Below are 255000 nucleotides of genomic sequence, written 5' to 3'. Positions count from 1 at the left end.
TGTCGGACACACACACACACGCGCACACACACACACACACTCCTCCACGGAGAGACTCTTTTACAACTCCGCGACAGTCTATAAAGAGAGGATGAGCGGCTTTAGTAGAACCGATGCGACTCCGCGTGTCCGCTTTGCGCGTGTCCCTTGTTTGCGCGTGTCCGCTTTGCGCGTGTCCGCTTCAGCCTGACGGACAGGACAGACTCTGAATGAGTGAGTGAAGTAAATGAGTGAGTGAAGTGACGGAGAAGTGAATTTATAGTCAAGTTTCCCCTCCTCCTCTCCTCCTCCCCTCTATCCTTCTCCATTCTGTCGGTCTGTCTGTCTCTCTCTCTCTCTCTCTCTCTCTCTCCTCCACCGTGTCTGTTATCAGAGTCTGATTGAGCGCGGCCACGAGGCTCCAAACCGCAAAGCGCCCAGGGGGATTATTATCAGACATTTAATAGCTGCACACTACACTACACTTCATCTCGTCATACATGCCACTATTAATAAAATAGCAAATTATGAGAAACTGGACTGGAAATAGATCTGCTTGTAGTGTTGCACACACACACACACACACATATATATATATATATATATATATATATATATATATATATATGTGTGTGTGTGTGTGTGTGTGTGTGTGTGAGTGCGTGTGTGTCTTAAAGAGTCATATAGGTAAACTCGACTCTTTCGGCTCCTTATAAATGACACTTTAGATTCTTTTTTGATGTATCATACTTCTGGTATTACCTGTCTAGTTCTATTCCTTCACCACACCTTTACCTGTCAGTCAGACGGACAGACAGACAGACACACACACACGCACATATACACTTATGGATTGTGTGGTTTTGATGTGGCTTTCCTTGGAAAGATATTTTCAGTAGGCCCATGGTGTATCACGTGACTGAATATAATTGATAGGATATAACACTGTCATTGTGATTTCCTTTGCGACATCTTTTCAAAACTTTGTCGCCCTCTGGTGGCTTTGAGTGTTCGCACTGAAGAAGTGCCTCTGACTCAAAGTACAGTACAACCCAGGGATCCCAGTCACGTATCATGGTACTGTACTGAATATTCATTCACTTGCCACTTTATTAAGATTTTTTTTTTTTTTACCTGTACACCCGCTTGCTCAACTTCAGTTCAACTTAACACGAATAGCCACACTTTACAGCCGTGGTGAGCAGAAAAGCATCTCAGTCAAACCGTCGAGTTCCACTTCTGTCAGCTGAGAACAGGAACTGGGATTACACTGGGCACAGGCTCACTGAAACTTGACAGGTGAAGATTGGGAGAAAAACGTGTCATCTGGTCTTTTTTCCAAACTTCATTGGTCCAGATCACACTTTTGTCCCATTCTGAAATTGAACATTGACTGAAGCTCTTGACCTGTGTCTGCATCATTTTATTTATTGATATATAGTGTTTATTTACATGTATTTATCAAAATATTCTTCAGGAATCAATGGTGCAATTATATTAGACTTAAAAAAAAAATCTTATGTGACTCCACATTGGACATGTAGTGCACCATGTAGGTGTAGAGACCATTATTTTAAAGTTCAAGCTCAAGTTCAAGTTCAAGTAGGCGTTATCAACATTCCTCTCCTTATAGAAGATATAACGTTAAGACTTAAACAGACTTCCCCTAGAATCACAGTGCTACACAATGTCAGACAAAAGAATAAGTAACATGGTGACAGACAAGGCAAAGCCAAAAATACAATAAATAAAGGCAATAGAATATATACTATAAAATGTACAATAAAGAATAGAGGAAAACAAACTACATGAGACACATGAAACACTCTGAAGCCTAACTTTATTACAGTAGCATTATTTATATATTTATTTATTATAATTCATCAATTGTACATTAATAACAAAGAAGAACATAACACAAACAAGACTACACCAAGAATATGTGTGTGTGTGTGTGTGTGTGTATGTGTGTGTGTGTGTGTGTGTGTGTGTGTGTGCGTGCGTGTGTGTGTGTGTGCGTGTGTATACAGCTGCAATCAAAATGATTCAACCCCCAGTGCAAATCAGGTTTATTGTCAAAATGTACAGACTTTTAGCTGTTTGCAATGAACAAATGAAACAAAAACAATTGAAATAGTTCAACACAACGAATGCTTCAAGTGGTTTCCCCAAATTCAACTGAAAATGCAACTTATAATGTTTTCTCCAGTCTCACAGTTATTCAACCTCCTAGATAGAATCCCTCACAACAGCACAAATATGCAGAACAGGTGTTGTCTCAAGCACACCTGATGAACTAATCAAGGGCTTCATTAGTTGCACCAGGTGTGGTTGAGCTGGAACACATGAAACACCTGAACTAGCTAGGGGCAGAAAATGCATGAAATAGCTGAACTGGCTAGGGGTAGAAAGTTTATGAAATAGCTGAACTGTCTAGGGGCAGAAAATTTATGAAAGACCTGAACTAGCTAGGGGCAGAAAATACATAAAATACCTGAACGTGGCAGAAAAAGGAAGCTATCAACGGCTGCAAGCAGATTTCTAAGAAGGCAGGTTGTGAAAAACCCTCGAATGATTGCAAAAGGCCTGCAGCAAGACTTGGTGGCAACAGGCACTGAGGTTTCAGTGAGCACAGTAAGGCACGTACTAAACACAGAAGGTTTCCATGCCAGGACTCCAAGACGTACACCACTACTGACCCAAAAGCACACGAACATTCGGCTCAAAATCATATAAATAATCCACAGAAGTTTGGGGATTCTGTTCTGTGGAGCGACGAAACAAAACTTTTCAGCACGATGGATCAGCGGTATGTCTGGAGAAAGAAGAATGAAGAAAGAACACTCTGTCCACAGTCAAGCATGGTGGTGGATCTGTGATGCTCTGGGGCTGCTTTGCATCCTCTGGAACTGGAAACCTGCAGCATGTGGAAGGCAAGGTGGATTCATTGAATTATCAGGAAATCCTAGGAGAAAACCTCATGCCAACTGTGAGGAAGCTGAAGCTTGGGCATCATTGGACATCCAACAGGACAATGACCCCCAGCATACCTCCCCAGCATTCCACCAAGGCATGGTTGCAAAAGAAGTCCTGGAAGATTCTACAGGGCCATCACAGTCACCTGACTTGAACCCCATAGAAAATCTCTAGTGGGATTTGAAGAAGGAGTTTGCAGCACGCAAACCTGAGAATATTACTGAACTGGAGGCCATTGCTCATGAGGAATGGGCTAAGATTCCTGAGGAACGCTGCCAGAAACTATGCATCTACTAAGTACAAAAGATGCATACATGAAGGGGTTGAATAATTTTGAGAGTGGAGAAATCATTATAAGTTGCATTTTCAGTTGAATTTGGGGAAACCATTGAAGTATTTGTTGTGTTGAACTATTTCAATTGCTTTTGTTTGATTTGTTCATTGGAAACAGCTGAAAGTCTGTACATTCTGACAATAAACCTGATTTGCAATGGGGGTTGAATAATTTTAATTGCAAATACACAAAGATAAGCCATAACATTAAAACCACTGACAGGTGACATGAATAACATTGATTATCTCGTTACAATGGCACCTGTTAAGGGGTGAGATATACAGAAAGGCAGCAAGTCAACAGTCAGACAGTGTTGGAAGCATGAAAAATGGGCAAGCAATAAACAATTTAAATAAAGACAAATTCCTCACAGTTGACAAGTTTTTACATTTTAAAATAGTTTGCAGATACACCAAATGGCCAAAAGTATATGGACACGTGACCATCGCATCCATATATGGTCATTCCAAAACCATGCACATTAACATGGAATTGGTCCCGCCTTGCCTGTTATAATAAGCGCCACTCTTCTGGGAAGGCTTGCCACTACATTTTGGAGTGTGACTGTGGGGATTTGTGATCATTCAACCACAAAAGCATCAGTGAGATAGAGGCACTGATATTAGGTGAGGAGGCCTGGGGTGCAGTCGGTGTTCCCATTCATCCCAAAGGTGTTCAGTAGGGTTGAGGTCAGGACTCTGTCCAGAACACTCAAGTTCTTCCACTCCACCTTTGGCAAGCCATGTCTTCATGGAGCTCGCTTTGTGCACAGGAGCAATGTCATGCTTGAACAGATTTGGGCCTCTTAGTTCCAGTGAAGGGAAACTGTAATGCTACAACATACAAAGACATCCTATACAATTGTATACTTATATATAACCACACATGGGTGTGATGCTCAGGGGTACACAAACTTTTGGCCATATAGTGTTGCTTACATAAGTCTTTTTTTTTTTTTTAAACATATGATTCTTTCTGTCTATTTTAAAATATGTTTATCTTAACTAAATGATTTACAATTGATATATTTGTGACATTGTCAACAGGGCTATTAATTCCTTCTTTTTTAAAAAAGTAACTTTAAAAATCAATTTACAAACACAAGGCAATTTCCAATTCTCTTTTGTAAAATAAATGTTATACGTTTTAAAGCTTTTCCTAATATTAAAGTGCTTATTCGTGAGGCAAAGTCTCCTTCTTCTTTTTTGTTTTAATGGCGGTTGGCAAACCAACTTAAGGTGCATTACCGCCACCTACTGGACTGGAGTGTGGGCAGTAGATTGGCAGAAAAAATAAAATAAAATGGAAAAAAGTAATAATAATAATAATAACACATAAATAAAAGAAATTAAAGAGATAAATAACTATATACTAGATATTCCTACTAGATTACTAAAGTCTCTCACTTATCCCAGTATTTTTTAGATAGTTTATTAGGGGGCGGTGCATTTCCCCAGATGTTTTCCCCAGCAAGTTCTCTAGTGTCATGTTTTGCTTTCCAATCTGCATCTCTAGCTCAGTTCTTTCCTCCTCATACCTTTTGCAGTCTAACAGAATGTGTTTCACTGTCTCTTGTGTACTGCAGTGTGTGCAGAGTCCAGTGGGGTGTTTTCCTATTCTGTCTAATGCTAGAATTAATCCAGCATGACGTATTCTAATTATCATCTCTTCCTTTGGGTTTCTGCCCTGCCTCACACTCATGCCCACTTGGTTTTTTTTTTTTTTTTGTACAGTATATAGGTATGATCCGGTGTCAGCTGTGTATGTGAGTCAAAGTCTATCAAAAAAATTTAATATTTATACCCTCTATGTAGCGCGTACGCTAGAAGCGCATGACGTCATACAACCGGAAATAACGCGATCTTTTTCCGGGTCATTGTTTGCTGTTCCCGGACGTTTCACGCGGGAAAAGGGGGAGCAGAGCAGAGGTATGGTAATAGTTTCGCCCCTTTTTTCCCTGTTTTAGTGATGTTAAACTGAGAAATAAACATATAGAAGGATGTTATTAGGGTGATTAATTGATAGTTGGGATCTCTTGGTTATGGAATAATGTAATATTTATGCGGTGTGTTTATGAAAAACAGGCCAGCAACGTTATACAGCTAGCTAAGTTGATTAGCGTCCATCTCTCTCGCGCTCTCTCTCTCTCTCTCTCTCTCTCTCTCTCTCTCTCTCTCTCTCTCTCTGTGTGTGTGTGTGTGTGTGTGTGTGTGTGTGTGTGTGTGTGTGTGTGTGTGTGTTAGGCAGCAGAGATGGGAGACACACTGGAGTTCAATGATATTTATCAGGAGGTGAAAGGATTCTGGGTAAGACACACACACACACACACACACTTCTGAATATCTGACATAAACACAGTGTTCAGTTTTAATCCCTAAAACATACAGAAGTTCTCTGTGCGTTAGATATTTTTTTAACATTATGTACAATGACGTGTGTAAACTCTGGCCTTTACAGAATGACGGCCGGTTGCGGTTCAGTAAACAGTCTGTAGTCTACAAAAGCAGTAAGACGGGAAAAGTGGACAGCATCCCTGCCCCCGATCTGTGTCTCGCACAGTGGCGGCGTGTCTGTCTCGGACACGGGATCAAACTGGCAACGAGCAACGGCCACATCTACAAATACGACGGCTTCAAAGACACGGTAACGAACTGAGGATGTGTGTGGTGTTGTGTTGTATTTCTCTGTGAACGAAAACATGTTCGGAAACACGTGAGTAATGTGCCGAAGTGAAAGCTACCTGAGACGTGCACCCGATGTGAAAAGTCAAACAGGAACTCATTTGCATTTTAGTCAACTGTTTCTTTGTTACAGTTACATTTGTATAGTGCTTTACATCGTATTGGGGGGTGGTGATGTCTCCTCAACAACCATTAGTAGTGTGTAGCGTCCACCTGGATGATGCGATGGCAGCCATAGCGCGCCAGAACGACCGCCACACACCAGCTATTAGTGGAGAGGAGAGAGTGATGTAGCCAAACCAGGGATGGAGAATATTAGAGGGTCATGATAGAGAAGGGTCAATGGGGGAATTTCACCAGGACTCTGGGGTTATACCCCTACTCTTTTACCATAAGTATTCCGGAATTTTTAATGACCACAGAGAGTCAGGACCTTGGTTTAACATCTCATCTGAAAGACGGTGCTGTTTTTACAGTCTAATGTCCCTGTCATTATACTGGGGCATTAGACCACATGGTGAGCGCCCCCTGCTGGCCTCAATAATAGCACTTCCAGCCTGTTTACACTAGTGCGTTTTGGTTTTAAAATGAAAACGGTCCTCGTCCACACTGGCATTTCCGCCATGTTTCAGAAACGATCTTCATCCACACTACCCAACTGAATGTCACATGACCGTTCATGCACACTGGGCATTGTGCATACAAGTGTCAACGGGAAGTTGGTTGCTAGTCCAAACTGGCGTTCCACGTAGGGCTTACGCCGCTCGAAGTGAGATTTGTTGCCGATTTCTCTAATCGCAGCTCGCCTCTTGCGCTTGTCGGCAGCTGCAGTATTATAATGTACAGAATTTAACTGCGCAATGGCTGCTAAGAATGATGACAAATCCAGCAAAGCTTGCGGTTCAGTCTCCGTGTTGTTGTGTATACAAACAAGGTAGCGTAATGGTCATATGGGAGGGGCTTGACGAATCAGGGAAGGATACGCAATGATCCAGAAGACCCAATCAGGGGGAGGATGTGGGTGAAGCCTCGCTTTCGTTTTTCAAAAGTCTTCGTGGTCCGTTTACACTCAAACGCAAGCCCGGAGTTTTCAAAGTAAAACGGGGTCTTAGGCGTTTCCAAAAGTGTCCGTTTTCGAGGGTCGAAATTTCAGAATGGATGTCTTTTCTTTACTTATTAATGGCGTTAAAAGGTAATATAATAAAAGGTCATATTTATAATGAGCGAAATATATTTGAAGTATATTCCCATTGCTATTTAACAAAGATATGTGTTTGGATAAACCTGTTTTGTGTTTGCAATTGTTTGATGTCAATGAGAGCAGAGTATTTTTGTGATTTTTTTAAATTTATTTATTTATTTTTTTAATCAAAAGGTTACAAAATAAAGACAAAATTTCACAGCCTCCTTCGCTCATGTTTACCAAGCATGCCGATATTAATGGAGGGCTCTGTATTTGTGCCAGCTCACCAGCTTAGCCTGGGCTGTGAGATAAGCTAAACACCATTGGCTGTTTAAAAAGGGGGAGGAGCCACTCGATATGTGATGCCCTTACGTCAACACATCCAATAATGCTGTGTGTTTCAAGGCACTTCACGGGGACTGTAACAAAGTCATTATACTGTATAAATATCACAAAAAGACCAAACAGTACCGGTTTTGGGGATCGATCCGATACCTTACTCATACTCGTATAAGAAATGACGGATCTGATACTAACATCCAATACCGTACGATACTCTGACGTTGCATTTAGGAACACACAACACAAAGCGACCTTGATTTATTTGGACGTATTTCATGATTAATGATGATACACCGATGATGTACTACAGTAGCAGTAACCTGATTAAAAAACCTCTTTATGGCGTTTAAACAGCATGCAACCGTGTTCACGTGCACTTCAGTTCAGCGAGCACTGAGTAACCTCCAGTCACAGCACCGTCAAATCATTTTTAATGACGACGCTCCGACAGTGACCGAAGCCCTAAGAGGCCACGCGTTATTATTGTTCTTTCTTCCCTGATTTTGATCGGTCTTTAGTCTGTCTATTACTTAATATACATGTTTTATTGAAGTCCCTGGGGTTCGCTTATTGTTCTAGAAGAAATGGTTGACGTGTGTGTGTGTGTGTGTGCGTGCGCGCGCTCCAAGAATGGTGATGAACTTGATGAGTTGAATCAGAGACTGGCGATTTCCACACACGCCTCATCGTGTTTAAGTTGGACTCGAGAAGAGCTGATGTAATGTTCAATGCAATGCTAAATAGACATGCTCGAAACAAAAATGTTCAGTAGATCGTGTGTGTGTGTGGGTGTAACACATTGAGTGTTTATGTCTGTGTAATTCAAGATGCTACAGGAAAAGGACGCTTCGAGTCGCTCCGGGATTAATCAGTGGCTTCAGCTAATGTGTATGTGTGTGTGTGTCCGTCCTAGCAGGAGTGTGTTTTATTAGCTTCCTCATGCACCATCATTCCGGGAAAACGCGCAACATTTCGTGACAAACTAAGACGATGTGATACTGACCTCCCTTACTGTTACGTGTGTGTGTGTGTTGCATTTAAATATATGGCCCGGTTACTCACTTTGAATCCTGATGTTTATGGGGGAGGCTAATTTAAGAACGGAAAACGAGAGCGTTGTAATGATTGTGATGAAAGTTCAGGTTTGTGTATAAAACTGCGAGATGTGGTGGATTAGGTGTGTGATGGTCGTTGTTATTAGCAACGTTTTTGTTTTTTTGTTGGTTTTTTTAGCACCAGCACCGCTGAGTGTGCAGATGTGTCTCTCGGTCTTTCTCTCTCTCTCTCTCTTGTTCTCTCTCTCTTCTTGTCTTGCTCAGACACACATGCACAACGCTAGTGTGACATGTGGAAGCGATTGTGCGGTGCTGGATAAATAAACAGTCTGATTGGGCGCGCTCAGTATGAGCCTGTGGCCGGATTACGCACACCTCCACCATCCCAGAGGGCCGCGGGGCACAGTGCCGACAGCCGACCTCTTATTAATGAAGCCGGCGGGAGGGTGGATAGGATATGGTTGATGAACTGGGTTTTTTTTTTTATTGGGGGGTGACGAATTAACTCTGTTTACTAATTCTCTCTGCACTCTGCTTTGCTCCACAGGACTTTGAGAAAATCTCCACATTTTTTAAGGCCAACTACAAAGTTGAGCTGACAGAAAAGGACATGTGTGTGAAAGGCTGGAACTGGGGCACTGCTAAATTCTCAGGTAAGTACGCTCCTAATAGATATAGTATTTATTTATAAATAAAATGCTCAATACTCAGTCAAATGATGCCTTGAGCAGAATGAGTGCAAAACCTCTAAAGTGCAAACAGACACGATAAATATTAAAGGGCATTTAATATATCCGGTATACCATGTTACCGTACTCATTTAGTCGCATTTTATATATATATATGCGCATGATCTAGTTCCAACACAAAATGACCGTGATCTGGACAAAGCAAACACTAAGTGAGTGAAAATAACAGTTCTTGATTCCGGTTTATTCTTGACCCGTGCAGAAGCAGCAGCAACGTGAGCCGCGTAGTTCACGTACTCGATCCCTGCGTACTTTATATACATCTAGGGGATTTAAGGCGACGTCCACCAGGTGGCGTTCGGAGCCGAAACGTTCCTGTCGAGCTTGTAAAACGTTTTGCGAATCCCCTCACAGAGACGTTAAACACGCCGATAAGCTCCGTTTCTCACGAACCCGTTCTGCCGTCGTCGTGATCGCTGTCACGATCTGCGCCACAAATTTCCAACTTGCTTCACTCATTTAGAAAAATCCAGAAGATTGGCACACGAAGCAGAAGGTTTGGCTGCGGGAGAGGTTTTTAAAAGTCAAACGTGAAAGTAATAGAGAAGCTAGTACGCAAAAAAAGCTAACTTTATAAAGAACAAGCTTGGACGTCTAAGTGCATGAACACACGTGAGCGCTTTTTTTCGTGGCCTCTGTATAATGTAGTAATCTAGGGATACGAACGGCGCTAAATAAGATGTTCGGTGAAATCCCTGATTGATTAATACTCAGAGACTAGTACCAAATAATGGGAAAAATGATATCTGTAATAAACACGAATACAATGTTTAAAATGAGAGAAATCTGTCAGCCTATTGAAACAAGCTTTACCCATTGTTCCTGGAAGAATGAAATTCATCGGAGACGTCGAGAGTACACGGGACCAACCTAAAAGTCTTTGAAGCACATCAGTAACCTCTCGCGAGGCCTGTAGAGAGTTGCAGTCGCTTTGTAAGGACGTTGAACCTCGGCACAGCTGAAAAACCATCGCGCTCGGGTGGTTACACGTCAGTTATACTAATATCTCTTGGTCTGAATCCGACGGGGCAGATGCATCTCTAAATACAGACGTCGTATGAAACATCTTGTCGATCGGTCTTTCTTTTGATTTTTACGAGTTGTTGTTTACGCGTTCAGGGCCGTTGCTGTCATTCGACATTAACGACAGTCCGGCATTCGAGATCCCCCTGGCCAACGTATCCCAGTGCACCACGGGAAAGAACGAGGTCACTGTGGAATTCCATCAGAACGACGACGCCGAAGTGTCGCTCATGGAGGTCCGCTTTTACGTCCCGCCCTCCACCGGAGACGAGGGCACGGACCCTGTAGAGGTACGCAAGCATTGTCATTATGTCAGGTACATTGAGAGAGAGAGAGATTGTGAGAGAGACAGAGAGATTGTGAGAGAGACAGAGACAGAGAGATTGTGAGAGAGACAGACAGAGAGATTGTGAGAGAGACAGAGAGAGAGAGATTGTGAGAGAGAGAGAGAGAGATTGTGAGTGAGAGAGAGAGAGAGATTGTGAGAGAGACAGATTGTGTGAGAGAGACAGATTGTGTGAGAGAGAGAGATTGTGAGAGAGAGATTTGTTTGTCAGGTACGCAAGCGTTATGTAAAGCAAAACGAGCGACCGTTTCGACGAGTTCCTGTAGCTTTTCCACACGCCTATACAGTCCACTCCGAAACTATTGGAACGGCAAGGCCCGTTCATTTGTTTTTGCTATAGACTGAAGACGTTTGGGTTTGAGATCAAAAGATGAATTTGGCTAGAGAGTTTAGAACCTTCTGTTTCACCTGTAAAGACAGTATTTGTTGTTAAAAAGGTTAAACCAACATGAAGATCGGAGAGCTGTCTATGGGAGAAAAGCAAGCCATTTTGAAGCTGAGGAAAGTGGGAAAATCTATCAGAGGCGGCACACAAACATTAGACATAGCTAATACAACAATTTGGACCGTCCTGAAAAAGAAGGAAACCACTGGTGTACTGGGAAACCTTTTAATACACAAGGATCTGTGTTTTATGTTTAACACATCTAGATGGAAATACCAGGAAATCCTAAACCCTTGTCTCATATCCAGCTTTTGATCCGAACTCCAAATGTCTTTGGTGTACAGCACGAACAAGTGAATTGGCCTTGCGATAGTTTCGGAGGGGGTTGTATGTGTATATAATCACTAATGATGTTTTGGTGATTTAAACGTAAAGTAGGAAGTCCTCGAAGAATGGTATTGTTCTAATTCAGGACATTTGGTAATGTTTAAAGTGGGACGAGGACCCCTGCTGTATTTCCCTCGCAAATACCGTGACCATTTGTCTTTAGATGAACTTCTGAGAAGAGGCCATGGACATACAGCACAAATAAATAAATAATAATCTGGAGTGAAGTTATAGGATCTCTCTCTCTCTCTCTCTCTCACTCAATCTCACTCTCTCTCTCTCACTCTCTCTCAATCTATCTCATCTCTCTCTCATGCTCTCTCAATCTATCACTCTCTCAATCTCTCTTCCTCGCTCTCTCAATCTATCTCCCTCAATCTATCTCTATCTTTCTCGCTCTCAATCTCTCGCTCTCAATCTCACTCTCTCTCGCTTTCTCAATCTCAATCTCACTCTCTCTCTCTCTCTCTCCCTCTCTGTCTCTCTCTTATGCAGATCTTTTCTCAGAATATTCTCTCTCAGGCAGATGTTATTCAGGCTACCGGAGATGCTGTGTGTATCTTCAAAGAACTGCAGTGCCTTACGCCCAGAGGAAGGTAAAAAAAAAAAAAAAACCCCACACACACACACCTGGCCCTTTCATATTGGTTTCACTTTCACAATTGCTTTCGCTCAAAGCTTAGAAGGATGTACTAGACTTTGAATAAAATCATGTTTAGCTTTTTGTTTAGGTTTTTCTTTTTGGGTTTTGTTTTGTAACCACATCATGACCTCTGCTTTTATGGAAATGTAGTCTAAAGCTCTTATTTGACTTTTTTCCCTGCAGTTCATAAAACACTCATAATATCCACCATTTAAAAAGCTCAAGAAAATGTGACTTTTTTTTTTTTTTTTTTTACCACTGTAGAAATCGTATTTAAACATATCTCCCAGCATTTCACACACTAACCCATGTGCGTTTGTCTCTCACTTTCCATCCAGGTACGATATTCGTATCTATCCCTCTTTCCTACACCTGCACGGTAAGACGTTTGACTACAAGATCCCCTACACCACCGTCCTGCGCCTCTTCCTGCTGCCTCACAAGGACCAGAGGCAGATGTTCTTTGTGGTGAGTGTGGATTTTGACTGATTTTAAAAACATACCAGAGTGCTGATGAATATTTTTTTTCGTAGACAGCAAAATGGCAAGTTTCTAGTTTATTTAAGAAGATCCAGTATAGATATCCAGCGAGCGCGTATTTGTGGTGTCACTGCCACCTGCTGGCACTGAGTAGAACCAGTCAGTGGGCGCAGGTGTCCGTGTACACGACTCGTCTCTCACCTTTTATTCTGTCTGCTCTTGAAGTTTCTTCTGAACTCATTGTAGTAATTACACTTCCTCTGGGTTGACTTGACGTTCTGCTGGACGTATTTCATTCACTTTCGTTTAACACCGAGAACTCTAATCTTTTTGTCAACGGTTTATTTTTTTGTTGTCTTGTGAAAATTAAGTACGGCGGTGAATCGGTTCACTAAAAAGCGTGACCGCTTCGTTAATCCGAGCTGAAACGGGTTGAGGTTGATTATATGACGGATATTATGTAATGTGTCGTGTGTAAATTGAAGGTGAAGGTAAGCACTGAGGTGTAGAAAGTTATGCTTTTCTTTGTGACACCATCACACACACACGTTTTCTTACTGTGTTGTATCCTTTGATTCTCTGTAAATTCAGATCAGCTTGGATCCACCCATTAAGCAGGGCCAGACACGCTATCATTTCCTCATCCTCCTCTTCTCCAAAGACGAAGACGTTAACCTCACTCTCAGCATGAGCGAGTGAGTAGCTTGGCCCTTTTTTTTTCTTTGTTTCTTTTTTCTTTTTTAAACCCAGCTTTTATGTGTGTCTGTCTCTCTGTGGGTGGGGGAAGGCCCCCTGGCCCCTCGTTCCACTTAAAATGATTTTGTCAGCTATACTGAAAACCTTAGCTCTGTCAGACTCTTTAACATACAACATTTGTTTCTTTTTAACCTCTCTATCGCTCTCGCTCTCTCGGCAGGGAGGAGGTAGAGAGGCGCTTCGAGGGAAAGCTGAACAAGAACATGTCCGGCTCTCTGTACGAGATGGTCAGCAGGGTCATGAAGGCTCTGGTCAACAGAAAGATCACGGTGCCGGGAAACTTCCAGGGGTGAGACCTCGCACGCCCCCACACTCGCACACGCACTCGCACACGTCAAAAAGTGGTCAGAAGTGTGTTAGCTGTGGTTTTGGGGGTCTTGAAGCGAGCAGATGTTTTCTTTAATGGTTGTGATCTTTAGGAAGTGGGCAAATAAGTGATGTCGGGTTTGCGCAGTCAGCTGTGTGTGTGCTGGTTTTTCTGTTTTTAGGAAGCTCCGTAAAAACATTAAAGCTGCTTTGAATCCAACACCCAAAGTCTAAAGTCTAGTAAAATTGTGGGAATGAGAATTTGGTTCATTATTCAGCAGATGGGTTAGTTGACCGAGAAGTCCTGGGGACAGAGGGGGAGAGGTTCAACCTTGTGGAAGGGCTAGGGTCTTTAGTGCACACATTTTTTATACATACATATCTATCTATCTATCTATCTATATATATATATATATATATATATATAAACACACACACACACAAATAAATTAGCAGCGACTTGGAGCACACGTGATCCACCATGCTGCCTGCGAGTTTTGTCGACGCAGACGGCCCGGTGCTTGTGCTTTCGCCGCAGATAGATGGCCGCAACGTCAAGCGCACACGCTGCTTCTCCTTCATCTCGTAGGATCTGATACATATACTCCGGTGCATTTTATACCTACAAAAACACTCTCCCATCCACAAAGTTTCATTTTAGAGACAAGAAAACCGGTTTGCTGCGAAGAGTGGGATGCTAGATGCGCCACCCGCCAATAACTGTTACTATGGCAACCAGTAGTAGGAGCGCCACGCCAGTTGGAGATTTGTGAACGTAGCTTTGCTCTGAGTTTTTACAGGAAAAAAATAAAGCTCCGGAAAGATTTAATTACGTTGCTTAGTACTGGACAGATCAATAATGAAACATGGCAATTTTTCTAATAAGGCACGTCCTGAAGTGTTTTATTCTTCTAATACCACAGCAGTTCCAATTCTTATTTATTATGTATACATTTATAGTTAAATGTGAAATCTGGGGATCGTTTTCGGTACGGAATAAAGCCGTGAAATGAAAACAACTCGACGTCGATGTCTGAATACTTTTTCCTCTATGCAGTCATTCAGGTGCTCAGTGCATCACGTGCTCATACAAGGCTACCTCGGGGCTGCTGTATCCTCTGGAGCGGGGCTTCATTTACGTGCACAAACCCCCGGTGCACCTGCGCTTCGAGGAGATCTCCTGCGTGAACTTCGCCCGAGGCACCACCACCACGCGCTCCTTCGACTTCGAGATCGAGACCAAGCAGGGCAGCCAGTACACCTTCAGCAGCATCGAGAGGTACATTACATTACCCAGAATTCCCTTGTACAGTACCGCATGTCGAGGGCACAACTACGTTGTGTTTTTAAACTCCTGCAAGCATCAACAATCATGTTTCCATTTTCCAATGTGTGGGGGGAGGTTTAAAAAAAATTAAAATAAAAAAAAAACCCCGCCCGTCGTGTTTCTCTGTTTTTGTAGAGAGGAATACGGCAAACTGTTCGACTTTGTTAATGCCAAGAAGCTGAGCATCAAGAACAGAGGCATAAAGGAGGTAATGTAATCACATAGTATATAAACAGATGTAGCCTGGGTATATAGCGTGCGTGACCTGGCCTCATTAGAGACAATAAAAGCTGAACCTAACCATCTAACCACCCCAGGGGTTGGAATTTTGGTGGGGGGGGGGGTTTTTGGGCTTGATGTACTTAATGACTTGTAAATGTAAATCGATGTAGTTCTTTATCGCCATCTTATGGACGGGGCCGTGTACTGCAGTCTTTGAGGCTGTGCGTGTGTGTTTACGTGTAGGACATAAAGGCAACCGGTGGCTACAGCGACTCCGACGAGGATGAGCACGATGCTTATTTGGAGAGGATGAAGGAGGAGGGTAAAATCCGAGAGGAGGGAGATGAGTCCGATGGCGACAGTGGTGAGTCACGCAGTTGATCTAATCATTCCTGAATATTTCGCTCGTTTCATTGCTTTGCTGTGTAACAAAAATCTGTATTTTTTTTTTCTCCAGATGTGTCCTTCAATCCTGGCGAGGAAGATGATGACATTGCTGAAGAGTGAGTTTTCTTCTTTTTTTTTCTCTCTTTTTGATAGGGTTTGCTTAAAAATCTTTAAAAATAAAATCCTTCCTTGTCTGTACACAGATATGACAGTAATGCCTCGGTGAGCGACAGCGAGGGAGAGGAGGATGATGATAGCGGGGATGAAGGGAGGAAGAAAAAAGTCGAGAAGAAGCCCAAGAAACCGGTGAAAGAGAAGAAGGAGAGAAAACCACGCAAAGAGGTGAATTCTACAAACGAAACGGTGGATTTGATTTGATTTGATTTATTTAATAACAAGTTGTAGTCGGTCATTTTTTGGTTGATCCTAATTAGCTTCCTTAGCCCAAACTCCATATATGGTCGTCGTGATGATGGTGGTTTAAACGTAACAGTCATTTGGCTGTGATCAGACATGGTGGCCTCACCACTGAACGCTCAATGAAAGAAAAGGGTCAGAATCTGTTCGCGTTTAACCTACAGTGTTTGTCCCAAGATGTTCGTAGTCTTGCGTTGATGATGCACAGACACCAGATTCCCACAGAGCTGGGGGAGAAGAAGAAGAAGAAGAAGGGGGGGAAGAACATTCCCATTTATTTATTTATTTATTTATTTAGCTGGGCACCGCGTGTGTCCGAGGGAATAAATAAAAATGTAATTAATACGATCCATGTGTGCAGCATAATTACTTCCTGATGCGTTGTGAAATGTGCAGTTCTGGTGATGCACAGCGCATGTTCCTGGGCTCAGAAACGGACCGCGATGCTGTTTGTATTAGGACGGTCAAATAGTGACCACACGCACGTAGTATCTAATACGCGTGTAAATATTAATGAGAAGATATTTTACAGCACTGCAGACGCTACATACAGCTGTCATGCGTCTATCGGGCTCGGGGTTCATTTCGTATAAACCAAGAAAGAGCTGAAAATCATCTGCTTACAAAGACAAAAAAAAAAAACCGTCCGGAATGTTTTATTTATTTATTTGCTCTCGGCTTTGCGGTCGCTGATATTTAGCTCGATTTTTACATTTCCCGTAAAAATCCATAGTTTTTTGAACACCTTTCATGCAGGAACCTTTTTTCTTTTTTTTTTTTACGCCTCCAAAACACAGGCCAAATTTGAAATATTTCCAGTTCTCTATAAATGTTCCTCTCAGAGCGTAGCCATGATGGGGGATGGGCGATATGGCAACAAATATCGTATCGCGATTATCATCTATAGTCATTTCTATGATGCGCGATATGAATCACAATACATACAGATTTGCTTGTAAACGCCCAGCATTACGCTTTAATAACTAATAATAGTACATTTGTTTGTTATTCATAGACGAGTTTAGAATATGTTTGTAAATTTACAACTGTAAAAAATGTATTAGTTTTTTAAGATTAAATACAAAGCTTCAGCACGGAAGCTGTTTGTAATTATCTTAAAAATAATAATAATAATAAAGTCGCAACAATATCTCAGAAAAGTGCATTACGACGTCGTTTATCGTGATATCGATGAATTAACTACTCGGTCAGTCGATCCAGGATTTTGCGATCGCCGAAATTAACGCAAAATCAAAGAAACTATTCAGAGGAGCTTACGATTTTTTTAAAAATTATTTTTAAATTATTTTTTTTTTTTCCCCCAAAATTACTGCAGATCCCTCTTCTATTCATGTGCTTCATACACGAGAACAGCTAAAAGGTCTCGTTTACCGGCAGACAGCACTACGAAAGACCGTGCAAAACAATCACATATTCACAAATTCAAGTAGTTTTCTTAAAAAATAAATAAATAAATAAATAAATAAATAAAAGCACAAAAAACTCAGCAAATTTAGACAAAAATCTGCTGCGATATCAAGCATTTTGGCCCCAGAAATCGGACGGACTGTACAGACTGCTTCGACATCATATTGCGTGTAGGACATTAACTGTTTTTTAAATTTAATTCGAAATCTGATATGATTAAGGGGTATGTACAGCGGGAGAAATAAGTATTGAACACGTCAACATTTTTCTTCAGTAAATATATTTCCGATGAGGTTATTCACATGAAATTTTCACCAGATATCAGTATTAACTCAAGAAATCCGCACATATAAAGAATTCACAACATTAAAGTCCATAAAGTTAAGTGTAATAAAGCAGAATGACATTCTTTACATTCTTTATATGTGTGGATTTCTTGAGTTAATACTGATGTCTGGTGAAAATTTCATGTGAATAACCTCATTGGAAATATATTTACTGAAGAAAAATGTTGACGTGTTCAACACTTATTTCCCCCGCTGTATTCATGCGAAGATAAAATGTGCCTGTCGTACATCGTAGTTCAGTCCTTTTCCTACATCAGTGTTAATTTAGCCGAAAGGTTTCTAGCATGTTCAAACAGACCTACACTAGATGACTAAAAGAAGAGCATTTTGATCTTAACTTTTATGTACATACTGTATTTGGTTTGTTTGATTTTTATTTATTTATAATAACACGACTTGTCCAGCAGAGGGCGTCATCAGTAACAATGAGTAAAACTTAAATATATAGTGACTAGCTGAGATAGTATTTACAAAAGCACAGTATATAACACAAATACATGCCCTCTCTTTCCATAACAGAAGAAGGTAAAGGACGCAGGAGCCCCTAAGAGGCCCATGAGCGCCTACATGCTGTGGTTGAACGCCAACAGAGAGCGGATCAAGTCCGAGAATCCCGGAATCTCGGTCACGGAGATCTCCAAGAAAGCCGGAGAGATGTGGAAACAGATTGACAAAAGCCGCAAGGAGGTCGGTACTACATGATGCTGCGTAGTCGTTTACAATCAGTAAGAAGTTATCCTTTATGACCCGAAGGAATAAATATTTCATAATACAGCTATAATGCGCCTCCTCCTACTGAATCCCACAAATACTCCTGTCTCTGCCCTGTCTGTTATCACTTCCTGTAAGAAACCAGCTTCACTTGGATAGAAGACACGTTTACAAACTGTTCCCCCGAGTGTCTTTTGTTTAACACGCTTCTCTCCCTGTCTGTGTAGGAGTGGGATAAGAAGGCAGAAGAAGCTAAAAAACAGTACGAGAGAGCAATGAAAGAATATAAAGAAAGCGGCGGAGGAGCTTCATCATCTGCGGTCAAGTGAGCTAACTGCATATACAGTTCACTCACACATGTATACATATATATATATTTAAACATAAACTCATTCTTTACTGCTGTATCTTCTGCACTACAAGCCCCATCTCCATAAAATCTGCCTGCTTAGATTTAAAAAAGGGTTGCACAGTGCCGCAAAAGTATTTGCCCCCTTTCTTGCTTTCCTGTAGTATTGCATATTTGTGACATGGAATCATTTTTAGGGCTTTAGATAATGTAAACCTAAACAAAGGGCCCACTGGTCACTGGATTAGCTGCACTTGGTGGACATGGTGGTGTAACCCCTTCAAGATATTGAAACAAATCTTAAAGCATTCAGTGGAACAAATATGCAGAAGTCGAGCAAATCAGGAAGAGGCAATACACTGTAACAGGCCATAATAATGAATTATTGAAATCATTGTAGGGGAAATGGGTCTGTTTATGCAGAAAGCACTAGAAATGCAAGGTACATAGCAATGATAATAGGTGCTTCCCTGTAAATTTCATTAAAATCTCATTAAATCAGTCTCATTAGTTAATCAGCCTTGAATGTCATAGTCAGTGATGACACATTTGATCAAAAGTAAGGTTTATCTCCCCCCCCCTCTCTCTCTCTTTCTCTCTGTGCTGTTCGACAGGGAAAAGAAGAAGAAAGGCGGGAAAGCGGATGAGAAGAAAAGGAAGAGCGGAGGAGAGAAGGAGCGAGACAAATTAGTAAACGAAAGCTTTAAGAGCAAAGAGTTCATTTCTAGCGAGGAGAGCTCGTCGGATTCTGATCGCGGCAAAGGCAAAAAGCGCAAGGTAACGCACACCGCCGTAGTCCTGGCTTCTCTCAGTAATAATACTGGAGCTTTTTTTTGGTTGAAACAGGAAGTTATGTTTTACCGTTCTTCTTCACAGGCTGATGAGGATGAGGAAGAAATTGCCTCTACGCCACCGAGCTCGGAGGCAGAGTCCGACTCCGAATGAAGTCGCACACGTGTGCTGGGGTTCTGAGAACGTGAGCTGCTGCTCAGGATAAACGACCAAACTACACACCATGTTTTCACGAAACGTCATTTACAGATCTGAAGCAAACATTGCAGAGAAACGAAATTATAATTGGCTAAAAAAAAAATCATCTATCATTATTTATATATATATATACATAATGATAGATGATTTGTTTTATATATATATATATATATATATATATATATATATATATATATATATATATATATATATATATATATATATAAATAATATATACACACACACACACACACACACACACACACACACACACACACATACATATAAAAGATTTGGACCAGGTATTTAAAGCTAACGTAATTTTAAAAAATCTACACGTTAGTTAGTATAATTGCTCTTGCAAAGATATAAATGATATTTTTTGCTTTTTATCATTTGTCATCACACGTTTTTTCACGTTAAGGGAAAGCAGTGCGTTTTGATGGCTGCATGTCAGCAATGTTTGTTTATCAGAACACCACTGTTACTTTTACATTATTATCATATTTTATTTAAATTTTTTTTTTTTACCACGTATCCTCTCTGGCATTGCAGTCACAGATAAAAACAAACACACACTGACTAATCTTTGGACCAATTTTTTCTGCCTCCTCAGGCACCGGTGTACATTCGCTCTATGGGAAATGGAAACCATGGAGAGGCGGGTACCTTTTTTTTTTTTTTTTTTTTTTGTGAATTCTGAGAGCAACAACCAACTAGAGCCCTTTACTATCTTTATTTCTTACTTGTAGGTAAATTTGATTTAAAAATTAAATCAGGGATCACTAGCGTTATCTTGTGGTTTTGTTTCCCCGCTTTTAAATGAAGATCCTGTACTGCATCTTGATTTGAATATATGGGTGTTATGTGTTTGTCCTGTTACAATCTCAATAAATGTTTTGTAATAAAATTTGAACTGTGTGTGATGAAGCGATTTGTGAGGCTTTTACACAAACAACAAATCCCAATAAGAAGCAGCCTAGGTTAAAGATATTCTCACATTCCATGTTACTAAGCATTTGTTTTGGCCAGAGATCATCTTAAAACGATCAGCTAGAGATTTATAGCAGCATTCATTCACTCACTATATCTAATTCCAGTGGGTCAAAAATTTATGCCAAGTTGACTTTCTCTTTAAGCAGTCTGGAAGATTCTAAACATTTCTTTAATGCCTTTTTGCTGGCCAATTGTCATAGACAATAATTGGGAGCTCACTTATGGCTGATTAAAGGGCCTATGTTTAGAGACTGGTTTTCCCCTTAGGAGCAGTTTCCAAGCAACTGAAAGTGACCCGAGCATCTGTGCAAACTACTGTATGCAAATATAAGAAAATCCTAGAACTGCACTGAGAAATTAAGTTTGAAATTTGGTCTGAAAGGTTCAACTAGATCGCGATACAACAAGAAGAGAACCGGTGAACGGATTGGAGGCATTAGGTACCAAATATTCTGTATACAACTACCATTCAGAGAGTCCTACAGTACATCGCCATTGATGCGCAAGGAAGAAGTCCCAATGTAAAAAACAAACAAAACAAAACCCAGCCTGAAGTTTGCAGCCTTTTGGTGGAGTGTTCTTTGATCAGATAAAGCAAAAATTGAGCTGTTTAGTCATAATTATCAGTGCTACATATGGTGGAAAAAGGGTGAGGCTTTTAATCAGAAGAACACCGTCCTGACTGTGAAGCACGGGGGTGGCAGTATCGTGTTGTGAGGGACAGGGACTGGTGTACTTCAGAAAATAGATGACGTTGTGCGGGAGGAGGATTATCAAAATACTGAAGCAACACCTCAAGACATCAGCCAGAATGTTACAACTGGGTCTTAGAGCAGGACAATGATCCTAAGTTTACCGTCAAAGCTGTAACAAAATGACAAAAGACAACAAAGTGAGTGGCGTGATTGGAGTAGCCATCAGAGTGCCCTAACGTGAATCCCATTGAAAACTTGTGCAATATACACAGATCAGCCATAACATTGTGTAGGTCCAATTTCTGTCACCGAAACAGCTCTGACCCGTCGAGGCATGGACTCCACAAGACCTCTGAAGGTGTGTTGTGGTATCTGGCACCAAGACGTTAGCAGCAGATCCTTTAAATCCTGTAAATTGAGAGGTGGGGCCTCCATGGATCTGACTTGTTTGTTCAGTACATCCCACAGATGTTCAATCGGATTGAGATCTGGGGAATTTCGAGGCCGAGTCAGCACCTGGAACTCTTTGTCATGTTCCTCAAACCGTTCCTGAACCATTTTTGCGGTGTGGCAGGTAGCATTGAGCACCCATGACCCTGTTTGTCCTTCCCTGTACCGCTTTTGGTAGGTACTAACCACTGCATACCGGGGGAAACCCCACAAGACCTGCTCTGACTCGTTCGTCTAGACCAGGGGTGTCCGATCTTATCCGGAAAGGGCCGGTGTGGGTGCAGGTTTTCATTCCAACCAAGCAGAAGCCACACCTGATTCCACCTGTTTAATCAGTTGATCATGGCATTCAATAGACTCAGGTGTGGCTTCTGCTTGGTTGGAATGAAAACCTGCACCCACACCGGCCCTTTCCGGATAAGATCGGATACCCCTGGTCTAGACATCACAATCTAGCCCTTTGTCAAAGTCGCTCAGATCCCTACGTTTGCCCATTTTCCCTGCTTCCAACACAACAACTTCGAGAGCTGACTGTTCACTTGCTGCCTAATGAATCCCACCCCTTTATATGTGCCAATGTAACGAAATAATCAATGTTCTTCACTTCACCTGTCAGTGGTTTTAATGTTATGGCTAATCGGTGTAGGTTGACTAATAAATAATGCAAATAAATAATTCACTAATAAATACTTTTTACTTTAAAAAAAAAAAAAAAAATTTCATGGAGCAAGTGTCAGCAGAACCAAACAAAGGACCACTACACAGACGGGAAAAAGAAACTCTAACAAGTGGAATAACGAGGGTGAAAGTGTTGAGAGATCAGGAAAGTCTTTCAGCTCAGATTAAAGAGGAAGAGGGGGAGAAAAATCCAAAAGTTTGGGTGGTAAGACACAAAAAGTCCTTCCTCCCACTGACCATTTATTGGACAATCTAATCTTGGGGACGTAAGTGTATACACTGGGATGTGAGAGTGCTTAAAGTTAAGCGATAAACAAGATAAGATAAAAATGTCAGAACAGGCTGAAACTGTCACAGAGTATTTCTGCTTGGTTATTGAATACTTAGAGCTTAATAGCCAGTTTAATTGGTCTCTTGAATTTCTCTTGGGTTAATTCCAAATTTCAATAACTCAGAAACAGTTCGGAGTAGTAAATAATGTATAAATAAATGATAAATAAATTGGACCTAATGTGTTCTGCTGAAGGAAAGATCAAGAATTAAAAGCTCTCTGGCTCTAATAAATAGCCAGAATTTTATTGTACATATTAAAATCATTTTCCTGGAATAAATCTATTGTGGGAGTTCGTGGAATCTGTTTTGTAATTAAAGTGCTTCCTGGTAACAAATAGATTGAGAAAGATTGCTGTAAGAGTGTGAATATTTGACTATGTGTGAGAAAGAGAGAGAGAGAGAGAGAGAGAGTCAATAAAACTCGATGAAAGATAAAAGCTTGTCCAGTTTACCAAAATAAAAATCTTGCCTCACAGACAGATAGCTCATAGTTCATAGGAGTGAGTGTGTGGTTTTTAATCTATCTGCTTGCCGAATTAGCCGGTGTGGTCTTTAATATGTCATGGGGAAATGGGATGGTAAAAGCGAGTGTGGTTTTTTTTTTCATAAACGGATGTAAAAAGACAAATGGAGCCATTTCCTTTTGCTTTCCACAGAGCTGATCTAATTGGACGATGCCGAGGGAGTGTTCCACCTCTTTCCCTGTTTTCAGCTCTCGTGGTGTGGGATTTCAAAAATAATGCCATTAACGGAACGAGTGCATGTTAATGTTTCTCCTTCTGTCTATACATCCATTTGTGGACGTTGTTAAATGTCACTGATTTGGCCAGCAGTACTACAGCGTTGCTGTCACTAATGTGCATATGGCACTAGCGGTGCTCTATAATTTACAGGAAGCTAGTTTCTTTCAGAAACACCCTCCCTTTCCCCAATAACTTCAAAGCATTTTTGATATGTAAGTGGCTCAATAAAGAACCACAAACATAATGGGCCCACTTCTGTATAAGTGGAAGCCTATTCCCTCTCCTCAATAAGTACACAATTTGCACATTACAGTAGTCCCAGTTGGGTTGGACGTATTCACCAGGGAAAGTATTAATGCAGGGTAAAGTACACTTTCTAACTGACAATACAATCCTAACCCAAAATATGCCTGTAGGCCGACTGGCTACTGTGTGTGTGTGTGTGTGTGTTTATGGTGCTGACAATGAGATGGAACTGACATCTCATACTGAGTGTATGTTCCAGATCCACTGCAAGCCTGACCAGGATAAAGCACTTGACCCTAACCATCTAGAGTTTGTTTGTTTGTTTGTTTGTTGTTTTTTAAAAAAAAAAAAATATATATATATATACAGGTGCATCTCAAAAAATTTGAATATCGTGGAAAAGTTAGTTTTTTTCTGTAATTTAATTCAAAAAGTAGAACGTTCATATATTCTAGATTCATTACACACAAAGTGAAATAAATTAAATTACGGGAAGAAAATGAACTTTTCCACGATATTCAAATTTTTAAAATGGTATATATTGTACTCGAATCTTCTTTTCCCACCATGTAAAAGATGTATTTCTCAAAAGATTTATTTTGCTGAAATAAAGCAAATATAATAAATACAACAGTACAATACCATATAACAGTGTAATACTATACAGTACAATGCAATAATTAAAACGCGATAAACACAATCCAACAACAATAAAACAATAACGTGCAAACATGTGTCACATAGTATGGGGTCCACAAGTCTGAGAGCACTCGTGAAAATGCTTCTATGTTGCACTATTTTTTTTTTTTAATTTCACACAACTATTTTAATTACAAATTATAAAATCGATATAGGAAGTAGAGTCTTTCTTAGTGTTTGGTTTGTCCCCTTTTTAGCTTTAATGACAGCGTGCACTCGAGCTGCATGGACTCCACAAAGTTTGTCCAAAACCTTATTATCCATTTTAGAACAAATCCGTCAGTGTCGTCTGAACACACGCTTTAATGGAAGAGATTAAGCATGAGCAAAACAAGGCAGTTAACACGGTCAATATCACATATTTGCTTACATTTAAATAGGGACCTAGAAATAGTGCAGAATCTTAAATATCAAAAAAATAATTTAATATAAGATATTGAACATTTACAAAAAATAGGTTTATTCAATGTGGTCTCAGATTTTTGGACCCCACTGTATATGTCCAGTGATTAAAGTGTTACTCACAGGTGACATGAATAACATTGATTATCCCTGTCAAGGGGTGGGATTTATTAGGCAGCAAGTGAACAGTCAGTTCTCGAGGTTGATGTGTTGGAAGCAGGAAAAATGGGCAAGCGTAAGGATCTGAGCGACTTTCACAAGGGCCAAATTGTGATGCATAGACGACTGGGACAGAGCATGTCCAAAACGTCAGGTCTTGTGGGGTGTTCCCAGTATGCAGTGGTTAGTACCTACCAAAAATTGGTCCAAGGAAGGACAATCGGTGAACCAGCGACAGGGTCATGGACGCCCAAGGCTCATTGATGCGAGTGAAAGCAAACCTATCTGGCAACCCTTCATGGCAATGGTATTCCCTAATAGCAGTGGCTTCTTTCAGCAGAAATTATTCAGGAATATTTTGAGGAACATGACAAAGAGTTCAAGGTGTTGACTTGGTCTCTAAACTCCCCAGAGTCTCAATCCGATCCAGTGTCTGTAAGATGTGCTGGACCAACAAGTCTGATCCATGGAAGCCCCACCTCTCAACACCTGACACCAATTAACTCCTAATCCTAGAGGTTCACATACTTCTGCCACTCACATATATATATATATATATATATATATATATATATATATATATATATATATATATATATATATATATATATATATATAATATTGGATCATTTTCCTCAATAAATATATGATATAATATTTTTGTCTCATTTGTTTAATTGGGTTCTCTTTGTCTACTTTTAGGGAATTTTTTTTTTATATTTATGCAGAAATATAGAAAATTCTATGGTTTTCACAAACTTTCAAGCACCACTGTACATGAAGTACATACTCTATTCAAGCTCCTGTGGATTAGCCGTATAGAAATTATGACATACAAGCACATTAATATAAACCATCTATCCATCTTCTATACCGCTTATCCTTTTCAGGGCACAAGGCGGGGTACACCCTGGACAGGGTGCCAATCCATCGCAGGGCACAATCACATACATACTCACACTCACACACCCATTCATACACTACAGACACTTTAGACACGCCAATCAGACTATCATGCATGTCTGGGGGAGGAAACCAGAGTACCCGGAGGAAACCCCTGCAGCACGCGAGAACATGCAAACTCCGTACACACAGGGCCACAGTGGGAATTGAACCCCCGACCCTAGAGGTGTGAGGTGTGAGGCGAACGTGCTAACCACTAAGCCACCGTGCGCCCATTAATATAAACCTTTTCATGTAAATCATTCATGTAATAGCCCGAACTACTGTCAGAGCTGCTGTTATCCAACACGAATACACACCTTCTGATTAGAGAATTCAACTGCACTGTGATATAACATTTATTAAAGCAATGCCCATGTCTTATAAAGCAGGAAATGAGCTAATCTAGCTAATCTAGCTAATATATTCACAATAAACAAATAAAACTCGAATTTAATTGATCTCCACAAATCTCTTTAACTTGATGCTGGTGTTAGTAACCTATCGTTTGGGAACCAGTCGGTTCTTTCGGCACACTTTTAGGTGAAATTGAAATATGAAAGATGACTCGCATACATAAACTGTGGGATTTTTTTATTCCTTAGCCATAATCCGGAAGGTGTAGGGATAATATTTCATCCCTCTATATGCATGTGATCTGCATCTGCCCATGATGACAATAAAAAAAAATCGAATACATTTTAATTTCACTTGATTTAAAGATTTTTCTAAGCCAATGAACCCATTTATTAGCTGTGCTAAGTGATAGTATGCTTTTGGATGGAGCAGCGAGATTAATGTCTGATGTGCTCGCTGTGGTGATGCTCTCACTCACACTTTGTTTAGAAGAGCCTGAGAGGTTAGCACTTGAACGGATCATTAAGGAAACGTAGCTGACCCCAGAGACACATGAGAGGAAGAGTTGAAAGAGGGAGGAGAGAGAAGAGTCTTAATGGTCATTTAGCTGTCTTTCTCTTTTTTCATCCCTGTATTTAGTGCTGGAAGCAGAAGGCACTACATTTCACTCAGCAGAGGCTGTGGGATCGAGATAAGCTTTCTGGAGCTCACGTGTTGCGGCCTTCTCCTCTAGCCGGAGCTTATCGTACACTTGTTAACACACAGATCTACCGGCTGACGTCATCATGTTCGGCTGGATCGGCGGTTTCTTCACCTATGAGACGACCAAGTCTGTGGTGGTCAAGAGCTGGTCGGTGGGAATTATCAATCGTGTGGCTCAACTCCTCATCATCATTTACTTTGTTGGGTAAGAGCTGAGGAATATTTACATGGTTGAAATAATAGAGTGTGTATGCGTGTGTGTTTCTATCTATCTATCTATCTATCTATCTATCTATATAGATAGATAGATAGATAGATAGATATGTGTGTGTGTATATATATATATATATATATATATATATATATATATATATATATATATATATATATATATATATATATATATATATATAGATTGATAGATAGATAGATAGATATGTGTGTGTGTGTGTGTGTGTGTGTGTGTGTGTAAGTGAATGCATTGCAAATGCAAATATTACTGTCAGTTGTGTAATGTCTTGGATAGTTCATGCTAACAGATCTACTAAGTGAAATAAATACTATTTGTTTTTTTAAAAAAAAGTGTTTGTAAAATGACAAATCTCTGTTGAATGTGTTGGACAACTGCACCTGAGAATAGATTTATTTATTACAGAATACTGATTCTATAAAAGAGCATCTATGTAGGACGTACTTGGGATGTAGATTTAGATCCTTTACGAGCAAGCGTGAGGTGACAGTGGCGAGGAAAATCTCCCTGAGAAGACATGACGAAGAAACTGGGCTCAAAAGAGAACTCGTCCTCTTCTTGGTGACACCGGATTGTGCGATTATAAATCTTAAATTTAAATGATACATTCTAAAACAGTATACAGATTTTGAAAGTGTGTTTAAGGGGTGTTCTGTATGTGTAACTTGTTGTAGTGTGCGCTGTGTGTTTTATTTTATCCAAAAAAAAAAAAAAAAAAATAGTCGACGGCAACTGGGTCGACTCTTCATTTATTCTCTGATAACACAAATAAGCAGCCTCTTTGAGTGAATCGCCCTTACACTGTGCTCTCTCCCATTCAATTACAATGCGAAAGGGCAAGAATTCCCCCAAGTAACAAATTAAAATAATATAAAACACAAACCATACCTGATAACACAAATAAGCAGCCTCTTTGAGTGAATCGCCCTTACACTGTGCTCTATAAAATAAACATGATGTGCGATGGTCACCATGTGCTCTCATTTCCACGTTTTAAAACAAAATACCAAAAAATGACTCAAAAAGGAGGGTAAAACAACAAAAATAATCACACAGGTAAGTAAAATAACATTATACACACAAATTAAAATGAGTATATATGTATATAAATGATGATTTCAATAAAGATGAAACAAAATTATCGAGAACTTAAAATTAAACCTACCTCTCCCGTTCGATTACAATGCGAAAGGGAAGAGGAGGAGCCCAAACAGGAAATTACACAGACCAATGACATCATGACAATTAACAGGGAACGTACTCGTAGAAGTAGACAGCTACTTCAGGTATACATTTCCTTTTGTGTAATTCTACACATTAAACGTATGGAATAATTTCCATACCCGTTATATATGCACAGATTATGAATAAGAGTGCAAGGATGAGCACAAGGCAGTCTTTATGGTTACAGCAACAGTTCATAGGTACACATTTACAGCATCCAGTTGAGATTATTCACTGAAGCATGAATGAGATTTGGGCATAAACCTACAAATCTTTAGGGGATCGATGTGGGACCATCCAAAACAGCAGAAAGTGAGCCGCGAGTGCAGAAACTGCAAGCAGGAGTAGAACATCAGGGTGATTTACACAGCAGGTGTGAACATGGAAGGAGAGAGAGAGAGAGAGAGAGAGAGAGAGAGAGGAATTATTAGGTATGCTCTATTTATGATTTAGTTGTGCACTGGTTCTCTAAGTGGTCCATGAAGTTAAGTGTTAAAAGTTAAAAGCTATTATACATATTATTCATTTTTTATGGTTATTAGACAGAATTGATTCAAACCTCAATAACTCATAAATAACTCAGAATAGGTCTGTCAATAATTATTAAATAATAAATAGCTCGGCCCTAACGTGGAAATTTACATTAAAAAGCTAAATAAATAAATAAATAAATAAATAAAAAGCCAATATAAATTGTATTGTACACATTTAAATAATGTTATGAAATATTTCTGTGCTCAGCAGGTCATTCGTTCCTAATAGTTCATTTATTCTTTATTTATAGAGGAATTTATTCTCCATTTAAAGGCGTCCCCGGGGACGAGATGTCTGAGAAGCCCTGCTTTAATCAGTGCAAAAATACCACAAATAATAATTCATGGCATGATTTTATTTTCATGAACGGTGCAATGTAAGATTATTCAAGATTTAAGCGGGGAAAAAAAGCAGATAAGAAAAAGATGGAGAATCCATCTTCTATCCTTCTTCTGAAGCTGTAATTTAGGGATTCATGTGTCGCAGATGCGCTGTATTATGGAAAATATTGTAGAAGAAAAAAAAAAGAACATCCTTTAGCTACACGTGTCTAGTTAACGATTGCGGAAAAATTCAATCACAAACGATGCAATTTTGCTTAGTGCGAGATAAATGCTTTCTGTCTGCGAAGGACATAATGACTTCTATTCTCTAATTCAGTTAGACGGCTGGCTTTCTCTTCAATTTGAGGGACTAAAAACAAGAGACACATAATCAGAAATCAAATAACCAGAGCAATAAATGCTTTTGCTTTCTGGTGTGTGTGTGGGTGTGTGTGTGTGTGTGTGTGTGTTTACAGCTGGGTGTTTCTCCATGAGAAGGCCTATCAGGTCCGTGACACAGGGATCGAGTCGTCAGTCATGACTAAAGTGAAGGGCTTCGGCTTCTTAAACAGTCATCTAATGGACGTAGCCGACTATGTGATGCCCACGCAGGTTAGCAACGCATGTTCACAACAAAATGTGCTCCATTAAAAAAGTAAGAAGTGTTTCGGAGTAAGAAACCAAACTGTGTGATGTTTCCCAGGGTTCCTCCATGTTCTGCGTCATCACCGCAATGTTCATTACAGCCAATCAGACGCAGAGGAAATGTCCCGAGGTCGGTCTTTCATAAACCTGTTGAACTGTAATAACGAGTGCCGTAAAACTGTACATACACATACAGTGCACAACCATATCCACGTCTTCATACCTTCTTGTGTCTTTCTTTTTCTCTCTTTCTTAGACTGACAAGAATTATAACTGCACCACTGATAAACACTGTGAGAAACACCACTCCACAAACTTGGCAAGTGGTGTGTGTCTCCTTCCTTCCTTCTTTCCTTCCATCCTTTCTGCTTGTTTTACTTCTCTCTCTCTCTCTCTCTCTCTCTCTCTCTCTCTCTCTCCCCTTCTCATCATATTTTTCTCTTTATCTTCTGTTTTAATACCTTGGACTTTTTTTCTACCTCTCTTCACTTTATAGGGAAGATAACGGGCAAATGTATCACTGAGGTGGAACGGTGTGAGATTTTAGGCTGGTGTCCAGCAGAGGATGACCACCAGGATATGTAGGAAACACACACACACACACACATACACACACACATGTTTGTCTTACTATACTTCCATTGACATCATTTTGCCTATGGTGCCTATTTTTACTATGCTACCCCTAAACCTAACCTCGGTAACTGAAAGGAAACCTTTTGACTCTTATTTATTTATTTTTTTATCTTAATAAAAGTCATTCTTAAATAAAAGACAAGCAGTTTTCCTTGTGGTGGCTAAAACAATAATATTCTTAAGTTGAAGCATGCCGCATGTTGTGATATTTTCCTTTTCATCTGCATGCCAAAAGTAAATCTTTTAAGCGGTTTTTAATTTCTCACATTGCTTGCTTGTTGAAATTTTGGTGTTCAATTTAGGGGTTTTGTGTGTTGTTGGATATTGGGGGGGGGGGAACATTTCAAATGACAGCTCGTACATGAAACTATAGAAGCCTGTTTCTGCAACGGAGGGGGAAAAAAATAAAAAGGTCATTGCAACATTATTTCTCGTAATTCTGACCTTTATCTCTCACAATTTTAAGTTAACATCTCAGAATTCTCACTTTTTTTCTGCCCACGCGTTTACAAGTTCATATCACACAATTTACACTTTTTTTCCCCCCTCATAATTCTGATATTTTTTTTTATAAAGTGTCTGGTTTTCCCATTTTTACCTATTTATAGAGAATGACTGATGCTTTGTCTGTGCGTTCTTTGTAACTCACTAAATGTCAAGTGGACGTCAAAATTGCAAGAAAAAAACGTCAGAATTGTGAGATGGTATCGCAAAATTGTGAGAAAAAAAGTCAGAATTGTGAGAGGTTAACTCAAAGCTGCGAGAATGTCAGAACTGCAAGATATAAAGTCGCAATTACATTTGTTATTTTTTCTCCGTGGCAGAAACGGTCTTTCATATGAAACCAATTCTTTATAGTTCTACGAGCGACATTATATGTAGCTTTACTTGATGAGGACAGGAAGTGTGCTAGCATACCGAGTGTTCATTTAATCCTGAAGCTAATGCAAGCTAAAAGCTGTCCGTAAATGATTCAGTGCAGGTTTGATTTGTATCTACATGGATTGTTTCAGTAACTAAATAGCATCAGGCTCACGGTTAGAGGGCATGAACCTGAATGCTATGTGAGTGGGTTTTTTTTATTTAAGAAAACTGCTATAAACCTAGCATACAAACTCTATAAACTTCCTATAAACTCTATTTCCCTGCTGTTGACCTTTCTCAGAACCCCAATGAGCGAGGCTGAGAACTTCACCATCTTTATCAAGAACAGCATTCGCTTTCCTCTCTTTAACGTCACGAGGTGAGACACGAATACACTTTCACTAAAGCGAGGCTGTGATTTGCTTCCAAATCCATCATTCTCTCTCTGTCTGTCTCTTTCTCTCTTTCAGGGGGAATATGGGTGAAAACACCAATTTGAGTTGTTTCTTTGATCCCATTAATAACACAGATTGCCCGATCTTCCGCCTGGCAGACGTGCTAAAGTACGCTGGCGAGAATTTCACAAACATCTCACGAAAAGTGAGTCCTGCACCTCCCTGTAGCTCTTCGTCTGCTGTTTGAGGAACATTTTACTTTTGTTTTATATATAGGGTTGACCGTCATATTTCAATATTCATCGCCATTCCCTAAGGATTGATTACGCGGGTGTTTCTGTATGCCACTACTTCAACGATTTGTGTACAGTTTTAACGAACGAGATTTCCAGACGCCATGGAACCCTATCCACAACTCAATAATAGCAATGATCAAACACAGGAAAGGCAAATCTAAAGAGTAGACAACATCAAGACAAAGGAGAAAACACAGGAATAGTGATCACAGTAGATAAGGCTCAGAACTCAAAGGTTGGCATGCAAGTAGAAGTAACCTGGAAGTACTCAATCAGAATTCAGGTGAGGGAGACCTCTGCTGACGAGGAGGTGTAGTGTCCTGGTCGGAAATAAACAGATGACTATGCTTCTGAATTGATTACACACGGTGTCCCGTGTAATGTTTACGTCAAAAGTAATGGTTCACACAAGGTGTGTTTTTGTTTGTGTGGAGCCTGCATGTTCTCCGCGTGCCTTGGGGGTTTCCTCCGGGTACTCTGGTTTCCTCCACCAGTTCAAAGACATGCGCCGTAGGCTGATTTGCATTTCCAAATGGTCCGTAGTGTGTGAATGGGTGTGTGAATGGGTGTGTGAATAGGTGTGCGAGTGTGCGGTTGGCACCCCATACAGGGTGTCCCCCACCTTGTGCCCCAAGTCCCCTGGGATAGGCTCCAGGCTCCCTGTGAGAAAATGGATGGGTTGGAGATGAGAGAATGGATGAATGAGGTATCTGAGCTGTGTCCATTATTTTTGGCTTTTGACACAGACTTTCTTTTCTTGCCATTGTAATCAACAACCAATGAAAACTTCCAAATGTCAAATTTACCCATTGTTTACTGTTGTATAACAGCTAGCAGTATACAGTATTGTAGTATTTTCTAGCATGCTTGATATTATCATCACTGCGTCATTAGAAAATGACTGACTGTTACACTGCTTCATATCTGCTTCCACCATCATGGCAGTAAAACTGAAACTTTTTGTTTGGTCCTGCATGTATTGCCGTATCCCAGTCTCCATGCACACACCTCAGTGATGGAACAGATTTGCTGATGTGGTTTAGGACACAGTAGGACTTACTTTTATCTATAAACATGAACAAAGCTTCATGTAGCTGAACTCTTTATCTCTCTATGGGCAGCCATCTTGGACAGCTAGAAATCCATTTTCCCCCTTAGATCGGATTGATATTATTTAATTCCCTGGGCCACTTAAACAATCTCATTCGGCATGTATTTATGAAAAAGATTTTTTATGTGAGATAGACTGCCACAGACATCCATAGACTTCCATAGACTTCCACAGACTTTCACAGACTTCTATAGACTTCTACAGACTTCCACAGACTTCTATAGACTTCCACAGACTTCCACAGACATCTATAGACTTCCACAGACTTCCACAGGTTTCCACAGACTTCCATAGACTTCCATAGACTTCTACAGACTTCCATAGACTTCCACAGACTTCCATAGACTTCCATAGACTTCCACAGACTTTCACAGACTTCTATAGACTTCTACAGACTTCCACAGACTTCTATAGACTTCCACAGACATCTATAGACTTCCACAGACTTCCACAGGCTTCCACAGACTTCCATAGACTTCCATAGACTTCTACAGACTTCCATAGACTTCCACAGATATCCACAGACTTCCATAGACTTCACAAGACTTCCATAGACTTCTATAGACTTCCAGAGACTTCCATAGAATTCCACAGACTTCCATAGACTTCCACAGACTTCCACAGACTTCCATAAACTTCTACAGACTTCCCTAGACTTCCATAGACTTCTTTGTAGCTCTAAAGCAAAACTAAAGAAGTGAATGCCAAAACCCAAATGTCTTCGCAAGTGCATTTGGTAAGAGGGAAAAATTGTGTACATTTGTTTTGTTTGTCTGCTAGTGGTCAACAATCAGTGTGTGTGTGTGTGTGTGTGTGTGTGTGTGTGTGTGTGTGTGTGTGTGTGAATTAGGGAGGAGAGATTGGAATTAATATAGCCTGGATGTGCAATCTGGACCAGCATGTAGACAACTGTAAACCCAAATACACATTCACACGTCTGGACTCTGCATTTAAAAACAGCAACACCACAAAGGGATACAATTTCAGGTACTACACTCAACTACACACAACTACAGCTGCTCTACAATATACAAAACACTCTCACATACACAATAATGTCCATCCTTGCCTCTTTATTTCAGGTTTGCAAAATACTTTAAGGCAGAAGATGGCAGTGAATATCGCACACTTCATAAAGCTTTTGCTATTCGCTTTGACATACTTGTGTCCGGCAATGTGAGTATAATATGTGTGTGTGTGTGTGTGTGTGTGTGTGTGTGTGTGTGCGTATAGATATAGTAATAATGTGTGTGTATGTAGTAAAAAGTGCAGATGTCATTTTCTTATGTGTGAAAATATATTGTTATTTTTTCCAGGCTGGAAAATTTCACTTAATCCCAACAGTAATTAACGTTGTTGCAGCTTGTACCTCAGTCGGCCTGGTAAGATCAGTGGCATAAACACACACACACACACACACACACACACACACGTACACACACACTATACACCACTAATCATAATTCTCACTGGCTGCAGGCGACGGTCCTCTGTGACATCATCCTGTTAAACTTCCTGAAAGGAGCTAAACAATACAAGGCGAAGAAATTTGAAGAGGTGACGTCTCTTTATTCCTAAATGCACACACCTTTTCCATTATCCCAGTCAGGGTATGTTAGGTGTGTATGTAAGTTTGCTTATTTAATTTTGTGCTGGAGCTACAAGGCTAAATTATTACACAACTTAGACTGACAGTATTCTAGACAGAGCTAAAAATAAATAAATAAATTTTAAGCAGCCATTTTGAAGCAAAATCACTTTTTCCTTTCTCCGCATGTGCTTGGTTTCGATCTTCGCTAATATCAGAATAAGGCAGGAGGTGTGGTCTAAATTTACAAGGTGGAAGTGTAGGTTAGAATTAATTCAGGTGCTAAACTTTATTTGTATATATATATATATTTTAAATACACTTTATTTTAAAATATAGTCCTATGGTGCGGCAATTTTAGCCAGAACTCTCTCGCAAAAAGTGATATTGCTAATCTTCCTGCTAGGCTTACTTGTTAGCAACAATACCCTCACAGTTCCAGTACAAATCCAAAGCAAACTCCAGAAGCTGGATACAGCCTTCCTTGGCTAATTGACTACATTCGGGAAAAACAAAAAGTTTCATTTTAAATTAAAATTTTAGGCCAAAGTCTTGCTTTAAAACTGTATTTTTTTGCGAGTTTGTACATATGTGTTTCTATTCCTGTACTTTGCGAGTAAGTACATTATATTTATACATTAAATTACTCGGTAAACGCAGTCAAACTAATAAGAAAGGTATGTAGTGACACACTGGCATGCAGTCTGGAGCCACTGGTTAAAATCTGACATGCAAACAATGCATCAGAAATTACTCATAATTACAGCATACCTGCCTATTAAATACTAGGTACTTACAGTACTAAAAAAACAACAACGGTACAACCCACATTTCTGGAGAAAATATCAACAAACTGACTACTTTATTTGGAGCACCTGCTCATTCAGTTCAAGCAGTTATCCAATCAGCATATCGTATGGCAAGAGCGCAATGCATTAAATCATGCAGAAACAGATGAAGATCTTCAGTTCAGATCAAACATCAGAATCAGATCTCAATGTACCTACAGTATGCTCAGATTCCTGTTCTTGGCTGGGAGTGGGACAATGCTGTTGGAACACATCCTGAGATGCTTTTCAGCTCACCATGGTTGTATAGAGTAGTTATTCGAGTTACCCTGTCAGCTCAAATCAGTCTGGCCGTCCTCCTCTGACCTCTCGTCACACTATTGGCTGATTGGATAATGAATCGTACGAAATGGATGGTGAGTGTATATTTCATGGCAATACCTGAGACTGATATTGCTCTCGCTCATTCAGGTTTCAGATTCTGTCAGTAGGTCTCCAAGTTTTGACCACCATCAGGGCAGCCAGATGACAATCAAACGGGAAGAGAAGAGCTCAGATGACTCAGGGGCTTATTCCATCAGACATCAGATGTGATCAACCGGACGCCTCGGCCGGCATGAGGTTTAAAAGCCTCTGAGCCTCATCGTACTACTCAGATTCGCTATTCTGAACCTCGACACATTTACACCAGAGGACTTCATCATGTTTACTGCTATGGCCAATTTCCTTTCCAGAATCTCAACATAAATTAGGTTATTACACGATAACTAAACTCGCTGAAAATGATTGGGACCTTATTTTATATAAAAAAAAAAAATGATCATGCATATACAAGCTGAATTTCGGTGCGAGTAGGAATTATTGGCACCTGTGGTTAAGGAAGCTTTTAACAAGTCAGGAAAGCAAGCCATATTTTCAGCGTTCTAAAACGTTTTGCATCCAGGGAGCGCTTTAGCTGTAGAATAAACTCCATAGACCATATCAGTACTCATTTATTTTATGCTCAAACTATTCAAATGATGATCTGATATTATTACTTACATAACAAGCTTTTAATAAAAGAGAGAAGTCATACTAAAGGACTTCGGGAAGTACGGAGAATCAGGGAGGAAGTTTTAGACCCTATGCGCTCAGTGCTCATGTACTTTTACCTTCTGAGTGTTTTTGAATACTGGAAAATCTTCCAGTGGTATAGTAAAAAGAACATAATCTTTCCAGTTCTGCTTTCATAAGATCACAATAAAACTGTCCGGTGTGACTCGACCGTATCACACTCACTTCCTCTTTGACTATGCACCTGAGCCTTATGCTACTATTATATGTAGTAGGTCTCTCATCTCAATATATTATAATACTGTAAGAAGATGATTTCTTTACACTATTCTTGCTAACATATTACAAATCACAATAACCGCATGTTCACTGTGGTATATGTGCCCACATCCAGTCATGTTACTTGATGTTATGTATATGTTATATGTTTAGCTTTTATTGAAGAACATAGACTAAATAATACTATATATATATATATATATATATATATATATATATATATATATATATATATATATATATATATATATATATATAACCAACCACATTTACCAAATACTTATAGAACACATGGTAAACACAATATCTGTGTAAACACTGAACAATACATTTAAAAGTAACATAAACTTCACGTGCATCGTTCCCACATGGAAGGTCATGTCGGTTATAAACATGCATTTTTCATTATAATCAGTAGATAAGTTGTTTTCTTCAGCATTACAAAGTGTTTTAGTCATTCATGTTGCCTACACAAGTTATATACACAAAATATACACAAGTTAATAAACTGTTTTATCTCTCATGCTCTCTTGTTAAGTTATTCCACATTTCATTCTTGCAAAGATGTATTTAAAATCAGTTATTTCAAAAATGGCGGACACTTTGCGTTGCCAAATCATTGTGCTGTTACGTTTCTGAAAGACAAAATGGCTATGGCAACTGGTAGGGTTTTTTTTGGCAGCTGGCCAAAATTAGGTTGAGTGCAGGTACAAAACATTAAAATCTGTGACTCCTGTAGGCATGGACAAGAGTAGGAACGCCTGTACGCCTGCACATTCTTGTAATTATCCATGCAATTATGCAGCCAATCATGTGTCAGCAGCACAATGCACAAAATCAGATCAGATACAGATCTTCAGTTAATGTTCACATCAAACATCAGAATGGAGAAAAATGTCATCTCATTGACTTGGACCCTTGCATGGTTGTTAATGAGACCAGGTGACATTTTTGACTGTCCAGTTTTCCACTGTAGCTTCAGATTCCTGTTCTCAGCTGACAGGAGTGGAACCTGATGTTGTCTTCTGCTGATGTAGCCTCAAGGTTTGATGTATTGTGCGTTCTGAGATGCTTTTCTGCTCACCACGGTTGTAAAACAGTGCTTCTTTGAGTTACCGTAGCCTTCCTGTCGGCTCAGACCAGTCTAACCATTCTCCTGTGACCTCTCTCATCAACGCGGTGTTTCCACCTGCAGAACTGCCACACATTGGATGGTTGTTGTTTTTCTCGCACCATTCTGTATAAACTCTAGAGACTGATGGGTGTGAAAATCCCAGGAGATCAGCGGTTTCTGGAATACTCAAACCAGCCGATCTGGCACCAACAACCACGTCAAAGTGACTGAGATCACATATTTCCCCCATCCTGATGTTTGATGTGAAGATCAACTGAAGCGCTTGACCTGCTTTATTTTGATTATGCATTGCGCTGCTGATACCTGATTGGCTGACTGGATAATTGCTTGAATTTGCAGTTGAACTGGTGTTCCTAATGAACTGCATGTATATTCACACAAATGTTTGATTTTAAAACTATAAGCATTAATCTAGTTAGATAAATTTATATCTAACTAGATTATATCTAACTTTACTCTCACACACACATATATATACATATGCTTCTCACTTTGGAGGTCATGATCACTTTAGAATGGATCGCAAAGTTTTCTTTACATAACTTATTACAGAAGTATGTTGGAATTACAGTGTTATTCAGGAGAAGGTAGCGTTTGTAGTTTTTGCTTTGTCACACAAAACGATATTTTTTAGTCCTCATGCGTGGAAGTTTAAGTTTGGGCTTCGTCTTCGTCTTACTCCTGAGTGCCTCAATCCATCTGGGAGCAGACGGGCGAGACGGCAACTCTTCTCCACCGTCATCGTTGTCGTCAGTGACGTTCTGACCGTAATCCTCATCATCAGCATCGCCATCATCGTCGGACAGAACAAGGGGTGGTACAAAGGTCACCTCTTCTGCAAATCGCACACGACGTATGTTCTCCACCCTCCTCTGATAATTAAGAACAATTCAGATCACGGTAGAAAGTCATAATTTGGCACAAAATACAGTTCATGCATATGAGTGATAAAAGCAGTAGTGTACATCGACTGCTCAGAGCATCAAACTGGAGATTGATTCATTTTCTAAAATAGCAGCTCTGACAGTAGTGCTGGCTGCAAATCACAGGTTTATATTCATGTGTTTCTTCTACTATATTATCGTGTCTGTAGTAACAGATCATTCACATGGACATATGGAGCATGCACCACATGATCTACACCCAAAACCTAAAAGAAATTGTGTTGTTATGTAATAAAGACAAGCATATAATCACTGACATGGTGAAGCTTTCTATAATGAGATGTTTATTTAACATTTATGGAAGGAGTCTACAGTATCAGCACTTTGTAACAGTCAGCAAGTCTTCAGGAAAGAGCTTTGTTTGAGCTTTCTGGTGTCCTGGTAACATGAAAAGCTTTGTTTATACTGTTTACAGTTGCAAAATTGTAATCAGTAACATTAAGTGCTGTGGTTCAAGAGGAAAAATACACTTCTGGGCATGAAGTTATTGGCAAAGACTTGACTTTGGGGTGGTTACAGTAACTCTGCTTCATGTTAGGGTAAATCCCAATGCCGTATCATTGATTATTTTCCTATAACAGCATGCTCTCATTGTATTTCCTTATTCCCTGGTCCTTCCACAAGTTCCAATGTAATCCAAAGAGAATTGTGTACAAGCGAGGGAGATGTGTTTGGATTTTGTTCAATTTGATAATAAATAAGTAATCCTAAACTCCACGCCTTACACTAACCTAACCTAAATTTTCATATGAACATTTTCACATGATCGCTTCATACAGTACATGAGAGTATAAACACCTGTTGTGATGATCAAGGTTTTGATGAACAATTTCTCACCTTTTTGATCACAGTTTCTGTAGACACCGACGACTCCAAATCCTGGGAAAAAGAGTGCTGGAGAGAGGAGGTGGAGGAGGCAGGGGAAAGACTTATCGCTGGATCTGAAGGGGAGGAATTATGTCCCCACTCGTGCATTTCTCCAGTTTCGGATCTCCATCGTTCGTTTGAGTCTCTTCTCTCTGTCGAGTGGCTTCGTTTACGGCTCAGATTTACTTGCTTCCTCGGAGAGGGACTGTCTTTGGACTGAAAAGAGAAGAGATGAGATTTTAAAAAAAAATACTTAGAGAACAGAAATGGTAAGAACTCAAGCACACATTAAATTATACAAAAAATGTGTATCGACTAGGCTGACAGATACAGGTTTGAGAATGTTGTTATACTTCATGCTAGAGGTTTTATTTGTTTAGTCAAACTTGTAACTCTGTCTTGTGATGCACGTCTGTGAGATTCTTCTGACCGACCAAACATGTTAATACGAAAGGGACTTTTATTATTGTTTCATTTGATAGTCTTGTGGTTGTTATATTATTATTATATAGTCATTTTAGTTTACAGCTAATAAACAGTTTCAGAGAATTTCATCTCAAGGCTCAGTAAATTAAAACAAATGTAATTAGATCTATATACATACTGTACATGTCATCTTAAATCTGTCTGCACTTTTAATAAAACTAATTAATGTCCTAATCTACTCTATAACCATAACTGGTTTGGGTGGAAACTTCAAGGAATGGCTCTAAGCCATTAATTATGATGATCCATGTTTGCTTAATGTGCTTACAATTTGAATAATTGGATTATGTTCATAAAATAAACCTGTACTGCAATCACCAGGGTGTTTTTTAAGGGGAGGAGAGACTGATTGCTGAATCTGTCTGATATATGGAACTGCACATACATACATACTGTACATACAAACATACAGTATACAGACAGGTGACAAATTAAAGGAAACATGTTGACTTTTTATGTTATTTATTTTCATGGCATGGTTTGGGTCCAATTGTCCCCTTTGATGGAAGCATCGCTGCAAATCAAGACCAAATTCTTCTGACTATGATATGAGCTTTGATATGAAATATTTTTATCCTGATGGAAGTGGTCTCCTCTCTCAGGATGACTCCGCCCCCACCTACAGAGCACACGGGCTCACGGAATGGTTTTATGAGGACGGAAATGACATAATCATCAATACGATGGTCTTCACAGAAAACAGATCTGAACCTAATTGAACACCTACGACATGTTAGAAAGCACTCTTTCACTACCGTCATCAAAACACCAACCGAGGGAATATCTTTTGGAATAATGGTGTTCATTGTTCCAGTACATTTCCAGAGACCTGTAGAATTTACAGGAAGGACCACTGAAGCTGTTCTGGCAGCTCTTGCCCAACACCTTACTAAGACACTTTATGTTTGCTTTTCCTTTAACCTGTCACTCAACTAACAATTACCAAGACACCCCTCTCTCATTAAATAAAAATATTATTTCCAGTTACAGTTCTTACCTGAAGACATGATAAATCCAATACGGGGAGATACTCATGCACACTTCCTGGTTGGTTGTGGTTTATTTCAGTTGCTTGCGACTGATTCACACTTTGCTCACTGGATAACAACGGATTTACATTTAGTTCTATAGTGTTTGATTGATTACATGGATAAATGTGTGCTTGTTGTTTGATTGGATGATCGTTCCCCAATGGGCCGGCACTCAGATCCATGCTCTCCAGATGGTTTGGTCCTGAATCAAACAGTCCATTCTGACCGTTGTGTAACTCAGACATAGGAGTCTTTCTTTGGTTAAACATGTACTCAGTAGTGTTCATGTTGTGAAAACTTCCAGAGTTCATTTGTGATTGTATCATTCCCAAATTAGGGCCTGTGGCCCCTCTGTAAAACCACTGGTTGAGCGTGTGTTGCTCATTTTGACGTGACTGGCTAATACTGTTTGTTAATCCCATTTCTTGTTCTTGTGTGATGGAACCGGACGTTGATTGGCTGCTGGTGGTGGATGGGAGGAACTTGGCCCACTCCTCACCAGTGAAAATCTCTTCCATCAGGTTAAAAGAGCCCGGTGAAAATAAGGTCTCACTGTGGAAAAACAAATAAAAACAGTATAAATTCGGTATCGGTTATAATTTGGTTTACAAAAAAATGGTGTGGAAATGGAGCTAACAATGTAAATATACGTTGTTAATGTTCTTTGTTTAGTACTTTAGTCGAAATCAGTTCAAACTTTATTTAAGCTTTCAATATTTGACCAAATTCTTAAGAAAAGGGTTTTGCAGTTAAAACATTTCAACTGGCTTTCCAGTTGCACCCAGGTTGAAATTACAGATCTTGAAGAGTGTAGTAAAACTGTCTTGGCATTTGTGCAATACAACTATGAATCGTGACTTGGCACATTATAAACACAATCATATTTCCTCTCTCTCTCAGTGTAATTCCTTAACACCAGTCACATTTTCATTTTCTCCTACTCTGAGGGTGTGTTAGTTCGACAGATGGGCAACATTCTCAAAGATGACAGATGGGCTATGATAACTACATAGCTCATGTTTCATGTACCTCATGTGATCAGGTGGACTGGGAATGCCTTTGACTGGACCACTGTTGATTGGCTGGTGCTGGACTCTAACTTCCTCATTGAATGCTGTAGTTGTGTTGTTTTCATTGGGCACAGTTTGGACGGGAATTGGAGACCTGATGCTCTACATAGAAAATAGTATGAAAGTGAATTCTTCAACAGAGTGAGATGAAATACAACAAGTTTGAGACTGAAAGAAAACAAAAAAACAACTGAAACTTACATTTGACACTTTGCTGTGGTCTTGTCTCTCTCTGACATCTTGTTCTCTTCTGGGTACGCTTTTGTGTCTCTCCTTCCATTTTTCCTTCACCTTCTGGGTCCATCTCTTCTGTCCAACCCCCTGACCTTGGACGTTTGATTCCGTAAAGCCTGATGAGTGTGTTGAGGGCAACAAGCTTTCAATGCTTTGTAGAGATGAGACACTGCCATCATTCATTTTTGTCAGAGAGAATTTTTGCTTCCTGGCCTGCTTGGTCATCACACCATCATCTGAGCGTGTACTGACATTGCTGTTCCCTCCTGATACAGTGTGGTTGCTCATAAACCCCCAGTTTAGCGTTCTCTGTTTTGGTGGAGATGACATTCCTGAATTGTGAACATCAATTCCTTTGGCAAATTCTTGCGAAGGAGACGTTGCTACACCAGTCAATCCTGGACTCAATGGTCCGACCACAATAGATTTGCTGTCCATAGAAAAATTGAAATTGTACATTGGCGGGGTTTGAGGTGGGCTCTCAGCAGCACTGCCATTTTGCTCTATTAATGTTGTACTATACTGTAATTCATCGTGTGTGTGTGTGCTATTGCTGTCAGGTTTTGGTTGAAGCTTCAGCCTTTGAAGCATGGACTGCAATAAGACCTGAGTGTCCGATACAGAGTTAGCCTCCGCCATTTACACACATTGAAAGTGAAAGATTAGATTATATCAGACATGCCATCCAAACTAATTAAGACAATACTACACACATACTCACAAACACACAACATTCAATTTTTGTCCAATGCCATAGGTAAAATTCCATCAAATCGTGAAGTATGGTAGATCCACATTTTTCAATTCTTCATGCCTTCAGTTAATTCCCAAACACCTCACTGTCGTTGATATTCCTCGCAGACTTCGAAATGATGATACTTTCATATCATCTAAATCCAGCTATTTTTGTTTAACTTCCAGGTAAGTGGTGGTTTTATTTCTGTTTGAAAGATATGCACACGTCCGATGGAGGCCAGGAAATACACAGAGGTGTGTTCAGCTATGACACAGACCCAGACGGACAAGAAAGACAGGTGTGTCAAGTTGACATCTTCCCTAAGCAGTACAGTCTTCTCTTCGTACTCTCTATCCGCACTCACAACATCATAGTAACACATTATTGTAAATAGGAGTGGCTTTACCATCTTTTTTCTTAGATTTTCTTAGAGGCAGGTGAAATGCACACAGGAGTGTACACAGGAGATTTTTTTTGCTGCAGTGCCTCAGTTTATGCAGGCTGTATGACAAGGTGTGTTTCATTTTGCTGTTATATTGCTAAATCTGATCAAATGATACTAAACAAATTTACAAATAAATACCTACATATACAAACAAATGAATAAATACATTTGACACCATGATTTACAAAGTGACAAGGGGTCCCTGATAACATCATTAGACCTTTTGACTGTGGAGATCACTATCAACTACTTTTTATTTAATTATTATTTATGGTTTATTAGAGTATATATAGGGTGGCATGACGCCTCTATGATGGCTCATAGAACGCTCCCCTAATGTTCTGGTAACCATGACATTGTTTAGCCTCTTTGGAGTCACCCGCAATATTTTGCAACAGGACAGGTGCATTTGTTTTCTAATATAACAAGCTACTTTAATAAATATTCCATAATACTTACCCAGAATGATAGCATGTATACAAAAAAATAAATCCTAAAAGCTATCTTTGGGGCGGCTGTGGCTCAAGTAGTAGAGCAGGTTGTCCACTAATCGTAGGGTTGGCAGTTCAATTCCCGGCCCACATGACTCCACATGCCGAAATGTCCTTGGGCAGGACACAGAACCCCAAGTTGCTCCTGATGGCAAGTTAGTGCCTTGCATGGCAGCTCTACCATTGGTGTGTGAGTGTGTGTGTGAATGGGTGAATGAGACACAGTGTAAAGTGCTTTGGATAAAAGTGCTATATAAGTGCACCATTTATCTTTGGTGAACCTTGTGATGCTGAACACTTATGATGTGTGTGTGTGTGTGTGTGTGTGCACATGGTGTGTCATCAATGATGATAGAACAGTGTGTGTCATCCAGGGTGTATTCCTGCCTCACCCCCAGTGTTCCAGGGATAGGTTCCAGGTGCAACCCTGCCTAGGACAAAGAGGTTACTGAAGTTGAATGAATGAAAGCATACAGTATATAGTTTAGAATTATGTCAGTCACATAGGCTAAATGTGTTTCTTCATTTTCTTGTTCATATTCCAATCTAAAGCTCAGTAACTAACACACATGAAAATGTCAGCTTTTTTTTTTTTTTTTTTTTTTTTTTTTTTTTAAACTAGCAACAATTTTAATAAAACTAGGATTAGTGCTGTTAACATGACACGAACTCAGCTTTTGGGAACTGTTGGTTCCCAGAGCATTCTGGAGCCATTTGTTTTTTCATGGTTCAAACATTCACATAACTTTTTAAATATCATTTGCAGTAACCCCTAATAGTTCCTAGAATGTTCTGGTAACTTTTATAGTATTATTCGAGGTGCCATTGGGACTTGCAGTGCCAACAAATTGAACAAGCTGGTGAGGAAGGCCAGCTCTGTGGTGGGATAGAACTGGACAGTGTGAAGGCAGTGACTGAGAAGAGGATGAGAGGGAAGCTGAAAGCTATCATGGACAATCCTTCTCATCCTGTCTACGCTGAGCTGAGGAGATTCAGGAGCACATTCAGCCACAGATTCATCCAGCCACATGCCTCAAAACGTCTTGGGGGGGTGGGGGGGCTCTTTCGTACCATCAGCCATCAGACACCACAATGCAACAATAGCCAGTACCTCCTACTCCACTGATTGAATCTCACAGAAACACACACTTAACACTTAATTGCCATTTCACAGATCTTGCATATGCATATAAATACTGAGTATACTGCACATGTACATATACAAATAAAACTCTAGCATATGTACATACACACAGATCTGTTTTATTGTTTCTATTATTTCTACTGTATAGGTATTTATGGAAATTATTTTCTTTTTTTCTTTCTTTGATATTACTCATCCTACTTGTCCTGCTGTGTCAATTTGAATTTCCCCTATTTGGGATCAATAAAGGTACAGCTTATCTTATCTCTCAGTAACCCACAATGGCTCAGAGAATGTTCCCCTAATGTTCTGGTAACCTTGACATTTTTTAAACCTCTTTGGAGCCTTGCCGTAACCCATATTTTTTTTAAAAAACATTCCCCTAACATTAAGAGAATATTTTTTAAACCATACCTACACAAACCTACTGTCCTGACATAAATCTGGTTGGTTGTCATAAGTTTCACGTATGTTTTGTTTTGTTGTTGTTGTTTTAATCTAATAAAACAGGACAGGTGCCCTCGTTTTCTAATATAACAAGCTACATTAATAAATATTGCATAATAATGAACCAGAATGTTAGTTGTACACAAAAAAAACTAAGCTTAAAAGGTATCTTTGGTGAAACTTGAAAACTTCCTGTAAGAGAATGTTACAGGAATGTTCCCAGATTATTAGTTTGTGGTTATAAAATACCACCTAAAAGCAACCTTTGATGAAAATTGCTTGCCAGTTGTCATATAATACGAGAACACTGGTGTTTAAAATTCCCAGGATGTTTTTAAGAAAGTCAGTGCTGGATTTCTTAACCATAATAGAATGTTCCCAGAACGTTATGACATGGTTCCCCAAAAAATTACCCAAAACAAAACCAAATGCTAACATTAGGGAAAGTTTCTGTGTTCACTGGGAAACTATATTTAACACAAAACCTATTTGTGGCGTGATCATAACATGGTTCCTTAATACTTTTTAGACTAAAGGGCCTGGCTGCAAACGGTTTGGGAACAGTTTATCCAACGTTTTCCATAATGTTATGTTTTGAACGTGAAACGTTTATAATGAATGACTTTCTAAAGTCAGTTAGTACACATACATAGTATTAGATTAATGATGAGTTCCTATATAAGTGCACTACATAGGGAATGAAGCAACAGCGTGTGCATGTAGTGCACTATTCTGTGTGGCAGATATTTGAGATTCCTCCGTTGTCAGTAAGCTACAAAAAAATAAAAAAAACTTCCGGGCGCGTTTATATGACGTGGCGCGATTCGATTGGTTGCTTTCAGCGCGCGACATGGCGAAGTGATGAGAAGTAAACAGTTTAGGCGTGTTTTCATATTTTTATTTGACTAATTAGTTGACTGTTATTGAGTATGTTTTGCACCAGCATCTGCGTTTAACCGTAAACGAAAACGTTTATTTTTAAATAATGTCTACGCATCTGTTTAGTTAATTTTTTTTTACAGAATTCATTCTGTGCAAAGTGCACGAGGATGGACTGCGTTGCAACCGGAGGAAACGTCAAAGGTGACTTAGCTATGTGAAGAAATATAAGCATACTAACATTAAAATACGTAATATTTTTTTTGTATACCTCTTTATTATATCGCCTTTTATCCCAAACTAACAATGACTGGTTTTCTGAAGGTTCTGAGAACAGTTTTTAGCACTGGTTTTGTTTTCCAGGAAAGTTTTCTTTATGGAAATATAAGTTTCACTGCGCGTTGTAGTTCAGAGAAAGTTCCCCCTAATGTTCCTACAACTTTTAAATCATTTAAACCTCTCAGGAACCTTGAACTAACTCTGAATGGTTAGGGGAGCGTTAGGAGAACATTCTCTAAACCATCCCTAGACAAACCTGTGATTATGCTGTTACAGACCTGGCTGGTTGAAATTGAACCAGTATGTAATAAATCAGGACGGACACAGTGATTTTCTAATGTAGCAGGATACATTAATATACAATAATAATCCATCCATCCATACATCCATTTTCAGTACCGCTTATCCTATATAGGGACATGGGGAGTCTGGAGACTAATCCCTGGGGGCTCTAGGCAAAAAGCAGGGGATACCCTGGATGGAGTGCCAACCCATCGCAGGGAACAAACACGCAAACATCCGTTCACACATGTCGGATAGTTTGGAAATGCCAGTCAACCTACAAATGCATGACTTAGGACTAAACAAGAATACCCGGAGGAAACCGCTGAAGCACTTTCAAATCCCACAGGGTGGAGGTGGGATTTGAACCCCAACCCCAGAGGTGCAAGGCAAACATGCTGAGGTCTCTTTGGTGAACCTCGTAAATTTCCTGTAAGAGAATGTTACTGGAATCTTCCCAGACTGTTAGTTTGTGCTTATAAAATAGCACCGAAAAGCAACCTGTGATGAATATTCCTTGTCATTTGTCATTTAATATGAGAACGATGTGTTTTAAAATTCCTGGAACATACCTGGAAGAGTCTTCTGACCGAAATGGAACGCTCCCAGAACGTTATGACATGGTTCCCAAAAAATACCCAACTGCTAAATTTAGGGAAACTTGCTCCCCATAATAATAATAATAATAATAATAATAATAATAATAATAATAATATTACATCACTATACATAGAAGCTCATACATGAAGAGCTCCGGCTGAATCACAAGAGACACCAAAATATGCATGAATATTATCTGTAGCCCAATGTATTTATTGTTCACAAATGTATGTAATACAGAATATTTTTTTGGTCTGCATTCCTTTTTGATTGCCAAAATATTTTAAAGTGTCCTGCCTATTGTCATTTCAGTGCAAACGGTCCTGAATGGAATGGATCCAGAACATTAGTTTGTATGCAATAATAATAAAAGCAATTGTGAACTTCCTGCAAGAGAAAGTTGGTTTGTAGTTTAAAAAATAAATAAATAAATAAAAATTGGCAAACCTTGTGGTCTGAGACCATGGAAGAATATTACAGGAATCTTCCAGAGCATTCCTTTGTGGCTACAAAAATAATACCTGCAAACAATATTCATTGGCAAATGTTTCTTTTCTAAAATTAAGAGAAGTTCGCAGAATATTTCAGGAGCAATACTGAGTTGGTTCCTGGTTAGGGAAATGTTCTGTGTTTGCTGGGATATTATTAGTATTTTTTTTTCATGGTATCATTAGTTTGTTATTGCATGTACCTTCTATCTTACAGTGCTGGCCAAAGCAATACACTCCCTTTCTAGGATTGGAGAAGAGCTTTACTTGGAGCCCACTGAAGATGGGGTTAGTGTCTATGACTGTGTGGTCATGGGGTGTTAAGTATCCCCATTAATATTGCTGGATTATTGGGCGTAATGCATTATGCATTAAGTCTGATTAATATTTATTTATCCAGTGTGATGTATTGGTTCTCCTGTTGATTATTTATATTTATTTACCCTTATCTTTTGCTTGTATTTTCTCATTTGTGAGTCGCTTTGGATAAAAGCGTCTGCTAAATGAATAAATGTAAATGTGTCTGGGTTTATGTATATCACGTGCTCATGTTTTTCAGCTAACGCTGCGTGCAGTGAACTCATCCCGATCAGCGTTTGCCTGCTTCCTGATGTCTCCGCTTTTCTTCCAGAGGTACCAGGCTCCTCCAGACCAAGCCTTCCGCTGCAAAATGCCCATCAAGGTAACAGCGTCTCATGTTCCCAATCTCTTCTCAAATCTGTGATTATTAATTCCCTGTGTGCCAGTTATATATTATGTCATATTTAGCATATTCTCCAGTTTCCTTCTGGTCCAAAATCATGCCAGTAGGTGGATTGGAAACTCTACATTTTCCCTAGGTGTGAATGTGTGTATGAGCATTGATTCAAATCAATGGATATTGACACCTCTAGTTATAGTATGAGTGTTTCAATGTGTTTCTCTCTCTCTCTCTCTCAGAGTGTACAGACAGTGTTCAGGTCTCTCTCGTCTCTCGAGCGCTCTGTGGAGAAGTGCCGAATTGAGATGAACAATCAGAAGAGTCGTCTGAGAATCACGCTGCATTGCAAACATGGTATAAACAAGATTTATGATAGATATAGAAGAGCTTTCACTAAGGAAACATTTATTTAACATTCATAGCAGGAGTCTCCAGTGTTGGCTTTATAGCTTCCGCCATAGGAAAGTCTTCAGGATTGCAAACTTAGAGAGAATTATGGTATAAGGGGAATAAATCACTTTGGGACATGCTGTATTTGTAAAATAATGAACTACGGGTGGTGAGAGTAACTCTGCATTACGCCACCAAGTCATCGATTATTTCCCTATGACAGCATGCCCCCAAGTGCGTCGTTCCCTACTTCTCTAACATGTTTGCCACACGTGATGTTTTACTTAGTAAGTGTGCGTTAAAATTTTCAAGAGAGAAAAAGTAGAGAGAATAGAAAGGGGAGAAAAGGAGGGAAAGTTAATGGGGTAAAAGAGGGGGATGGAAGAGAACGAAAAAGTGAGAGGTGTGAGATGGCGAGCAAGTGAGCAGACAGGAAACTGAGATGTGGAAGAAAAGGAACAAAGAAAAGCCGAGAGTAATGAGAGAGAATAAGTGAGAGAGGAGTATATAAGGAAAATACAAGAGAGAGAGAGAAAGGGAGAATGTATGTTAAAAAAAAAGTAAAGGAAGAAAGCAGTTTGTGAAGGAAATAAGGTGACCAGGAGGGGAAAGTGAGGAGACAGTGAGACAATTGGGAAAGAAAACAGAAGGAGAGATGGAGAGGAGAGAGAAACTGTGATGTGGGGAAAAAATGGACAGGAGGAAAGATTCATTACCCTTCTTATGGGATTGTGTGTGTATGTGTGTGTGTGTGTGTGTGTGTGTGTGTGTGTGTGTGTGTGTTTGGTTGTTTCAGGGCTTTTAAAGACACACAACTTGTCCTTTCAGGACTGTGAGTGCTTGCAAGCAGTGTTTGACAAGGACAACTGCACCAACATGCTCCGAGCCCAACCCAGGTCTTCCTTCCTCCCTACCTCCATTTCTCTTTTCCTTTGTCTCTCTTTCAGTCTGCACCTCTCAGTTTCTTCTATAATGTCTCCCTTGTCATCTGTGCGCAGGTTGTGGGTGGATACAGTTCTGCATTTCCCACCCTCTCTGGAGGAAGTGTGTGTATCAGTGAGCAGCGATCGAGTTTGGCTCAGGAACCACGTGGAAGATGATGCAGGTGATGTGTAACAGGCTTTCCATGTTATTTTCTGTTCTGTAAAATGCCTTCACAAGAATGGTAAACGGTTCCTTCTTTACCTGACCTGATGTTGGTACAGTGGTAATCGTGGTCAGTGTGGTTTTCCAACTGGCAACACGTTTCAGGTGCATCTGTTTGCTTAAACTGCACCTCTCCCAACTCAGTACAAGAACAAACCCAGGTCTGCAATCCTCCAGTTGTTCACGAGTCCCTTGTTTGTCCTGAGCAGTTAAACTGCCCACTGTTCTTCAGAAAAATCCTCCAGGTCCTGCACATTCGTTACTTTTCCAGCATCTTCTACATATTTGACTCCTTTCCTTTTAACAGCGACGATATGATGTTGAGATCCATCTTTTCACGCTGAGGATAACTGAGGGACTCGTACATGACTATTACAAAAGGTGCAAACGTTCACTGATGCTCAAGAAGGCAACACGATACATTAAGAGCCATGGGGGTGTAAACTTTTGAACGGATGATCGGTGTAAATTCTTATTATTTTGTCTTCTGGGAAGCATGTAAATATCTTCTGTAGCTTCTGAAGGACAGTACTATATGGCGGGGAAACAAGATCTTTGAACAAAATAATAACAATTTACAATTACGATCATCCTGCTCAAAAGTTTACACCCCCCAGGGTTCTTAATGTATTGTGTTGCCTTCTTGAGCATCAGAGAATGTTTGCAGCTTTTGTAATAGTTGTGTACGAGTCCCTCAGTTGTCCTCAACTGTATGAAGTTAGCGACGCTAACGTCCAAACTGAATAGTGGCTGTAACTTTTTAGGGAACTTTTAACTGTAATCACGTTTACGCCCCCAAATAACTGACTTCTTTTACAGTTTCTGACATTTATTCATATTCTGTTTAAAACCTCCTTGCAATGCAAGTTGTGAAAAAAAATTTAAATAAATAAAATGGTATATTTGTATTTTTTGATTTGAATTTTAGATGAAATGTTTCTCTTTCTCACTCCAGACTCATCAAAAGCCATGATGACAGAGTTGTGTTTGAGCTCAGAAGAGTTTGATCACTTCATTATTGGATCTCAGACCAGCATCACCTTCTGCCTCAAAGAGCTCAGGGTAAACACACACACACACACACACACACACACACACACACACACACACACACACACACACACACACACCCCCACCCCTACCTACAGTGTCTAATGTATTTAGATCGGTATATTGATCTACCGAACAACAAATGCGCCTTAGCAACGATTCTACAAGTTTATGGCACTGTTCTTCCTTCGAGATATTCCCTCTACTGGGGTTTTGTGGAAGCCATAGCAAATGATTTTACATCATTTTCATCCGCATCAAACCATTCAGTGAGTCCTCATGGCTGGTAGATGGGGGCGGAGTCATCCTGAAAGAGACCACGCCTGTCAAGATAGGAATGTTTTTCATTATAGAATAAAAAAAAAAATGTGGATCAGTCAGAAGACCTTTGTGTCGATTTGCAGTGACCCTTCACTCTAAGGGACATGTAGACACAATACATTCCATGCTAACAAAAATAAATGCCCCCTCAAGCTTCAACACAAAAAGTTTTTCCTTTCATTTGTCACCCTTCTATACACAACAGTTATATAGTACGTGTTCAAGATTCATACAGATACTTAAATGCATTTTTGAATAAACATAGTGAGAATATATGATGTATTAATTATTCACAGCCATTTAGGTTTATTTGGTGTTCACGAGGCTTTGAAGTGCAGCGTACCGTTGTTATTTATCTCCTTCCTGTTTTACTGCGTTGTCTTTTCATTTTAAATGTTCATCTGAGTGCTTAAATGTTGATCGTGGAAAATTACTTGCTAATGCAAATTACTTTAGAATGATGTTAGAATGCTGTGGGTTCATTTAAACCTTTTCTCTCTGGCTCACAGGGTTTGTTGGTTTTTGCTGAGACAGCAGGTCTTCCTATCTCCATGTACTTTGATGAGCCTGGCAGGTAAACTGCTTAAAACATTCATCTGTTTTATCCTAAAATTACTTTACAGTTAATTTGTGTGTGTGTGTGTGTGTGTTAGCCCCGTTGTCCTGAGTGTGTCTGACAGCGTCTTAGACGCGAACTTCGTCCTCGCTACTCTCTCGGAAGACGCACACCAACGCAACAACAACAAAGCCAACAGGTAAAGAGATGTTTGCGAACAGACAATATGGGTAATATTTATCGATTAAATCCATTTGAATTAAGTAATTAATTAATGACCTTTGTTCATGCTCTGTTCGTCATCGTCTCCCCCAGACCCCGAGCCGAACTCCCACCCGATGACTTTATGTGCGATGACATTGACTCGTACCTCATCGCCATGGAGACCAGTGACCTCGCTGGGCCGTCCTACGAACCTCAGCCTCAAACTTCCTCCTCCAATCACAAAAGCCGACTGCTGAGCGACGAGGAAGACGACGAGGAGAAGGAGAAGGAGGAGGAGGAGTCAGGGGAGGGACCGCCCAATAAAAAGGTTTTTAAATGTTTAGTATAATTTAAAAAGCCATGCGTATCCGATGTGCTGTTATTCATCTCGCGTGTCATTCTATCATTCTCAGTTCTGCTCGCTTTTCTTTGGCTCTGTGCTGCCGGCTTCCTCTCGACCGACCAACCAGACAATGCAGAGCCAGGAAGTGCTGGCCAGCGACAGCGAGGACGAGAGACAGTCGGAATGAACGCTGCAGCAGTGATGCAACAGGAAACCGTGAGCGAAAGGAGAAAAGACGGAAGGACGAGTTACACCAAGAAAGCTCATCCCGCACGGAACGTCCTTTTATTTTATTGTTGTTTCAGTTCCTTTAAGTTCAGTGTTCTTTTTTTTAAAAAGTCGAATCAGTGATGAAGCGGTCAAAACAAGACTAAAACTTAAGGTGTGTCAAGAATAGACAATGTCATCTCTGCTAATCGAAGTCTTCTGAAATTTCATGCCTGACCTTGCAACAGTCATTAATGGCCAATTGAAACAAATGAGAGACCTGTAATTGTCTTTACATGGCTGATTTTATTTCGTAAACCATCCAGTCATTACCACTAAGGCATGGGGCTACATTCTGATATAGGAAATCACAACATTTACAAAATAGCAAGGAAATTTCATTAAAGGAAACTTTCTATGTTGCTGGATTCTTAATGATTGGTCAGATAGGGTGTTGATTCATTTTCTATAACAGCAGCCCAGACAGTAGTTCTGACTCTTAACTCAAATCACAGGTTTGTATGAATTCGTTCCTCCTAATAGGTTTTAACAGTAATACGTACTCGTTCACACGGATATGTACGGCGGACGCTTCACACAGTCTAAGACTGATGATAAATGGATTCAAATTGTGTTAACGAAGAAGAACATTGTTTATGTTGTGAAGCTTTCTGTAAGGAGATGTTTATTTTACATTTATGGAAGGAGTCTCCAGTGTCGGCGCTTAATGTTTTTCCTCTGGTGAAAGTGTTCAAGACGGAGGACTTTAAGGTATTTGGTTTCTCAGTAACGTTTTTTTTTTGTCATATTAATTTAGAGAGAGGAATATGAGCATAGATATGAAACAACTGTACATTAATTATAAACATAAAAAGCACAATGTTTTATTCATTACATATTGACACGAGTTTGCTGTGGTGTAAGTGGAATAAAAACATTTGGGAATTTGGTGTTGAAGACGAATAATCCACACCACCCCAGTGTTTTCCTGTAACCGCATGCAAGGCCTGTGAGGATTTATTTATTTATTTATTTATTACACATGGTTGGCCAAACTTCCCTGTTTCTCAGCTTTGGTGTTTATTTATGATGAAAGAAGACGCTAGAGTAAAGCATTACAATAGCAAAAACCAGCACATTTTGCTTTAATGATCAAATGTATATACACAGATGTTAACAGTTGCTCTGAAAAGAGGAATGAGTTTTACGAGCACTTCTCTATAAAGAGTGAACCATTACATCTTTATTATTATTACTACTACTATAACATGATATGATTTTTACATTTCCGTCAAGAAGCTTGGCTCCACTTGCTGTTCACGTAAACCAAGGTTGGGGTTTAGGGTGAATGTCTTTTGAAGCTTTATTTCTTTCCCCTTGGCACCCTGTCCAGGGTGTACCCCGCCTTGTGCCCGATGCTCCCTGGGATAGGCTCCAGGTTTCCCCGTGACCCTGAAAAGGAGTAAGTGGTATAGAAGATGGATGGATGGATGGATTTCTTTCCACGTTTTGGGTAACACTGATGGTCAGTGTTCTTTACAGCCTTCTTGCTCGGTAATGTTTAGCACATAGCATTTTTCAACTGCGATCATACTATAATCCATTTAGCTAAAAATGCTGAGAAGTGTCAGTGTGTCCTTCAGTCAGAAGTAACTCTCCGAATAAGAGTTCCTTTTCCGTCCTACCGTCTGAGAGCCGCTCTTCCCAGAGAAAACATCGTCATCATCATCCTGCTTTCTACTGAGCACCTGAAAACTCTTCCCTCTCGTCTGAGGCTTTTTCCTCTCCCGCCCTTTTTCCTTCTCCAGCTCTTTCTCTAGCTTCTTCCTCTCCTTCTCCTCCTCCTTTTCTTTCCTCTCCTGCATCCTCCTCCGCCGCCTCCTCTCTTTAGAGCTCAGCTTCTCCTCTCCTTCACTGAAGTCCTGGATGACAATTTTGGGGATGGTGGATTTGGAAGGCGTGTCGGCCCTGAGCCGGTGAAACAGACCCCTGCGTTTGGGTTTCTCTGACTTTGGGAGAGCTTGTGTTTGTGGTTTCTGTAGACCCTCCTCCTGTTTGGAGAGCTGTGTTTGTGTCGGCTGTGCGATATCTTTCTCTTCTGCCTTTGTGGTTTGGGGGTATGACTCTTGTTTGACACATTGTTGTGGGTCCCTGAAAGTGTCCTCAGAGAGGATTGTGGGATAGTGGGTGTGGGAGCTGGAGGACCTGCGAAGGCGGAGCTGAGGCTGTGGGTTTGAGCCAGAGGGAGCAGGTTTGACCAGGTTTGACTCGGTTGCAATATTTATCTCTATTTTGGATTCCTCTTCCTCGTTGTCTGGTTGTGGAGGCTCTGGATTGCTAGATCCACTGGTTCCATCAGGTTCTCCATGCTCAGATGTGGAGATTTTGTTAACATCTATGTTTTCACCCTGTGTCTGGTTGGAGTCCTGTGGAGTCTCTGATTCTCCAGAATGTTCCATCACTATTTCTGGTTGAACACAAGGTGAAGCTGCTGCTGTTTCTGATTCCTCTTGATCTGCTGTGAGATTATTGCTACTTCTCTTTTCTTCATCCATGACGGTTCCCTCTGTGTCCTCCCCTGGTGCTGCATCACTAATCCGTGCCTCTTTCTCCATCTCTTCTGAATGCTCTGTCTCACCTTCCTGCTCTTGCTGTGTCCTTTCCACATCTGTACTGCTTACACTTTCACAGAGTTCACCTTTCACATGATCTTCCTCTTGAACATAGGGCGCTTGTTCCTCTGCATCCTTCTGATCTTCCGGAGTTTGTATATTTGAATGCATTTCCTCTCCCGTTTCCAAACTTTGTTCGACTTCGTTTGTTTGTTCGCTGTCTTCCTGTTGCTTCTGCCCATCTCTGGGCACGTCTTCATGTACGAGACATTTTTTAAGCTTCTCTTCTTCATCATCACTATTTAATAGTTTGTCTTCATTCTGTATTTCCACTTCCTGTTCGCTGCTGTTTGCTTTTATTTCATTTTCTTCCTGTATTTCCACTTCCTGTTCACTGCTGTTTGCCTTTATTTCATTTTCTTCCTGTATTTCCACTTCCTGTTCGCTGCTGTTTGCCTTTATTTCATTTTCTTCCTGTATTTCCACTTCCTGTTCACTGCTGTTTGCCTTTATTTCCCTTTCTTCCTGTATTTCCACTTCCTGTTCACTGCTGTTTGCCTTTATTTCCCTTTCTTCCTGTATTTCCACTTCCTGTTCGCTACTCTTTGCCTTTATTTCCCTTTCTTCCTGTATTTCCACTTCCTGTTCTCTTCTATTCGTCTTTATTTCCTTTTCCTGTTTATTTCCGATAGCAATATTTATCTCTTCAATGTCACCCAGATGTATTTCTTCTTGTTCTTGGCTATTTGTCACTATTTCCTCTTCCTGTTTACTGCTATTTATCTGCATTTCTTCTTCATGTTTACTGTTCATTCCATTTTCCTGCTCTTGCTCACAAGTACAGATATGTATTTCCTGTTCCTGTGTGTCAGTATTTACCTCAAGTTCCACCTCCTGTAGAGTGATATTCACGTCGTCTTTTTGTGTGCTGATATTAAGTTGTACCTCTTCTTCAGGTTTACAGGATTTATTTTCAATTTCCTCTTCCTGCTTACTTCTATTTTCATGTGTTTCCTCTTCAAGTATGTTTCTTGCAGCTTCCTCTTCCTCTAGTTGGGAAGGTTGTGATTGCTCTTGTTGTGTTTCTTGACGCTCTTGACGTGTTGGTATTTCTTCATCCTGGTCCTCTCCGGGAGTCTGTACTTTATTTTCTTCATCTTGCCGTGTCTCAGTGCCATGCTGTTTTTCTATTTCCTGTTGACAGTTACCTGTTTGTAAATCGTCGTCTTTCGAGCCGGAAGGCGGCCTCGTTTCTTCTTCATATTCGCCGCTGTCTGTTTGTGATGGGACGGTGATGACCGCTGCATCGTTCTCATCCTCCTCAAACACAGTGTCGCTGTGATCTGTCGATTCTGAACGATTCTGTGTTTCCGCACCTGATATACGCGCCGTGTTTGGGGTTGTGTTCCGGTCTTTCTGTAAGTGTGTACTGAACTCCTGTGGTGTCTTGTGTGTCTTCGCCCGTAGCTCTCCGGCTACACCGCACACGCTCGCCCTCCTTTTCTCCTCATCGTCACTGTCCTGTTTTGACGACCCTCGTCCCTCCCACTCCTCAGTCTCTGTTTTACTCCCTCTCTTCCTCCATTTTTTACGAAGGATCGCCGGAGAGAGAGACGAATGCGAACGCATCACAGAAACACTCAGGTTCCCGCTCTGTCTCTCCTTCTTTACGTTCTCCTTCTCCCTTTCTTTCCCTTTCTCCCATATCATATAGTATCCGTGGCAACGATCTCGAGGGTCGAAGGTCGAGCCTGGGCGCTCTTTCCTCCATTTCTCTAACTCCTTTTCAGTCAGTCGCTGAAGCTCTGCCAAGGACAGGGGTACCGAACACACCTAAGATAAAGGAGGGAATGAGAATGAGTCTCGTGTCTGTTTTTATATACTAATTACTATTGCTTTATAGAGCGTTCCTGTGGGTTAAGTGCAAAAACATGCAGATAGGAGTGTCATTCATTTCTGATTTAGGGTTACATCAGTATATATTATTATATATATATATATATATAAAATATATATCAGTATTTAGTTATATGCTCCACTTCACTCATCATGTTAAATGGTGACTATGTTTACATCCTCATTAATATTCTGATATTAATCAGAATTTGCCAATATTCTAATTAGTATTGAGTCATTAAGACAATATTCTGATTCACACCCCTGGATTATGCCTGTTTTAATCTGAAATTTGCTGCATGTAAACACCTTATTCAGAATTTCTACTGAATGGAGGTATATACGAATGGTCGGCCTGCGAGAAATTGTGGGTGCTAACAGATGCTTAGCTGTAGGCTAGGTATTTAGGAATGGCAGCTCAGGCATGCTCACAACAACCATGTATACAGGAATATTCCCATGCCTGTACACATATAAACATCGTATTCGGAATATGGCTGCAACTCGAATATAGACCTTAAACAGAATTTGATGTGCGTGTAAACGTAGTCTGATGCCGAAGGTGAACTGAATGAAAATAGATCAAGATATTTGTAGAGTCGCTTGCATCTTGTGCAAACATAAAAAATAAAACAAATTCAAAATATGTGACTCAAAGTGCCAAGAAATAGCTTTAATGTGGTTTTAAATGTTTAAAACTAAACATGGTTGGTTGTTGTGAAACTCAAAATACACAAATACAACCCCTCCCTTCAGCGTTCCATCTACAAACACGTACTTGCACCATGTCAAGTCAAGTCAAGTGGGTTTTTATTCTCATTCCTCTGTATAGATTGTGTACATTGGAACGAAATGCCGTTTCTCCAGGGCCATGGTGCGGCACCACATAACAGTGTGAACAACAACTGGAAGCAATCTAGGATGCTAGTGGAAGAGGCGTTGCTTTCTGAATTGATTTGTGTGACTAACACATTATTGCTCTTTACCCTGATTGGCTATACAATATGTTGTTGGTTCACAAGGTTGCCAGGGTTGTGGATTTCATGCCAGATTGGACTAATTTTGGAATAAGGTTGTGGGTTTAAAAATAGTGTGCGGCCACCGAGATCATGTTTTAAAGCAAATAATTGGAATTCAGTCTTAATCGATTTACACAAATGTAGGTTACAATTTCTGCTTTATGATATATTTCAAAGACTGAAATAGGGAAAGAGAAGTATGGAGTAGATAATGGCCATACCATAAGATGAAAAAATTATAATTACTGCAAATCAGAAATGCGTGTGCACCACGTTGACCTTATTTCCACGGTGATGTTGTATTTCCTGAGATCTGGCAACTCATGGTGGTCATCAGTATTTGGTTTTTTTTCCCTCATGTTTAGAGAACCTGGGGTTCCACAGAGGCTGGAGTTTCTCCTCTAAGCTGTTATTCTATTGACAGCTGCTAGAGTGTGAGGAGAACTTCACCAAATATGACAATAAAATGTTCTGATTAAAAAGTTTCCCCTAAGGGGGACAATAAAAAGTGAACAAACAAACCTTTACTTATGCAACTGTAAATGTGGTAAGTATGGGGAATTTCCCCCATGTGGGATGAATATAGTTTATCTTATCTTAGTTTGAGTACTGGTCCCACCCAAATTACTCACCTCTTGAATAAAAGCGTCAGCTTGTTCATGTTGGACACGCCCCCTAACTGACCGCAGTCTCTCCAGAGTCTCCATCTGGCCGTCACACTCTTTCCGATGTCGAGCCTCCCCTAAGCACCTGCGCACTAAGACCACGGCCACCTGAAACAGCACACGTACACCTGCAACACACACACGTATCAGTCACACACCTATCAGTCTCGCTATGTGAAGGCATATAGTCCAACCTGCACAAATAATCCCTCACCATTGCAGAAGAAGAGGTCCCAGACCCGGAGTAAAGTGTTAAAGGGCAGGTGCCGGCTATACAGGCACATCAGCCAATCAGTGGCAAACATGAGAGGCTCCACCCCTTGTCTCTTCATGTGTTTGTATGCAGCCGGACATGTCCTTTTTAGCACGCTAAAAAGAATTGCAGCATCAAACAAAACTCCCTCCTGTGGAGACAGAAAGCACAAACTATAAAAACAATGACATTTTCTCCTCAGGTGTGCTCTGACTTGTTGTAATTCTGCCCTACCAGCAGGGGGCTGTAGTAGCCAGGGAGGTAGAGTTCGCTGATCTGTACCAAACACCAGAACGCTTCCTGAAATAGTCATGGAATTTAAGTTAAGCAGTTGTATTGCCAGTATTAGCATTTTTTTTTAAATGACTAGCAAGGCTTCTCAACAAAATCCTTGGCATACAACCAGATGACAAATTAAAGGAAGTGTAAGTTTTTTTTGGGCCACCATGAGCAACCAAAATAGCTTCAGTACACCTTAGTATAGATTCTACATGTCTCTGGAGTCTCTGGAGTGTAACTGGTGGGATGAACACTGTTCGTCCACAACATACTTCCTTCAGTTACTGTTTTTATGCTAAACGCTATCTAAAACATTACTCCAAAATTTTCCATAGGTGTTCAATTGGGCTGAGATCTAATCAATGTGAAAGCCATAGCATATGCTTTACATCATTTGCATCCTCAACAAACCATTCAGTGAGCCCTCGTAACCCTGTGGAAGGGGAAGCAGAGTCATCCTGGAAGGTAGCATTCCCATCAGGATCGTGACCAAACCGAATATGTATGCACTGATTTGCAGTGATGCTTCCATCTAACGGGGCAATTGGAGCCAAATCATATCAGCAAAAACGAATGACCAGCCTCCCGGCCCCACCCTTACAGTATAACAGAGCCATCATTTCCATTCATTTGTCACCCACCTGTATGTGCACATTAGTTTTAAATGAGGTTATATGTCCATGTTTCTGACTGCAGATATGTACCTCCATGGGCATGTTCATTAGTAGCACTGCTGCCACGGGACCCTGTGCCTGGCAGTACCCCTCGTCAGGCCGAAACTGAGTGTACGCCTTCAGAACCTGCAACAAGCCCTGCTGCCTTCTCACATGAAGGCAGGAAGAAATATAAAAACAGAAATTTGTATTAGCTTCATTGGAGCCCCTGCTGAACCAATCCAAGTGGTCAAAACACAGGCTGGGCTGGTAAGTGCTCCTAGACCAGCGTGTGTTAGATTAAGTGTGAATCCCTTTAAGTGAAATATATGATATCAATTTCAGACACTAGGGCTACGAATCCTGAACTGTCCATCTAACTTCCTTACTAAGGTGTAACTTCTTGAAATCTTGAACCTTGAGACAATTTGGTAGTGGTAAATAAGTATCATCATCTACCACTCTACCAGTTTCACCAGCACGGCCTGTGTGTAGCTTGTCAGAACAAGCTGGATTGAATGATTGTTGGGACATGAATGATTGTTAAGGAGAGGGACAGAGAATAAGAGTGCTTTTACCCATGGCTGTCTTTGGATTGAAACATCTCGTGGAAGGGAAACTGCCTGTCTGTGTCTCTCTTGATGACATCAATCCAGCTTTGCTGACCAGGGGACGACTCCAGAGTCTTACAGAGAGAAATTAACAGAGGAATGAAACACAAACTAGAACTGACAGGTCAGAACAGGTCATGGGAAAGATGGTCTACTCTCAAACCCTGTCATTCAATAGCTGCTTTTCACTGACCAGTTGCTGGAACCATTTCACTGGATTCCATGCTAGAAGAAACAGTTCTTGACTGGCAAAAGTGGGTTTGGTTCTAGCACCAACAATTAGCAACATCAGGGATTTGGGGGCTGTGCCATTTTGTTTACAAAACATATGCAACTCAAATTAGGTTTATTTATTGGACAAAGGAAGAAACATGTTTTGCTAGCAACTGCAACAAGTTGAACAGCCCCAAGGGTTATTTGGATGGTTATGCTAATAGGGTTCTATGTAGAACCGTAGTCACCAACCCTCTTCCTTGAGATCTACCTTTCTGCAGGTTTCATCTCCAACCAAAATCTAACACACCTGTTTTAGTTGATCAAGATCTTCTTAAGGCAATGATTAGATGGTCAGGTTGGCACAATTGTGGTTGGAGCTAAAGTTTTCAGGAAGGTAGATCTCCAGGAACAGGGTTGGTAACCAGTGATGTAGAACATTTAAAGGTTCACCAAAGAGATACATTGACCAGTGAGGCTCAGTAACAAATCCAAACTCAGGACTATCAGTACCCTGACCAAGTGAGCATGTCATTTTGCCATCACATACGTTTCCTCACACCTACCACAAACATGCTGGTAGGTGGACTGGAGAATTGAAATTTCCCATAGGTTTAAATGATTGTGTGTGCATGGCACCCTGAGATGGACTGGCATGCCATCCAGGGTATATTCTTGCCTCCTGTTCATTGGTCCCGGAATAAACTCTGTATCCACCACAACCCTGACCTGGATGAAGCAGTTACTCAAATGAATGAATGAATGAATGAATGAATGAATGTTGCTCCATAGACACCTGGAATTTTGTAATAAAATGCAGGTGTAGGTCCTTTTCCTCTTTTCTTTCCTCTCCTGCTCACTAACATATTCACTCACTTTGTAGAGATCTTGGTTATTCTCTTTCCTCTGTTTCGCTCCACAAAGCAGGGGCCAGCACCTGGCCCTGACAGATGCTGGGATGCCCTTCTGACACTGAGCTTTTATCTGTAGGCAAGAGAGGATGATGGTGATGATGATGATAATGATGATGATGAAGGAGATTTTGGGTTTCTGACAGTGTGATGATTGATAAATAGTGAATGTTTCTTTCTTTTTTCCACAAACATACCTTACTGTGCTTCTTCTCAAGTACCTGATCCCACTGGTTCATAAGGGTGATCCATTTCATTTCACGGTGTCTCACCAACTCAGGACAGGGGTCATCACTGCTGGTGACACAAATACAGCATGTAAACTATATGCTTTTTATTGTATTACTGAAAAGAAATTAATTTTGCCTATATAATGTCTGACAAAGATATCACATGCATTGCATTAAACTAGGTGACATATGCCGTATATATTGTGCAATTTATTACTGGACAGGTTGATTCTTACTAATAAAAGAATACACATGCATGTAACTGCATGCCTTTCTTACACAATCCAACTACATAAGTAGTCTCCTTTACCCAAAACAAATCTAAACAACACTGACATTATGACAAAACTATACCAATACTGACATTGTGACAAATCTATGATATTAATACTACTGATATTATGACACATCTTTGGCAATACTGAAATTACTGACAAATCTATGACAATAATCACATTACTGACAAATATATGACAATACTTACATTATGACAAGATATTACAGGTATTACAGTTCTATATTAAATTAGGTGACATATGCCATATAAAAAAAATTATGACCACTTTATTACTAGGGAGTAATAATTCTATGACAATCCTGACATTATGACAAATATATGACAATAGACCTTATATAAATCTATGACAATAATGGCACAGACAAATCTACTACAATCCTGACATTATGACAAACCTATTACAATCTTGACATTGTGACAAATCTATGACAATCCTGACATTATGGCAAACCTATTACAATCCTGACATTATGACAAATCTATTACAATCCGGACATTATGCCAAATCTATGACAATCCTGACATTATGACAAATCTATGACAATCCTGACATTATGGCAAATCTATTACAATCCTGACATTATGACAAATCTATTACAATACTGACATTATGACAGATCTACAATCCTGACATTATGACAAATCTATGACAATCCTGACATTATGGCAAATCTATGACAATCCTGAAATTATGACAAATCTATTACAATACTGACATTATGACAAATCTATGACAATCCTGACATTATGACAAATCTACGACAATCCTGACATTATGACAAATCTGACAGTAACGATATTACTGACAAATCTATGAAAATAATGACATTACTGACAATTTCATGACAATATTTCGGTCAACTCTGTAAATTAAAAAAGAAGCATACACCAATAACATTTTAGATAGCAAAATATAAAATGAAAAACTTGTATAAACAAAATGTTTTTAATGTATTTATCTTTAATGTATTTATGGTAATATCAATTAGATAATACAGCAATATGTTCTGTTGTACACAACTACAGTATATATATTTATACACACACAGTGCAAAGGTTTGCATTCCCGTATCACAAAATTAGGAAACGTTTAATGTGACCTTTTCAGGTCCCCTGCCGTTTGTTTCCGCAATTTTTGCAACTCTGTAGCATTTTTACAGCAGGTAGCATTGCTGCTCCACCGCTCCAGGGTCCTTGGTTTGAACCTGATCTCAGGTTATTGTCAAAAACTTTTTGAGAGAAAAGTTTGATCTACATTTGACCTAACTGAAATCCTGTTTCTTGTCTACAACATTGCAACAGGCAGCTTTTAAATGTACATCTCTGAGACTATCAGAGCACAAAGCACAACTGTCACAATAAACACCCGAACATACATATACACACACACAACAGGAAACCACATTCTGACATGGCCAATATCACCATGGTAATGTGGCAGGATGTTGAGAGCAACAGAGAAAGTAATTGTAGGTGACGGTTGAGAATAAGTTAACAAAAATACCTTATTCCACACACCCACACACACACAAAGTTGAACACACAGCTCTTCCACAGTGTGTGTGTATGTGTTTGTGTGTGTTTGTTAACACTGACCTGTCGTTATTCGTATCTCCATTAACAAGCAGGAATCCATAACGGTCTGTTTTAGCTTCTGAGGAGCCGGAGGTGCTCTCTCCGTCTTCTCTCTGGTCCGAATGGAGAGACATCACCTGAAAGAAAGAAAAAGAGAGATTTAAACTCAGGAGCAAGAAAATCAACACTATCCCGGATATGAACTATTTTCTCATAGCCATGACTGAGCTGTTTCGACACACCTAAACCTCACATCCTCTGCATCATTTCTCTTGATCGAGCGTGTGCGTTGTGTGTGTGAGTTGTACAGCTTGGTTTTGGGAAATGGAAGATGAAAAATGAGAAGTGTGAGAAGAAAAGCATAAAAGTACTTACCTTCGGATGTACTGTCTAACTATAAGGTGCTGCTATGGGAGGGAAGATAGATCTGAAAAAATGACTTCCGCTGTAGTGTGTGTGTGGGTGTGTGTGTGTGTGTGTGTGTGTATGTGTGTGTGAGAAAGAGAGAGAGAGCGGCTGTGCACATGCTTGAGGAAAGTTCACAAACAAGCCTTGACTGAAAGGATTATAGAAAGTGACTAGACTAAAGCTAGTACATTTAATCTAGGGTGGGATTGGTAATCCTAATAGTGGAGAATTAAACCTGTAGCAAGAGTTTGAGATTATGTGTAGGTGTGTAAAATGTGTGTTTGGGTTCAAGAGTAAACAAGTGTGAATCTTTTACACTTCCTCTCCAAGATTACGTCAAATATCATTGAATGTGGTATAATATGAGATAAAGTTTCACTTTCCTTATTATTTGTCTACAGTGAGGGAAAAAAGTATTTGATCCCCTGCTGATTTTGTACGTTTGCCCACTGACAAAGAAATGATCATTCTATAACTTTAATGGTAGATTTATTTGAACAGTGAGAGACAGAATAACAACAGAAAAATCCAGAAAAACGCATGTCAAAAATGTTATAAATTGATTTGCATTTTAATGAGGGAAATAAGTATTTGACCCCCTCTCAATCAGAAAGATTTCTGGCTCCCAGGTGTCTTTTATACAGGTAACGAGCTGAGATTAGGAGCACACTCTTAAAGGGAGTGCTCCTAATCTCAGCTTGTTACCTGTATAAAAGACACCTGTCCACAGAAGCAATCAATCAATCAGATTCCAAACTCTCCACCATGGCCAAGACCAAAGAGCTCTCCAAGGATGTCAGGGACAAGATTGTAGACCTACACAAGTCTGGAATGGGCTACAAGACCATTGCCAAGCAGCTTGGTGAGAAGGTGACAACAGTTGGTGCGATTATTCGCAAATGGAAGAAACACAAAAGAACTGTCAATCTCCCTCGGCCTGGGGCTCCATGCAAGATCTCACCTCGTGGAGTTGCAATGATCATGAGAACAGTGAGGAATCAGCCCAGAACTACACGGGAGGATCTTGTCAATGATCTCAAGGCAGCTGGGACCATAGTTACCAAGAAAACAATTGGTAACATACTACGCCGTGAAGGACTGAAATCCTGCAGCACCAGCAGGTCCCCCTGCTCAACAAAGCACACATACATGCCCGTCTGAAGTTTGCCAATGAACATCTGAATGATTCAGAGGACAACTGGGTGAAAGTGTTGTGGTCAGATGAGACCAAAATGGAGCTCTTTGCCATCAACTCAACTCGCCGTGTTTGGAGGAGGAGGAATGCTGCCTATGACCCCAAGAACACCATCCCCACCGTCAAACATGGAGGTGGAAACATTATGCTTTGGGGGTGTTTTTCTGCTAAGGGACAGGACAAGTTCATCGCATCAAAGGGACGATGGACGGGGCCATGTGCCGTCAAATCTTGGGTGAGAACCTCCTTCCCTCAGCCAGGGCATTGAAAATGGGTCGTGGATGGGTATTCCACCATGACAATGACCCAAAACACATGGCCAAGGCAACAAAGGAGTGGCTCAGGAAGAAGCACATTAAGGTCCTGGAGTGGCCTAGCCAGTCTCCAGACCTTAATCCCATAGAAAATCTGTGGAGGGAGCTGAAGGTTCGAGTTGCCAAACGTCAGCCTCGAAACCTTAATGACTTGGAGAAGATCTGCAAAGAGGAGTGGGACAAAATCCCTCCTGAGATGTGTGCAAACCTGGTGGCCAACTACAAGAAACGTCTGACCTCTGTGATTGCCAACAAGGGTTTTGCCACCAAGTACTAAGTCATGTTTTGCAGAGGGGTCAAATACATATTTCCCTCATTAAAATGCAAACAATTTATAACATTTTTGACATGCGTTTTTCACTGTTCAAATAAATCTACCATTAAAATTATAGAATGATCATTTCTTTGTCAGTGGGCAAACGTACAAAATCAGCAGGGGATCAAATACTTTTTTCCCTCACTGTATTTCTGTGTGTTTTATTGTGATGTCTGCTGTGTGATGTCTTGTGTCTGCGCTACTCTTGCTGAAAATGAACCAGGAAAGTCATAAACATCTGGGTCCCACATCTGTTGTTTTGCCTCCTCATTGGCCACAATATCTCTGAGAGGTCTGTTACTCTTGTGCAAACTTTATGCAGGCTTAATACATTGGTTGAAAGCATCATTGTAGTGTTCTATGTATTTTCACCACATTTCTGGATCATTTATAAAGCCTGGGTGGCACGGTCGCACATCAGGTAGCGCTGCCAGGATTCTCGGTTCGATCTTGAGTTCGGGTTACAGTCTGTGTGGAATTTCACATGTTCTCCACATAATCCATGTGGGTTTCTGGTTTCCTTCCACCTACCAAAAAACATGCCAGTAGATACATTGGTTATACTAAATTGCCCCTAGATGAGAATGAGTGGGTGTATGGTGCGCTTTGAGGAACTGGTGTCCCATTCCGGGTGTGTTTCCACATTACAGCCAGTTTTCCCAGGATAGACTCCAGATCCAGTGCAACCCTGATCATCAGTTATTGTAGATGAATGAAAGATTTCATTATTAGGCCTCTAAAGTCTATACATTAATGCCATTATGCGACTAACAAATCAGAATCTGCCAATGCAACTTTGTCCTATAAAATCCTGTTTAAAACCTGGACTTACCACTGAAAACAAGGTGAAACAGAAAAAAGACCTTTCTTACTCTGTGACTGCCATGAATATGCCCAGCCTGTTGAATAGCAGGGAACTCTGTTATCCCTTTGCTTTGTGGAATTGTATTCTCTCTTTCCTTTTCAATAGTTCATCGTGGTGTGCACGGTGGCTTAGTGGTTAGCACGCTTGCCTCACACCTCCAGGTTTGGGAGTTCAAATCCTGCCTCCGTCCTGTGTTGAGTTTGCATGTTCTCCCATGCTTTTTGGGTTTCCTCCAGGTACACCGGTTTCCTTCCAAAGATGTATTGTAGGCTGATTGGCATATCCAAATTGTCCATAGTCTGTGAATGGGTGTGTGATTATGCCCTGCGATGTGTTGGCACCCCATCCAAGGTGTCCCCCACTTTGTGCCCCGAGTTCCCCAGGATAGGTTCCAGGCTCCCCCACGACCTTGTGTAGGATAAGCGGTATGGAAAATGAATGGATAGAATATTTCATTATTCCTTTCACTCTATTCATAGCCAGCTCTGTCCTGGTTTAATCACTCTTTATCCAAAGAGGATTCTAATGATGAGAACTCATCTGTCTGCCTGTCTGTCTGTCTGTCTAATATGAGGGCACTGATTTTTCTACACTGAAAAATATACCCTCTGGACAGCCTGGTTCTTTTGTCTCCCCTGACACCAGTTTGGACATGCTAATCCACTGGGGATTATATACAATGATCATCTGTAATGCACATGAGGCTGTAGTGCAGATAAATAACCTCTTCAAGATGTTCAGCTTCAGGAATCAGAGTACAAGTACAAAAATTTTCTTTGAATTTCAGTGAACGGCAACATTTTCTGTACTATTGCTGCGTACAAACATGAAATCAATACCACAAGTGGGAGGAGAAGTTATTTATAGTATTGCTTAAACTTCTGTCAGAAGTGTGTGTGTGTGTGTGTGTGTGTGTGTGTGTGTGTGTGTAGGGATAAAATACACAGTGCATTGTAGTAAAAAAGTCAATGATGAAGTGGCACAACCCAAATCTTTTCCAATAAAAGAACATCCCAAAGTGTTTTATTCCTCTTATACAACAGCATTTTAGTCAGTTACATTTTATTATAGAACATGTCGATTTTTATTCTTTTATAGTTACATTTAATGTTCTGGAGCAATCACGAAACAAGTGAGTTCCTGTTGTCAGGTGCGATTCAACTGCTATAAACCTTATAAATAAGTCCTTCCTTCAGCCCTCCAGTCTTTCTCGTGATGGTTTGGAGCATATTCGTCTTCAGAAAATCTACTTTGTCTCTAGTTTGTCTCTTGTGGTGGTAGAGCGAGCTCTACTATTGTCGCAATCCGTCCAGCTCCAATGAGAAGAGTCATGGACAGTGAATTGTAATATTTTAATAAAGTGAAAAAAAAGTGTGAAATATCGGTTGCTTGATTTACATGTCATGTTCCAACTCTATTCATATTAGCTATTAGCTATTATACTACAGCGCTGTTGAATTCTCGATTCTGATGATCTGACAGACGTTCTGAGGTGTGCAATTATTTTTCAGTAAATGCACAGCTAAATTAATTCCGGTCAGGTCTGGACCGCATTACAGTTCCATATCACGTCGCCAAGTGAACTGAGGTAACGGAAAAGTTAGCCTACTGTCCACCACAGCACACAGATCTATCAACAAAGAACATGACAGAAAACTAAGACTTTCCTAAGGAAGAGAAGAAACTAAGAAGGCGAGAGCATGGGAGAGCACATGCGATTGCAAGAATAAGACAGAAAAGCCGGTGAACAAGTATCAATACACTCTGACAAACACAAATCGGGTTATTTTTAGCCCAATGACTGGGTAAATATAGGACAGAACACATACTGGGCTAAACTAACCCATTAAGTTGGGTTGTTTATTTTAACCCAGAAAATTGATTGTTCTACAACCCAAAGGTTGGTTTCATTTTTACAAAAACGCTGTTTTTTATTTCATAAATGGGTTAATATTTTCAGGGTTATTTTTACCCTTTGAAAATGTCAAATATACCACATTATAAACAAATATGTCGGCATGGTATTTCCTTTATTTATACAGAAGAAGGTGTTCAGAAATGTATTGCTAGAGCTGCTAAAGTGGTGTTTATTTATAGACTTTGAAGTAATATTGTATATTTAAGACGAAAACGTCAGATTCTGATCAAAGGAGACGTTTAAAACATCGAAAAAGCTGAGTAACCAACTTACGATCCAGTGGGCATTACAAACAAGTGAGCCAATGCTAACGAAGATAGCGGTGCATTTAATGTCATGTAAACTGGACTGGATAAATATATTGATATGAACCTCATTTCTCTGAATAAATCTAACAGTCTGTCCGTGTGAAAACCGCTACCTCCATCTGAGGCGAATTCAAACTGAGTTGATTTGACCCAAGGAGCTGGGCTGAGGCGTCGGGGTGGGGGAGGGGTGCATTGATTCAACTGTCAGTGAAAATGATCCAGAAAATAACCCAGCAGTTGGGTTAGACAAAATTACCCCCAAACTACCCAAGACTGAGAAAATAACCCAATTAAATGACAAAAAAGGCTCAACTCAGCGTTTGGGTAGAAAAAAATATCACAGGATATAACCCTGACCCTAACCCTGTGAACAAGTAGGCTTATGGATGTTTATTTATTCATTTGTTCTATTTTTATATTATCAGCATGAAATGGAAAAAAAAACTGTGAACTCTCTCTCTCTCTGCTCTCTCTCTCTCTGCTCTCTCTCTCTCTTTGCTCTCTCTCTTTGCTCTCTCTCGCTCCAATAACTGCATATCAATGGCTCAGGGCTCTGTTACTAGCTCTATATCGATGTTTTGGAATTATCAATGGAGGCTTGAGATGGGATGAGTAATAAATTAGTTCCACACACAAGAGCGTTTTTAAGGACAAAAACCTGACAAATGTCTTGAAATAAAACATCTGAACAATGTCTTCAGGTGTGGTAACTGTGGTATAAGCGGAATAATTATTCCTTGGTAATTTATTCCTTAAATAAAAGCACTCTCCAGAGATACCAATGATCTTTGTTATTTTCTTCTGAACTTCATTTTTCTTCATAAATACACCTTTAATGAGGTTGTGTATATGACAGGACGAGATGAAAACACAGTTTTACTCTTTTATTCTTTTTTCTTCGAGTCAGGCAGTACATGGGAAATAAAAGCATGTAAGAACTAAAGTTGGTGAGAGGCGAAAGAGACAATGTTGTACCACATACACCATACGATTGGTCTGAGAAATCATTCAAGCCAGTTGTTTGGATTTGTCGCTTTACCGCATCATACCCAATGGGCTACAGGGACATACATTTCCGCGTATAACCAAAATGGCACCTCTGCTCATCCGCTATAAAGGCAATGATGCTATTTTGCACCCGGTGTCTGCAGGAGCTCCCGAAAATGAACATCTACGACATTCCTCATATATGCAAGAACACTTGTAAAGTTCCTTTTAGTAAGCTGGAGAAAGGCGTCAGGCTGTGTGGTTTCATCGTAGTGTTGGGCTAACGTTAGATAGGGTGTTTGTTTCTATTATCTATTATTGTTTCTATTATCTAATATGTACTTTCTTACCTTCATAGTAGTTTATGTATGATGAAACCACACAGTCTGACACCTTTCTCACTGTACTGCTGAATGTAAACAGTGCTATCGAAGACTCAAGATTTGCGTTATTTCAAAACGGAAATAGGTCATACCCCGAGTAGTTCATTTGCATAAATTTGAGAAAATCTCTGCTCGCTTGCTGCACTGTTGGTTTGTCGCTTGTCGTTGTCGCTGAAATGTCCCTATCGTACGCATACATCGTACGAAAACAAACGGCCACCTGTCACTTTGTTGCTCACTAGTGTGAATAACATACCTTATACCATGGTCTGTCTGAATACTATATTCTGATTGGCTACAAGGTGTGTGTTCAATACCACGGCGCAGTTTAATACTTGATTCTGATTGACTGACAGACGTTCTGAGGTGTGCAATTATTTTTCAGTAAATGCACAGCTAAAGTAGTTCTAGGCAGGTCTTGACCGCATTACAGTTCCATATCACTTCGCCGAACTTACGGAACTGAACTAGCAGGAAAGTTAGCCTATCGTCCACCAATAGGAACAGCACACAGTACGTGTGACGCAAACTTCGTCATCAGCAAAGTACGCGTGTACTGTACTGATTTTCCTAACCGTGTGTACTTTGTATGCGCAGGTGACAAAAATAGCGATGTGTAAACAACAAGACTTAGAATCTGAATCACAGTACCTGTCCAGGCTCACTGAGATCCATGATGCAAACTCAGGCTCGGAGAAACCAGACGCTCTGGCAGATGGGCAGGCGGCCGTCACAGCATGGGAGGCACATCTCAGAAACAGCTTTATGAACGGCATGAAACCAGAAATTGCCGCTATAGTCAAACAATGCATCACCTGGGACACCGGAAACCTCACACAAGTGGAGAGGTATGCAATCCATGCAGAGAAGCTCCTACGAGACGCAAAGGACAGAAAGACAGAGAAGAGGGGAAAAGACCTACACACAGCCATGCTAACAGCTTGTAACATGGTCTCCTTCTCCGGCCGCTTCTAACATTGGGGCATTTACCACGGCGTGCACTGTCCCTTCTCTGTCCGATTTTGTTGGTCTGAAGCCCTCAGGCAGCAATGTTGTTGGTCCCCTCACCTGGGATCTTGTGTGTAACGCCACCGGTGAAGTTAGGACGGCTGGAGCATAGTTCGGTGGGGGTTGGTGGCTCGGTTCTGACAGGTTCGGATAGAGTGGTGTAGGCTGGGCCGCTTCATCGTGAGGAGGTGCCTCTGAAACTGCAGGTTCCTCCCTCCTTACTGGCTGTGGGCGTCGCAGTGGGGCGGAGTCCAGGTCGGGATTGGCTTTCTGCAATTTAACACACTGAGAAACAGACGAGGGCTCTGCCTGACATTTTTTCTCTCTTTAATGTGCCTCGCTCTGCCATTCAGCAAATGCCTTCCAGTCTGCTAAAAACTGCACTTCGCTCTTTGTTTTAATTTTAGGAATATCTCTCTCTCCTTTGTCTCCAAATGAAATTTCTGTTGTTCTAACTGTCTGAGACTAAAACTACCTTTTTCTAGGAAAGCACATTCTTTAACCCATACATCATATTGGTTCAAACATCCTTCCCCATAATTCACATGCATAAATGTGATATTAGGATCAACAGATGAACACCCTGTACATATCATAGCATGTGTCACAGGATGTGTTTTACTACATGTTTTCCCCATATTTTTTCTTCTTTTTTTTCTTTTTACACCTTCTATACCTTTCAAAGTTTTAATCAATTTAACATGCCACGAAAATCAAATGAATATGCATTCTCGTGCACAGACAGAAAAGGTTCAAAATGTGTGCTAAATCTCTAGACATTCAATTAATCATATAACCTATAGGATCAATAGAGCAAACCTTAAGAATGTAAAAGAGTTTACCTGTGAGGGCGAGTCCACATACAGAAATTTGGTAGGACTTACAGTTTTCTCTTCCCTTCTTTTTTTAAAAAAATAATTATGATTATTTTATATATTTTTTTTATCTCAGTAAAATTTACTTGTGCGTTAAATTTGCCAAATATATCATGTCCCGCTGACATGATGGAATGAGTCAATGGGACATGCCACTTGATAATAATCTGCCGTAAAAATATTGTGCCTCTTGCGCTTCTTAATAAGTACTCTCTTTACTTATTTATTGCTCGAAAACGGACTCTTTCCGTTTATTTTTACCGTTATTATCTCTCTCTATATATATACCCATCTGTATATATCTTAGTTTTTAAGCTGTGATCTAAGAAACACCGATCTCTCTGCTGTCGCAGAGGCGAAGTTCCTGGAACTTCTTATAAGAAATCGCCTCCATGTAATACTTCTCTCAATGTAATACGTGCATTTCTTATATCATTGACTCCCTTCCACACAGACAGCAATACACAATGACTTCATAAAATTCTAATTCTAAATCATTGACTCCCTTCCATAGAGATAGCAATACACAATGACTTCATAAAATTCTAATTCTAAATCATTGACTCCCTTTCATAGAGACAGCAATACACAATGACTTCATAAAATTCTAATTCTAATTCTAAATTCTTGATGATTCCGACCAGTCAGCGGTAATGCTGCACCGGTCTTTCGCTCTGCACAATAAAGACCAAACCGCCTTCGCATCAACACAGACTTCAGGGTGAAACTTTTCCACGGGCGTCCTCCGGTTTGCTTGTTGTCCAGAAAAGCTGAAAAGACTCGCACAGCCCACCCAGGAGATGCCAAATTGTCGTGGAAATTAGACAACACTCGCAGACTCATCCTCTGAAGGTAAAAAGGTTTATTACAGAAAGATGGTTAATACAGGATAGAATAAAGCAGGATAGAGAATGAGAGCGCTCTGAAGCCCTTGTGAGAGCGCTCTGAAGCCCCTACTATATATATGAAAAGCAGAGCATGACACACTTCTGTGTACCGATAAGAAGCAGTTTGAGGCAGTTCAAACAGGCTTTGTTTTAGGATCTTGGAAGATGTGCAGACGAACCTTGAACAGAAGAACATGTTTGTGTCTCTGTAAGCAGATAAACATTCTGTACTGATCTCAGTGACATGACATGGCCTTCTTAGGCGTTATCCTCAGATGAACATGAACAAGAACAAACTTATTACAAAGTGAAAATGAGTCATTTCCCTCACACATGTGTGCATAATTCTTTTGCACTATTTAGTTGTTCCAAAAGGTGGCAGCAGTATCCCAGTACCATTGATTCTCAAGGTAGTTGAAGAAAAAACAGAATACACAGAGGAGACGGAAACGAGTGCAGGTTAGAAAGTACCCGCATTTGTATAATTCTAGTCTTAAAGAGTATAAGGATTTGCATACGGGTGCTAATCGTGGCGAAAGTTTGCCTGAGCATTGTTCTTCGTGTTGTTGTGATTCTTCTTCGTTGTCGTCCTTCACACCAAAAGACCTGCTTTACTGCTCTGTACTGACTCTTGTAAGCCAGGAGGGGTATTGCAAGTGGTCGTAATGCGCATGCGTCGACCGCCTGTGTACGTGTATGCGTGTATGTCAGGAGGGGTAGTGCAACTTGTCATAATGTGCATGTGTCGACCGCCCTTGTATGTGTACATGTCAAACGGAGTATACTTTGAAAGGCTATATGACTATACGCTAGCGTACGCGTAAAAACACGATGTACACCAGAGGCTTTACTTAATGCATTTGGATATGCAAATGATCAGGACGATTTGATGAATATGCAAATGCATTGATGTATGACATCATCTGGTGTCTTGTAGCACACGTTAGCGACTTTCCCCTGAAACTCGCTCTGGTGGCACTGAGTTACAATAATTTAATTGAGAATTAACATTTGAAGAAGCGTCAGAAGAAGTGATATATTCGCAGGAAGAAGATCAAAAAATTATTCGTCGCAGTAAAAACACATTTTATTTATTACATTTTATTTATTACAGTATTACATTTTATTACAGTATTACATTTTATTTATATATATATATATATATATATATATATATATATATATATAAATATACATATACATACATACACATACACACAGTGTATAAGAGCGCGCGCGGGTTTCCCCCCCCTTCCCATTTCTTCAGTGTCACGTGACGCGGGCGGAAGCGTTTATGTGACCGGCGCACGCGGACTCCCGCGCGGGCGCTGCCATTTGGTCTTTTCTTCCTATCGCGTCGCGCGGAACACAAAGTGCTAAAGATGTAAGAGCGATCTGTTTTTACATTTATTTATTTCCTTTTCTACAAAACTCGAGCTTTGACGCAGCCGATATTTACCTTAACAGAAACGTTAGATAACTCTAATGGCAGTTTAATATTTTACTTACTTGCTTGCTTGTATTTATAAAACGCTAGGCGTTGTATGCACTACAGCTTTAGCATGGTGTTAGCATAGCTGTAGCTTAGCACGTCTTAGAAAATACGGCTTTTTTTTTTTTTTACTTCAGTTCGTGTTGTATTTTCTCATGATTATTTTAGATATATATTAACTCTTAGGTGCTGTACGTTTTTCTCAGGGCGAACAGAAGCGTTTGAGGCCTAGCGTGTGTGTTTTTTTAGGGCAGAGCCTGTTAGCGTTAGCATGATTAGCGAGTTAGCATTGGAAAAGCGGGTTTTGTTCCAGTTGAAACCAGTAAAGTGCGGCAACGCGTTGAAGCCTCAGTCTTTACACGGAATAAACTCTTGTACGGCACTGAGTCGGGTTAGAGGAGTTGGTGTGATGTTTCAGAGCTGAAGGCCTGTGAGAATTTTAATCCAGCGTGTTTTCTTACTTTAACACGCATTTTTTTAACTGCAGTGCGTGTGCACACGCTGTTGGCCGCCTGTGCGCCATTTAGAGTGCGTGTGTTTTGGGGGCCATCAGGAGTTTTAGAAAGATGTTGAGTGTGGATTTTGTGTTCCGGCCCTTTTGTCTGCTCTTCATAACCATCCCGCCATCTCTCTCTCTCTCTCACACACAGAGTCCCGCTGCTGAGTCACAATTTAACACACTCCCAGCCATGGCAGAGAACGACCCACAAGTTCAGTTTAAGGTAAACTTCATTTTTATCTTCCTGTCTCTTTATATGTAAGGAATTTATGTAATGATGACATTAATGATGTAATGTCTAGCTTGGGGGGGGGCAAAAGATTCACGTGAATGACATCACAGGTAGCTGAATAGTTTCATATCTGAGTTGTGGTTTTGTTTTTCTGGTGCAGATCTAGAAAAATAAATCTACATTTTGAAAGACATTTGTTTCTGTACCTGGTTAAAGTATGGCTGTTCAGTTACACTGCAGGTCTCAATGCCCAATTCAGAGATATTGACTATATAATCGGATTTATTTCATTTTTTGGGTATGACCTGCTTACTACTACTTATTGTAAGTGACCTGTATCCAATATCTGCATTTACACTACACTTTGTGAAACAATCCAAGGTAGACCCTTGGGCCAAAAAGGAAGTGTGAGCGGCGCGATTTGCAATGGACTCGGATGAAAATAAAGGTTTTACTTTCCGGACCATGTTTAAAGCTAAGCAGAACACTGGCCTCCTAATGCGGAGAAGGAATGGAAAGAAAAAGAGGAGAGCCCTTGAGTTGCATTTTTGGCGTTGGTGTCAACAACCATGGATTGTTGACGTTTGCTGTCATAGCGTGCCCCCACCACCCCCCACCCATCCCCAGGGCTCTTGTTGTCTGGGAAGTGTCCAAACTGCTTACACGTCAGATGTGAATGCACGTATCCGATTCATATCAGATTTATTTCTGCATATGAACGAGGCCTGGATCGGATCTGAGTATCAGAATCTCCAAGTGCTTTTCCTGCTTACACAGTCATGGGTCGTATCCGATCTGTGTCATGTGGGAGAGAAAAAAAATCAGAATTTGGTCACTTGAAGCATGCTGTGTGAACGCGGCCTTATTGATGACTCGATGTGGCCTCTGAAGTCGGGGCGTTCTGCACCGACATGGTGTCAAACATGATTGATTTATTTCTTCTGCATTTCTATGATGTGCTTAGTTGAGATCTAGAGGCTCGAGGAACCTTATCGACATGCGAAGTGTGCTTTCTGGTTTGTGTAACGGTTTCTCCCGTCCACAGCTGGTCCTCGTAGGAGACGGAGGCACGGGGAAGACTACTTTCGTGAAGAGGCACTTGACAGGAGAGTTTGAAAAGAAATATGTTGGTACGTGTAAAAATATTGTGAGAATATGTTGTGTAATAATTGGTCATTGAGGACAGTTTTTGTTAAAGATTTTATTCAACAATGTTGCATGTATGTGTTAAATATGTGATGTTTGAGTCATGGAGTAAAATGCAGTATGTTTATTGTGTGTGTGTGTGTGTGTGACATTTTTGTCCTCATTGTGGTGTTTGAGAACAAGTCATTCTAACTTGACTAAACCCCTGTGTTTTCCCTCAGCGACTCTGGGTGTCGAAGTTCATCCCTTGGTCTTTCACACTAACAGAGGCGCTATCAAATACAACGTGTGGGACACAGCCGGACAGGAGAAGTTCGGAGGCTTGCGAGACGGATACTACATCCAAGGTACGGTTCTGCCCCTACGTCATGCACTTCTGTAAAAGCTTTGGGGGTTGGCCGTAATGTTCCCTTCCTTTCTTTCCTCATCTCCAGCTCAGTGCGCAATCATCATGTTCGACGTGACCTCTCGAGTGACTTATAAGAATGTTCCCAACTGGCATCGTGACCTGGTGCGTGTGTGCGAGAACATTCCCATAGTGCTGTGCGGCAACAAAGTGGACATCAAGGACAGGAAGGTGAAAGCGAAGAGCATCGTGTTCCACCGCAAGAAGAACCTACAGGTATAGGGCATGCTGTGCAGCTCCCCCCCCCCCCCCCTTTTTTTTTTTTTTTAAATTATTAACCTACGTATTAAATATAGATCCAGCTTTTATCTTTGGTGCTGTAGAATAAATCTTCCGTTCGTTACTGCGTAGTGAGTTGCATCATCCGTTCCATTTCAGTACTATGACATCTCCGCCAAGAGTAATTATAACTTCGAGAAGCCGTTCTTGTGGCTTGCGCGAAAGCTGATCGGAGATCCCAACTTGGAGTTTGTGGAGATGCCTGCCCTCGCCCCACCCGAAATCGCCATGGACCCATCACTTGCTGCACAGTACGAGCATGACCTAAAAGTAAGTACACCTTTCTGAAGTAGTACAGGACTACACGGTGTGGTGTTGAAACATTTTGAGTATTATCATCACTAACACTTGTGCATTTGTCTCATCTTAGGTGGCATCAGAAACAGCTCTGCCAGATGAGGACGACGACCTCTAACATGTTACCCTTTGACCTTTTTTTTCCTTGTGGCATTGCTGGGGTTTCCTCAGCAATCGGCGTTTGCCCCCTCCCCTCTCTTCTCCTCTGTTCCCCTTTTACTGTAAAACACCCTGCGCAGATATTTTTATTTTTCAAATTGTTCATTTTGTGTTTCAGACTGAATAAACTGAAGTTGTTGTCGAATTGTAGACATGCTTGTATTGATGCCACCATTCACTCACTCTAGGACACATTTGTGTTAACTTACAGTAATGTGCTTATACACGCTCACCAGAGTGAGATTGGGTGTCCCAGTGCTTATTCTCCCTCTCTGTGTGGCTTTAAGCACTTAGAGAACAACTTTGAATAAAAACATTCTGAGTATACTTTGTTGGCTGGACCTTTTCATTTTCATCCGAGCAAATATTTAGTTGTATGACATTATGTGGCTTAATATCTGTTCATTAAAACTAAGGTTTTACTGGATTACTGTTGAAGATTGATTGATTTATTTTACTTTTTTTTTTTTTTTTTTTTTTTTTTTTTTTTTTCCCCTGATTTCATGGGAGTCTATGGGAAAAGGTGTAGCTCATATGCAAAACTGCCTTTTCATGGTTCACTATTTTTTCATTGGAAGTCATAATCATGGAGGGCTTTGTAACATGCCTGCTACAGATAATGCCCCAAGAGCAATACATGACTTATGTAAATCAGAATTGCACACCTATAAATGTGGCATGCATTCTCTGTAGCATTAGGAGCACCACCCAAAGTACTAGTGTTGGTATTTTTGCACATTTTATTGAGGTAAATGCACATGGTGTCTGTCGTGTACACTATGGGTCAAAAGTGTGTGGACACTTGACTGAAATGTTTCTCGTGATCTTAAAAACCTTTTGATCTGAAAGTGTATGATTAAATGTTTGAAATCAGTGTTGTAGACAAAAATATAATATAATGAACATATTCCGTTCTTTCATTAGATAAATAACATTTTATTTACAAAACAAAAACATTTTTTAAATGGATGACTGAGTGAAATATTCCAAAAAGCAGACAATAAGTGTCCAGCGTCGGTGTGAACTCCTTTAATACTGTTTAAAAAGCATCTCAGGGAAATTCCTCGTCGTCTACTTTGAAGATGCTAGAATACTAAATTATTTAGATTTATTTTGGATTTTTTTATCACAACAAAATTACCATAGTTCCATTTGTGTTACTCCAGAGTTTTGATGATTTTAGTATTATTATCAAATGGAGGGGGGGCAAATAAAGAATGACTGTCTAAGCTTTTGATTGGTAGTGTATATGTATGTCAGCTTGGATTGTGGTAGCTCATTGGTTTACGGTTCTGTGCTATTGCTAGTAAAGGTGAGTTTAAGTCTCAGAACTACCATGGACTCATTCTTGGTTGGGAGGAAACCCTCAAACTGCTTGGAGGATTTATCATTGGAACATACTCTACCTGCCTGTAAATCCTTTGGATTAAAGTCTCTGAATGCTTTTAATGAAAAAGGAAGTATGTGATCCAGACAGTACCACAATGATACCTGAATTTGATCCCAAATAATTAGATGGTTTATGATCCATTCATGCAAGAATATAGTATATTCTAAGGGTAATGCTCTGTCAGCGTGTTTAAGCCATAACTATACTGTTAAAGGATGTTTATCCTTTTTTTTTTCTTTTTTTTTTTTTTTTACAGACCTATTATTGTAATGTGTTGAAAAGTGCCATGAAGGTCCTTATGCGCCAGTAGGATCATGTCTTACCTGATTGGCAACTTAATGTGACCGTTTTTCTGATGAGTCAGATGATCTAGTTCATAATTTGAACCACATTAGAAATGTCCTGTCTTCATTAGGTATGGAAGTGCATTTCTGACATGTAGGGAAAGAAATTGCATAAGTATTTGTTTATATTTTTGCAGCAGCAGTACGTCAAAATTGTGACCTCAACATTCGGACATTTCTCAGAACCTTGTCTTATGATAGGCCTATGCAAGTAGTCAAAATAATGTGTGCTTTTGATTCGTGTCTAGTGCATAACTCAAAGCTGTTTAACATGATAACCCAGTTGACCAGCTTTGTTAATAGATAACTAACGTGATAGTTTGATAGCTAACATAGATACCTATTCAAATTGTGAATGCAGAATTATACTGCACCTTCTGTTCCAGTAAAACAGATCTGTTTTCTATATACCGTCCAACAAAGAAATCCAGTTAGTTAGCTACATCACTTTGATTCTTTATGTGAAAGGAAGACCCAAGTGATTAGTGTCTGAAGAGTCAGAGGCCATGTTTTATATATATATATATATATATATATATATATATATATATATATATATATATATATAAATTCAACATAAGTCAATATCTTGGTATATCACATCAAAAAATGTTGAGATACAGTTACATTTTTAACATAAGTCAAAATATTGAGTTAGAATTATGACAATACTGAAAAAAGCCATCTTAGCAAGTGGAAATAAATTGAATATAGTCAAACTTACAAAGCCCTCCACTAATATTGGCACCCTTGGTAAATATGAGCAAAGAAGGCTGTGAGAAATTATCTTTGTTGTTTGATCTTTTGTTAAAAAAAAATCACAAAAATACTCTGCTCTCATGGATATCAAACAACTGCAAACACAACACAGGTTTATCAAAAAATATTTATCTCACTTATTGGCACCCTTTTAGTCAATGCTTTGTGCTACCTCCTTTTGCCAAGATTACCGCTCTGAGTCTTCTCCTATAATGCCTGATGAGGTTGGAGAATACATGGCAAGGAATCTGAAACCGTTCCTCCATACAGAATCTCCCAGATCCTTCACATTTCGAGGTCAATGCTGGTGGACTCTCCTCTTCAGTTCACCCCACAGGTTTTCTATGGGGTTCAAGTCAGGGGACTGGTATGGCCATGACAGGACCTTGATTTTGTGGTCATTAAACCGTTTTTGTGTCGATTTTGATGTATGTTTTGGATAATTGTCCTGCTGGAAGATCCAACCACAGCCCATTTTGTGGTCAGTAAACTGTTTTTGTGTCGACTTTGATGTATGTTTTGGATCATTGTCCTGCTGGAAGATCCAACCACAGCCCATTTGAAGCTTTCTGGCAGAGGCAGTCAGGTTTTCATTTAATATCTGTTGATATTTGATAGAGTCCATGATGCCGTGTATCCTAACAAAATGTCCAGGTCCTCTAACAGAAATACAGTCACAAAACATTAAAGATCCACCACCATATTTAACCGTGGCCATGAGGTACTTTTCCATACGGCTACCTCTCTGTGTGCACCAAAACCACCTCTGGTGTTTATTGCCAAAAAGCTCTATTTTGGTTTCATCTGACCATAGAACCCGATCCCATTTGAAGATCCAGTAGTGTCTGGCAAACTGAAGACGCTCGAGTTTGTTTTTGGATGAGAGTAGAGGCTTTTTTCTTGAAACCCTTCCAAACAACTTGTGGTGATGTAGGTGACTTCAGATTGTAGTTTTGGAGACTTTCTGACCCCAAGACACAACTAACTTCTGCAGTTCTCCAGCTGTGATCCTTGGAGATTTTCTGGCCACGCAAACCATCCTCTTCACAGTGTGTTGAGACGATATAGACACACGTCCTCTTCCAGATTGATTCATAACATTTCCAGTTGACTGGAACTTCTTAATTATTGCCCTGATGGTGGAAACGGGCATTTTCAATGCTTTTGCTTTTCTTATAGTCACTTCCCATTTTGTGAAGCTCAACAACCTTTTGCCGCACATCACAGCTAAATTCTTTGGTCTTACACATTGTTATGAATGACTAAGGGAATTTGGCCTGTGTGTTACCTCATATTTATACCCCTGTGAAACAGGAAGTCATGGTTGAACAATTTCCTGTTCCTAGTCACCCAGGTGTGCTAAAAAAAATGTAAAATATCACTAGTACACAATATGTGTACAAATTTTTTTTTAATATCAATGGAAATATACTTCAAATATATTTTTCTCATATAAATTCATAGGGGTGCAAATAACTGTTGCACACATATATTTAACTAATATTCTAATGGCAGAACATTTGACTCATTTTAAGCATTTATTTCTAAAAAGAAGCAAAATGATCTGCCAATAGAATAAGAAAACGACAAGCTTGAAATGAGTAATAATGCCTGTAAGTTTAATAATCTTATATTTGGTTTATTGCAATCTTATAATAAGAAATATTCGATAATTTAACTATATTCAAGATAATGTCCCTTGCTAAGATGACTGTTTTTTGCAGTGCCATTATTTTCAGATAAAAAGCCAAGTATTTCAAACAATTTAAACTTTTGACATGTTAGACTTTTAAGATAATAAGTCAAAACATTTTTTGATATATTGCTGCTGCCAAAAAATAAAAATAATGCAAAAAGAAAAGAAAATGCACTGTTTTCTACCTGCCGGAAATGATGCACTTCAATAGCTAAATCGGCCAGATTATCACCCCTGATCCTTCTTGATAAATTTTTGAACATACTTTTTATTTATTGAACAATCTTCTTGAACAATCTTTTTATTTATTGGACCAGAAATTAGAGGTTTAAGTCATACCCAAAGTGATGGTCATATCAGGTAATATCTGCTCCATGCACACTCTCAACTAGACCCCCACAAGACCTCAATACTTGGTCCTCTTTTCTTTTTTTTCTTTTATACCCGCTCTGTATGGCTTTCCATACCACTGTTATGCTGATGACATCCAAACTCATTCTGTCCTCCCGCTCTCTCCTTTACAACATCAGGAAGACCCGGCCTCTTTTCTCCATGGACACCAGTCAGATGCTGGTGCAGTCCCTTGTCTCATTTTGAGATTGAACCACTACAACTCTCAGTAGTTTGCTGTAACTGATCCAGAATCCTGCTGCATGAACAGGTTCTCCCACATTCCTGCGTTCCCTCCACTGGCTCCCTGTAGTTGATCAGATTTAAAACGTTAATTCTCCCCTACTAATCCAAAAATTCTATATCGTGCTTCCTTCAAAGCATGGCCCAACTTGACCCACAACAAAGGCCGGTTTCACAAAGCGAGTTGGACAAACTCAGAGATGAAGAGTAAGTTTTGAGTTGACAAAACCAAACAAATCCAACCCGGGTTAAGTAAGGTTAACAGGATTCATGACGCTGGTTATCTATGTTCTCAGTCAACCCAAGGACCTGTACCATGAAGCCAGTTTAGATGGCTAGCCAGGTAAATTTCAATTCAGTTTGTGCCTACCCATGGTGGTATGAGTTTCAGGTGCCGTGAAAGTGGTTCGGCTTTTACCGGTGTTCATCACCATGGTAACTTACGCTTCACGGCTATCCTGTTCCGGAGTAGGTTATGTTCTGGGTAAGAGAACTCAAACCCAAAATTCAAACCCAGCTTGGACCAATCAGCTGTGAGCAAAGTGACATATAAGTGATGCAACTAATTTTCAACTTAGCGCAAATTATAAGAAGAGCACTTCGCAGAGAAAGAGTTTTTAGGAATAGACAAAATCCCCTGGCTTTCCCTGATACTTACTTGCATTAAAGATATCGATTTTCTTTGGATGGAATCTCATATCTTTGTCAACTTCTTGAGCCGCACATTAAAAATCTGACACACCCTTACTGTACCGCAATCTATATATATTTCTTTGCGAGTGGTACATATTTGCTCGCGGCGTCATTATTCCTGTCCTAATATATTTTCATGAATTGATATTTATTTTTTAAATATTTAATTAAAACAATTTTCATTTATATTAAATGAAATGACATGAAATGAAATATGCTGGGGTTATAGGTTTTCGATTCGTTTATTCTCATTGTGAGCCGATAAAATAAACATAGGCATTTACCCAATCAGCAAATGATCCATCAGCAATGTTCCTGAGCTTTGACAGCTGCAACGGTGTTCCTTTTTGCAGTTAGTGTGGGTTTAAACTTCTCATATTTCTGCAAAATATTTTCTTGCTTTTCAACTGGAAGTATGCTGCTTTTTCCATGTTGAATGCTATTGGTTGTTCGGTGCCGACATTACACTTTTATGTGCACACACTCGTGGACTAATCGCAGCTTAAGCCAGTGGTTCTCAAACTGGGGGCCATGGCCCCCCTGGTGAACCACCAGATGGAGCCTGATCTGACAGAGAAAGTTGATAACTAGTGTCATGGTACCAATTAAGCCTGATTGGATTGGTTTGGGTTTGTCAACTCGAAACTAATCCCATAACCCTGAGTTTGTTCAACCACCTTCATGCTCCGGAGCAGGTTGGCCGTGTAGTGTAAGTTACCATGGCGATGAAACCCGCTAAAAACCAATCCATCTTATTGAGACCCAAAAAACAGAGAAAACTCAAACTTACATGGGCAGCCACTGAAACCCAGGTGGTAGACTGAACTGCCCCTGGCCACCAGAACAGCTGAGTAACATAAACAAACCAACAACAGCTACATAAAAATATAGCTGCAAACAGCAACTGGCGGGTCCAAGCACCAGAGTGCAGCAGTAGATGTTTTAGCCAGAATTGGCATGTGCATGTTAAAATGTCACATCACTAAACATACATGTGTACTTAGAGCTACATTGCACATGTGCAGTGGAATTATGCCACACTTTCTGTTTGTGTGGTGTCACATGTCATTCGGTTGCCTTGTCATGGCATCACTGTTAAAGATATCAGACATTTCTTGGTAATTTAGCACTGTGGTCATCTTGACATCATGCTGACCAAGTTTTGTTTGAATCTGATGAATCCCCTAGGAAGAGTGTTAAAAAGTTCTGTCAGAATGCACAAAATCCAAAATGGCTGACTTCCAGTTGTTGAAGTATCAAGGAGATCCATATACCCAGTAAATTTGGTGCATGTAGGTAAAACTGGGTGCCCATAACTAAGAAAAAATATCAGACTGAGCCCCCAGGGTTTTGCTAGAACAAGATGATCAACATTTCTGAGGTTTCTGCCAGGTTTTGGTAGTTTTCGAGGATGCCAAGCACCTCAGAAATTTCTAAAGTATTAAATAATAATAAACAAAACAAGAGGGACCTGTGTATCCTTGATGCTTGGATCCTTAAAATCCATAATTGCTCTACTAACTCTCGTACATACTCATCTGTAACAGGATTTAGCATTAAATTATCCCTAGATCATGATCATGATCATCCCTAGATCAAGGTTTATTTAAGGCGCTTGCTAATGAATGCTAATAATATAAATGTAAATGTAACTGTTAGCCACAAGGGGGCGACAAACCCCTCAAAACGATCTCAAGTCTAACAGTCAGCACGCATCTCAGGAATGCCATTGTTCAACCAACTATTACTGTAAATATCAATTGAATGAATCCATTTACACTGATCATGTGTTTGTGTTATTGTTAATCTTTATGGTTTCTGTTTGGAAAATCATATGCATATCATATGATGTAGAGCATGATGTAGGCATACTGTATATGTTGTTTTTTTGTTCCTTCATGTGTTCCTTCACCTCAGACACCAATCATACTTTTTACGAGTTATTTGTTGCTAGCAATGGCTGCATTTTGCTCTTAAATAACAGATAACAGGTTGGGGGGGGGGGTTGCATAAAATTAGCAAATACATAAAGTGTGGTTAACCAGTATCCACGCTAACAGCATAAAGACATTAAAGGCGTTCTAATGATTTTTTTTAAACGCATTTGTTAAGTAATAATTAACCTTTTAAAAAGGAAGGAAAACTCGAGTTTCTTCTTCCCACGACTTGTGGAACATTACAAATATTTAATAGGAGTGATTTTTACCTGTCGGTGGCTTTTAGTGGTTAGCACGTTCGCCTCGCACCTCCAGGGTTGAGGGTTCGAATCCCGCCTCCCCCTGTGTGCACGGAGTGTGCGTGTTCTCCCCGTGCCTCGGGGTTTCCTCCGGGTACTCCGGTTTCCTCCTCCAGTCCAAAGACGTGCATTGTAGGATGATTGGCATTTCTGAATTGTGTGAATGGGTGTGCGAGTGTGCCCTGCGATGGGTTGGCGACCCGTCCAGGGTGTCCTCCACTTTGTGCCTTCAGTTCCCTGGGATGGGTTCCAGGCTCCCCACGACCCTGTGTCCGTAGGATAAGAGGTATGGAAAATGGATGGATGGATTTTGACCTGTGTTGAGAATGTAGTTGAGTTGGACACAAATGGTAACCCAATCATAGAAATACCCATTCCTCTTTTCTGTTTTATATATATATATATATATATATATATATATATATATATATATATATATATAGATAGATATAGATATATAGATATATAGATATATATATATACTCATTTACAGGTGACAGAACTCAAATTCTGCCTTAATCTCAGGACAGTAAACTGAAGCCAACTGTTAATAATGATTAATTATTAACTTGTTTGTCCAGTCCACAATTCCGATATATCTAAATGATTTTTTTTTCCCATTTACTAAAATGACGTATTTATTTATTTGTGTTGAACAGTGTTTTTGCTTACAGTGTGATTTGGCACTTAAACTGAGTTCTGGATTCAACTTTGGTCTTCCTTTTGTGATCATTATGAGGTGTGAACAGGTTTTCTCCATATCAGTTACATCACACTTACACCACACACACACACACACACACACACACCTTAATAAAGGACTCATAGGTGATGAGTTATACAATGGCTTACTCACTGTGATCTAATATGGAGACCAAACTGAACAAACCTCTCTGTTCACTGTTTCAGAAAAAAAAGAGAGAGAGAGGAAGAGGAATTATTTAGTTCAGTAGTTACAACACACACACACACACACACACACAGAGTGAGAGAGAGAGGTCAGCAACATTTTCATACGTGTGTCACCTATTAGAACGAATGACGACACACACATACACACACACACAGGTAGGCTAACACAAACAAGGCGTGTCCACTTTACCAAGCGGTTTGCATAGGTGTGCTAGTGCGCATGCGCGGAAGGACAGGGCTTAGAGTTTTGTGATTACATACAGAGAGAGAAAGAGAGAGAGAGAGAGAGAGATTAAGCGTACACAACTGGTGTCTTAATCCTCTGAGCGGATAGATTTAGACGGAAAAACACCACAGGTTTAGGGCACAGCAGCCATTTTTATGGGCCGTTTGTGGATAAAGTGCACTTGGAGGAGGAAGACGGCAGCCTGAGGGAGAAAAGAGGAAAACTTTTTATCTATTTATTTTTTTTTTTTTGGTCCTCGGCTTTTCACTTCCCAGCTGCTGCAACCGCCCGCTTCACTTTTTCACCTTGTGTCTTCATTTCCCGAGTTACTTCATTTGATATCGGTGACCTCCACAACGCGAAGGCAGCGATGAAGGACCGCCTGGAGCAGCTGAAGGCGGTGAGTGCGGCGGTCAGATTCAATCTCAGGAGATATTTCTTGATTAAAAAGCGGGTTTTCGAGTGAAACTCTCGCGTCCAGCTGCTCTTTCAACACCCGAAGGTCTTAATGAAACACTACAGGGATGTCCTATCACACTAAAGGAGGAAAAAACCATTTAAATAAGACCTTCTACTCAACTTAGTCAGTTGCTGCATCCACAATAGGTCTTCTAGTGCACTATAAAAGCCAGTCTTTTAGATCTGAACGAGCCCTTATCTGTCATTTCTATCAAAAGTAGGCCTTTTGTGACTTAATAATTGATAATGGAATTAATAAATGAAGTAATAATAATAGAAATAATGATAATGGAAAAAAGGAAATGTTCATCATGGAAAAGGTATGATGAATAGAATAATAATAGATTTGTTATTGGCCTTCATGAGTAAGGGAGGAGAGGATGTGGTCAGCTGACTCGGCGTGTTGAGGTCATGTGAGAACGTGTGACAGATTGTCTTTCTGATTTATAATGTAAGTACAGTATAGATATTTGTGGAACACCCCGATAGATTAGTATAGTGGACAGAGCGTGCAGTGCATGTAGAGAGATATTCATGGACCTTAAAAGAAAAACACACACAGAATGAGTGAGTTAGAGATGGACAACTAGAAAAGAAATAGAAATCCCCCGATGTAATCATGTAAGAAGACAAATACGGGGACATAGAGTGAGAAAGACCCAGTTAGAAAGAGAGAGAGAGAAAGAGTGATGAACTGACGGACAGAGAGACAGGACAATGTCAGAAAAAGAGATAGAAATCAGCCAGACTGATAGAACGACTGACCAACTGATGGACCGACAGACCAACAAAGAGAGAGAGAGAGAGAGAGAGAGACAGACCGACTGTCAGACAGACTGGAGTACAGACAGACAGTCCAAAAGAAATACTGATCAACAGACAGAAAGAGAGGCAGTTTGATGTCAGTCAGACCGACCTATAGATAGAACAACAGATTAGCAGAAAGACTTGACCGTCAGACCGAATGACAGACCGACCAACAGACAAACCGATGCACAGATTAGATGAGATACGGTAATACTTTATTAATCCCCAGATGGAGAAATTAAGGAAGATACAGACCGATAGACCAACTGATAGAACAACAGACAGACAAACACAGAGACAGGCTGACTGGAGGACAGACAAACAGAACAAAAGACAGACAGGACGACCGACAGATAGACAGAGAGATGAACAAACCAAGAGATCGATGGACAGACAGAAAAACAGAGAAGGAAAGACTGACAAACAGAAATAACGAATGACAGACAGAACAACAGACAGATGGATAAATTGATGGACCGTGAGAAGGAAAGACAGACCAACAGAAATACCAAATGACAGACAGACAAACCAAGATACAGATAGCCAGCCCGAGAGATCAACGGACAGACAAAGACAGAGAGTGAGAAGGAAAGACAGACCAACATAAAGACAGATAGACAGAGATTGACGGTCAGTGAGAAGGAAAGACAGATAAACAGAAGTACCGTATGACAGACAGACCAACAGAAAGACAGACAGACAGCGAGAAGGAAAGAAAGACCCAGTAACACACAAAGTGAAAGAAACAGTCAGTAACTGAATGAAAGCTCGAGAGCCTGAAGCAGGATTTGTTGCTGTGCTGCTGTTTCTCTGTCAGTTAAATATTTTCCTCAGCGCCCGTGTTACCTGCAGTCTCCTGGCAGAAATCCATGACTACACGCAGAAATCCATGACTACAGACAGAAATCCACGACTACAGACAGAGATCCACGACTACAGACAGAAATCCATGACTACACGCAGAAATCCATGACTACAGACAGAAATCCACGACTACACGCAGAAATCCACGACTACAGACAGAAATCCACGACTACAGACAGAAATCCACGACTACACGCAGAAATCCACGCCTACACGCAGAAATCCATGACTACAGACAGAAATCCATGACTACACGCAGAAATCCATGACTACACGCAGAAATCCACGACTACAGACAGAAATCCACGACTACACGCAGAAATCCACGACTACAGACAGAAATCCACGACTACACGCAGAAATCCACGACTACACGCAGAAATCCACGACTACACGCAGAAATCCATGACTACACGCAGAAATCCACGACTACACGCAGAAATCCATGACTACAGAAGCGTATAGAGGAGGTTCTCTATATCTGTGTGCGAGTGTTTGCTTGTGCACATTAATGATTATGATGTACTCTAATTTACATACGTCTGAGGAAGGAGATTCGAATTCAGAGCAGGTTTTCACACACTTCTCTCTGAAGTGAAGGAGAGATTATACACTAGATTATACGACGTGTGTGTTGTCATGTCATATTAGAATCCTGGGTGTTTTACTTTGTCCTCTGTTTTCAGAGATCCGTCTCTGTAATGTTTAACTTGCTGGTGGGGCTGCTTTATTGTTCTGCTGTGTGCATACAAGCTTTATTTTAAATGAACACACACGCGCACACACACACACACGACATAAGACAAATCCTCTGGCAGGCTCTGTGAGTCAACTGTGGGACTCTCAACAGCTGAATATTGTGTGTGTGTGTGTGTGTGTGTGTGTGTGTGTTTATCTGCTTCTTCTGTGGATTTCCAGGAAGCCTAAATGATGACCTCTTCATTTAAACACTCCGCTTTCCTCCATTCACACTCAGGCCACATTTTTATTTTTATTCTCAGTCAGCACACACACACCTTTTGTTCTGGGTCTTGTTACCCGGGTAGGAGAGATTTGTGCTGAGCTAGTGTTAAACAGACACATCTCTCGCTTGCTCACACACACACACACACACACACACACACACACACACACACATACGCAAACACACAGTCTCTCTTCAGGAAGTCTCACGTAGCCTTATCTCCCTGTCTCAGCTTTTCCAGTGCATGCTGTGTGTGTGTGTGTGTGTGTGTGTGTGTGTGTGTGTTTCTCGGTCTTTTTGACCTTCACACAAGCACATTGTGTTCTCAGTTTTATAATTCTTCCCATGTTCATGTGTTGCTTCCCTCTGTTGTCATTATTAAAGGAAATCTCCACCCTGAAGCACAGTCAGTGTGTTTCTCTCGAAATCTTTGTGTTGTGTTTAGTGATTCTGCATTTTCATTATTCCTGTGAGAAGGTGTGGGTGTGGGTGTGGGGCATGCTGATGTCACAGGAGCACATTTGTAGCAGTTATTATGCCAAAACAGCCAGATTTTGTTGTTACCACCTAAAAAAACAAGACAGCAGGAACCTCTTTTGTCACTCAAGATAATCCATTGGACCGAGTGTCCCAGAATGCAATGCAGGTATAATGACACATTTATGCTGAGTTATGGCAGAAATTCAGCTCGGTTTATTAATGATGAGTACTGATGAGGAGGTGAGTGATGGCACCAGGATGCACTATGGGAAGACGGTAAGCCGGTGGAGGAAGTGTGATGCTCTGGACAATGTCCTGTTGGGAAACCTTGGGTCCTGGCATTCATGTGGATGTTACTTTGACACGTACCACCTACATAAACACTGTTGCAGACCATGTACACCCCTTCATGGCAACGGTATTCCCTAATAGCAGAAGCCTCTTTCAGCAGGATAATGCATCCAGTGACACTGCAAAAATGGTTCAAGAACGGTTTGAGGAACGTGACAAAGAGTTCAAGGTGTTGCCTCGGCCTCCAAATTCCCCAGATCTCAATCAGATCCAGCGTCTGTCGGTTGTACAGGACAAACAAGTCTGATCCATGGAGGCCCGACCTCGCAACTTACAGGACTTACAGTAAAGCATCTGCTGTTAACATCTTGGTGCCAGATACCACAGCACACCTTCAGAGGTCTTGTGGAGTCTTGTGGTGGCACTAGGGGACCTACACAATATTTGGCAGGTGGTGTTATGGCTGATCGGTGTATATTTCAACAGCTATAAACAGTATTTCCTTCACAAGCCTCTCTGCATCATGTTGACTATTATTAGACTTTGCTACGTAATCTTTTTTTAAAAATATGTTTATTCTTAGCCTTTGATAATGTGAAGCGTTCACCGTTCATACAAGTCCCTGTAAGTCGTTACTATAGAAACGATAAACCTGTTATTTACCTTACAGCCGACACTACCCACAGAGCTGCTGTTATAGAAAACTAACCCAGGGCTATAAATAGGAGGTAACACACAGGCCAAATTCCCTTAGTCATTCATAACAATGGGTTAGACCAAGGAATATAGCCGTGACGTGCGGCAAAAGGTTGTTGAGCTTCACAAAATGGGAAGTGACTATAAGAAAAGCAAAAGCATTGAAAATGCCCGTTTCCACCATCAGGGCAATAATTAAGAAGTTCCAGTCAACTGGAAAAGTTATGAATCAACCTGGAATTGGACGTGTGTCTATATCGTCTCAACGCACTGTGAAGAGGACGGTTCGAGTGGCCAGAAAATCTCCAAGGATCACAGCTGGAGAACTGCAGAAGTTAGGTGTGTCTTGGGGTCAGAACGTCTCCAAAACTACAATCTGAAGTCACCTACATCACCACAAGTTGTTTGGAAGGGTTTCAAGAAAAAAGCCTCTACTCTCATCCAAAAACAAACTCGAGCGTCTTCAGTCTGCCAGACACTACTGGAACTTCAAATGGGATCGGGTTCTATGGTCAGATGAAACCAAAATAGAGCTTTTTGGCAGTAAACATCAGAGGTGGTTTTGGTGCACACAGAGAGGTAGCCGTATGGAAAAGTACCTCATGGCCACGGTTAAATATGGTGGTGGATCTTTAATGTTTTGCGGCTGTTTTTCTGTTAGAGGACCTGGACATTTTGTTAGGATACACGGCATCGTGAACTCTATCAAATATCAACAGATATTAAATGAAAACCTGACTGCCTCTGCCAGAAAGCTTCAAATGGGCCGTGGTTGGATCTTCCAGCAGGACAATGATCCAAATCAACACAAAAATGCTTTACTGACCACAAAATCAAGGTCTTGCCATGGCCATCCCAGTCCCCTGCCCTGAACCCCATAGAAATCCTGTGGGGTGAACTGAAGAGGAGAGTCCACCAGTGTGGACCTCGAAATGTGAAGGATCTGGAGAGATTCTGTATGGAGGAACGATCTCAGATCCCTCGCCATGTATTCTCCAACCTCATCAGGCATTATAGGAGAAGACTCAGAGCGGTTATCTTGGTAAGGGGAGGTAGCACAAAGTATTGACTAAAAGGGTGCCAATAATTGTTGCACACCTATATTTAACAGTTGTTTTTTTTTTTGATAAACCTGTGTTGTGTTTGTACTTGTTTGATATCCATGAGAGCAGAGTATTTTTGTGAATTTTTGGAACAAAAGATCAAAAAGTTAAACAATAAAGACAATTTCTCACAGCCTTCTTTGCGCCTATTTACCAAGGGTGCCAATATTAGTGGAGGTCTCTGTAGTGTTAAGAATTTAAAAACTAAAATGGTTCTAATTTGTTTAGCACTTTTCATGGTCTCTGGTTATGTATAGTGGTAATGTCTTTGTTATTCTTTTAAAACGGTACAAAGTAGCAAAAAAAAAACAACCTCTTCAATGGGTAAGTGTTTAAAATCTTTTGACTTTGTGTGTGTTGATGAGTGTCTGTTAGTGTGTAGTTGTGTGTCGGTTAGTGTGTAGTTGTGTGAGTAGTCTGCAGTAGCCAGCATAACCACCAACATGATGACGCCGAGAAAAACGCTTATTTTGCTTTAAGTGCCGTTTTACTCGGACTTTGAGCTCGACAACTTGTGACTCGTGGCGTGCGTCATAAAAACGACATTCACCACCGGGTTTCTTCGGTGTTCCTGAAACTTCCTTCCAGTTTGTTGCTCAGTCATAAACGATATTTTTAAACAAACTTTCCAAGATATTTATGAAAGTCCCTGCCACTCATCTTATCTTATACTCGGACTGCTACCCCAACCTCAGCATGTATGGCGGACAACAGATAGAAGCTAATCAACTAAAGCTGAATCCCCGTGAGACCGAGTGACAAAAGATGTGCGAGTATTTTCAAAAGGAAGGCGCATGTACAGAGGACAGGAGCAGGAAAAAGGACGCTGACTGTTTATACCGGAAAAGTTTTAGACCCTATCATCAAGAACGAAGAGCATGGGTCTGGGGACAGGAACGACGAGGCGAAAAAACCTCGCGTGTTCAATGAGATGTACGCTTCAGTAGTCCGTATCATGTGCGTCCCAAGGATAAACACCAGTCACGGAATGATGGACGCTTTGGCACAATGTGGCTTTTTTCCTGATTTGAGATTTTGTAAAATGTAAAATATCAGAACTGTTAAAGAGCCTAAAAAAAAATACAGGAAAATAATGAGCATTTTCCAGTTTATGGAGAGTAGGCGAGGTGTAATGTTATCAGCTGGATGGTGGATTTTTAAGAGATTCTGCAGTAGCGTGTGGTAAAGAGTAAAAAAAAAAAACAATAACACTTCAATAATATTGGTTAAAAAGTAAAAAAACAAAAACAAAAAACACTTCCAATGACTAAAGCTCTGTTTAATCTTTTGAGACAAAATCTTCATCCGTTTTATACATTTGGCTGAAAACCGTTCATGAGTCGTCATACGCTCTTTGGCGTACCTCAACCTCAAACTGTAATACCCATAATGCAGTGGACCTAAACACTAACCCTTGACTTTCTAACACTAGTGTACGCAATGTTTTCGTTACGCTCCAATGCAAAATGCGTAATAGTTGGCAGGTCTGGTAATAAAATAATAATAACATAATAATAATCGGCGATCGACATCACTGGATATAATGGCAGTGCAATATAGTGAACGGATGATAATGTCGGTATATGGCGCAAATCTACCTTTTTTTTTTTTTTTTTTCCCATTTTCTCCCCAATTTGGTCAGTTCCCACCCACCAGCCAGATCTCCTCTATCATGCATCATACCACAGCTACCACCCAGTGAGGCTGAGGGCTAATGCTTGCTTTGTCTGAGACACGTGACACCAGTCGACCACATCATCTCGTATTGCTGTCATCATGCTTTGTAACACGCATGCTAGAGTCATATCACCCTGCAGTTCACGCCTGGTATCCCACTGAAGCTAAGCAGGGTTGAGCCTGGCCAGGATGGGAGACCTCCTGGGGAAAACTATGGTTGTTGCTGGAAGTGGTCTAAGTGAGGCCAGCAAGTGGTATAACCCCGGTGTCCTGGTGAAATTCCCCCAATTGGCCCTTCTCTATCATGGCCCCATAATAATCCCCATTGTTGAATCGGCTACATCACTCTCTCCTCTCCACTAATGGATGGTGTTGTGGGCATCCTGGCACACTATGGCTGCCGTCGCATCATCCAGGTGCATGCTACACACGAGTGGTATGTACATAAAGTGCTTTAAGTGTCAGGAAAAGCGCCATATAAATCTAACTGTAAGTAACGCGCTGAAGAAAGTGCTATCCGCCCTCTTCCACATACATGTTCTCACAGACCCTCACGATTGGTTAGTGCCACTGTGATTGACAGGTTAAGAGTACTCGCAATCTCCCGACCATAATGCAGGAGCCCTGCAGGATGCGCATATGCATCCGTACAGGATTTCGCAGAGTTCTTTTGTGATTGTTGCGGCCAAAATGCTTGATTTTTGCAGATGTGTTTTGTGTTTCTTTTTTTCTTTTCCTTTTTTTTTTTTTTTTTTACAGAAAACTACTTGAATTGGCGGAATTGGTTTTCAGTAAACGAGACCTTTTTAGCTGTACTCATGTTCGACGCACGTGAATCGAAGAGGGCTTTGGCTGGATGCGTGTCGTGACGACGTCACATGCCCAAATCTTGAATTTTTGAAAAATCGCACGCTCCTGCGAGTATCGCAAAGCTTGCTTTATTTTGCGTTCATTTCTGCAAACTTGCAAATGCTTGGAGGGACTGAAAACGGATCGTTACAGCTGATCTAAACCCTCGCTTCATTTTATATTTGCATATACCACAACGTGATGATTCTGCAAATAACTTTGTGAAACGGCGACGTGATCATATCCCCGTACGTCACACAGACATCCGGGTTTGCAGGGAAGGGAACCACTCTATAAACTCGCTCAGACGTGGGGATTTCTAGACATACAAACGATCAAAGTGGAGATAGTGTCTTACATTTTCGCATTGAGAATATGGATTAAGGGATATTTTTAGAAAGAGTCTGGATTCGTTTCCGCCTACAGCTATAATATAACAACTCGAACGCTACATCAGCCAGTCTTTCTTGCGTATCCTCCTTTTTGACGGTCTCTGTTGCCGTGTCTTATCGTCTGCCGTCGATACATTAGAACATAAGCTAATCTCAGAGGAAGAACTTGTACTGTTCTACGAATCCGATAGGTCTGTTAACCTGGATTTACGTCACGGGTCTGACGCATCTTGAGAGAGATGGATTCAAATCGCTCTAAATTCATGAAGCATGTAGTGTTGTAATCGGGTGCAAACAAATTTCCCCGAGCCTTCAGTTTGCACAGGGAGAGATATGAGCTAGCATATGGAAATGTTTAGTAAGTCAGTCTGTCCTTTTAAAATCCTATTAAATAGAAGTTTGTGCCTTTTAATGAGTCACATTCAATAAGGCTAATTCTTTTTTAATTCACTGGACACGATTAAATGTGTGTTTGTACAGCGAGACGTCTTTAACCCATAACTACTGATGTGTGTTGTATGAATGAAAGCGTGTATACTGCGGGGTAATGAAGTCATGCTGGGATGTACCGACTTGATTCGATTCAAATCGTACAGTAAGCACCTCAGGTCAAAGTGTATTCGTTCAGCTGAAAGGTGAGGACAGGTGTATTACTCACACTATAATCAATCTCTAAGTTAATGTAAACTTTAAGTAAAAGCTCCAGTGTTTGGATGGTTTTCCGGAAGATGCCCTGAACACGCTCGATTCTTAATCCCGTGTGTCGTTACCTGGATGTGTTTATGTTTTGAGAGAGTTGTTCACGAGTCCCGTGTTCGTCCTGAGCGGTTAAACTGCCCACTGATCTTCAGAAAAATCCTCCAGGTCCTGCACATTCTTCACTTTTCCAGCATCTTCTACATATTTGACTCCCTTCCTTTTAACGGCGGCTATATGATGTCGAGATCCATCTCTTCACACCGAGGACGACTGAGGGACTCGTACACGACTATTACAAAAGGTGCAAACGTTCACTGATGCTCAAGAAGGCAAGACGATACATTAAGAGCCATTTGAACATCCAGGATGATCGGTGTAAATCGTTATTATTTTGTCTTCTGGGAAACATGTAAATATCTTCTGTAGCTTCTAAAAGGCAGTACTAAATGGGCGGAGGAAATAATATGTGTAAACAAAATAGCCATCACAAAAAATAAAAACATCATGTCGTCGATCAGCCAGGTAACGACACACAGGATTAATAATCGAGCGTGTGTAAACTTTTACACTGGTTCGTTTGTGTAAATTCGGTTGTTATTGTGTCTTGTGGACTTTATGTAAATATCTGTTATGTGAAATAGCTTATTCAGGCAGCACTAAATAAACAACTAAATGCAATATTTATGGTCCCTCTTTAAAAAAAAAAAAAGCAAAACTTCCCGTATATAAACTTATGATCTGTAGTTACTGGAAGTTCAAACAAGCAAGCACTTATGTAACATGACATGTCATCACACACCCGTCTCCGTCCTTTCTCATACAGGACCACACATCTAACACTAATCTAACACGCCTAATCCAGCTAATCAAGGTCTTCAGGATCCTCTGAAAGTTTGAGTCAGGTGTGTTACGGTTAAGAAAAGACAATACAGGGATTAGACAGCTAGTTCCCGACGTCCTTTTGTATTGACGTGAGGTTGCAACTTGTCATAGAGACACGTGCATGTCAAGCTAAGACCGCATATATAACCATCTGTCATATGCCAAGACCTTCTGTATTTACTTTTCACAGACGTGTGACCATGACGACGAGGACGTGTCGATCGCTGTGGTTAACGAAGGGTTCATGGATGATTTTTTTACACAGGTAAGGTCATGACCATATTAAACAAGCCTTGGGTCCGAGACTGTGTTGTTTATTATTATTATTATTATTATTATTATTATTATTATTTGTTCGGAATGTTTATCTTTGTTTCAGATTGAAGAAATCAGAAAAGGCATCGACAAGATTGACGAAAATGTAGCTGAAGTGAAGAAACTTTACTCTGTTATTCTGTCTGCGCCGACATCTGATCAGAGTAAGACACACACACACACACACACACACACACACACATACAGTGGGAACTGTGAACCAGAACGCAGTTTCAGACGCATTATTCAATGGTATGTTCATTACAAATATTCAAATTGCTTTTCTCGATTATTTAGTTCCCTTTTAAAAAAAAAAAAAAACAAACCGTCTTGTTCCTGATTTAGTTCTTTTGTCCATCACTGTAAATACATTTAAAAGTGCACAAATTCAGTCCACTTTCACAGTTTTGTAGGGAACGGTGGCTTAGTGGCTAGCAGGTTTGCCTCGCACCTCTGGGGTTTGGCGGCTCGATTCCCGCCTCCGCCCTGTACGCGCGTGTTCTCGCCGTGCTTCGGGGGTTTCCTCCGGGTACTCCGGTTTCATCCCCTAGTCCAAAGACATTAGTTGGAGGCTGATCGGCATTTCCACATTGTCCTTAGTGTGTGAATGCGTGTGTGATCGTGCCCTGCGAGGTTTGGCACCTCGTCCAGGGTGTCATGCACCGAGTTCCTTGGGATAGGCTCCAGGCTCCCCGCGACCCTGTGTAGAGGATAAACGGTACGGAAAATAGATTTCATGGATGGATTTCATCCCGACCGTGGCGCAGGAGCATTACAGGCATTTTGAGCACCGATATGTGATTACAAACTGAATTAATTAGACTTCTGTCCATTTTAAACATGCCCTGTGCCTTTCCAACAACTTGATGAAAGCTTGACGTTCCCCGTGTGAGGAAATCACACTTAACACTAACAGGGTATTAGTTAACCTTTACCGGCGTATTAGTTAACCTGGCTCCTCACACAGTGTGACGTTTGCAGGAATATACCCTCGGCAAGTCTCAAATAAATAAGATGCGTTAATTAATTAAATAAATAAAGAAGGTCCTGTATACTTTTGAGGAAATGTACGTATGGCGTCTTAAAATAGAGGTGTTAAAGTATGTCGTAGGCAGAAAACCCTCATTTTTGTCATGATTTTTCCATCATTGTGGCTCTTTGCTAGAATTCAAGCTACTGAAACATGTCATGGATTTTCCCAGACCCATAGTCAAACACACAAAAAAAAATTACTTGGCCAACAAAATAGTTCAAATCCGCACTTAATTTAGTTGAACTACTGCCACTGGGAAATGTAAATAAACTGGTCGCTTTGCTAGAACAAGAAATGGGATGATTGATTGATTCAGATGAGTTTCCCGCAAAATACGTATTGTTATTCAAAAATACCATGTCAATCTCGATTCGTTTTGTAATATTATAACTGTAAATATGGGTTTATGCAAGGACACGTGACCTTTTTAATATCCCGTGTACTTTAGCTAACCTAACCTCTGTTAGCTGCTGAAGGAGCCCGTAAGGCCGCGGCCGATTCGTCCGACGGTTAACGCTGGATTTGTGCAGCCGTGCTGGTATTTACAGTCAACACACCCTCCAGCCGTCTAAAGAACACACCGCAGCTCTTCCGTAGAACATTATAGAGAAATGTCATCAGGTTTAAACGGTATTGACGGTAGCTTAGAAACTAATGCTAGTTCAAAGCAGTCAGTTAAACTGTGCTTAATGCAACACTAGAAGTAGAAAAAGTTTAACTTGCAATAATAATAATAGTAAAACGGGATGATAATACAGGGTGTCCCAAAGGTCTCCATACAGTAGACCTTGAAGATGTTTTCCAGCACCATCCGTCGTCAGAGGATGTTCGTGGACGTCCACTTCTTCTTGGTCGGGTTGCGACACTTCTAGTCTTTTTGAATTGGTTAATAAGTTTGGCAGCAGTGCCGTGTGTGGTTAGCTTATACCAAATATGGACATAACAGTTATTGCAGTAGCAGCCAGGTAAAGTGTGTAATAGTGACACGAAATTAAATACGATAGTACAGTAGCAGCAAAAATGCAATAGGCAATGCAGGAATGTGCAAATATTGCAATGGGAGAGGGATGGTGTTCAGTTCAGTATGAATGTGTGTGTGTGTGTGTGTGTGTGTGTGTGTGTGTGTGTGTGAGAGAGAGAGAGAGAGAGAGAGAGTCCAGTCTCTGAGTGTTGAGGAGTCTGATGGCTGAGGGGAGGAAGCTGTTACACAGTCTGGCCGTGAGGGCCTGAATGCTTCGGTATCTTTGTCCAGAAGGCAGGAGGGTGAAGAGTGTGTTTGAGGGGTGTGTGGGGTCATGTACAATGCTGGTGGCTTTGCGAATGCAGCATGTGGTGTAAATGTCTGCGATGGAGGGAAGAGAGGCCGCAATGATCTCAGCTGTCCTCACTATCCGCTGCAGGGTCTTTGCAAGTTGCAATATCCGAACCAGAGTGTGATGCAGCTGCTCAGGATGCTGTCAATAGTTCCTCTGTAGAACGTGATGAGGATGAGGGGTGGGAGATGGGCTTTCTTCAGCCTTCGCAGAAAGTTGAGACGCTGCTTGGCTTTCTTGGCTATGGAGCCGGTGTTGAGGGACCAGGTGAGGTTCTCCATCCATGGAGGAGCCGTCGATGTTCAGTGGAGAGAGTGGTTGCTTTCAGAGACAGGTTGTTGGCTCTGCACCAGCGTGTTAGCCGCTGCACCTCTTCTCTGTATGCCGACTCGCCGTTCTTACTGATGAGACCCACCACAGTCGGGTCGTCGGCGAACTTGATGTGATTGGAGCTGTGCGTTGCTGCACAGTCGTGAGTTAGCAGAGTGAACAGCAGTGGACTGAGCACACAGTCCTGAGGGGCCCCTATGCTCAGTGTGGTGGTGCTGGAGAGGTTGTTCCCGATCCGGACTGACTGAGGTCTCCCAGTCAGGAAGTCCAGGATCCAGTTGCAGATGGAGGTGTTCAGGCCTAGTAGGTTCAGCTTTCCAATCAGGTGCTGAGGAATGATTGTGTTGAATGCTGAACTGAAGTCTATAAACAGCATTCGAACGTAGGTGTCCTTCCGGTCCAGGTTGGTGAGGGCCAGATGTCGGGTGGTGGCGATGGCATCATCCGTTGAGCAGCTGGGGCAATACGTGAACTGCAGCAGGTCCAGTGAGGTGGGCAGCAGGGTCTTGATGAGCCTCTCGAAGCACTTCATGATGATGGATGTGAGTGCAGCGGGACCCGGTAGTCGTTGAGGCAGGACATTGAAGACTTCTTCGGCACGAGGACAATGATGGAGGCCTTGAAGCACGTTGGAACAACGGTGCTGCTCGGGGAGATGTTGAAGATGTCAGTGAGAACACCTGCCAGCTGGTCTTGCACATCCTCTGAGCACTCTGCCAGGAACATTTTTTTTTGTCTGATCCAGCAGCTTTCCATGAGAGACTCTGCGTAGAATTTTCCTCACATCAGCTGTGGTTAGACACAGCACCACGCACCTCCGCAATCATCCACAGCTTCTGGTTGGAGCGTGTTGTGATCGTCTTGGAGACACTGATGTCATCCATGCACTTACTGATGTAGCTGGTCACTGATACCGCGTATTCCTACAAGTTGGTGGAGTCGCTGTCGGATGCAGCCTCCCTGAACATGTCCCAGTCAGTGTGCTCAAAACAGTCCTGAAGAGCACACATGGCTCCCGCTGGCCAGGTTTTCACCTGCTTCGGAACCGGTTTGGAGCGCCTGACGAGCGGTCTGTATGCTGGGATTAACATAACAGAGATGTGTTCTGAGTAGCCGAGGTGGGGGTGGGGCTAATGTCTAAACAAGATCCAGCGTGTTCACCCCTCTCGTTGCGAAGTCCACATTTTGATGGACTTTAGGGAGCACTGATTTGAGATTAGCACCTCCTTAACATTAGCGCTGGGGGGAATGTATACTCCAAGTACCCTCCACTAGTATTGGCACCCTTGGTAAATATGAGCAAAGAAGGCTGTGAAAAATTGTCTTTATTGTTTAACCTTCAAAAAACTTTTTATGTACATCATAAAAAATGGAGCTTTAAAAAAATAAAAGCTAAACTTTCCCTTAAATATGGAGACTTTTGAGACAGACTGTAGAATAATTCAAATACATGTGAAAACTGCAGATCATCAGTTACAATCGGTTTGGTATCCAGTGTTCAGTTTTTTTTTTTTCAGAAGAGCAGCTTCTTCTCACATATCAGTTCAGTTTTTCGGTTTCTCACAATCAGTATCGTCAGTTTCTGAAAAGTCCTGTTTGCTGCTCTCTCCGAGTGGCCTGCATTCCTCATTTCCCTTCACTGCTTCTCAGTTTATTGTGCGAAACCTTAGAGTGCACACTGTGTGTTTGTGGGGTTTTGCGAGTGCGATATTATTGGTTTTTATACGACATTTCCATAAACAAATGTCGAGTAAGTGACATTTCACACACAATATGGCCAGATGCTTTGTTTATTTTTGCTCTGCTTCCTGAAACAGATCCCGAAGAAGCTACACTCACTTTATAGCCCTTCGTCCAGCTAGCTAGCTAGCTCACGTTGATTTGTACGTTCCTGTTAAAAGTGCGTCCGGTGAAATCTGCGTCCCTTCTTCCTTTTTCCTTCTCATCTTCATCTGACGAGCTTTCGTATTTTAAGTCAAAAGGTAGATTCCTGAAAATAGCGTATGCCATGTCCACTGATGATGTCGCAACTCTACTGTAGTAACCCTTTCAAACTAGGAAGTGGATGTTTATGTGGTTGGAACACTGACGAGTGTTTGCATTGTTACTTAAAAAAACAAAACAAGTATAATCATTAATATGGTGAAGTTTTGGACATTTATGGAAGGAGTCTCCAGTGTCGGTGCTTTGTAACAGTATGTTTTCCACCACAGGCAACTTTATAGCAGCCAGAACTTAAGTGGTAACAGGAACTAACTCCTATCTTGGACATTCTACAGCATGTAACTAGACAGTGGTTAAAAGAATGACGTGTCATTGGTGAGAATAAAAGAGGAAGAGGAAGAAGAAAATGCACCTGGATGTGTGAATAATGGCACTTGGCACCACCCTGTTGTTGATTGTTTTCCTATAAGAGCACACCTTGTTATGTTACTTAATAACTTAATAACTTTTCCCGTATACTACAGCGTTTGGTAGATTTTTGTCTAGCAAGTACCCAGCAGGTTTTTTTTGGGAGGGGGTGTGGGGGGGAGGATATATCTGGGATTTTAACTCAAACTTCATGGTTCACAGTGAAGGCTTTACCTTGTAAACACACACAGAATAATAATAATAATAATAATAATAATAATAATAATAATAATATGGCAAATTGCTATCAAAGGTGGATAAACAATGCTCACAAAAGCACAGTTTAACTTTGTTTTTATTTAAACACAATTTGTCAGAATAATAATAAAGAAAGAAATAAAATAATTCCCTTTTTACTTTTATTTAAATGTACTGGACCATCAGGGAAAGTGTCGACCTGCTGAGCAAAGGGAAAGAAAGTGTGCGTGGCTCAGTGCTCGCAGAAATGAGCGCACTTGTAATGTTCATGTTCGCTCAAAGATGTGCATTTTTTAAAAAAAAACAACAACAAAAACAATTATTATATTTAAAAATGTCAGATTACTGATGACTATTGGATGCTTTTTCCATCAGCTAGTCATGATGTCTGTCTACTGCAGTGCCACACGATGCCCCGCCCCCTCAAGCTACTACTATCTATCTACCACAATACGTGTGGTATTAATACAGGATATCACATCACCCCAACATGTTCGCATATGAGAATATTAGTGGTATGATTTGCATGAAATAAATCAGTTGTGGGGTTTTTTTGTTTTTTTTTTTTTAAATGGTTTTCTTCCTCACAGCGGGCTGTTACCTTGGTAACTCGAGCCTAATCTGAAAGAATCTTTAGCAAGAACGTAATCGTCTACATCTTGGCTGAGGGTTAGGTGTATTTCACTCCTTCTGACCTGCACAGACTTCTATGCTGTGCTTCTTTCTTCTAAATGTTACCTAATTTTATTTCAGAAACACAAGATGAGCTGGAGGCCCTTACCAATGACATTAAGAAAATGGCCAACAACGCACGCAACAAGCTGAAGAGTAAGTCTGGGCTCTGTGAGCATGCTGGGTAGCGTGGTGATGTAATGTTGGATGAAGCGATCTTTTATCAGTATGAATGTCAGAAATGGAAAAAATATATATATATATATATATATATATATATATATATATATATATATATATATATATATATATATATATATATATATATATGTATATATCACTTGGTCTTTGAATCTTGACTCAGAAAAACACAGCTCAAGTGCTTCGTATCCCTGTGGCAGCTGTACCCGAACTGCTGCTTTAGCTTGGAGAAAATGTGTGTAAATATTGTTTCTGTGTGTGTGTGTGTGTGTGTGTGTGTTTGTATTCAGCTATTGAGAGGGAACTTGAGACGGGCGAAGAGGAGAGAGTGTCCGCTGACATGAGAATACGCAAATCACAGGTTAGTGAATGTCCTCCCGTCATGCAGCATACACTCGTGTGTATACACACACATACATATACACACAAAGAGCTGGATACCATTTCATGTCGTTTTCTCCCAGCATGCAGTTCTCTCCAGGAAGTTTGTGGACGTGATGACAAAATACAACGAAGCTCAGGTGGACTTCAGAGACAAGAGCAAAGGACGCATCCAGAGACAGTTAGAGATCAGTAAGACTTACACACACACACACACACACACACACACACACAAAGCTAGAGTTGTCAGCTTTCTTTCCCTATCCAAATACTACTAGTATAATTTTTATGAATGTTTTATCTATTCATTATGGGGAAAAATCACATGTATGTGTAAGATGCCTTGTTCTAATTTGTATAATAAATCTCCCACTAAATATCACTTGTAGGAAAAAAGGTTTGGAATAAATTAATTTTTTTTTTTTCTGGTTTTGTTCCCCTGAACATATTTCCAAGTCAGTCATTGCGTTTGAAATAGCTTTTTATTTTTATCGAGCACGTCGTGTCTGTCATATATAAGGTTTACAACGACATTATATTCTATCCTATGACAGACATGGTTAACATTTTTACCACGAAGCCCACTGCTTAGTTTTCAGCGATCCCTTTTACCGTGAGCAAAACATTACTAGTGTAAAGCTACGTTCACACAAACAGAGGCTCGCAGCGACGGAGCGACCGGAGACCATTCATTTTCAGAGAGAGCCGGCGACATGAGCAACAGCGAAGAAGTGTGGGCGTGTCCAGCAACGTGAAAAGGTTGAGGAAACTTTATTCAAGCATGGAGCGATTTGGTGCAGCGACTACCGATGGGAGTGAAGACAGCAGAGCACACGTGATCCGTGACCCGCCATGCTTCCTGCGAGTTTTGTACGCTTTCGGCGCAGATAAATGGCCGCAGTGTCCAAGCGCACACGCTGCTTCTCCTTCATCTCGTAGGATATGATGCATATATACACTTGTGCGTTTTATACCTATACAAACCCTCTCCGTCCAGAGTTTTTCATTTTACAGACCAGAAAACCGGTTTGTTGTCAAGAGTGGAATGCTATTTGCGCCACCCACTGGTACATGTTACTATGGCAACCAGTAGTAGGCCCGCCTACGGCGACTTCATAGTACAGCGACTTGCAGCGATAAAACCGCTGTGTGTGTGTGTGTGAACGTACCTTAAGATGGAAGAAGGAGGCGGGGACGTCCATAGAGCATCAGTTAATACGAAAGAGTTCAAAACACCTTTTATCTCATCTACCCTTTTGTAATTATGTAAAAAAAAAAAAAAATTGTTTTTCGGTTTACTTTGGAGTACGTTCCAGCGGCGCTCCCACACAAAAAGGATGGCAGCACATCTGATGACGTAAATATACCTCGCGCTCCTCTGAAATGTCTTGCGTCCAGCAGCTCGAATACCTCTGTCCTATGTAGTGAGCATAAATAGCGAACTATTAGCTTCGTTCCGGCTTAATTCAATGGTTCACACTAAACATCAGCGCTCTCCGAACGAATAAGACAAACCGATGTAAAATGTACATAACTATATGCGTCGAATTATAAACTGTATGTAACCCCGTAATTAGAATTCTGTCCTTATACTTGTGTAAATATACGACTGTGTAAAATGATAGGCTCTTGATTATAATTTATTAGAATACTAAACCGTTTATAATAAGTAATATAATTGAGATAACTCGGCCATTTTGGCTTTCTGTTTCAGCACTGTAACTCGAGCATAACTCCTTTTTACAAAACCTCAAACTGCTTCCTCTCTCAAGCGTTGTGGTTTCAGAGTGTCAAACTGACGGCATGTCTTTTCTTTTCCTCTTCATTTTCTAACCTCTACAGTTTTAAGTAACCACTGTAGTATTATTCAGTGCAGTTCATGTTTGTTTATAGGTTGTAAATTTACTAAAAACCTGATTAAATCACTAAGTACAGTGCAAAGCATGAGTTATCAGTTGAAACGTAACACTGTCTTTCCCTCTTTAGCTGGTAGAGTCACTACTGATGAAGAGCTGGAGGAAATGTTGGAGGGGGGCAACGCATCGGTCTTCACCGCCGGGGTAAACTGTGTGATTTTTCTCTGCGCTTGTGCGTATACAGTCTGACGTCTAGTCTAGTTAGGTCTCACAGCTATTAATCAGGAGTCCGAATCAGAACGGGTGGAAAAAATACTTTTTGTTCGTTTTTCTATTTGGTTTGGTTTCTTTTTCTCTGTACATACAGTCCCTTCCAAAACTATTGGAACAGCAAGGCCAATTCAGTGGTTTCGGGTTTGAGATCGAAAGATAAATATGAGAAGAGAGTTTCGGATTTCAGCTTTTATTTCCTGGTATTTATATTTATGTTAAACAACGTAGCACAGGGCACATTTTTTTATCAGTCCACCCAATTACCCAGGTGTGTCTGTTAGATTGATTGCTTAAAAATACAATAAATATCTTGTCTGAGCATCTACTCTTGGTTTTAGACTTCAGTTTCGCCCGTAAAGACCGTATTTGTTGTTGAAAAAAAGATAAACCAACATGAAGATCGGAGAGCTGTGTATACGAGAAAAGCAAGGGAAATTTGATACCTTCTGTTCGGTTGCTATTCGGTCTGGTTTCTTTTCTCTCTACGTATAATTAAGTGAGCCAGAATGAAAGAGAAAAAAAAAGCACTGGCTGAAGAGCGTATAGGACTGAAAACTTCCTTGGTTAAACTCTTTCAATCATTGATTAGAAATATGGCGACGGAAAATGGTAAACAATGTTTTACCATGCGTGCGGAGAAATCGTAAAAATCACTCGAGCGTGAAGAACACTGAGGCGGTGCTCAGTACATGAACCCGAACATTAAAGCAAAACCTTTTATACTCGCTATTTTTAAAGTGCACCTGTTATGGTTTTTCAGATATTCCCTTTGATGTAGTGTGTGAACATTCCCTTTGTGAATGTTAAAAAGTCTGTAAAGTTTAAAAAAATCAAAGTGCACGACAAACTGAGTTATTGATTCCCAAAAGAAGGAACCGATTCTGAACAGCTGAATCGAGTCGTTAGTGATTCCAGACTTACCTCCTGTACTAACCTACGTAGGTTTGTAACAAAAAGCCCTGCCTCTGGTCTTCATCGGCTGCTCGCTGACAGACGGAGCTGAAACTCGTTACGGTAGTGGGCGTTTCCTTTTCGACACACGCTAACAGCGGTAGACCAATCAGAGCAGAGTATGCTCTCTGAAAGGAGGAGTTTCGAATGAATCATTTAGAACGGATCATTTAATGAGTCGTTTGTGACACTGGGGGGGAAAGACATTGCTGCAGTTTAAATTATGAGCACGTTAAAGTGTTTTTTGACCTCAGATGCATGTAAATCTATTGTATGAGACCTTTAAAACTAAATTAGGCACGTTTCAAAACCATTAGAGGTGTGCTTTAAGTCTTCGTGCAATGTTTTGTTGACTGAGTAATTCCCATAATGCACTGCAGGTCTATGAGACTTTTTCGACGCTGTTTACGGAAGTAACATGATCTAGTGTTGATACAAAGTGTTAATATTAGCTATGTTATCTCGGCCGTGGGAATAATAATCTTAGCAAAAAAATATATTGAGATCAATCCCAGTATGTAACCTCTGACTGTTTGCTAATTAACACCTGTAAATAACACCTTCAGTGTTCATTATTAGACTTAAATTGTGTGCTGCATCCGCCGTGAAAGAGCTGTTACTATAGAAACGATAACGTATTAGAGCGAGCTCGTTAATATAATCCTGTGATTTAAATTAGAACCAGAACCAGTGTTCGAGCTACCATTGGAGTAAACGAAACGCCTTTCATTTGACCAATCAGATTTGAGAATTGAACAGCGCTGTGGTATAAGAAGGTGGAACATATGTATTAGCCTCTAGGCAAGTGAAAACAGTCGAACGTATTTAATAGTTCCGATTATGAAATTGCGGTGGTTTTGTTCTGTTGAGGAATAATAGATATTTAAGATATTTCCACCATATTTCCACAGCTTTCATACAGAACTGGGTTGAAAATGAGCCTGACGTGAAAATCTTTGCACGTTTTAGATCGTAGATTCGGGAATCTCCAAGCAGGCGTTGAGCGAGATCGAGTCTCGTCACAAAGACATCGTACGGCTGGAGAGCAGCATAAAGGAACTGCACGACATGTTCGTGGACATCGCCATGCTCGTCGAGAGTCAGGTACATGCCTCCGTTCATCCCTCCGTCAACTCCCTCTGCGTCTTCATACATTTCCTTTTCGTCAGCCGCCTTCAGAAAGACTTCACATCTATTCTTCATTTTTCTACCTCCTCTTCTTTCCCCCTCTTTCCTCATCGCAGGCATTTTATCTACTTCCTGTCTGTTTGTCCGAGTTTTCCTTTTCTCTCCGGCTCCTCGCTGTGATTGGTCGCTCGCTCTCTCGCTCTTTAACCCTGATCCACTGTCATCTGCTTTCCAAATGTGAGTTTCCCACACCGGATCCCTTTCCCTGACTTTCTTTTTCATTTGCTTCATGTATTAACACATTCACTAAAACTCCGAGGTAGTACATATTGATTAAGTGTTAGCATTCATTCGATTTGTTTATAATCTAGTACACAATAAAATAGTGTTGATCAAGTTGATTTTTATTTTGCTTGTTAAATGCTGGCTGAGGGGAGGAAAAAAAAACAAAAAACCTGAGAGGTAAGTGGTTGCATTTTTGACACGTGTTATATCCTGTTCGGTTTGCGAATGTCAAATGTTTCAGAGCGTCTGAAAGTGTTTTTCCATTGCACATTCAAAAACCAGACCTATGCTCAAATGAGAACTAGTGGAATTTTGGGAACGTTGTTTATTTGTGTATTATAACGATGACAATAAAGCAGCTGCGTCATCATTACGGCAGATGACAACGCCTATGCAAGTTTGTAAACTCGATGTGATCTTTTAAGTGCAATGCAGGGATCATAAGCAGAGAACTCTACAGAGGTCACGACACAGATAGACAGAGTTATGGAAGGCATATGGATAGTCGCAGAACTCAAGAACAGGTTCAAAGTTACAAGAAACGTGAACTAAGAAGCTAGGAAAATAAGGCTTCGCTACGAGACATTGACGCAACAGGGTATAAATAGACAAACTAATTTAGAAGAATTAAACACAAAACAGGTGATCACACTCGGGTAGCAAGTCAACAACTGTGGAAACCAAGCGAACGTCAGCAGATACAGAGTGAAGCAGATAAAGAGTTGTTCCTCTTATACAACAGCGATTTTTCGACACTTATGATTTCAAGATGTTATTTGTTGATGAATTAAAATAGGAGAACTTTGATTTTAATGACAAAAAACCAGCACCAACAAACCAGACTTCCTTGCTTTAGCTTCTTTGTTTTTATTCAGTATTTTTCATTATGTTTGCTTTCTTATTCTGTGAAGTGGTTTGTGTAGCCAGTTAGCAGCAAGGAGTGCCTTATAGAGGTGGACCGATAGTGGATTTTACCGATACCGATACCTTGTCGGGCGGTATCTACCTGCCGATGACCGATTAATCAACCGATGAAAACATAACGCTCAAAGTAAAATATTGCTGAGCTGTAGTAAAAAAAAATAAACAGTACGGACTGTAGCATGAAAATGTACTGTACTTTTCTTATTAAATGAATATTAATATATATATACTAAGAACTATTAATACATTTTAAAGTAAATAAAAGATATACATCCAAACTGAACCAAAAAGTAACACTCCAAATAAATAGAAATAGGGACAGCCAAAATGATTTAAAATAAAAAAAAAATTTTAAAAAACAACACAACAAAATGTTGTCAGTGATTGTCAACCAATCAATCGACCTCTGGTGCTGTAGTTCCTGCTGGTAGCTTGAGCAGCAACCAAAAAACATACAACTGAAACTTTTGGTACTGAACCAGTGCTTTGTGGTGGCAAATGTTTTGCTAGTTTGTGCAGTGGAAAAAGCCTGAAAGTGAGTGAGAGAGTTAGCTACAGTTTTTAGTTAAGTTACATTTATATAGCGCTTTTCTAGACACTCAAAGAGTTTTACATAGCATTGGGTGGGGGGTGGGGGTCCTCTTCAACCACCACTAGTGTGTAGCATGCACTAGGATGATGCGACGCAGCCATAGTGCGCCTGAACTCCCACCACACACCAGCTATTAATGGAGAGGAGAGAGTGATGTAGCTTATTCAGACATGGGGATTATTAGGGGGCCGTGATAGAGAAGGGCCAATGGGGGAATTTTGCCAGGACACCGGGGTTATAGCCCCACTCTTTTCCGATAAGTGTCGTGGGATTTTTAATGACCACAGAGAGTCAGGACCTCAGTTTAACGTCTCATCTGAAAGCATAGATAGTGTCCCTGTCATTATACTGGGGCATTAGGCCCCACACAGACCACAGGGTGAGCGCCCCCTGCTGGCCTCACTAATACCACTTCCAGCAACAACCTTAGTTTTTCCCAGGAGGTCTCCCATCCAGATACTGGCCACGCTCAACGCTACTTAGCTTCAGTGGGAAACCAGGCGAGAGCTGCAGGGTGATATGACATAATATCATAATACACAATATATTGTTGCATGTTTGCTTGTGAGTGTGTGTGTGCACGTGCTTCTCTCTGATCATGTGCGTGTTTGTGTTTCAGGGTGACATCATCGATAACATAGAGGCGAATGTGTCAAAATCAGTGGATCATATTGCAGCAGCAAAGATTGAAACAAAGAAAGCAGTCAGGTATCAGACCAAAGCCCGGAAGGTATGGAACAAACACACACCCTCACACACCTTAATCACATAATAACATCACTGCTCCTGCTGTCTCTTCCCTTTTTCTTCTCTTTCTCTCTCTCTCTTTCTTTCTGTCCTCCTCCATTTCTGGCTCATCACCTGTCAGGGTGGAATTATTGACAGGATTGAGAGCAACATGGACCAATCGGTGGGCTTTGTCGAGCGGGCGGTAGCCGACACTAAAAAAGCCGCCAAATATCAGCAGGAGGCGCAGCGCGTGAGTGGCTGAGACATATCTGACCCCGCCCCCTCTGCCCCGGCCATTCCTCAAACTTCTCACCCTTCCGCCACACGTCTATATTGTGAACAAACGTTGTGATCTTGCGTTCGAACCGAGCCTCGCATTGTAACATCTCTTTAAAATGCGCGTTTCTCCACCCACCTCTTCTATCGAAACCGGTTACCACACTTCGAGTACCGTCGCTATAGAAAAATGTTATACACACGACAAGTGGGACACGCCTTCCTGTAGTGCAAACAACACAAAGGAATCAGCATGAAGGTTGTCTGTAAATACCCAACATCTTCTCAGACATCTTGTAGCCATGGATGTGTTCACGGACCCCCCCTTCGGTACAGGTCTGTTTTCTGAACGTAACCCAACCGTTCCGTTTCGTGTGCAGGATGTGGTTTGGAATGCAGCTGTAAGTTCCTTCTGTATGCTTATGGACTTGGCATGAGATTAATCGACAAGGTGGAGAATGACGCAGCACAATCCACGTTATGAACTCTCCTACCAGAGAGGGCGCAATTTCAAACTCGTCCATCCAGCGGACTGTTTTAGTCGTTGGTTAATAAACCTTATGCCATGTAGGTGTTCGTTATTTAACAAACAAATGCATACAGGTGTTAATATTATTGTTAAATTTACTTACACGGAGTAATGTAAATTATGAAACGAATTAAATAGAAGCCTGTACACACTTATTTTCTAGACTGTATACTCTCTCTTTCCATGTTTCTCTCTTTTTAACTACAGATTTCAGTGTCTATATGTTTTGTGTGCGTATTTGTGTCGAGCTTTTCGTTATTCTGACTCGGTGTCGCTTGTGTGCGTGCTCTGTACACAGTCTGTATACGCTGTTTTTGTTCAAATGTCGGTAAAGTATATTTCTGTGGTCAGCTCGAGACTAGTTAATCTAGTTAATAGTAATCAGAGGATCTGAAACTGATGCCAACTGTGTGTGTGTGTGTGTGTGTGTGTGTGTGTGTGTGTGTGTGTGTGTGTGTGTGTTTTCACAGAAAGTGGTGATTATAGTGTGCGTTGTATTGGTGATTCTTGCCATTATCGCTTTGATAATAGGACTGTCTGTAGGACTTAAACGGGCGTAAGCCACTATAGCTGGTGAGTAAGTATAGGAAAGATGTGTGTGTGTGATAAAAATGGGGTACGGTGGGGGTGTGGTGCAGAGTGTGTGTGTGTGAGAGAGATAAAAATGGGGTGTGGTGGGGGTGTGGTGCAGATTGTGTGTGTGTGTGTGTGTGTGTGTGTGTGTGTGTAGGGTTTAAGGGTGTTAATGCATTAGGTGAGGGTAAGGTTTTAGGTGATGGTGTTAGTTTTCAAGGTTTCTTCCTGCCTCCTGAAAGTAGGTTGATTTTAGGCTTGGGTAACTGTTCATTAATTAACATGCGCACACACACAAACACATCAGTTAAGCCATTAAGTCTGTTAAGTAAGAGAGTACATACAAAGGGTTAATTACCAAGAAAATGTTTTGTTTTGTGTTTTTTTTTCTCCAAAATTATGGCTTTACTGTACTTTACTGCTCCACCTTTTGTACTGTTAAATCCTAGAAGTGAAATCGACTTGGAATTGGCGTTATATTTGACATGGGCTTATTTGGGAAACGGCTTTAATTTGGATTATATATCAAATCTTTAGCTTCTCAAACTTTTCAAATTTCGTATCATTGGCAAATTTTGTGACTAGCTGAGGTCATGGGCCTTATAATTAGTTGCTCTATTTTGCCCCCTAGTGGAATAACTAGAGACTACAGGTGCGTCTCAAAAAATTAGAATTTCGGGGAAAAGTAAAAATTTTCCAGTAATTTAATTAAAAACGCTGAACTTTCATATATTCTAGATTCATTACACATAAAGTGAAATATTTCAAGCCTTTTTTGTTTTAATCTTCATGATTACTTCTTGCAGCTCACGGGAATCAATAATCCAGTATCTCAAAATATTAGAATAAAGAATTTATAATACAGAAATGTCGACCTGATGAAAAGTATGTTCATTTATGCACTTAATACTCAGTCAAGGCTTTAATCCTTTTGTATGAATTACTGCATCAGTGCGGCGTGGCATGGAGGCGATCAGCCTGTGGCACTCCGGAGGTGTTCTGGAAGCCCAGGTTGCTTTGATAGCGTCCTTCAGCTCGTCTGTATTGTTGGGTCTGGTGTCTCTCATAGATTCTCTATGGGGTTCAGGTCCGGCGAGTCGGCTGGCCAATCAAGCACGGTAATACCATGGTCAGTAAACCGGTTACTAGTAGTTTTGGCACTGTGAGCAGGTGTCCAAGTCCTGCTGGAAAAGGAAATCAGCGTCTCCATAAAGCTCGTCAGCAGATGGAAGCATGAAGTGCTCTAAAATCTCCTGGTAGACGCGGCATCGACTCTCGACTTGAGAAAACACAGTGGACCAACACCAGCAGATGACATGGCACCTCAAATCATCACTGACTGTGGAAACTTCACACTGGACTTCAAGCAACTTGGATTCTGTTCCTCTCCACTCTTCCTCCAGACTCTGCGACCTTGATTTCCAAATGAAATGCAGCATTTACTTCCATCTTCCCCGTGATTGTGGTCGTGTGTACTGAACCGGACTGAGAGATTAAAGCCTCAGGAAACCTTCGCAGGTGTTTTGAGTTAATTCGCTGATTAGAGTCTTCTCAGGTCGACATTTCTGTATTATAAATTCTTTATTCTAATATTTTGAGATACTGGAGTTTTGATTTCCATGAGCTGTAAGCCGTAATCATCAAGATTAAAAAAAGAAATGCTTGAAATATTTCACTTCATGTGTAATGAAGCTAGAATATATGAAAGTTTCACTTTTTGAATTAAATTACGGGGAAGAATGTAACTTTACCACAATATTAAATTTTTTTAGATGCACCTGTGGCTCCTTTTTTTTAATTTAATCTTTCATTATTAAAGTCCACAAGGGGTTTTAATTGAGAACATGGATTCTACATTTGAACCAGCTATATGTTTGAAACTCCTGCCTTATATCATTACACTAATGATAGAAACTATTTCTATGCTAGATGTATGACATTACCCAAGCCTAGTTCACACCTTGTCTGCTGCATTAGCGTCTTGCTTTTCCTTTGCCATGGCTTCGATGGGGTTACCTGCTCTAATCTTAATTTGCTGTTTAGTCATTTATTATCACTGTTGAAACTGACTGTACTTTTCTTCTTCTCTCTCTGGTAGAAAATTATCATCTTGGGTGTGATTGGTGCTGTGGTTTTGGTCATCATCATTATCATCATACTCACACAGACACTCTGAGACCACACCCATTTCTGTGACTCCTCCCACTCGAGTCATTTATCCACCTGTGGCAATCCCGGTCCCTCTCTTTCTCTCTCTCATCCCTGCTCGAGAGGTGAGACAGAAGTTAAACACCCTTCTCATCCGTCACTGTGTTCTCCTCTCCTGCCCTACACGGACGGACGGACGACTCCTCACCCCGACTGTTTGAAAGCGTGCTTTCGTTTAAAGCACGCTGACTGCTGGGGCAAATCGCAAAGCAAATCTGTTTTGCGTAAAGGGACTGTTTTGTTGAAGTATGGATTATACGGAGAAATAGACCTCCACGTTCCAGCCTTGACATTTTTAATAGCGTGTTCTACACCAACGACTTGACTAATCACCCATGGAACCTAAAGTGGTGTAACTGTATTTGTAATTTATTATTATTATTATTGTTTGTTTTCTTCCTTTAACATCTTTATCCATTCAGTCAACCTGTCATTTCACATGTGACATTTCATATACCTCTGTGGAAAATGACCTTTTTTGAGCTTTACATTTGTTTTCAAGAAACACTCGGTGATCGTTTATAGAGCTTTGGGAACACTTTTATCACCTGACATTTCTGTCGTAAGGTTCCCTTGTTTGGATCAAGGTCCACATATAATGATATGTAATAATTTGCGTCTTGAATGTCTTATTTCAGTGGAATTTGGTTAATAATAATAATGGAACTTATAAGCTTTAATGAGATTGACCCACAAATAGGAAGGATAAAGTGCAATTAAGTTGTGTTTTTAAATTGTTACGCTTTCCTGTAACAAACAACAACAAAAACTAATGTCACGTGAGCAATAAATGATTTTATATTTGTAACTGTTGGAGGCGTGAGTGAGTGAATGAGTGGAATTGCCCTGATTACTGTATGAACAGCCGTCTTTGTGACGAAGGCTTTCATTTTTGACGCTTTTATCCAATGGCCCCGAAAGAGCGAAGTCTGGGCTTGTCGTTTTTGACCTCAGGCTACAAAGTGGGGGAAAACAAAACCAAACAAAATAAAGGAGCACGTGGACTCCTCCATGTTCGTCCTGTTTTAACAATAAGCTAGTTAGTTAACTGTAATGAGTGATGTACACTTCTGGGCAAAACAAATCGTTGGTCAGAAAATATGCAATAATTGAACAAATGTACTCCTGAGACTTCCTGTACCACCATTTGCTCTTTTACATGTGCTGCAGTGAACTGTTTTGGGGGAAAGCTAGAAACAGGGAAATTCACTTATATAGTCTTGTACACTAAGGTAAAATCATGATAATGAGTAAAATGTTTGATGTAAAATTCAAACGAACACGTCTGGGAATACAAAATAAAAAGAAATACATCCATCCATCCATCTCCTATACTGCTCGTCCCTCATCCATCTCCTATACTGCTCGTCCCTCATCCATCTCCTATACTGCTCATCCCTCATCCATCTCCTATACTGCTCATCCCTCATCCATCTCCTAACTGCTCATCCCTCATCCATCTCCTATACTGCTCATCCCTCATCCATCTCCTATACTGCTCATCCCTCATCCATCTCCTATACTGCTCATCCCTCATCCATCTCCTATACTGCTCATCCCTCATCCATCTCCTATACTGCTCGTCCCTCATCCATCTCCTATACTGCTCATCCCTCATCCATCTCCTATACTGCTCATCCCTCATCCATCTTCTATACTGCTTATCCCTCATCCATCTTCTATACTGCTTATCCCTCATCCATCTTCTATACTGCTTATCCCTCATCCATCTTCTATACTGCTTATCCCTCAGGGTCGCGGGGAACCTGGAGCCTATCCCAGGGAGCATGGGGCACAAGGGATGCCCTGGACGGGGTGCCAGTCCATCGCAGGGCACAGTCACATACACATTCACACACCCATTCATACACTACGGACACTTTGGACACACCAATCAGACTACCATGCATGTCTTTGGACTGGTGGAGGAAACCGGAGTACCCGGAGGAAACCCCCGTAGCACGGAGAGAACGTGCAAACTCCACACACTCAGGGCTCCGGCAGGAATCGAACCCCAGACCCAGAGGCAAACATGCTAACCATTAAGCCGCTGTGCGCTCTAAAAATAAATACAAAATATTAATAATAAGAAGAAGCTGTCTGCAAGTTTACCCACAAGGCTTAAACATTGAAAGAAATCAAAGGGAAAAGCTATCCCATACTAAGTTACTTTATCTATTTGTTTCATTCTTGTTAATTTTCTGACCAATCGATTGTTGTTAAAACCATTGAAGACTTAATATAATAGTAGTAGACTAATACAGTCAAACCGTATGTAAGTGTTTGTATTTACTGTTGTCTGCCTCTGCCTTTCTTTCTTTTTTACACACACGTACACACCCCTCCTGTTGGTGCTCCTGTTTTATTCCTTTCCTTTACTTAACCCCAACCCCTCCCCCCCCCCCTTAGAGCCTGACTTTATGAAAATTATAAATTACAAATGAATCCAAAAAAAAAAAAGTAACAGATCATATCAGATTGCATGTGCATGTAATTATTTATTCTTATTTTTGACATGCTTTTTCTGCTCACTGTCTCTGTGGGTGTTCTTTTGGCCCTTTCAATCATCTGCTTTCCTTTTGTAGAAGAAAATGATGATCATGTTGTGTTGTGTCATCCTGGGGATAGTTGCCTTTTCCTGTCTCTACAGCTTCTTCTCGTAAAGTTGTGATCAGGTAAAAGGCTGTGTATGTTTGCAGCCCATATGTTTTCAGTTAGTACCCGTGAAGATACATGCATAATAATCTGTCATGAGGATCCTAAAAGAAATGACTCGTTTAAAACTGGATTATCTTACCATATGTCTGGCAAATTTATATTCGCCTTCACAGAATTCGCTTTCGTTTCATAATATTTTTGCAAAATACATTTTTAAAAAGTATTAGTTAATACAGGTATTGGCACCATAGCGTTTACTAGTAATTGTTCACGCTCTATAATGAATTTTTTTCTTTTCTTTTTTTTTCAGGATCACAGGATTGACACCGGAAGGCTGTCAAACGTGTTGTTTTCCTTGTTTTCTCCTCTCTTACTCACTTCCTTTGGGTTTTGTTTCTAAAATGTCCTTATCATCATCAAACCTAGTACCAATTAACTGTCTAAGTCAGTTACAATAATCAAAATGAAAATCGGGATAGTCGTTTGCTAAAAAAAAAAAAAAAAAAAAAAGCTTTCTCTTAAAGTATATTTGTGTTAGTGTGTATGTTTATTTTTAGAATGTGTATTTATGTTATATGTTGGTATATGTATATGTAGTACTATTCTGATATAGAAGTTCTTTCACAAAAGGTGGTTGGCGTGTTGTTGGTGTATGTGCTATCCATTTGTGTGCATTAAGTATTAAATCTATTAATGAATATAAACTCAATAATGATCTGTCTTCCTACTCAGTAAGAAGGGGAGAGTGGGGTAAGTTGTAACACTTTCGATCACTCCAATTAGCAACAAGCTCATGGTGACATTCATATTGTGTTTGACCCTAACCTTTAGACGTAGGAACTCTGAATTACGTCATTTTCAACCACAGTGCATTCACGCTACAAAGTGGACCCAAAAAAAAACCTGGATGCTTCCATGTTAGCAACACTTTACTTAGCTAACGATGAGGATTGATGTATATTAACCTCCTCGGAACAGCTAACTGTATAGTCGATGTTTTAGATTTAACAAGCGAATATATCTGTATGTTGACTGATATAAAGCAAATACTAGTATATATACAGGGTAATAAATGTGTACTGTTACTGTTGATGCTGTGAGCAGCCATGTTGATTTGATGTCATGTGCTGAACTCTGGGTCGAGACTACAAACGCTCTGTAGAATCTGAAGTGTCCCACCCCCAACATTCTAAAAATCACCTTGCCGAATTGCCGTTGTTGAGCGAGAGAAATCATATCAGTAAGCACGGGTTATAAACGTGTGTTTGGCTGTTCGAACGTGCGCGTTTTATTCAGTTGTCCTGACTCTAAAGACAGTCACTGGTTCATTTTCTTCATCGGTAGAAGATTCTGCAAGGTCCGCTGGAACAGGCGAAGGAGGTGGAGAAAAATCCTCTACGAGTCAATCCAACGCATCATTTTTGTTCAGGCTCGCATCCATGGTACTAACTGTCATGTATGGCTTAAGCAGAAGGCATGCTTCACTTTTTACGCGTACGCTAGGAACAGCGTACAGTACGCGGGATGCTAATTTCGTCATCAGCAGAGTATGCGCATACTGTATGTGTACATGTCAAATAGAATATACTCTGAAAGGCTATGCGTATGACTGCTTATACGCTAGCATACACGTAACAAAACAAAAATACTATACCAGAGGTTTTCGCTTGGGCTGTGAGGTAAGTTAACTTTATTGCCTATTTAAAAAAGGTGAGGGGCCACTCAATATGTCCCACCCTGACTTCCTGTTTCAGTGGAAATTATGTCAACACATTGAATAATTCTGCGCGTTTCAAGGCACTTCACAGGGACTTTAATCAATATAGATGTTACAACTGACCCCACCCATGGTCCTTTGAATTAATCTTGTATCTGCTTTGATATTAGCATGAAATTTTGATTTGTTTATTAGCAATTGTTAACAGACCTATCATATGTCAAACATTGGAGATTTGAAAGCTTTTAGCTGCTTTTGTTTGACTCATGAATAGTGATGTGTCGTTCATGAACGATTCGTTCATTTTGAACGAATCTTTAATATGACTCGGGAACAACGAGTTGTCTCAGAGAGCGATTTGTTCATTTTGTGTTGACCGTGCATGGGCTGCAACATCCCCATAGGTTCTGTACAGGAAACAGAAATGATTAGTTGACCTCTCGAGTCTTCGGATTCGAGTCGTTCGTTCATCTCGTCACAGCCCCACTGCATTCAGCCTATGGGTCGGTCATGGGATGAACGAATGACTCGAACCCAAAGACTCGAGACGTGAATTAATCATTTCGGTTTCTGTGGAAACGTGACAAATGTGATGTGACAAAAGAACGAACGACTCAGATCAAGAGGTGAGGTGAACTAACAGACTGTGTAGCCTGAAGATCCAGCTAAGCTATTAATGGATCATTTCTGTTTCTCATAACTCGTCCTTGGCTGCATCAGCCTGTGGTTTATTTTTTATTCCAAATGTGATCAACTTTTGCGTAAGTACTAGATGTGTTTGGGAATTGAACATAACATTTTAATTATTTTCTGCTGGAATGAACGAATTGACTCGGGAAAAAAAGATTTGTTCATTTTAATGAACGAGATTCAAAGATCAGAGTCAGTAAAATGATCCGAACTTCCCATCACTACTCAAGTGACCAATGTGACAACTGAACCCACTCTTCCCAAATAGATTTATCATTGTTTGTTAATTACAGTGACTCTAATTGCATATACATACATACATATATATATATATATATATATATATATATATATATATATATATATTCTAACCTAAATGTCTTCATATCTGCTGTATTTAATCCAACCAAAATTTCGTTACATTGATTACTTTTGTATAAAATTTTGCCCTTCAGACTTTTCACTGTTCAACTTCACACATTAAACCTGCCCTCTCTGGTAAAAATACACGAGGCGTGGTCAATCCGAGAACTATACACGTCAGTGGCATGGGTGTTGACCAATCAGCACCCTATAATCTACATACCCGCTTTTTGATTGGACTATATTTGATATGGGGCGGGGCGTAGATAGATGCTCACGCTGTGTGTGTGTGTAATGACAATCTGAAAATGGCGGATGGAAGCGGACTCCTTTAACTTTATCGTATACAATAATAAGCATATTAAGTGGGCGAGAATACGACAGGATGAATTTCAGCTGCAGTTAGAGAAACACCCAATGTTTCTTCGCATTAAACTGAAAAGACATCATTATTACTACTAAGAAAGAAAAAAAAATATAATTCTGAACGCTAGGTATGGTTAAAGGTCTAAAGATTTGGGGTTTGCTAGCTTGTTTTGTTCCTAGGCAGCTAACATTGTGTGTTTTGCTAACGCTAGCAGGGTGTCAATGAAAATGCTAACTGGCTAGTTTTAGATTAGCCGCTAGCAGTGTGTTTCGTATTTCTGGCTCGCGTTTTATTACACTTCTCTTAATATAACAAGGAGTCGGAATTAGTTAAAATATTATTTTTTAAAATGCTGTGTGAGAAACTCGGGCGGTGTTAAAGCGGTAGGTGGAGAGTTCGGCTAACACAGTTAGCTCCGGATGCTAGCGAACTGCCTTTAACGGAGCTATCAACGGGGCTGTCTTTTATCAGCTTAAAAACTTTAACGTTCAATGAGAAGTGAAGAAATACAAACAGGTTAATATAGTTATACGAGTTAAATAGCTGTCTGATTTGTCGTTGTGTAAAGTGCTCATTGAGTCAAATCAGAGCCACCCAGCTGATGTTGTTCCTCTACTAGACTCTTTGTTTCTACTTTTCAGAAGTAACTTTAGTGCCTTTTTAATGTCTGACCAGTTCAGTTTCACTCCCAAATGATGAATTAGCGAGTTTATATTTTTATATTCTTTATATGATGTGAGTGAGAGTCGTTTTTGAAATGTCAAATGAAGCTGAAATGTCTGTTTTTCAATAATACAGATGAAACGCCAGTGATTGCCCTGCTGGGGGGAAAAATAATAACAATAGATACTCTCATTAGAATTAGTAATGGTTATAATGGGAATTGTATTGGTTTTAATGGAAATTGTAATAGTCCCTGTGAGTCTTTGTCTAGTGGATATTGTGAAGGACTGGTAATGGTTAGCTGTTGATTTATAATGGTATTTATAGTGAAAACCATTAAAATTTCTGTGATGGATTTTATATATTATATATATATATATATATATATATATATATATATATATATATAATGTATGTGTGTGTATTTGTATATGTATTCTTTTCAGCAGAGAGGTTTGTGGTTGATTTGTCTCTAGTTCATTTAAATGAACGTTTCCTCGTATCTCATCTGCTTTGACCACAGCGTGTCGTGCCTCTGGTCTCGGGACCACCGCAAACTCAACCCTGTGTGTTGCTCTTTTCAGGCAATGGAGGAAACCCGCTACAGCAAGCGCCTGGTGAGTTCAATTTCTACTCTACAAACAAAGATTCTCAATACAGTAACGACATACACTGTATGGCCGAGAGTTTGTGGACACCTCATGACATCATCGCACACGTATGCCCTTGTTGAACGTCCCATTCCAGATTTAGTCTCGCTTTATAATGTTGGAATCAGCTCCATTCTTCTGGGAAGGTTTTCCACTAGATTTTGGAGCATGTGGTGGGGATTCAGCCACATGAGCATTAGTGAGGAGGTCTGGGGTGCAGTTGGGTGTTCCAGTTCGTCCCAAAGGTGTTCAGTGGGGTTGAGGTCAGGACACTTGAGTTCTTCTACTCTAAACTTTGCAAGCCATGTCTTCACGGAGCTCGCTTTGTGCACAGCGGCATCGTCATGCCGGAGCAGGTTTGGGCCTCTTAGTTCCAGTGAAGGGAAATTGTAATTTTACAGCATACAAAGACACCCTATACGATTGTGTGCTACAGTCTTTGTGACAACAGTTTGGGGATGTGATGGTCAGGTGTCCACAAACTTTTGGGCATGTAGTGTCCTTATGTTTCTCAGATCAAAACGGATCTTTTTTTTAATCTAAATTGAATGTTTTTTTTTTTTCTCTCTTAACATTCCAGCGTACTAAGTGCTTAGTAGGGTTGTTTCTAAACAAAACATATGTAAATAAAGATCGTGAAGCTTGAGGGACACAGCGAAAGACAAAATTCGTTAACATTTAATGATATATTTACAGCATTCGTTCATTCATTCATTCATCCTTAGTAACAACAACTTCAGGGTTATTAAATTAAGCTGCTAGTTTATACTTTGGGAAATAAAAACAATTAAATATTTTTGATGATGTTGCCAGGTACAAACAGTAACTCTGCGAGCAAGAAATGTCTCTCTTTCAAAAGGGGGAAAGAAAAACACTTTTGGTTTTAGGCCACACCCAGTTCAGGTTTAAGTGTAAATATGAATTGTTTTAGCCGTAAACAGGTACGCGTATGCTTCCTTCACTTAAACAGATTTAGAACGGATAGTAGGTGGAACACAAACCCTGTACCTGGACACAGGACACAAGCTCGCTGCAGTCGGGCCCCTTATGTGTCGCATAAGATTATAAAATTGAAAGCATTGGCTTGAGTCAGTTAGTGAGCTATTCAACCCCCAGTGCAAATCAGGTTTATTTTCAAAATGTACAGACTTTCAGCTGTTTGCAACAAACAAATCAAACAAAAGCAACTGACATAGTTCAATACGACGAATGCCGTTGATGGCTTTATTTTTCTGCCCTGTTCAGGTATTTCGTGTGTTCCAGCTCAAACACACCTGCTGCAACTAATGAAGCCCTTGATTAGTTCATCAGGTGTGCTTGAGACAACACCTGTTCTGCATATTTGTGCTGTTGTAAGGGTTTCTTTTCAGGGGGTTGAATAATCTTAAGAGTGGAGAAATCATTATAAGTTGCATTTTCAGTTGAATTTGGGAAAACCACTTGAAGCATTTATGTTGAACTATTTCAATTGCTTTTGTTTGATTTGTTCATTGCAAACAGCTAAAAGTCTGTAAATTTCGACAATAAAGCTGATTTGCACTGGGGGTTGAATCATTTTGTTTGTAACTGTATATTTAGTTCATAGTTACTCTCCCTTCTGTCTGTCTGTCTGTCTTTCATGTGCGTGTTGAAGCTAAGGTGGAAGTGTGGCTGCAGTTATGGCAGTTCTGTTTAGCTCAGATTGGCATGTTAGTTCGAGCTTTACTGTTCACCCAGCCTCTCCACTGTGTGTTTAGCGAACAGGAACACGCCGGCGCTACCAGGACGATGGCATCTCGGACGATGAGATTGAGGGGAAGACAACCTTTGACCTGGAGGAAAAGCTTGAAAGCAGCTACTTCAATTCAGACTTGGTCAAAATCATGGATGGGAAAGGTCAGTGGGGTAAACATATTGATATTACACTGAACATCACAGACTCTGATCTAGTCAGTGCATATTTAACTGTGTGTGTGTGTTGGGGGGCGGGGCCTCTTTTCTGCAGACTTCACTTTTGAGTACATCCAGCGGGAGGGGCTTCGGGACCCCATCATCTTTACTACAGCAGATGGTCTTGGCATTCAGTATGTTTTTTTTTTTTTTTATATCTATCTATCCATCCATCCATCCATCCATTCATTCATCCCGTCTCTATCTCTCTCTCTATTTATGACTCTCTGTCTCTTTTTCCATCTGTCTGTCTGTCTCTCTGTTATACTTTCTGCATACTGTTTTGCTGTCGCTTTTACACAAACGTATAGTTTTGTCGAAACCGAGTCTCCTTGTGTTCACAGGATGCCCGATCCAGACTTCAGCGTGAGTGACGTGAAACTGTTTGTAGGTAAGCGTTTTCCCCTCTGTTTTTGATTTCTTTACTTTATAACGTATACACGTTATTCAAAATCCACTCGTTCTGTCTCGTCTCGGCTCTTTTGCTTTGAACTCGCTTCCTCTACACCCTGCTCTCCGCGTCCCTCTGATAGGCAGTCGCAGGATGATCGACGTGATGGACGTGAGCACTCAAAAGGGCATGGAGATGTCAATGAGTCAATGGAGGCGGTACTACGAAACTCCAGCCTCGGAAAGGGAAAAGCTGTACAACGTCATCAGTCTGGAGTTCAGTCATACGAAACTGGAGCATCTCGTCAAGAGACCTGCCTCAGTAGGACATTTCTTTCACGCATGCACGCACGCACACACACAAGCACGAAAGAGACTGTGATAAATCCCTGACGGTTTGCTTTGTGGGTTTAAGGTTGATATGATCGACTGGGTGGATATCATGTGGCCGCGGCACCTGAAGGAGAGACAGAGAGATTCCACCAACGCCATCACTGACATGCAGTACCCCAAAGTACAGAAGTGAGTTACAGATACGTAGTGTTTGCATGTGATATACATTTATTAGCCAGCGCACCAGGCAGGTTAAAGCTCCAGGGTGTTTCCGAGTCCCATTACCAGAAATCAGACTAGGCTCAAACGTGGTAGCTTAACCACTTAATGTAATAATGTAAAAATGGCGAGCTAGTTAAGCGCATTAATAGCACGCAGGGACCCCCAACAAGTATACGATTATGTATGATGTAGCACGTGGTGTTTGTGTCCTTGACAAAAAAATCCAGCAATTCATTGACCAAAGTTCATTGGTCAGCTATGAACATGTGGTGTTCCCTCCACACAAAAGTTGATTGTTTTACTCCGGTTAGTGTCTTTATTTTAACACGATACGTCCGAATGCGAGGTGGCAGAGTGTGGTAAGCAGATGAGCTATATGGTAGCTTTATATTGCTCGGTTTTATTAGCGTTTCCACATGCCTGCGTGCTCCTGTTTCTGAAAAGTGTCCAAAAAAACTCTTCGCGTCAGCCAGATTGCGCCTAGATTCATGCAGGAGAAGTAGCCTGTGCTGTAGTCAAAGCATCGGGGTGCATCACACCACCATGAGGCATTGAATTAAATAAAATAAAAACTACAGATTTGTCCCCCTTATTATTTGCTCTTTCTGCTTGTTACTTGGCTGTGAAGGTAAACCATTTTAATCTGCCTAGGTACTGTCTGATGAGTGTGAAGGGCTGCTTTACAGACTTCCATATCGACTTTGGTGGCACATCAGTCTGGTATCACATCCTGAGGGGACGCAAAGTGAGAACCACACACACATACACAGGCATTCTATTCTGCTTCTGAGAAAGCATTGATGCAGTAATGCATTGCACTGTGTGCTTATGATGATGTGCTTGGAACTGTTTTCCCGGCTCTCTCTGGATTCTTAATGTCTGAAGTTGCGTTTTACAGTAGAATGTTCATATACATGTACACTACCGGTCAGAAGTTTGTAGACACTCGACTGAAATGTTTCTCATGATCTTAAAGACCCTTTGATCCGAAGGTTTGAAATCTGTGTTGTGGAGAGAAATGTAATTGTGCCGACATATATCCATTTCTTTCATTAAAAAAATAACATTTTATTTACAAAAAATATTGTTTTAAATGGACAACTCGGAGGGAAATATTCCAAAAAGCAGCCGATAAGAGTCCAGCGTCGGTGTGAACTCCTTTAATACTGTTAAAGGAGCATCTCGGGGAAATTCCTCAAGAAATCGGGTGAGAAAACGCCAAGATTACATTTCTGGAAATTCTAGGCAAAAAGGGCGTCTACTTTGAAGATGCTAAAAATATTAAATTATTTAGATTTATTTTGGATTTTTTTTTTATCACAACATAATTCCCATAGTTCCATTTGTGTTACTCCAGAGTCTTGATGACTTTAGTATTATTCTAAAATGTAGGGTGAGGGAGGGAAATAAAATAAGGAATGAGTGTGTTTCACCGATTTCAAACATTTAATCGTACACCTTTTTAAGATCATGAGAAACATTTCATTCAGTTGTCTCCAAACGTTTGACTGGTAGTGTGCTTCTTATGTTTTATGATGTTGTTATATTGTTTATAATGGACTTTTTCGAATGAGGTTTTTAGATCTTGTGCCCCTGGGTTAATCCCTAGGTGTTCTGGCTGATCCCGCCCACGCCACACAACCTGGAGCTCTATGAGAACTGGGTATTGTCAGGAAAACAGGGTGACATCTTCCTCGGGGACAAAGCCACCGCCTGCCAGCGCGTTGAGCTAAATCAGGGTTACACCTTCATGATCCCCTCAGGTGTGTGTACGCATAGTTTTAAACTGGAGTGACAGAATACAAAGTTTGTGTACGAGTTATACTACAGTTGATTGTGTGTGTGTAGGTTGGATCCATGCAGTCTACACACCTGAGGATACTCTGGTGTTCGGAGGGAATTTCCTGCACAGTTTTAACATTCCTATGCAGCTGAACATCTACAACATCGAGGACCGCACACGGGTTGGTTCAGACATACAGATCCAGTTTTGCGATATTGGGGGCGATATTGCAAATTGAGTCATTAGATCGTATAGAACGTTTTTACGTCAGATGCACTCGAGACATGCATAAATCTTGCACAGAGTGTATTTTCCTGACCTTAACAAGACACAGTCACGGACAGGAAGGGAAAAGAGTGTGACACACGCCACGTCTGAGACACTATTAATACGGGGAAGGTTTAACCTCAGCCAAAAGGGGGCGGGGCTGTTAAAGTTTTCCTATCTCATTAAATCACAACAAAACAATGTTCTTTGGGTACATATTTATCAGTTTATCAGATCTCTCTTAATTTTTTGACACGCCTCATTCATTATTCTGATGAGCAGCGATAGAAATAAACATTAATTAAGGCCCAACATCATAACTATGGTTATATTATGGCTTCCATTCACAAAAAACTAAGAGTTCAGTAGCATGAAGGAGGCAGTATTTTGGCTGTGCAACAAAAACGGTGGTGCTAATACCACGAACATAAACCTACTAGCATAAAATAATAAACAAATCATTACTGTATACAAATCAGGTAAAATTGCTGTGACGGGCAGAGACAATTAATAGATTAACATTTTTCATATATCTATGTGTATATATGTATTAGTATATTGTATATTTAAATATTTATGTAGATTGTATGATGTATGTTGTTTTTTTTTTTTTCCCTCTCCTCCTCTCTCCAGGTCCCAGCTAAGTTCCGTTACCCGTTCTATTACGAGATGTGTTGGTACGTGTTGGAGCGTTACCTCTACTGTCTGACCAACACCTCTCATCTAACCCCGGAGTTCCAGAGACACTCGCTGGGCATCGGTTAGTACAGACACACACACACACCTACGCTAACATTTTTGTGTTAACGAGGACAACGCGTATTATTTATAAGTTTATTCTTATACACACAGGGCTGACAAAAGATGACTTTGCTAAACCAAACAACGAAGATACCGAGGAAAAAGAGGAGGTGAAAGAAGAAGGTGACGACGAGGAGGAGGAGGAGGAAGAAGAAGCTCCCTCTCCTCCGGCCCGTCCTGGAGTGAAGGTCCACCTGACGCCACTGGAGCTGGAAGGACTCTGGCAGCTGCTGCACAAACTGGAGGAGCTGCCCGCCCACAAGAAGTGTGTACCTGCAGGGATCAGAAACGCTCCAGCACTTCTCAGTGACATCCGTGTGCGTAAACTTCATCATCGCTACTCAATAACCAACCACTTGAGATTATCATCTACAGAATAGAATTTTTTTGTACGCTGGTTATATATTCCTTTGAATAACATCTGCAGGAGACAGAGGCAGAATATTGATCTAAACAGATCAGATTGTCATGAAGTGCTGAATGTAGTGTTAAATTTAACCGTGATTCATTTCGGTATCCACAGGCCCTGCTAGAAGAGCATGCCAACGATGATCCAAAATTGTCTTACACTGGAAAACCCATTGTCACATGGCCCAAAAGGGTAAGAGCAACCTTTGCTCCTCACTACATCATACTCGGAATTGAAATGGTCACATGACTACAATAAAAAAAGGGATTGTATCGTCGTCACGCCACACAACGGCATTATTGTTAAAGCCCAACATGTTAAAGCTTGTACTAGCAGTGTTTCTGTGAGAGCTCTAGCACTTGGTTATTTATTTTATATAAAATCCAGATTTAAAGACATCACTGATGATGATGATGATAATGAGTAAAGGTTCAAACTGTGATTTAAAAAAAAAAAAAAAGTATTATAAATATAATTAAATTCTCCGCGAGGTTTCATCCCATTTGGTGATTTTTGCCATTTGATGATAAATTTTTTATATACTTGTATTTGTTTATTTAGAATTGATCAGCTCTGTATTATTAAGACCCTGTCCTCGTACCCAGTGTGCTGACACACACTTTTTCTCTTTCCCGTGTTTGTAGCCCTCGTGGTACAGGCCGCTCCCCCCACACCCGTCCGTAATGTATCGGCCGCGCGCTTCAGGTCCGAGCCCCTCGATGCCCCCGGTGCCACGGCCAACCAAGCCCACATCTTCAATCTCGGCTCTGAGGCGGCGGCGTGTGCGCTGTAAACGCTGCGAGGGCTGCAGGCGCTCCCACTGCGGAGATTGCACCTACTGCAGGGACATGAAGAAGTTCGGCGGCCCGGGTCGACTCAAGAAGTCCTGCATTCTCAGACAGTGCCTGTCTGTGAGTACTTTATTCTAACGTCTAGGGGTTACGTTCTCCTCCACGAATTACTTCACGGCTCTAACCGAGACCTTTCCTCTAGCCGGCACTGCCTCTGACTGCAATCTGCACCATATGTAAAGAGGGGAGCCAGGAAGACGCCGAAGGCACCCAGACCACCCAAACACTCATGGAGTGCTCCGAATGTGGTCAGATCACACACCCGGAATGTATAACGGTAAACACCAAGCATGCAGATTGTATACACTTTTTTCTTTCTTCTTTTTTCAGCTGATTCACTGTGATAAATATGGTGCTGATGTTGTTGGGTGTTTTTTTTGTGTGTGTGTGTCCTCAAGGTCCCAGGGGAGGGTGTGATCAATAAGGACCTTCCCAGTTGCTGGGAATGTCCCAAATGTGTCCAGGATAAGAACACTGAGGTAGGATGTGGTGTCATCGTACACTACAACATTGCTAATCAAGAACAGTGAACAAGTTTCCTTTTCGCTATATACTGAACGACACACCTCGTGATAATGACAGTGAGTTCAGTGGAAACAGTCTGTGTGTGTATATATGTGTGTTATGTTCAGTGTTGGTGTGAATGATGCAACTAGGACTAAATGAAGATAAAAACATTTCTACATCTGTTCTGTACAGGATCAAAAAAGGAAAAGAAATGTTCCTTTTGATTAAAAACAAATATAAAAAAAAACCCATATAGGGTTCCTGACTTTTTTTTATATGTTGTGTGTTAGTCTTCCAGCAGTAATTCAGAGGAGGAGGGTAAAAGCACTGTTACAACTAGCTCTCCAACCTCCGCTCCTCCTGCTAAGCGGGCGTACAGGGAGGGCATCGGGGTGGAGGGGCTGCGTTTGGGGCGCAGGGTTCAACCTCCCCCGTCACCCTCGTCCCTGCCTCTGAATCGCTCCCGACGCCAACCTCCACCCTCACAGAGAATCCTACTGCAGCACCAACAGAGCCGCAAGAGAGCCGGGGCACTGGAGCGACAACACAGGAAGAGGGTAGGGGCACAGACGTGTGTGTGTGTGTGTGTGTGTGTGTGTGTGTGTGTGTGTACACATTATTCTTTACTCTTGAAAACTGACTTTGTTTTTGTCGTCCTTTTCTGCTGCAGATCAAATTAGAGAGGAGCAAACTCTTCCAGTCGGTAAGTCTTCATCGCTGTGATGCTTTTACAAAGTGTGTACATGGCTTCCGCCTCCTGAATCTTGGTTTGTTTGGGTTTTTTTTTCCCCCTCTGATCAGACTGGTTCTAGAGGGATAAGGACGTTTTGGTATCTGTAGAAGCAGATAGATTGCCATAGATTTCAGCAAGAACAATGTGTCAATAGACCCGCACGGGCTCGTAGGGTTGTCACGGTATAAAATTTGAGTAGTCTGTACCAATACTAGTAAAATTCCATGGTACCCAAAAACATGCTAATTGAACAACACACTCTTTTATTAATAAAAGTTAAATATCAATATAAATGTTGTTTTTTAAATGCAATAACCACACACAAATTACAGATATATAGGTCATCAAAAAGCCTCCGGTGTGTAAAATTAATAAACCACAGATTTGTCTTACCCCAATAAAAATTAAAGCATTAAATGGTTAATAAGGACTCCTGATCGTATTAGCGCTAAACGCATGTATGTTAAACATTAAGTAAGCAAAAACGAGGATTGTGGGGTTTTTTTTTTTTTTGCAATAATACACTCGACTTAAACTATGCTACAACATTAATAATGCAACTGCTACCATAATTTGAAACTCACCTGCTTGAACTGCTCGAATAAATACTGCGGTTAAGTCGAAATCTGGTACTGTCAACCTTTTTTCTTTTTGGCACCGAGGTACCGGTACTTTTGTAACCCTACCCGCTTGTGCTCATGGTGATGCGTGAAAATTACGCCCGTTTTAAACGTTTGAAGGAATTTTCTCTGACTTATTCGTTAGATTCGGGTCGAACATAATGGAGGAGGTTTTCACCCAGAGCTGTACATATAACTCTCATAACGTATAAGGAATTCTTCCTCACGTGTTAGGCTGAGGCTTGCTCTAAGCTTAAGTTAGCTTTAAGGAAATAATAACGATGGGTGATATTTATCGATCTTTTATTTTTGCTACCCTTTTGGTGTCCGAAGCACGTGGTTTTGTGACACACATAGCAAACATGTCCTTGTGGAAAAGCATCCTCTTTGTGCTCACCTTCTCTGTCACTTTCGCTTTCTGCTCCTTTGCTTTCCTCGTATGTGTCTCGTTCTCTTTCCCGCCGTTCTGTCTCTCAGACACGGCCGCCTGTCTCTGTTTCTCCAAAGCTCTTGCGTCGGCGGAGTTTGGAGAGAGGAAGCGCGATCAGGGCAGGGCTCGGCAGGGGCGTGACGCGCAGGAGGGGCATGCCGTCCTATCAGGGAAGAGAAGTGAGGCTTAGAAGCGAAGCGAGAGGCGGAGCTCTGCGGGGAAGGACGGCGAGAGAAGAGGATGGAGACAGCAATAACAAAGAGGAAGAGGGTGAGAAGACTGAAAGGATCGAGAACGGTATGGGAGGTAAAGAAAACCGGCCGCGGAGATACGGAGGAAGGCCGACTGAAGACGAGAACGGAAACTCTCGACAGAACGGGGATCGGGAAACTGAGGGGGAGGAGTCCGTAGAGCAGACTCGCTCGGACTCTTCCGCAGCACTCAGTGACGAGACCAGAGATCAGAGGTCATGCGTGACCGTGACTTTGCAGCCGTCACGAGGCAGACGGGACCCCGGCACTATCGTCCCCAAGCTAGAAGCGAACGTATCCTCTGTAAGCCACACCCAAAGCGACAGCGACTTCCAGGGCAAGTCCCTGCTCCGCCCGCCACTCCGGCGCGATTCGCGGCGTGCAGACAAAGCTCGCTCTCGCTCACACTTGCACGCAGCCGGGCCGCAACTTCGATCCCCCATCTTTACCAGGAGCACTTCCAAACACGGTCACGTGAGTCCGAGCTTACGGTATAGCTCTGGAGAGTCGCATCACAACACGGCGCGAGAGAGGAACGGGAAAAACGTGCGACCGGAGAGAGGGAAGCCTCCTGCCTCCTCTCACAGCTCGGTGTCCTGCACATCACCCGAGCAGAACGGAGCGAGTGAACCAGGTTGGGGCAGGCTGGTGTGGGTGTCCGTCTTCCGCTACCTGTCTCGATCCGAGCTGTGCGTCTGCATGGCTGTGTGCAAGAGCTGGTACAAATGGTGAGTGTGTGTGTGTGCACGTAATATATATAAGTGTATAAATATGGTTTGAATTTAAAGAAATACTCTTTAAATTTATATTTTGATATTTTGATTTTATTTTTGACTGTTCTGTGTGTGTGTTTGTCTTACAACCACACTTTTTGTTGTAATAGGGGGTGCGATAAGCGCTTGTGGACACACATCAGTTTGAGCCGCTGCCAGTCCATCAGCCCGCAGGCCCTCTCCGGCATCATCAAGCGCCAGCCGGTTACACTGGACCTGTCCTGGGCGACAATATCCAAGAAACAGCTCACATGGCTCGTCAACCGATTACCAGGTACACACATTGCACTCAAAGCTGCCTCTGACACATTTGGTTTCATAGGTCGGGATATATCCCCCTCCCCTTCACTTACCCTTGTCTCCTTGTCTTCAGGGTTGAAAGATCTGGTGCTTTCAGGGTGTAACTGGGCATCCGTGTCCGCTCTGAGTTCTCCCAGTTGTCCTTTACTGCGGTCCTTAGACCTACGCTGGGCAGATGGCGTCAAAGATGCACAGATCAGAGAGCTGCTCAGCCCACCAGGTAACCCACACACACAGTCCTTTCTGAAAGAAAAAAAAAAAAAACATACTACTTTTCAGGATAAACCTTAAAATGGTGCATAATCGCAGTGAAGTTTTAGACACAAGTCGTCCAGACGTTAGTTGTGTGTGTGTGTGTGTGTGTGTGTGTGTGTGTGTGTGCGCGCGTGCGCGCGTGTGCAGGAAGTAATAACCGTTCCCAGCTGAGAAACGTGCAGTGCTTGAGGCTGTGTGGTCTGGAGGTGACGGAGGCCACTCTGAGGCTGATCATCAGGCACATGCCCCAGCTGACGAGGCTCGAGCTCTCACACTGCCCTCTGACTGACAACGCTCTCAACCTCCTCACCGCCGTGGGCTCATCCACACGCAACACACTCGCACACCTCAACCTAGCAGGTACCTGAACACGTGCTCAAGACCTTACACTTTTGAAAAGCATAGGAAGTATGGAACAAAATAAACGTACTCCGAGGATGATTTCATGCACATCTCGAAAGGTAGTCGATCACTGTTTGCTTATTTAGTTTTAAACTAAGACTAAGGGAGTTCAGCATGGTGCAAACTGTTTAAGATTATGTAGCAAATCGATGCAGCTTAGCTCAAAGTTCTGCGTTGCCGACGTTAGCTCGTACTTCTAGTAAACAACTAAAGATTAACCCTGTACCTCTCTTGACCAATTGGTTGTGACTACAGTTTAAGAGGCATCTAACGCCGAGTTTCACAGTACTCAGCTGGATATTTTGAAGGTGACATTCCTATTTATCTACTCAGGAAAACATGACTGCTATACAGGTGCATCTCAGAAAATTAGAATATCGTGCAAAAGTTTGTTTTTAAGTGAAATATTTCAAGCTTGGTGTTTTTTTTTTTTTTTGTTTTGTTTTTTTTTTTTTTTTAAATCTTGATGATTACGGCTTACAGCTCATGGAAATAAAAAATCCAGTATCTTAAAATATTAGAATAAATAATTTATAATAAAGAAATGTGGACCTGATGAAAAGTATGTTAATTTATGCACTCGATACTCGGGCGAGGCTTTAATCCTTTTGCATGAATTACTGCATCAATGTGGCGTGGCATGGAGGCGATCAGCCTGTGGCACTGCTGAGGTGTTTGTTATGGAAGTCCAGGTTGCTTTGATAGCGGCCTTCAGCTCGTCTGTATTGTTGGGTCTGGTGTCTCTCATAGATTCTCTATGGGGTTCAGGTCCGGCGAGTCGGCTGGCCAATCAAGCACGGTAATACCATGGTCAGTAAACCGGTTACTAGTAGTTTTGGCACTGTGAGCAGGTGTCCAAGTCCTGCTGGAAAAGGAAATCAGCGTCTCCATAAAGCTCGTCAGCAGATGGAAGCATGAAGTGCTCCAAAATCTCCTGGTAGACGCGGCATCGACTCTCGACTTGAGAAAACACACTGGACCAACACCAGCAGATGACATGGCAACCCAAATCATCACTGACTGCAGAAACTTCACACTGGACTTCAAGCAACTTAGATTCTGTTCCTCTCCACTCTTCCTCCAGACTCTGCGACCTTGATTTCCAAATGAAATGCAACATTTACTTCCATCTTCCCCGTGATTGTGGTCGTGCATACTGAACCGGACTGAGAGATTAAAGCCTCAGGAAACCTTCGCAGGTGTTTTGAGTTAATTCGCTGATTAGAGTCTTCTCAGGTCGACATTTCTGTATTATAAATTCTTTATTCTAATATTTTGAGATACTGGAGTTTTGATTTCCATGAGCTGTAAGCCGTAATCATCAAGATTAAAAAAAGAAAGGCTTGAAATATTTCACTTCATGTGTAATGAAGCTAGAATATATGAAAGTTCCACTTTTGAATTAAATTATGGGGGGGGGGAAAACAAAAAAAACTTTTCCTTGATATTAAGATTTTTTGAGATGCACTTGTACGTTTATGGCAAATTGTGAAATCTGACCAGCATCGTAATAGGGCATGTATTAATTACTGTCATCTCGCGAGAAATATTTAGCAGCATTTTCATCTATTGGCAGCAGTAGGTAGCGTCCACGGGTTAATCCTGAGCGTGGAGTTTCTGTACCCGTTCTGTCTGTGTTTCCGGCCGAGACGCGTTATGTGACGTCACGACACGCATTCAACCAGAGCCCTCTTCGATTCACGTGCGTCGAACATGAGTACCGCTAAAAGGTCTTGTTAACCAACAAACATCACCGCGAAAGACGATTTCATGCCAATTCAAGTAGTTTCCCGCAAAAAAACAGCAAATTTACCTTGGCTGCTGTCAGTAGTGTCTATAGATATACGTCATATGGGAATGCCTAATTCACTGACCACACCATTGCACATTCCCTATCTATAGGTTTTGATTACAGTCTCTCTCTGTCTCTCTCTGTCTCAGGTTGCAGTCGTCTGACGGACCACTGTCTGGTGTACCTGCAGCGTTTGTCCTGTCTTTCTGTGCTGGACCTGCGCAGCTGTAAAGGAATCTCCCGGGAGGCCTGTGAGAAATTCATCTTCGAACTGTCCGTCAATGCCCTCTACTGCCTATCAGACGATAAACTTATCCAGAGAATATCCTAGAGCCCATCCTTCTTTGAGAGACAGACTGTTTGGGTTGGTCGGGTGGTGGCAGAGTTGTTGTAAGTGTGTGTGTGTGTGTGAGAGAGAGAGAGAGAATATTGTGGCGTGTGTATGTGTAGGAAGGTCAGCATGATTGCTCTGTTTGACTGCGATTCATGTACAGAACACCATGATGGAGGAGCTCAAAGCATCTAGAAGGAGCTTTATGTAAACAGGACTCAGCGATGGCTACCCCTAATTTGTACTTCCTCATATTTCCCTTTGGTCTGAGTACAAACAAGTGAAGCAGTTGGCAATCACAGTTGGCATTACAGGCTTGAGAATCCTCACAGGCTCTTCCAATAAGAGTTTGAAACAGGTGCTATTCCTCAACAGCCTTTTTTTTTTTTCCGTTTTTTTTTTTCTATTCCAGGGCAGGTCTGTAACTTGCATGCCTCTCCTGATCTCAATCCATCCCCTCCTTTTCCACTCTTTCTAACTTCTCTGTCTTCTTTACTCCAACGCTTCTGTTGTTTGTAGCAGCGTAAGGGTGTCGCATTTGGTTTCACTCCTGTGCTTAACCTCTGAATTTATTTTTCAAGAGGAATACTTTTCAGTTCTTAATTCCATTCTCTCTAGTTACAGAGTACAGATATATATAAATATCAAAATATATACACACCCTCGTGTAAATGTATTCCTCTCCTATAGTATGCCAGAAGAAGAGTCTGTAGCGTTGTAATTATTTTTGGATTTTTTTTTTTCCACTTTTTTTTTGTTTGTTTTGCAAAAAAATAAAGAAATAACCAGATATGTTGTAAATTTTATTGTCTGATTGCACTCGCATGAACAGTCATTTAAGTACATTTTTCCAAAGCTGTTTAAATTTTTTTTTTTTTGTTATTTCCATTGATTGAAATCCTATGCAGGGGATTTTGAAGAGGGAACACAGCAGCCATGCGGGGACTCGTTACGAACTAAAGTGCTGAAAAGAGTTTGCTTTAAAGGACAGATTGAAACTGTCAGCGGAGTTGTCTAGTTCAAAAGTGTGTGTGCGCGAGAGAGAGACCTTATAACAAAAAAGAAAAAATAAATTATCTGTGCAGCAGAAAAATATAAAAACACGCATGAAACGACGTAACTAGCTAGATTTAACTGCATGCCATAATTTAAATGTTATGATTTAACAGTTTATGCTGCAGTGCTGTTAAATTCCCAAATCTGATTTGTGTATATCTATATATCTGACACATACATAGAGATATATGATCAATCTCTCTATAATAATAATAATATATATATATTATCATAATCTAAACAGCAGCTCTGACTGTAGTGTCAGCTGTAATTCAAATCACAGGTTAATATTAATATGCTCGTTCTAATACAGTGTTGTTTCTGTAGTAACAGCTCATTCATAGGGACTTGTATGGCAGATGCTCCACGATAATTTAAGAAGAGGAGCCTATTATTTGAACACTTGGAATCATTGACGTGATGTTTTAGGAAGTTTTATGTAAGAGGGTGGTGTGAATATTACACATTTATAGAAGGAGTCTCCAGTGTCAGTGCTTTGGGACAGTAATTTTTCCTCCATGGGAAAGTACTCATAAGAGTTTATTCTTTGTGGTTTTGGATAACTTGACAAGCATTTTTTTTTGGGGAGAAAAAAAGAGACTGTTGAGAGGGAATGACTGTTTATAGCTGCTCCATTATCTGGCCAAAAGTTTGCGGACACAAATGACACACCTTCCCAGAAGAGTAGAGGTTATTATAACAGACTAAATCTGGAATGAAGATGTCTGCCTCGCACCTTCTGGGTTGGGGGTTCGAATCCTGCCTCTGCCCCGTGTGTGTGTGTGTGTGTAGCGTTTGCATGTTCTCCACGGGTTTTGCAGGTTTCCTCCCCAGTCCAAAGACACACGTCGTAGGGTGGTTGGCGTTTCCAAATTCTCCAGGAGGGCATTCCAACCCATGGGATAGGCTCCAGGTTCCCCCATGACCCTGTGTATTATAAGCTATGGAAAATGGATGAATGTTCAAAAAGTACACATGGGTGTGATAACAAGGTGCCAGGTGGATAACTATAAGTGGATAAAAAGTACAATGTGTTCATCCAGTTAGTGCTGGGTAGGCTATAAGAGGAGTAAACTACATGTTTTAAATAATTTTAAAATATTATAAAGTATTATAATTAATGTGTGTGTGAGTGTAAATATAGGATAAACATTTATCCTGCTATTTTACACTGCAGTATGAATGAATAGTGAGAACACTGCTGCCTTGATGCTCATGAACACACACACACACACACACACACACACACACAATTTTCCTCACACTGAAGTGAAAGCGACGTGTGATAAATAATTAACTAAGTAGTTTATTTTCGGAGTGGATGAGTGCGACTACAGCTCTGTGTTCTCCCTGCTCAGCGCGTCTTGACTCGGGGATGAAGTTCGGAGGCTGCGCCCGGCGCTGCGGCTCTACTGGACGGCAGGATGCTCCTCTGAGCTCCGCGAGAAAAACACACATCCGTGCTTCTTCCTTCAGCTCTCTTCACCTGGATGCGGAAGGAAACTAGGCCGCTGTTTACTTGTTTTTAATGATTGGGGTTGTTGTTGTTTGTTTTTTTTTGCCACAAATTTACACCAAAGCGACTCGAATCAATATGCTGAGTCGTTCATTCTAGTTTTGTTGTCTAAACGCGAGTGTATTTTGAACTCCATTAGCCGAGCTAGCTGTGGCTCTCCGTGCTAGTTCCAACTAGCATGCAAAGCCAAACAGTAAATATTTACATTAAATAGTTTTCCTTACACGCAATTTGACCAGTAACATGGAGGGAAATTTAACACGTTAATAAGTTTACAAGATAATTAGCCAAGCTAGCTAGCTAGCTAGCTACCGTTAACGCTGACTGTCAAATTGACTGATTTTCCTATGAGCAGCTAGCTAGCTTAAAAACCAAGCTTGTTGTTAGGATTAATATTCATTTATATTTCAAATTTGACCTAACTAGATATCTATCTAAATTGTAGGTGCTGTCCATCCCTGATAAACGTGAATATAAAGCTGAATATATGTATTACTTAGGATTAATGGATGGCAGTAAGCAGTATTGACTGGATTTCCAGTAGAATGAATGGTACTGATGGAGTTTGGAGAGCCTGAGGAGGGAAGAAGGATTTGTTTGTAAGGCTGTCAACAGCATTTAATGCAGCAAACCGTTTTTCAGACACTCGTTCTGCTGCACAATCGACTAGGAGGGAAAGATTGGACACAATTTGGTTGCATTGGGTTGAACAACAACAACAACCCCCCCCCAAAAAATGGCCCAGGAGGCATTTCCTTTGCATTATCTGGTCTGGAACAATCAGTACTTGGAGCTCGACAGGGAGCTGAAGAAAAAACAGGTAAATCTGTGAAAAGTAAGAGGTGCCCAGTCTTATCCGCTGGTGTGGGTGCAGGTTTTCATTCCACCCAAGCAGAAGCCACACCTTAAGATCAATGGATTAAACAGCTGGAATCAGATCAGCTGTGGCTCCTGCTTGGTTGGAAGGAAAACCTTCACCCACACCGGCGGACAAGATTGGACACCTGCTTAACTGTAACCTTTTGTCTACGTTTTCCGGATACATTTAGATTTTATCCAAAGTGTCTGACCGGATGCAAATTGAGCACGTTCAGGTGTAAGAGCCTCGTTCAGGAACTCAACCCTGGCACCTTGGCTCACTCACAAATCTCTCTACTCCAAACTCTTCTGCTCCAGATTTGGTAAACCGTGTCTTCACGGAGCTCGCTTTGTGCACAGTGGCATTGTCATGCTGGAACTGGTTTGTGCCTCTCGGGTCCAGTGAAGGGAAATTGTAATGCTACAGCAAGCGAAGACTTTCTATACGATGGTGAACATCCAAATTTGTGGCAACGGTTTGGGAACAAACTTTTTTTGGTTGATAAATTGGTGCAAGGGTGCCATTAATGGGAAAGTGGACCCTTGGATTAAAACCTGCAGGGGGAGGGATACAACTGTCCAAAATTTCCATCTGCACTCCAATCATTGCATGCAAATGTGTGTGTGTGTGTGTGTGTGTGTTTATATTTAGCAGGACATGGAGAGTGTAGATCCACGTGGACGTACGCCTCTCGAATTGGCGGTGTGCCTAGGTCATGTAGAGTCCACGCGCGTGCTGTTGCGACATAACGCGGATCCTACAAGCTGCACTGCACGAGGATGGACGGGTGAGACCCGTCCCCACCCCACCTTTTTTAACTTCTGAACCCTGGTGAAGGAACGAGTGTTTGTAGCCATTTATATATTGTTTGTGGAACCTTCTGGATGGTTACAGTAAATCGATCAGGCCGTATCATACAACCCTGTTGTTGATGGTTTTCCTATAAAAGCACAGCATAGGACATCCCCTTAAGGATGCATAGTGGAATGGAAATAGCACTGTTTGCTTTTATACCATGTGTGCAGTGTTACAGGAAGCAGTAAGCACAGGAGACCCTGAGTTAGTGCAGCTGGTCCTCCAGTACAGGGATTTCCGACGAGCCACAGAGAGACTAGCTGGTATTCCTGAGCTTCTCAGCAAGCTGAGACAGGTAAAACTCACTCAGACGCTCGGATCCACTTCGTAGGCACCGTCGTAGTTACCGTTTTTTTTGTACGTTGTATCGCAGGCACGGGATTTCTACGTGGAGATGAAGTGGGAGTTTACGAGCTGGGGTAAGTCCTGAAGCAGTACTCTTCTCAGCACTGATACACAGCACGGACACGATAATCCTCTGGCTCTGTATTGGCCTTGAGCTTTGACTTGAACCATTTCAGCACCCCATGCACTGGACAGCTCCTCGGATGCTGGCCCTCGAAAGATTTCTTCTTCTTCTTTCTCTTCTGCTTCCTTTTCGCAGTGCCTCTGGTGTCGAAAGTGTGTCCGAGCGACGTGTACCGTGTGTGGAAGAGCGGCTCGTGTCTGCGAGTGGACACCACGTTACTGGGTTTTGAGCACATGACCTGGCTCAAGGGCCGCCGCAGCTACATCTTTAAGGGCGGAGGTATGCCGGTCAGAAAGGAATAGAACCGAGCTCTTGATTTGCATTAATGTTGAATTTTGAACAGGTTCCACACGTCTTTCTGCCTTTAGTCTGTGTTATACCAGATTTGTAATTATGCGCATGTAGCAGGTTTCCACTACAGTTTGAGTCTTCCAGATTAAACGTTGTAGCATGATTCGAATGATTATTGGTATTCGTCAATTGATTTAAAAAAATGTTTTTATACAAAACAGGAAGTGATGGTCCTGGAAAGTGAAAATATGTGCAGTATATGATATGATGTGTGTGTGTGTGATCCAGACGGTGGGGCCATGGTGATGGAGGTGGACCACGAGAAGCAGGTGGTGTACACGGAGCCGTTGTCTCTGTCTCCGCGTGACGCGCCGTCCCTCCTCGCTGCCATGCTGCCGTCACAAGAAAACACAGCGCAGAGGCTCACCTCTCCCATCGTCTCCACACACCTTAACACACGCAACATCGCCTTTGAGAGGTATACACATGCACACGCACACACGCACTCCATTCAGTGTCCCTCATCGCCAAAAAAGGGCATCACCACCTGAAGTTGATCATCTTCCAAATACAGCATGCGTTTTTATTCCTCTTATACCTCGATGATTATTTTTGCGTTAATTAAAGAACAACACGGAGTACTTTTTATCCACTTACAGTTACGTTTAATGGTGTGAAACGTCCACAAACCACTATAACAACTATAACCAGTCATTCCCTTCCCAGACTCTCTTTATTCCTCTCTTTCTCCAAAAAAACACGGCTTTCTATGGAAAACCCATAATGAAACCCATAATAGAAACCGCAGCTCACGCTGTTAGAAAACGAACCGACGCCTTCTGACCAATCAGAATCGAGAATTCGGCAGCGGAAATAACGAAAGATCTTTCAGAGGCGCATTTTGTATTGTATTTCTCTCGAAACTAAAGCGTGACATCAGACTCGATGTTTTCAGGAACAAGTCTGGGATTTGGGGCTGGCGCTCGGAGAAGACGGAGCTGGTCAGCGGATACGAGGCAAAGGTTAGACTGATTTACACACTGCTGCTGCTTAATTAGGCACACAACGTGGTTTTGCTTGAACTTCTTTTTAAAATGATATCAAGTGGAAAGTTTAGAGCTCACTGAGATCTCAGACTCACGTGCCGCGTCCCGATTCGCCTACTAATAGTATCCGAGATTAGAATTTGCGCGTCCCAAACTGTAGTATGTTGAAATGAGTATCACAAAGATGGTCTAATATTTCCGGCAGATTTTCAAAGCGTGGATCCGTGGACACTTTTTCAGCTAATATTACCCATAACTCCTTGCACAAGGGAGAAGGAGGAGGAGTTTTGTTACGGTTTACTTCACCGAATTCAACCTGCAAACGTGCCGGACGAGCGTATTTTAAAGAAGCGATGCGTATTTTAGAGAGGCGTAAATGAAACATAAGGAGTAATGGAACGATAGAAGGAATAACGAATGAAGAAAAGCTGAAATGATGAAACGAGGAGTTCTCAACAACGTTCTCTTCGCTACGGTTACATGTTAGGTGTTAGTACGTCCCAGTACTCGCATACTCTTTTGCTACACACTCAAAAATCACAGACGGACTACATCCTTTTAGTGTATAGTATAAGTAGGCGAATTGGTACGCAGGAACTGTCTCTTTAATACACCAGGCGTTTTTATTTTATATAATGTGTAGTAAAATGACATCCAGTGTTTAATGTTAAAGTTAAAACATTTAAAAGTATGATGTTCGGCTATATATTATTCGATGTTATATCAAATAAATCTAAAATAATGTTCAGGTTCATTGTTCAGTAAAAGACTTAGAAGTTGCACTTTGCTGCAAGTGGACCTACTTTGCATGAAAACATGTAATTTTTTTTTTTTTTAATTCCCCCAAAATTTTGTTTTACATCATTTACATACACGGTTTATAAATATTTATGTTCCCGAAATCTCTAAATCTGTGCACTGTTTTTTTTGTTTGTTTTTTTGTTTTTTTTTCCTTCCGATATTCCTTCCATGTTTTGTGTCACGGAAGTTTGTTCTCGTTATCGAACATGTGATTTTTTTTTTTTTCTTCTCTCTGTTTCATTCTTTATATAGTATATCTATATAAGTAACAAGTATAAGTATCACCTCATAATCTGGAAAACACAGTAACACCACATGGTCCTCCAGAATCTGTGACGAGTATTAATTATAGTATTAGTGGTTTTGTCTAGTGACGTTATTGCAACGCTGATAATGTGTTTCGGTATCGACATGAAGGTGTATAGCGCCAGTAATGTGGAGCTGGTGACACGCTCTCGAACTGAACACCTCTCTGATCAGGACAAGTCCAGATGCAAAGGTATACACACACACACACACACACACAAACATACACAAACCCTCATATATACATATATACTCACATGTACACTACGAGTCAAAAGTTTAGACACACTCATTCTTTATTTTTATTTCTTTCTCCACATTTTAGAATAATAATAAAGTCATCAAAACTCTGGAGTAACACAAATGGAGCTACGGGAATTATGTTGTGATAAAAAATTCAAAATAAATCTAAATAATTTAGTATTCTAGCATCTTCAAAGTAGACGCCCCTTTTTGTCGAGAATTTCCAGAAATGTATTCTTGGCGTTTTCTCACCCGATTTCTTGAGGAATTTCCCTGAGATGATTTTTAAACAGTATTAAAGGAGTTCACACCGACGCTGGACGCTTATCGGCTGCTTTTCGGAATATTTCGCTCCGAATCGTCCGTTTAAATAAATATTTTCTGTAAATAAAACGTTAGTTTTCTAATGAAAGAAATGAACATATCGGCACGATTATATTTTTGTCTACGACACCGATTTCAAACATTTAATCACACACCTTCAGATCAAAAGCTTTTGAGATCATGAGAAACATTTCAGTCAGGTGACCACAAACTTCTGACTGGTAGTGTACATACAGTAAATGTACATACACACACAAGTGAAATAATGAACACCGCTTTCAGCCATGTAAATAGCTAAAATTGTGCATTTTCCTTCGTTCGTTCTTTCTTTCTTTCTCTCTCGTCTCCGTCTCCAGGGTCCAGAACTCCTCTTCAGTCTTTCCTTGGAATTGCAGAGCAGCACGTGTCGAACAACGGGGTGAGGATGATTACGTCCTGCATGCTCCACACTCATGCTGTTCTCTAATGATATGTTGTATTAATGCTTCATTCCTCCATTAGCTCTTTATACAGTGAATGTGTATGAAAAGATGTGTGTGTGTGTGTGTTGGTCAGCCAGAAAGCTTGTTTCTCATACTGATTTATTTGTTAAATGGTCTGGGGTTTTTTTTTTTGTTGTTGTTTTTTTTTTACATCCCCTGCGGGAATTTCCTAATTTCCTCACTGGCGCATTGTTGTGGTTGGGAAGCTCTGGTGTAGAGTGCGTCCATCTTGGTCTTAAGGAAAAGTGGAGCTGCAGAAATCGTTACACCCCTGTATTATGGCCAGAGCGCATTAGAGACGTGCATTAGGAACATTAGCGTAGGACTTGCTAGCAGTTTTGGCCTCTGCAATTAGCTAATGTAAAAGGGTCTTAGTAAGTAGATCACATATACAGTAATATACACTGCCACAGTGTAAACAGAGCTAGAGAGAGAATTGCTTTTAGTGTGTCATGAGTGTGGCAGCAAATCTCAGATTATTTCTATTAATCTCTGTACAGACAAAAAGTTTAGAATTGCATAATAGTCATACTGAGAATCCAGGAAAAGGTTCCAGTCTTGTAAGGTGTGAAGTGTGTTGTATAAACATTTAAAGGTGGATTAGTCAAGAATAATTACGATCGTATCTCCAGTGGTTAAGTAGGAGAAGTACAACAACGCTGGAACGATTGAATTTTTTTAATTTACTTTTTATACTTGAACCTGGCTGCAGTGGGGTAGGTGGTTTGTCTTACTTCATTATTTAGATAAGGATGATGAAAGTAGCGTTTGTTTCATTTCATTTTCTCCGTTTTGGAAATGCGCTACTAATGTTTTATACTATTTCACGTCATTAGGTTGCTTTCTTTTTTTTTGGAAGCACAGCCTGGTAAAAGTTTCCGGCTTTGCTGGACGCTTACCAGATTTTTCCATGTTTCCTCCCTGAACAAAGCGAGACATGAGAGATGGGGCGGAGTGAAGTGGTATCGGGGCGTGGCTATAAAAAGACCCGTGCAAACACACTGGAGCTCAGTTTTCCAGATGGGTTTTCTCAAACACACGATATACTCGTGCTGATGCCGTTGCTTCAAACAATTATTTTTGATCATGCTCGACATATTTTCCAGGTTGTTTGAACGAAATTAAAAAAAAAAAAAAATACAACCCCAAATCCAAAAAAGAAAAAAGTCGGGACGCTGTGTGAAATGTAAATAAAAACAGAATGCAATGATTTGCAAATCTCATAAACCCATATGTTATTCATAAACATAAACAGATCAAATGTTTAAACTGAGGAAACTTAAGGAAAAAAATAAGGTAGTCTCAAAAAAGTTGGGACGGGGCAACAAAAGGCTGGGAAAGTAAGTGTTAATAAAAAGAACCAGCTGGAGGTTAGTTGAGAACAGGTCAGTAAGATGTATGATTGGGTATAAAAAGAGTATCTTAGAGAGGAAGGGTGTCTCAGAAGTAAAGATGAGCAGAGGTTCACCAATCTGTGAAAAACTGCGTCTATAATTTATGGAACAATTTCAGAGTAATGTTCCTCAACGTAAAATTGCGAAGAATATTGATGAATAACTCATCATCTACAGTACATAATATCATGATTCTGTAATGGAAATCACTGCATGGGTTCAGAAACACCTCCATTGTCTCATTGTCTGTGAACTCATTGTCTGTGAACACAGTTCGCCGTGCCATCCACAAATGCTGTTTAAAACTCTATCATGCAAAATAGAAGCCATATGTGAACATGAACCAGAAACGCCGCCGTCTTCTCAGGGCCAAAGCTCATTTAAAATGGACTGAGGCAAAGTGGGAAACTGTTCTGTGGTTCAGACGAATCGAAATTTTTAATTCTTTTTGGAAACCATGGATGCCGCGTCCTCTAAACTAAAGAGAACTAAAGAGGAGAGGGACCAGCCAGCTTTTTATCAGCGCTCAGTTCAAACGCCTGCATCTCCGATGGTATGGGGGTGCATTAGTGCCTATCGAATGGGCAGCTTGCACATCTGGAAAGGCACAATCAATGCTGAAAGGTATATACAGGTTTTAGAGCAACATAACATATGCTTCCATCCGGATTCCAACCCATATCTTTACTTCTGAGAGACTCTGCCTTTCCAAGATTTACTTTTTATCCCCAATCATCTTACTGACCTGTTTCCAATTAACCTAATTAGTTGCAAAATGTTCCTCCAGCTGTTTCTTTTTAGTAACGCTTACTTTTCCAGCCTTTTGTTGCCCCCGTCTCAACTTTTTTGAGACGTGTTCCAGCCAACGAATTCAAAATGACCTTATTTTTTCCCTTAAAATGGTACATTTACCCAGTTTAAACCTCCGATACGTTTTCTATGCCCTGTCGTGAATAACGCACAGGTTTATGAGATTTGCACATCCTTGCATTCTGTTTTTATTTACATTTTACACAGCGTCCCAACTTTTTTTTGAATTGGAGTTGTAAGTAAGTAAATAAATAAATCACCTATTGCACCTTTTAAAATATGAATTATTCTACGCTGTGGTTCACTTTCCCCCCAACCATACATCATTTAATGTCAACCTAAATGCTTTATAGATGTTCTGGATCTCGATTCACTGGCTGCTTGCCGTCATGCTTGTTCTTCCAGAGTCAGGTATCTCAGTGTGCCAGTCCTAATAACCCGACAGACATCACGGCCGAGGAGTACTTCGACCCTGAGTTCAACCTGAACGGCAGAGACATCGGCAGGCCCATCGAGCTCACCAGCAAGGTGCAGAGGTACTGAAAACCAGCAGGCACATCTTGTTCTCTATTCTCTAGCACGCTGTGTGTCTTATAACCTGTGTATGTTCTCTGTTTTAGGTTTAAGGCCACGTTGTGGTTAAGTGAGGCCCACCCTCTTTCACTGGCTGAGCAGGTGACACCCATTATTGATCTCATGGCTATTTCTAATGCTCACTTTGCTAAACTGCGTGACTTCATCACCCTGCGCCTGCCACCTGGCTTCCCTGTGAAGATAGGTGAGAGACAGTAGCTGTGGTACGATCCTACTGATGCTAGATTCAGGATGCCTTTACACATATTAGTCTGTTTGTTGATTCTGAATGTTCCTCTGATTTGGACTCTGAAAGCAGATTAATGTGTGGAGGGGGAGTGCACATTATTTGAATTATATATGTTGGATATCATGATCTATTACAGTTGAGGTCATAAGTTTACATAAGCCTGTCAGAATCTGCAAAAGGTTAATAATTAAAAAGAAATAAAATAAGACGGATCATACAAATTGCGTTTAGTTGTTTATTTAGCGCTGCCCTGAATGAACTATTTCACAGAACAGATATTTACATGTAGTCCACAAGACACAATAATAACTGAGTTTACACAAATGAACCACTTCAAAAGTTTACACACGCTCGATTCTTAATCCCGTGTGTCGTTACCTGGATGTGTTTATGTTTTGTGAGAGTTCTTCACGAGTCCCGTGTTTGTCCTGAGCAGTTAAACTGCCCACTGTTCTTCAGAAAAATCCTCCAGGTCCTGCACTTTCTTCACTTTTAACAGCGGCTATATGATGTCGAGATCCATCTTTTCACACTGAGGACGACTGAGGGACTCGTACACGACTATTACAAAAGGTGCAAACGTTCACTGATGCTCAAGAAGGCAACATGATATAGGATTAAGAGCCAGGGGGGTGTAAACTTCTGAACAGGATGATCAGTGTAAATTATTTTATTTAAAGGACTTTTTTTTCCATATAGTACTGTCCTTCAGAAGCTACAGAAGATATTTACATGTTTCCCAGAAGACAAAATAATAACAATTTACACCGATCATCCTGTTCAGAAGTTTACACCCCCCCTGGCTCTTAATCCTATATCGTGGTGCCTTCTTGAGCATCAGTGAACGTTTGCACCTTTTGTAATAGTCGTGTATGAGTCCCTCAGTCGTCCTCAGTGTGAAAAGATGGATCTCGACATCATATAGCCGCCGTTAAAAGGAAAGGAATCAAATATGTAGAAGATGCTGGAAAAGTGAAGAATGTGCAGGACCTGGAGGATTTTTCTGAAGAACAGTGGGCAGTTTAACCACTCAGGACAAACAAGGGACTCGTGAAGAACTCCCACAAAACATAAACACATCCAGGTAACGACACACGGGATTAAGAATCGAGCGTGTGTAAACTTTTGAAGTGGTTCATTTGTGTAAACTCAGTTATTATTGTGTCTGGTTGACTATATGTAAACATCTGTAACGTGAAATAGTTTATACAGGGCAGCACTTAATGATCCCTCTTATTATTATTTTTAAATTATTGATGTGCATGTCGTATAAACTTATGACCGCAGCTGTATATAACCAGTGATTGGTACATGACTAAACAAGGTTATACAATTCCAGCTCCCTAGACGTACTGCTCTTAGATATTTCAGCAAGCTTTGTGTCTTTATAAGTTGTCTCACCGTTTTTACCTTCCAGAGATCCCTATCTTCCATGTACTGAATGCACGGGTGACCTTCAGTAACCTGTGCGGCTGCGACGAGCCGGTCAGCTCCGTTACCGTGCACTCGCCCGAAGGAGCCACCGATGCAGGTACGACCGCTTTTTAATCCTCGCCAATCATGTCAAGTTAATACTAATGATACGTGTTGTTCGTTTTTTAATGGAGTTTATTTTACATGACTTGCATTGACATTTATTAATGAATCAAATGCTTTAATACAAAGCGACGTACAGATGAAGGAGTTGAGGGTTAAGGGTTCTTGCAGGGTTCTACAGTGGGAGATTAAAACTCACACCCTCTTGGTGGCAGAATCCTAACCCTTTGAATTACAGATCAGGTTAAGTTAATGATTCCTGAGCCTAATAGCACTTTTCAAGCTAGACGGTGCAACATGTCACACACAACCCTCGACACTGATGCTATTTCCACTGCCACATGGGCCATGATGTGCTCAAGTACCCATGCTAAATTTGGTTACCCTTCTTGCCCAAGTACCACGTGAACCGAGTATGAACTAAAAATAACGCAGGCCACTGATTAATCAAATAGTCACCAAGAAGACCTGATTAATGTCTCTGACTGAAGTCACTTTAATACCTTCAGCAGAATGCTAGTGTAGTGTCTGTGCCAGATTCTCACCCTTATCAAAAAAACTAAAAAGGTTCTGGCTGATTTAACAGGCAACATCAGTTTTAGGGGCCATTCACATGTCACGCCTCAAAACACGTGGAAAACACGTCCGCGCCGCTTTCACATTCTTTCTGAAACGCTCGGGAGCTTGTGCTCCCGTGGTTTCTACCATTGCTAGGCAACCACGAGCTGCGCTCTCCATGACGACGAGGAAGTTTTAGCACAGGATGGATTTTTCAGCACCGCAAATCCCTTGCACTAGCTCTGCTACTAGATTTATTTATGGAGCGGAGAGAAAAATAAAACCCCCGCCGTGTTTGGATTGCACCCCATCCTTCAAGCACGTACAGTAGAAAACACGGAGAATTTCACCGACTAATCCAATCCAAGAGCTCCGTCTGAATAATAGGCGCTTGACAAATCGGACAGCCCTGGGTATCCCTGTACGGCTATGATCAGCTGTTCCTCCATCTCGGCTGAGCTTTCAATGTTGCTTACGGAAAGGGTGAAGCTGATTGGTTGGTTCTTGTCACGTGACCTGCGGTGCGCTTGCGGCATTCTGAAAAGTTGGGGGGTTTTTTCATCTTGAAAAACGAGCGTGTCACACCGCATGAGCGTCGCAATGGTGTCACTCTCTATGAGTTTTATATATATATAAATATATATATATGTATATAATGAACTTGAGCATGCAAATGATGCTATATGTGAACGGCCCCTTAAACAGCAGTTTAATGTCCTCAGATTTTATTTACATGGACCCACGGTGGCACAGCAGGTTACGTTCCTGCCTCACAGCTCCAGAATCTCCGGTTCTCTCCTGAGCTCATGTTAAGATAAGATAAGATAATACTTTATTAATCCGCAGACGGAGAAAGTAGGGACGTGTTGCATTCTGTGTTGAGGTTCTGTGCATGTTCTCCCCATGAAACTCAACCTGGGTTTCCTCTGGGTTCTCTGTTTTTCCTCCCACTGTCCAAAATGTTTTGGTGGATTGTCTATCTTAAATCGCACATATCTGTGAATGTGCCCCCGGCGTCTCATTCAGGGTGTGACCTCTCCTCACGCACCGGTATTCCCGGGATAGACTCCAGATCCACCGTGATCCTGATCAGGATAAACAGTTAAAACTGGTTAAACATTTTATTATCAGTATTTTAGCTTCATCTTACATCTTCACGTCTTCCCCTTGATCCAAGTCAAATACAGCATTTTCTAGTTAGGGCGATATTACAAATACCTTCCTGTTCACTTTACTTACACTCTGTATTTACATTTACATTACATTTATTCATTTAGCAGACGCTTTTATCCAAAGCGTCTTACAAATGAGAAAATACAAGCAAACGTATACTATATCCTATATACTACAGGATACAACATAAAGGAACTGAATGCTCTACCTAGTGCACTCACATGTAGGGTAGAAAGTTAACAGATGCACGGCTTATTGTGAGTTTTTGGCTTTAAAAAAAATAATAATCTGGTATGGTTTGCACTCAAATGTGTGGATTTTTCCTAAAGTGTTGGCACACTTGACTGTGCTTGGGCGCAACCATTAAGCGAACGTTTTTTTTTAACTGTACGTTCGCTAAAGATGAATGTATTGTCATGTTTGCATCTGCATGCATCTCATCCCGTTCCGTTAATTCAGACTTACTGACGCAAATCCATTTTAGTAGAATATTATTACTTGTAGCACATGATAACCTCCAGAGAAACTGTGTGAACGTGACGCATGCATTCAGCAGGTAGTCCTGGGTTTGCCCTGCTGTTTAGCGGAGAAGCGCTGTCAGGAACGACTTTAACTGCAGAGCAGATACAGCTATCGTGATTTAAGTAAATATTTACAGTAGTTATTGAATCTTATTCAACGTAGCTTACTTTGATAGGACTCGTATAGGAAAGAGAAGCCTTTATATACTGTATATTTTTGAGAGTATGATTTGTTTGCTATGGAAACTTCACTGCGCTTTCAGGTCAGAGCCCTCCCCTCCTGCACTGCGAGGTGGACCCGTCTGTGTTCGAGCCTCCGGCAGATTACACGACGCTCGGTCCGGGCCGTAACGAGCCTCTGAGAGACGAGGATGATAACCTGCTGCAGTTCGCCATTCAGCAGAGTTTGCTGGACGCAGGGACGGAAAGTGATCAGGTAACCCGTACTCTCGTTGTCCTGTAACCCTTCGGTCTGATTTATCAGTATCAAATAAACAAAGGCATATAGATTCATGGTGTGACACAACTAAAGCCCTTTCTCATATGTAATAAAAGTGAATACAGAAAGAATAACGGAGGCTTTGTAAAAAAAAATTCTTCTCTGTCTATCACCCAAAAGAGGTGATGGATTGGATTGCTCCTCTGGAGGAACCTCTACAACAAAGCCTTTCTTTAAGTATCCCCGAGGAACCCTGTTTTCTAATTGTTCACAGCTGCGATGCGCATTCACTACCGAGCATCTCAGGGGGATTCCTCAAGAAATCGGGTGAGAAAACGCCAAGAATACATTTCTGGAAATTCTAAGCAAAAAGGGCGTCTACTTTTGATTCATTTTGGATTTTTTTAATCACAACATAATTCCCATAGTTTCATTTGTGTTACTCCAGAGTTTTTGATGACTTTATTATTATTATAAAATGTGGGGGAAAGAAATTAAATAAAAGCTTGAGTGTCATGTAGTGTACATGTCACTGATTGTTTTCCCCCCAGACACACCCAATTAAACCATGTGGGGTATGTAAATAGTGCTTTTATTTGACTTTATCTGACTTTTATTTTGATAGCAATGGAAACACAAAAAGAAAAAAACGTTTCTGAAGCAGAAAACATTAGCCGCTTCGAATATCCCTACTATACAGTAGGTGAAAAGCAGTACACTGTATGAGTAGCACTGAGAATTCTCAGTATTCGTAAAACAGTAGGTGAGAAATCCCTGGATGACCTACTGCTTCTGCTGAGATTCTGCAGTATGGAACCAGTGGACACTGCGCTATCCCATAAGGCAACGGGACTGGCGCGAAACAGCGGAGGTTTTTGCGGTTATTATGGTCACACGACCGTGCCAACGCCACGGATGTAGTATATTCGGATTGTATTCATACTACACTCGTATACTGATCAGTACGTACCAAATCAACGGCCGAGCATGTTGCAGTCAATTGAGTTGTTTTTTTTTGTTTTTTTTTCTCCCCAGCTACCATGTCGTCCTCCTTCGCCGTTAGACACGCTATTTGGGGAAATACCTCCTGTGTGTCAGCTTTGGTTCTGAAATGTGCCTGTAGCCAAAGCTTCCAATGTTTGAAGGGACTTTTACATACACGTGTATGCCTCATTTTCTTCTCTAATGAAGCAGTACGGTTTCAAAAAGAATGTTTCTGCTGATATGTCACTTAGCTAAGGAAACCTTGAACATCCTGCAAAGCGAGATAAGCCATTCTGCATTGATTAATACCTCAGATCTGTTTGCCTTTTATCTGCTTTTATACTGTTTGGGATGAAAAGTTGCATGAAACGCGATTTATGTGCACGTGCAACATGAATACTTCTGCAAGGCACTTTATTAATCATCCCTTCCTTGACGTTTTCTACATCTTGCAGTGTTACAACCTGTAATTGGAGCTTAATTGGCTATATTTTTACCGTTTGGCTTGCTTTAACATTTGAAGGCGCAAAAACGATTATTTTACCCTGAGAGAAAAGTTAATTAAACAACAACAACAACAAAAAAAGCATTTGTGGGTGGCATAAATATTCACCCCTCTGGGTCAGTACTTTGTAGGACCACCTTTGGCCACATGTCTCTTGCAGACATGAGCAAGTTTTCTTCTAGGATTATCACTTTCTGTTTGTCATCATTTGCCCTTAACCCTATCCGGTTTCCTAGCCCCTAGCAATAAAAAGCCTCACTAAAACACGATGCTCCCACCACCATGCTTCATTATGTGGCTGTCATGTCAGTCAACCCCCATTCCCATCAGATCAGATGGACACTAATCTGATTCGTGGGCTTTAACTGGGCCGTTCTATCACAGGTTCTTGGGTTCGAATCACTTCAGTATAGCTTTGGCAGTAGCTTAGGGTTGTTGTTGTCCTGGTGGAAGGTGGGCATGGACCCCAGTCTCACATTTCTTGCAGACTGGAACAGGATTTCTTTTAGGACTACTCTGTATTTCATCCATTTTGCCCTCAACCCTGACCAGTTTCTGGGTTCCTGCTGATGAAAAGCGTTGCCAGAAAATGATGCTACCACCACCATGCTTCATACTTCACACTAGACTGGAAAAACGTGTTCTTCTAGGATTGCCCTGTATTTTGATACCATTTGGATCAGTAAAAATTTATTATACACCGTTTTTTTTTTTCCCCCACACAAGACATGCTGGTGTTGGTATAAAGGAGCTATAAATATACCTAACTAGTTATTTTTATTTCTTCAGGTGACCATATGGGAGGCTCTCACGAACACTCGTCCAGTGTCTTCTCAGCCTCCGCTTTACGAGGAGGACTCCCAGCTCGAGCGGTGTGTGTGTGTGTGTGTGTGTGTGTGTGTGTGTGTTTTGGATCAAGAGCATCTCCAGATTGAATTTTGATGTATTCTCATGCTAGAGTGTCTGTAATGCCTGTACGTGTAACACTTCCTGTGTTTGTCTGATAGGGCGATCCAGGAGTCCCTGTCTCTGTCATTGGCTGGGGGAGAAAGTGGGGAAGCTCCTGCTCAGTCTCCGCCAGGTTCCTCACCCGACCAAGCCCTCAACTCTCCACCTTCCTACAACTCGTTGGTTGATCCGCGGGTAACTGGGGCGTTTGCCATAGCAACCAGCTTTGACGAGCAGCTGCGTCTGGCGATGGAGCTTTCGTGCAGAGAGCAGGAGGAGCTGGACAGGTGAGGAAGGAGGGAATGTAGAAATGACAGGTAGAGGTATCGCTTAAATGTTTACACTGACCAGTGATTTGTTCTGCGACAGGAAAAGAAGAGAAGAGGAGGAGGAGCTTGAAAGGATAATACAGCTGTCACTCACAGAGAAGTGACTACACTAACAGTATCAAAAAGCTTAATTTATTATTATTTGTGCTTTTTTTCCTGCAGTGTTAGATTATTATATAAGATTCATGCTTCTTTTTTTTTTATTTGAAATGGGACAGAGGGCTTAATCAAGAGATCAGAGCGAGAGAGAAATGGAGGAGTACCACTTTATGAAAGAAAGCACATGAATGAATAACATCAATCCATGAGCATGGCAAGACAATGTCAATGATATCCTCTCAATCTCTGTCATCGTTCTGAGTGAAAATGTTCAAACGTTATGTTTATTACACAATACTGATAATGTGAATATGAAATGATAACTATGGCGATGCATAAAGTGATCAAAAAAAATTATTGCATAAAATGAGTTAAATATGTTGGCTAACAAACATGTGAGAATAATTATTAAATGTATCTGAAACACTTTCACAATCTTCGGTGATTTTTATTCATGTCCGTGTTTGCTTCTCGTCCTTGTCCTGAAACTATAATCAAATGCTTTTTCTATCATTACAACCTGAAAATGAAATAGACTTGTTTAGGGATGTTTACTATTTGATTTACACAATATGTCTTAACAATTGCACATTTTTGGTGACACAACCATTATTTAATCAAAAAGAAGACCTTTTTTGGTTGTACAAGCATTCTGATGCTACCACCCTCATGCTTCACGTCTCAGATTAATGAGCAGTGCTGGGTTTCATCCAAACCTACCACTTTGTGCCAAATGAAAATTCAATTTCGGTCTCATCAGACCAGAGAACCGTCTCCGTCATGCAAACTCCAAACAGCTAATGGTGTTTTCATTCTTTATTTATTTATTTTTATTTCTCATCGCTAGCAAATGAATTGCACCCAGTCACTGGAGGAGTGGGATATAATTGGCAGGTTCTTAGCCTGACAGCACATTGTAAAAATAAATTTAAAAAAAAAAAGTCATTTGTTAAACGGACGACTCGGAGCGAAATATTCCGAAAAGCAGGCGATAAGAGCCCAGCGTCGGTGTGAACTCCTTTAATACTGTTTAAAAAGCATCTCAGGGAAATTCCTCAAGAAATCGCCAAGAATACATTTCTGGAAATTCTAGACAAAAAAGGCGTTTACTTTGAAGATGCTGAAATATTAAATTATTTAGATTTATTTTGGATTTTTTTTATCACTACATAATTCCCATAGTTCCATTTGTGTTACTCTAGAGTTTTCATGACTTTATTATTATTCTAAAATGTGAAAGAATAAAAATAAAGGATGAGTGTGCCTAAACTTTTGACCGGTAGTGTAGATATATAAAATATATAAACTAAGTATACAAAATTTTACAAGACATTTTGCTTAAAAAAAAAACAAAAAAAAAAGGAGACGTTTGGGGACAAGCTGTAGATATGTAGCCTACCTAAAGTCTGCTGCTGTAATCGTAAAGACTTTCCTGTGCTGAAGACATTTATTCACAATATATTCATACAGAACCTCCTTTCAACACACGCAGTACTTTTTGACATTACAATACACGATTATGGAAGAGTAATGATCTATAATCACACTATCCAGTTACACCCAGAAGAGGATGGGTTCCCGTTTGACTCTGGTTCCTCTTCAGGTTTCCTCCTCATGTTCTTTCATGATTTTCTTTCATGTTTTGTTTATTCTTATTGCTACTGTCACCTCTGGCTTATTCATTAGAGATCTAAACCTACATCCAGATTTATATTATGTTACTTTGTGAGAATTTCTATACAACATACAATTGAACAGAACTGAAAAAAAAAAAACTGCCCGAAAATAATCCGATTTATTTGATTAGTAGTACAACAGTACAAATCTTTTGTCCTTTTTTTTTTTTTTTTTTTTTTTTTTTTTTTTTTAAGTCCATCTTAACAAAAAGTACAAAGGGAATTCTATTGGTTAGTAATATGCATCACAAATGATAAAATCTGTAAAACAAGGTGTAAAATAACCGCTGAAACGGTTACCAAACAAATAGTACGTGAATTCAAAAGACGGAAGACGATAGATAGGAGAACAAAAAATAAATATCCTTGGACATTATTAAAGATTTAAAAGTTGTTTCTTTTCAAATAAAAGATATGTGCTTTACATATCATGAATATATTTTACGTATTGTAGATATAAATGCATGTGTATATTTAAACTGAAAATGTCATGTAAATTGTGTGAAAATGTATAAAAAATTGTGTATGCATGTTGCCTGTATAACTCTGAATACTTAATATCTGTAAAAATGTTATTTATATATATATATATATAATATATGTATTAATTAATTATTATTATTATTATTTAATAAGTGTTGAAACGCAAGTCCATCTCTAGGGGCGCTGTGCTGTTCTGCCGTTACAGTGCTGTATCTGTTGGTTCTGCCTTTTTCTTCTCGTTCATATTCGGCATCGCAAAATGGCGTCGCCTTGGATACGTAGTGCACTACGTAGGGTGTAGAATCCGCTGTGTCACACGCACTATGTAGAGCGCCGGGATAGTGACTAGGAAGCTGTTTGGGATTGATCCAGGGCCTGAACTCTGTAGACTTCCTTTTATTGCGGGGTTTGATGGCGGAGAAGCGGTAGATAGCGGGGGAAGAGTTGTGTTTCACCCAGTTTGGCCAGACTGAACCCGTAGCTTAAGCCTCTTTAGAGACGGTGAGATATTTGCTGTAACTTTAACTTTCTTAATGACTGAATTAATCGTTTAATTGAGTGGAGCAAACTCCTTTTCGGTGCTTGCTGGAGAAACGGATATGATGAGAGTGAGTGAGTGAGTGAGAGAGGGAGAGAGAGATATCTTGCTGTTTGTATCCACACATTAGCATTAGCTAGCGTGGACCAGCGCCTTAAAAAAAAAGCTGCATAGCAAAGCACCAAGCACTCCAGGAAGTCTTTTAGGACGAATACTAAAAGTGTAAAAGTTAATATTTCTGGTATGTATTTACTTAACTGAGGCTCCATTTTGTGGAGTTTGTGCGCGTTTTAAGAGTTGCTAGCCGCTTTAGCCGTGTAAGCGGTGTTTAGCCGTGTAAGCTAGCCAGCAAGTTGCTAAGAAGTTTGGCGTTAGCGAGCTGCCTGGAAATTTGGGATATATATATTTCCGACTCCGCCATAATTGTTTCACAGAGCCAGAACAAAACATGTCGGACTTCACGGAATTGAGATAACGTAAAGTTTAAAGTGAAGCGGAGGTTGTTTTTGTTTGTTTGTTTGTTTGTTTGTTTGTCTGTCTGTTTGTTTGTAAATACAACGGACGGCGTTGGGAAGGGAATGTTAGCAGGCTGAGCACAGCTAGCAAACTAGCTCATTTAGCCGATTTAGCTTGTCTTGTTTTAGCATAGCTGAGCAGAGTGTAATTCTGTAAGTGTAAATTCGGGTTGTTGAGTTACACAAACCTGTAATCCGTCTTTACAATAATCCGCCATGTTACTAAGCATTACACCACAGCGCTGCTGAATTCTCCAATCTGATTGGTCCGTAGGTGTTTGATTAATGTTCTATTGAAAGTAGCTCCGGTGCCGAGGCAAATCACAGGTCTATATCAGTGCGCTCGAACTAATACGTTATTATTACTGTAGTATCAGCGGGGGGATGGGTTGTATGTAATCTAATCTTAATAATAATATCGTATTCTTTAACATGGAAGGAATAACACTTGACAGACTGTGCTGTTATATGGAAATAATCCATGCTGGTGTGTGTGTGTGTGATGGGGCATGAAGTGCACATGTCCTGTAACCGTACGGTCTGTAACGTGTCCTTCCGCTTGTACCTCATAAGACATTCAGTTTGCTAACAGTTACACTGTGTAGTTTATCGATGTGCAAAATGTTGTACGTTTTAAAGCTTCGTCGTTAGATTTAATGTCGTAGCGTGTCCGAGAGACAAGTTAGTTCCCGTTCTCGCTTACGTTATAGCCGTGATAAAAGTTCATTCTTTCTCCTTCTCTGTCTGACTCGCAATAAAAACAAACAAACCAGTTTGTCATTGTACCCAGAAAAAAAAGCATAAAGTGTAACCTCCTCTGTCCTGAAGACTTTCCAGTGCTGGCAAGCTTTGACTGTTACAAAAACGCAGACAGCCGAGACGTCTCCTAACAAAATAAATAAATGAATAAAAATCACCACGTCATAAATGGTTATAGGTTTACTTTGTTAAACAACACATTTTTAAAATCCTTTTATTGTTAGTCTTTGATTGTGTCCGCAGTACAAGTCCCCGTGCCGTGTACGAGCCTTTACTATAGAAACAATAACGTGTCGTTCACGTTACGGTCGGAATTACCGTGCAGGAATAATGCACACCTTCTAGATAATCAGATTCGAGCGTTCAGCCACGCGCTGTGGTGTAAAGATGTATCATCGTTGATATGGTGACGCTTGTTTATTTATTTACAGTTTATGGAAGGAGACTCCAGTATGAGCTTTGTAAGAGTTACTTCAGGACAGAGGGAGGAGTTTGTGCTTTCAGTAGTCTCAGTAACAAGACAATCTGGGGTTTTTATTTTTATTTTTTTAAAGGTGAGGTGACATTTAAAATTTTTTTTTTTTTTTTTAAAGGTCAGGAACTAGCTTGTCTTATAAACGTTAAACGTAACTAGAAAAGGTTAAAGAATGACGCGTCATTGGTTCAAACGTTTTTTGTGTTTTTTTCAAAATGTATTAGTTGGCAAATTGCTGTTGTATGATTGGATTAAAGCACTTTGATATGTGCTGTTAGAGAAATAATTGCCTCCGCTTCAGGCCGGGCCCCTATCTATCACACCACCCTGTCGTTGATTAATGACCCATAACTGCATCCATCACCTTGTTTTGTTTTTACATATTCAAGTCAGTGATGTCGACAGGTTGCTTTTCTTTTACGCAGGTGCTTTTTTAAAAAATTTTTTATTTTTTAAAGTTCTAGATTGACTTGTGCTCCAGGTCGGTATGATTTATAACTGTGTAGTGTTATCTCAGTGTTTAATTTATTACTCATGTTCATGTTGTTAATCAAAGGTCAAGATCGGGTATCAGAAGTTAAATGAAGGAAACGTCTCAAAAAGAATCGTGTGTTTTGTCAGAACGTACTTGTTCAGTATAAATTTTTTTTTCTTGTGATTGCAGGTCGGGAGAATATTTTGGAGCGATTTCTCTCCTGTTGTGGACAGAACCGGACTCAGTTCTGCGGGTTTTTTTTTTTTTGTTTTTTTTTGGTTCTCCTCCCCCCCTCTCTCGTTGCGGCCGTAGCTGGTCCTTGTGAAGAACCACCAGTCGATGGCTCTGATGGACAAACACAAAGTCAAGCGGCAGAGACTGGACCGCATCTGCGAAGGTGAGTTTAAATTGTGACACACGCCTGACTACGTTTAGGGCTACATGATGATAATGATTGATAAAATAACCATCAGAAATTTGATTTGCTCAGTAATCACATTTTTTTTTCCAGCAACATTTGGGACAGTTTGTCTTTGCTGCTCGTGCAATGTTTTCTAATTATAAGCCTTTAGTTCCACAAATGTGTAATGAATGAAAGACTCGGTTGCGCGTATTGCTTGTTAATCTTGTAGATGTTACACATAAATATATAAATACAGGCACAGAACCCTGATCTCAACCCCACTGATTGCCTTTGGGACGAACTCGAACGCTGTCTACCTAGTGCCTGACCTGAGTAATGCTCTTACAGCTGAATGAGCGCACACCCCCACATCCACACTCCAAAATCTAGTGGAAAGCCTGGCCAGAAGAGTGGAGCTTATTATAACGGCATTATAAAGGGAGATTAAACCTGTAATGGCAATGGGATGATCACAAAGCACATTTAGATGTGATGGTCAGGTATCCACAAACTTTTGGAAACAAAAGCAAGATAGCAGTGTCGTGTTAACCTGATTTTTATACTCTTCTTTAATGTTTGCAAGAAAAAAAACCCAACAATTTTTAAACACAGGAAAGTGGAGAAAATCTGTGTGTGTGTGTATATACACATACATACGATTGTCATCGTCATGTTTAATCACCTGGAACGGCAAAATATTGCGAGTGAAATACGATGAATTGTGCAAGCCCTAATTGTGCAAGTTCTGGTGTTTTTTTTACAGGAAGAATGTGTTCAGATCTCGGTGCTTTTCACTCGGATGCCCCGGGGCGCTGTACTGAACCTGACCCCGTGCTTTTAATACCCAATTCTTTCCCCTATGTGAGGAAAAGCTGTTCTAGTGTACAGTACGAATGTGTGTTTGACACTTGTAGAGTCAGATGTAAGAACAGTGCCCTCCACACATTATGCCTTATTTATTTATTTACTTACTTACTTACTTACTTATTTTAATATAAAGATTTATTTTTAAAATATTGTATTGAAGTCAGGTTAAACATGGGCATATTTGTATGTTACGGTGCGAGTTATTTGGAGCAGGGTTTATAGCTTGGTATGGCTTCATATAGTTTAACCGGTTTTATAAGTAAATATAGTGTGTGAATTAATTCAGTGAGGACGTTCACGTTACCTTTAAGAGCTGTAGATGTCTGTAAACAAGAACAAAAATTTGACTTGATGTCATTTGCAGTAATTTGACTGACCACAATACAGTCTGCTTTTTTTTTTTCCCACTGGTGATGGACATAAGTATGAACAGTAATGTTAATGTACTGACAGTAAATTCTACTAATCACAGTATATCTAGGCACATGGTTATATTTATTAGGGATGTGTTAATACTGTGCTTTTAAATTAAACATATACTTGTCTATGCGTAACTTCAATTGTGTGTGTGTGTGTGTGTGTGTGTGTGTGTATATATATATATATATATATATATATATATATATATATATATATATATATATATATCGCTATCTCATGATACCCACGATATCTCAGAAAAGTGTATTGTCATAATTTATCGCAATGTCGATGTATCATCTTTCAGTCCAACTACTTAATGAGTCCCTCCAGGATTTTGCAATAGCAGAAATGAACGCGAAACCAAATTTTCTCCAGCTGCAATTTCGCCAGGTCAAAGAGTTTTCCGCAAAAAAGGCACGCAGATTTTGAGGGAAGAAACAGCCGCAGCAAAATCAAGCGTTTTTGGCCGCAACAATCACAGCAACAACAAAAAAAATTAGCAAGTTGATTAGCTAGCTCTGTTAATGATTTTTTTTGGATTGAGCAGGGTTCCAGTTGCACTTAAAGAAGCGTCCCTGTGCAGACGTAAGTAAAGCACGTGTTTTTCATCGTGCCTAAAGTCCTCGACTGATAGTTCTGAGAAAGAGCCTCTATTTTCACTCTTCTGTAGACATTTTCTTGCCTGGCTAGCATTTGCTGAAGAGTCGGTTTCTTTCAGACCGCCTTGTGCTGAGTTTCAGATCAGGTCACGGTACGCAGATTGATGGCAGATACCAGCATCCATGTCGATGTATCTGTGATATTTAGAGTTAAGAACCTTGTGTGTGTTCGTTGAAACGCACAGAAATATCTAGGTGCTAAGCGGCACTAATTCACACTTTCGAGCCGATGTGTGTGTGTGTGTGTGTAATATAGCGTGTTTGATCTGATTATTGTTTGAGCGTGGTGTCTGTGTGTGTGTAGATAGAGAGCTTGTGCAGACTAGGGCAGATGCAGGGCTCTTTCTTTATCTGCGCTCCTTCCTGTGGGCTGCAGAGGCGGAGCAGACGGCTCTTGGAGGGGCTCTCGCTCAGCGCTTCTATATCGCTGTAGACTGCAGGAACAATAAGAGCCTAAATGTGGTGCTTTGGCTATTTCTAGAGCACTCAGCACAGCGTTGCTTAACAGCAGGCCGAATTTCTGCGTTTATATGTTCTGCTCGTAGACTGAAGTGAAGGAATCTGAGCGGATCGTGACGGGGCACGGTGTACACCCGTCTAGAGTCACCAGCAGGTGATGATGGACAGCTTGTAAAATGCCAGTGTAATATCGCACACCTCCGTGAAGAGGAATCTGGCAATAAACACGCGCGTCTCTTGTTTTTCCGGTCCAGTGCTGATGTAAGGCAGCGTCCCAAATCATGAATTACGTTTTTTTCATTTTAGTCTCTTGGTGAATTCTCCATGCGAAACAGACGTTACAGATATGATCAGCCACGCATCTAAAATGTCCACCCGTAACTTTTTTTGCTCCTCATTCGCGTGTCCTGACCCGGAGTTCTTGCTCCGTTCGGGGAAAAAATCCAAGCAGTCCTCTTCCCAACAACCATGCAGAACAACAGCTCCTCATCATGGTAGTCCACTGCATCTTCTTAAATTTCCCCAGACTTTTCTCACCGCTTAATAGCTCTGATTTAGCTCCTCAAAAGGACCCATTGTCTTGAAGATATGTTGGATTAGGGCTGGAACTAAATGGGACATGGTTTAAGTCAAACCCGGATTTTGGGAGGCTCTTACTTGTTGAGCAAGTTGCCAAATAAACAAGAAATAAAAAGCTGTGTCCTTTCACCTGAAGTCATTTACTCGCTTTCTCATGTTCTTGTGTGGGAAGGCTCGGTGTTTAGACTTATTTTGGTGAATGATTATACTTTCTCAGGTCTTAAGTCCATTATATCTCTAGGGCTGTGTTTATACCATGACTACTCATATGAAAGATGGCTGCTGTGTATATCCTGTGGGTTTTTTTTTTTTTTTTAAAGGGATGATGTCCACAACAGGCTGGACAAACTTGAGCTGTGTCGCAAATCACATACTTGCAAACTATTCAAGACAGTTTTAATTTAATTTTACTACAATGTTCGGTGTAGGGATGGGCGATCATGGGTTGACATTTTTTGGCGGCGCTTTCTCCTCACATAACATCTGGCTTTCCTCGTATTCTGGCGTGAGGTGGAGAAACTAATTTGATACACGTTTTTGACGCTTTACAAATCACCGATGTTTGATTCAAATCTTTGATTTTCTGTACCCGAGCCGCTTCCGTATTACGGCGGAAGCTCCTTCTTTCGAGGATTAATTCTTCTTCCTCGTCTAGGGCTGGAGCTCCGCCTTCCGCCATGTTTCTTCTCGTTCTCGTCCTTCATGCGAGATACTTACGTTGCGGTGCGTAAACACGTCATCAACCGTATCGTCAGTATCGCTGGATGACGAATTCTCATCGTGGGGAGGAATTGTACCGGTACATCATGGACGATATATGATATGATATGATATATGGCACAGCCCTACTTCAGTGTTCCTTCAAACCTACTGAAAAGTCTGTTTTGTCTATCAGTCTCCTGGATTTTCTATGTTAGTGAACACTTTAAAGTTTTAGCGATGGGCGTGGAAACGTGCCGCACGTGGATGTCGTTTTTTTAATTTCTCTGATGTACATTATAAGGTTCACAGGCGAGTATATGAATAAAGCCAATGCTGCGTCCGCGTATGTAGTCACGCGTCAAATAGAGGTCGACCGATTGGTCGGTTTTGCCGATTTAACAATACACTGGTCTGCAATTTTTTTTTTTTTTTTTTTTTAAAGAAGTCGTCTGCTTCAGAGATAAAATGTGCTATTTATCATGTGATGTGCTGAATTCAAATTTGACAATTAAAACAACTGATTGGCTGCTGTTTCCAAGATATTTAAGATTTTATATTTTAAGTCTGTGTATGTAGTACCGGTCACCTGTCTTGTTTATGTAACACTTTAAAAATCAGTTATATTTATTATGAAACAAAAGGCGAAAAACTCTCACGTACGTGGTTTAGTCCAGGGCCGCTGGAGCGACGGGGGCAAGCTGGCGTCTGACCCGGTACTTTTCAATCTACTGGGGCGGTGACCCAGCACTTCATGCAATAACAGACAGGTCTGACTCTGTTGAAAAGGTAATCAAAACTTCCAGCTCATCTGGGGGAGGGACATTTCTCCTAAAGGGGATATGCTACGAACGATGAAGGGGTAACTGCGCTTTGGCACTCACTTGCGCATAATAATCAGTATCGCTAACATTTCAGTGTTTTAAGTGAGACACACAATTTGTTTTCTAAATTGATTATACCGTAGGAATGTCCCTCAAATGACATTCTTAGAACAAAGTAAGGCTTGCTGGGTAAATGTTTATCGAAACAGATTTACTACAGTGACAAACAGCCTGTTGCGTTATGTGAACATGTCTTCGGTTTTTAAAACATATTTAGAATGAGTGCTGTTGAACTTTGTGAACAACTCTGACATTCATTAAAAGGTGTATTGTGCCCTGTTATTGTATTATAATCAGACCCTATACGAAGCCATATAGTGCTAAAAACAAAATACATAGTTGGCCTGTATGTTTTAATAGACAAATATAATCAAATAATCTTGCCCCACCATTTTTGGAGTGGCGGTGCTACCCCTGGTTTAGTCCTGTTCAGTGTCTACTCGGTGCTTCTTGGCTTGTCTCTTGTATTCATTAAATGGAGCATCTTTTGTCACTGTCCAGCAATAGTCTGCAAGCATTGACGGGCTCCATTTGCCCTGATAGCGTCACTCTATTGTTGTGATGTCCTGGTGAAATCCTTCACCGCTCACTGCCCCGCAGTCCGGTGGAAAAAAATCTAAATGAGACTGCAAAAAAATGTATCTTTAGTGACATGTTGCTACAAAGCTTCTGTATGCCTTGAGGAGGTTTTTCACCAACAACCCGTAGTTGTTGTTTCCGAGAAAATGTGTTGCCGTTAACTGGAAGGCTTTCCATGCCGTCTTTTCCTTCCACGCAGTGCATGGTCAAATGCGTCGTCTCGACGAAGTCCACGAATCTGAGGACCAACAGACACCTTCCTTTATCTCCGCTTCACTTAACCTTGGACATTTTCCATGGAGGGACTTGAAAGCTGCTTGTGTTTTGTGAGCGGCTAAGACGGGTCCGCTGTAGTCAGACGGCATGAGGGCGGCCTCTAGAGGCCAAATAAAAAACGATCGCTGACAAATTTAGTTGTTATTCGAAGTGTTTTTTTGATTCATTTTGGATATGTCCTCTTTTTTGTTATTTGGAGTGTAACTTTTTGATTTATTCAGTTTGGATGTATATCTTTTTATTTACTTTAATATTTTTAATAGTTAATATATATTATTTATTTCACTTTAAAAACCACAGTATATTTTCACGGTACAGTCAGTGCTGTTTGTTTTTGTAATAAAGTTCAGCAGTATTTTACTTTGAGTGTTATGTTTTCATTCAGTATCAATTTTAAAAATGGTTCATAAACAATTTTATTCGGTTGATTAACCGGCTATCGGCAGGTAGGTAACTTAGTTTGGGTACAAATCCAAAAATCATTCGACCTCAAGTGTCATGTTCAATCCAGAGCTAAAGTCTGTAACCCAGGGTTAAATTGAAAGTAGGGTGCTTTTCATTCCGCAGTTGTGAGAAGTGAATAGTCAGGTCGAAACCCAACCAGAGACGAGATGCATCAGCGACGTCTGGAAAAGGCGAGAGACTGAATAAGCAGCTGAGTAACGTGTGTGTGGGAGAGATGTGGTTGAGTTCTTTTGATGTTCAGGCGAAACCTGCGTGTCTGAGTAAGCAGCCTGTGCTGACGATGATGGATGATCCTAGTGTGTTCTTCATTTTCACAGCAAGTTCTAATCCATATTGTAACCACGTTAATAGGATTGAATGTTTGGAAGGAAGTTAAAACACACATCGATCTTGACGTTTATCCGTAAGCGTTTCGTCTTGACGGAGCAGGTTCTCGTGACGTGACGAGTGGTGTAGTAGTGCGGAGTTTTGCAGGACGCCAGGAGAACGAGCTGCTGTCTCTTTAAAAAAACAATAACTGTCTCGAGCTGCTCGCCTATGCTAATGAGGTTAGTGCTGGTTGGTTGGTGCCCAATGCATGCGCCTTGTGATTGGCTGGTGTCTGTGGGGGAGGAGCTGGGTGTGGATGACAGCTGGGTACCTGCCAGGCAAAAACAGCCTGACTCTGATTGTGAAGGGTGGAGAGAGAGTGATAGAGCGGTAGAGGAGAGAGAGAGAGGGAGAGAGAGAGAAGACAGGCGTGCTTACTTCATGATGCAAGGTTAGGATGTTTGTGTGTGTGTGTGTGTGTGTGTGTGTGAGGTTTTATGGGATGTGAAGCAAAGGCTCGAGGGGTTGGGTGTATTGTGGGTTGGGTGCGGTATCTCGAGTGGTAATTTTCCCTTTTTGACGGTATGAATAAAATGCATCCGTGTGGTTGACTAAGTGTATGTGCGTCTGGCAGGCAGGAGGTTGGGTGTGGTGCTAATGTATTATCATTCCACCCCACCCCCCTCTTTGTGTGTGTGTGTGTGTGTGTGTGTGTGTGTGTGTGTGTGTGGAGCAGCGGAGTAAGAAAGTGAGGTGGAGGGGTGAAAGACAAGGAGGTTTTGGAAGAGAGGGGGTGGATGAGATGAGGAGGAGGAGGAGGAGGACTGGGCTGTGAATGAATGGCATTGTTTGCTTGGCCATGCCTCCTCTGCTGCTCTCTCTCTCTTTTTCATACCCACTGGCTCAACCTCAACACGCAGCATCTGTGCTCGGCGCCGCACAACGCTCCCTCCATGACCTCGGAGGAATAAGCGTTCGCATTGTTCACGCAAGAGCTTTATGATTAACATTTTCAGAGTTTTCCCTCTCAGCATTTTTTTTTATCCCCCCACTGTTTAAACTGGGCCTGGGTTGTTTTCTCGTATCTTGGCAGCCATGTTTCATCGTTCTCTCGTGTGTGTGTGTGTGTGTGTGTTTGCTGTGAAAAAGGCTTGACATGAATGAATGGAAAAAAATTAAACAAAAATTTGTATTGTAAGCCTCCTAGTGTTACACTTGTCAATCAGCCGCTTCGGGTTTTAGCGAGAGTGAAATGGAGACGAGGGTTCTTGGGTTAACAGCTTCTGCTCTCCAGAAGTCTCCAGCCGAGTAGACACCTGTCAGCGGGGCAAAAGGGCACTGCTGTTCAGTTTTACTGCCCCGTATGAGCTTGTATTTGTGTATGAAGAACGTTTCAGGACACTATACTATAATGTTTTTAAAAAATTTTTTATTAGTGCGTAATTTGTTTGCCATATTTTGTAAAGGTGCCTTTTTTATTATAGATACGAGCATAAACTTTTCACTTTTTGATTATTTTTCCAAGAGGAATAGTCTGTTGATGGTGTGTAAGCAATGTGTAGCAACTGAAATGGTTACTACGCGGCCGTTTCCGTTACGTAAGATAACGTAAACAGTCTATTTAGTGAGCCCACGTATCTTCTTTCAGATACTAGCTCTTCATCCAAAAAAAAAAATGTTCATTGTTTCTTAGCGAGTATCCAAGCCCAGAAGACGATGGTGTGAAAGCCGTTTGTAGCAGCTGAAACAGTTACAACGCTGCTATTTCCATTACTTAAGATAACGTTAATCGTATGTAGCGAGAATCCAAACCAAACGGTATATGAGCACGAACGTTTTTCTTTTTTTTTTTTTTTTTTTTTTTTTTTTAAATAATAAACTAGCCGAGAGCAAATCTAGGCTCAGCTTTCTCCGTGCAGGTGTACGTTCACACCTCATATCGTTTGAATATGAAGCGTGAGACAGCGTACACAGCCCATTGTATGTTAAAACAGCAAAACTGGTAAAGGCACACAAACGAATGCATAGTTCCGAGAGGTGGAGTGTACAGAGAGTTTGGCCTGCACATACCCCACAGGATTTAGGTCACCGTGAGTCATATCAAGGCTCCCTGCCCCCACTCTCAGCTCAAATACCCCCATTCCTCCTGCTTCATCTGTCCACTTCTTCCACGACCCCTTCGTCTGTTTATCCTGCTGTGGGGGTCTGGAAATGGACAGGGGCCAGCGATGATGTGTTTCCCGTTACGCCCATGTGTGGGCTGAAATGGGATATGCTTTTGTGTCCGTCTACACGCAGCTGCACTTCTTTCCGCGCCCTTGGAGTTCCACGATCTTGACAGTGCGAGTGTAGGCGTAATATTTAGCATAAGTTCTGCTGAGACCGGAGGAAATTCGAGCCGAGTGTGAGATCAGGTTAGCGTCCAGGTCGCCGTGTGTGGAGATCGAAAATGCAAAATTAAGGAAACCCGTTGCATTATGCGATCGGATAGAAACCATTTAAAATGCAAATTACGATCGGATCCGTTAAATAGATGGTCTTTAAGAGAAGCTTAACTGCTTTGGTTTTCCTTTTTTTTTTTTTTTAAAAATGGTACGCTTAATGAAATGCTATATTTGCAAGTGCCAGAAGCAACAATAATGCAAAGGGGCGATGGTCCCATAGGGAAGTTCCAGTATCTGATATGATCTCTCCACATCCCAGAGCATTAAAGCGTGTCTGATAAATAAATCATGGGGCCGGTATTCAGTTTGAATGATCTTATTAAATCGTGGCCTTTTATGCTTTTGATTAAAAAAAAGATTTCACCCTAAATGTCTGATATTCTATTAGACACATCGTCCCCCAAGCAAAGCTATGTTTATATTAAAAAAGCTGTGAATATTTTTTTATCCGTATCTGAATAACATCTGCGATAGCATTACAAATCCTACCAAGATGTGCCGTGTGTACTTCTCTTAGCTGGAGTGCCAACGAAATGCCTCGTCTCTGTCCTGCAGGCATTCGCCCACCCATCTTAAACGGGCCCATGCACCCTCGTCCTCTGGTGGCGCTGCTGGACGGACGGGACTGCACGGTGGAGATGCCCATTCTGAAGGACGTGGCCACCGTGGCCTTCTGTGACGCTCAATCCACCCAGGAGATCCACGAAAAGGTAGCTTTAATACACAACGGCTTGTGGTTTTGCAGACCGTGTCTGACTATGATGATGATGATGATGATAAACATGTTCTGATGTCCATCCAGGTTCTTAACGAGGCCGTAGCTGCGTTACTGTATCACACCATCTCACTATCACGAGACGACCTCGACAAGTTCAAAGGACTTCGTGTCATCGTGAGGATCGGCAGCGGATTCGACAACGTGGATGTTAAAGCCGCAGCTGAGCTCGGTGAGTTCTCTCTGCCTTTCTGCTGATCCTTGAGTAGCTCCTGGTTTGGATTTTGGATTTGATTTTGATTGGCTGCTTGAGCTCTACCCTCTGCCCATCATTATGAAGCGTACCCAATGATCGGTCCTTTTCTTGTATCTGAGAAATGCTCCTTTTAAAATAAATAAGGCGACATCATCGTTATTCTCCATCTGGCTGTTACACTCAGGTATCGCAGTGTGTAACGTGCCCGCAGCGTCTGTGGAGGAGACGGCAGATACGTCCATGTGCTTGATCCTGAACCTGTACCGCCGGGTCACCTGGATGCACCAGGCCCTACGCGAGGGCACTCGAGCCTCCAGCGTCGAACAAATCAGAGAGGTGGCAGGAGGAGCCGCTCGCATCCGAGGAGAGACGCTGGGCATCATCGGCCTCGGTGAGCCTTTAAATCGCTCCTCTCGATTATAACATTCTTGGGTTGGAGCGGTTTGTATACAAAGTGTTTGTTGTTTTTTTTTTGACATGTTTCTAAGTTTCGGAAGATTTGACAATTACATTATTATTATTATTATTATTATTATTATTTTAAATTTTAATCTAGAGTTGTATCAGAGAATATTTCTTGAGGATAGCCATAAGAATTGAATCATGATCATGATGTAATCAGCTTTTACCAGTCAAAAGTTTGGGGACACTCGACTGAAATGTTTCTTGTGATCTTAAAAATCTTATTTATTTATTTATTTATATTATTAATCGTAGAATTTTTATTGGGAAACCGCATTTTACATAACACCCCGTCCAACAACCCCATCATACCCGGCCCCAACAAAATAATCACAGCCAAAACCAAAAGAAAGGGGGAAACAAAAAAAACAACAACAAACAGAAAAAACAAACAAAACAATGACGATAAAAAAAAAAGATTAAAAAAAAGTAAGATGATTAGTATTTACCGTCTACCTTTCCTCAACCCACCTCCAGGGTGCGTACATCATTGAAGTAGGTAATAAATCGTTGCCATTTACCAAAAATGATTCACCCCTGCCTCTGATGTTATACTTGATCTTTTCTAGATCTTTTCTTGGAACATTAAATCTCTAAGCCAGACTGATATAGAGTGGGTGGTCTTAAAAATCTTTGAAGGTGTATGACTAAATGTTTGAAATCGGTGTCATAGACAAAGATATAATCGTGCCGACATATTCATTTCTTTCATTAGAAAATTAACATTTTATTTACCAAAAAATATACCGAAAAGCAGCCGATAAGAGTCCAGCGTCGGTGTGAACTCTTTAATACTGTTTAAAAAGCATCTCAGGGAAATTCCTCAAGAAATCGGGTGAGAAAATGCCAAGCATACATTTCTGGAAATTCTAGACAAAAAGGGCGTCTACTTTGAAGATGCTAAAATACTACATTATTTTTATTTATTTGGGATTTTTTTATCACAACATAATTCCCATAGATTCATTTGTGTTACTCCAGAGTTTTGATTTATTTATTATTCTTCTAAAATGTGGAGAAAAAATAAAGAATGAGTGTGTATAAACTTTTGACTGGTAGTGTACTTTGAAGTCAATTGTTTAATTTGCTCGTTCATACCCCGTATGCTTATTGTTATCATACTTTCCAAAATATTGACTCAAATTCTAATAATGTGAAGATTTTTAAAGCTCCCCAATGTGTTCCCCGTTGGCCTCCTCGTGATGATGAAGCTGTCTTGATCTTGCATGCTTTGCAGAAGATGCTGATAGGGTGAGTGGACTGTATAGCATCTTGATCTCTAATGCTGGCCTCTCTTTCAGGACGTGTTGGCCAAGCGGTGGCTTTGAGGGCAAAGGCGTTTGGTTTTGGGGTGATTTTCTACGACCCGTACCTGCCCGAGGGGGTAGAAAAATCCCTGGGGCTCCAACGCATGGCCACGCTGCAGGATCTACTCATCCACTCGGACTGTGTGTCCCTTCACTGCAGCCTGAACGAACACAACCACCACCTCATCAACGACTTCACTATCAAACAGGTAGCGTGCGCACACACACACACACACACACACACACACACACACACACACACACACACACACACACCACCTCATCAACGACTTCACTATCAAACAGGTAGCGCACACGCACCACCTCATTGACGAACATGTCACCATCAAACAGATAGCTAAGACACACACACTCACCTTATGTTTAAATCTTACTCTTTGCCAAATCCGTAGTTTACCATCACACAGGAAACATGTAAGCATCTGCCACACCATGCCATTGATGGGTATTATACTGTTTGTGCACTCAACACATCACGTGTCGCTTAAAGTCCTGATACACACTTTGTTACCCAGACATTATAGTTATCTCGTTTATACATTCAGCAAAAACTCTAGATCGCCCTCTGATAGCGTCTTGTAATCTGTGTACTAGATGCGTCAGGGTGCGTTCCTGGTGAACACTGCGCGAGGGGGGCTGGTGGATGAGAAAGCTCTGGCTCAGGCACTGAAAGAGGGAAGAATACGCGGCGCAGCTCTCGACGTCCACGAGACGGAGCCCTTCAGGTAAGCGTGTGTGTTTTAGCATGGTCTTCTATAAGTACGGGTAAAATAATTATTTTCTAAGCGAGCGAATTAAACAATTGACTTCAAAGTACACTACCGGTCAAAAGTATATACACACTCATTATTTATTTTTTCTCCACATTTTGGAATAATAATAAATAAATCAGAACTCTGGAGTAACACAAATGAATCTATGGGAATTATGTTGTGATAAAAAATCCCAAATAAATAAAAATAATTTAGTATTTTAGCATCTTCAAAGCATCCTTTTTGTCTAGAATTTCCAGAAATGTATTCTTGGCGTTTTCTCACCCGATTTCTTGAGGAATTTCAAGATGCTTTTTAAACAGTATTAAAGGAGTTCACACTGACGCTGGACTCTTATCGGCTGCTTTTCGAAATATTTTTTTTTGTAAATAAAATGTTAGTTTTCTAAGCCCATAATAAGCGAACATCTAAAGCCACTTTTCCACTGCACGACTTGACTTGGCTCGATTTACTTTTCCGAGCTTGCTTTTCCACGGCAGTTTAGTGCTTCCTCAACATGTGTGCCGTCTTCCACTCGGCTTCCCGCAGGAATAACGTTGTATTATCAAAGCCCTGTACAAATACGCAGTCAGGCCGTACTCCAGACGCCTTTCCTGTTCACTGACACTATTAAGGATGTAAAATAACAGCAGTCTGGAACTTACGTAGTGCTCGATACGACCAAGTTAGATTCAGCCGAGACAGGAGCGCATTTGATAAACGCCTGTCTGGAAATCCGTAACAAGCGAGAGTTAAAAATCTAAGACACAAACCGCTGTTGTAATTTTATCTGTAACGAGATAAATGATGCATCATTTTCGATTAATAGAATATTACCATATGCAGAGCATGTCTTAAATGACGCATTTATTCAGGCACAATACAGAACCACTCGTTAAGGAGAATTCCCTACTCTCTCATCGCATGACTAACATTTAGTCTCGGTACTAAAAAAGTATCAGGTACTATCCACAGTGGAAAGCCCCCAAAAGAGTCAAGTGGAGGAAAAGTAACATAAAAGCAGGGATTCTCAAACCTTTTTGCAGCCAGGGACTCATTTAAGTGTAAAATCATTTCCACTGACACTCTCAGCGAACATCATTTGAACTATTCGGATATTTATCTCTTCATTTAAATGTCTCCAATGTTCTAGAACGATGTCATAACCATTCAGAGTGACCAGTCAGGCTAATAACTCAATAATAGTAGTAGTAGTAGTAATAATAATAATAAAAATATAGTAACTAGGATAATGGTGGCTTGTGTTTGGGGGTTTTTTTGTTTGGCTTTTTTCCCCCACCAGTCTACCAAAACAAACCCTCTGGCTATGTTGCACAGTCTCCTGGGCACCCTTGTCTTGAAAGTGCATTGATTTTTGAGACAGAGAGGTGTGCGGTCTTTGTTAGATTTACGCTGCGTGAGAAGTCAGAACTCGGAGTTACGTAATCATCAGCCTCCGTGCGTTCCAGCTACAAAGTAGAGAATAATCCACGGCTGCCTCCGTATTTGTCTTTTGTTAGCAACATGCTAGCCAGCTGATTGTAATGAGCGACGTATATCTACTGTACAGTCACTGATATATATTTAACAAGCTAAAATGTCTGTATGTTGATTGGTCTAAAGCAAGAAGTGCTGTTTGTTTACAGTTTTACGTACCGTCGGTGAACATGTGGTCGTGTAGAGTGTCCGAGTAGGAATTCTGAGTAAATGGTATTTTCTTTGTTGTTTTTTTTTTTCTTTCTTTTCCTAGTCAGAGGTCAGAGACGACGAGTTCTATTCGAACACAGCGTTAGTTGTAACCACCGAACGTGTTATGGGACACTGAAGGATTGCATGTAGTGTGATTGTAGATCATACAAACCACTTTTGTCTTTCGCGTGTTATTCCCCAGCTTCTCACAGGGGCCTCTTAAGGATGCCCCTAATCTGATCTGCACCCCCCACACATCCTGGTACAGTGAGCAGGCCTCCATTGAGGCGAGGGAGGAGGCGGCGCGGGAAGTACGCAGAGCCATCACGGGTTAGGAACCTTCTCCTACTCAAACACTGTCATCTCACGTGATGACGGTTTGTTTGTTTGTTTGTATGTATGGCTGCTGATTCTGATTTATTTATTTATTTTTTTGTGTGCATGTTTCTGCAGGTCGTATTCCTGACAGTCTCAAGAATTGTGTGAATAAGGAGTATCTGATGACGGCTTCCCAGTGGCCCTCTATGGAGACCGCCTCCGTGCACTCTGAACTCAACGGAGCAGGGTACAGGTGAGAACGGCTTCAACCAGGAAAGTCGTTCCTTACTCCTTTTACATTTTTCCCCCATACAAAATCGTTTTACATTTGAACATCTGTCCTTCCCAGGTTTCCGGCGGGTCTGATTGGTGTAACCCCAGGAGCTCTGCCTGGTGCAGGGGCAGGAGTAGAGGGCATGGTGGCAGGCACGCTGCCCCTAGCCCATCCCCTCGCCCCGGTCTCGCACCCACCACACACCCCCTCACCCGGGCAGCCAACCAAGGCAGAGGCTGACAGAGACGTCCCTTCTGACCAATAGCATCCCAACACATTCCATCGTTGCCCCAGCGATGCCCTCACCCCCCCCCCCCCCCCTTTTTTTAAGGGCTCGATCCATGCCGAAGCCCTGCTTTCGACGTAATAATTTTTGACGGGTCAATCCAGTCAAACAGAACACGCAAGTCCAGATGTGACCCACTCAAAAACACTTCTCCTTGCCCCTTCCTTCGTTGTCGTATCATCCGTTTATTTTTTTAAAAAAATTTTCCACCTGTGCAGCAAGCAATAACTCTTTTTCTCAAGGATTCAGTAATTGGGTTGTTTTTTTGTTAGAATTAGAAAACCCCTTTTTAATTTTTTATGCCTTTTTGAATCTGGACTAGTTGGAGTTTGTTTCTGAGTAGTGTGTCTTCTACCTGCCTTCTGTCTGTCCAGCTGAGTTAACAGTATAGTAAAGAACACATGAACCGTTCTTTTATTTCAGCCTCCCAAGCATTTTTTTTTTTAAAGCATAGGTTTGACCCTTGAAGCAAATTTGGAAAAACTGGCTTAAGTCATTGAATTTCGTTTCGACCACATTTCCAACGGACAGCTAACCATAGCCACACCTTTCGCTAACCGGATTAGAACGGTAAGAGGGACGACGTGTCATCTGCCTGTTCCTGACAGTAACTCAGTGGCGTTCTCGGACACTTCGGGTTCCGCTTTTCCCTTCATGTTGAAGACATTGCGAGCGTCGTATCGTGTCCATCCTGTCCTTCCGAAAGATGACAGACTCTCATTTCCTGTAAAGATACTCGTTGGGTATCGGTTCAGTCATATGCTTCACTGTATCAATAACGTATGGATAAATGACATGTAGGTCTCTGTAAGAGCATCATAAATATGCCATTTGTGTACAGCTTTTTATTGACGTCTGGTCACTTTTCCACTTCTCCAGAGTGAAATCTCCTCGACTTTTAACAGTGTAGATGTATGAAGTCCCTATTTTGTGCGTGTGCATCTCTGAACTTCAGTGATTTATGATTCTCTTATAAAGACCGTGCGATTGGGAATATTCAGTAGGCTGTGTCTTTACACTTAATCTATCATTACTTTCACTGTTAACTCCATGAAAACTGGAGGGGGGGAGGAAGGGGGGGATAATGCAAGCACATTTTCAGGTGTCTTAAAGGGCCGGTGTTCCACTTTTCAGATTTTCACGTTAAGTGTTGTGATACTTTGAGTCGTCTTTCTTTTTTTCAGCTGGGATTCTGTTACTGTTTGTTTGTTTTAAAAAAAAAAAAAAAAAATTATTTTGGGACTCCTGCTCTCTTCTAAAATATACACATATCCTCCACCTTGATATGCCTAGCTCTTTTTTTGTTTTTCTTATCTTTCCATACTTCCTGGATGTGCCTCCCTGGGTGGTTCAGCTTTTTCACTGACCTTTGTACATTATTCTCCTTATCTCCGATAGTCCTTCCTTCTGCTCCTGCTCTTCCCATGACATCACTGTGTGAGGAATCGGGCTGCCAGGCGCTTAAATGAAGATGAGATCACACACACACACACATACACACATGCGAATGTGTTTGTCTAAAGCAGTTGTTTTGAGTAGCTTCTGTTCAGCCAGGTGTTTGCAGACATGTAAAGATCTTTGGTGTCATTTTTTTCCCCTCCTCATCTTTTGTATGCAGATCTTTGTAGTAACATGATATGGCCATTAGGGGTCAATGACAGTGTAGTAATCTGAGTCTGCTGAATAATCCTGTCTCAGCATTTCTTTTTACCTGCCGCTCTTCAGCCATGCAGTCCATCAGTGCTTTTGTCAAATACGTCGTCGTGCTTATAGAGAGGGAAGCAGGTAGAACCAGACTGCATCACTCCATCCATCAGCAGACTGTGTGGCTGACTTCCAAAGATCCACAACGGAGCTGTGGCAGGCGCGCAGTCTGTCCCTTTATCAGTTAGTAGTGTAAACCTCAAGACGACACCGCAGATCTAATCAGTGTTATCCGGTTTCTTTATAATTTTTATTTTATTTTAACCTTCTCTTCCTGTTGAGTTAAACCTGACATCGTACCCCAACATGCGCACAGTGGGGTTCGGGGTAAGCGTTTGGATGGAGCTTGTTCATTGAAAAAACGGTCGTTTTCCAAAGGGGGGTGGGTACGATCGTCCCCTCCCCTCCTCCTCCCCTCCTAGACGAGTCTTTTGTATGGAAAGTGTTCTGCGTCAAGGGAAACCAGTTTCTAGTACCTCAGTAACAGATATTGAATGTATGATCTACTTGTTCTTCGCTTTGTACAGCTTCTTTTTAGATTGTACTTCGCTATTTCGGAACCCGTTGCAGATATACGTCTGAGCTTATCTAACACACCTTACGAGGATGTTGTAATGCCCCTTCTTAGAATCCATTTCCTTTAGCGTAGGTAGTTTTGAGATTGCAGGCTTTCTTATTCGAGCTTTCCCTGTCTCGGATTATGTTATGAATGAGCACAAATCTGCATCGCCGTTCATCTATATCAGTGGGTCGTAAGATGGAGTTGGGGTCTGGTCTCGAATAAGCTAGGTGATGGTGGATTTTGGAAATAAACTCTAATAGGTTAAAGAACATTGCACAGATGTTCGTTGTGGCGAACCTGTTGACCTAATCCTGAATTAAATTGCTGTTTTTGTTTCGATTTTTCTTTTATTTCTTGAAAAATCCAACAAAGATCAGAACTAAACTAGTTTTTGTGCATGAAATGTCTGTTACCGTACAAATCCTGCTTTTTAATTCTGCTTTTCTATCTAGTTGGCCCTTGACTGAACGTTCTCATGGAATTGCGTGTCACTCATGTGAGCTTGAATCAAGATGTCACGCTTGTTTTGGTCATTTGATGTCGTCTGACGTCTCCCGTTCTGTCCTTTTCAAAAAGGTTCTAGCTATACTCTTCAACTTTTTTTTCATTTTGACGTGTGGGATATTTTTGAACGCTATCATTTTCTTCAGGCTTGAACATCAGCAGTATGTTTCTGTATTATTCAGTGTTCATGTTGTATGGAAACGTTTCAAGAAAGAAAGAAAGAAAAAAAAAAGACCTCTTCTTCCCGGCATTCACTTTTATAGGTCCTTTCCAGCAGCTTGTTTAAAGGGCCGTAGTTTCCAGGTTTTCTTTCTCTCGACTGTAGTAGCCTTAAATTCATACACTATGGTGGACTTGGTCACCCACCCCATCCCCATGAAGAGAGGAGACGTTACTCTTTAGCCATTCTGTGTTCAAAGTGCACAGCTCTGTGTGCCAGACGTGTATTTTTTACAGAGAACCCGCCTGGTTTTGATTTTCAACGTGTGAAGTCGGCTCTGCTCTCGCAAAGCCCCTCTCTCAAACCTGGAGCTATCGCTAAACATTTATCGCTACATTGGGTCTGGAGCGGTCAATTTCTCTCTATCTCTCTCTCTTTCTTTCTCTCTCTCTCTCAGGGTTCAAAATACACACACGCACACGCACACACACACCCTCCAGGTGTCTGTAGGTCACTCCTCTCAGAAACTCCAGCATGAAGATGGTTCAGATCGTACTCCTTACAGTCCCGTCAAGCTAAGCTGTGTCCCCTTTTTCTCTCTTTTTTTTTTTCCTTCTTTCTTTTCTTTTTGTTTCTGTCTCATTTCTCGCACTGACATCTAACAAAGAAAGAATGAATGTTTTAATCGAACTGTGTGTAACCGTTGAACTTGGGAAATGTATTTTTACAACATGTGAACTTTTTATTCCTTTCTTTCACCACCTTTTATTTTCTTTGTAAATTGACCCCTGTCCCATCACCAGACTGCAAAAACTACAAAAAAGAAAGAAAAAAAAAAAACAACTCTTGTAACTAGCCTCTTAAGCTTTACTTTTGCTTTTGTTTTCTTTTTTTTTATATTAGAAAACAACGATGTTTGTGATGGTAACCTCTGATGGTAAAATTCCACAAGGTATTTTAATAAAATCCTAAAGATTAACCCTTCGTCTCTTCATGCTAAAGGGTTTCAGTGCGCCTGATGTTTGTTTCGTTAGCGTTTTTGCGTATTAGAATTTTTAAAAACGAGTGCAAGAAACGAAAATGTTGAGCTTTGTAAGTTTGTTTGGGACTGAAAGGTGATTTAAATGAAGTTCAGTGACGTGTGTTTAGCACGGCGCCCCCGCCGCTCGTGTTTATGATGCCTGTGTATCTGCTCGTGCCCCCCGGCATGGGGTGGTGATACAGTGAAATCGGTTTTATGAGGGCTACAGGGCTTACACACCCTGCCTCGCCTGCCAACTCAAATGGTTCCCAAATGGCCCTTTATGAGCCATCTCTCCTGTGTCCTAGATTTCTGACACATTTAGTGCTGGATTCCTGAACCTTGTTTTTCTAACCAGGAATAGTTCATAGGCAGTGTGTTGGAAGAGCACTTGTATGTGTGAATGGGTTGGTTGTTCGGTAATGCCTTAAACAAAGGTTATCTAAATTATTTTGTATCACGTGTAAACGTTGAATAACGTTTAGCATCCGCTTATGTACGAGTGTGTTTGTGAGATCGATACATATACAAGTTTATACATATTTACAAACAGTTACCAGTAATTAGTTATGCCTGCATTTAAATTTATTGGCCTTTTTAATCCGGTAAACCTACCATATAGGTCACCTGTAGATAAACACTTGTGGCCTGATGTGCACAATTTGTCAGGCCTCCTCTACCTTGTCGGTGGAAAGGAACCTCTGTTGTATTACTGGTCGTAATATAACTCACTCCAGAGGCCAAATCTAAGAGCCAAGAGCTCTGCAAGTTCAAGTTGATGCCCTTTGTAATGCTTCTGTCAGTCTGAAATTCCCAGGAAGCGCAGTGTGGTGTATCTCGACAACCTTTTGGTTCATTCAGCATATTTTCAGTGGGGCCCTGCACAACCTCTAGTTACTGCCAGACCAGCCTTCATGTTAACTTCAATAAGCGTAGCCTGATTTGTTGCAAAATGGTATTTTTGGGCCATGTGGTCAGCACCACTGGTGTGCCTACTAATAAAGTAAATGTGGCTGCTGTCAAAAACTGTTCCCCACAACCTTGCTTCTGTGCAGCTTTGGTTTGGCATCGTACTATTCAACACAGACTGGCAACCACTTTGCCAGCCCCCTGCATTACCTGACTGAGAAGAGCCATTGACTTCGAATTAAACAAAGACTGTGACTTGGCATTAACCTGTAGGATTTGCTCAACAGGGCCCCAATCCTAGCACACCCCAGTCCTAAGCAGACTTTAATTCTTGATACCTATGCCAGCGATGTGAAGATTGGTAGAGTGCTGTTGCAGGGTGAGGGGGCTGGAGAGCGAATGGTCACTTCTGCACCGACCCGTATGGAAAGTGGGTCCTCTTATGAATGTCTCATGCTTACTATACAGACATTGCACTATTTCTGTCCCTACCTGTATACCAGGCAGTTCTTCTTATGGAGGTCTTGTGCCTCCCTCATGTGGCTCCTCGACTTTAAGGGGCTGGAAGGACATTTGGCTTGTTGGCATAAAATACCTTTCAGGCTGTCTCCACTATAACATGGTCTCGCTCTCTGATGCCAACCATGTGAGACAGTGGAGTGCCTCTAATCTGCTGAGAGGATACTATCCATTCATGCCTGCACTGGTTTGGAGCAGTGCCATAGGGCAAGGACTGCCCGTGCTCGATCATCACGTATAGCAGGAGACGGACAGGTGAAAAGGTGGCTGGAGGCAGGGAAGCATACAAAAAGGGGCTTACCCCTGGAACATGCCCTCACACCCCTGGAACTCTGGGCATTCTAGATGGCTGTCCAGGAGTCCACCAATGCACGCCAGCTGTTCTGATGTTTGACTGGGAGCTGAGGGTAACCGTGACGTTGGTTTTCAGATCCCTGCCAGAGCCTGCGAGAGCATGAATGCATGAGATTGTAGTGGCGGTGCTGGTGACTATCAGAAGAGCCTTTGACACCCGTTGCTGTGGTCAAGACTTTCCACTATGGGCCCATGCGTGGGTGTACCGGCCTATCCATAAGAAAGACCTGTTGCCTAAACTTAGTAACCACTGGGTGTGGCCGTGCAAAGTGCTGGAACAGGTTGTAGACATGGTGTACCACACTGTTGGAAAGTGGCGGGCTTGCAGTGCTGCACAAAGACCAGTTGCCACCCTACTGACCCTTTGCTATACTTTGGGATGAGGCAATGGAGAATACCGGTAGCCATGGTCCTGATCCAACCCTGTACCACCACCACCCAGTGATCCATTTCATCAGCCGCAACACCAATGCGCGTCATCTGGTGGACTCAGGGACTTCATACTGTGCTTTGGGTTGTCATGTGAGTAGGTGTCTTTGACTTGTGGCTCTACCAACACATCTTTCACATCTGATGACAGAACTGCTGACGATATTATGCCTTGTGTTTGATTTAATAACCGAGTTCCTGGCCAAGTTTATATCTGGCCAGTTGTTACCAGCTGTTTTCCTGTACTGACTTCTAGTGAAAAATAAAGTGTTTTTTGTTTTATTATTTCCTACTCTATCTGGTCATGCAGTTTGGAAAATATGTGTTCTGTTGAGATGAGGTAACATTAAAAAAGTTGCCCTTCTCCTTGTGCTCTGGATTTATCCGAATGGAAGGTTGTTATGAAACCGACTTTGATTAAACGTGTTTTTCAGAAATGGTTTACGATGACTCTACCTTCATTTCCCTGCGTGGGATTGTGCAACATGGTGTCATGTTGACAAAGTGCAGACTTTTTAGGACTGTTTGAACGTTTATGGTGGCGTGGAACTAAACCGAATAATGTTTTTCTGTCGGTTCACGTTAGACCAAATGCAGTTTGACAGCTGTCATTCAGAATCTGTTTTCTAGTAGACGCCATTTAATGCACAATATTTGCTTTGATGTTAAAAAAAAAAAAATGCACATAAAGTGCCTGTTTTTATTCTACAATCTTTATCGCTCCTATTTAGCGTGCTACATTTAACAGCATTTCTGATATTTCTATATCCTGTCATTCTCTGAGTGCTACACTAACATAGCTATTTGCATTGCTGAATGTTTCACCACTCACCTCACACACACTTTAGCTGCTACTTCGCAGTTTAGCACGTGTGTTCCGTGTGTATATTGAATGCTAAAGTTGAAAAAAAAATAAAAAATGACCATATATTATGTCTAAAAGCGGCTCACTGCTCCGAGACGAAGCTGTAAAACCACCTCAGTCAACAAAGAGCAACTGTTTATGCGGTGCTTGATCCTCATATAAATGTTTGGAAGTCGACGGGCAGCTCGTTTCTGTTGTTTCTCTTCACTTCAATGCATCTGCACTTAATCCCAGACAGTGATGTCATTTTTTCCATCCATGATTTAGTTTGGTAAGGGAGATGAACTGACATGAGCTTTAAAGTTATAGCGTGAGGGACGCTCGGGTGCACCGGAGAACCAGCCGAGATGAAATTATGACTTTTTGACATAAAAGACGGAGACGTAAATGACCTCATTTTGGAGATAAGCTCAAATAGGGTTGTTTTTGAAGTTGAGTGCTGAGCGTTCCAGTGCCGTATGTGGTGTTCGCACGGATCCGGGTTTTTAATAAATCAACCGGCCGTTCATGACTGCAGTGTTGTGTAATCATTTGGATGATTATTTATTGGATGATTATCATTTGTGTAATCATCCAATAACACTCGAGTTGCCAGTTTATTCATTAGTACACTGGTACACCTAATCTAAGATTAATTTTAAAAACACCGTGAAAGCCTTTTGCACGTTAGCCGTTACTGTCCCTGGTGTCTTTACTTTAACTGCTCAGCAGACATGACCTTTTCAGTGAGAACTTTTATCCAGTAAAGTTCAGGCTGCGGTCAGAGAGGCCACCAACCCTTCCGTTTACACTGTTGCCTTAAGACTGCTCAGAGTAGACATATTTACGTCAAAGCAAACCAGTCTACGGTAAGCCTTTCTCACCATGACGTTCACTCTTCTTACGGTCATAATCACTGTATGCGAAATACAGTCTACAGACCCATTTACGGTTTCACATCTGTGCGTCAGTGCCTCCCACCTCCCCTCCCCCTACATTACCAGCAGTGATTTAGTAGGATTGATTAAAAAGCCTTAAATGTTGCCAAAGCTTTCTTTTTCCCTTTTCTTAATTTGTGAGCAAGTTATGGTTTGAGTTTCACCGTTTTTAAAGCTCCATCCCCAGAGAGTGAAAACAATGACTGTTTATTCTCAAAATTCAGTCATGAAGCACCTTTTCCCTGGCTTTAAAAACTAAAAAAAATTCCAAATGCATGAAAAGCCAGTTTGTGACTTGACATTTTTCATAGGGTGCTCTCAAGCTCCAACTAGGGCATCCTTGTTAAAGTCATTTTCCATGGGTTGAAGCCATGTATTTAAGCCAAGGCTTAGGCCCAGAAGCTCGGGTCATCATCACTCCACTTTGGTATGCTCCCCCAAAAGAAAAGTTCTGAATGCTGTGTGCTGTAGTGTCACCAACGTAAATGACTACAGAATTTCTTTGTTCTCGCTCTCGACGGCATGGACGAAGACGGATCTCGCACCTTCAGCACATCTGCTATGGCTTGACGTTCATACACCTTCCTTCTCTTCAGGGGGAAACTTGTGAAGTACTTAAAGGAATACACACCATTTTGCCAAACCAAAACTCTCAGAAAAGACCATCAATGAGAAAAAAAAGATGAAAATCTGTTCACTTTAACTTATAATGGAAGTCTAATGAAAGTTGCTGGAATGTCAATAAACATTGATGTGAAACATTTTTTTTGTAAAAGGCTTTTGTAAATTTAAATTAAGTCTAACTTTATTCGTTCTTTCAGAGATTATGCGTTTTTAAATCAATTAAAATTGAAATATAATTCAGAAATCTTATTATTTTCTGCATTATTTATGAGTTCATTTAATCATCTCATGCTTGAAACATGCTTTTCCATGAGTCATATGTTCTCGGTTAGGAAAACAAATCTTCATTTTAGCGTCCCGCAGCATTCACGCAACCCTGTTACCTGAACTCATTCACCCTTAGGAAATAGTTGGAATAGTCACATGATCAACAGTCGTCCAAATAATCTGAAGGAAAAGCTCTCATTCGTGTCTCTTCATTTTCAATGATATTGTGATACTGACTGACTGATGTCACTTTGAAAGTAGAACTATATTACCCAAATTATCGATTGGAAGTAAAATATTAATTTAAAATGATACATTTATTGTAAGATCATTTTAATGGTTTAGATACAGTGGTACTTGAACATTTGCAAACCCTTTAGAATTTTCTATATACAGTGCTGTGAGAAAGTATTTGCTGGAAATTTCCTGATTTCTTCTGGTTTTGTGTAGATCTCATACTAAATTGTTTCAGAAATTAAAACAAATTTTAAGATAAAACAAAGGCAACCTGAGTACAGAACAAATACAAATGATAATGTTATTTATTGAAGAAAAAAGTTATCTAATACTGACTGGGCCTGTGTGAAAATGTATTTGCCCCTGTAGTTACTTATTCCCCAGATCTATGAAACTGCATTCATAATGGAGTTGAGCTGGACTAGACGCAACCAGGACTGATTACTGCAAACCCTGTTCGATCAAATCAACACTTAAATAGAACTTTCTCAACAGTATGAAGTTGGTTTAAAGGTCTTACCCAGTAACACACTATGGCAACATTGAAAGAAATTCCAGAAATGATGAGGAAGAAGGTGATTGAAATACATCAGTCTGGGAAGGGTTACAAAGCTATTTCAAAGGCTCTGGGACTCCAAAGGACCACAGTGAGAGCTGTTATCTCCAAATGAAAAAACTCTGCACAGTAGTGAACCTTCCCAGAAGTGGCCGACCTTCCAAAATTCCTCCAAGAGCACAGCGATGACTCATCCAGGAAGTCACGAAAGAGCCAAGGACAACATCAAAGGTACTATAGGCCTCTCTTTTATCAATAAAGGTTACTGTTCATGACTCCACTATCAGAATGACGCTGGGAAAAATGGCATCCATGGAAGAGTGGTGAGGCGACGACCAATGCTAACCCAGAAGAACATTAAGGCTCTTCTGAATTTTGACAAAACACACCTTAATGATCCTCAAACCTTTTGGGAGAATGTTCTGTGGACTGATGAGTCGAAAGCGGAACTGTTTGGAAGATAGGGGTCTCATTACCTCTGGCGTAAACCAAACACAGATTTCAACAAAAAGAACATCATACCTACAGTCAAGCATGGTGGAGGAAGTGTGATGATGTGGGGATGCGTTGCAGCTTCAGAGCCTGGGCAACTTGCAATAATTGCGGGAAACATGAATTCCGCTCTCTATCAGAAAGTCCTAAAGGAGAATGTCCGGTCTTCAGTCCGTAAGTTGAAACTCAACTGCAATTGGATTATGCAGCAAGACAATGATCCAAAGCATAGGAGTAAATCCTAGTCCAAGAAGTAAGTGAAAGTCTGATCTCCAGTTATTGGAAGTGTTTCTTTGCAGTTATTGCTGCTAAAGGTGGCACAACCAGATTTTAAGTTTAATGGGGCAATTAGTTTTTCACATGGGTGATGGGGTTGCCTTAGTTTAATGTTGTATTTCATTTGAAGATCTAAAACTATTTAGTATGTGAGATACACAAAAACAGAACAACTCGGACAAATACCTTTTCACAGCACTGTATCTGCATCAGTATGACCTAAAACATCATCAGATTTTCACACAAGTCCTAAAAGTAAACAAAGAGAACCCAATTAAACAAATGAGACAAAATATTATACTTAATCATTTATTTATTGAAGGAAATGATCCAGTAGTACATCTCTGTGAGTGGGAGAAGTATGTGAACCTCTAGGATTAGCAGTTTAATTTGAAGGTGAAATTTGAGTCAGGTTTTTTCAATCAATGGGATGATAATCAGGTGTGAGTGAGAGCCCTTACTTTTGGGAACATCTGATGTTTTAGGCCTTATTTCTGCAGAAATCTAGAAAATTTCAAACTTTCAAGCACCATTGTAAGTGTGTTAGTTAACCACATTTTGTGTATTCATTAATTCTTTGCTAAATAACTCAACCCTGCTACTGATTTAAGGACACAATGCAGCTAGTGTTCCATCCATCCATCCATCTTCTATACCGCTTTATCTTTTTCAGGGTCACGGGGAAACCTGGAGTCTATCCCAGGGAGCATGGGGCACAAGGCGGGGTACACCCTGGACAGGCTGCCAATCCATCGCAGGGCACACAATCACATACACACTCACACACCCATTCATACACTACGGACACTTTAGACACGCCGATCAGCCTACCATGCATGTCTTTGGACTGGGGGAGGAAACCGGAGTACCCGGAGGAAACCCCCGCAGCACGGGGAGAACATGCAAACTCCGCACACACAGGGCCACGGTGGGAATCCAACCCCCGACCCTGGAGGTGTGAGGCGAACATTTTAATCACCAAGCCACCGTGCGCACAACCAGTGTTGAAAATTATTATTATTTTCAAAGTCGGATAAAACTCAATAAGAACAGCTTCGGTGAGACTTTCCGCCTCATCCTAAGACCTTTTCACATTTATTGACACAGTTTGACATCTGGAAACAATGGGAACAACCTTTTCTAGAAACGGGATGTTTAAATGGTTAATTCATGTGGATACGAGGATAAACACTGACACACTACTCAGTAGCCCATTCTCACTCTTATTCCTCATTTGCCTCGTCTGCATTTTTAGGATAACTGTCATGGCTCGTGTTTTTATAGAAACCTTAATGATGCATTTTTAGCAATCATCTTTTGAACCTGTTCATGGGGAATCCACCTAATGGGTAATGAAATGTGCTCGAGGTGAAGCAGTTTACATTTAATAGTAAAGAGGTGGGAATTGGCTGGAAATGGAAAAAGACATTTAAAAATGGTGGTAGGGGGACACACCGGTGTGGGAGGGTGTGTGTGTGTGTGTGTGGTGCGTGTATCCATACAAGGAGAGGTGAAGGAGTGGGGGGGTGTAGAAGGGGAGGGAAAAGAGAAAGAGAGAGAGAAAGAGAGGAGGGGAGAGTGAGACAAAGAGAGAGACAGAGTAGAGAAGAGTGTGAGTCCTGCTCTGTGCTGCACATCTCCAACTCGGTGCTGCTGTATCCTCTTCTGGACCAGGTGAGCACGAGATTCAATGTGGAGCGCACCGGCATCTCTAGATGCACATCTGAGTGTGTGTGTGTGTGTGTGTGTGTGTGTGTGTGTGTGTGTGGCTCTTGCACTCACGCTGTCTGCTGTAACCAAGGTGAAAGCCAGCTTTGCTTCTCTTCTGTCCTCTGCAAGGTTCTCGCTCTCTCTGAAGTCCAGTGCCCTCTTCCTGAGTGATTTAACACATGCTCTCTCCTTGACCATTTGCGCACTCTCCTTCCCTCCTCTTTCCCTCCCTCTCTCTGTCTCTTTTCCTTTTCAATCCAGTTTCTTGTTCTTCCAGTCCTCCAATTTCCTTCATCACATCACTTTCTCTCTTTGCATGCGATTTTCAGACTGAAATAGCAGTTTCTTTACCTGCAGCTGAGCTCCATGTGCTGCACTGCATGTGGTTTGCTAATTGCACTCTCTGCATCTCATGCCTTTTTTAAAAACTTTTTTTTTTTTTTTACATGCCAACTAAGAACACGCAAGCACTTTTTTTTTTTTTTGACGCTTCTCCTCCTCTCCTGGTTTTATTGCGTCTGGTTCGTGCTTGGTGAAGAGAGACGCTGTCTGAAAGACAGAGATGATGTTTGAGGCTGTATGTGTGTCTTCTCAGGAGGGCAAATAACGGTTAGTTTGCTTTAGGTCAGTGTGAAAAAGCTTGGAATTGTCGACATTTTTGCTCGAGTTCTTTCTAAAATGTCATCTCCAGGATCTTCAGTGAGATAAAAAATGAATAAAATCTTGTATAGAAACTGTGCAAAAATATTTACAGTCATGGTCACTGCTGGTAAATGTTGGTGAACCCTTATATTTAGTAACTAGTGGAAGCACTTTTATGGGCAAAAAAACCTTCAGCCATGTGTTTTCTTTAGCTGCGGATCAGTATTGCGCATAAAACAAGAGGTTTATACAAAATTTAATTTGTATTCTAGGACGTCTTGTTTGAACGGCCTGTTCCAGATCAGAATTTCAGTTCAAATGAGGTCAAGACTCAGATTTGCTAATCTAAAATATGAATTTTTCGTCTGTGTGACCTAGTTTGTGATGGATTTATTCCTATTTTGGATCCTATTTGGATCCTATTGCATAACTTGGCATCTTTTGCAGTTTTTGATCACAGACAGATGCGCTGGCATTCCGCTTATTATCTATACACAATTTGACACAGACGTCAGTGTTTTCTTTAAAGGGCCGTAGTTTCCTTTGTGGAAACCCCTCATGCTTTAGTGTTTTCTCCCCCCCCCTCTAGACTGAGGTTATAGAGGTCAGGATTTGCCTACCGGTCCCTTTTTGGCCACCCTAGGGTTCACATGTTGGTGGATTTTATTGCCTGATAGTTGTAAGACATTCACAGTTGGGGGAGAGTAACAGCAGTGTAGGATTATAAATTCTATGCCTGACAGGGGACTGATGGGGTGTCCATGCCTCCAGAAATCCCTTTGTAGCCCTTTCCTGTCTAATAAGCTCCAGTAACGTTTCTTCAAGCCATTTCTGCCCACGTCCAGATTGCACTGCAACAGAATTCTGTTGTGACGATCAGGTAACCAAAGCTGTGGGTGTTCTCCAATATACCGAGGAGGGTCCAGACACCTGAACTGAAGAACATCTGACTCAAATTAGCTTTTTTTTTCTGCTAAGAAGTCTTTATTCTAGAGGTTTGTATTCTATATCCATGGAATGATATGATTGATTAAACTAATGTGTGACTTATAATAATATTAATAATAATAATCAGGTAATAATAATCAGATAATTACAAAAGGCAGACATTTTATCAACCAGCTTTATTGCCAAATTCCAAATATACACAGAATGAAATATAATTCAGAGCCAAAGTTGTATTGCATTAAAGGTGCAATTTTCCCAGAGCTGCCATAAACACCATTATGTAATGCCTGCCTACAAATCTCAATTTTGAATGTGTTAAATAAAAATACCTGCGAATTATCACCATGTGTCATGTTGCTAGAGGACCTTAATGAGTAGTTTTTATTAATGCATCTGCCATCAATTTACAACACGGTAACTCAGTTCCAGTTCCTGCTCCAAACACACCTGATCCCCTCTATATGCCTTCGTTCCATGTGTTCAGGTGTATTCAGCGTCTCCAGGAGTTACACAAAACCCACCTTTTTTGTTTTTAAATCCCTTGTGGAGTGAGAGTGGTAGAGATTTTTTTTTTGCATGACAGAGATGCAGCACAGTAAATTTTTGCTGATCTTGCATTACCTTCTTGCTCCACATGCGGTCATGATGAGCTGGTCAGTGGACGAAAGAAGAGATTTTTCAAACCCAAGCCATAAAAAAAAAAAAAAAAAAAACACACACGAGTGCGAGAAACCGATCCGTGCATTTTTCAACAGCAAATGCATTCTCATGAGAAAATGTATTTATCTGTTATCTATCTATAACATTTTAAATTATATTTCTTTGCAAGCAGCCTAAAGGATTACCATTGTGTCAGTCTAAAAATATTGCTCTAGCTCTACCACTCTGTAATGTTAGCGAGCTTAATAAAACATGTCCTGCACCAGTCTTCGTGCCATCAAGCAATACAAAATGTGGTAGAAAATTCGACAATAGTATTACAAAGGCCTCATAATGAAAGATGCATTTTCAGCAGGTTTGTTTTTTGCCCTCTCAGTGTCAGTCAGTGCAAAAACTTTTGCATTCATGAAGGTGAGAACGAGTGGTGAGGGACAAAGAAAGAGGTTCTTTAACGTACTTGTACTGTACTTTACAATGTTTCATTCATCTATGCTTAGTAACATCTTGTTCAGGGTTGCTGTGATTTAAAATGAAAACTACTAGTCTGTTTATACTTCAGGAAATAGAGCTAACTAAATTCGTTAGAAAATATTGTAGGCGTGTACAAACAAAAATACAGTAACTGTGGGAGCGGGACATCTCTAGTTGAGACCCATTGTGAACTGGGATGATGTTGCTGAGGTCGAGGAACTGTCAGGGCCAGAGTTCACACATCATGCTGACAGTGCTAGACGCAGATACGGATATTTCTTTACACACCTACCTGTAATACACCATGGTCCTAGGTGTATGGACTGACCGTCCTCAATTCCCTGCAGCGCCGCAACGTGGTGTAGATCCGCAGGGCTGCACGAAGCACTATACGGACTCTGATATCGAAAGTGCATATTGGCTCTATTAATCAAATCATTGATCGTTGCATGCAGCAGCCTTGGACACAAAAAAGAATTTGGGAGAAATCCTGGTGAAGAGAAAATGAAGAGGATTAGGAAAGGTGGTCCCGGGTAAACATCAGTGTTTATTTAGTTCTTGAAAATTCCTAATTGCCGTGTGCTTAAATTTCCGCAAGTATCTGGACCAGATTCTTCACACGTGTTCCACGTGTAAATGCAATGTGGTATTTATGGAAGGGCATTTCTGAGAAGTCATGCTTGTGGTTAAATTTTCTCTATTAAAGACGAAGAAAGCCAGACTTACCCTATAAGTAGGATGTTTTAGTCATTCCAGATGACTCAATATCGCCTCTTAGTTTAGTGTGTCTTATTTCTATTCTGGTCACTTAGTACCCTTCAGCACTCTGGGCTACATCAGACTGTTCCCTAAATCAAGCCGGATTACTGTCCCAGTCCCTCTAGGCTATAAATGTTAGCGAAAATGCCAGCTATGCTTCATCCCTTAAAGTTATATGATCTCAAGGCTTAAAAGCGGAGCGTAAAAATGGAAAATCTGTGGAGGCGTATAAGGGGCACAGCCGTTGATGCTGATTAGTTAGTATGAGGAATCAGACGGTTGATGTCAGGCGTGGAAAGGTGTCTGGGTCTGTGCTGGTGACCCGGTGCCCTTTGAGGCATTTAACCCGTTATAAAGTAGCTCTGACAGACAGGGCACGTGACCCGAACCGTTCAGTGCGTGCAATGCCTCGATAGCTATATTTTTACTTCATGCACACCAGAAGACGCACGCAGACGCTCATATGCAGTATGGAAATAGCTCAGTCATGCTGGCTTTGCTCTTGTTCTGCTATTTAAAGTCGGTCGTGCAGTAAATCAGGAAGTGTGTGTACATGTGAGAGTGTTTGTGTGCAGGAGAGATGACAGAGGGCTTGCCGGGGTGGCAAACTGTCTGATTTATGAGTCTCTAGAGACAGAGAAACCCTTTCTACGATCTACTACCGTCTTCTGCAGCTCAGACTCAAGGCTGGATCATGAACCAGAGGTCACTCTTTATGAAAGGGATCAGGCATTGTTAAATGGAATGAATTCATCTTAAGTGAAAAGTGCAGCCAAGCACATTATGCACGTAATGTACTGTGACTTGGCTAGGTTAATCTTCACACAAGCAACTCTAATATTTCAGTAGCTTTCTAAAACGAGTGCATGATTAAATGCGACATAACAGAATCCTCCACATGCTTGGGCTGTTTATGGACATTTAAGGCACGAGATGGCAAACAAGACACAAATAAATCCAGTCAGTCTACTCATGCTCGAGTGCTTAACAAGTGGACTAAATAAGCCGCTTCTTACAACTGACATCTTCAGCTTTTAATCACACAGGATTTGAAAGGCATTTCTGCAAATCAGACACTTGGTGTGAAGCTATGTAACACGCTCCTGATTGTATTATTTATAGAATTATTGTTGGAAATTAGCAGTTCATGTGGAGGCTTATTGCATTCAGATGATTGATTTTAGGAAGAGAAATCAGAAAGAACTGAAACTTTGCACCAATTCTAAATATGATCCTTTCTCAATCAAAAAAACTGATAATATTTTTAGTAATTCAAACCCAAGCAACATACTTACCAGACACATCCTTAGTTAGCAACATTAGCTAAGCTCCATGAACATAGCACTCCCAGCACTGCTCTAATGTATAGCTAGCTAGGTTGTTCGTTTCGCTAATGTTACTTCTCCAGCAAAGTGTGTATTTTATAAAGTAATTAAAACTAGCTAGCTGGTTAATGTTAGGCGTATATAGTGTGTAAACTAGCAGTCAGGATTGTCAGCAAGCTACATTAGGCTAACTATTACATTGTTTAAACTAAGTAGTGCTACAGTTGGTCTCTAACCAGCTAGCTGAAATTAGGTTAATTATTATATTATGTAACCAGTAGGTTAGCCAATTTCAGTAGCACGTATTAGCCCTCATACTCAAGGTTGTTTTGGGTTTTTGTGTGTGTGTTTTTTTAAGCTAGTGCAAACAGCCCTTGCTTTTTCAGTAAGTAAAACTAAAAATATCTGTCTACCCCGATAAGCCGTTTAAATGAGCAATTTAATAAAAACTTTATTTGGATCTAAAATAACATTCTTTCTCTCATTTCACATGAAATTTATTGCTTCTCTTAGTGTACAAACTGCCACTTTTTTGGACATCATAATAATGTTTTACCGGTGTATATGAAAGTCAAAATATAGATATTTTTAATATGTTAGGAATAAAACACATCTTGACGTGTTTTATTTCTCTTATACCACAACATTTTGCCAACATAATTTTATTTTTATTTTTTTAACATTTATTAATGATTAAAATATCGTGCTTTTCATCCATTTCTGCTTACTTTTAATGTTGTGGAAAGTCTGTGAGACGACAGGTTAGTTTGTGTTGTCACTTAAGCTATAGCAGCTATAAACAGTCTTTCCTTCAGTAGCCTCTCCTTTTCTCTCACCTGAAGTTAATATGACCCCCCCCCCCCCCAAAAAAAAACAACAACAAACAAAGCAACAAACAAACAGCTTGACATATTACAGAGAAACCAGAAAGCGCAAAGTCTTATTTCCTGAAGACTTTTCTGTGTTGTAAAACTCAGTTACAAAGCACTGACACTGGAGACTCCTTCCTTAAATGTTCAATAAATGTCTCCTTCGAGAAAGCGTCCCCGTATCAACGATTATGCATGTTCTTGGATAAACTGATCAGTTTACTGAACTAGTCATAGATTATGTGAAGCATCTTCCATACAAGTCCCTGTGAATGAGCTGCTGCTATAGAAATAGTAATGTATTAGAATGAGTGCATGAATATAAACATGTTATTTGTGCTGTGGTATAAAGTAAAATAAATCAGGGAATACACTACTGTACACTAATGTTTTGGCCATAGGAGAATGAAATGATTCCTCTTTTCTCTCTGCTGCAGACGATGATGCCCTCTGATCTCCTCATCCCCGGGTGGCTGCATCACCTGCTCGTCGTGCTTCTGAAGCTCAGCTTCTCCTTTGCCTCCCCTTTAAAAGTTACCAACGGGACAGAGTGCACGGCTCGAGGCCCCGCCTCTTACATCCTAGTATTCACTGGCCAATGGAGCCCGCAGATGTTCCCGAAACAGTACCCTTTATTCCGACCCCCTGCACAGTGGTCCAAGCTTGTAGGTAAGCTCAAGCAGCTCAAGAATCTGTGAAACAAACCTTCTTGTGAGCCTTTAAGTGGTGGCAAAAGGTAGACAACGGAGTGTTTGGTTTAGGGTTGGAGATGCCTCATGGCATGATGAGTCAGGATGCTGAAGCCTCACAGCTGGCCTCACAGTAACCCACCCCAGTGGCACACCTCCCCCAGCACCTCCTGCATATGGGAGTAAGACAGCCTAATGAGGAAAGCAGAGAGAGAGAGAGGGGAAGAGCAGGAAGGGGGAGTAAGTGCTACCAGATGACGCCATTTACCCCACAGGTTCCTTGTATCCAAAGTGGAGGTTTAGGAAAGACGTCCAGAGGAAAAAGAAAAAGATGCTGACCTTTTACACCCTTTTAGATAAACATATTGCATATATGACATCCTTAGCCCAGAGGTCTGCAATGGCCATTTGCTTTAATGACAAGTGCTCCCTGGCGCACATATAATAAGAATCTGTGCGTAGGGCGTCTGCGCTTTGCCAGCTCCCAGGTCAGGAGAGGATGCAGAGCTGGACAGATCCTGCCAAGACATTTAAAACATTTACAGCCGGAGGACGGCGGGCGTCCGTCTGCAAGACCAGGTCACTGGAGTTTCTGCTCCGACAGTCTGGCTCTCCATATCGCATGATATAATTGTTCGGTTTGCAATTATAGTCATATTAAAGTTAAATAGAGGTGCACGAGGTTTTAGAGATAAAGACAGAGATGGTAACGAGAGAGAGAGAAGGGGGGTGGGGGGAGATTGCTGTGGGTTTGTGGTTGAGTTGTCTGAGTTTGGGATGCTTGGCTCTGACTTGTCATGTTCATGCCAAACCCGTCAGACGCTGCATGTGGACGGATGAACCATGTCATCACTGCTGACACACTCTCACTTTCTCGCTCTCTCTCTGCCCTTCCTCACCCCACTTTGAATTTCTGCCATGATGGCTTGTAGCTACATAACACGCAGTGGGACATAAAGGATATGCCTAATGACTTTTAAAGCCACCATAAGCTCCGCGTTTTGCTTCCTCAAAAGATCGTAATGAAAAGCCGAGGAGCTTATAGGTCTGTTTTGTTAGTGCAGTTTTGCGGTTTATTAAACAGGATAGATTTTACTTGCTTCCTGGAGACCTCAAACCTACAAATGGTTTTTGCGAGTGTATAAGAAAAAAAGGAAGAAAAAAAAAAATTCATACAGGCTTCTGGAAAATAGCTTACTTTAGGAGGTGAAGTGTGCTAATGTTGGTCATGGGTCCAGGTGAGAGTTTAGACTGAAGTATGAGAACTATCCACATGTAATGTGGCCATCTGCACCAGTTAGTGTTTATGTTCACATTTTAACCGTATGTTTTTACTTCTGTCTTAAATATACATCCTAATCAACGCTGAGTTTTACGTGCTTTTATGGTCATGAGGATCGTATTTTGATGACTCCTCTGTTTTTACTCATACACGTTATATAGTCCCCTCCGAAAGTATTGGAACAACCAGGTCAATTCTATTGTTTTCATTATACATTGAAGACATTTGGGTTAGAGATCAGAAGATGAATATGAGACAGTAGATCAGAATTTCTGTTTTCTTTTCCTGATATTTACATCTATACTCAGCAAAAAAAAAAAAAAAAACAAACAAAAAAAAAAACGGCCCTATTTCAGGAGACTGTATTTTAAAGATCATTTTGTAAAATCAAAATAAGCTTCACAGATCTTTATTGGAAAGGGTTTAAACACCCTAAAAAAATGTTTTTCATGCTTGTTCACTGAACCATAAACAATTATTGCACATGCACCTGTGGAACAGTCCTTGAGACACGATCAGTTTACAGGCGGTAGGTGATTAAGGTCACAGTTACAATAAGTTAGGACACTAAAGAGACCTTTCTAGTGACTCTGAAAAACACCAGAAGAAAGATGTCTAGGGTTCCTGCTCACCTGCGTGAACATGCCATAGTCCTGCTGCAGGGAGACATGAGGACTGCAGATGTGTCCAGAGCAAGAAACTGCAATGTCTGTAATGTAAGATGCTTAAGACAGTGCTACAGGGAGACAGGAAGGACAGCTGATCGTCCTCGTAGTGGAAAATGACATGTAACCGTGTGTCCCCCCCAGACGTGATGGAGAACTTGCAAATGCCTTGGTGGAAGAGTGGAGTAACATCTCACAGCAAGAACTGACAAATCTGGTGCAGTCCATGAGGATGAGATGCACTGTAGTACTTAAAGCAGCTGGAGGCCACCAGATACTGGCTGTTACTTTTCATATTGACTCTCCCTTTGTTCAGGGACTCATTACTCCATTTCTGTTCATCAAATGTCTGTGAAACTTCTTCAGTTTGTGTCTCAGTTGTTGAATCTTTTTATGTTAATACAAATATTTACACATGTTAAGAAATTTTCTGGGAATAAAAGCAGTTGAATGTGAGAGGACGTTTCTCTTTTTTTTTTGCTGAGTTTAGATGTGTTAAACCACTCAATCATGGCAATTTTGGTGGCAGACCACCCAATTTTTAGGTGCGCAAAAGTATAGGAACATAGTCTTAAATTAAACTTAAAGCTGACATCACAAAACTGTTGTGTTCTTTTTTTTTGTTGTTGGTTTTCCATGCTTGGACCGCAGCTTTAAAAAAAAAAAAAAAAAAAATTCAGTTGTTTGTTTTTGGGGTTTCTTCCATCAGTCTCCCCTTCAGAAGGTGAAAAGCTGCTCAACTGGGCTAAAGGTCTGGTGATTGACTTGGCCAGTGTAAAACCTTCCACGTTTCTGCCCGAAGTCTTTTGTGGGTTGGCAGTGCTTTTTGGGGCATTGTCTTGCTGCATGATGAAGTTCCTCCCAACTACATTAGATGCATTTCTCTGTAAATCGGCAGACAGATTGTTTCTATAGATTTCTGAATTGATTCTGCTTCTACCATTACGAGCTACATCATCAATAAAGATTAGTGAGAATGCTCCAGAAGTAGCCATGCAATCCCAATCCATGACACTACCTCCACCATGTTTGACTGATGAGCTTCTGTGTTTTGGATCATGAGCAGATCCATTATTTCTCCACACTCTGGCCTTTCCATCACTTTGGTAGAGGTTAATCTTGCTTCCAGAACTTTTGTGGCTCATCTCTGTATTTCTCAGCAAATTCCAATCTGGCTTTCTGATTCTTACTGCTGCTGAGTGGTTTGCATCTTGTGGTATGGCCTCTGTATTTCTGCACTTGAAGTCTTTTTCGAACAGTGGATTGTGATACCTTCACCCCTGCCCTGTGAAGGTTGTTAGTGGTGTCACTAAGTGTTGTTTTGGGGGTTTTCTTCACAGCTCTCACAATGTTTCTGTCATCAACTGCTGTTGTTTTCCTTGAACGACATGTTTGATGTCTTGTTGTTAGTACACCAGTCATTCCTTTCTTTTTCAGGACATTCCAAATTGTTGTGTTGGCTGTGCCCAATGCTTGAAGCAATAGCTTCAAAATGACTTGCTTTTCTCCCATAGACAGAGCTCTGATCTTCATATTGGTTGATCCTTTTTAACAACAAATGCAGTCTTCACAGGCAACACCTAGGGCTCAAACCACGAGTAGACATTCAGAGCTATTCTTTCTTTAAGAAACACCTATCAGTCACGTGTTCCGGTATTTTTGATCACTTGAAAAAATAGGTGGGTTCAAATAAAACATGCCATGTTCTAAGTTGTTTAACAAATCTAGATGTAAATATGAGGAAACGAAAGCTGAAAATCTGACATATCGTCCCATATCCATCTTTTGATCTCAAACCCAAATGTCTTGAATATATAACAAAACAATAGAATTCCAATACTTTTAGAGGGGACTGTAAGTTTTAGCAGCCCTCTATTTCTATATAAATTTGCGGAAGTGTAGAAGACACTTTACCAGATTCACCATCTTTAATTTTTGTATCATGTCTCTCAGGATGAAAAAGGTTCCCATTTGTTCTCTCCTCTCTTTCTCCCTGCAGCTGTCACCCACAATGAGCGGTACAGGTTGTGGCAGGAAGGATCAATGGCAAGCCCCGGTGTACAGAGTTTTGCCGAGCTCGGTGTCACGGTCGAGCTGGTAAAGGGGGCAAAAGAAGCAAGGAAGAGGAGGGTAGCGGGCTCCATGTACCGCACTGCAGGGATCCCATCTGGAGTTGGCCACAGCTCCACTGAACTCGTTCTGCAGCCCAGGAACCCACTGGTACTTAACGTTTCCCTTAACACCGACCTTAAAGAAATACTACAGCATTTTTCAATTTTAATCTGTTTAATCTCCATCTAACACATCCATCATGTATGTGTGATTACCACAGATAAAATTTCCCCTGCACTGGGAAAAGTCAGAAAACCATTTACAGGAATATTATATATAAATTAAGCCTAAAGGCAGGTGCTGAATTCTGTCAGTATTTTTGTAGAATGCTTTCATGAATTGTTAATTCAGACATTTTTATAAATTCATATTAACTCAGTAGAATTTGCTCGCTCAGAGACGGGACTAGTTATTCAAAAGGAAGAATTAGCATTTACATTGAAGTTGTATATTGATGCTGCAAAAACTGTAACTGTAATTCTAATATTTTGAGATACTGGATTTTTGATTTCCGTGAGCTGTAAGCCGTAATCATCAAGATTAAACCAAAAAAAAAAAGGCTTGAAATATTTCACTTTATGTGTGATGAATCTAGAATATATGAAAGTTCCACTTTTCGAATTAAATTACGGAAAAAACCTCAAACTTTTCCACGATATTCAAATTTTTTAAGATGCACCTGTATACAGTACCAGTCAAAGGTTGGACACATCTAATTATCTAATTGATTGTTAGATTTGAAAGAAATTTTGATCTAAAGACTTGTTCTAAATATCAAGGACAAATATGATACCTATTACTGAATTTATTTTCAATTAATAAAAAAAACATTCTTAAGTACGCAATACACTAACAAGGGCTGAGCATGTGGGAACTTTTTCAACACTGGCGGAAAAGCAGTCCAGGTGGCTACATCATTAAACTGCCGAGAGGAAGGAGTGTACAAAACTGTCATCGAGGCCACTTTGAACAATCTAACAGATTTAAGTTTTGATTTCTTTAACACTTTTTGATCACAGTTAATTGTAAAATGGGTCTTTGGATGGTTTACAGATCCAATTTTTCACGTGGGTGCTACTTGGAAGTATTTCTGAACGGGAAAACCTTCTGTTCTAAAGCACAGAGAACTTATAAGTGTTCCCCAGAGAGACAAACTGAAGAATCCTTTAGAATGCTTGAGAGTGTATGAGTGGGTGTAGTCGAGGTTCGGACTGATACTGTTTAAAGAAATGCTATTTTTTTTTAGCATATTCCACCATGGAGGAAAGGTCAGCTATGTAAGTGTTAAGGGCCTTGCTTCAGGATCCAACAGTGGCAACATAACATTGCTAGGATTTCTTACCACATTACACCTAGTAGAATATAACAGGAACGTCGCACTTAGGTACTGAAGGGCATCAAACCTTATTGAACACATCCGGGTCAGCTTGAGTTTTGTGAAGATTAAAAAAAAAAACCCACTCATCTCCAGTAGCTTCACGACTTACCGGGGTGGTAACAGTAACTCCACCCCATCAATGATTATTTTCCTATAACAGTCTGCCCTGTCGAGATGCATTCCTTATATCACAGCATCTCAGCAATGTTAAAAATGAAGCAAATACAACAAATCATTACCAGATCAGGATTTTTCAGGCAACTAAACAAAGGTTCCAGTTAGTTCCCTAAATGGTCCTTCTGTTTGGAGGTGGGGGTGGGGGTTATTATGGTTTTTATGTAGAACCCAACAACAGAGGGTTTTACACTGAGAAAAGTTCCATTGAGTAGAACATCTGATGCTGGAGGAACCCTTTTTCTAAGAATGTATTCCTAAATAGTCAGATCAGTGTTGGAACCATCATCTAATCTCAAGAATACACAAACTTGCCCCTACTGAGGCTAAGACCCAGAGCATGTCCCTATAGCTCCAGGAACGATTCTGAGAACCAGCACTGCTTTCTAGAACCTCCAAACCACAACTTTTCCCTTGTCTTATCCATTCCAGCGCAATCTCTTTGACCTGTCTCAGAACTCTAGAATGAGACAAATTTCTTGCTCAGATCTTTCTATTTTGTTTATTTTCCCTCAACTCTGGCTTTCCAGTGACTCATGGCTACTGACGGGTCATTACTCGAAGGGATGTTTGAGCGCAGGGGCTAAAACAAACCATGATGAGAATTGGTGACCTACATATCTTTATTACTCGGGCATCATTTCTAAATAGCACAGAGGAGTGCCCAAAAAAAGGGAACACTATTTCTCTTACGTACATGCCTGATATTGCTAGTGGGCTTTAAGTGATGTGACTGGTCACATGACCCGTCGGTGGGATGACTGCTGCTTTTAGACCTGCCGGGAAGGTTAGGGTGGCCCTGGACGTGGAAGACCCATCTGTCAGTGTGTCTGTGTGTATGTGTGTGTATGTTGGGAAGCTTTTATGGAGACACATGAGTAGAAACTCACAATGCCTTGCTCAAACACACCTGTTGAGTGCACTTGAGTTGTTCTTTGTCTGTCCAGCTCTCAGCTCAGCAATATTATCTACACTGCATGCAGGAATGTGTCATTCGACACACACAGTTGGCACTTCATAGCCGCTTATTGAGAACACAGAAGATCGTAACTCCATTTTACTTTATACTTCCAGGAAATCAAAAGGCCAGGTCACTGAGGACATAACAGTCAGCTAGGTGCAGTGTTAGTTTGGAGACCTGACTGCTCCAGAAGTTTGATGACTGTGATAGCTGGTTGTAATATTAGATGGGAGGCTAAAACCTAATCTATCAACAGCTCAACAATGAGGAGCATAAGAATGATGTGACGCAAGCTGATACACACACACACACACACACACACAACCTTAAAGCTTACAGCTGATTTCAATTTTATTTTAAGTGTTTCAGGTCTGTAATGCTCTACTGGTTTCATGCTGTGTTTCATCTGAATACCAAACACGCTGCAACCATTTCGTTCAAATAAAAAAAAACCCACTAAACTTACAAACCTTTTGTGTAATTTGTACTTTGATTGGATAGTGTGTGCTCAATCTACCTTTAGTTTCTCCTTTAAAGGCATTTCGGGGAAAAAGGATGATAGCATAAATAATCTGCCTCATTTACGATCATTACATCCACAACTATATTTGACCTGCTCCTTCTCAAATACTGCTGATGACGTGTTATGATGTAAAATCTGCTAAGCCTGTAGTCAGGACTGTTAAGAGGTGGTCCACTGAGGCAAAGCTGGAATTGCAGGCCTGCTTCAACTGCACTGACTGGAGTGTTTCTCAAACTGTAGCTACCAATCTCGATGAACTAACTAACAGTGTAACATCATCCATCAGTTTTTGTAAAGATATGTGTGTACCCACACATATCAAGACCTGTTTAACATACAAGGACAAACCATGGAAAACTCAGACACCTTTGTCAAGCTATCGATGGGGCGTAAAGAAATGGGGACAAAATCTCGTATAATCAGGCCATAAACACATTGACAACAGAGATTAGGCTTGCTATGAGGAGCTACTCTGAAAAGCTGAGAAATGACAGTGTGGAAAGGCCTGAAAGACATTGCCAACTACAGGCCACCTTCCCCCCACCCTGTGGACTGTCAAGAGCTGGCTGACGTCCTGAACATCGTTCTGTTGTAGATTTGACTACACCCCATACCCACTCTAACTGCACTTAGGATGTGTGAGGAAGATGTTTGTCAGGTCTTCCTGAAACAAAAGTCTCGGAAAGCACCAAGCCCAGATAGTGTCTCACACTCCTGTCTGAGAACCTGTGCTCACCAGTTGGCTCCTGTCTTCACACAGATCTTCAACAATGAAGTACTCTCCTGCTTCAAATACTCTACCATCATCCCCGACCCCCACTTGAAGGACATCACTAGCCCCCTGATAGACCCCCTTCAGTTTTCCTATTGGGCTAACAGGTCAGTGGATGATGCAGTTAACATGAGACTGCATTATATCCTCCGGCACCTTGACCATACAGGGACCTATGCAAGGATCTTTTTTGCGGACTTCAGCTTAGTGTTTAGCACATCCCAGATCTCATCCAGACTAAACTGATCCAGCTCTCTGTGCCCAACCCCAACTGTCAGTGGATCACCAGATTCCTGATAGACAGACTGCAGCAGGTGCGGTTGGGGAAATTCACATCCAGCACCTGGACAATCCAGACTGGTGCCTCCGAGGGATGTGCAATCTCCTCACTGCTCTTCTCCCTGTATACAAATGGCTGCATTTCTACAGAACCTTCTGTCAAACTCCTGACATTTGCATATGACATTTCAGTTACTGGCCTCATCCAGGGTTGTGACGAATCTGCTTACAGAGGCGAGGACAAATAGTTGGCTGTCTGGTGCAGTCGAAACAAACTGGAGCTGAACATGCTCAAAACAGTAGTGCTGACAGTGGACTTGACAGTTGACAGAAAGAACTCCCTACACTACCCCCGCTCACCATAATTAATAGGACAGTGTCAGTCGTGGAGTCATTCAGGTTCCTGGGCTCTACAATCTCACAGGACCTGAAGTGGCAGACCTACATTGACTCAATAGTGAAAAAAAGCCCAGCAGAGGATGAACTTCCTCTTTCAACTGAGGAAGTTCCAGCCCTAATATATCCTACCCCTTGACAGGTGCCATTGTAACAAGACAAACAATGTTATTCACTTCACCTGTTAGGGGGTTTTAATGTCATGGCTGACCGGTGTATTTCTGTCTTATATGTTGTACCCCATTCTGTGTTGCCCTCATTGTAAGTACCAGCAGCAACCTTGGCCAACCTGAACTATATCAGCCCAAATTGACCTCGGACAGGAGCATGGCTTGGGAGGCCGTCTCTTCGGCTTCAGACTGGAACTAGATTTTATGCTAGAGCTCTGGAGATGAGACAAAGTCATGGGTCTCGTGCTGGGGCTCTGGGGAAAAGGTCACCATGTTGACCTCCGATTGAAGCTCTGGAGTTGAGACTACCTCATGGGTCTCGAGCTGGAGCTCTGGGGAAGAGGTTGCCACGTTGACCTCCAACTGGGGCTCTGGAGCTGTGACTACCTCTTCTTTTTTTTTTTTAATTTTTGAAAGACATCCCTGCTAGCCCATTTATATCAGCCGATCCTGCTGTCTTACCGACCCATCTCATACACTGTCTCCAAAGCTCCTAGGGAAGTGCATTACTGGTGCAAAACTCATATTGGATCATCATCTCTGACTGGACTGGCTTTCACTTGGCCAACCACATAATGGCAGAGTGAGGGCTGGAATATCAATTGATGGATTTAGTTTAAAGAGCCCCATGAGCCACAATTATACAAACACTTAAGATGAATGGGCACATTAAAAAATCTCAGCTGGTAAATATTTATACTCAGGAACTGTGTCATGCAAAAGGAAAATAAATGGTAATAATTCAGAGGCGATGTGAACGTTTTCACTGATGCTCAGTAATGGTGAATTAGGGGTTGTTGTGGTGGTTAGGGTGTTTGTTTAACATTTCTGACACTTTAAGTTTGTTGAGGAAAAGGAAGAAGAACATCAGGTGTGTGTCATGGATTTATGATTATGTGTGTGTGTGTGTGTGTAGACTGATGTCCATCAGCTGAACTGTGCTGCAGACAGATGTAACCACACTGGCTTTACGTGCCAGCCAAACTGTTATAGCAGGGTGCATTCCTGGAAAAGCCGCAGTGCTAGAAAAAAAGGAGGTGGAGGACAAGAGGGAGAAGAAGTAGAGGAGACGGAAGTGTAGAACAAGCCTGACTCCAGACAGAATGTTCCTCAGCTGAGATTCATCGATCAAAAAAGTTGAAACTGTGCTCCGGTGTGTGCGTCATTAACAACCGCCAAATGAAAGATCGGTTTCATACTAATGGCTATTCTAATGTCGTTGGTAATCCTATAGGTATTTAAGACCAAATTTGAATAATAACAGAGATTATGGGTTTTGACTTGATGCCTGATCATGACCTAGGAGTAACCTCAGCTACCTCATGAGTAAATAACGCTTTGATTTCAGTACCGGTTCCAGTATTACACAGTAATGTTTGTCCATTTGGTTGCAATCTATGCACCATGAGCCACTCAAGAACTTTGGCTATATAACAACTTTTGCTCTAATCTTCAAATAGACCTGTCCCTCAGGACTGTGTGTGAATAAGTGATATAAAGAGTGTGTGCATGTGTTCTGACCAAGGGCTTTTCCTGCATTAGGTCATAACCTAACAGGAAACATTCATCAATGTTTAAAGAAAAAAAACCCCAGCAGCACCCTAACCAACACAGGAACGACTGGAAACTATTGGGAATGGCCTTAAAGAGACATTTCAGATGTGAATTATGAAGTCAATTGCTCATACTTTGCAGGGCATATTCAGGCCGGAAAGTATATTGCCAGAAGGAAAGCTGTATTGTCAGCATGTATGTGTGTGTCTCTGATCATGTTGCACTCTATCTCACAGCTCTCCTTGATGGTGAAAGTGATTCCCAGCCCTGATTGGTTTGTAGGGGTGGACAGCCTAAACCTGTGCGAAGCGGGGCAATGGAAAGAGGAAGTGACTTTCGACCTGCACCCGTTCGATGCCGGGACGGACAGCGGTTTCACTTTCTCTTCGCCCAATTTTCCCACGATGCCCCCTGAGAACATCACAATGGTGAGACAGTCACTCAGCTGGTACACCACACTGAAGAAAAACATGCGCCATTTTCTATATTTCATAAGCTTAAACCTGATATAACCTGATATATAAGCTTAAACCTGATATATGTATATATATCTATCTATATATATAATGTCTATATAGTGGTGCTTGAAAGTTTGTGAACCCTTTAGACCTAAAACATCATCAGATTTTCACACAAGTCCTAAAAGTAGACAAAGAGAACCTAATTAAGCAAATGAGACAAAAATATTCTACTTAGTTATTTATTTATTGAGGAAAATGATATTACAATATCATTATATTACTTTATGTTATATCATTATATTATACCAATATTACATATCTATGAGTGACAAAAGTATGCAAACCTTTGGTGAGTTCAATCAGTGGGATGACAATGAGGTGTGAGTGAACAAAGGAGATTACTGAGGACCTCAGAGAAAAGATTTGTTGATGCTCATCAGACCGGAAAAGGTTACAGAGGTTGGAGGAAATTTAAGACCATTGTTATCCTCCCCAGGAGGGTAACTCCAAGAGCAAGATGTGTAATAGTCCATGAGGTCACAGAGGAACCCAGGGTAACTTCTAATCAACTGAAGGCCTCTCTCACGTTGGCTAATGTTAATGTTCATGAGTGAACCATCAGGACCAAAATCAAACCTTGAACAGCAGTGGTGTGCATGACAGGGTTGCAAGGAGAAAGCCACATTGCTGCCCGTCTGCAGTTTGCTAAAGATCATGTGGAGAAGCCAGCAGGCTTTTGGAAAAATGTTTTGTGGATGGATGAGACCAAAATAGAATTTTTGGTTTAAATGTTTGGGGAAAGGAAAACACTGCATTCCAGCATAAGAACCTTATCCCATCTGTGAAACATGGTGGTGGTAATATCATGGTGTGGGCCTGTTTTGCTGCATCTGGGCCAGGACGAGTTATGGAGCAATGAATTTTGAATTATACCAGTGAATTCTAATGGAAAATATCAGGACATCTGTCTGTGAACTGAATCATTCTACCAGTCATTCTACCATATAATGGTTAAAGAAGAATAAAGATAATGTTTTGGAACGGATAAGTCAAAGTCCTGACCTTAATCCAATAGGAATGTTGTGGAAGAACCTGAAGCAAGCAGTTCATTGAGGAAACCCACCAACATCCCAGAGTTGAAGCTATTCTGTACTGAGGAACGGGCTAAAATTCCTCCAAGACGATGTGCAGGACTGATCAACAGTTACCGGAAACGTTTAGTTGTAGTTATTGCTGCACAAGAGGATCACACCAGATACTGAAAGCAAAGATTTCAATATGTTCTTCATTTGTCAAAGGCATTCTTAAAGTCTATCTGAAAGAAGATTATAATATAATTAAGTATGAAAAATTTTGCTAAAAAGTGTTAATTTCCTCTATGTATGGAGACTTTTGGGACACCCAATATTTTCAAAGGGTACCATGGTATTTTAGCGTGGAATTATTGCACAACGTGACAACAAAACCAAGCCTTCTTTTTAAATAACACCTTGGTATAAATATAGGCCAGTGCTTTACTGAGCAAACCGAACTGGCCGTAAAAAGTCTACTAAAAACATGATCTAGGTATTGGAGTCAGCCCAGATTGCATTGTATCTTATATGCATTTCCTTATTAGAAAACTGATACTACAGTAGATCTACTAAATGCCAGATGTATATCATCAAGGGTTGCAATAGATCCACTGGCAACTGGTAATGCTCCAGCTATATTAGCTCAATTAACTTCAGTTCAGTTCAGTTCAGTTCTTTATTCTTTATCTCAACTTAATTTTCTCATGATCTCGACTTAATTTTCTTGTGATCTCGACATAATAAAAAATTGCTTTCTCCTGATCTCGACATTTTCTTGTGATGTTGACATAACAAAAGCTGTTTTAATAATTAATTAATATAAAAATGAATAATGCATGGCCACATAGGGCTTCCGCACATTACATCACAATTAACTTTTTTCACATATCCCAGCTTGTTAGGAAGTTGGGGTCAGAGTGTAGTGTTAGCCATGATATGGTGCTCCTGGAGCAGAGAGGGTTAAGGGCCTTGCTCAAGGGCCCAACAGTGGCAGCTTGGTGGTGCTGGAGCTTGAACCTTCGACCTTCTGATCAGTAACCCAGAGCTTTAACCACCACTTGATCCACCACTAAAGAGCAAGCCAGAGGCCACTGTGGCAAAGAAACACTCCCTTGACAGAAACCAGACTCAAAACGGGATATGGGGATTATAAATCATTACTGGGTACAGTTATAAAAATCTGGGACAAACAAATTCAGCTCTAATTTTTTTTTAAAAATAACAACACGGAATGCAAACCAACGTTTAGTACATTTGTTTTTGGTGTCTGTCCCCACCCCTCTGGTATTTTTGAATTAGGACTGTCTTTACTATCAGAGAAGCTGTCTTTACTACCCTGAGCTTGTGTTACTGTATGTGCAGAGTTTGACATATTTTCACATACAGGTTCTCTGGTTTCTTTCCTACTCCCATCCAAGGTAATCCGGCCCCTCACGCCAGTGTTCCCAGGATAGACCAAGTATCCACCACAACCCTGACCAGGATAAAGCAGTTAATGAATGAATAAATGAATGATAAAGAAAACTGTTCACTCATACTTTTACATCCTCACAATATGTTTTTTGTGGCTTCTTTCCAACATACAGATCACGTCTCAGAAGCCGAATCATCCTGCAAACTCGTTCTACTACCCACGGCTGCCTGAGCTCCCGCCACTAGCCACAATCTGGCTGAAGAGACAACCTCGCTCACCCATCCGTCAACACAACCACGTGTCCAATCACATCCTGCCTCAACTCAGCAAAGCCCCACAATTTACAGGTCAGAACACACATACACACACACACACACACACATGCACATCAACACCGGAACTAAATTCATCACATAAAGGTCTTTTTAAGTACACTGTCACGTCACTTTATATCGCTGGGGAAACCCTTAAAGGTTCTATGTAGAACCCTGCAAAAGAGTTTACTACAAGAAGAACCCTTTCTGGAGGCTAAGAACTGTTCAGGAACCCTCATTTTAAAATGCGGTGTGTAAACACACTTGTTTACTGTTTCGGTTCTAGTAAAACATTTAAAATAAACTGTAGTCTACTCTACAGTGTTTAGGGAGCTGCAAAGACAATGTAGATTCAACCTAGGGATGTTTAAACTCAGGCTTCCCCATGATATGATCTGATTCGTAAGGCAACAATTTGACACGTGACAATACCACCGTTATAATATGATATGAATACCTCTGCTATGCTATGATATGAATCTGCATATATGATTCCATATATGACCAACTTTGTTCTTAAAGTGGGAAAGGCCTAAGCTTAACTCCCAAATGATGATGACGTAGAGAAAGGACTATTTTAAGTATCAGAGTTCTGGACAAATCCACTCATTACACCCTTACTTCAAACCACATCCAGTTCTTCAGTAATGACCCACAGACTTGCCCGTGCCCCTCGTGCCCTGTGGATTGGGGCGGAGTCACGCTGAAAGAGACCACTCCCATCAGGAGAGAAATGTTTTATCAGAAGAACTTTGTATTGACCCAAACCATGCTAGTTAACGGCATCCACAGCATAACATAGCCACCAATTAGGCTAGTTAATTCATCACAGCGAAGATTTCGGGTTCTGTTACTCATTAGGAACGTTTAACTCAAAACTGCAGTGCAAAAAAAGCAATATTTATACACCATAATACCTTTAACTACATTTATGGTAACTGGACAATTGTGTAAAATTGCCCCTCCAATTATGGTTCTGTAGAGAATCAACAGCAAACATTTGGAATTTGTTGTGTGGGTTTGGACGAGTCGCTGAGTCAGCACAAACAAAATTGTGTTGACTCTTGTTTGGCTTTAAAACCCTGTTGTGTGGCCCACAGGATTTTTTTAAAATCAGTTAATTTGAATTAGTTTAAGCAAAATATGCAGAGGAGGCTAACAATTACTGTAATATAGACCAGCTGGCATTTTCCAGTTGGTGATTTTATTGCCAGAGTCTTTAATTCCCTGCATGTTTACAGTTCAGTTTAAACCCTTGCTTCAGTAAATAATCTCACCTGGATACTGTAGACTTACGAACCTACGAACTGCTGCTGTAATCATAAAGACCATGATGCTCATATGGAACATCATTTCAACAGTACTGTTTGACTGTGCAGCATACAGTTTGTACAAGAGTAATGATTAATAAGAAGAAGATGATGTCTTTTTTTTTGAGTCTGCTTCCTCTCATGTCATCTCAAGGAGTTTTTCTTTCCTTTCTTGCATCTGGTTTGCTCATTCGGGATCTAAATCTCCATTTTCTGTAAAGCTGCTTTGTGACGACGTCTACTGTGTGTTGTTGCAGAGACGCCGCTGGACTGCGAGGTCTCCATGTGGTCGTCCTGGGGGCTGTGTTTGGGACCGTGCTCCAGAGGAGGAGTGCGCCATCGTACCCGCTACATCCTGTTGAAACCTGCTAACAGCGGCACCCCCTGCCCCGAGCTGGAGGAACAGGCCGAGTGCACACCACACAACTGCCTGGTGCAGCAGTGATGCCCATTTACGTGCTGGCACACACACACACAATATGCACATACACACACACACACACACACACACACTAATGCAGCAGTTCAGCCTCGAAGAATTCAGCTTACAAAGAGAGACAGAAAAAAAATAGCGTTTCAACAGATAACCAGATAATTTGCAGACATCATTATTACAGAGAGTTGATTTTTTTTTGGAAAATGTCAAATGTTATGGACAGGATATTTCCTTTTATTATTGTTATAATAATAATAATTATTATCTAAATTTTGCAACAGCACTGAGACAAAAGTACTTCAGTTGTGGAATGAATTGACCAACAGTGCCCTATACTAGTACACTTTAAATAATCCCACTAAGACTGAAATCTTATACTGGGCCAATTAGGATGAGTTTCTTAACATTATTAGGCTGACAGTCTCCGTAACATAATCTTATATTATTATTATTATTATTGTTTGGTTTCCTCCACAGCCTTTGAAAAGTTGTATATATGATGTATTTAATCATTTTCTCCTTTTAATAAATGTGGAGTTGTTTCCTCAAACCCGAGGACTGTGTGAGCTAAAGATACTTGGAGATGCATCACGATATATGTTTGCTAACAAACCGACAGCAACGTTGCTTAAATACTATAAAACGACTCAATTCTATGATGCACTTATTTGAATGTTTACGAACGTCATTTATTTAATACTGAATCAAAGTTTGGAATTAGACTATAACGTCTTACAATTTAAAAGCGGAGTGAATGAACGAATGAAGATGAAAATATTTAGAAAGTAATAATAAAGGGAGGAGATTCAAGGAGAACAATTTCTTTACAGCAGTCGTACTTCATCGACAATTGCTATTGAAATATTCAATTGTTTAAAGAAGCCATTTGTCATTTTTAGAGCTTCTCCCTATCAGTGCACTTCCAAACAAACCCCTGTTGCAACTATATCTACCTTGTACATTGCCTTTTAAGGAAAAGGGGCAGGGCTGGTGTTCTGACTCGGGGTGGGGCTAATTTATGGCCCAGAAAAAATACATACATAAGCCTGGAATTAAGGAATTAGCCAGATCCATTATGTGACAGTATTGTGAATCACAGGTTTTCTAAGGTATGTTTGAAATGATATGATTATTACATGTCTAGAAATAGTTTAAAAAATGACAAACTGCACATTTAAGTATCCTCTCAACTATATGTTTAAATATCCAAATATATTAACATGCTTACTTAACTGCATATATACAGTAACTGACACTAAAACCAATGATTGTTCTTGGCATGTTCATTTGTTTAAAGTGATATTCCTGAACCAGGATGCAGGAACACGGATATGTGAATGTCATTCCTGTGAGTGTCATGTTTTTGCCATCAAACCCTTTGTTGCTTATAAACTTTAGTAGCACTGAAAGGAAATTTCCTCTGCTCAACGGATAAGCATGGCTCAGGCTCCAGGTGCAAAGTTGTGTTTTATTACCATTTCAAAAAGGAATATTGAAATGAAATGGATTGGCAGGAATAACAATGGCTTGTGTTTAAAGTATGATATCACCTCTTTCTGGTGAGCACACGCTCTCTTTTTAAGGATAAAAAGTTCTGTCTTTGACATCTGCGTCCCTGCATCAAGAAATGAAACAAAAAATAAACGCAAGTGCAAGAGACCCTACAGGTGATTCGTTTTATATAATAGATACAAGAAATCATTAATATTTGCTTGGTGATTGCTGATATTCTTACAATTATTTTTTTTAGTATTGGAACTTTTCTAAAAATCTGCATTCGTTTATGCAAAATGAGCCGTTGACTAATGAATTATGAAACCAAAAATCTTTTTGGATGTTGTGAAGACACTCTCAAGAGAAAAACAGTTTGTTGGTCATCATTTCTTTATTGTTCAAACTAGAAAATACCGTTCTCTGATGCCATTTTTAGTACCCAGCCATCCATTTTTCACAGGTAGTCTGAAGCCTCTCCCAGGGAACTCGGAGCATAAAGCAGGGGACACACTGGACCGGGTGCCAACCCATCGCAGGGCACAATCACACACATACACACCGGACAATTTGTAAATGCCAATCAGCCTACAGAACATGTCTTTGGACTGGGGGAGGAAACCCCCGAAGCATGGGGAGAACATGCAAACTCCATGCACACGGGGTGGTGGTGGGATTCAAACCCCGGAGGTCCGAGGCAAACGTTCAAACCATTAAGCCATTTTTAGTATAAAATCTTAAACCCAAGAATTATTAACATTTTCAGAAATTCCCATTGGGATAGGAATGAACATGTAAAATTTCATGTAGTGCAGCTCATTCTTGCAGATTTTTCATTCTAAATATAGAAAAAAAACAATGTGATTCCATGTGTATCCATGCACATTCATGTGATTTGACATGTGTATCATAATAACACATAAAGTGACATTCATATATCAAGGAACAAGCTTTTCCAGGGATATATGGCACGATGTGGCTGTGCCAAGTGGCCTGAGCTTGAAGCCTTCTTCTTTGCTAGACTTCTGCCAATGCGGTGGTTGTGCACAGACAAAAACTGTTTATATGTGTAGTGTCTTGCCTTAAAAAGTGTCTTGTGCATCACATTTCCTCATATTGTAGTCCTATGACTTATGCTACAACCCCCCTAGTCCATCCTTCCACACCCCCACCCCCTCCAACACACACACACACAGACACAGACACAACTGGTGTAACATGATTACACACCACAGCCTGCACATCACAAAAGTCTTCGCCCAACTCCCTCAGAGACGCCCAATCAACATCTGCACAGCTAGAGGACTAGTCTAAACAACGCACAGCTCTCCCTTGTGGCCTTTGATTTCCAGCGACTCAAAACCATTCATTAGCTCCAAGACTATGCAAGCTGCCTTTAAAGCCTAATTAAAGCCTCGGGCTTAAAAAGGCTTCCACAGTGGAAGAGGTTTCCTATTCCATGGATCACCTTTACGCTGAATATTTGAATTTCATAACACACCGGTAATAATTGTTTGACCCCTGAAAATGTTGCCTTACAATTACTATTCTGTTATTTATATTGAAGAATATTATTCAGTGAATTGCTCTGTGCTTACAGTAACACTTTGAAGATGTAGTTGAAGGTGAGGAATTTACGTCTGGACCCATTGATAGGTCCTGGTAGTGTGAAGGGGTTAAGATATTTACTCATTTCATTATCAAGCACTTCAGAGTAAAATGTGTAAAAGGGTTGCCAGGTCAGTCAAAGCCAGCCTTAAAAAACAGCAAAAAAAAAAAAAAAGATCTGCCTCTTACAAACATTTAAACTATTGTTTTAAAAGCCAACATCATGATCACCACTGCTATATACACCGGTCAGCTATAACATAAAAACCACCCGCGTAATATTGTGTAGGTCCCTCTTGTGGCACTAAAACAGCTCTGACCCGTCGAGGTATGGACTTCACCAGACCTCTGAAGGTGTGCTGTGGTATCTGGCACCAAGACGTTAGCAGCAGATCCTTTAAGTCCTGTAAGTTGTGAGGTGGGGCCTCCATTGTTCTGACTTGTTTGTCCAGAACATCACAACAACAGTGTTTAGGTAGGTGGTACATGTCAAAGTAACATCCACATGAATGCCAGGACAGCAGAACATTACCCAGAGCATTATACATCCTCTGCCGGCTTACCTTCTTCCCATAGTGCATCCTGGTGCCATCTCTTCCCCAAGTAAACGACACACACGCACCCGGCTGTCCACATGATATAAAATACAATGTGATTCCTCAGACCAGACCACCTTCTACTGTTGCCCCATGGTCTGCAGAATTTCATTAATCTAATGAATGCAAAACATAAGCCCTAACCTAGGGACAAAACATCCAGTCTAGTCACTAAATAATCAAATGTACCCCAGTGATGACCATACCAGTGATCCTGATCCCTTCTGCTCTCCGGACCTGCCTGATCCATCCTGATGTCCTACTTCTGGTTGGAGTTCTCATCTCTTACAAACCACTCACTATTGCAGAGGACGGCCCTTCACGGACAGCCTAAAGATACATGAGATTCCTGTAGATGTAGACGTAGGCTTATAAACCATGACGATGGCTTTGGAATTCTGCAATTGCTACGAAGAGTCAAGTCTCCATCAGTGAACACACTTCATGTTAAAACTATAAAGAATTTCCTGCTTGCACTTTTTGACTATATAGCACACATATACAGTAGGGAATTGTTTATATTCACTTATCTGGTGTCACCCACATGAAGACCCACATGAAGGTTCCCTTTTGAGTCTGGTTCCTCTCAAGGTTTCTTCCTCACGTCGTCTCAGAGAGTTTTTCCTTGCCACCAGCACCTCTGGCTTGTTCATTAAGGATATATTTATACATTTAAACTATATATCATGAATATATTTCTGTAAAGATGCTTTGCGACAGTATCCATTTATTAAAAATTCTATACAAATAACATTTAATTGATGAGTGGAAAACCGCGGATCTGGCAACATTGACAGTGTCGCGATATGAACAGGCATCAGCATAAAATAATGAGATCTCTGGCGCCATCTAGTGGGAAGAGTAATTAATAACAATCAGCATTATTCAGTACTAAATGATTGCTATCACAGTGAATCCCAAACTCACAATCTCAAACGGGTTTTATTTATTTATTTATGCAAAAAAAAGAAGCACATTTGTAAAATAAAGACATAAAATAAATAAGGAAATAAACACGATAAGCTTATATATTTAAGAAGAAATACCCCAACCCGGATCGTACATTAAAGCGAATGCGGTTATTCATGCAGTTCCAGAGATGTCCAGCAGGCGGCGCTTGCAGTTCACATGAGCGAGAGTGTACGAGGAGTGCGTTCGGTAACAGCCAGTCTAAATGGCGGATGCGGAGAAGAAGCCGTAGCTGACACAATAACATTTCAGTTCCTTGTCTGAAAACAGTGCGAGGGGGCTCGTTGTTAATCACAGAAGGCTTTTGGAAGAAGGTGTATCCGTGCATATGAAGCCAGGCGTTGGTTACGAATTCCCGTTTCAGCGTTGAGGCGATTTAAGGCTTGCAGCTGCGGTCTTGCTAACAGCTAATTCCGACGGGTGTTTGTGAAGCACTGGAAAGAAGCTGCCTCTCTTTCTGTCTCTTCATGGTGTTTTTATGAATATGGGCGACTCTCTGGGTCTGATCGGGAAAAGGCTGCTTCTCCTCCTGAATGATGGAGGAGGTTCTGCTGCTGTCGCCGTCGCCGCTGCGGATCAAAGCGCCGTGCAGGCGGCCTGGCTCCGGGGAACCGTCCGGGCAGTCAGTGTTATCGGGCTGGCGAGTCCCGGGGTCGAGGTACGAAACGTAACAAACAAAACACCAAATAAGCTCGCAATACATTTAAAAGAAGAACATGGTGTAAGTAATAACGCTTAAATAGAAAACGAGTTGAAAAAAATACATGTATGACTCCAATTAAGAGGTTATAAAAACTAAAAAAGAAATTACGTCCGAGTCCCAAATGGCCGCCGATGTCTTATTAAGTCCACTACATAGGCTGTATGTGTTATTATTTGCCTCCATGTATAGTGCGCCTATATAGTGAGCACAGAGCCGTTTGGGATTCGGCCACTCACAGCAACCGCAAACAACAACAGACAGGACTCGTGTTAAAAATATTATATATAAATTAAATAAAATAAAACAACAACTAAAGAACAAAAAATGTTAATGCCTTTTACTCTATACACACATCCTCTAGATTAAAATGATCAATTCTGATATACTGTATGTGTATGGTTGTGTGTAAGCTTGCTGTAAGACAGACGTGCTAACTGAGCTAGCAGCGACGGGCCTCAGAAACTTACTCCAAAACATTAGTCCACAAATACAAAATACACTTTAATAATGTATAAATAAACATGTAATTTGGTTATATGATTAATTTTATGTTTTTAGATAACTTGTTGGGTTTTTTTTAATAGCTAGTGAAAGGAAGCTAGTCAAGAGAAAGAGTGAGGTATTTGATTTATATATGGATTGACTTAAAGCTGTGTGTGTAATTTATTTTTCTTTCATTGAAAGGGAAAAAAAAAGGTTTATAGATAATAAATTAGTCACTATGCATTGTGTGTATGTTGTAAAACTCTTGGCACTCCACAAACCCATTGTTTGCTGTTGGAAAGGTTGGAAATTGAACCATAAATGGTTGACTGGTTTTGACATAAACAACAACAACAACATCAACAAAAGGGCGAAATGAGAGAAAGTGTCAGCGTGTGTTAATTCATTCATCCTATCTACAAATCATTTTTAAGGATCTGATACCGAGAGTTTGGTTGTGTACTGGCCTGAAATGCTGGATCCGTAACCGATTGGCTTGAACGTACACTATTTGGCCGAAAGTTAGCGGACACCTGACCGTCATGCGTGTGTCTTAAACTAAAATTGGAACCAGACGAGCGTATACGACATCTTTGTACGCTGTTGCGTTACGATTTCGCTTCACTGGAACCAAGGAGACAATCCCAAAGATGTTCCAGCATGACGATGCGCACGAAGACACGGTTCACCAAGGTTTGCAGCAGAAGAACCGGAGAGAACTTGAGTGGTCTTCACAGAACCCTGTCCTCAACCCCATTCAACACATTTGGGATGAACTGAAATGCCGACTGCACCCCAGACCTCCTCGTTCTACCTCAGTAATGCTCTTGTCTGTGACTACGTTTACATGGACAGCAGTAATCTAATTATTGGCCTTATTCTGAATGAGACACACAATATTGTGATTAAGGTGTTTACATGAGTCGCTTTTAGAATATCCCTTTCATGTTCCCGTTTTACATGTTATAGAACATAGATCGATTAACGGCGCACGTCATTACATCCCCACGCCACGCCGTCCGACGTCCCCTCCAGAATTTCACGTATCGACATAGAGTTCGTCTTTGTTATGGTACCGTATACAATTCTGGGTGTTTCATTTTTAATTTTACGAAAGCTTCAAGTGCAGTTAATTATTTGTCGTGCTATACATGCTAATAGACGACTGCTTGAAGCCGTGGGCTGCGTCCCAAACCGCGTACTTAACTCCTATATAGTGTATAGAAATACGCGTATTACACTTCCTACTATATAGCAGGGAAGTACGTGGTTTCGGACACAGCTGTGCTCTCTCGTTTGCCGTCAAACGGTTGAGCACTGCCGTGAGTGTACTTGTCCTGTCGCAAAGTGCGCCGAAAACTCCCACACGATGATAATAGTGTGCTTAAGGTGTGTACGTGTCTGTAATACGGCTAAAACAGGAGTACTCCACACGTCTTCATTCGATTTGTGTTTACTTCGAGTATGACTGCAGCTGGATTAAGGTCCTCAGAAATCGTTGTTTACATGCTAGTTTCTTAATCAGAGTATCGTCTCAATCTGGTTAATATCGGATTATCGTTGTCCGTGTAAACATACTGACTGAATGAACACTGATCCCCACAACCACGCTCCAAAATCTAGTGGAAAGCCTTCCCAGAAGAGTGGAGCTTTATTATAAGAGCATCATAAAGACTAAATCTAGGACAACAAGCACGTATGGGTCCACAAACTTTTCGCCGTATAGCGTGGTGTTTTCCCATCCGAATCATTGATTGTATTTTTATGTTATTTTGACTGACACAAGAATTGACCCAAAGTTGACGTTCCGCATAACTTATTAACCAAATCTGTTTCCTACAAGCTTCAGTTAAGAGGATGTCAGTATCAGGTAAGAACTCCCCGATCACACTTTTTCTGTTTCTGATCTAATGTGTTTATACCACAGCGCTGTCGCTAAGGTTACTAATAAACAGATAAATGTTATATGCGTCGATCTGTAAGGACACGTTGCACTTTTTACAGTTTCTCGGTAACACAACAAGGCGACCGTGTTTTGTGTTGTTTTGGGGGTGTTTTGGTCCTGTTAACTTCGAGATTGTGAAAAGAGAGGCTGGTTATAACGTAAGCGATGACAGGAACTTGTCATACGGACTTACCACGACGTTACACGTGACTGCAAACGGGCAAGAGGTACGCTGTCATTCGTTAACGAATTAAGATTGCTGTGGTATAAGAGGAATCAATCACTTCGGGGACATGCTGTTATACGAAAACGTTAACGGTGGCTCTGCTTTGTGTCGTGTTTTACCGCATCGCGCCACCCAGTTGTTGATTATTTTTCTATAACAGGACGCCTCCGAGAATCATTCCTTAGTTGGCCGATAAGGACATCCTCTCGGTTGCCACGTTATATCAAATCTGTGATGGTGGCGTGCTTAAGAATAAAACGTTTCCAAGCGAGATCTGTAGCACGTCCTTCGTCGTAACTAGTGTGGATTGGGGGAAATGTTAGATCCGGTGTTGTACTGATCCAGGATTTCAGGTCAGTATCAGCCCCAATAGCCTTCTCAGAGCTCTGATAGATGTATTGAGTGACTATATGATCCCTGCACCACATTTATTATTAAGAGGAAATAGTTTAGACTTTTTTTCGAAGGTAGTTAGGGTTATTATTTTTTATAACCCATTTAGATGAAGACGCGTCCCTCGTTTTCCTGATTTGCGATCGATGCACGACGTTAAACGAAGCTCGCGCTTGCTCCGTAGGTGTTCGTGGAGTTCGAGGACAGCCCGTGGAGGCAGCGTTCCTGGGTGCAGGTGCGTGGCGAAGAGGTCCGAGCAGCTCTGATGGAAAAAACCATGGTGTGGGCTCCCGTGAGCGACGCGTCCGTCCCAACAGCCGGAGGAACGTCTCCCAGCCATTGGCCCGCTCTGGTGAGTTTACAGACCGATGGAACCAGGAGTCTGCTGGTCCGCTATGTTTCTACTTCTCAGTGTCCTCAGATGTTGCTCTTAGTGGGATAAGGTTAGAGTGCTGGCTTGATGGAACACAGAAGGATGGAGTGAGGTGGTATTTGGTGTCGAGGTTTAAAATGTTCGCCGGTAAGTTTTGAGAAGATGACGTAGAAGACATTCGTTACGGGTCGTTAACATACAGGCTTACGGAGTACATATATATGTCGGGTTAATATTTGAAGCGTAGTGATGTGTGATATGGATTTTTCTTCACACCATTTATTACAGGACCTGGAGTATATTTGTTACCTTCTGTCGTCGATTTATTTTCCTGGAACAACACGTCCGGTCGTTTTTTTATTTATTTAATATTTTTTCATATCGTATTGACTGATACTGAGAATTCATGCTGTCTTAGCCATGTCTAAACACAAGTGGGACACATCCTGTCTGTGAGACCGTGAACGGAAAGCAGGATGCGCAGGCGAGACGATATTCAGGATTTCTGGCACCGTATGTGTTGTGAACAAATCCTTTGCCGAGTTCGGGAGCGTTCTTGACCGACGTGTTCATCTCCTGCTGTTCTTCCAGGTGTTTCAGCCTCTCATGGACCGTATCGGATTGGGATCTCTGGTTCCTGTCGAGTTCTTCGGAACTAGAAAGCTGGAGTTTCTCCCGAGTGGAAGTTCACTGCAGAGATTTGAGGTTGGCTAAACAGTTAAAACAGAAATCTATTAAATTTTTTTTTTTTTTTTTTTTTTTTGGACAACCCCAATTTCAAAAAAGTTGGGACGGCATGTAAAATGTCAATAAATACAGAACGCAGTGATTTGTAAATCTCATAAACCCATATGTTACTCACAATAGAACATAGAAAACGTAACATGTTTAATGTGAGGAAATGTACCATTTTAAGGAAAAAAATGAGGTCATTTTGAATTTCATAGCCGCAGCATGTCTCAAAAAAGTTGGGACGGGGCAACCTCCTGGTGATCCTCTGCCCATCTTTACTTCTGAGAGACTCTGCCTCTCTAAGATACTCTTTTTATACCCAATCATGTTGCTAATTAACCTCCAGCTGTTTTTTTTTTTTTTTTTTTTTTTTTTTTAAACAACACTTACTTTTCCACCCTTTTGTCGTCCCCGTCCCAACTTTTTTGAGACGTGTTGCAGCCATCGAATTCAAAATTACCTTATTTTTTTCTTAAAACGGTACATTTCCTCAGTTGAAACACGATATGTTTTATGTTCTATCGTGGATAGCATATGGGTGTATGAGATTTGCAAATCACTGCATTCTGTTTTTATTTACATTTTACACAGCGTCGCAATTTTGGGTTGCTATCATGGTGTTCTAGACACGCTTCTGCCTGTGTAAACATGAGACTGGTGTTTAAGGTCAGGTGATCTGTTCCTGTGCAGGTTGAGAAGGATGTGAGGCATCCACTCCTGCAGGAGCAGCCAGCACTCCAAGCGGCCATCAGCAGCTGGCACCGGGACTCCGAGCTGCAGGAGATACTGAGAAAAGGTCAGTGGCGTTGACCTGTGAAAAATTTCACGCAGCATTATTGTAAGCCGTTTAACGAAACGCATACACGTGTCGTGTTTCCACTTTAACAGGGACGTACACGATCCAAGGCCGAAGGGTGCAGGTGTACCAGCCGGAGTTTGAAGAACCGTGGGCGCAGGGGCTCGTGTCTCAACATGACCCTGTCACGCACATCATGGAGATAACCATGGACCAGGTTTTGTCTTATTCTCATCTTCGTCTTGTTTATATTATGCTTAATTATGACTTTTTTTTTTGTTTGTAAAGTAAGAAAGGTATGTTATTAGGAAGGAAATTTTATATACGTATTTTTTTTACTCAGTCAGATTTTACATTTCAGAGAGAAGAGACCCAAGTAGTCGATCCACGAGTCATTCACGTAACGCTCGCCATGGAGCCGACAGACGAGGTACGCCACTTTTACTGTTCGCTTTTACCCGTGATGATTTTATCGGCGCTGCCGAATTAGTTACAGATACGCTCTTTCTGCACTCTTTCTGCACCCTTCAGGATCGACGGAGGAAGGAGGCAGACGGTGCGAAGGGCGAGTGTGGGCGTCGGCGTCGAACAGCTTCCGAAGGAGACGAGGACGTGACGCTGAAACGATTCAAAGGAACGGGCGAGGTCGAGCCAAATGGCCAGACTGACAGCGGATCGGTGACGGCAGACTGCGAATCGACGGTAATGAACGTCACGTGGTCATGCAGTGGTCATGTTCGACGTAGTAGGAGGAAGTGGGTGGGAGAACACCATTGCTAGCCAAGGCTCAGCTAACTGCATTGCTAACGACACTTCTTCTCGACACTTGCAGGACCATTCCAGCAGCAGGTCTACTGGTGTCATTAAGGAGAACGGCAATGCCACCCTGAGCCAAGACAAAACGGGTTCTCTGGCATCCACTGCTATTCCAACATCCTTGACATTAACTCCACCGCCTCTGAAGCCTGCGCCATCTGCCTTTTCTACCACGTTTCCATCGTTGGGTCAGATGCCTAATTTGGTGGCCGGAGCTCCAGCACCCAAGGCCGTTTCCACAGCCTTTGCGACAGAAAGGGACGATGGAGTACTTTCAGCCTTTCCCAGATCTGCTCCTCTGATATCCCCAGGCCCAGTCACCATCTCTTCACCCTCGCAGGACAACGCTCCCAGCGTGGTCCTTTCTGCAACCCCACAACTCAACCAGCAAGCACCTGTTTGGGGAGCTCTTCCAGAAGTAACCATGTTTTTATTTTTATTTAAATGATTCTTAGAGTTTGTTCATATATCTGGTTCGATATGACTCCTTGAACGTATACATCTAGTTTATCTAGTCATACTTGCATTGCATTTCCCTGTATCCAAAAAACTGAGCAGTTTGCCTTGCTGAATGTTCATAAGGAGATAATTTTAGGATTTTTTTGTTTCTTTTTCAGACACCTAAGACGACCACCCTCGCCGTTGTGGGAGTCAGTCCTTCCCAGCCCAAGCAGACCAGCGGGGCAGTGTTCGGCGACGTCCCCTCACAGACGAACGGAGCTTCCCAGGAGAACAAGGAGCCCTTTGGAATTTATTTTGCCAAACCGCAAGAACCTCAGCAGCAGGCACCTAATCCATCGCAGAACTTATTCTTTCAGTGTATGTCTCAGACGCAGACCCCGAGCCCAGGTATCGCTCAAGGTCAGTCGAAGGACACTAACTACTTCACAGCATTGGCGAAAAACGTCAGCAAGGAGCCGCCGACTCTCTTCAAGCCCGCCGCTGCTTCCGAGGGCCTGAAAAAGGCCGTTGTTGCCTCTGCGTCTGCAGGACTGTTTGGTTCTGCACCGTCGGGTGGCCTGGCATCTGTGAAAGAGCAGCCCAAAGTGCCTGATGTCAAGCCAGCAGGTAATGGAGTTCTAATAAACAAATCGTTCGGAGAAGGAGGAGACACGCTGGCGAAAATGGCCCCTAGTTTCCCGCCAGCTGTTAGCAGCAGCAGCCCTGTTTTGGGTTCCGGGGACATTTCTAAACCTGCTTTAGGGCTTGGGACCTCTCTGGGTCTGGCCTCCACTGCACTGACTAGTCCTGGTGCTGCTGGGATGAGAAATGCTACCAGTGCTAGCCCTGCTAGTGGATTTGGTCTGCTTTCAGGCAGCAAGGGTTCAGAACCTCATGAGAACCTGTTCCTGGCAGCCTCTAAAGAGGCTAATCCATTTCTGGCTTATCCCGGACCAGTCTCGAACAGTCCGTTTAGCGGGTTGACTCCTCCAAGTCCGTCCTCGTCAGCGTCCACCACCACTAAGCCTGCAGGAAGCACCGGGGTTCTTAGCCAAGATCCGCCCGCCACTGACGGCCAATCGAATTTATTCACCATGCTCGAACCTCCCAAAGGAATCCTATCTTCCCGGTTTCCCAGCTGTTCTTCCTCTTCGTCTTTTATGACGCAGCACAAAGATGACCAAGTGCTCAAAAATAACAAAGAGGCCACCAACGGTGGGACCGGAGCCTTCGTCAGCACTGAAAGTGCATTCGCAGAGGGTCCGGCAGCCCCCGTGCCCTTTGACCAAGCGTCGCAGAAGTTCTCTCTGGACGAGCGCGGACAGTCGAGCAAACACGACTCGGACTCCAGTACAAACAGTGACTTGTCTGACTTGAGCGAGGCTGAAGACGCCACTGAACAAACCCAAAAGCCTGGCATGTCCTCTGCATCTTCAGACAGGTCTGATGTGCAGAAGACCAAAGCCCAGGCTGCTAAGAACAGACCAAGGAGCAAACCATATAAAGGTAGCCTTTAAGCATGGATCACTGGGGGTTTCCTTTTACGTACCGTTTTCCTTCTATTTGTATAGTTATCGAGGGATGTTATGTTGCCAAGTGTTGTATTTTTACCTATAGTTTATAGATATCTTCTCTCTGAGAAGTGAAGAAAATAGTCCTGGTGTTTTTAAGGGGGATTATTGAGTGAGAATGTTGAGTTGCGGTTCTGTATTGCAGTTGGTCTGTCGGTGCTGAGAGACCAGAACAAGGTGAGGCGTCTGAAGCAGTCTGGTGAAGCCTTCCTGCAGGACGGCTCCTGCATAAACGTAGCTCCGCACCTGCACAAGTGCCGAGAGTGTCGCCTCGAGCGCTACCGTAAATCCCGCGAGCAGGATTCGGAGGACGACGACCCCAACGTGGCCTGCCGCTTCTTCCACTTCCGCAGGTCGGTATACACGTGTTATCTGTATACTTAGAAATGCGTTTTTTTTAAATATTTTTTTTTGTTGTTGTTGTTTTTTTTTTTTGTTTTTTTTTTTTGTTTGTTTTAAGTGTGTCTAGGCCTATAATGAACATTTCTATGATACAGAATGGTTCTCTAGTTTTTAATTTCCTGTTTTTCCTGCATAGTTTCAGGATAGATTTGAAACATGCCCGCTCAAATTAATAACTGTAACGCAACGTTAAACCCGTTTTTTTTTTTTTTTTTTTTTGTTTTGTTTTTTTTCTATACCCAGGCTAGCGTTCACAAAGAAGGGCGTGCTTCGTGTGGAGGGCTTCCTGACACCGCAGCAGAGTGACAGCATGGCCATGGGCTTATGGCTGCCTTCCTCAAATGCACAAGAGGCCCTCGACCTGGACACATCCAAATACATCCTCGCCAACGTTGGTGACCAGTTCTGCCAGCTCGTCATGTCCGAGAAAGAGGCCATGATGATGGTGGAACCTCACCGTGAGTTACTGTTTGTCCTCATTTATGGATCTTTATAAGTGAATGTTCTCGAATCTGTGGTTGTTCCTCTTGATGCCTTGTGTCTCGTGTTCGAGCAGAAAAGGTGGCGTGGAAGCGGGCGGTTAGGGGCGTGAGGGAGATGTGCGACGTGTGCGAGACGACGCTCTTCAATATCCACTGGGTGTGTCGCAAATGTGGTTTTGGTGTATGCCTAGACTGTTACCGGCTACGAAAGAGCCAGCCAAGTGATGGTGAGCACGAGTATACGCTAGCTAACAGTTAAGAAGCGAGTCTGCTGTCACCGTGTCGTTTACTAGATAGATAATGACTTCTGTTTTGTTGTTGTTTTTGTTTCCCCCCCCCCCACTGCTCATGTAGATGTGGACGACAACCCGGATGATGAAGTCTTCTCCTGGCTGAAGTGTGCGAAAGGCCAGCCTCATGAACCCCAGAACCTCATGCCCACTCAGATTATACCTGGCACAGGTAGGCACCGCTGTCTAACGAGACCTTTCAGTTTGTTTAGCAGCAGTGTGTGTATTGTAGGCATGAGGTGATACACACACTAAAGCCATGATATAAGACGTGTCCTGATTGATTCAGGCGTCACTATACACAATCTCGATACATAAAGTATTAAGTTTGAATAGGTTTATAACGACAACAAATCGAACCACTGCGGTATCAGTGCATTGTGTTGTAAGGAAGGTAGATCGGGATTTATAATATAAGGTATTGTGTAATTTTTGTCTTTTATTTTTTTTGTCAGTGTCACAGCATTATTAATATGGAAAGACTGTTCCATGCTAGATTGTGCATTTCACCTGATTGGTAATGAGAAGTGACTTATGAAAACTGTTGCCAACTAAAAGGAGGTCTTCCTGCGGTTTTCCACCAAAATAAAAACCACAAGGTCTAACACATAAAAGTGAATTAAGTCAGAAATATATTACTATTTGTACCCCAAATAAAAATTTATCATGATTGTTCTTATTCAGTGCAATAGTAATATTACAAAATAGCGAAGTGTGTTTTTTTTTTTTTTTTTTTTAATTATTATTATTTTTTTTAAACTATATATATTTTCTTCTTTACAAGAATGTCTGTACATTTATAACACTACTTCTTACATTACTCTGGCATTAAATGACAAAACTCCTCATAAACACTGCTGCGAGGGGGTTTCTAATACAGCTCCTGAGGCAGTGATGGTAAATTTGACATCTTTTTCTCTTCTGACTGCCGTTATACATCTCTCTCTGTCTCTTTTTTTTTTTTTTTTAAATCCTCTCTTGGAAAGTCATGGGAAGGAAATATTGGATTTTTTTTTCTTTCACTGTTGGAGCAAATGGTAATGCAAGAAAGGATGTTTGCTCTGGTCTCCCATATGCCTGTATAGAAGTTTATCCTGCTGTGGTTTACTTAAACCCAGAAATGGATGTGTATGCATGAACACTATCCGTTATAGCTGATGTAACCTGATGTATTAAATTTGACGTGCTGATACCTGCAGATACCCTGGGTGTATTGTGCTCTGCAGTGCTAGTTAACTTGTCCCTTACTTCCTCATAGCACTGTACAACATAGGGGACATGGTACACGCAGCACGAGGCAAGTGGGGAATTAAAGCCAACTGTCCCTGCACCAGCCGGCACCACAGACCTGCGGCACGCCCCAGTGCGCACAACGGCCTTGCACAAGTACGCTTTGTTTTTGTTTTTTTGTGTGTTCCACATTTGGGATGTTGGCTTTTGGAACAGATTTCATCATTTGGGTTGCTATTCAGATTTTCATTAACGTAGTATATGAGGAAGGAATCAATATACACTACCGGTCAAAAGTTTAGAACCACTCATACCCCCCCCCCCCCCCCCATTTTAGAATAATAATAAAGTCATCAAAACTCTGGAGTAACACAAATGGAGCTATGGGAATTATGTTGTGATTAAAAAATCCAAAATAAATCAAAAGAACTTAATATTTTAGCATCTTCAAAGTAGACGCCCCTTTTTGTCTAGAATTTCCAGGAATGTATTCTTGGCATTTTCTCACCCGATTTCTTGAGGAATTTCCCTGAGATGTTTTTTGAACAGTATTAAAGGAGTTCACACCTACGCTGGACGCTTATCGGCTGCTTTTCGGAATATTTCGCTCCGAGTCGCACGTTAAAAATAAATAAATAAATGAAATTTTTTGTAAATAACATGTTGGCGCAATTATATTTTTGTCTACGACACCGATTTCAAACATTTAATCACATACCTTCAGATCAAAAGGTTTTTAAGATCATGAGAAACATTTCAGTCAAGCGTCTCCAAACTCTTGAGTGTACATAAAACTCTACGTTCTATTTTTATTCTCCTGACGTTAGTCCATAAAAGTTTGAAATTTGGCCTGACTGTAAACGGATACCGGGTCATGTAAATATCTAGCTGAATATCAGCGACACCCACGTTATCGTTTCAGACGTTTCTGTTTTGTTTTTTTTTACCTGCAGTAGAGGTTATGATCACCATGGAGAGGATCTATTCAATTTTTTTCTTTGTTTAAAAAATACAATGACGATATGTGGGGTATCATTACTGCTAAATCTAACGAAAAAGGAATTCGACAGACGTGCTTAGGGTTTTTTGTTTCGGTTTTGTAGTCAGGTACAGCCTCTAGCCCAGGAAATGGGACTGCGTCCACTTCTACAACACCTCGTCCAGACGGGGATCCTGCGACAGCTGCAGTAGTGAAAGTCGAACCCGGCATAGAGGGAAGCAGTGCTGACACGTTGGGCAGCAGCTGTGCCAGCAACAGCACAGCAGGGCCTGCCAGTGCCCTTACCCCTGGTTCTAAAGATATCAAGGGTAGTAACAACTGCTCTGCTTTGCACTGGCTGGCTGACCTGGCCACACAGAAGGCTAAAGACGACTCTAAAGGTGAGCTGCTTTGCGCGTGACAAAATCAGCCGAAACTTCTTTGAAGGTTGGCTTAGTGTATGAGAACAGGCTGACCATTGCTCAAATTGGTAACATCTCCTCTGTTACTCCTGGTGTGTCCTTCAAGAGTCCGGCTCCCTCCGGGCCATGATGAGTCGTGATGCTCGTTCTCCCTTCGGTCTGGATGCCTTCAGCACTCTATCCAAACCGGCAGGCCCCACTCCCAAGCTCTTCAACAGCCTACTGCTGGGCTCTGGGCCGACCCAGCCCAAAGCCGAGGGCACCAGCCTGCGGGACCTGCTCAACTCTGGCCCGGGCAAACTGCCCCAGGCCCCAGATGGTGGAGTCCCGTTCCCATCAGTATTCTCCTCCTCAGCAGGGGTGAGTAAATGTTTTGCTTGACACGTGTGTACGTAGTCTAAAACTGGTACCTTGCATGACTGATCTTTCTTGGGGGGGAAAGGAGTGATCAGTTTCCTTTCTTCCTTCCTTCCGGGCAGGCCGATAAAACGAAGGGAGGTCTACCTACCATCCTGGACCACATCATTGCCTCTGTGGTGGAGAACAAGAAAGCCGAAGGTCGCCGTGTCTCGGGGTCAACGGAGGGTAGTGAGTCGGGTAGTGTTGCGCGTAGAGAAGGTGTGATGGGCCTGAGCGTACTCGATCCCCACACCTCCCACACGTGGCTATGTGATGGCCGTCTCCTCTGCCTGCAGGACCCCAGCAACAGCAACAACTGGAAGATCTTCAGAGAGTGCTGGAAACAGGGCCAGGTAAGCAGGAGACACGCCATGTCTGTGAATGCCATGGTCACCATTTTTCTTAGGTAAGGTAGAGGGTGTTGTGGAGGGTCTAAGAACCTGCAGAGGGGGTTCAGCACCTGAGGACAGGGTTTGATACCTGACTTGGGGTCCAGTACTTGAGTTACCGGTATTTCAGTGGGTTCGGTAGTACATTAGCGCTGAAACGCTTGAGGAGGGAATTCAGAACCTGAGGACAGCAGGGCTTTAGCACTTGAGAAAGGGGTTCAGTTCTTGAGGAGAGGATTCAGCACTTGAGGACAGCTGGGCTTTAGTACTGGAGGAAGGGGTTCAGTTCTTAAGGTGAGGATTCAGCTCTTGAGGACAGTGGGCTTTAGTACTTGAGAAAGGGCTTCATTACTTGAGGAGGGGGTTCAGTACTTGAGGAGGAGGAGGCTCAGTTCTTGAAGAGAGGTTTCAGCACTTGTGGAGGTGGTGTGATACTCGAGGGGTGGTTCGGTACTCATGAAAAGGCTCAGTACTCACAAATGCCAATTGGTATTGTGTCTCTTTGTTTAGCCGGTGCTGGTGTCGGGCATCCACAGGAAGCTTAAGGAGTGTTTGTGGCTGCCGGATGCTTTCAGTGAGGAGTTCGGAGATCAGGATGTAGACCTGGTCAACTGCAGGAACTGCGCCATCATCTCTGACGTCAAGGTCCGAGATTTCTGGGACGGCTTCCAGGTCATCTCTAGTAAGTACCATGCGCTTAACAGGTGCAGCCAGACTCTTGGGTGTGAAGTATTTTAAAATGTTGATCCAAGATTTATCCTAGCTAAACAGAATACAGGTGACGTGTGAGGATGTAGAATGTATACTTCGTATAGTATTGAATCGTAGTCTGTTTGGTATTGTAAAGATTCTGTATTTTTGGTGGTGAGGCACCATTTGATATTTTCGTCGGCACTGTAGAAGGGTTTTGTGTCGATCTTTGAGCTATATATGTGTGGATTCTGCAGAACGGTTGCGAGGTACAGATGGGCAAGCAATGGTACTGAAACTCAAAGACTGGCCTCCCGGAGAAGATTTCCGAGACATGATGCCTACACGGTAATTTGTTCACGACTCCAGCGAGATTCGAGCTGGCCGGATTTTCTTTATTCTTTAACACACTGGAATAATGTCTTCTGTCTTCAGGTTTGATGACCTTATGGATAACCTTCCTCTACCTGAGTATACAAAGAGAGATGGACGACTGAACCTGGCATCACGTCTTCCTAACTTCTTTGTGCGGCCAGATCTGGGCCCCAAGATGTACAACGCCTATGGTAAGACAAAGGATGTTTCTGGCAAACGGACATCTACGGCTTGATTTTGTGTAGAGATTTTCGTTTTAACTTTGTAATCAATATTAAAATTGAAAGCTCTGGTAATCCTTTTATATTATTTTAGTGCACTCTATGATCGTTATTACTGTGTCTGTGGCTTGGATTAGTTATTCTTGTATTTTCTAATCTTTTTTTTTAATTATTTTTACTTTTTATTTTTATAACTTTCAGGTCTGATCTCAACAGAGGACAGGAAAGTCGGTACCACTAACCTGCATCTGGATGTGTCAGATGCTGTTAATGTGATGGTGTATGTGGGAATACCCAAGGGAAACGATGACCATGAAAATGGTAAGCAGTCATGGTGTGTGAAAAATAAAGCACCATTTATTTTTTGAAAAAGTGTCTTACTCAGTGTGCAGGGCTAATGATCAGCAAAGTGTGTACTTGAGTACTTGAGTTCCATCCAGTGTTTTTAACAGCAGAGTACACCACAGTGGCACTTCTTATTTTCTTTCTTTCTGCAACACCCCCCGTGTTCAATGTTTGTCCAACTGTGTTGAATTTATTTCACCATGTCTTTTGAGTATTATTTATTGTTTATTTAAAAAAAAAAAAATTCTTCAACCCAGCTTTAGTCCTGTGTTGTCCCCGCTTTGTTCAGCTGTACAGTGTCTTCTGTATCATTCTAGACTATTCATTACAGTCCTTGGCCCCAACCTTCGTACGTGGATTACTGAGTTAGCTGGACTGGATCATTGACGATTGTGGATTTTTCTGATTTTTGAGACTGTTCTTGAACTTGTTGTACTGATTTTGTATTCAGTATATGTAAGATATGTGTATGTGTACGTACACTACCAGTCAAAAGTTTGGGGACGCTCAACTGAAATGATTTTCACAATCTTAAAAACCTTTTGATCTGAAGGTGTGTGACTTAAATGTTTGAAATCGGTGTCGTAGACAAAAATATATTCACGCCAACATAGTTTTCTAATGAAAGAAATTAATAACATTGTATTGACACATAAATCTTTTTATAAATGTACGACTCAGAGAGAAATATTCCGAAAAGCATATTTTGGCATTGTGGCATCTGCCCTTTCAACGCAAAGCAGGAGAACGGTTACCTCAGACGACTCATCCTGCTACAGTTGTCAAATTCTCAGGTACTTAAAAAACCAAAACAACCAACCAACCTAGCCCGGTTGATTATGATTAGCGAACATCTTGGATTTTCCTGAGCGACGTACGAAGGACGGGCCCTGGTCTCCGAGTTGTCAAGCTGTAGTCTACTGCAAAAGTTCTGATTGCTCAATTAGTAAAACTTTATGGATCCTGGCTAGCTGTTGTAGTGTTTCTCTGCCAATCCCTCTTAATATGCTCCTGAACAGCAGCAGGAGTCAGATAGATTAGCTGCTAACAACAGATTAGTTAGCTATTAAGCATTTTTAAAGTTGCAATTGACATGTAGATCAGGAGCATTCTGGTTGTCACCTCCTGGTGGCTTTTAGCTTAGGTGCTCAGGGTCTTGCTTCTTTTGATTGTGGCACCATTTCTTATTCACAGAAGCAGACCCCGCTGGATACAAAGGTCTGTGCATTTTTTTTTTTAAACATTTGTTTCCCCACATAGGCATGATATTTCAGACTAACTTTCCTGTCATTTCTTCTTTATTTCACTTTTCCTCTCTCACACGGTGGGGGAAATAAGTATTGAATGCATCAACATTTCCATTGAGGCTATTCACATGAAATTTTCACCAGATATCAGTATTAACTCACGAAATCCGGAAATATAAAGAATTCACAACATTAAAGTCCATAAATGAAGTTATGTGTAATAAATTGGAATGGCACAGGAAAAAATTATTGAAGACACCAAGAAAAGCAGTTCTCCAAAGTAAGGCAAGGAACTAGCTGAAATTATTCCTCCTATCTGTGCAAATTAATATCAGCTGGGTTAGTAAATTGATCTATAAAAAGGCTTTTCATTACCAAGGTGTCACACAAGAAACATGTCATGATGAGTAAAAGCAAAGAGCTCTCCCAAGACCTTCGCAACCTTACTGTTTTCGAATCGGATACAGACGTATTTCAAAACTTCAGAATCTTCCAGTAAGCACCATTGGGGCCATTATCCACAAGTGGAAGCAACATCACACCGTCATCAACCGGACATGCACAGGAGCTCCTCGCAAGATTTCTGACCAGGGAGTCAGAAGAATAGTCAGGAGAGTAGCCCAAGTGCCAAGGACCACTCAGAAAGAGCTCCAGAAACACTTGGAGGCAGCAGGTGCCATCGTCACAGAGAAAACAATAGGCAGTGCACTCCACTGCTCATGCTCACCTAGCAAGACTCCATTACTAAAGTTAAGGCATGTCAAAGCTCGTTTAAATTTTGCTACAACTCATTTGGTCAAGCCTATGAAATACTGGGACAGTGTAGTCAGGTCAGACGAGAGCAAGATTGAACTTTTTGGCTGTCATACTATACACCATGTTTGGAGTAGAAATGGCACTGCACATCACCCTTAAAACACTATACCAACAGTGAAGTTTGGAGGTGGAATCATCATGGTGTGGGGCTGTTTTTCCATTGCATGGTACTGGCAGACTTCATATAATTAAAGGATCGATGAATGGAGCCCTTTACCGGGAGATTCTTGAGAAGAATCCGCTGCCATCCACCAGGATGATGAAGATGAGACGTGGGTGGACTTCCAGCAGGACAACGATCCAAAGCATACAACAAAGGAAACTCTCAATTGGTTTCAGAGGGGAAAAAATCAGTGTCTTAGAATGGCCCAGTCAATCACCTGACTCGAATCCAATTAAACACGATATAAAGACAATGTGTTTAGAAGAATGGGCCAAAATCACACCTGAATACTGCGGCCCATTAATTTCTTCATACAGGAAGCATCTTGAAGCCGTCATTACAAACAAAGGCTTCTCCACTAAGTATTAAATACATTTCAGTTAGCGTGTTCAGTACGTATTTCCCCTGTGTCATTCCACTTTATTACACACAACTTCACGTATGGACTTTAATGTGTGGACTTCTTGAATTAATACTGATGTCTGGTGAAAATTTCATGTGAATAACCTCATTGGAAATATATTTACTGAAAATAATGTTGACGTGTTTAATACTTATTTCCCCCCACTGTATGTGTGTGTTTTTAAAAAAAAAAAAAAAAAAAAAAAAATATATATATATATATATATATATATATATATATATATATATATATATATATATATAAATAATATGTATATGTATTTATCTATCTAAAATATGCTCTATTCTGTGTAGAATAATCAGAATCAGTTTCCATAACTAGTATTCAAGTAACATTATTGATATATCTTTGATATTCAGCACAGATCGATCATTTGCACAGTTTGTTTTTGTTTTTTGTCAGAAAAGAAGCAATGACTTCATGAGTTCGTATTGTGTGTGTGTGTGTGTGTACGCGCACGCTGTTTTGTTTGTAATTGGTCCAAATATCACATGGTATCTTGTGCCACTTCACGGAGGTACTATGGATCTTTTCAAGATCCATAGTCTTCTGGCCTCTTTTCAAACAGGCCAGCAATCGTTCTATCATTCCACAAGAGCTGTAGTGTGTCTGTTCTAACAGAATAACAGAAAGGGTGCTGTCTGTCATAGGAAAATAATCAACTTCATCTTCAGGGTTATTCTTAGCACAGTATAGCGCGGTGGTTTTTACCGGGAACTGGTAGGCATTGGTAGAATGCCAACGAGGCTGCGTTCAGGTTCAGCAGTGTTTAGCGAGACAGCGGAGACACCACCCAGCTGTAGTTTAATGGTTACTGCAAAAAATAAATAACTAAATTCGGGTCAAGGACACTCTCTTGCTCCACGTCATTTGCTTCTTCTCTCTCACTATCATGTGGGCGAATAAAGTAGGTCAGATCAGCACTGCCTTAAAAACGTCGTACTTGATGCAACACATGGCTGTCTCTGGTCGTTTTTCTCCTGAGTGAATGATCTCATACTCCTAAATGATGTCGGTCGTCTTCTGAAGTCGGTGTGGTGTAGGGCTGCAGTGGGAAAACATTAATATATACAGTCTTGGATGTTTCAGACTGTCTGGTGGATGAATACTGTCTCTTCTGTACTCATTTCTTCTGTCTCTTCATTTATTTTGAGTTTATTTTTCTCTTAAATATACTCTATGGATCTTTTGGTTGTCTCTGCTTACTCTTTTTATTTTTTATTTTATTTTTTTAATTTAAATATAATGTGATTTGAGGGGAAAAAATATATATATATATAAAATGATGAGTAGTTATTATAATTTTTGTTCATGATTATATTTAATGTTGATCTCATGCCTCAGATTAAGCCTGTCCCAGACTTAATAATATTCCCCGGATTGAATCACCATTAGTATAATTTAGTTAAACACTTGGGGTGTGTGTTGGGTGGAAATGGCCCCTCTGCACTGGTGAAGCAGATGAAAGCTCCTCCAGCGTCCTGTCACCTCAGACATCACCTCAGCTCAGTTTTAGTTAAGACAAAGCAGACTTTTGTATCTAGGTTTGTGTTGGTGCACTGACCCTCTCAGTTATCGTTGCAGAGGTGTCAAAGACCATCGAGGAGGGGGACGTGGACGAGATGACCAAGAGGAGGGTATCCGAGGGGAAAGAGAAGCCGGGAGCACTCTGGCACATCTACGCCGCTAAAGACGCAGAGAAAATCCGCGAGCTCCTACGCAAGGTAAGACACGACTGCAGGAAATGGAGGGGAAAACATGTCGGATTGGGATTCGTTTGCGTAAGGAACGAGCTGGACACGAATGGCAAAAAAAAAAGGTGGTAAAGACGGATCGTAATGTGTTTTTAGAAAAAAAAAAAAAGACGGAGCGATTATTGTGACGTGAAGCAAATGACCACTGCTGATTATTTGCATGGCTGGGAACTGCGTCCTGTAGTAAAATCCTTGGACCAGTCCGACGACCGTCTTCTCTGCTTTTATTTCTCTACGTCTACATAAATTATTCTTTCCCATTTGTTCATATTTATCCAAAGCAACTAGTAATAAATGGAGAACAAGCTGCTCAGCGTTCGAATGTTTAACACGTTCTGGTCACTCGTGCAGAGTCCGCACTAATCTTAGTTTTCCCTCATCGCGCTCCGGCTTTTACTGACGAACCATTCCGCTCTGTCGTGTTTAAGGTGGGAGAGGAGCAGGGTCAGGAGAACCCTCCAGATCACGACCCCATCCACGACCAGAGCTGGTATCTGGACCAAGTGTTGCGTCGCCGCCTGTATGACGAGTATGGAGTTCAGGGCTGGTCCATCGTCCAGTTCCTGGGAGACGCGGTGTTTATTCCAGCTGGAGCTCCTCATCAGGTGAGCATCCAAAGACTCCAAAGTAAAAAGGAAAAAAAATCGCATCTGAAATATGACCTTGATGTATTTTTTGAGTTTTATTTACTCTCTCAAGTGACTGATTATTGATGAATTGTGCATCGATGAACTAAGAAGATCTAGAAGCAAATGGCTCGTGAGATGCTGGACCTGTATCTCAAGAACGAGCGGTTGAATATGTATAGGATTTATCTGGAATTATTACTGTAACCAGCAGATGAACTGATCTATATTTTGAACAGGGTCAAGGTCACAACAAGGTCAAATGTCTGAAATAGTTTTTCTTAGTAGCTTCCTTAACCTTTAAAGTTAGATTTTAAGGGTATTCCTGCTGGTGGTGGCAGAGGCATCACAGTCACCGCTCAAGTTGGCCTCAAGTGCGACTTGTTTTTCTTTTCTTATTTTTGAAAGGCTTCCATAAAATCTCGAACAACGGAGCCTCATTTTTCAGTCTTTTAGTAAGGTTCCGTGCTCAACTGAACTAAAAATTTACAAAAGTTTTGGACCGGCTGGTTTTGTGTGTGTGTGTGTGGAGGGGGAGGGTGAGCGTTGATGAATGACAGTCATCCATAAATTACCAGGTGTGTGTGTGGGGCAGCTAATTTACATTTGATGACGCCCACAAAGTTCCATAAAAGGCAGAGCTGAATTGACAATAAAAAAGGTCTTGCTTAGAAGTAGAAGTGAAAGGTATTTTGTCTTGTGTCTGTAAAAATATGATTTTACCAGCGTAACAATAACTACGTCTACATGGACAGCGATAATCTAATTCTGAGTAAGACAATATTCTGATGGTGTTTACATGAGTCGCTTTTAGTATACTCCTTTCATGTTCCCGTTTTACATGTTATAGAACATAGATCGATTAACAGCACACGTCATTACGTCCTCACACCACGCCGTCCGATGTTCCCTCCAGAATTTCACGTATCGACATACAGTTCGTCTTCGTTATGGTACCGTGTACAGTTTTGGGTGTTTCATGTTTAATTTTACGAAAGCTTCAAGTGCAGTTAATTGTTTGTCATGCTCTACATGCTAATAGACGACTGCTTGAAGCCGTGGGCTGCGTCCCAAACCGCGTACTTACCTACTGTATAGTAGCTGAGATGCATGTATTTCTCCTACTATATAGTGTATATAGAAATACATGTATTTCTCCTGTTATATAGTAGGTAAGTACGTGGTTTCGGACGCAGCCGTGCTCTTTTGTTTGCCGTCAAACGGTTGAGCGCTGCCGTGTGTGTACGTGTCCTGTCACAAAATGCGCCGAAAGCTCACACAGTGTTAGTGTGATTAAGGTGTGTACATCTCTATAATATGACTAAAACAGGAATACTCCACATGTCTTAATTCGATTTGTGTTTACTTCGAGTATGACTAGTCGGATTAAGGTCATCAGAAATCGCTGTTTACGTGCTAGTTTCTTAATCAGAGTATCGTCTTAATCGGGTTAATATCGGATTATTGTTGTCCATGTAAACGTACTGAATCTCTTGAAAGCTCAAAGCCTAGAGCATAATTATAAGCTATATTTCAAATAAATCCACACGTATCCCGCTTCATAAATGTGGCCCATTGTCACTATTTATCACATTGTCAGTATAAGCTGAAAGAGAGAATGTGTGTGAGGACAGGCAGCGCCCTGAGCCAAAAAAACCCCAAACAAAACTAATTAGTGTGGCAGTGTGCAGGCCTGCTAGCCAGCAATACCATGTTTTTATTTGCATTAGAAAGCCATTGGGTATGAAAAAGTTACGAACATGCTAGGAGTAGCAGAAGAGATAGCACTGTAACAGGTTTCTATCGATAGCGAATGACTCAGCCGAAGGGTTTTCAGTGCCGCCCGCGTCCCCTGTTTAGCCGTTGAGGTACTTGTTGGATCATACACTGTGATTAACCTTGATGCTGAGCATTACAGCATCTAATAATGCGGCATGTTTGTGTCCAGGTGCACAACCTGTACAGCTGCATTAAGGTGGCGGAGGATTTCGTCTCACCCGAGCACGTGAAGCACTGCTTCAGACTGACGCAGGAGTTCCGGCATCTTTCCACCACACACACTAACCACGAGGACAAGCTACAGGTGTGTGTCCGTGAGACTTCTAAAGATTTCTAAAGCCTAAATGCAAAGCGAGCTCTTCTGCTTTTGAACAACCTTGTTTAACATGTCCATGTTTCTTTGTATTATGTCTTACTCTCCCAGGTGAAGAACATCATCTACCACGCTGTGAAGGACGCCGTGGGAACGCTGAAAGCTCACGAGGCAAAAATGGCACGGACATAGGTCCACTTGTCCCTGGGTGCAGAGAGACGTTGGGTGTTGATGGACACTTTAAATGAGTTTGTCGAGTGTCTGTGTGCTCATAGGACACGCTCCTGAATTTGAGACGTCTGTCCGCTTCGGCTAGGATGAAGGACACGCTTCGTCAGTGTTACACCCATCGTTAAGTTTTTTTTTTATTTTATTTTATTTTATTATTATTATTTTTTAAAATGACTGTTCATTTTTCTCTGTATCTAATACGTGTCTGTCTGTTTTTTCTAAATGTGGAACGTTCGTTGGACTTTATTAAGAAGCTGAAGGATCTTTTTAAAAACGGATCAGCTTCTCCTGAGTCAATGTGAGCACTGGGTTTCTTTTTAGCCAACTGTAATGGTTTGTTTTCTTCAGCTCTGTATGTAAAAGAAGTGAAAGGATGTTTAAAAAAAAAAAAAAAAAAAAGAAAAAAAAAAGATTCCTTCCACACTTTGGATGAGGTAAACATGAGGTTTGAATGGAACTAGACCAAAGTTTTGTATTTTTAGTTTATAATTTCAACTAAAATTAATTCATCTTGGTCTTATTTCCCTTTTTTTTAATATATATATATATATATATCTATATGTCATATATATATATATATATATATATATATATATATATATATATATATATATATATATATAGGCCTTTAGGCAATTTGATTCACCGATGATGAACGCTAGGCTGGCATTGAGAAATGTTTGTTGAAATATTAAGAATTCCAGTTATGAATTACTGGTCATTAATATGTATCAATATGTATTGATCTTAGCTGTGTGTATGATTTTTCAAAATAAAGTTTACAAAAAAAAAAGCGCCGAGCTGTGTTTTTTCCATTTCTTATGAATTTGTGCTCAGTTCTTAAATCTTTCATGGCTTTTGGATAGCTCTGTATAGAATAAACAGAATAGTTAAGCTGTCCTAGGTCTATATGCCATAATGTATTGTTTCTGCTCCAGTGCCTTTTTAAAAAAAACATTTAAAGAGAAATTAGGTAAAAATGAATCTAACAGAAGTAGTACCCAAATATTTATGTCTAGTATATGCGAAGCAAAGATGTGGAACGAATTATCTGGCTATCTGAACAGCTGAGTCACTGGCTGTCTTTAAACAAAGATTAAAGACCTACCACTTCACCAAGCACTTAAATGACCATTTATGTAATCTATTCATAAAATCCCTTGTGTGTTTTTAATTTCTTCATGTCTTTGTCTCTCTTTGACAGGGTTTTAGCTTGATGGTATTCTCAAACTTTAATCTATTAAAAGTTCTGTTACTTATATAGCGCTTTTTAATCTTGGCGGTTCAAAGCGCTTTATACTGTTTCTCACACACCCCCCCCCACACCAATGACAGCAGAGCTCCATGCAAGGTGCTAGCCTGCCATCAGGAGCAACTTAGGGTTCAGCGTCTTGCCCAAGGATACTTCAGCGTGTGGAGTCACATGGGCCAGGAATCGAACCGCCGACCCTGTGATCAGTGGACAACCCGCTCTACCAGCTGAGCCACAGCCGCCCCAACTACCATTTTAATCTAGCTTGATTTGCTCTTAAATTAATCTGGATATGGGCATCTGCTAAAGACTGTAAATGTATAGTATATAAGGAATAAAATGTACATGGTGTGCTATTATAGGAAAATAAGCAAGGTTCTGTATTCCTCTCAGACCACTGAATACTGTACATTCATAATCAGTAAGCACATTAATCTTGGTTAGGGATATGGTGAAACATCATGTACACACACACACACACCTTCACAACAAAACAAGGGCCAATGTAGCATAACCAATCGACATGTGACAAGGAAACGCACAAGGACAGTAACCTAAGCTCAGGATTAAACTGGAGATCGTCGAACTGTGATGCAGCAACGCAAACCACTTTCATGTAAATTATATTGTTTACTGACTCCCCCACCTGCCCATAGACAACAATTACAAATGCATATTGAGAAAACATGTTTTCTTGTCCTTAGTACAAGGACAGACATTGAATTCAATTCAATTCAATTCAATTTTATTTGTATAGCACTTTTTACAACGGTCATTGTGTCAATGCAGCTTTACAGACACATATAAACACAGCATACAGATTTTAAGCGTGTGAATTTATCCCAATCGAGCGAACCGGTGGCGACGGTGGCGAGGAAAAACTATCTAAGATGTTAAGAGGAAGAAACCTTGAGAGGAACCAGACTCAGAAGGGAACCCGTCCGCATCTACATTTACATTACATTTATTCACTTAGCAGACGCTTTTATCCAAAGCGACTTACAAATGAGAAAAATACAAGCAAATCTGGGTAATTAATAATAATAAAGACATTGAATGTCTTCTTTGTGGTATTCAGACGTGTGTTATAGATACTGTAGAGATTAGCTGATTACTGTGTACTGATTAAACACCTTGATTTTCGAATGCAAAGCCAAAATACAGTATTATTATTATTATTATTATTATTATTATTTACAAAATATGTGCTTATAGTTCTGTCTGTGCTGCCATTTTAACCCTTGTTTATGGTAATAGTAGAAACGAGTTAATAAATACAAGCATCATGGCAGTGTAGAGGGTAGCATTGCTACCCCACTGCTCCTGGTTCTACCCTGAACTTGGTTTACACCTGAACTCAGTCTGTTTGAGGTTTTACGTTTATGAGTTTCCTTAGGGTTTTCTGGTTTCCTCCCTCTCCCAAAAACATGCTGGTAGGTAGATTCGCTACAGTAAACTACCCCGAGTGTGTGGATGTAGTGTGTGCATGCTGCCCTATGCTGGACTGGTGTGCCATCGAGGGTGTATTCCCAGCTCACGTCCAGTGTTCCTGGGATGAATTCCATATCCAATTCCATATCCCTGGCCCGGATAAAGCTCTTACTTACTGAAGATGAATCAATGAGTTAATAAATGTTAATATACTGTATAAAATGCAAAACAAAAACAAAAAAAACCAACCATAACCCCCTTTAATGTTATATCCAGTATATTGGGTTCTGTTGTGTGCATTGTGATACACTACTTAGCCAAATTTTTGTGGACACCCATCAGTTACACCCATATGTCCTTGTTGGACATCCCATTCCAGATTTAGTTCCTCCTTTGCTTTAATCTCCTGGGAAGACTTTCCACTACGACTTTGGAGAAGTAGCTGTGGGGATTCGTGTTCATTCATCCACAAAAGCAAACCACATCTCTGTGAAGCTCACTTTGTGCTTCTGTCATGCTGGAACAGGTTTGGGATTGTCTCCTTAGTTCCAGTGAAGGGAAAATGTAATCCTTCAGCATACAAAGACATCCTAGCCAAATGTGTGCTTCAAACTTTGTGGTAACACTTTGGGGGAACAAGTGCATATAGGTGTGATACTCAGGTGTCCACAAACTTTTGGTCACATAGTGTATCAAAAAATTTTAATCCTTTGATTAATTATTTCATTAATTGATTCAATATTTATTTATACTACTGATATATTTCGATATGTTTTGGACTGACTAGCTCTTACAGCCATGTTGCAGTTTGAAGCTGTTCCTTCACATAAAGGACACATCGATTTAAATGGCTACTGCCCCTTTAAAAATAAGGTTCGATCTCAAATGACTTCCTGTTTTATAACAAGTGCGCTACGCAGCGCGTACAAGCCGTTATCTTACACCCTACATAGTGCACTCCTGTAGGGTACAGAGAGTCGTTTAGGACACAACCAGTCCATATGCTGTGTAGCACATATAGATAGATCTTAGTGAGCAGGCGAGATGTTGGTGTAATGTAAAAAAAAAAAAAGGTAGCCGCGATTGATTTGCGCCAGCGTCGTTTCTGGAGGTGGAAATGGTGGTCATAAGTGATTTCCGGGGATAAGTGAAACATCCAGAAGCGGTCCTCATCATGGTGTCGTGGATTATTTCCAGGATGGTGGTGTGAGTAATGTTATTGCCCTTATTTCTGCTGCCATGTCTAGGCTCTCCTGCATCCTGCCTTGTAATGCCTGAAGCCTTGATTAAATGACAAATATATGCCCACACACACACACACACAAAAGCTAAATAAAAATACTTGTAAAATATCCTTTAGGTATAATGTAGAGGTGTACGTCCTAAAAACGATTAGCTAGAATGCTAATTAACGGGGGGAAAAAATCTGCTTTGCTTGTCATCATGTAAATGGACGAATTCAATTAGCTATCTTTTGTGGATAAGAAAAAAAATACTATGTAATAATAAAAAAAAATTATGTAGTAAATATAAACTGAATATATGAATTAGACAGTATCATTAGCAAAATAAATAGGTTATTTTACTCGAGTAAATAATATATAATAGGCATTAGCTTAATTGAGGCTTGAACAGATTGACCTGTTTATTATACATTGCTTTTAATTTTTTAAATTATTATTTTTTAAATTATCTTAATTGTCTATTAGACTTTGCTATCTTCCTTTAAAATAAATAAATAAATAAATAAATAAACAAACAATTATTGAATGGACATAAGTGGAAGTATTAAACATTATCTTGTCCAATTAAATCAATATGATGGTCACGACCTGCTACGATCTCTCTCTTTTACCATGTAATCATTCATTCATTCATTCATTCATTTATTCATTCGTTCATCTTCAGTAACATCTTTATCCTGGGCAGTGATACGGTGGATCCGGAGTGTATCCCGGGAACGCTGGGTGTGAGGTGGGAATACACACTGGGTGGGACACCGGTTCGTCACAGGGCGTTTCTACTCTGGTCCTGATGACTGGCACATTTTGTGCTCTCATTTCTCTTCTCTGCGCTTCTCACGTTGTGTTTTAGCTCGAAGTGGTTAAGCGGTAATGCGGTTTTCCTCTTGGAGTGAATCTCCGAGATGATCTGGACTATATTCGTATGGTTAAAGTATCGCTGCTTGACCACATTACAGAAAATCTGCCTGGTCACAACTACATTGACGCACCGATCCAAAACGTCCCAGCAGACTTCAAGTGGCTCATGAAGTACCTCGGGCATATCGTAAAAAATAAAACATTAAAAATAATCAATAAGCATGTAAAACGGGCAGCACACCGGCGCAGCAGGAAGTCTCAAGTTAACTCCTCTGTGAGTGCGCTTGTGTATGTTCTCCCCATATGAATCTCTTCCAAGTTCTCCAGTTTCCTCCCACCGCCAAAAAAAATGCTGATGGACTATCATGTATCCACTTCTCACCCAGGGTTCCAGGAATAGGCTCTGGATCCATTGCAACCCTGATTAGGATAAAGCACTTGCATAAGAGGAATAAATAATCATTTAAAAGGCACAAGAAGCTACTAACAATGACCTAGGAATATATTAACACATGTACCGTCATTAAAAATGCTTGCTTCTATAAATACACCGAAGAGCCATAACGTTAAACCCACCTGCCTAATATTGTGTAGGCCCCTCTTGTGTCACCGAAACAGATCTGACCCATTGAGACATGGCCTCCACAAGACCTCTGAAGGTGTGCTGTGGTATCTGGCACCAAGACGTTAGCAGCAGATCCTTTAAGTCCTGTAATTTGCGACGTGGGGCCTCCATGGATCGGAGTTGTTTGTCCAGAACATCCCAGAGACGCTGGATAGGATTGAGATCTGGGGAATTTGGAGGCCGAGGCAACACCTTGAACTCTTTGTCATGTTCCTCAAACCGTTCCTGAACCATTTTTGCAGTGTCGCAGTATCCTGCTGAAAGATACCACTGCAATAAGGGAATACGGTTGCCATGAAGGGGTGTACATGGTCTGCAGCAGTGTTTATGTAGATGGGACATGTCAAAGTAACATCCACATGAATACCAGGACCCAAGGTTTCCCTGCAGAACATTACCCAGAGCATCACACTGCCTCTACCGGCTTACCGTCTTCCCGTAGTGCATCCTGGTGCAATCCCTTCGCCGCACACGCATCCGGCTATCCACATGATGTAAACGAAAACATGATTCATCAGACTACCTTCTTTCATTGCTCCGTGGTCCAGTTCTGATGCTCACTGTAGATACCCATTGTAGATGCTTTCAGTGGTGGACAAGGGTCAGCATGGACACTCGGACCTGTATGTGTTCTGACACCTTTCTGTCATTCCCAGCATGAACTTTTTCAACAGTTTCTGCTGTAGTAGCTCTTCTGTGGGATCGGACCAGACAAGCTAGCCTTCGCTTCCCACGCATATCAGTGAGCCTTGAGCTCTCCTGGCCCTGTCTCCGGTTCACCAGTTGTCCTTCCTTGGACCACTTTTGGTAGGAACTAACCACTGCATACCGGGAACCTGCTGTTTTGTAGATGTTCTGACCCAGTCATCTACACGTCACAATTTGGCACTTGTGAAAGTCGCTCAGGTCCTTATCCTTGCCCATTTTTCCTGCTTCCAACACATCAACTTCGAGAACTGACTGTTCACTTGCTGCCTAATAAATCCCACCCCTTGACAGGTGCCATTGTAATGAGATAATCAATGTTATTCACTTCACCTGCCAGTGGTTTTAATGTTATGACGGATTGGTGTATATACAGTGTTGTGAAAAAGTATTTGCCCTTGATTTCTTCTGCTTTTGTGTATATCTAATACTAAATAGTTTTAGATCTTCAAATGAAATACAATATAAAACAAAGGCAACCCGAGTAAACCCACCATACAGTTTTTATTTATTTATTTATAATTGAAGCAAAAGTAAGTTATCCAACTCCTATCACCCATGTGGAAAACTAATTGCCACCTTAAACTTAAAATCTGGTTGTGCCACCTTTAGCAGCAATTAGTGCAACCAAACGCTTCCGATAACCGGAGATCAGTCTTTCACTTACTTCTAGGACTAGGATTTACTCCTATGCTTTAGATCATTGTCTTGCTGCATAATCCAATTGCACTTGAGTTTCAACTTATGGACTGAAGACCGGACATTCTCCTTTAGGACTTTCTGGTAAAGAGCAGAATTCATGTTTCCTTGATACAAGAGAGGTCTGTAGGTCCTTTGATGTTGTCCTTGGCTCTTTTGTGACTTCCTGCATGAGTCATCGCTGTGCTCTTGGAGGAATTTTGGAAGGTCGGCCACTTCTGGAAAGGTTCATTACCATGCCGAGTTTTTCCATTTGGAGTTAACGGCTCTCATTGTGGTTCTTTGGAGTCCCAGAGCCTTTGAAATAGCTTTGTAACCCTTCCCAGACTGATGTATTTCAGTCACCTTCTTCCTCATCATTTCTGGAATTTCTTTCAATGTTGCCATAGTGTGTTACTGGGTAAGACCTTTAAACCAACTTCATGCTGTTGAAAAAGTTCTATTTAAGTGTTGATTTGATTGAACAAGGTTTGCAGTAATCAGTCCTGGGTGCGTCTAGTCCAGCTGAACCACATTATGAATACAGTTTCATAGATTGAGGGAATTAGTAACTACGGGGGCAAATACATTTTCACACAGGCCCAGTTGGTATTGGATAACTTTTTTGCTTCAATAAATAACATTATCGTTTAAAAGCTGTATTTTGTGTTTACTCGGGTTGCCTTTGTTTTATTTTAGATTTTGTTTTAATTTATGAAACAATTCAGTGTGAACTCTACACAAAACCAGAAGAAATCAGGATGGGGCAAATACTTAACTAGTATTGTGATGCCTTAAATATTGTGATATGAGATTTTTGTCATATTGCTCACCCCTACCAGTTAGCTTCCTGCTAGTAAACTTATTCACTTTAATCACAGGTCTCAGTTAATATCCTCAAATTCTCAGTGGTTCATTTATATTAGTATCCAAACAAACAAATATGAAACAACAGTCATATGTTGTATCACTATCTATAGCTTTACCCAGATAGCTAGCTTAGCTTGCAGGTTCTGAGGCTTTACGTTCTCAGACACCATGTCATCCTGAAATTCACGTGAACCTGGATCCACAGTCACACTGGGAAGACTTTGATTAGTGGAGCACAAAGGACATGAAGGTTCTCTCCTCAGAATCCGACATTAGCCACTGTTGGGTGCCATTACTTTTGAATGTAGATCCATAGATCTTGATCTTTCTATGCTGATTGTTATAGAGTAACACTGAAAGGTGATACAGCCTTCATTGCCTATGCTTAGAGTGATCAATATCTTTTAAACGGAGGTGCTGTAGTCTTGGAGAGGAGCAGCGAAGCATCATGGGAGTGTAAATAGGACAGAGAGCATGTTTTCAGCCACGCACAGTCTCACTGCAGTGGATCAAACCCACTCGTTTGATTCACTGGGAAACACACACAATCTGTGTACACACACACACACACACATACAGCTGACGTGCGGCTTGTTTGCAGTGTGAAGGCGAGGTCTGTGCTGTATTTCAGTGACCTTTGTCCCTGCATTGGGCTTCGGATCCTGTCCCATCAGCACAAAATAGAATCCAGGATGTGTGTGTGTGTGTGTGTGTGTGTGTGTGTGTGTGTGTGTGTGTGTGTGTGCGCGCGCGTGTATGAGAGCACGAGTCTGAATGTGTGGCTCACAGACTGTGTGTCTGCTTCTTTGTGTCTGCTCCCAGCGTAGATCCTTCATGTTCCCATCTCTCACTCTTGCTCTATTAATGATATATTCCTTAACATCGATTTATATATTGTATATGTTTATATTTTGGTTATATGGTGGTCAAGATGCATGAAATAACGATGTTAATAGATACTTTATCTGAGCTGGGAAGGATGAGTGAAGTACTCACTCACTGGGACTGACTGGCACAGAAGCCACGCCTCCTTCTTTTACTGGAACTGACTGGCACAGAGGCCACACCTCCTTTCACTGGGACTGACTGAAACAGAGGCCATGCCTCCTTTACTGGGACTGATAGGCAAAGAGTCCACACCTCGTTCTTTTACTGGGACTGATGGGCAAAGAAGCCACGCCTTTTTCACTGGGACTGACGAACACAGAGGCCACACCTCCTCCTTTCACTAGGAATGATGGTAAGAGGCCACGCCTCCTTCTTTCACTGGGGCTGACAGGAACAGAGGCTACGCCGCCTTCTTTCACTGGGACTGACAGGAACAGAGGCCACGCTGCCTTCTTTCACTGGGACTGATGGGAACAGAGGCCATGCCTCCTTTCACCGGGACTGACTGGAACAGAGGCCACGCCTCCTTTCACTGGGACTGACTGGAACAGAGGCCACGCCTCCTTCTTTCAATGGAACTGACGAGAACATAGGCCACACCACCTCCTTTCACTGGGACTGACTGAAACAGTGGCCACACCTCCTTTCACTGGGACTGACTGGAACAGAGGCCACGCCTCCTCCTTTCATGGGGACTGACTGGAACAGAGGCCACGCCTCATTTTACTTCAAGATGCTTTTTGCTGAAATCTAAGGCATCTAATTCATCTCTGTGATTGTAAGATGAACTGGAATGAGTTTACTGGAACACACAATGTATCTGTCCTGAACAAATGATTAAACATTTCTCTCTCTCTCTATCAGCCTGGCCTTTGGGACCCTTTACCCAGCCTACTCCTCCTATAAGGCAGTCAAGACGAAAAACGTCAAGGAGTATGTGAGTATTCAGAATCCATCCCTCTGTTTGTTTACCAAGCTCATCTGCAGATCTAATGATAAATAATCAATGACTAAGTGCTGTGATGCTTCTTCATGCAAACAGAGTTACTGTTACCACTCTGAATTTATAATATAATATAATGTAATATATAAAAACCTTTTGGTAACCCAGGCACTGATGGCATTTTGAGGCATGGTCACCATACCTCCATTCAAAGAGGCCTTTTGGTGGATTGCAAGTGGCACAGCTGTCTAGAGTTTCACCGTATTATCAGCAGATCATGAGTTCAAGTGAGAGAGAGCCAGGGTAATTGGCTGTAATCCACCCCTACTATTATCCCTCTGTTGATTAGTTTGACACTAGCCAATCATGACATCTCTTCCTAAAAGCACATTCAGCTTGCCCTCTGACATCGTAAGCAGCAGTTCAAAAAGATGTGGCTTTAAAAAAACAAAAACAAAAAACGTTTGCAATGATATTTTCCGATTAGAGGAAGTCATGTGAGCTTAATAATTGTGTGGGAGAAAACTGGCTGGTTCATAATAGGGGTGCATGAGCTGTTCACACCATAATGTGGTGTTGGTTTAGGGCTTGCGGTGTGTTAACAGTGATCAAAATTTCCCTTTGTTGGATCATGATCCATTCCCCAGACGCACTCGTCTGGCATGCCTGTGATTTGTCAAACACTAAAAAGCATATTTAGTGATTGTTGAAACTAACAGTATGGGAAGAGATGATCTGGTGATGAAAATGAACAAATTGTGTGGCTGTAAGTCATAACATGAGCATTTCTTGTGAGACAGTTTAATGATTAGAAGTGTTTGTGGTTCTTTCACATCGCTTAGTCCATTTGCTGAGTCTGAATCAGAGCAAAATCTTGGAATTACCTTTGTGCCAAAAGTATCAAACTTAACTTTTCAAGAAACGAACAAAAATATACAACGAGAAAGAAGAAAAACTGAAAACAATAATGTAACATGGTCTTCAAATGAAGAGCATTCTTTAACTGTTTTCTAAGCTTCGTTTATGAATGCACTGCCAGAGTTTTAGTTTACGTTCGCCATTCTGGCACAAACCTCTCGTGTGGGCGGGGCTTAATAGTGATTTACTCTCATTGGCTAGTGAGATTTGCATCGACAGCTTGAGCGTCCAACTGAGGAGGAGGAGGAGGATGACGCCGCTGCTCCGTGCCGTTCCTGAGAGATAATCTCGAAAAAATAGTCGTATGATTTAGAATATTAATCACAAACTAATATTTTTGACTAATTAATTAATTAATTTCCACTACAAGGTAAAAACACTATAACTATACAGAGAACCGCATCCAGAACGCTCTCCAAACTTCACGACACTGAACTCTCTACTTCCTGGTCAGGGAGCGGTACATGCAAATCTCACTAGCCAATGAGAGTAAATCACCGTTAAGCCTCGCCCACGAGACAGGTTTGTGCTAGGATGGCGAATGTAAACTTTGAAAGCGTAAGCTATAACTCTGCCCCCCCCCCCCCTCCCCTTTTTAGAATAATAATAAAATCATCAAAACTCTGGAGTAACACAAATGGAACTATAGGAGTTATGTAGTGATAAAAAAAATCCCCAATAAATCAAAATAATTTCATATTTTTAGCATCTTCAATGTAGGTGCCGTTTTTTGTCTAGAATTTCCAGAAATGTATTCTTGGCGTTTTCTCACCCGATTTCTTGAGGAATTTCCCCGAGACGCTTTTTAAACAGTATTAAAGGAGTCCACACCGACGCTGGACGCTTATCGGCTGCTTTTCAGAATATTTCGTTCCGAGTCGTCCGTTTAAATAAATATTTTTTTGTAAATAAAATGTTAGTTTTCTAATGAAAGAAATGAACATGTTGGCACGATTGTATTTTTCTCTACAACACCGATTTCAACCGTTTAATCACACAAACATTTAATCAGATCAAAAGGTTTTTAAGATCCTGAGAAACATTTCAGTCGCGCGTCCACAAACTTCTGACCCGTAGTGTACGACTATGGAAAATGCTAAACTTTTACTAAGTGTGTAGAGCATGGATCCGGCGCTAAATAAATAATTGTTTTGTTTAGCGGGGCTGATTCGGAGTTAAATCTCTTTCCCACTAATGTCTGTTTGGAACTGGACCGAGACCACCTCGCTGAGACGCTCTTGGACTGGTGGTTGTAGTCAGACCTGTACTGCACGTCAACTACGACTTGATGCAGGTGATTTGTACGTGATTTTGTGATTTGTACTCTGCCTTGTATGATGCGGTTGTGTATTTGTGTGTGTCCACCAGGTCAAATGGATGATGTACTGGATAGTGTTTGCGCTCTTTACCACGGCGGAGACGATCACGGATATGCTCCTGTCCTGGTCAGTGGCCTTCACACAGACGCAGTGATAGTAGAAGATACGTTTGCAGTGAAGGCATCTGCTCGGTATAGTCTGTATACGTCTGTGATGCTCATATTTGATGCTTCCTCAGGTTTCCTTTTTATTTCGAGCTGAAGATCGCTTTTGTCATCTGGCTGCTGTCACCATACACGAAGGGCTCCAGCGTCCTGTACCGGAAGTTTGTGCACCCTACACTGTCCAACAAAGAAAAGGTCTCGCTCCTCACACCTTAGCTGATCTGTTCGCCATGCACTTCCAGGTTGCTCACAACTGTGTGTGTGTGTGTGTGTGTGTGTGTGTGTGTGTGTGTGTGTGTTGTAGGAGATTGATGAGTATATCGCCCAGGCAAAGGACCGCAGCTATGAGACGATGATGCGCTTTGGGAAGAGGGGGTTGAATATTGCAGCCACAGCAGCAGTGACTGCAGCCGCCAAGGTGAGGAAGAGCACACTGTGGTATCGGAGAGTGCAGTAGTGTGGGTGTGTGTGTGTGTGTGTAGAGTGGAGAGGGTGGGTGGGGTTTGTGCTTAACACATATAATGTCTTGGTGTGTTTATAGTTGTGTACGAGTCCTGACACACTAAGGTACCTGTCAACTATTGGCCAAAGTAAAGCTGACTATCACGTAAGAGTGTGTGTAGTTGTGTGACAGTGTGTGTTGTACAGGGTCAGGGTGTGTTGTCGGAGAAGCTGCGCAGTTTCAGTCTGCAGGATCTGACGCTCATTCAGAACGAGGAAGAGCTGCTGGATGATGACACACACACTGCTGCTACACTGCCCCGCGCTAAAACACGTACAGGTACACACACACACGCACACGAACTCTCTGTCTCTCTTATCTTATCTTGTAAAATGTTTAATATCACGAATACCGAAGAAGCAAACACTTTTCCGCTGTGCCATTTGGGAAACACTTACACGCTCGGATCTATAAATAACTCTATTTTACTCATTTGAAATGATTCATTTAATTGCGATATCGAAGCGCACACGTCGGCCCGGTCTAAATCGTTATTTATGATTGTTGTCAGGCATGTTTTGTTTAAAATACTGCAACACTGTTTACTGTATTTGCAACGGAGCGTGCATTAAAATGCGATATTGTAGATATAAAGCAGGTGTTTACATAACCACATAACACCTCTGAATTCCTGTTCAAGTGGAACTCGATGTAGTCTTCTCTTGTTTAGGCCATCCAGCTCAGGATTGAAAATATGCATTTCTTGTAGATGCTTTTCTGCTCACCTCGGGTGTAAAGAGAGGTTATTTGAGTTACTGTAGCGTTCCTGTCAGCTCAAACCATGCTGCCTATTGTCCTCTGACTTCTCTCATCAACAAGGCATTTCCACCTGTGGAACTGCTGTTCGTTGGATGGATTTTTTTTTTGTGTTTGTGTAAACTTTACAGACTGTTGTGTGTGTGTGTGTGTGTGAAAATCCCAGACGATCAGCCTTTTTCTGAAATGCTCAAACCGGCCCGTTTGGCACCAGCAACCATGCCGCAGTCAGTCACTGAGGTGACGTTTGTTCCACTGTGAACATTATCCGAATGTCTTGGACTGTATCTGTGTGCATTGTATGAACGTGCAGGGGTTGAGGTGTTCCTAATAAAGAGGCTGGTGAGTGTAAATCCATAATTAAATACATAAAAAGTTAGATGTATATCTTAACAGCCCTTTCATACTGGTACAACACAATCCGCAAAAGATTTATATACTGGTTCAGTTTTCAAGTCTTTTTTTTTTTTTTTTTTTGCTTTTGAAATTGTTTTTTTAAATTATTTTATTAAACCTGCTCGGAGTGGAGTGTGTAGCGTGAGGATGTTTTACAGCATGAGTAAGACCTGCTGATTCACTGAGTGGAGCTCGGCAAGGCAGCCATTGTCCGAGCTCGTCGTCTTTATACTGCTGCTGATGTGACCAGCATGTGATTATAGAGAGAGCGAGAGAGCGAGAGGCAGACAAAAGGTTGGGCCGGTCATGTGCTCTGGCAGTGCTGAGGAGGGGAAAACAGGATTTTGCTGTTGAAGTCAGATTCATTTAAAAGGTTTATGACTGTTTATAATCTGCGATAGTTTCCTTTCAACCAAATCGTGCACTCATAAGGTTTTAAACTTTGAGGTTAGAGTTCTAATGAGATCAGTGACTCTTCTGTTCAGCCTGCAGCACAACGTGACAAGGCTGCATTCACGAGCAGTTAATGCGACCCATTTCAATGGCTGTTTTGTGAATCTGTTGTATGGCGAACTGAATATCTGTCCACTGTGGAGAAAAAACAACAAAAGGGCGAGACAAAAAGAGTTGGCTAAACTTTAGTATGCTATATGATGAGCATCATTTGGGACACTAGAGTCATGTGACACGTTCAAGTGTCATACATGTGGAGCAATAATGTGTTGGTCCAGACCCTCTTTAGAACTAATTTTGGAACAGGAGTTTAATGTGAATATCGTAATGCCTGAAATAATATGCGTGAATATTAAAGTTTATGTTCTGTATCAAGTATTAGGGTGCTACAGCCAGTTATGAATGAGTGAGTGTTGTAATGAGAGTGAAAAATAAGTGTGTTAATTTGTTTTAATAAAATGATCAAGACAACGAATTCAACTGAGCAAACAAACTCGTACACACAGTTACTGCCAGTGTTACTAACTTCACCGCAGATTTCCAGATGTTAGTTTGATTATGAAAGCCATCCAAGGCCTTTGTAATTCAGTGCCTGTCAGTTGTACTGAAGGAGGTGTGGCCTCAGTGTCTGTCAGTCCTAGTGAAGGAGGTGTGGCTTCAGTGTCAGTCCTAGTGAAGGTGTGGCCTCAGTGTCTCAGTCCTAGTGAAAGAGGTGTGGCCTCAGTGTCTGTCCTAGTGAAAGAGGTGAGGCCTCAGTGTCTGTCCTAGTGAAAAAGGTGTGGCCTCAGTGTCTGTCCTCGTGAAGGAGGTGTGGCCTTAGCGGCTCAGTCCGAGTGAAGGAGGTGTGGCCTCAGGGCCTGTCAGTCCTAATGAAGGAGGTGTGGCCTCGTGTCTGTCCTAGTGAAGGAGGTGTGGCCTCAGTGTCTGTCCTAGGGAAGGAGGTGTGGCCTCAGGGCCTGTCAGTCCTTATGAAGGAGGTGTGGCCTTAGGGCCTGTCAGTTGTACTGAAGGAGGTGTGGCCTCAGTGTCAGTCCTAGTGAAGGAGGTGTGGCCTTAGTGTCTGTCAGTCCTAGTGCAACCTAATTCTTTCTAAATGTAATGTTCCAGTTAATTCTGTCAGCCACATTTTAAGAGTTAGAACTTCCTTTTTCTTCCTTTTTCTTTTTGGCAGAAATGATCCCATACGCAACAATTAAAATCTTCAGAAACCCCAAATATACTTAATATAGGATCTGGTTCAAAACGCATGTCAGACGCATCCGAAAAGACACTCGGTGACACTTCTGGAAATATTTTCTTCAGTTTACACAGAATAATGAAGCCAGTGAAGCAGAGAATAAGACCATGCCTGGCATTAATGGAACACCTGTGCACAAGTTCAAGACTGTGTTCCTATATTTCCATAGGGATTTCAGTGATTTAAATGACTACTCATCTAAACTCACTGCCATTACATTGAGTCTATATTCTTAACCCGTAGCACTGCACAGTTAATATTGGTAACATTTATGTACAATGTGTAGAAAGACATATGATGTAATTAGGATGTGTTGCATTGAATCAGAGTTGTAGACACCCACTGAAAGAACTGAGATGAAAGTGCCAGTATTTGAGCGAATGTTAGTCGAAGTCTGATGAGTGAGTATGCGTATGTTCTGCTTAGTGCGGGCCACAGTCATACCGGCAGACAGCGAATCACAGCTCGGTTCCCGGTCTGACACCGACCAATCAGATAGCAGGGTGGAGCACTCTGATGAGGACATCGCTGATAAAGTGCCCAAGCGAACGGCCAGCATGAGAGCAGCGAAGAAACTGACCCCTGCTAAGACAGAGGTACCAGTAAACACAAACATGGAGACGAACCAACACACACGCACACACACACACACACACACACACACACATAATGGTGGAAAATTGCAGCCAGTTTTTGACTTTTGTAGTTGTTAAACTGTGGAGTCACTGCTGCAGGGAAATCTGCCAACCAACCCTGCGCTCTTAGTTATAATATTCCTCTCTCTCTCTCTCTCTCTCTCGTGCTCTCTCTCGCGCTCTCTCTCGCTCTCTTTCTTCACTTCTTCTTTTTCCACTTCACTGAAACATGCTGTATTAAATGTACACATTTAAGACTATAGATACGTGTGTGTGTGTGTGTGTGTGTGTTGCCATTTTTTTTTTTTTTTTTAACAATTTCTCCTTTTTTCCTTCTCGTTCTCTTTTTTTTTTCCTCTTGTAATGTTTCTCCTCCAGACAGTTAAAGTAGTGAAGAAGCAGCCAAAGAAGAAGAGCACCACCAGCAATAATGCAGAGACGCCACCTTGAGATCCCAGCCAAGGCCACACATACACTCGCACACACTAATACGTTTGGAGATAGACACACACACTGTCTCACTCACACTCAGCAAGGTCGTTGTTGCTTATTATAGATAGTTTTTCAGCTTCTGTATTTGTGTGTGTGTGTGTGTGCGCGCGTGTGTGTGCAGAATACCCATAACGTCCTCTGTAGGCCTAACTCTTACTGATGTCCCTCTAAGTATCCGTACACATTTCATCCACTTCCTCACAGCTCCGCTATGTTTTAGGACATCAAGTCTTCCCGTCACTGTTCCTTTTTTAAGCATGTAGGACATACCGCACGGGACTTGCAGCTTGCAGACGGGAAAAAAACCCATAGTGTGAAAGATGGAAGGATGGACTCTCAGCCTATTGGCTTAGCTTTCAGAGTTGAGTATGTGGTGGATTTCAGGGCTGCATGCACAGCTCTGTCTTCACTCCACACCACAGGATATTAATCACCATCGGCTCTGAAAGATTTATGCTTGGGGAGAGGTTCCTTTTCTCCAAAAACATTCTTGCTGTTAATGAGGGCTTTATTGGAACTGCTGCTGGAAACAGTCAGGCTTCACTTCATGTCTGTCTTCTGACTGAAAAACAAAAGCCACCTCATTGGGTTTATATTTCCATTATAATAAGTAGAATGATTAAGGCTTATAATAGACATGCAGAATAGGCACAGCAATATGTCACGATGACAGAGCACATCCCAATCCCATGTTTTCTGTTTTGGATACGATGCCACTATTAATTGGCATCTGAGCCTGAACTCATCATAAAGGTCCTCACGTCCTATTCCAGTCTCTCCAAGCTTTTGTTGCAGGGTTATCCATGTATTGATCCCCAGATTCAGGCCTGTATCAGAACTTATACCAGTGCTCGGTATGTTGAGCTCCGCTCAGATCGTTGCGTCCCTAATGACTGTACTTGAGGTTTTCACGTCTCATGATCTCAGTGTCTCAGTCTTTAGTTTTGCTGAGGTTAAGATTGGAACAAATGCATCACGAGCAAAACAGCTGTATGACCATATAAAACATATAAGTGTAATATTAGTACGACGGACATAAATGGAGATACGGATAGAGGATACGAAGACATAAAGATGCATAGGGACACTCAGACAGAGAGACAGACCCCGACAGACCGAGATGGAGACATACAGAGACATACTGAGCGATATACTGACACACACAGACAGACGGAGGCACACACACTGACAGAGAAACACAAGGGACAGGGACAGACAGGGACAGTCAGAGACACACAAGGGGCAGATGCAGAGAGACACAGAGACCGACACACGTAGACTGACAGAGACCCGTAGATGACACACAGAGATGCTCAGGCAGACAGAAACACATACAGACACACACACGACTGTATGCAAACAATTTTAGTAATGAGTTTGATTTAAAAAGAAACAATCTTCTCAGCTACTCTGAGTAATGATGGAGTCGATCAGTACTACACTTTTCTGAGAGTATGATGCGTATCCTGGCCTGGTTTATCCTGATATCGGTATCGTATTGTCAGATCGTTCGGTTCGCTCCTACCGCACACGATCAGAAGACACTCAGCCTGTATGTCGTGGCAGCAGGTAAATACTGTCACGTTTGATTTGCGGATAAAAGCATGTGTTTACATATTAAAATATGGCCTTTTAGCTGTTTTATTTCTTTTATTGGAAGTGTGAGTTTGACCGTGTGTGACTCAATTCTGTGTAGAATCGAGTTCTGTGGAAATATTTAATCAGATGTAGGACAGTTTACAGCATGCCGTGAGTTGTTAGGCGTTAGGTTTTTTGTTTGTGTGTGGTTTTTTTGGTGATATAATGGAATTAATGGAAACAGCACTGCTGAAGGTTAAGTAAAAGATCCGGATCTGGAGCCTGTAGGTCACACGGTCCTGCTCGCTGGGGTTGTGTTTGATGCATTGGACCATGATGAACATGAATCTATTTATTTTTTCTCCTTAATAGTCTTGTATATTTTCCAAAGTCACCCTTTGGCTGATTAATTGTTAGGAGTAAAGGAAAGAAACGGTGTCTGTCTGCTGATGTTTTTCTGCAGTACAGCCCTTGACAGCGAGTTTCTTTGCCTCTATTTTAAATGGCATGTGAATTCGCCACAGGCAGGATTCTGTCAAGTCAGCTTGAGAGCTGATGCCTAAATGTAGATGAGGATCTGTTTTGCCTCTTAGCAGACGGTGTAGATACTGATTTCGGATCAGTTGTGTTATATCAGCCTCCAGCTGTGATGTCAGGATCGATTAGGTTTTGAGTCGAGTAACCGGGTCATGCAGCTTCTACACAGAACCAAAAGGGGGCGCCAAAGTTCCACTGAAATAAAAACAGAAACCCAGGCGGCTCTGAAAGTCATAATTTAGAATAATTTATTACCTATTATTAGCTGGTTTGACTTGTAACTTGAATTGTTTTGAGTTCATTCCGAACTTACTATAATTCATTTCAACGTTCGTCCACCTAATGTGGTCTCTAGGAATATAAAACAAATTTCTCGCTCTAATCAATCTAGCCATGTTATCATTGTACATATTGAATACTTGGCGTACATTAAGTTAAATCTGTACTGGAATTTAATTTTTTTTCTTAATGTATATTATTATATGCATCTGAGGGCAGTTAAATATTTAGGGCCTCAGCTGGACACACTACTGAAGAAATATAAATGTAAATATTAGTATACTTTTGACTGTACAGAATGAGCTTGCTTGCCTTACTCTCTTTAATGGTGTTCTTTTTTTTTCCTCCCGTTTTCATCATCTCTGATTATTTCTCGCTTTTATCTTAGGAAAGGTGTTAAAAAAAAAAAAAAAAAAAAAAAAAAGCACCTTGTGAGTGTTGTAAATATTGCTCGACTGTTTTTAATTTGCATCCGTTCTCATTTCTTTTGTTAACTCGAGATTATAAGGAAAAATGTGAAGTTATTTTGAGAAAACACCCTGACGCATGGCTTCTCTGGCATTTTCTTTTTCCATCAGCTAATTCGCATGTGGTTCAGAGAAGCTCCGCGTTAAAGAAACAATACATTTGTTCTGCATTCTGCCACTCCTTCTTCTCTCATTTTAAATTGACTTATTAAAAATAGTGTTCACGGTATTATAATGGCACTTCGTTTCACATTCAGATATTGTCTTCTTTCTTTAGGGAATATTTCCTGCATTATGTTCACCATCAGTATTCATGTGCATAGGACTTTAAATAGTGAGACAATATTTAGCACTAATATATTGTTTGTGCCGATCGTCAGTACTCCACTATAATAAGAATGAGGTGGAAATGGTAATGTGGAAGAATTGCTGCTCTGTACTGAAATAAAATCATTAAAGCACTCGTGTGGCTTCTTTCTTAACTGCTTTTGATTTTATTAACTGAAAGAACTGAGGGGAACTTGTATGTAGATAATTGTATAGTTTCACGTAAACTGCAATTAATTTGTATCTATACTTAAAGGAAAAATCCACGCTGAATGAATCACATATTAATCTTTAATTAACACCTTAAATAATGACCTTCAATGATAGCCAAGATTTATTTTGTAGTGAAAATGTAAGTTGACTTTTTTTTTTTTTTTTTTTTTTTTTAGTTTAAACTTCTGTCAGTCTACATTACCCACAATGCTGTTCAACTACCTTCTGGTAGTGTTGCCAGTGGGATTTATGCTACAAGCCTTTATAAGTTCCCAGTCGATTATCCCAGAGTTCTGATCGAAACGCAAATTTGTATGGCTAGTCTCCAAATTTGCTAAACATATAAAGAAGATCTATGTTAAATATTTCTGCAAGATTAGTGAAGAGAGATGTGAACATAATCTCTCTCTCTCTCTCTCTCTCTCTCTCTCTCTCTCTCTCTCTCTATCTCTCTCAGTGGTTTTATATCCTAATAAAATTTGTCTCAATTCAATGGAATTACAGATATAATGACTGACGGTCATAATTAGGAGTTAATTAGGAGCACTTCTGTGGATGTATTTAAGGGCCTACCTTTAGATGTAGGTTATTATTGCCCTTGATATGATGGGAAAAGCCATGGAACTAACTGTCTACCTCCACAAGTCCAGATCTTCCTTAGGAGAAACATCTGAAGGTACCACAAGCATCGGTACAAACCATTGTATACCAATATAAAACTCTTAGGGTGAAGGGGTTTGAGGCATCAGGTACTCAATATGTACATCCACCATAAAGAGAGTC

At 41.1% G+C, this 255000-nt stretch overlaps 14 protein-coding genes and 1 long non-coding RNA gene across 28 annotated transcripts in view; 11 read left to right on the top strand and 4 right to left on the bottom strand.

The window, feature by feature from the left end:
• clcf1 (cardiotrophin-like cytokine factor 1) overlaps positions 1-469 on the bottom strand; it is a 15894-nt gene extending 15425 nt beyond the window's left edge. Inside the window, exon 1 of the mRNA XM_053631735.1 lies at positions 1-469. This exon is cut by the window's left edge and continues 128 nt beyond it. The gene's annotated coding sequence lies outside the window, so the exon portion shown is untranslated.
• Positions 470-3833: 3364 nt separating this feature from the next.
• On the top strand, positions 3834-19948 carry ssrp1a (structure specific recognition protein 1a). The gene is made up of 18 exons (XM_053631722.1): positions 3834-5217; positions 5533-5595; positions 5747-5932; positions 9098-9203; positions 10419-10612; positions 11936-12036; positions 12422-12551; positions 13155-13258; positions 13480-13608; positions 14683-14904; positions 15088-15160; positions 15418-15538; positions 15632-15677; positions 15765-15903; positions 18273-18440; positions 18692-18789; positions 19428-19590; positions 19690-19948. The coding sequence occupies exons 2-18, from the start codon at positions 5542-5544 to the stop codon at positions 19756-19758; spliced, it is 2103 nt and encodes a 700-aa protein (XP_053487697.1). The 5' UTR covers positions 3834-5217; positions 5533-5541; the 3' UTR covers positions 19759-19948.
• Positions 19949-27093: 7145 nt separating this feature from the next.
• On the top strand, positions 27094-36608 carry p2rx3a (purinergic receptor P2X, ligand-gated ion channel, 3a). Its single transcript, XM_053631751.1, has 12 exons — positions 27094-27410; positions 30013-30148; positions 30240-30311; positions 30438-30507; positions 30678-30762; positions 31983-32060; positions 32152-32281; positions 34334-34470; positions 34566-34659; positions 34800-34865; positions 34963-35040; positions 36331-36608. The coding sequence occupies exons 1-12, from the start codon at positions 27289-27291 to the stop codon at positions 36451-36453; spliced, it is 1191 nt and encodes a 396-aa protein (XP_053487726.1). The 5' UTR covers positions 27094-27288; the 3' UTR covers positions 36454-36608.
• A 2329-nt stretch (positions 36609-38937) lies between these two features.
• Positions 38938-43929, bottom strand: zgc:113229 (uncharacterized protein LOC550612 homolog). The gene is made up of 5 exons (XM_053631930.1): positions 42926-43929; positions 42684-42826; positions 41621-42206; positions 40108-40353; positions 38938-39198 (listed from the first exon to the last, which is right to left on the bottom strand). The coding sequence occupies exons 1-5, from the start codon at positions 43595-43597 to the stop codon at positions 38938-38940; spliced, it is 1908 nt and encodes a 635-aa protein (XP_053487905.1). The 5' UTR covers positions 43598-43929.
• Positions 43930-46608: 2679 nt separating this feature from the next.
• Positions 46609-54681, top strand: rad9a (RAD9 checkpoint clamp component A). 2 transcript variants are annotated; one of them, XM_053631738.1, is made up of 12 exons: positions 47070-47089; positions 47244-47304; positions 48967-49037; positions 49309-49431; positions 49689-49803; positions 50636-50735; positions 50838-50944; positions 51941-52047; positions 52866-52930; positions 53010-53111; positions 53228-53444; positions 53530-54681. In XM_053631738.1, exons 2-12 carry the CDS (start codon positions 47271-47273, stop codon positions 53644-53646), a joined length of 1158 nt encoding a protein of 385 aa, XP_053487713.1. In that variant the 5' UTR covers positions 47070-47089; positions 47244-47270; the 3' UTR covers positions 53647-54681. The 2 variants fall into 2 exon arrangements, with proteins under 2 accessions (XP_053487712.1, XP_053487713.1); XM_053631737.1 differs by having other exon boundaries at positions 46609-47304; positions 53530-54680.
• Positions 54682-54854: 173 nt separating this feature from the next.
• On the bottom strand, positions 54855-65318 carry tbc1d10c (TBC1 domain family, member 10C). 3 transcript variants are annotated; one of them, XM_053631719.1, is made up of 10 exons: positions 65257-65318; positions 64903-65018; positions 62976-63075; positions 62744-62851; positions 61622-61728; positions 61095-61209; positions 60346-60411; positions 60073-60262; positions 59826-59986; positions 54855-58111 (listed from the first exon to the last, which is right to left on the bottom strand). In XM_053631719.1, the coding sequence occupies exons 2-10, from the start codon at positions 65013-65015 to the stop codon at positions 55310-55312; spliced, it is 3762 nt and encodes a 1253-aa protein (XP_053487694.1). In that variant the 5' UTR covers positions 65016-65018; positions 65257-65318; the 3' UTR covers positions 54855-55309. The 3 variants fall into 3 exon arrangements, with proteins under 3 accessions (XP_053487694.1, XP_053487695.1, XP_053487696.1); XM_053631720.1 differs by lacking the exon at positions 65257-65318 and adding an exon at positions 65124-65189; XM_053631721.1 differs by lacking the exon at positions 65257-65318 and having other exon boundaries at positions 62976-63072; positions 64903-65091.
• Positions 65319-74115: 8797 nt separating this feature from the next.
• On the top strand, positions 74116-79182 carry ran (RAN, member RAS oncogene family). 2 transcript variants are annotated; one of them, XM_053631748.1, is made up of 7 exons: positions 74116-74310; positions 76488-76559; positions 77614-77698; positions 77936-78061; positions 78149-78336; positions 78499-78669; positions 78770-79182. In XM_053631748.1, exons 2-7 carry the CDS (start codon positions 76527-76529, stop codon positions 78812-78814), a joined length of 648 nt encoding a protein of 215 aa, XP_053487723.1. In that variant the 5' UTR covers positions 74116-74310; positions 76488-76526; the 3' UTR covers positions 78815-79182. The 2 variants fall into 2 exon arrangements, with proteins under 2 accessions (XP_053487723.1, XP_053487722.1); XM_053631747.1 differs by lacking the exon at positions 74116-74310 and adding an exon at positions 75623-75729.
• Positions 79183-83226: 4044 nt separating this feature from the next.
• On the bottom strand, positions 83227-87615 carry LOC128611899 (uncharacterized). The gene is made up of 3 exons (XR_008386633.1): positions 87279-87615; positions 86577-86872; positions 83227-83741 (listed from the first exon to the last, which is right to left on the bottom strand). It is a non-coding gene; the product is annotated as an uncharacterized LOC128611899 (long non-coding RNA).
• Positions 87616-87783: 168 nt separating this feature from the next.
• Positions 87784-118218, top strand: stx3b (syntaxin 3b). Of its 3 annotated transcripts, XM_053631740.1 has the most exons (11): positions 87789-88144; positions 98098-98172; positions 98287-98386; positions 104262-104336; positions 104672-104742; positions 104846-104954; positions 106749-106822; positions 108812-108946; positions 111391-111501; positions 112776-112878; positions 114977-115066. In XM_053631740.1, the coding sequence occupies exons 1-10, from the start codon at positions 88115-88117 to the stop codon at positions 112863-112865; spliced, it is 870 nt and encodes a 289-aa protein (XP_053487715.1). In that variant the 5' UTR covers positions 87789-88114; the 3' UTR covers positions 112866-112878; positions 114977-115066. The 3 variants fall into 3 exon arrangements, with proteins under 3 accessions (XP_053487718.1, XP_053487715.1, XP_053487717.1); XM_053631743.1 differs by lacking the exons at positions 111391-111501; positions 112776-112878; positions 114977-115066 and adding exons at positions 111640-111750; positions 117672-118218 and having other exon boundaries at positions 87784-88144; XM_053631742.1 differs by lacking the exon at positions 112776-112878 and having other exon boundaries at positions 87791-88144; positions 114977-115894.
• Positions 118219-120796: 2578 nt separating this feature from the next.
• Positions 120797-136802, top strand: kdm2ab (lysine (K)-specific demethylase 2Ab). 3 transcript variants are annotated; one of them, XM_053631716.1, is made up of 23 exons: positions 120797-121008; positions 122129-122161; positions 123931-124069; positions 124179-124257; positions 124468-124514; positions 124657-124835; positions 124929-125035; positions 125720-125813; positions 126678-126831; positions 126917-127032; positions 127752-127878; positions 127971-128236; positions 128443-128520; positions 128973-129239; positions 129322-129456; positions 129578-129658; positions 129977-130243; positions 130357-130389; positions 131517-132448; positions 132604-132767; positions 132867-133013; positions 133196-133408; positions 135392-136802. In XM_053631716.1, the coding sequence occupies exons 2-23, from the start codon at positions 122132-122134 to the stop codon at positions 135571-135573; spliced, it is 3837 nt and encodes a 1278-aa protein (XP_053487691.1). In that variant the 5' UTR covers positions 120797-121008; positions 122129-122131; the 3' UTR covers positions 135574-136802. The 3 variants fall into 3 exon arrangements, with proteins under 3 accessions (XP_053487691.1, XP_053487692.1, XP_053487693.1); XM_053631717.1 differs by having other exon boundaries at positions 122068-122161; XM_053631718.1 differs by having other exon boundaries at positions 131547-132448; positions 135392-136801.
• Positions 136803-137704: 902 nt separating this feature from the next.
• Positions 137705-154369, top strand: ankrd13d (ankyrin repeat domain 13 family, member D). Of its 2 annotated transcripts, none has more exons than XM_053631727.1 (16): positions 137705-138965; positions 139659-139791; positions 140030-140154; positions 140233-140278; positions 140464-140607; positions 140908-141097; positions 141575-141641; positions 142884-142965; positions 143696-143757; positions 146431-146561; positions 146646-146803; positions 148266-148379; positions 150900-151072; positions 153354-153436; positions 153572-153799; positions 153882-154369. In XM_053631727.1, exons 1-16 carry the CDS (start codon positions 138882-138884, stop codon positions 153943-153945), a joined length of 1884 nt encoding a protein of 627 aa, XP_053487702.1. In that variant the 5' UTR covers positions 137705-138881; the 3' UTR covers positions 153946-154369. The 2 variants fall into 2 exon arrangements, with proteins under 2 accessions (XP_053487702.1, XP_053487701.1); XM_053631726.1 differs by having other exon boundaries at positions 139656-139791.
• A 1973-nt stretch (positions 154370-156342) lies between these two features.
• Positions 156343-180441, top strand: LOC128611889 (C-terminal binding protein 1). Of its 3 annotated transcripts, none has more exons than XM_053631732.1 (10): positions 156343-156600; positions 159051-159258; positions 168463-168617; positions 168710-168854; positions 169063-169269; positions 170642-170856; positions 171263-171393; positions 173312-173439; positions 173563-173680; positions 173777-180441. In XM_053631732.1, exons 2-10 carry the CDS (start codon positions 159201-159203, stop codon positions 173964-173966), a joined length of 1347 nt encoding a protein of 448 aa, XP_053487707.1. In that variant the 5' UTR covers positions 156343-156600; positions 159051-159200; the 3' UTR covers positions 173967-180441. The 3 variants fall into 3 exon arrangements, with proteins under 3 accessions (XP_053487707.1, XP_053487708.1, XP_053487709.1); XM_053631733.1 differs by lacking the exon at positions 156343-156600 and adding an exon at positions 156625-156878; XM_053631734.1 differs by lacking the exon at positions 156343-156600 and adding an exon at positions 157107-158465.
• Positions 180442-185836: 5395 nt separating this feature from the next.
• On the top strand, positions 185837-208730 carry spon2a (spondin 2a, extracellular matrix protein). Of its 2 annotated transcripts, XM_053631715.1 has the most exons (6): positions 185837-186057; positions 192205-192436; positions 196403-196623; positions 202959-203150; positions 205843-206017; positions 207552-208730. In XM_053631715.1, the coding sequence occupies exons 2-6, from the start codon at positions 192208-192210 to the stop codon at positions 207737-207739; spliced, it is 1005 nt and encodes a 334-aa protein (XP_053487690.1). In that variant the 5' UTR covers positions 185837-186057; positions 192205-192207; the 3' UTR covers positions 207740-208730. The 2 variants fall into 2 exon arrangements, with proteins under 2 accessions (XP_053487690.1, XP_053487688.1); XM_053631713.1 differs by lacking the exon at positions 185837-186057 and having other exon boundaries at positions 191932-192436.
• A 3630-nt stretch (positions 208731-212360) lies between these two features.
• Positions 212361-234965, top strand: kdm3b (lysine (K)-specific demethylase 3B). Of its 2 annotated transcripts, XM_053631711.1 has the most exons (26): positions 212362-213052; positions 216329-216496; positions 217109-217222; positions 217940-218045; positions 218138-218262; positions 218407-218475; positions 218577-218747; positions 218878-219279; positions 219479-220808; positions 221019-221226; positions 221519-221733; positions 221832-221984; positions 222112-222219; positions 223306-223433; positions 224381-224657; positions 224785-225038; positions 225158-225430; positions 225977-226148; positions 226414-226504; positions 226592-226722; positions 226954-227073; positions 228292-228315; positions 231332-231471; positions 231930-232106; positions 234076-234210; positions 234331-234964. In XM_053631711.1, the coding sequence occupies exons 1-26, from the start codon at positions 212873-212875 to the stop codon at positions 234409-234411; spliced, it is 5352 nt and encodes a 1783-aa protein (XP_053487686.1). In that variant the 5' UTR covers positions 212362-212872; the 3' UTR covers positions 234412-234964. The 2 variants fall into 2 exon arrangements, with proteins under 2 accessions (XP_053487687.1, XP_053487686.1); XM_053631712.1 differs by lacking the exon at positions 228292-228315 and having other exon boundaries at positions 212361-213052; positions 234331-234965.
• A 3183-nt stretch (positions 234966-238148) lies between these two features.
• Positions 238149-252041, top strand: reep2 (receptor accessory protein 2). Its single transcript, XM_053631710.1, has 8 exons — positions 238149-238339; positions 243866-243938; positions 246231-246307; positions 246420-246540; positions 246650-246763; positions 246994-247126; positions 250116-250285; positions 250703-252041. Exons 1-8 carry the CDS (start codon positions 238308-238310, stop codon positions 250772-250774), a joined length of 792 nt encoding a protein of 263 aa, XP_053487685.1. The 5' UTR covers positions 238149-238307; the 3' UTR covers positions 250775-252041.
• The last annotated feature ends 2959 nt before the right edge of the window (positions 252042-255000 follow it).

The sequence above is a fragment of the Ictalurus furcatus genome, chromosome 8 (genome assembly GCF_023375685.1).
Source record: "Ictalurus furcatus strain D&B chromosome 8, Billie_1.0, whole genome shotgun sequence".
Lineage (NCBI taxonomy): Eukaryota > Metazoa > Chordata > Actinopteri > Siluriformes > Ictaluridae > Ictalurus > Ictalurus furcatus.
The sequence above is the reverse complement of the archived record's forward strand: the minus strand, read 5'-3'. Positions and strand labels throughout refer to the sequence as shown.

What these genes read in the sequence shown, in the direction of transcription:
- reep2 (XM_053631710.1), top strand. Translation starts at nt 238,308, where the DNA reads ATGGTGTCGTGGATTATTTCCAGGATGGTGGT. An exon ending in CGAAAAACGTCAAGGAGTAT is followed by an intron (nt 243,939 to 246,230) that starts GTGAGTATTCAG and finishes TGTGTCCACCAG; the next exon opens with GTCAAATGGATGATGTACTG. An exon ending in ACGGATATGCTCCTGTCCTG is followed by an intron (nt 246,308 to 246,419) that starts GTCAGTGGCCTT and finishes ATGCTTCCTCAG; the next exon opens with GTTTCCTTTTTATTTCGAGC.
- zgc:113229 (XM_053631930.1), bottom strand. Translation starts at nt 43,597, where the DNA reads ATGGCGGAGGCTAACTCTGTATCGGACACTCAGGTCTTATTGCAGTCC. An exon ending in TGGATTTATCATGTCTTCAG is followed by an intron (nt 40,354 to 41,620) that starts GTAAGAACTGTA and finishes TTCTCTTTTCAG; the next exon opens with TCCAAAGACAGTCCCTCTCC. An exon ending in CAGAAACTGTGATCAAAAAG is followed by an intron (nt 39,199 to 40,107) that starts GTGAGAAATTGT and finishes CTTAATTATCAG; the next exon opens with AGGAGGGTGGAGAACATACG.
- tbc1d10c (XM_053631719.1), bottom strand. Translation starts at nt 65,015, where the DNA reads ATGTCTCTCCATTCGGACCAGAGAGAAGACGGAGAGAGCACCTCCGGC. An exon ending in GCTACTACAGCCCCCTGCTG is followed by an intron (nt 60,263 to 60,345) that starts GTAGGGCAGAAT and finishes CTGTCTCCACAG; the next exon opens with GAGGGAGTTTTGTTTGATGC. An exon ending in GGACCTCTTCTTCTGCAATG is followed by an intron (nt 59,987 to 60,072) that starts GTGAGGGATTAT and finishes TGTGTGTTGCAG; the next exon opens with GTGTACGTGTGCTGTTTCAG.
- LOC128611889 (XM_053631732.1), top strand. Translation starts at nt 159,201, where the DNA reads ATGGCTCTGATGGACAAACACAAAGTCAAGCGGCAGAGACTGGACCGC. An exon ending in ACTGGACCGCATCTGCGAAG is followed by an intron (nt 159,259 to 168,462) that starts GTGAGTTTAAAT and finishes TCTGTCCTGCAG; the next exon opens with GCATTCGCCCACCCATCTTA. An exon ending in AGTACGCAGAGCCATCACGG is followed by an intron (nt 173,440 to 173,562) that starts GTTAGGAACCTT and finishes ATGTTTCTGCAG; the next exon opens with GTCGTATTCCTGACAGTCTC.
- p2rx3a (XM_053631751.1), top strand. Translation starts at nt 27,289, where the DNA reads ATGTTCGGCTGGATCGGCGGTTTCTTCACCTATGAGACGACCAAGTCT. An exon ending in ATCATCATTTACTTTGTTGG is followed by an intron (nt 27,411 to 30,012) that starts GTAAGAGCTGAG and finishes GTGTGTTTACAG; the next exon opens with CTGGGTGTTTCTCCATGAGA. An exon ending in ACTATGTGATGCCCACGCAG is followed by an intron (nt 30,149 to 30,239) that starts GTTAGCAACGCA and finishes GATGTTTCCCAG; the next exon opens with GGTTCCTCCATGTTCTGCGT.
- rad9a (XM_053631738.1), top strand. Translation starts at nt 47,271, where the DNA reads ATGGACTGCGTTGCAACCGGAGGAAACGTCAAAG. An exon ending in GCTGCAAAATGCCCATCAAG is followed by an intron (nt 49,432 to 49,688) that starts GTAACAGCGTCT and finishes TCTCTCTCTCAG; the next exon opens with AGTGTACAGACAGTGTTCAG. An exon ending in CACGCTGCATTGCAAACATG is followed by an intron (nt 49,804 to 50,635) that starts GTATAAACAAGA and finishes TGGTTGTTTCAG; the next exon opens with GGCTTTTAAAGACACACAAC.
- kdm2ab (XM_053631716.1), top strand. Translation starts at nt 122,132, where the DNA reads ATGGAGGAAACCCGCTACAGCAAGCGCCTG. An exon ending in TTCTCAGACAGTGCCTGTCT is followed by an intron (nt 129,240 to 129,321) that starts GTGAGTACTTTA and finishes CCTTTCCTCTAG; the next exon opens with CCGGCACTGCCTCTGACTGC. An exon ending in GGAGCAAACTCTTCCAGTCG is followed by an intron (nt 130,390 to 131,516) that starts GTAAGTCTTCAT and finishes TCTGTCTCTCAG; the next exon opens with ACACGGCCGCCTGTCTCTGT.
- ran (XM_053631748.1), top strand. Translation starts at nt 76,527, where the DNA reads ATGGCAGAGAACGACCCACAAGTTCAGTTTAAG. An exon ending in GTTTGAAAAGAAATATGTTG is followed by an intron (nt 77,699 to 77,935) that starts GTACGTGTAAAA and finishes GTTTTCCCTCAG; the next exon opens with CGACTCTGGGTGTCGAAGTT. An exon ending in AGACGGATACTACATCCAAG is followed by an intron (nt 78,062 to 78,148) that starts GTACGGTTCTGC and finishes CCTCATCTCCAG; the next exon opens with CTCAGTGCGCAATCATCATG.
- spon2a (XM_053631713.1), top strand. Translation starts at nt 192,178, where the DNA reads ATGATTCCTCTTTTCTCTCTGCTGCAGACGATGATGCCCTCTGATCTC. An exon ending in ACAGTGGTCCAAGCTTGTAG is followed by an intron (nt 192,437 to 196,402) that starts GTAAGCTCAAGC and finishes TTCTCCCTGCAG; the next exon opens with CTGTCACCCACAATGAGCGG. An exon ending in CAAAGCCCCACAATTTACAG is followed by an intron (nt 206,018 to 207,551) that starts GTCAGAACACAC and finishes GTGTTGTTGCAG; the next exon opens with AGACGCCGCTGGACTGCGAG.
- ankrd13d (XM_053631726.1), top strand. Translation starts at nt 138,882, where the DNA reads ATGGCCCAGGAGGCATTTCCTTTGCATTATCTGGTCTGGAACAATCAG. An exon ending in TCAGCGGATACGAGGCAAAG is followed by an intron (nt 141,642 to 142,883) that starts GTTAGACTGATT and finishes ATCGACATGAAG; the next exon opens with GTGTATAGCGCCAGTAATGT. An exon ending in GAGCAGGAGGAGCTGGACAG is followed by an intron (nt 153,800 to 153,881) that starts GTGAGGAAGGAG and finishes GTTCTGCGACAG; the next exon opens with GAAAAGAAGAGAAGAGGAGG.
- kdm3b (XM_053631711.1), top strand. Translation starts at nt 212,873, where the DNA reads ATGAATATGGGCGACTCTCTGGGTCTGATCGGGAAAAGGCTGCTTCTC. An exon ending in TCCGCGAGCTCCTACGCAAG is followed by an intron (nt 231,472 to 231,929) that starts GTAAGACACGAC and finishes GTCGTGTTTAAG; the next exon opens with GTGGGAGAGGAGCAGGGTCA. An exon ending in ACCACGAGGACAAGCTACAG is followed by an intron (nt 234,211 to 234,330) that starts GTGTGTGTCCGT and finishes TTACTCTCCCAG; the next exon opens with GTGAAGAACATCATCTACCA.
- ssrp1a (XM_053631722.1), top strand. Translation starts at nt 5,542, where the DNA reads ATGGGAGACACACTGGAGTTCAATGATATTTATCAGGAGGTGAAAGGA. An exon ending in AGGGCACGGACCCTGTAGAG is followed by an intron (nt 10,613 to 11,935) that starts GTACGCAAGCAT and finishes TCTCTTATGCAG; the next exon opens with ATCTTTTCTCAGAATATTCT. An exon ending in TTGACAAAAGCCGCAAGGAG is followed by an intron (nt 18,441 to 18,691) that starts GTCGGTACTACA and finishes CTGTCTGTGTAG; the next exon opens with GAGTGGGATAAGAAGGCAGA.
- stx3b (XM_053631740.1), top strand. Translation starts at nt 88,115, where the DNA reads ATGAAGGACCGCCTGGAGCAGCTGAAGGCG. An exon ending in TGAGAATACGCAAATCACAG is followed by an intron (nt 104,743 to 104,845) that starts GTTAGTGAATGT and finishes GTTTTCTCCCAG; the next exon opens with CATGCAGTTCTCTCCAGGAA. An exon ending in CCATGCTCGTCGAGAGTCAG is followed by an intron (nt 108,947 to 111,390) that starts GTACATGCCTCC and finishes TTTGTGTTTCAG; the next exon opens with GGTGACATCATCGATAACAT.